The 258,304-nt window shown below is 38.0% G+C and overlaps 2 protein-coding genes and 2 pseudogenes across 4 annotated transcripts; 3 read left to right on the top strand and 1 right to left on the bottom strand.

The window, feature by feature from the left end:
* The first annotated feature begins 15,985 nt into the window (after positions 1-15,985).
* Positions 15,986-42,944, top strand: FAM221A (family with sequence similarity 221 member A). Of its 3 annotated transcripts, none has more exons than XM_032643239.1 (7): positions 15,986-16,058; positions 18,901-19,074; positions 22,129-22,319; positions 24,365-24,571; positions 29,017-29,124; positions 32,238-32,320; positions 42,619-42,944. In XM_032643239.1, exons 1-7 carry the CDS (start codon positions 15,994-15,996, stop codon positions 42,685-42,687), a joined length of 897 nt encoding a protein of 298 aa, XP_032499130.1. In that variant the 5' UTR covers positions 15,986-15,993; the 3' UTR covers positions 42,688-42,944. The 3 variants fall into 3 exon arrangements, with proteins under 3 accessions (XP_032499130.1, XP_032499131.1, XP_032499132.1); XM_032643240.1 differs by lacking the exon at positions 42,619-42,944 and adding an exon at positions 42,336-42,610; XM_032643241.1 differs by lacking the exon at positions 29,017-29,124.
* A 448-nt stretch (positions 42,945-43,392) lies between these two features.
* On the top strand, positions 43,393-134,170 carry STK31 (serine/threonine kinase 31). The gene is made up of 24 exons (XM_032643175.1): positions 43,393-43,414; positions 49,848-49,886; positions 49,975-50,027; positions 55,818-55,916; positions 59,356-59,430; positions 60,898-61,056; positions 65,605-65,963; positions 66,939-67,113; positions 72,949-73,064; positions 74,431-74,590; positions 77,482-77,604; positions 84,222-84,401; positions 86,034-86,150; positions 87,142-87,261; positions 88,794-88,925; positions 90,148-90,249; positions 91,595-91,675; positions 93,817-93,942; positions 94,564-94,689; positions 96,213-96,299; positions 97,029-97,178; positions 100,299-100,421; positions 116,588-116,656; positions 133,839-134,170. Exons 1-24 carry the CDS (start codon positions 43,402-43,404, stop codon positions 133,998-134,000), a joined length of 2,946 nt encoding a protein of 981 aa, XP_032499066.1. The 5' UTR covers positions 43,393-43,401; the 3' UTR covers positions 134,001-134,170.
* A 3,628-nt stretch (positions 134,171-137,798) lies between these two features.
* Positions 137,799-140,144, top strand: LOC116759149 (annotated as a pseudogene).
* Positions 140,145-224,129: 83,985 nt separating this feature from the next.
* On the bottom strand, positions 224,130-224,512 carry LOC116759148 (annotated as a pseudogene).
* Positions 224,513-258,304: the final 33,792 nt, after the last annotated feature.

Raw genomic sequence — 258,304 nt, 5'->3', positions numbered from 1 at the left:
AGTTGGCATGTTTTACCAACCTCTGTTTCCCCCATTCCCAGCCTCTGGTACCCATGTTTCTACTCTCTATTTCTATAAGTTTTACATTTTTTTTATTCTACATATAAGTGATATGCAGTATGTCTTTCTCTGACTTATTTTACTTATAATGTCTTCAGGTCCATCCATGTTGCCACAAGTAGCAGGATTTCCTTCTTTCTTATGGCTGAATAATATTCCAGTGTGTGTGTGTGTGTGTGTAGATACACACACACACACACACATACATATATATATATATATATATATATATATATATATATATATATATATGGGCTTGGCCAAAAAGTTCGTTCAGTTTTAAGTAAAAATAAGACACATTTTTCATTTTCATGAAGAACTTTATTGAACAACGTATTCCCTAACTGAACGAACTTTTTGGCCAACCCAATATATATACACACACCACTATTCCTTTATCCATTCATTTGTTGATGGACATTTCAGTTGTTTCCACATCTTGGATAGTGTGAATATGCTGCAATGAACATGGGGCTGCAGCAGTTTGGGGGGAAGCTTCCACTCCAGCCCCGCCACACCAAGAGTTAGGAGTTACAGGTTTGGAGAGAAACTAAAGCCATAGTTTTTGACCCCCTGAGGCTAACCCTGATTCATAAGGCTACCTGCACCTCTGGATTTTGGATTCACAAATCAAGTCCAAGCCCATTCTTATGTCACCATCAAGGCCCCCAAAAGACATTCTCACTACTTCTGTTTGTTTTTGTACATTTTATTAGAAAGAACTATAAAATAGCCATTTAGACATTTTACCTCTTCAGTATGCAAATATAAATAAGATGTAATATAGGAAACCTTTGTTTTCATATAAGAATACGTTTGTCCAGTTTCTGCTATACATTATTAAGGTTTCATTCACAGAGCCAAAAAAAGTATGTCTTCTTTGCAAAAATGTCTGTTTAGTTCCTCTGCCCATTTTTAATTGGATTATTTGTGGAGTTTTATTTTTGTTTGTTTTGTGGAGTTTTTTGTTATTTTTTGTGTTTTGTTTTATTTTGGTTTTTTGCTATTGCATTGTATGAGTTCTTTATATATTTTGGATATTAATCCCTTATCAGATACATGATTTGCAAATATTTTCTCCCATTCAGAAGGCTGACTTTTCGTTTTGTTGATGGGTTCCTTTTCTGTACAGAAGCTTTTTAGTTTAATGTGTCCCACTTATTTATTTTTGCTTTTGTTGCCTATGCTTTTGGTGTCAATTCCAAAAAGTCATTACCAAGACCAATATTAAGGAGCTTATCCCATATGTTTCCTAGTTTCAGGTCTTAGGCTTAAGTGTTATGAGTTTCCAGTCTTACATTTAAGTCTTTAAGCCATTTTAAATTGATTTTTGTGTATGGTATAGAATAGGGGTCTAGTATCATTCTTTTGCATGTGGCTGTCCAGTTTTCCCAACACCATTTACTGAAGAGACTGTCCTTTCTCTATTGTATATTTTTGGCTCCTTTGTTATAAATTAATTGACCATATATGCATGGGTTTATTTCTGGGCTCTCTATTCTGTTCCTTTGATAGATGTGTCTGTTTTTATGCCAATACTCTACTGTTTTGATTACTATTGCTTTGTAATATTGTTTAAAATCAGGAAGTATGATGCCTCCAGCCTTGTTTTTCTTTCTCCATGTTGCTTTGGCTATTTGGGCTTTTTGTGGTCCAATACAAGTTTTAGGATTTTTTTGTTTATTTCTGTGAAAAATGTCTTTGGAATTTTGATACAGATTGCATTGAATCTGTAGTATGGACATTTTAACAATATTAATTCTTCCAATCCATGAACAAAGGATACCTTTCCATTTACTCGTGTCTTCTTTGATTTCTTCCATCAATGTTTTATAGTTTTCAGTGTACCCATTTTTTACCTCCTTGGTTAAACTTATTCCTAGTTATTTTATTCTTTTTAATGCAATAGTAAGTGGGATTGTTTTCTCCATTTCTCTTTCTGAGAGTTAATTATTAATGTAAAGAAATGAAATTGATTTTTGTATTTGATTTTGTATCAGGTTTGGCTTGCAGGTGATGCTGCCATAAGCCATCAGAAACCCATAAGATGTCAGATTGAAAAGAGTGCAGTGTTAGGAACCCAACAATCTTGTCAGTATGAAGTCCTCCAAGATGCAGGCCATAAAACACTTAAAGAAGTAAAGGTATTTTACAACCCAAACAACATTGCAATATGTTGATACTGATTGAGACTTGTCTGGAAGGCTGCTTTCCACTTGCCTCCTTGTTATAAGAGGTTATAAGCACCCTGCTCCAGGGAGCTGGTTCAGAAGATCAGAGGTCAGTGGGATCCAATAACTCATGGGTAGACCAGTCTGTGACTCTACTGTGGCCACAGATACAAATCAAAGAGGAAATCTAAAAATACCTAAAGACAATGAAAATGAAAACACAATGATCCAAAATCTGTGGGTGCACCAAAAGCAGTTCTAAGAGGGAAGATTATAGCAATACAAGACTATCTCAGGAAACAAGAAAAATCTCAGGTAAATAACCTAAGCTTATGCCTAAGGCAACTAGAGAAAAAGGACAAACAAAACCCAAAGTTACTAAAAAGAAAGAAATCATAAAGATCAGAGCAGAATTAAATGAAATAGAGACTAAAAAAAAAAGAAAGTAAAGAAAAGATCAATGAAACTAAAAGCTGGTTCTTTGAAAAGGTAAACAAAATTGATAAACCCTTAGCCAGACTTATCAAGAAAAAGAGGGAGAGGGCCCAAATCAATAAAATCTGAAATGAAAAAGGAGAAGTTACAACCGACACCACAGAAATACAAATGATCATAAGAGACTACTGCCAGCAACTATATGCCAATAAAATGGGCGACCTAGAAGAAATGGACAAATTCTTAGAAAGGTACCAATCTCCCAACACTGAACCAGGAAGAAATAGAAAATATGAATAAACCAATTACCAGTACTGAAATTGAATCAGTAATTTAAAAACTCCCAATAAACAAAAGTCCAGGACCAAATGGCTTCTCAGGTGAATTCTACCAAACACTTAGAAAAGAGTTAACACCTATTCTTCTAAAACTGTTCCCAAAAAAATTGCAGAGGAAGGAACACTTCCAAACTCACTCTGTGTGACCACCATCATGCTGATACCAAAACCAGACAAAGATACCACAAAAAAATGAAAGTTACAGGCCAATATCACTGATGAACATAGATGCAAAACTCCTGAACAAAATACTAGCAAACAGAATCCAACAACACATTAAAAGGGTCATACATCATCATCAAGTGGGATTTAACCCAAGGATGCAAGGATTTTTCAATATCTGCAAATCAGTCAATGTGATACACCACATTAACAAATTGAAGAATAAAAACCATATGATCATCTCAATAGATTCAGAAAAAGCTTTTGACAAAATTCAACACCCATTTATGATAAAAACTCTTCAGAAAGTAGGCATAGAAGGAATCTACCTCAACATAATAAAGGCCATATATGACAAACCCACAGCTAACACCATACTCAAAGGTGAAAAGCTGAAAACATTTCCTCTAAGATCAGGAATAGGACAAGTATACTGACTCTCACCACTTTTATTCAACATAGTTTTAGAAGTCCTAGCCACAGCAATCAGAGAAGAAAAAGAAATAAAAGGAATCCAAATTGTAAAAGAAGTAAAACTGTCACTGTTTGCAGATGACATGATGCTACATAGAAAATCCTAAAGATGCTATCAGAAAACTGCCAGAGCACATAGGTAAAGTTGCTGATTACAAAATTAATATACCAAAATCTGTTGCATTTCTATATGCCAACAATGAAATATCAGAAAGAGAAGTTAAGGAAACAATCCCATTTACCATCGCATCACAAAGAATAAAATACCTAGGAATAAACCTACCTAAGGTGACAAAAGACCTGTACTCCAAAAACTATAAGACTCTGATGAAAGAAATTGAAGATGACACTAACAAGTGTAAAGACATACCTTGTTCTTGGATTGGAAGAATCAATATCATTAAAATGACTATACTACCCAAGGCAATCTACAGATTCAATGCAACCCCTATCAAATTGCCAATGGCATTTTCCACATAACTAGAATGAGTAACTTAAAATTTTTTATGGAAACACAAAAAGCCCCAAATAGCCAAAACCATCTGGAGAAAGAAGAATGAAGCTAGAGGAATCATGCTTTCTGACTTCAGACTATACTACAAATTACAGTAATCAAAATGGTATGGGGCTTCCCTGGTGGCGCAGTGGTTGACAGTCTGCCTGCCGATGCAGGGGACGTGGGTTTGTGCCCTGGTCTGGGAAGGTCCCATGTGCCACGGAGCGGCTGGGCCCATGAGCCATGGCCACTGAGCCTGCGCGTCCAGAGCCTGTGCTCTGCAACGGGAGAAGCCACAACAGTGAGAGGCCTGCGTACCGCAAAAAACAAACAAACAAACAAAAAACAACAAAATGGTATGGTACTGGCACAGAAACAGACATATAGATCAATTGAACAGGATACAAAGCCCAGAAATAAACCCACGTACCTATGATCAATAACTCTATGAGAAAGGAAGTAAGAATATACAATGGAGAAAAGACAGTCTCTTTAATAAGTGGTTCTGGGAAAACTGTACAGCTACATGTAAAAGAATAAAATTAGAATATTCTCTAACACCGTATACAAAAATGAACTCAAAATGGATTAAAGACCTAAATGTAATACTCAATACTCTAAAACTCCTAAGGAAAACATAGGGAGAACAACACTCTTTGACATAAATCGCAGCAATATCTTTTTGGATCCACCTCCTAGAGTAATGAAAATAAAAACAAACAAACGAAAAATAAATGGGACCTAATTAAACTCAAAAGCTTTTGCACAGCAAAGGAAACCATAAACAAAATAAAAAGACAACCTACAGAATGGGAGAAAATATTTGCACATGATGCAACCAACAAGGGATTAATGTCCAAAATATACAAACAGCTCATACGACTCAAAGCAAAAAAACAAATAATGCAATCAAAAAATGGGCAGAAGATCTAAGTAGACACTTCTCCAAAGAAGACATACAGATGGCCAATAGGCACATGAAGAAATGCTCACCATCACTAATTATTAGAGAAATGCAAATCAAAACTACAATAAGGTATCACCTCACTCCGGTGAGAATGGCCATCATCAAGAAGTCTACAAAGAATAACGCTGGAGAGGGTGTGAAGAAAAGGGAACTCTCCTACACTGTCAGTGGGAATGTAAATTGGTATAGCCACTATGAAAAACAGTACGGAGATTCCATAGAAAACTGAAAATAGAACTACCATACGATCCAGCAATCCCATTCCTGTGTGTATGTCGGAAGAAAACTCTAATCTGAAAAGATACATGCACCCCAACGTTCATAGCAGCACTATTTACAATAGCCAAGACATGGAAGCAACCTAAATGTCCATCAACAGATGAACGGATAAAGAAGATGTGGTACATATATACAATGGAATATTACTCAGCCATAAAAATAGAATGAAATAATGCCATTTGCAGCAACATGGATGTACCTAGAGACTATTATAATAAGTGAAGTCAGACAAAGACAAGTATTATATGGTATCGCTTGTATGTTGAAAAATTATACAAATGAACTTATTTACAAAACAGAAACAGAGTCACAGATGTAGGAAACAAACTTATGGTTACCATGGGGGAAGGGGAGGAGGGATAAATGGGGAGACTGAGATTGACATATACACACTACTATATATAAAATAGGTAACTAATACGGACCTACTGTATGGCACAGGGAACTCTACTCAATACTCTGTAATGACCTATATGGGAAAAGAATCTAAGGAGTGTATATGTATATGTATAACTGATGCACTGTGCTGTACAGCAGCAACTAACACAACATTTTAAGTCAACTATACTCCAATAAAAATTTTAAAAAAAGAAAAGAAGATATGGTGTATGTATATACACACACACACACACGCACACACACACACACTGGAATATTACTGAGATGTAAAAACGAATGAAATAATGCCATTTGCAGCGACATGGATGGATCTAGAGATTATCATACTAAGTGAAGTAAGCCAGGCAGAGAAAGAGAAATATCATATGATATCACTTTTATGTGGAAGCTAAAGAAAAATGATATAAATGAACTTATTTACAAAACAGAAATAGACTCACAGGCATAGGAAACAAACTTATGGTTACCAAAGGGGATGGAGGGTTGGGAGGGAATAAATTAGGAGTTTGGGATTAACATATACACACTACTTGGTATAAAATAGTTAAACAACATGAACCTACTCTATAACACAGGGAACTGTATTTAATATCTTGCAATAACCTACAATGGAAAAGTTATATATATATAACCATCACTTTGCTATACACCTGAAACTAATAAAAAATTGTAAATAATACTTCAATTTTGAAATGGTTTTTAAAAATCATGGAAGACATCATAGAAGACTGAATGTTCATCCTGAATTTTAGAGGTGAGGAGGAGTTTGTATGATGGACAAGGGAAGTAAAAGGTGGGTGTTCCAGAAATATTGCCAGCACAAGCAGTAGGACCTAGAAATTTGAAAATTCTAAACATTAGTGAAAACTTTTCATATGCTTAGCTATCTCTATGTTTTTAAAGGTCCTAATACTGCAGGGTGGGGAAATAGAGTTACCTCCTTTCCAGAGGAGGGGAAATTTGAGCTGAGTCCTGAGGATGGGAGTTGGATAAGTAGAGATGTCAGGAAGGAGGGCTGATGCTGCATTAGCCATCGTGTGATGGTGAAGGAAAGGCCAGACACTGCACAGATGTCAGCAATGACATCATTTAGCTGCTGAACCAGCTGAATTTGTTTCAGCTACTTCAGTTGAGTTTTCTATTATTTTTAATAAAATGCATTCCTAACTCTAGAGAATCCAATACCACAACGGAGTACTAAAAGCAAGAGGCTTTAAAATACGGAACTGGTTGGGTAGAGGGGTTAGGATAGTGGGCAGTGAGGACCTACAACTTTCCTAGGCTGCTGATAACAGTGGAAAAATTGGTCAAATTATCATCTGCTGTGTTTGGGGACTAAGAAAATGTAACAGGAACAAGGCTATAGTTTTAGGAGAAATGTTTGGAAAATCTCAGGTTTTTCATGTGTGTTGAGTACTTCTTGTTGTTGAAAATAAAAGGATGGAAAAAAATATACAATCAAAATAAAGTTGGTGTAGCTTTATTAATGTCAAGTAAAATAGACTTTGAACCCAAAAAAAAAAAACTCACTAGAAATGGATTTACTTCATATGGATATATAGCTTAATGCACCAATTGTAACAATTCTAAACTCGTATTGCCTAATACTTGCCTAAAACAAGTTTAGTATCCAAAATGTATAAAGCAGAAAGTGAAGGAAATGATTAGGTGAAAAGTGGAAGGGGAATATTATGGGTCAGGCTGGCAAGAACTGAACTCAGTGATCAATGTTAACATTACAGAGACAACCAAACCGCATCTGTACATTGCACATGGAAGTGTACACCACCACTTATGAGGTATTCTTGCTAAAAATTTGAACCTCAATCTGATCAAGGCTCTAGATCATGGGAAATACAGAGTACAGAGGAACAGATAAAGCCTAACCACAGGAAGGTAATCAGTGAAATGTGGAAATGTGGAAAAACACAGGACAAATGGGCCCAGTGTCTTCAATAAATACATTTAAAGGGGAGAAAAGGATAAATGTATACATTAAAATAGATTTAGGACACTGTCTTAGCCTGGGTCCTCCTGAAAGTGAATATTTTACGTGGGAGTGTGAACCCAGAGATTAAGGAAGTAAAACAGAGAAAGAAAAAGAGTAAAGACAGGTTACTGATCAGGAAATCTTTCAATCCCATGGGATCTTCTGAGGCCCCATATGAAACACATTTCTGAAACATCGTAGGGGAGAAAGAGGGAAAATTTTATCGGCTCACATTCCCCACTGGTCAAAGTTTGCTCCCAGGGCATTAACTTGCCCTTCTGGGTTTTGCCCGTACATGAAGAACAAGCAGTTTCCTACGCTAGTAAAAGAGTCCTGAGAACATTAGCCGTTCCAGGCAAACTTGCACTTTGTTTTTTGGTTTTTTTAAAGATTTTTTTAAATAGTTAATTTATTTTCCCTACAGTTCAATTCTTTTATTATTATTTTATTTATTTTTGGCTGCATTGGGTCTTCGTTGCTGTGCACAGGCTTTCTCTAGTTGTGGCGAGCAGGGGCTACTCTTTGTTGTGGTGCACAGCTTCTCATTGCGGTGGCTTCTCTTGTTGCAGAGCATGTGCTCTAGGCGTGCAGGCTTCATTAGTTGTGGCACGCATGCTCAGTAGTTGTGGCTCACGGGCTCTAGCGCATAGGCTCGCTCAGTAGTTGTGGCACACGGGCTTAGTTGCTCTGCGGCATGTGGGATCTTCCCGGACCAGGGCTCGAACCCGTGTCCCCTGCATTGGCAGGCGGATTCTTAACCACTGCACCACCAGAGAAGTCACTTTCTTTCTTTTTTTTTTTTTTTTTTTTTTTTTTTTTTTTGCGGTACGCGGGTCTCTCACTGTTGTGGCCTCTCCCGTTGCGGAGCACAGGCTCCGGACGCGCAGGCTCAGCGGCCATGGCTCACGGGCCCAGCCGCTCCGCGGCATGTGGGATCCTCCCGGACCGGGGCACGAACCCGTGTCCCCTGCATCGGCAGGCGGACTCTCAACCACTGCGCCACCAGGGAAGCCCTTTCTTTCTTTCTTTCTTTTTTTTTTTTTGATGCCGACCATCTCTAAAGTCTTTATTGAATTTGCCACAATACTGCCTCTGCTTCATGCCTTGGCTTTTTGGCTGCAAGGCATGTGGGATCCCAGCTCCCCAACCAGGGCTCGAACCCTCACCCCCACATTGGAAGGCGAAGTCCCAAACATTGGACCACCAGAGAAGTCCCGGAACTTTGGATTTGATGGCTTAGCTCAGTGAGGGGGACTGAGGTCAAAGCCCAAGAGGAGAAGTCTAATAGGAGACCCTCTCCACATTAACCTGGGACACCAAAGGGCCCAGAGTAAGGGTGAATGACGTATATCCAAAATCTCCCCCTCATCCACAGAGGACTACAGAGAAAATGGCCTTGGCACTGAGCTGGGTTGAGGGATGGGGAAAGGAGGGAAACTGGTTCCTAAGTATACAGCACCATCTTATGTGGGCCTTATGGGAATTTGCAGGCAAGCCTGTCCCCAAAAGTCATGAATTCAGGACACAGCATCATCACTGAAGTACTCCTTTGAAAAGAACTTCTGAATTTAATACCCAGTGAAGTCTTCAGATTTACGTATGAATTTATAGGAGATAAGGGCTAGAAGAATATATTAAATGACACTTTTTGGTAAACAATCCAATCCAGAAAGATATTCTACAAGAAAAATGACCCAGTTTTTTTCAACAAATAGATGGTACAAAAAGTCAGAGTGGGAAACAGGGAACTGTTTAAGATAACAAAAGACTTGTTATATATTAAGCACATATAAACCAAATGCAAAGTGTAGACCTTACTTGGATTCTAATAAGAAAAAAATCAGGGAAATTTGAATAAGGACTGGCTGTTAGGTGATATCAAGGAATTATTGCTTAATTTATTAGGTATCATAATTGTAAGGAACTGCACCAAGAAACGGAGGAGAGCTTAAACAAGCTTTATTTGGGAACGCCCCTGGGCGAGGTTCACGGGTCCGAGAGAAAGGGGCCAGAGAAGTCGCGCCCGGGCGAGGGTTTGGGCAGAATTTATAGGGGAAGAAGGGAAAGGGGTGTGGTGAATCCAGGCGGGCGCAGGGTATTCCTTATTTGGTGGTCTTTTCGGGTATCGTGGCAATATCTGGTGCCGGTCGCATCAGTCTTGGGACCGTTAGTCCCGCCCCTTGAAAGGCGGGAAGGCTGGGCCAGGTGGAAAGTCCCCAGGTCAGTTCCTGGAACTGGGTGGTCCGGAAAGTCTCCAGGTCTGTTTCAACCTGTGAGTCTGATTGCGTTCTCCTGCCTCGGGCCAGTTGGCCTTACAATAATGATATTGTGGATTTTTTAAAAAGTCATTTGTTAAAGATACATGCCGACGTATAATATTTATGAGTAAAAATGTATGACATCTGGCATTTTGCTCTAAAACACTTAAAAATATATTAGGAGGAGCATAGGTAAATTGTTTACTCACAAACTGGCCCCCATACACAGAGGGCAAGGAGAGACTAAAGAAAGAGGCAGACCACTCCAGATTGCAGGTGGCAGGTTTAATAAGCAAGGGAACTTCCTTACAAGGCTTGTCTTGAGTGGCCACAAGACAGGTAGATCTCCGCACCAGCCTTATAGAATCTTAACGTTTACATAGAGGCCTTAAGTAGGTTCAGTCACATATACTATCCAGAAGGTCTCAACAACTCTCTCAAGGCTGCAGCCCTGAAACAGCTCCCACTGCAGGAACGGAGGGTAGAACTGTACATTCCAAGAACAGGGTGTAACTGAGCAGGAACCTACGGGGCTTCCCAGGATGGGCCCTTCCCTCATATCCTCCGCTTTATCTCCTCTCTGAAGTACCTAGATAACAGTATCTAATGCACATTCCTGAGTTGTTTTTACAAATGTGGAAACCCCCCACCAGGTGGAAGATGTTAACTACTTGATGATCATATGAGCATGTAGCCCCCAGACCTACTGACACCTAAAGATTGATAATGTTAACCCCTGTGACACTGCCCTGTTACCTCACCATCAGCCAATCAGAGAATTGTGCACAAGCTGATCACATACTCTGCAGACTGTCCTCCACCACCACCTGGCCTTTTTAAATGCTTTGCTGAAACCCTTCAGGGAGTTCAGGTTTTGGAGGGGCATGAGCCACCTGTCTCCTTGCATGGCCCTGCAGCAAACCTTTCTCTGCTCCAAACTCTGACATTTCCGTTTGTTTGGCCTCACTGTGTGTCAGGTGCACAAACTTGTACTAACAAGGGGAGGGGGCAAGGGGCCCCCAATTGCCTGCATCCAGCTCCAGGGTCAACTGGTGGTTATCTCTTTTCAATTACCTCTCTGACAATAAGAATGGCAAAATGTTGATAATTTTTGGAGCTCGGTGACAAGTCCACTTTACTATTTTCTCTACTTTTGCAGGTTTTAAAATTTCTATTATAATTTTTTTCTTTTTTTTTTTTTTTTTTCGGTACGCGGGCCTCTCACTGCTGTGGCCTCTCCCGTTGTGGAGCACAGGCTCTGGACGCACAGGCTCAGCGGCCATGGCTCACGGGCCCAGCCGCTCCGCGGCATGTGGGATCCTCCCAGACTAGGGCACAAACTCGTGTCCCCTGCATCGGCAGGCGGACTCTCAACCACTGCGCCACTAGGGAAGCTCTCTATTATAAAATTTTGTAAGAAACAAAATGGTTCCAGACTAGTAGTTCCTTTGAGCACCTGGCAGAAGCAAATGCAAAACATCTCTGGAAGAAAGCAACTTCAAACTAGGCCTTTAAGAATCCTCAAAAATTGTTTTTAAGGAGCAATGGTACATGAATGAGAATCAGCAGAAATTATTTAGCAGAAACATACCTGCTAGGTCCTTAACTTTACACCATACACGAAAGTCAATTCTAGGTGGATTAACACTCTAAATGTCAACCTTTTAGAAAACAGTGTAGAAGGCTATATTTAAGACCTTTGGTTAGAGAATGATTTTTGAAAGAGGACACAAACCATAAACAAAAAGGTGGATAAATTTGACAACATTAAATAATTTTTGTTCATTTATGCTAGAACCTGGAGAAGATATTTATAGCATGTACAACCAACAAAAGATTATTATACAGAATGTGTAAAGAACTCCTATAAATCAATGGAAGAAACAATCAAAATGGGAGAAATTGGTGAATAGGCATTTCACAGAAGAGAAAATAGAAATACTTAATAAAGATGAAGAAGTGCTAAATGTCATTAATTATTGGGGAGATACAAATTAATACAATGATGTTGGTATGCATGAATAAAAGGTCTGACAATTTCAAATGCTGGAGAGGATACAGAGCAATCTGAATGTTTTTATACTGCTGCTTGGAGCACAATCACTTTGGAAAACAATTTGACATTATCTAGAAAGGAGTGCACTCACATACCATATGACTAAGCAATTCCACACCTCTATAGATACCGTAGAGGAGTCTCCAGACCAGCAGAACAAGCATTAGAAATAAAAATTCTCAGTCCTACCCCAGACTTTCTAAATCAGAAGCTCTGAGGATGGGGCCAATAATCTAGTTTAACAAGTCCTCCAGGTGATTTTAATGTACACTAAAATTCAAAAACGATTGTCCTAGAGATACTTTTTAAGACAATATATATGTATATATATACATATATATCTATATTTATATTTGCAAATTTATTGAGGTATAATTTACATATCATAAAATTGTTTTAAGCGCCCCCTAGAGAAACACTTGCACCAGGAGAGGTGTACTTTGGACATTCATAATAGCAATGTTTATAAAAAGTGGAAAGGGCCCAAATGTACATTACAGTAGAATGGATGAGTAAATTTTATATAATTGCTTAATTACTATTCATAAATGAAGGACAATCTAATACAGACATCAATGTTTATGAATCTCAAAAACATAAAGATGATTTCAACAACGATTTTCAGAAGAACAAATCCTATGAAATTCAAAAACGTGCAAAATTAAACATATACTTAGTGATAAATTTTCTGTAAAAAAGAAAGGAAACATTAGTAAAAAAAAAGACTGGTATTGGTCTATTTCTTAAGCTTGTTGATGACTACTTGGGTGTTATTATTGAAAAACTAAACTGTGCATATATGTTTATATGTGCTTTTGTATGAATAATATAGTTAAATAAAAAGAAGAAACATTGATTTTGTCTAAACAGGTGTTTGGTTGTGGACACTCATACAAAAAAGTTGATCAAAAGAAAGAAAAACACTTGAAAGCTACTAAATTTTGGGGGAAAATTGTCTCAAAAATCTTAAGCTTGCCTGGAAAACTTGAGATTCTTCAACACTTACTGTCCCCTGGATTCTGTATTTGCACCAACCGGGAGTGGCTTGTGAAAGTTGTGCCTATCCCCCAAAAAAGACATTTTCCCCAAAGCCCACAAGAGATGCTGCCATACGTGGCTTTGGAATAAGAACTTCTTCAAAAGAGGTACACCAAGAGCTGGGAGGGGATAGGTAAGGGAGATCCTTCCAGATAACAGAATCAGAGGCTGCCTAATCTCGCTGGCCCTGCAAGGAACTTTCTCCACTGTTGGAAGTGGGAGTCATTACCACCTGCCCAGCAGTATTTGGTATGTGCCATGGACTCTTGTCTTCTATGTATTTCCCATTCTTTCCTTTTCGGAGACCTTTGTATTGTAATTATCCTATTCTACCCTCGTTACTATAATATTAGGTATTTTGTGATGGGGAGAAGCGACTTTCTTGTCCTTTAGCTCTCAACTGCCAAACCGTTAAGAGTGAATGATAGTGGGACTTCCCTGGTGGTCCAGTGGTTAGGACTCCGCACTTCCACTGCAGGGGGCACTGGTTCAATCCCTGGTCGGGGAACTAAATTCCCACATGCTGTGTGGAGTGGCCAAAAAGAAAAAAAAAAAAATTGAATGACAGAGAAGACTTCAAACCAGTTTCAGTAGCTGGCTGAGACTTTGGGGTTGCCTTCCTTAGGGGTCTGACGACTACATTTAATGTAAAATGCCTACATTGGGGAGAAGGGTGTGCATGGGTATTAACAGTTCAAGGGGTGAGCTGGGCAGACTAACGAAACACACATTTCTAACTCTCTTCTTGACCACCTCCATCATAGAACCTGGGAAACGTTAGTCCTGTATTTGCTTTCCCAGTCTCCTTTGTACAACCAGGGATGGCCATGTGACATAGTTCTGGTCAATGATACATAAGTGAAAAATTTTTAGAGGGGCTTCTAGGAAAACTCTTTCGTACTTGATAAAAGGAATAGCTGATATTGGTTGCCCCATTTCTTTCTTCTTTGAATTTGGATATAATTTCAGGGGTTCTTGAAACTATGGGGAAAATGCCATGAACCAACTCCAGCAACCACCTACCCCAACACTTCTTTAGAGTAACAACAACAAAAACCCAGTGTTTAATTAAGCCACTGTTAGATTATTCTGTCATTTGCAGAAGAAAGCATTCCTAACCTATACATCACTGCAAAATGCTGATATTTCCAATCTCATTTTATGAGGACTTACTATGTAAAATGTCTAATACTTGCCAAGGCAAGTGTCCCTCTTTCATGTCCCTCTGTCCGTCATATATCCTAGAGCAATTTAGATACCTCTGGGAATAAATTACAGTTCAATTATACTTAAAAATAATTAAAGCAGAGGTCAAAAACATATACAATATTCTAATTAGCAAAGTTGTCAGTTTTCTCCAAGGTTAGGATAACATTTTCTATTTTGTTCTGAACTCTTATTTGTCATTCCTAATATTTTTCTTGACTCTTTTGGTCAGAAGAGTTTTCTACTCTAGAATCTTCGTGGAAGAGTCCACAACTGCACTAAGCCTATTTTAATTATTTCTCTCTAGATTCATTAACTTGTACTTACCTGCATAGCCATTCCCCTGCCACCTTTCTATAAGCTCACATAGCCTGGCACTTTATGCTATTTAATCTTTGTTAGTTTAGCTGCTGCCTAAAAGCAGGGCTAGGTGTTCATAAAGAGATAAAAGCTGGCGGCAGCAGCCCATAGGTGTGATTGGAGAGAGTACTGAGCAGGGCTCCTTCCCCTAAAATAACCTTAATTTCAGGATCACTCCTTGACCCAACTGTTGAAAGCCTTTTAACCTTAAAATGTCTCTATAAAAATGCGAATGTGGCTGGGAGGCTTCAAAGTTTATTGGCTAAGGTTGAGTTAGGAGGTAACACTTTGGGTAGAGAGTAATTAACAAAAAGTAGTAAGGGTGTCAAAGGTGGGAACGAGACCTGCCTGGCTGCCTATGGAGGAGGACCGACTCTAGAACGGAAGAAAGGGCAGTGAAAAGGAAGGGGGGCACTTAAGCAATCTGTCTATATCATATTTTGCCTTTGGGACCTGAACTATCCAGGGAAGTATTTTTGAAATAAAGTATTGGAGCTCAACGAATTATTTGTCTTATTGTTTGTGGATTCTCCCTCCCAGATAATTTATAGAGGGCGCTTAAGCGGACCCCTAGGGAGCCTCAGAGTTTGACTCAATAATGATGGATTCCCTACCTCTTTTCCTGGTTACTAAACCAGATTCTGTGCAAATTACCAATCGCATTGTAATTCAACCTTGAAAAGAATTTTGTGGAGAATATTTCCAAAGGTTTAAAAAAATCTTAACTGAATTGTTTCTCTTTGTTTCCGCTTAAACCGCTACTCAATTTCTTTGAAGAACATGTTGCTTTAGCGACAACCAAACTGGACGCAGACACTCAGGACTACTGATTTTACATCACAGTTTTTTAAACGCCAAATTTGAAAACACGGCTGGACATTATGGAGAGGTGGGCCTCACACGTTCCAGAACCTTCTCACAACCAGAGAAAAACGCTGCACAAAGAAATAACCCATGTTCTGTGCATCCATTACATGCAAGGCATTGCACTCCCTCGTCACTCGTTATTTTACAAGGACACCTGCCAGACCAGGGAAAACGAGAGGGACAAGGTTTGCGGAGGCCGGTAAACAGCATCCCCAGCGCGGCGGGGTTGAGCGTGGAGGCCAAGTTTCTCGTGGGCAGCCAGGTGGAAGCGCGCGCCCTGCGTGGTCACCGCGATCTTCCTGCGGGCCAATCGGGAGGCGGGTGGGAGGGGGCGCGGCCGGCCGGGGCAGGAGCGGTTTTGGCTCCTCAGGGTTCTGCTCACGTGCGCAGGGCGGGCTGGGGCCCCAGAGCCGGCGCCTCCCGGTTCCCCGACCGCCATGGAGCGGCTGACGTTGCCCGCCGGCAGCGCGGCGGCCGTGGACGAGTACATGGAGTACCGGAGGTGAGGCGGTGGCTCCGCGGGGCCAGGAGGCCCCGGTCAGGCCCGGTCCCTCTCGCTGGAGGAGCTCTGGAGGCGCGGGCGGGCCCGGCCCCCGTCGCGGGAGGAGCGCTGGAGGCGCAGGCAGGGGCCCAGCGCTGGCTCGCGGGGGCTCCCGGAATCCCTTACCGGGCTGGTGGGGGAAGCTTACATTGACTGCAGGTTTTCTCTTTCTGTAATTAAATATTGTACTGACACGCAGTTCTATTCTAATAAGTTTCTTCCGAGGCAATTTAAAAGGCCTCCCGCTCTGACCTATTTGAGGAAGGATTATTAACTAGATTTATGCAAAGATTCTTTTTTTTGTGTGTTCTTCTAAACTGCCAGTGTAGATTACACGTTGAGTACTCGGGGCCTGTAAAAGCAGACATCAAGTTTGCATGTTAACTTAGTAATAGGGTAAGTTGTGAACTTCTAACCGTGCTCCCAACCCCGAGGGGCAGGTTTTAAGAGAAAGACACTGGTGTAGTGTTGGTGGTTCTGGAGAAACTCTTCTCTGGAAACTGGAAGTGCAGCCGCTCCTAGGGCTTTAGGGAGTGATTCACTGTCTGGGGCCCTGACAAAGACCGATGCACCTGTAGCGATGTGTTTTTCCGGTCTACCAAGAAAGGTTTTTTTTGTTTTTTTTTTATGTCTTTATTGGAGTATAATTGCTTTACAGTGGTGTGTTAGTTTCTGCTTTATGACAAAGTGAATCAGTTATACATATATATATGTTCCCATATCTCTTCCATCTTGCATCTCCCTCCCTCCCACCCTTCTAGGTGGTCACAAACCACCTAGCTGATCTCCCTGTGCTATGCCACTGCTTCCCACTAGCTATCTATTTTACGTTTGGTAGTGTATATATGTCCATGCCACTCTCTCACTTTGTCCTAGCTTACCCTTCCCCCTCCCCATATTCTCAAGTCCGTGCTCTAGTAGGTCTGCATCTTTATTCCTGTCTTATCCCTAGGTTCTTCATGACCTTTTTTTTTTTCTTCTTAGATTCCATATATATGTGTTAGCATACGGTATTTGTTTTTGACAGTTGGGAAACTGGGTGAGTGGGAATTACTGGAGAGGGACAGGCAGGAGGAAGGGGAGTTGAGGCGTGTGTGTGTGTGTGTGTGTGTGTGTGTGTGTGTGTGTGTGTATAAGGGGGAAGTGAGACGATCATATCCTCACCTGGGAAGCTTGAGTGGCCTGAAACCCAAGCCAGAGGAGTTGCTCTGCTTAAAGGTGGTCGCCCCACATTACTTGGGCAAATGAGTTCCTATCTGACTGCACTTCCCTCTGGCTGTCTAGGTGACATACTTTTGGGTAATGCCTAGAAATGCCTTGGTAATTCTGAGCCAGAAAAAGTGAGGGTGAGAAGCTTGATGGGTCAGGCCTCATTCCTGGTTCGGGTAATGCAAGGAGACTTGTGCCCAGAACAGCTTCCACCCAGCCCTCATGTAGGGCAGAGCGGGCTCTTTGAGGCTCCAAGTCTTACATTTCCTTGGGAGCAAGTTGCTGGGTCCTGATGTTGACTGATAACTTAGATATTTAGATATTCAGGTATGTGGAATGTGGGCCTTCAGTTGTAGTCTCTTGCCTGGCCCAGAAAATGTTAGGGCCTGGGAGGAAATTATTTTTCAAACATAAACTGCCTGGAATAATTCTCTAAAAGTTAGGGGCTTGCTGCTCAAAGTGTAGCAGTCATGGCATCACCAGGGAGCATCACCAGGCCCTCTTCAGGCATTTTAATCGTAATCTGCATTTGAACTAGATTTCTTCGGGATTCTGTAAATAAAGTTTGAGCTACACTGGTTTAGAACTTAAAATCAAATGATCTCTTTCTTTAAAGATCTGCATTGATCTTAAGGTCTTTTTAGTACCTGTTGGTATACTTCTTGGTAGCTATAATAAAGTGGCCCAAAACTTATCTCAGAATAAAATGCCCTTTGTTTTTATTTTTTTTACTATTGTGTATCTAAATTATTTAAGTAAGGAAGAAGCTTGTAATGGTTTCATAGCCTCTGAGTTGGTTTTATTTATCTACCTCAGGTAAAGGCTTAAAAGTATGGAAAAGAGTATGGATTGCACCAAAAATTATGTAGCATTCTGCAAACAACATTTTTCATGACTTTTAAAGGAGGTATTTTCAAGGAGATATTTCTTCAATTTTAATTGTGCTTCCTTTTCCTCCAGGGAGTCCAATTCTTAATTTCCTAAGAAATTAAGAAATAGTGTTGGCTTAATTTTTCCCATAAAATTTTGAGGTCGGTCTTCTGGAATTAAACAATGTTGCACCTGATTACTCAATGCATATGTTGGGTTTGAGCTGGTGCAGATCCAAGGGTGTTTGTGGGTCCCATCTTAGTTTAAATTCCTGGCCAGGGTTTGGAGTCAGGTGTGGGCACTAGTTATGTTGTCTTCAGCGTCGATGTTTTTTGTACCATTTGTTTTTTTGGGGGGGCTATTGTTTAAGGGGGAAAATATTAGAATTTTTTAGCAGTTTGGGCTCTGGCTTTTAATGGGAAAAATGAGCATGTTTGCTTCAGAATCAAAGGAGAAACAGATGAATATGTGGTAATTCTCTAGTGGTAAACCTGGATCATTGAAGTCAGATGTTATGAATTCATTGACTTCCTTATTCATAATTCTCTTTTATATGGGAAGCAAAAGCTTTATTACTATTGTGTGTAATTTTGCTATTAACATGAGCCTAAGTAAAAAAGCCGAAGCAGCGTTTCCTTTTACTATACAAGTATAGCTTAATTTTAGTATTTTTAACCTGGAAAATAAATCCACAAGGCTTAAGAGAAGTATTTTTTTGTTGTAGAATTGTTGGTGAGGATGATGGAGGGAAACTTTTTACTCCTGAAGAATATGAAGAATACAAAAGAAAAGTCTTACCTATGCGTTTACAGAACAGATTATTCGTGAGCTGGCGATCACCAACTGGAATGGATTGTAAACTTGTGGGTCCAGAGACACTGTGTTTTTGTACCCATAGGTAAGATATTTTATTGCTAAGGTTTCTGGTGATTAGGAAGTATAAAACTGTAGCAGAGCATATCTTCCTTCTATAAATACCATTATTGGTGATCATTGGAAAACATTTGAAAACAGGCTTTTATATACCAATAATATGCCAGAAATTATTTAAGGTTTTGGGGGGCTATATTTTAAAAATTTCTGTTGTATCAGATTAGAACTCATTATGGAGTTTATCACCTTAAGCATCTTTTGTCTTACCATTGGTTAGAAAGATATTGGTGCCCCTGTGGCTTTGCCAGGGATCTTTCAGTTAGGCTGGGGAACAGAGTCTGCCTCTCCCACCACTGGACAAGGTAGTAGAGGATGGGTCATCAGACTGCAGAGCTGATTTTATTTTTTTCTCTGCAGAAAGAGTTTATTTTATTTATTCATTTTCACCTTTCATTATGAACATTTTCAGACACACTCAATATTGGAGAGTATGGTGTAATCGACCCCCACATAGCCATTCTTCAGCTTACATAAGTTATGCAGAACTGATTTTAGAGTTGCTTGAGTTGAGCTACACTGAACAGGTTACCAATCTACAAATAGAAGCATTTCTCCTCACATTTACTAATCTCCCTTTACACTTTAAGAAGTGTGTTGTATGACTACCTTTCTCTTATTTACACACACACACACACACACACACTCACGCCTGTGAAGGATTGGTTCCAGAACCCACTGCGGACACCAAAATCTGGGGATGCTCGAGTCCCATAGCTGGGCCCTCCTGTCTGCAGATGTGGATTCAGCCACCCTCAGATCATAAACATAGTAGGAACACAATACGTGGCTGGTTTAATGCCCAGATGAGGAAGCCATGGATACTGAGGGCCTACTGCATATTTACTGAAAAAAAAAATCCGCAGTTTAAACCTGTATTGTTCAGGGGTCAACTGTGTGTGTGTGTGTGTGTGTGTGTGTGTATATCTTTCTTTAAACAAAAATACAAGCACACAGCTTTTTATTATAAGTGGTCCTCTTCTGAGAAAAGCGCATGGAGGAAAGGAAATACATGAGGCTCCAACCATTGATGTATGTTACCTATACCTGAGGTTTGCATTTTGCTGTGTTTATCCTGTTCTACTTTAAATTTTGTGACTGTCACAGGTCTTAGTTGTAAAGCTCAAAAGGACAAAGCTGCTTCAAGGAAAAATCACAGAAACTATTACGTGGTTTTAGGTAACGACTTCAACTTTCTGTTCCAAAGGAACCATGGGAGAGCCACCCTGTTCTGATAGTTTCTGGGGCTCTTTCCTGAGGTACTCTGTATAGTTGCTGTTTACAGACTTGCAGTTTGCTGGAGGTTGTTAGGCAGTTGCTAGGATAAGTAATGTTGTGTATAGATTGACTTGAAATTTATTTAGCAACCCCAAATAAAAACACTGTGGAGGAATGGAGGATGAGGGTTATGTTGATATCTTTCAGAAATGAAGAGGACTTTGGTAAATTTATGTTAGTTTTATCATTTATCCTTGTAAAAATTTAGTGCCAGTCTCATATCTATGTATAATTGTACAGCATGGAATTAACCTTCAAAAGTGACCCAACCCCACTTGGATGGAAAAGTTCTTTAGTACCAGTCACTCAGTGAGATCTCTGTCTGAATTAATATTTCCCTATTATGGATGTGAAACATTGGTTATTTAAGGAAAATGAGGGATATATAGAAACATAGGAAGAAGACTCACCACCTAAAGCCAGCTGCTGTTAATATGTTTTACTATGTTCATGTACTTTTTTCTTTACATAGTTCATTTAGTTGTTAATTATATGTATGTATAAATGTTGAACCAGTTTTTCATTACAGAATCATGGAAATGTTTCCACATGGTTCGTAGTAATTGCAAACAAGATTTTTAATACCTGCTTATATTCCAGCTAGTCCAGTGGTGTTCACTGTGTTTTCCCCAGAGCTATGACGGAGTCTCAGGGGCGTACCAGGTGGAAGGGCAAGTTAGGGGGAGGACAGACTCCAATTATGGCTCTTCGCCTTGCTTTAACCAATTCTGCTTCAATCTATTTTGTATAGTATTATGGTTCTGTAAAAGATTTTATTTAAAGAAAAGTTTTCACTGGTAAAAGAGTTTGAAAACTGTCTTCTAGTAATATACTTATCCATTCCCTTATTATGAGTATGCTTTATATATATTGCTATTGTAAGTACTGTTGCTAATGCTATCCTTATGCACAAAGCTCTTTATATACATGGAATAATTTTCTTAGGGTATATTCTTCAAAAATGAACCATCTAGGTTAAAGGATGCATCTTGTTATGTTTCTTGAAACCCTATTAAATGGGATTGGTTCTTTTGTAACACTCTTGACAGCACTGTGAAATATGTACAGTTAAGAAAACTTTGGCTCTCTTTGCTAAGTGAAAAATGGTATCTCGTTATTTTAACTTCTGTTACCTAGGATAATATTGAGAATAATAAATTTAATATTATTTTACTGAGTATCACTTAATGAGAAGGAAGCCAGTGGCCTGAGAAAATTAGGTACAGCATTTTAACAAAGAGCTTTGGCTTTGAAAGGTGTTGATAATTTATTTTGAAGTTTAAAGTTAAAAATTAAATTATATTAAAATAAATAGCATTATTATACGTTTATTGAACTTATTTCAATTTTAAGTAGCAAACCTGTGAAAATAAATGTAAATAATGCACTTTGATAAAAAGAATTTTCATGAAGAAGTTTTTTCATGCTCTTGGGTTGTGCTTCTTTATTAAAGAATCTGTAGTGGTATTTTAAGATAATTATTTGCTATTTCTTTGTATATTGTTGTGAAAATTCTTCTTAAATAATTAAAAATAAAAATCTAGATGGGTGAAGATTTTTCTGACCAAAGCAACATAGCTGACAAATACTGCATGCAGGGGAGTGTATTTTCAACCTTACTGATAAGAACAATGAAAGAAAAATAAAAATGAAAAAGAATCATTTTGCATTTAACAGAACAGCAGTTGTCATTTCTGGCAGTACCTGCATTGTGCTTTTATTTCTTCTCTTTTATTTTTTTTAGGTATAAGCAACATAAAACTGACTTTGAAACGATTCCTCAGCAGCGCCCCATCAGTCTGCCTTGTCAAGTGACGGGCTGCCCATGCAGGGCTTACCTCTACGTGCCTCTGAATGGCATGCAGCCCATTCGCTGCAGGTGCAAGCACTTTGCTGATCAGCATAGTGCTGGGCCTGGCTTTATGTGCAATGCCTGTGAGTTACATTATGATAAACACACAAACAGAATGCTTTTATCTCCTTATTGAATGTTTAATGTGTCTCTGTGCCAGTTTCATTCAGCTACAGCGACATTAAACAACTAGGATGATGGATATCTACTCTAAAATTTTATTTTTGTGGAAAATCTCAGTTATTTATATGCTTTGCAGTCATCAACCTTAATCTCTAATCTCAACCTTAATCTCATGTAATTCAAATAAGTAATAATAATAGATTTTAAAGAATCACTAGATGTGATCTGATTCAAATTTTTGAATTGTGGACGTTTTACCAACTGAATTCTATTTACAGAATAATAATCCTTAAAAAGGATTTTATAAGTCTAAAAAATTTGTATAATTTGCTGGCAGATTATTATGTTATTGCCTAAGACATAGATTGATGGGAAAAGCAAAATGTAACATGATGCTTTTAACACTTTGTAGGCAATAGCACCCTTATCTCGATACCTATACCCAAATCCCAGCCACCATCCCATATACCCTTCCTCTTCATCATCCTTTTAAAAACCCTTTGAAATAAATAGGATATATTTTTTTAATTCTTTTAAAATTTTTATTTTATTTTTACTTATTTATTTTTGGCTGCATTGGGTCTTCATTGCTGCGCACTGGCTTTCTCTAGTTTTGGCTAGCCGGGGCTATTCTTTGTTGCGGTGTGCTGGCTTCTCATTGTGGTGGCTTCTCTTGTTTCAGAGTATGGGCTCTAGGCACGCGGGCTTCAGTAGTTGTGGCACACGGGCTCAGTAGTTGTGGTTCACGGGCTCTAGAGTGCAGGCTCAGTAGTTGTGGCGCATGGGCTTAGTTGCTCTGCGGCATGTGGGATCTTCCCAGACCAAGTCTCAAACCCGTGTCCCCTGCATTGGCAGGCGGATTCTTAACCACTGTGCAACCAAGGAAGCCCTAGATAGGATTTTTTAAAAAATGGGTAAAATATTTTTCTTCAGGAGATAGTTTTTCCAGTTCTTTTTGTAGTATCTTGAATTGAAATCTTATGATGAAATATGTTATAAAACATTTTTAATGACAGTGGCAGAAATAAACATGTTTCACTGATGAAGTATGGAAGTATTTGAATAAAACTTATTTATTATGTGCCTTGGTTCCCGTACACATTTGTCAGAAGTGTGAGTGTGTAAAGATTTTGTTAATGGTGTATTCTGGACTTTTCATTTCAATGTGGCTTGTTATTTTTTTTTTTTACAAACAGTAATTTTATTGATATGATTCACATACTATATAATTCATCCATTTTGAGGGTACAACCTAATGGGTTTTAATATATTCACAGAGTTGTGCAGTCATTACCACAATAAGTTTTAGAATATTTTCATCACTCCAAAAAGAAATTCCATATCAATTAGCAGTCATTCCTATTTCTTCCTCCCCTCAGCTCTAGATGACCAATAATCTACTTTCTGTCTCTGTGGATTTGCCTGTTCTAGACATTTCATATAAGTGGAATCATGGAGTATGTGGTCTTTTCTGATTAGCATCTTTCACTTAGTGTAATGTTTTTATGATTCGTCCATGCTGTAACATGCGTCAGTACTTCTTTCCTTTTTGTTGTTAAACAGTATTCTGTTGCATCTTTCTATGTCTTTGGGTTGGCCTTCCAATATGGCTTTTATGGGGAATTGACCCACAGAGACGTTTCCACATTATTTCTTCACCACTGGGTTGTCCCCCCCCATACCTGCTTTTAACTCAGTATTTGAGGAGAGGGCCTGTATTTCCTGGCTCTCCAATGTTTAGCTCAGTTTCCTTTAGTCCTGATTGGTTTTTCCAATTTTTTCTTTTTTGCTATGGACTCTCTTACCATTTTAGCATCTTTTAAAAGTAAGAGCAGTGGCTGGGAGGGAGTGAGTTCAGGGGCTAGGGGTAAGAGGTACAGGGGCCAGAGCACAGTGTATGAGGGATCCAGATTCAGGTGATTTTGGCCAAGCTAAGTGGTTTACAGGGCATACAGCTCATTACCTATATTTTAAAATGTTTAACTTGGTTTACATCTTGATTCAGGTTCTCAGTGTTCAGGATTCCATAGCTGCTTCACTTGTGCTTGTGGTCAGCCTGCATATGCCCATTACACAGTAGTGGAAACTAAGGAAGAAAGACTGGCTCAGAGAAAACTGGTGGGACGGGACGTTCCTTATGCAGCAATGGGAGGATTAACTGGCTTTAGCTCGCTGGCAGAAGACTACATGCGATTAGATGACAGTGGAATTGGTAAGTGACGATATATGAACTGTGAGCTTGTCATATTGTGCTAACACAATATGTGTTATGTGTGCTAACAATAATGAAGCCTTGTATTTGTTTTGCACTTTAAGTTCTTCATGTTATTTTCAAAAAATATTCTCTCATTTGATTTTTATTTTTTTAAAAAGATTTTATTGTCACTATCCGATGTATGATTATTACAGAAAAATTAGAAAACATAAAAGATCACTCCTACCCCAATACTCATACCGAAATCCCAACTCACAACCCCATTGTTTGTAATAGCGGAATAATAATTTGTTTTATTTGATATGATACAGTTTACCTGTTATCCTATTGTATGTAATTTTTGCCATTATAACCATCTCATTTTGGAAACATAGGCTTTTGTCCATGTGTGTATGTACATACATGTGTGTACATGTTATCACATCTGTAGTAATATATGATCATATGCATGTATGTCTACATGTATGCACACAAATATATCCACTTGCATATATAAAAACTTAAAGTAATATACAGAGAAGTTTAATTGGATATATCTCAAACTATTGAAGGTAGTTGGATCCTTCTGGGAAAAAGAACTATGGTTCCTATCTACTTTAAATACTTCTATGTGTGTGGATTTTTTTTTTTCATAAAAAGCATGTATTACTTTTATTTTTTTCATTACAAAGATTACAAAAACATAAATCAATATTTTCTTGTTAAAACAGATTCCAACAAGTCCCCCTTGAACACTTTTCTTAACCCCAGATGCTTTCCTAGAGGGTAATTTGCTGTCATCAATTGATTTGTATTTCTCTTTTTAACATACATTTTTATAATGTAAACGTACATTTACTTTTTTTAAACTTAGAATAATTTTTGAAGGCCTATTATATCAGGATATACAAATCTACTTATATTTTAACTGCTTCGTAGTATTCCACACTATAGATATATATCAGTTTTCTGAACCATTTCCTTGTTCATGGCATTTAGATTGTTTCCATTTTATTTTTTTGCCTTTACAAACATCGTGCCCGCCAAATCCTTGAACTCGCTTCCTTGTGTACTATGTGAATTTGACTCTAAGGCAGATGGAGAGAAGTAGAATTGTTGGGTTGAAGAGTATGCATGTGTGAAATTGTAATACGTTCTGTCGAATTGCCCTCCAAAAATGCTGTACTTGTTTATACTTCCTTTAGTGATGTTTTAGCTTACCTATTTCCAAACATTTATGCTGATCATTGATGTCATTAAACTTAGATTTTTTGCCAGTCTAATGTGTGAAAATGTTATCATTGTTTCAGTTCAGTTGATTTCCCTCATTATTAGTGAGATGAGAGTATTCTTATATTTAGTGTCCATTTTACTTTCTGTGAATTGTCTGTCCATATACTTTGCTTATTTTTATGTTTTTCTATTTTCTCATTGGTTTATAAGAAGTCTTCTTATATATTCTGTATACTAACCCTTTGTATTTATTTTGCAGATATTTTCTTCCAATATGTCATTTGTCTTTTGGGTTTTTTACTTCTTATTGTTGTTGTTTTACAGTTTTTAAATGTAGGAAACAGGCCTTCCCTACTCTAATTTTATAAATATGTTCTCCTTCATTTTACTTTAATGCTTAATTTTTTTGCTTTTATGTTTAGCTTTCTTATGTATCTGGAATTTACTTTTTGTGAAAGTATGAGGTGTATATAACTTTGGTTTTTGTCCAAATCAATGGCAAGTTATACAAACACCATTTTTCCCAAATAATTTGAAACTTTACCTTTACCATATTCTATTGTACTTTCTATTTTTTGCCATTGGCCTTAATTGCATATTTTGTGCCAATATTTCGTATTTTTAATTATTGTTCTTCATAGTGTGCTTTGATAATTGATATGGTAAATTCTTCCTGTTTGTGTTCATTTTTCAGGATTGCCTTGATATATTTGTGCATTTTCTCTTCTAGGTTATTTTATAACTAGCTTGTTAAATTCCATAAATAAATCCTTTTTCAATTTTTATGGATACATGATTGTATTAGGCTCATGCAACAGTTACAGAAAACCCAGTTATCAGTGGCAAACAAAAAATGATGGTAATGATGTTGTTGATGATAATTACGACTTTGTACTGCGAGGCTTGTTCCAGCATCTTTGTATCTATTACCTCATTTAATCCTCACAACAGCTCTGAGTTAGGTGCTATTATTAATCCTTTTTGCAGATGAGGAAACTCAGCACAGAGTAGTAAAACATCTTGTTCTGTGTTATTCAGCTAGTAAGTGGTAGGACTGGGTTCAACCCCAAAATTGTTCTGGGCTCATTAGTCAGACTCATTATTGTCTATTTCTGTGCGACTACCTTATTGTTTTCATTACTACAGCTTTATAATAAATTAATATGTATGACTTCATTTTTTTACTTTAGAATTTTCCTGACCTATTCTTCCCTTTTAATTCTTTCAGACCTTTGGCATTGTTTTTTAAAAACATTCTATTATTACAAAACTTTCTATTATTTTAGTTGAATATGTAGATTAATATAGGAAGATTTGCTGTTTTAAAATATTGAGTCTCTTCATTTCTTTGTCTTCCTCTGTGTAGCTTAGTGGAATTCTGAAGTTACCTTCATGGAAGTCCTGCACAATTCTTAATTTTATTTCTAGATATTTCATCGTTTTTATAGCTATCATATATGGATTTTTCCCTTCCTTTATATTTTCTAGCTGATTATTGTTTGCTTATGGAAAAGGAAATGTTGTATGCTGCTTTTGTTACCAGTCATTATTACTTAATCTTAAGATTTTAAATGTATATCTTTAGTTGATTTTGCATATACAGTTGACCCTTGAGCAACAGGGCTTTGAACTGCAAGGGTCCATTTATACATGGATTTTTTTTCAGTAGCAAACACTATGATACTATACAATCTGTAGTTGGTTGAATCTGCAGATATGGAACCGTGGATAACGGAAGGCTGACGGTAAAGTTATATGTGGATTTTGACTGCGTGAAGGGTCGGCACCCTTAACCCCTGCACAGTTCAAAGGTCAACTGTAATGATAGTTTTGCTTCTTCCTTTCCAATGTTTATGACTCTTCTTACTCTTTGACCAATCAGAATGACTGGTACTTTCAGAACAATGCTAAGTAATAGTGTTAGTAGCCGGCATCTTTGCCTTTTTGTGACTTCTGGTATTTTATCACTTAAGTATCTTTATCATAGAAAGAAAAAAAAACTTTTCCTTCTGGCCTCTGCTGGAAGGTGGGGTGAGGAAAGATGAGAACGAGGAGAGGAAACGTAAGATGTTTTTGTCTTGATTTTAGATGTAGGGGAGCCCGGAGCAGAGGGACGTCTGCTCCATTAGCCATGTAGAGTCCTGGACAGAGATGATCTTTTGCTGGAATTTGTTCCTTTGTGATACTGAAGGAGCCTGTAGTAATTCCCAGCTCCTGTGGGGTGCTTGGAAGGCAGGTGAGCTGTGAGGCAGTGGGCCTGCCATAGCATCTGTCATAGCAAGGGGCCAAAGGTGACTGCAGAGCAGAGCTAGATGTGGTTCCCCTGAGCTCTGGGGGATTCGGTAGAAAAAGTGGCAGGCAGCTGAGAGGTCTGTACTTCTAGTGAGAGCGTGTGAGGCTACCAGGCCCTACCAAGCTGAGAGACTAAATTGCAACTTTTCCCAGCCTTTAGCGTTTGAGATCAGTAGCACACACGGCCACCAGAGAACACACAAGGACCTGGCTGGACCTGAGCCCCTTTCTCTGATCTTCCCACAGGTCACAAGAGGGAGGAGCTGGGGAAGGAGGGGTGCAGGAATCTGAAAGGCTGAGCAATTGTCCCACACTATTCACTTTATAGGAAAGGACTAAGAGTTTATTTCCTTCTCTCTACCCGTGGATGGGGATAGGCATGTGGGGGAGGGGTGGTTTGTGAAGAAGTAGAGGACTTATTAATTTTTTCTGCAGCTTCCTTCCTTTCGGTCCAAAAGTGAATGTAGCAGTTGGTCTTTGTAGTTTGTGGTTTAGGATTATGATTGTTTCCCCATTTCATTGAAGGAGTTTTCTTTATTTTTTCATATTTTGTTTTTAGATGGTTTCCCAGTAAGGAATAGAGGAAAAATACACTTATTCTATCCTCTTTAACTAGAGGTTTTTAAATTCTGAATGTCTTGCTTTTGATAATGTTTTGTGATTGTGTTAAGGTCTTATACTTCTTTGCTGACATACAATTACATTCATGCATTTTTTTTTTTCTGTGAGAAAGTTCTCTGAGAAATGCAGAAGTACTTTTATCCATTTGCCTTTACCTTATATGGCAAAAATTTATATAAACAAAAATTTTCATTGTACAGAAAGGATTTTTATAATGATTCTGCTTGGGGCTCTAATTTATTTCACATTTGAAATAACTTCTTTGTATCCTAACAAATAAAGGTTTAATTTTCATTCTTCACATATTTTATTCTCAGGTGCACCTTCAGGTGAATTTTTAGACTCTCCAGTTACAGCCATGGACCACCCATTTCTAAAAGCATTTCAAGCATCATCTAGCTCTTCTCCAGAAACACTAACAGATGGTAATGAAATTAAATCGAGAAATATTTTTGGATGTAGTAAAGAATATAGATTGATACATTTTCCAGATTACTCTTTTTTTCCAGTATTACCACAATTTGATTACCGTTTCACTTTTATATTGTCCAGACACTGAGAAAAAGCAATAATCTTCATTTTAATTGGGAAAAAATTGTTAAATCTTGGAATTATGAGGATTCTGATAATACAAAAATTTGGAGTTTTAAAACCTTATTCTGGGACATGTTATTGCTTTGATCTGAATAAGAGAGCCCTCTAGTGGACTAATTGCCTTGATCCTTTAGGCTCTCCCAAACAAGGTGTAATCCCTTGATAATTATAGATTAGCAAGGTTTTACCATTTATAAATTGCACATAAAAATGAATAAAGTTCATTTTTATACATTTTTAAGTATTCTATTTCCTTTATTGAAAACAAGAATAAAAACGAAGAAGGAATTTGTATGATTTATGAGGTATTTAATATTTTAAAATATTCTGAAATGAGAATTTTCTTTGATTTATTTGTGTTTTCATACAACCTTTTCATGTACACTGACTTTTTGCGCAAGGGATTTGCACAATGAAGTAATTATAAGATGTAGATAGAAGTAAGAAATCAAAATAAAAGAAAAGGACACAATTGTGTCACTTTTTTTTAGTGAGGTATAGTCGATTTACAGTATTATATTCCTTTCAGGTATACAACATAGTGATTCAGAATTTGTATAGATTATACTCTATTTAAAGTTGTTATAAAATATTGGCTATATTTCCTATGCTGTACGATATATCCTTGTAGCTTATTTATATGTAGTAGTTTCTGTCTCTTAATCCCCTTCCCCTATCTTGCCCCTCCCCAATTTCCCTCTTCCCACTGCTGACCACTAGTTCATTCTTGATATCTGTGAGTTGTGTCAACTTTCAAAGTTGATGTAACTATTACATTAAGCTGCAGTTTTGACTGAGTTGTAGTGGTAGCCAAGGTACAAAAAGGAAGGTGAGATCAGTTAAATACTTTTCCTTATTAGAAAGGAGGAGCCATGAATTCCTCGGTGCACAAGAAAGTTGTACCAGTGCTGGATTTTTTTTTAAATAAATTTATTTATTTGTTTTTATTTTTGGCTGCGTTGGGTCTTCGTTGCTGCGCGCGGGCTTTCTCTAGTTGTGGAGAGTGGGGGCTACTCTTCGTTGTGGTGTGAGGGCTTCTCATTGCAGTGGCTTCTCTTGTTAGGAGCACGAGCTCTAGGCACATGGGCTTCAGTAGCTGTGGTACGCGGGCTCAGTAGTTGTGGCTCATTGGCTCTAGAGCGCAGGCTCAGTAGTTGTGGCACATGGGGTTTCTTGCTCCACGGCATGTGGAATTTTCTGGGGCCAGGGATCGAACCCGTGTCCCCTACGTTGGCAGGTGGATTCTTAACCACTGCGCTACCAGGGAAGCCCCCCAATGCTGGATTTTAAAGAAATTTATGTAGTGACCCTCAATGATGCAGTAGCCCAAGGTTTTCAAAAACTTTTTTTCAGCAAATGCAGCCTCTGGTTGGTTAATTCTGATACTTACCTTTGATAAAGTGGTAATATCCCATTTTACCAGATAAATGGTAACATACCATTTATTAAAATGTAACTCAGTGAAGGTAATTCTGCAAGAAGCTTAGGTCAGATGGTCCAGTGTGATCCAGGGAAATACCCAGGGTTTACAGACAAATGGATAGAGAGCATATATTCTAAGCAATTTTTCTTGTTTTTCTCAACAAGGTTTGTATTAGGTAGTTGTTGGCAGTGTGGTTATACTCTGTGGTGATCATCTGGAGTCATATGATTTTTGTGTTGCTGGTTGAGGGTGAATTCATATGCTTTAAAAAGAAGAACAGGTGTTCAGGTTAATATTCTATTTTGGATGTGAAGGGACCCAACCAAGACATTCACCTGAAATGAAGGTGAACTTTTCCATGGAATTAGGTGCTTGGCTTACCTACAAGGAAAACCAGATTTTCCTTCCTGAAGCGATTTTAAGTTCCTTTCAGCACATAAACTAGTTCTTGACAATGTATAAAAAAAGTAAATACCATGGAAATGGTTAAAATTATTTTAGTTTTGAAAAATTTCAAAGCAGGAAGTAGCATCACTTTCGGTTGCCTACACAAACTCTCTTAGTCTGTTCAGGTGGCTGTAACAAAATACCATAGACTGGGTTGCTTATAAACAGCACAAACTTATTTCTCACAGTTCTGGAGGTGGGGAAGTCCCAGATAAAGTTGCCAGCATGGTTGTTTTCTGGTGACAGTGCTCTTCCTGATTCATAGCCAGTGCCTTCTCCTTGTGTCCTCACATGGTAGAAGGGTCTCTTTTATAAGAACACTAATCCCATTCATGAGCGCTCCACCCTCATGATCTAAGTACCTCCCAAAGGCCCCACCTCCTAGGACCATCACATTGAGCATTAGGATTTCAACATATGAATTTTGGGTGGTGGGGGGAGGGGGCAGGGACACAAACATTCAGACCTTAGTGCAAACCTTCAATAGTTACTTCTGCGCATTATCTGTTACAGTGTTACATGAATTTCTAGCTATAAAATTTAAAAAGTAGTTGAACAAAGCTAAATGAGCTCTGATGTGAAATAGCTATATGGTGTAATTTAATATGAACCACTGGAATATTTGGAGAATGTTTACCAATGAACATTACTTTTGTCTTATGATGCCCTGCTTTCTGAAAAAGAGGGAGTAGGATCAATGATTCATTTAGATCATTTCTGGTTTGAAAAACACAAAATAATCACTCAGAAGGAGGAAAGTTTTTTTTCTGTTTTTTATTTCAGAAGAATTTATAATTATATGAGTACAGTTGACTCTTGAACAACACAGCTGGGTTAGGGACCCCCCACCCCTGTGCAGTTGAAAAATCCTTGTATAAGTTTACAGCTGGGCCTCTGTATCCACAGTTCCTCTGTATCCTCGGTTCCTCCACATCTGCAGATTCAACCAACCCAGGAGCATGCAGTAGTGTAGTAGGTATTTTTTGAAAAAAATCTGAGTATAAATGGATACACAGTGCAAACCCATGTTGTTCAAGGGTCAACTGTACTTAGATTTTTCTCTTTCCTTACTAGTAGGTACAAGCAGTCAAGTTTCTTCCTTAAGGAAACCTGAAGAGGATGATATGGCTTTCTTTGAAAGACGATACCAGGAAAGGGTAAGTCTGTAGGAAAACCTGCTTACATTAAGCATTTACTTATAACAGAGGTACTGTAGAACAACTATATATTGATTGTGGATCATCATTAAAAATAATTTATAACGTCTGCTTATAGCTAGTGTTAGGCCTTGAGGCTTATTTAGAACAATTCAGAGAGAAACAGGACTAATGAATATGATAATTTATGGAGGTCATAAAGATTGACTAAATATACACATAAAACTGTCAATAATAAAGATCAACCTGAGCAGATTTGTAAATTATATATATGTTGAATTCTTTTTTTAAAATTAAGTAATTTATTTATCTTTGGCTACGTTGGGTCTTCATTGCTGTGCGCAGGCTTTCCGTGGTTGTAGTGAGTGGGGCCTACTCTGTTGTGGTGTGCGAGCTTCTCATTGCAGTGGCTTCTCTTGTTGCAGAGCACAGGCTCTAGGCACGCGGGCTTCAGTATTTATGGCACGTGGGCTTACTAGTTGTGGCTTGTGGGCTCTAGAGCGCAGGCTCAGTAGTTGTGGTGCATGGGCTTAGTTGTTCCATGACATGTGGGATCTTCCTGGACCAGGGATCGAACCCATGTCCCCTGCATTGGCAGGCGGATTCCTAACCACTGGGCCACCAGGGAAGTCCTTGTATATTGAATTCTTAATGTATAGTATTTCTTCTCCTTAGTGGCTTCTAGGTATAGGCAGACTCAAGTTAGAATTACCCAATAGCCTTTAAGAAGCAGAACACTAAACATAAACATATTTTAACAATTTTCAGGGCCCAGCAACTAGTGTTGATGTGTTCCCTGCTTTCAGTAATGATAATTTTCATCAGTTCACCACCACACCATAAACTCCTTGGGGATAAGTATAGTATTTTTTATTATTTGTATTTTCCCCAGAACTAAGTACAGTGCCTTGTACATAACATGTTTTCGATAAATATTTATGGAAAATTGAAAAGATAAATACAGGTGTAATTGATATTTGCTTTCACACGTCATTTACTTACACATGTGATGTGTTTCATGTCAGTGTTCATATTTGAAAGTTTTGTTTTGTTCTTGTTTATTGCCAGGTGAGGGGATGCTGGCTTGATGAGGCATGGGGGATTGTATCTAGCCATATGGTACATTCCCCAAAGTGCTTTCCTTAGGATTATTTCATAGTTGCTTTGTGGGCATTCATTGTCTCTCTGACTAGGTAGTAAGTGCCATGAAAGTAAAGACACTCATCACTTTTTGTTGTATTCTCTACAACTCTTAAACAAGAGCTTGTTGAGTAACTAAAGGTGTGGAAAAAGGAGACCATTAAATAAATACACCATCCAAGGGCAGAGGAAGTGAGTAGGGGACAGAGAGATTAGCATATCTTTCCTAATGAAGAACTTTAAAGTAAAGGGGGACAGTCCTTGGTATGACTTAAGGCAGTGATAAATATTGTCTGTACTATAGCCATTCATCGTATGTGGCTATATATGTCTAAATTTAAATAAATTAAAAATTATTTCCTCAGTCACACTAGCCACGTTTCAGGGGCTCAGTAGCCGCATGTAGCTAGTGGCTACCTTGTTGGGCAGTACAGAAAGTTCTTATGGAAAGCTCTGATCTAAGAGAAAGAGGTGGTGGTAGAATTTCAGGGGGGAGGATGAAATAGAGTGAGGAAAGAAGAGGCTATGTTTGCAGCATCATCAAGGATAGACTTTTTTTGTGTGTGTGTGTGGTACGCGGGCCTCTCACTGTTGTGGCCTCTCCCGTTGCGGAGCACAGGCTCCGGACATGCAGGCTCAGCGGCCATGGCTCACGGACCCAACTGCTCCGCAGCATATGGGATCATCCCAGACCAGGGCATGAACCCGTGTCCGCTGCATCGGCAGGTGGACTCTCAACCACTGCACCACCAGGGAAGCCCAAGGATAGACGTTTAATCAGATCAATCTGTGTTCTTAGAACACACACATTAACAGCTGAACTTTAGTTTTTCCTCATAGGCTTATGAGGGACAGGGTTCTAGAACTCCTTCCTTCCCTCCTCCAGGAGCTTGGGTAGTGTTGACTGCCTTGAAAAACATGCTGATGGTATTTGCTTGTGGCAAAGTAAAGGGGGTAGTTCTTATCTGTGAATGTTTTAGGGGATATACCTGGTCCATCCAGACTGCTTATTATAAATAGATCTACAATTTATGGATTTATGGGATGTGGTTTATAACTCTTCAGCCTGTGTGATTTATGGATTTATGAGATACAGCTTATAACCTCTCCAGCCTTTGTTATGGAGTATAAAAACTAAGAAACTCAAACCTAAACAACTTCCTCTGAGCTGACACGTATCATACACATTGTTAGTACTCATCTTTTACTCCAAAAAACTATGACAAGCACCACTGAGGGAAAAAGGATGATTAGGAAACTAAATCTGATGGGTTCAGGGCCCCATTAGAAAGCAGTGCTACATCTGAATCTGGTTTTGCTTGTATCCTTTGCTACTCATTGGTATCATTGGGTGTGGGGAAGAATCTATGATTAGTGTGAATTGGTTTTGATAATTGAAGCCTTTGTGGTAACATAGTTTACTTTTACATATTATTAAAGAGTTGCTTCTTAGCTTCTGTAATATATCGGGTCAAATTATTTTCTTCCATTGTGGATGGCCTTTGGTCTCTTTTCCTCAATAAAGGAGAATTTTATTAAGGAAACAATTATTAAAGGTCAGCTAGGTGCAAGACGCTATGTTAATGCCAGGAAATTTAAAACAATATTTAAGGAGAGGGCAGACAGCAGAAGCAAGAAGAACTACAGTCCTGCAGCCTGTGGAACAAAAACCACATTCACGGAAAGACAGACAAGATGAAAAGGCAGAGGGCTATGTACCAGATGAAGGAACAAAATAAAACTCCAGAAAATCAGCTAAATGAAGCAGACACAGGCAAACTTCCAGAAAAAGAATTCAGAATAATGATAGTGAAGATGATCCAGGACCTCGGAAAAAGAATGGAGGCAAAGATCGAGAAGATGCAAGAGATGTTTAACAAAGACCTAGAAGAATTAAAGAACAAACAAACAGAAATGAACAATACAATAACTGAAATGAAAACTACACTAGAAGGAATCAATAGCAGAATAATGGAGGCAGAAGAACAGATAAGTGACCTGGAAGACAGAATGGTGGAACTCGCTGCTGCGGAACAGAATAAAGAAAAAAGAATGAAAAGGAATGAAGACAGCCTAAGAGACCTCTGAGACAACATTAAATGCAACAACATTTGCATTATAGGGGTCCCAGAAGGAGAAGAGAGAGAGAAAGGACCAGAGAAAATATTTGAAGAGATTATAGTCAAAAACTTCCCTAACATGGGAAAGGAAATAGCCACCCAAGTCCAGGAAGCACAGAGAGTCCCATACAGGATAAACCCAAGGAGAAACACGCCGAGACACATAGTAATCAAATTGGCAAAAATTAAAGACGCAGAAAAATTATTGAAAGCAACAAGGGAAAAACAACAAATAACATACAAGGGAACTCCCATAAGGTTAACAGCTGATTTCTCAGCAGAAATTCTACAAGCCAGAAGGGAGTGGCATGATATACTGAAAGTGATGAAAGGGAAGAACCTACAACCAAGATTACTCTACCCCACAAGGATATCATTCAGATTTGATGGAGAAAACAAAAGCTTTACAGACAAGCAAAAGCTAAGAGAATTCAGCACCACCAAACCAGCTCTACAACAAACGCTAAAGGAACTTCTCTAAGTGGGAAACACAAGAGAAGAAAAGGACCTACAAAAACAAACACAAAACAATTAAGAAAATGGTCATAGGAACATACATATCGATAATTACCTTAAACATGAATGGATTAAGTGCTCCAACCAAAAGACACAGGCTTGCTGAATGGATACAAAAACAAGACCCATATATATGCTGTCTACAAGAGACCCACTTCAGACCTAGGGACACATTCAGACTGAAAGTGAGGGGATGGAAAAAGATATTCCATGCAAATGGAAATCAAAGAAAGCTGGAATAGCAATACTCATATCAGACAAAATAGACTTTAAAATAAAGAATGTTACAAGAGACAAGGAAGGACACTACATAATGATCTAGGGGTCAATCCAAGAAGAAGATATAACAATTATAAATATATATGCACCCAACATAGGAGCACCTCAATACATAGGCAACTGCTAACAGCTATAAAAAAGGAAATTGGGGCTTCCCTGGTGGCGCAGTGGTTGAGAGTCCGCCTGCCGATGCAGGGGACATGGGTTCGTGCCCCGGTCGGGGAAGATCCCACATGCTGTAGAACGGCTGCGCCCGTGAACCATGGCCGCTGAGCCTGCCCGTCCGGAGCCTGTGCTCCGCAACTGGAGAGGCCACAACAATGAGAGGCCCATGTACTGCAAAAACAAAAACAAAAACAACAAAAAAGAGGAAATCGACAGTAACACGATAATAGTGGGGGACTTTTAACACCTCACTTACACCAATGGATAGATCATCCAAAATGAAAATAAATAAGGAAACAGAAGCTTTAAATGACACAACAGACCAGATAGATTTAATTGATATTTATAGGACATTCCATCCAAAACAGTAGATTACACTTTCTTCTCAAGTGTGCCTGGTACAGTCTCCAGGATAGATCACATCTTGGGTCACAAATCAAGCCTCAGTAAATTTAAGAAAATTGAAATCATATCAAGCATCTTTTCTGACCACAACGCTATGAGATTAGAAATGAATTAAGGGAAAAAAAACGTAAAAAACAAAAACACATGGAGGCTAAACAATACACTACTAAATAACCAAGAGATCACTGAAGAAACCAAAGAGGAAATCAAAAAATACCTAGAGACAAATGACAATGAAAACATGATGATCCAAAACCTATGGGATGCAGCAAAAGCAGTTCTAAGAGGGAAGTTTGTAGCTATACAAGCCTACCTCAAGAAACAAGAAAAATCTCAAATAAACAATCTAACTTTACACCTAAAGGAACTAGAGAAAGAAGAACAAACAAAACCCAAAGTTAGCAGAAGGAAACAAATCATAAACATCAGAGCATAAATAAATTAAATAGAAACAAAGAAAACAATAGCAAAAAAAAAAAAAAAACAAACAATAGCAAAGATCAACAAAACTAAAAGCTGGTTCTTTGAGAAGATAAACAAAATTGATGAACCATTACCCAGATTCATCAAGAAAAAGAGGGAGAGGACTCAAATCAATAAAATTAGAAATGAAAAAGGAGACGTTACAACAGACACTGCAGAAATACAAAGCATCCTAAGGGACTACCACAAGCAGCTCTATGCCAATAAAATGGACAACCTGGAAGAATTGGACAAATTCTTATAAAGGTTTAACCTTCCAAGACTGAGCCAGGAAGAAATAGAAAATATGAACAGACCAATCACAAGTAATGAAATTGAAACTATGATTAAAAATCTTCCAAGAAACAAAAGTCCGGGACTAGATGGCTTCACAGGTGAATTCTATCAAACATTTAGAGAAGAGCTAACACCCATCCTTCTCAAACTCTTCCAAAAAATTGCAGAGGAAGGAACACTCCCAAACTCGTTCTATGAGGCCACCATCACCCTGATACCAAAACCAGGCAAAGATACTACAAAAAAAGAAAATTATAGACCAATCTCACTGATGAATATAGATGCAAAAATCCTCAACAAAGTAGTAGCAAACAGAGTCCAACAACACATTAAAAGGATCATACACCATAATTAAGTGGGATTTATCCCAGGGATGCAAGGATTCTTCAATATACGCAAATCAATCAATGTGATACACCATACTAACAAAGAATAAAAACCATATGATCATCTCAATAGATGCAGAAAAAGCTTTTGACAAAATTCAACACCCATTGATGATAAAAACTCTCCAGAAAGTGGGCATAGGGGGAACCTGCCTCAACATAATAAAGGCCATATATGACAAACCCACAGCAAACATCATTCTCAATGGTGAAAAACTGAAAGCATTTCCTCTAAGATCTGGAACAAGACAAGGATGTCCACTCTTGCCACTATTATTCAACATAGTTTTGGAAGTCCTAGCCACAGCAATCAGAGAAGAAAAAGAAATAAAAGAAATATAAATTGGAAAAGAAGAAGTAAAACTGTCACTGTTTGCAGACGACGTGATACTATACATAGAGAATCCTAAAGATGCCACCAGAAAACTTCTAGAGCTAATCAATGAATTTGGTAAAGTTGCAGGATACAAAATTAATGCACAGAAATCTCTTGCATTCCAATACACTAATGATGAAAAATCTGAAAGAGAAATTAAGGAAACATTCCCACTTACCATTGCAACAAAAGGAATAAAATACCTAGGAATAAACCTACCTAAGGAGACAAAAGACCTGTATGCAGAAAGCTATAAGACACTGATGAAAGAAATTAAAGATGATACCAACAGATGGAGAGCTATACCATGTTCTTGGATTGGAAGAATCAATATTGTGAAAATTACTATACTACCCAAAGCAATCTACAGATTCAATGCAATCCCTATCAAATTACCCATGGCATTTTTTATGGAACTAGAACAAGAAATCTTAAAATTTGTATGGAGACACAGCCAAAGCAGTCTTGAGGGAAAAAAATGGAGCTGGAGGAATCAGACTCCCTGACTTCAAACTATACTATACAGCTACAGTAATCAAAACAATATGGTACTGGCACAAAAACAGAAACATAGATCAATGGAACATGATTGAAAGCCCAGAGGTATACCCACACACCTATGGTCAACTAATCTATGACAAAGGAGGCAAGGATATACAATGGACAAAAGACAGTCTCTTCAATAAGTGGTGCTGGGAAAACGGGACAGCTACATGTAAAAGAATGAAATTAGAACACTCCCTAATACCATATACAAAAATAAACTCAAAATGGATTACAGACACGATAAAACTCTTAGAGGAAAACATAGGAAGAACACTTTTTGACATAAATCACAGCAAGATCTTTTTTGATCCACCTCCTAGAGTAATGGAAATAAAAACAAAAACAAATGGGACCTAATGAAACTTCAAAGTTTTTGCACAGCAAAGGAAACCATAAAAAAGACGAAAAGACAACCCTCAGAGTGGGAGAAAATATTTGCAAATGAATCAACGGACAAAGGATTAATCTCCAAAATATATAAACAGCTCATGCAGCTCAATATTAAAAAAAGAAACAACCCAATCCAAAAATGGTCAAAAGACCTAAATAGACATTTCTCCAGAGAAGACATACAGATGGCCCAGAAGCACATAAAAAGCTGCTCAGCATCGCTGATTATTAGAGAAATGCAAATCAAAAGTACAATGAGGTATCACCTCACACCACTTAGAATGAGCATCATCAGAAAATCTACAAATAAATGGTGGAGAGGGTGTGGAGAAAAGGGAACCGTCTTGCACTGTTGGTGGGAATGTAAATTGATACAGCCACTATGGAGAACAGTATGGAGGTTCCTTAAAAAACTAAAAATAGAATTACCATATGATCCAGCAATCCCACTACTGGTCATATACCCAGAGAAAACCATAATTCAAAAAGACACATGCACCCCAGTGTTCATTGCAGCACTATTTACAGTAGCCAGGTCCTGGAAGCAACCTAAATGCCCATGGACAGATGAATGGATACAGAAGATGTGGTACATATATACAATGGAATATTACTCAGCCATAAAAAGGCACGAAATTGGGTCATTTGTTGAGAGGTGGATGGGTCTAGAGACTGTCATACACAGTGAAGTAAGTCAGAAAGAGAAAAACACACAAAAAAAAAAAAACACAAAAAAAAAAAAAAAGAAAGAGAAAAACAAATATCGTATATTAACGCGTATATGTGGAACCTAGAAAAATGGTACAGATGAAGCAGTTTGCAGGGCAGAAATTGAGACACGGATGTAGAGAACAAATGTATGGCCACCAAGCGGGGAAAGCTGCAGGGGTGTGGGGGTGGTGGTGTGATGAATTGGGCAATTGGAATTGATATGTATACACTGATGTATATAAAATTGATGACTAATAAGGACCTGCTGTATAAAAGAATTAAAGAAAATTAGGGAGGAGAAAGAGGAGGTGTTTTTGCTCTTTGGATAATGTATTAGGTGGATGTATTTGCTAAGTACTATTTAAAATGAGTAAATGCTGCTTTGGCTTTTGTTGTTTGTTTAGCACATTTGATCTTTTTTGATGTTATTGCAAATGTAACACTTGGCCCTAAATGAGAGGGGTAAGGGAATTAGCATTTGAGTGCTTATTAGGTACCTAGATTTATATATATATATATATAAAATCTTATTTAAACCTTTAGAACAACCCTATTACATAGTGCCTATTACTATGACCTTTTTTACAAAGAACAAAACTGTTGGTTAGTAGTTTGCCTCAGATGGTTAATCAATAGTAGAGGTAGGATTCAGGTATTCTTCTGACTCCGAGGCCCATAATCTTTGCCTCAGAACAGAGCGTTCTTTGGGGGTCCTTCAGATGGCCTGTTGACCTTTACAGTGTACAAGAGTGATATGAGTGAACGATTTTTATTTATTTAATTTTTTGGCTGTGCTGCGCAGCATGGAGTATCTTAGTTCCCTGACCAGGGATCGAACTCGTGCACCCTGCAGGTAAGTGTGGAATCTTAACCACTGGACCGCAAGGGAAATCCCGAGTGTATGATTTTTGAATGAGGTTCCCAGCCAACTCAAAGAGGAGAGAGAGAGGGAGAAAATGGGGAAGAGACAGAGGTGAGATTCATTCACTTTTATTTTTAGGAGGTTACTTGCAGTTTGGTGAGATTGGGTAGACTGGTTTTGCCAGGCCTCTTCTGGTTTCCTTGTATTATTCCCATCATATTAGGAAGTAAGAGGCCTTGCCTCCACCCACCATGCCCCATATTTTCTCTCTCCTTCTTTTGCAGGGGTAAGGCAGTGGTGCTGCCTTGGAATTGGTGTGTGTGAGTGTGAGTGGCAGTAAAAGGAACGTGGGTTTTTTGTTCTATGGAGTCTTTTTTTTTTTTCCCAAGGAAAGGATTTATATGTTTCTAAAAGATCAGAAGGCTGCTGCTTAGGGTATGCAAGCTTCTTCTTTGTTTCAGTTACAGTGGAGAAGGACAACCTTCAGGAAGGTAACTGTTGAAATGTAGAAATCAGAATTAAAGGTAACTGTCCTTTAAGCAGTATGTGTTCCAGAGATAATCCAACTGGATTAGGTGTATCCTGTAACGCTGTAGGGAATGTGCATAGGCTGGATGTAAGGTTAGGCATTTAAGCTTTTCTTTTTTTTAACTTTAGTGGCAATTAAAATTAATTTAATCATTTCTCCAAAGCAATATTCATTATATGTTATTTTTGTTAAAATGCTTTTGTAAAGTTGAAATCAAACAGTACTAGATGACTTTTTAAAAAAAATTTATTATTTTTGGCTGCGTTGGGTCTTCGTTGCTGTGTGCAGGCTTTCTCTAGTTGTGGCGGCTCTTCTTGTTGCGGAGCACGGGCTCTAGGCACGTGGGCTTCAGTAATTGCAGTACTTGGGCTCAGTAGTTGTGGCTCGTGGGCTCTAGAGCGCAGACTCAGTAGTTGTGGCACACAGGCTTAGTTGTTTCACAGCATGTGGGATCTTCCTGGAGCAGGGCTCGAACCCGTGTCCCTGCATTGGCAGGTGGATTCTTAACCACTGCGCCACCAGGGAAGTCCCTGATTACGTTTTTAATTAAAAAATTTTGTCATTCTTTGACTGTGTTTGAGATACACACACACATACACACACATATACACACACACATACTCACACACTGAGATAGAGACAGAGCCTTTGACAAGACCCCTCTCTGCAGGGTTCTCGCTTTTGTGCTCATTCTCTGAGTCCTCTGCTCAGTCAGCACTCCTCAAATCTCTCCCGTGTGCTGGGCTGTGTGTGTGAAGGGGTGTGTGTGTGTGTAAGTGAGACTCTCTATCTCTTCCCCCTCCTTCTGACCCATTCTCTCTCTGTCTCTAGGGTGTTAATGAAGTCTGCCCTGTCTCTGAGAGAGAAGAAGAGAGGAAACACACGAGGGAGAGGAGTTGAGAGCTTGCATACCCCAACAAACCATATTTTAAAAATGCAGTTAGGTCCCTTCAACAATCAGATTGTGGCTTTAGTATTTAGCAGCTTAATAACCGCTAGGTGTGTAAAATGGCTGTGATAAATAAGACATGAACCCAAATGAGGTATGTGCAACTTTTTTTTTCTTTAGGATGTTTTACAAATTATTATATCAACAAATATTTTAAATTTTCAGATAAAAATGGAAAAGGCTGCTAAGCAGAAAGGAAAAGCACCATTGCCATCAACTACAAAATCTTCATGAAGACTACTGGGGAAATTAAAACCAGCATCCAAATATGTCTTTTGTGTGTTAATTATTTAAGTATAATAATACAATTTATTTTTCCTCAAATAATTTACTTCTTTTTCTGTGTAAAAATATCTTTTTGAATGTTTCCTTAATTTATTTAAGTGAAAATACCTTATACTACTTTTGTCAAAATTCATGATTTATTACTTTATATAAACTTTTTATCTCTCCTAACAAATGAGGTTATTTTTATATTAGCCAAAAGCTTAAAGTACGGTAAATATTTTTAGTTTATAATAGTTTAACTTTTTCAGGCTATTTTAAAAATTAAAGATATTATTGAGCGTTTTGAACAAATATATTTCATTCAAAATAGTTACATGAATATCCTTAATTTTTATTTTTCAAACTTCGTAACGTTGATTTGTTTTAAAATAAAAAAGTGTATTTTAAAATTATATAATCATTTTCTAGTGGTATCTAATGATTTTTAAGTTGTTTTGTTAACTATGCATTGTTTATAACTGTATTGATGCCTCCCGTGTGCCACTTCAAATTCTCTTGGTGCACCTCTAACTCCAGTACTGCTGTGAGACACTTCCAAGCAGGCTTCTGACAGCTTCACGTGGAAGCCATTTGATGGCACTTTGTCTTGCTGTCTTCTCTAAAGATCCTCTGACACTGTGGCTTGGGATGCCCACTGGAACCCTTCTGCATCATACATGTATGAAATACACGGGTGGGTTAATGACCTTGGGACCAAACTTGACTAATGGGAGGTGGAAGCCAATAGATAGATAAATAGTTCCCCTTCCTTCTGCTGGGAAGACAGTTCTGAGATGCCTTTCATAATCTTTCTCAGAAAATAGGATTGAGCACTAGTCACCCATAGCAATGGTCAACCCCACATCCTTATGTTAGCTTTCTCTTTTCCCCTTTTCCACTCCCTGACTCCTTCCTCTGGTTCCCTCAGATAACTTCCCAAATATACTTACCTGTATTTGAACATTTGTCTTAGGCTTTGCTTTTTTGTGAGGGGTAAACCCAGCCTATGACAGGTATCAGGAATGGCCTTAAAAAGCAAACCCTCAGGATGGGATTCTGTGACTGCAATATTCATTGAATAGATGACAATAAAGACCCATAGCTGGTGATAAGTGGGGTAGTGATAACTCCTGGCATGTAGATGCATCACAGTTACTGTAGTGGATTTGCGTGAATAGCAGGTGGAAGGTGAAGTGTTAGGTTATACCGTAGCAGTGACATTACTGTGGAATGGGACTAACGGAAATTATAAAGATGGAGCTGTACTTTAGCCATTGTTAACTGCTTTGGAAACCTTGAAAAAAGAAAATGGCATCGGTTCATGTTAGCTACTTAAGGCATGCTGTGGAAACCAGAGTGCCTCAATAGCACCTTTCAAGAAAAATCTCATCTCATGCGGATGTAGGCCATCTGTGCTGACATTCCAGCCCAAATTTAATAGTAGAGGTGGCAAGGCTGCAAAGGAAACTGAATGCACAGGCTTGATCATTTCCTCCACCAAAGTTAGCATGCCTACAGGAAAAGGAACCCTGAAACATGCAATGGGGACATGTGTGTTGGTGAGCCTGAGAAATATTGAACCCTCAGGTTTTCCTGAACCTTTGAGCTGGCCGAAGCAGTCTCCTCCACGTTGCTAGAGAGCAGTCTGCCCTTGCCTGGAGATCCTGCAAAGACTATTTGAGGCACTTGCATTGCAAGATAATACTTGTTCTCCTTAAGACCCATCCCTGCTATGCCTCATTGACTCTGAACTGGTAACTAGGATCAGATCTCAGCATACCCTTAGAGCAGATATACAGTCCTTCCTATAGGAGGATAGGTTACAATTTGCATGAACTGCAGGTTCTGGTCTAGATGTACTGGAAGAAACCTAGGAAACATGTTTGGGAATAGATCTTGAGGGTGTTGGATCAGGGAGTGGAATATAAGGCTTGACAGGAAAGAGTGACATAGTAGCACTTACTCATGACTCAGGCTTTAACGTCCTGGCAAGGGTATCTGGAGTTGGTCCTAACACATTGCTAGGATAGCATATGGAAGATATGGTAGAAATGCCAGAAGTTATTTGGCATAGTATTGAGGAGGGGGTCAGAAAGTTCAAGAAAACAGCAATGTTAGAATGGATTTGTTGTTTAAAACTGGAGAAGCTACCACTTGACTGTTTTCTTTGGGAAGGCTCAGATGATGCTTGTAACTAAGGCAATAAGAAATGTAATGGTGAAGAATATACTGGCAACACAGAAGTTCGGCAGTGGCTAACCTCTGCAGGGTAGAGTTGATGGTAGAAGATGCTGCCATGATACTGGGCTCCTTTATATAAGTGTAGATGATGGGATGCAGAAATGTCAAAGGCCAGGTTGTGGAACTTAACTGTCAGAGGCCCAATGGACATAATAGGTACAAAGGCATGGATTGGTGAAGAAGGTTAAGATCATGATGTTCCAAGGGGAAAGATAGAAGCACTGCTGATTAGGATGTTATTTGACTTGTATAACCATGGTTCCTCACTCAATTTCTGAATCTAAGGCAGTTCAGATCTAGAGCCCATTGATGGAAGGGAAAGCCCAGATCCCTTTGAGGAAGGATTCTCAAGTATATATGATTAACATCGCCTTGATGCTTGCCCAAAGGGTCAGTCATTTAACACCATTTACCAGGGTAACTATGCAGTAGAGAAAGAGGAATATTAAGATTTTAAACCAAGGACTATTGGACAGGATCTGAGCTGATATGGATCCCAAAGGACCCAAAACACCATTATGGTCCTCTGGTTTTATGGAAGCCCAATGATAAATGAAGTCCTGGCCAAAGTCCATCTCAGTGGGTACAGTGGGTCTGGCCACACTCTTTGTTTATTTCTACAGTCCTTAAATATATATAATTGGGATAGAAGCTGATAATTCTTGCTTTTTGCCCTAGATGCTTCTCAGGTGCTGCAGGCTTGAGTCAGAGTTAATGACCTAAGGGCCTCCCTGACCAATGGGTTATGTATATATAAAGTCAGTAGGGATATAGAAGACCTGAACAACTATTAACCAACTTGATTTAAGTGACATTTATAGAACACTCAGCCTAATGACAGCAGAATACAGTAGTCCCCCCTTACCCCCGGTCAATATGTTCCAAGACTCCTAGTGGATTCTTGAAACCGTAGATGGTACCAAACCCTATAAATATTACATTTTTTCTATACATACATACTTATGATGAAGTTTAATGTATAAATTCGGCACAGTAAGAGATTAACAATAACTAACAAAATAGAACAATTATAACAATATACTGTAAAAAATTATGTGATAAAAATTTTCTCTCACAATCTGTTGTACTGTAGCCACATTTCTTCTTGTGATGATGTGAGATGATACAGTGGCTACATGATTAGATGAAGTGAAGTGAATGGCATAGGCATTGTGATGTAGCATTGGGCTATTACTGACTTCCTGAAGATATGTCAGAAGGAAGGTCATCTACTTTGCTGTGTATCAGAACCAAAGACATTACAAGAAAAGAAAATTTCGGACCAATATCCCTCTTGAACATAGATACAAAAATTCTTAACATTTTAGCAAATCTAATACAAGAATATATAAAAAGGATAATACATCATGACCAAGTGGGTTTTATCCAAGGGATGCAAGGTTGGTTTAACATTTGAAAATTAGCCAGTGTAATTCATCATATTAACTAATTAATTAATTAACTAATTAAAAAAGAACCACATGATCATCACAATAGATGGAGTATTCGACAAAATTGAACATACATTCATGATAAAAGCTCTCAGCAAACTAAGAATAGAAGGTAATTTCTTCAATCTGATAAAGGGTATCTACTAAAACCCCACAGCTGGTATCAGTGGAATAGTACTTAGCAATAAGGAGCAACGAACTATTGATACATGTGAAAAAATGGATGAATCTCAAAATAATTATGCTGAATGAAAGAGAACAGAGAAAATGGACATACTATATGATTTCATTAACATCCAATTCTAGAAAATGCAAACTTACATATGGTGACAGAAAGCAGAATCTGTTCTTTGGGGTAGACATGGGGAGCCAAGTACTATAAAGAGGCATGAGGAAACTTTTGGGAGGGGGTAAAGGAAATGACTGTTATCTTTGTTAACAGTGAGGATGACTGCAACAGTATATAATATGTTCAGCCATCTAAATATGTACTTTTAATACCTGCAGGTTATTGTATATTAATTATACTTCAATCAAGCAGTTAAAAATTAATGGAGGGGGGCTTCCCTGGTGGTGCAGTGGTTGAGAGTCCGCCTGCCGATGCAGGGGACGCCGGTTCGTGCCCCGGTCCAGGAGGATCCCACATGCAGCAGAGAGGCTGGGCCCGTGAGCCGTGGCCGCTGGGCCTGCGCGTCCGGAGCCTGTGCTTCGCAACGGGAGAGGCCGCGGCAGTGAGAGGCCCGCGTACTGCCAAAAAAAAAAAAAAATGGAGATCTTCCCTGGTGGCTAAGAGTCCGCCTGCCGATGCAGGGGACATGTGTTCGTGCCCCGGTACGGGAAGATCTCACATGCCACGGAGCGGCTGGGCCCGTTGAGCCACGGCCGCTGAGCCTGCGCGTCCGGAGCCTGTGCTCCGCAACGGGAGGGGCCACAACAGTGAGAGGCCCGCGTACTAGAAAAAAAAAAAAAAAAAGAATGCAGATAATTTTCTACTGTTATGAAAGGTTTGCCACAAAAGGTAATATCTGCTTATAACCGGATAGATAAGCTATATTAGTTTTCCCCCCTTAATGTGAAAAACGCTGCAATACAAGAGAGGGATCTGACGCTAGGCTGGACCGAGTAATGCTTGCAAAGCTACCAATCTGAAAACCACATTTTCATTAACTAAAGTCATTTTCTCCTTTTCACCTGTAAAAAAGAATGCCGGGATTCTTCTAACTTGGCTGCTTTAAAATTTTAATCACCGCGTACAAATTAGGAAAGGCCACAAAATCCAAACCACCACCTTATATCATTATTTGAAGGCTTGTTAAAGAAGCAGCCATTAGCCCGCAGGTGCTGGGAATACCCGCCCATAAATCTTGCAGGCGCAGTCTCCGCGCACTGCCCGCCGGGTGCCTGGCCTCAGCCAGCACGCCCCGCCCTAGGCCCCCAGGCCTTGGTGGTCACGTGAGCGAGGCACGGGCTCGCGCTGAGCCAGTATGAAGGCGCAGCAAAGATCGCGCAAGCGCAGTGTGGGGCCAGAGGGGCAGGGGCAAGCGAGGTAAGCCTCTGCACTTGCGTCACGTCCGGCTGACGGCGAGCTGACGGCGAGCTGACTGCGAGCCACGGCCTAGGGACGGGAGGCTGAGGGCCCAGCGTGTGGGGCCGGGGCACTTTTCTAGAACTTCTCTGGCGAAAAGTGCGAGGTCAGTAGGAGTCTTTTTGGTAGGTTCGATGGTGGCTGCTTCAGGGACCGTATTTTCACCTCTGGTGGTCTTTAGGGCTGAGCAGTATGGGCACGGCCCGTTTCCTGGCCTTCTTGGTCTCCGAGCCGCCGGCGCACTTCTGAGCGTGACAGGCACTCCAATTGCTGAGTGTGGTGCCGGGAGGCGAAGCCGGCCTGCAAATAACAGGCCTGCGTATTCTGGGACCTGCAGGCCTGTTGTCGGGTGGAATTTTCTCTTCCCGAAAACTACGTGCCGTTTAAGCTTCGAAATCCCTCCTGAAATAGGTGTTAAGGAGCGACCTGGACTGGACTTATTCGAAACTCTCGATGTGAATTGGAAGTGCCGTTTGGTAATCCAGGTTTGCAGAAAGTGGGTGCAGCATCACTTCCTTCATAACCATGTGGAAAAGTCTTTTTTTTTTTTTTTATGCGTTACACGGGCCTCTCACTGTTGTGGCCTCTCCCGTTGCGGAGGACAGGCTCCGGACGCGCAGGCTCAGCGGCCATGGCTCACGGGCCCAGCCGCTCCGCGGCATGTGGGATCTTCCCAGACCGGGGCACGAACCCGTGTCCCCTGCATCGGCAGGCAGACTCTCAACCACTGCGCCACCAGGGAAGCCCGAAAAGTCTTTTTTGACCCCTTTAAAAGTAACATTTAAACATTATTCTAGCAGTGGCTTTTTAGATCGTGTGGTGCGATTCCCAAAGTAAACATTTCATTTTTACTAAGTTTAAGCCAGTGTCTTCCAGTGAAATATAGTTTCCCTGAACAGATTCCAACTTGGTTTTACAAGTTTTTGCTCAATTTAAAAATTACTTTTGGCCAGTATTTGAGGAAGAATCCTTCTTTTAAAGATGTGTTAGTGTATGCGAAAATTTTTTTTTAAAGTTGTAACGAAAATAAGTTTAAAAAACTTTTACGACCTTCCCCCCTGCCCCCCCCATTAGGGTTAACTTTTACCCCATAGTTGGGAGAGTATTTGGAGCTTTGGTGTAGTGATGTTTAGTTAACTCTTCAATTTCTTTAAAAAAATTTATTGTTTTCCATTTCCTTCAAAAAACCAACATTTATGCATGTAAAGTGCAATCTTCTGGTGTTTTAAGGATAAAATTATAAACTAGTAGACATTTATCTTGAAATATTTTGCAGTTGGGAAAGCAAATTATTTAATGAAAATTATTTTTGAAGGTATGTGTAAAGTTTGATTCATTTTGCAGTTTTTAAATGCAGGGTATCTTCAAAAGCAGAAACAACTATGCCTTTTAAATAAAATGGATATGTTTATTTAAAAATTAAATACCAGTCGGAAGCATTTGTTTTACATATGTTTGTAGTGTTTCTTTTTGTTTAAATTATGGAAGTCCTACTCATGTTTGAGGAGGGCATCAATTATTTTAGAAGAGTATGCACATTGTTCTGAAGTATTTATTTAACTGATCAAAGTGTGCATGAATTATACACTTCAAGGTAAATTTGTAAAGGTTTGGCTAAAGAGATAATTTCAAAGATAGAAATTGCGTATGATGAAATTGCAAAATACAATATACTGAAAACAATTATTGAATAAACTATCTTTGGGGTTGTTTTTAATATAGAGTTTAAATTTTGATAACTTAGGACAAAACGTATTTGGAGGAATTCGGACATTATATGGTTTAGTCTTTATTCAGTGTTAATGGACAGATTAATGGAACCTAATTCAAAGTATTGAATTGTTTTTCAGGAATTGTCCAAATGGATGAAGAAGTACATTACAGTAAAGGTACTGACACTAAAAATTATTTTTGGTTGTAAGAGCTAGATGATCTTGATTAATTTCTAATTTTCTTTGCATTGTGATTTGGTTTTAGTTGAAGATGTGATTGGAAGTCATGTAGAAGATGCAGTAACGTTTTGGGCCCAGGTAAATAGTAGCCTGGTTGATTTCCTCTCCCACCCTTTCCTCCACTAATCCAGGTCCTCCCCAACAAAAACAAAAATAAAAACCCTGTAATGTATATATATCATTGTTATTCTCAATGCTTAATTTTTATTGAACGTTATTTAACACAGGGCATTATTGAAGACAAATGGTTACAGCTGGAACTTAATACCAGAATTATGAGTAGTATGCTCATAATACACTGAGTTAAAAAAGAAAACAGCAAAATTGTGGTTTTAGAATTACATTCAATTTAACACATCTAGGCTGCATAAATTACTGAAGATGCTGAAAAACTGTTTTATTTCTGAAGTTACAGCCCCATCTAGAGGTCTCTGATAAGATTGTTTCTTAAGTGATACTAAGTTTTAAAATTTCAGTCATTTTTTTCTATTGGCTTAATTTTGAATTTGAGGTACAATGTTTTTCTCATCATATAACTGGAAGTACTAATGGAACATTTATAATTTTACATTGGCATGCTTCAGGACAGATAAGTTTACTCAGTTTTAAATACAAAACAAGGCACCAAAGTGCTTATGTTCCAGAATTTAAAAGGTGAATCCCTCAGAGGTACACAATTACTCACTAATTTTTAATTTTGTGAACTACATGATATAGGAGGGAAGGGAATAACATTTCTCTGTACTTCTACAGCCTGAGAACTCCTTTTTGTACAGGTAGAGTGAATTGGCAATGTGGGAAATAGGATTTATGAGAAGAAAGGTTATAGAAGACATATGATTAACTCAGTGTTCCTAAATCTATATAGAAAACATTATAGAAGGGTGATAGTCATAGAAAAATTTTGGCAAATTTGTATCTCTGCTTATGAACATATTTTCTAAAGGTTCCCCACAATGTTCTGGTTCAATGCCCATTGTCTCTGCATTAATAGCACCTGTGACCCTCTCAACAGTGTTCCAGGTTGGATGATAAATGATATTTTTAAGCTCATTATATAGGAAAAACATTTATTATCTTAAATAAGATTTTCAGACCAGCACTGTCTGGTAGAAATACAATGTCAGCCATATAAGTAATTTAAAATTTAGTAGACACATAAAAAAGTAAAAAGAAATGGGCAAAATTGATTTTAATAAATATATTTTATGTAACTCAGCATATCCAAAATATCATTTCAAAATATAATAAATACAAATGTTACCAAGATAGTTTATTTTCCTTTTTTTCCTATCCAGTGTATATTTTAGATTTCCAGCACAACTTAAATCAGACTAGCCATATTTCAAGTAAGAATTGGCTATTGTATTGGTCATTGCACCTCTAGACTTTGATTTTTATTAACTTTTATGTGAAGCTGTTGCTTGAATTTGGAACTATCATTTAAACCAGGAGTCAGCAAACTTTTTCTGTGAAATATTAGATAGTAAATATTTTAAGGTTTGTGGGTCTCTTTTGCAACTGTTCAGCAATACAAAAGCTGCCATTGTAGTGCAAAGGCAGCCATAGACAATACATAAATATGTATAGCTGTGATCTATTAAAGTTTTATTTACCAAAAGAGGTAGGAGAGCCCGTAATTTGCCAACCTTGATTTCAACCATGAAGTTGAGGCCCCTGTAGAAATTTAAACATATTTCAAAAAGTGAGGAAAAATATCTTAATTGGATGAAAAGATTAAGTGAAAACTGATAAGGCGTCCATATGAATCGAATGATTTTTTTCGAGAAGCAAATTGTTTGTGCACACATGTGCGAATCCATACCGGAGACACGCCCTGTATGTGCCCCTTCGACGGTTGTAATAAGAAGTTTGCTCAGTCGACTAACCTGAAATCTCACATCTTAACACATGCTAAGGCCAAAAACAACCAGTGAGAAAAAGAGAGAAGACCCTTCTCAACCTTGAGAAGCATCTTTCAGGAGTGTGATTGGGAGTAAATATGCTTCTCCTTTGTATATTGTTTCTAAGCAAGAATTTAAAAAATGAATCCTATATATCTAAGGAACATTTTTTGATGTTTGATAAAGGTTTGATATATTTTGATAAAGTAGTAAAAATCAAAGAAAAAAACTTTAGTAAGGTGACATTGCTAAGATGCTCTATCTTGCTCTGTAATCTCATTTCAAAAACATGGTATTTTTGTAAAGTGTGGTCCCAACAGGAGGACAATTCATGAATTTCACATCAAAAGACAGTTCTTTATACAACAGCGCTAAAAATGGGAGGACTTCTTTTCACATTCTTATAAATATGCAGCTCACCTGTTGCTTACAGTTGTTTTAATTTTGTATTTTTTAAGTGTGCATTTTGTACACTTTGTGGGGATAGGCTTACTGTGTGTGATTTTTCTGGAGGTTGATAATTTTGCTTTAAGTAGGTTTTCTTTAAAAGGATGGGCAGTTACATGCAGGTTTCAAGAGTATTTTCTGTTAAAAAAAGTTATATAGGCTTTGTTTGCTATCTTAATTTTGGTTGTGTTCTTTGATGTTAACACATTTTATGTAATTGTATGGCTGTATTGAATCATATAATATGAAATATTAGAAGTGATTTAATAGTGTTAATCAATTTAAACCCACTTTAGACACTTTTTTTTTCTGAAAAATACTGCCAGATGCTGATGTTCAGTATAATTTCTTTGCCTGTTCAGTTACAGAAAGTGGTGCTCAGCTGTAGAATGTATTGTACTTTTTCACACCAGTTGTGTACATCCTGTGTAACAGGAAGGGCGAGAATAAAATAGTAATCCTACAGAAAGAATATGGCAGGAGAAAAAAGGTGCAAATTTTAACATTTAATTAGGTTGGGATAGGGTGTGGATGAAGAGTAAATAGAGATTTAGAAACATGTGGAGGCAGGTCAAGTTGAAGGTTTGCTCACACATAGTCTCTTTTTCTATCACTATGGATTTCTGCCATTTAAGCCATTTACATGAAAACACTTCAGAAATGTTGGTAGGCCTAGTTTGATGAGTGGCAGTTGAAGGAATCTTAAGTGTTTGACCTTTGAAAAAAAAGGGCTTCCATTTATGCTAGTCCATATACCTACAAAATCTAATTATGTAAAATACTTTGGTGTATTTTGAACTTTGAGAGCTCATTCCAGGAGTTTATTTACAAAGGCTGCTTCAAGTGTGTCTTGGGGTCAGTTTAAATTCACTTCCCATTTTTACTGTTTATCAGTACTTATATTCATCATGATGTCATTTGAACTGCTCTTTCAGAGTTTATTTTGTTACAGAGATAATCATGTTCTTTCTAGCCTTATTGAATATGTTATTGATATATATATTTTTTATTTTGTTTTTTTGAATTTTATTTAATTTACTTTTTTTTTGTACAGTAGGTTCTTATTGTCTATTTTACATATTAGTGTATACATGTCAATCCCAATCTACCAGTTCATTCCACCACCCCCCGCCCCCCCTGCCCCCGCTTTCCCCCCTTGGTGTCCATACGTTCTCTACATCTGTGTCTCTATTTCTTGCCTTGCAAACTGGTTCATCTGTACCATTTTTCTAGATTCCACATATATGCGTTAATATACAATATTTTTCTCTTTCTGACTTCACGCTATTGATATATTTTTAAAGAACATATATATATATTTAACAGTTTACTTTGAAATAACTTTAGACTTACAGGAAAGTTGTAAAATTAATTTCTTTATACCCTTCACCTAGCTTTCCTTGTTGCTAACATTTTACATAATCGAAGTACAAGGGTCAAAGTCAGGAAATTAACATTGGTACAATGCTGTTAAATCTTAACTACAGCCCTTATTCAAATTCCACCAGTTCCCCACTCCCGCCTCGCCTTTTTTTTTGTTTCTATTCCAGGATCTAATTCAGGATCCCACATTATATTTAGTTGTCATGTATCCTTAGTCTCGTCCAACCTTTGATAGTTCCTTTATTTATACTTATTTTTCATGATTTTGACATTCTTAATGAATTCTGGTCAGTTTTTATTTGTTTATGATTTCTCATAAATAGATTGGCAGTAATACTACAGAAGTGATGTGTGCTGAAAGTACGTCATATTGGGGATTTATGATGTTGTTATATTTCACTATTGATGATGTTAACCTTGATCCATTTGGTTAAGGTGGTAACTGCTGGGTTTCTTAATTGTAAAGTTACTGTGTTTCCTTTTGTAAGTAATAAGTGTTTTAGAGGGAGATGCATTGAGACTATCTAATCTTGTTTCTCTTAAATTTTTTTTTTTTTTTTTTTTTTGCGGTACGCGGGCCTCTCACTGTTGTGGCCTCTCCCGTTGCGGAGCACGGGCTCCAGACGCGCAGGCTCAGCGGCCATAGCTCACGGGCCCAGCCGCTCCGCGGCATGTGGGATCTTCCCGGACTGGGGCACAAACCCGCGTCCCCTGCATCGGCAGGCGGACTCTTAACCACTGTACCACCAGGGAAGCCCTCTCTTAAACTTTTTAAGTTTAAGAGAATTTTTTATTTATTGCTATGGCCTTTGCCTAATGATGGTTTTCTATTTTCCTCATTCCTTCTACATTTATTAATTGGAATTCCTCTTTAAGGAAGAGGTATTTCCTCTCCAGCATTTAATGTATTTATTTATTCAATTACTTACATTAATATAAATCCATGGATTTAATATATTTCTATTTAATATATTTCTATTTAATATAATCCATGGATTATAATCCCATACTATCATCATTTATTTTGTTGTTTAAATTGTTCCAGCTTTGGCCAATAGGAGATTGTTTACATTAGCTACTGTATCCTTTAAAATGCACCCATTCTTTTTTTGAATATTACTTTACTTTCTGGCATCACCAGATGTTCCAGGATCATCTTTTATTTCCCTGTCCTAGCCCTGGATTCAACCACTCTCCAAAGAACTCTTGTTCCTTTTATTGGAGAATGGTGTTTAAAAATCAAGATCTGGGCACTAGGTGTGCTTATTGCTACTTGAGTGTCATTGCTTCTAGGCTCTCTCAGTGGACAGAGATAGGAACTATATATATATTTATAAATATACTATATAAATACAAATATATATATAACTAATATACACATCTGTATCTCTGTGTGTCTCTTTCATATATGCATATATTCACAAACATGTATACACATGCACACATATATGTGTGTTTGTGTATATGTGTGTGTGTGTATACACACACACACACACACACACACACACGAGTTCATACTGATACTTTCCAATTGTAATCTAACACAGCAGGTTCATTCTAGCCTTCTTATTTGTAATTTCTCTCTCCCTGCTTTCATTATCTAGAACATATTTACTTACTTGTTCAGTCCTAGTATACACCTAAAGTAGTTTCAAAATTGTTAACCCATGCCCCTGTGAGAAATAAATTTACTAACTAGATTACAGTATTTATATAGAGAACCTGTACATTTTGAAATTGTTTTTACATCTGTTTCCTTTACACAACAACAAATATGTGAGAAGATCCATGTCATTTGACCAAAATATGGTATCTATTTTGAGCAATTAGAGCTAAAGTAAAACCCAGAGACAATTGTTTAAAGTTACCTCTTAATATGATATTAATAATATTTGGTATCTTAGTTTGAATTCCAAGTAATTTGAACTCATTGAGAAGTAAAAATTTTCTATAGCCTAGTTCCATTTCTTACAAAGAACTTTTCTGAATTATGAAAAAATAATGACATGAGAATTGATTTAATTTCTAATGCTCCAAAACCTTTTAAGTATTATGCATAGTAGAACCCTCATTTGCATAACACTGTCAAATAATATTTTACTGAATCTTATACTATATCTGTTCTTCCTTCTAGAGTATTAGTAGAAATAAGGATATTATGAAGATTGGTTGTTCACTGTCTGAAGTCTGTCCCCATGCCAGTTCAGTTTTTGGGAAACTTGATCCAAAGAAGGTGAGCCATATTCTTGGGTATAATTATTCTATCTTTCTTATTAGCTTTCCTGTGTCTCAGATTTTATAGTTTTTGGAATTTTTAATATATTTGAAAGGAAGAGGCAAGTTTTCAGAATTTGTATAAACTACAGTCATAATAAGTTTACTTTTTCAAAAATACTTATGAACTATCTGCTAGGTACTGGGCACTGTGTTAGGCATTAAGTATACAGTGGTGAACAAAATAGAATCCTTGCCCTTGACACTGATTCATAAAAATTTGTAAGAGACATACTTATGGAGAATAGTTGGACAATATATATATGTACATATATTTTTTAATTGACATATAACTTACGGTGAAGAGTGTATCTCTTAATCTCTTGATGAATTTTTCATATCTATGCATCTGTGTGATCACCACCCAGATCAAGATACAATTTTATCACCCTAGAAAATTCCCTTAGGCCCCTTCTCAGTCAATTCTTGGTCAGTAGTCCCCTAACAAAGGTAATCATTATTCTGACTTCTATCACCATAGGTTCATTTGCCTGTTCTTGAGTTATACAATATGTACTCTTTTGTATATGTCTGCCTTGTTCAAAATAATTTCTGAGATTTATCCATATTATTGTGTGCATCTATGTTATTGTGTGTTTATTCTTTTTCAAGCTATGCAGTATTTCACTGTATAAATATACCAAAATTTATCTGTTCTCCTTTGATGGGCGTTTGGAGTGTTTGTAGTTTTTGGCTACTGTGAATGAAACTGCTGTGAAATCCTTATACAAACCTTCTAATGGATATTTTAACATTTCTTTTTTGTATATACCTAGGAGTAAAATTGCCAAGTCATAGGGTAGGCATGTTTCACTATAGTAGGTACTGGCCAATCAGTTTGGAAACGTATTGAACCAGTTTGCATCCTTACCAGCAAAGTACGAGAGTTCAGTTCCTCAGTGTCCTCACCAACCCTTCTCATTGTCAGTGTTTCTAATTTTAGCCATTTTGGTGGGTGTGTATTGTTATTTTGTGATTTTAATTTCATTTTCCTGATGAGTACTAAGCTTAAGCATGCTTTTCAGGTTTTATTACCCATTTGGATATCCTGTTTTGTGAAGTACCTATTTAGATCTTTTCCCAGTTTTCAAGGTTGTTTGTCTAGATTGATTTGTAGGAAGTTCTGTACAGTTGGCCCTCCATATCCATGGGTTCCACATCCATGGATTCATCCAATTGTGGATCAAAAACATTCCAAAAAATTTTTAGGAAGTGGAAGAGTATTGGGAAGGAAGTCTTACTCTTTACCTCTTTGGGTATACTTTGATTTTCTTTTAATAATGTGCCTTTATTTAGTTTTATTTAAAAATAATTTAAAACCCCAATGACATATATAAAAAGGTATAAAAAGAAATTTAGAAGGAAGAAATGATTGTAGCTTGGAGCTGAGCATCAGAATGGATAAGATAATGCAATTTGTAAAGATTTTATGGTTTTTTTTAAACATCCTTGTAGTCTGTGACTGTGTTTAATAGTATTATGAGTAAAAACATATCCGTTTTTCCTCTGTTGAATGCAAAATAAATTACTTACTTTACAAAAAATTCAACCTATTGTCAGTAATAGACTTCTCATTATAAATGATTACTTAGCCACCTCTGATTATCTGTGAATGGATTATACTGTGTAAATTTTCTTTAGTGATTGAGTAGTTCTCTTCCTCTTACCATGTAGTCAGGACATGGGGTGTGAATTGTGGAGTCATGAGAGAAGATTGGGACTAGGCACAGTGGGAATGACTATATAGTTCTGACTGTGCTCTCAAGACAAACCTGTTTGGGATAGATTTGTATTTATGATGGTGATTGTGATTATTCACACTAACAGAGACAAGGACCTTAGATTGCTCAGTTTGGTTGGGTTCGAGCTCTATTTCTAGAGGTATCCCCACCCCTACCTAGACTGGGTTACAATGCTACACCATTTCTGTCACTTGCCTTGTATTGAATTGTTAATTTTATTGGTATATATTACAAAATCGTAACTAACGGTAATGTGATCTTTTGCAAGGTTTGAAATTGGATAGGACGGTTGATGATCAGGTATTTCTGCTACTAAACCTGTTTGCTTGCTGAAAAATGAAGTAAGATGGCTAGGAGAGGGTACCATGCCACTTGTGCTCTCTCTTGCCCTTCAGTTGTTGAGTGTTAGCTGAGTTGATTTGTACTTTGTTGCTTTGAGGAGTTGAGGATTTTTACATTTCACCCTCTGTATTCCTTTTGCTTTAAAATCTGTGAATTTGTCCTAGTTCAGAGTGATAAATTAATTTTATACTCCATTACTTAAAGCCATGCTCCTCAACCTTTTTTTCATTATGCCCTTCTAAGGCATTTTTTTCCCTAATGGGTCTCCTCTCTGCAAGACATTTTAACACCACAGATACACTGGATATCTGTTTATGTTGTCAGATAGGGTTGAACTTTGGAGGACTACAAACCACTGTAATATCTAAGATTCTCCTCCATGCTCCAAGAACCAGTTTTTACTCCCATGGGGATATTTCTCCCATTGAGAATGTATGATTTAAAGTGGTTATCAACCTGGGGTTACTTTGTATCTTCCACTCCCACCCCCGGGAGACATTTGGCAGTGCGTGGAGACATTTTTGGTTGTCGCAACTGGAGGGAGTGTTATTGGCATCTTGTACCTAGAGGCCAGGGGGTGAAGCTGCTAAACATCCTACAACGCATATGACAGAAGACAGCCTCCGTCCCCCCACCAAGGAATTATCCTGTCTCTAATGTCAGTAGTGCTGAGGTTGAGACACTGACTTAAAGTATGTAAATTTTTCTCTTTGTTCTCTATTAAACTTAATTAAATTAAAATATAAATTTAAAATATATGAAGGTTCAGTATTAAGGATATTATCTAATGTAATTTATTTACTTATATTTACAATAACACTGAAGTCTTTATGTATAAAGTAAAAAGTGTAAGAATCTTTCTTGTCTGGTTGGACATAGGGATCCTACCATGGTTGAGAATTAGACTTAAGTGGCATGTACTTGGCATGTTTGTGTTTTAAGAACAATTAATTGTACCAATTATGTCTTCAGACATCAAAACAGCATGACTTTAAGTCTTTGATGCTTGGGCCTTTTTTTGAGTTTTCTCTTTTTATGTCTTTCGTCTTCTCTCTCCTGTTTTTTGGAGAGGCAGAAAAACATAATGAACTCTGAAGTCAGTTGCCTGAATTTGAATCCTGGTTCTGCTGCTTACTAGTTTATGACTTTGGGCATATAATGGTGAAAACAAAGTACCTGCCTCATAGGGTTGTTATCTATACATGCTTACTTATGTATAGTAAGTCCTTAATAAATGCTAATTATTATTCTGATCTAGTTAGCATTAAATTCATTAAAATGCCAAATAATTTTACTTTCTTTTTCTCTTTGTAGATTTATGGAGGATTATTTTCTGAAGATAAATGTTGGTACAGATGCAAAGTACTGAAAATAATCAGTGATGAAAAGGCAGGAACAAGTGTTCAATTTTTTTGCTCTGAGGAATATTTATTTTGGTTCCAAAATTTGATGCTTATTTAGTCCTTCATTGCTTATTCACAGTAGTAATAAAATATGGTTGAATGAACTTATAAACTGATTAAAACATAAATTTTTCCCCGTAGAGAACACAAAAGAAACGAATTGCTTAAAAAAATACAAGTCAGATTCAGGAATATTCTTCTGATTTTAAGTTGTTGTATAGCCACCCCAGATAATCCAAGTATAGATTACATAATTTGTGATTATTTTTGGTGACCAATTGGTTCTTTGTACCTCAGTTCTTAATAATTATGTTTGATTCTTGCTGAGTAACTTAAAAGTTCATTCTATTAAGATTGAGTAGGAAGAGAATATTTGATCCTGAAGTTATGGTTATCTTTTACTTAGTTGATGTGCATATTGTTAATAATGAAGATTGGCTTGCCACTTTCTCACACCTTGGTTAAATGTGATGAATTTTCTTTGCATTTAGCTATTTTGTTTTTTACGTTGTGAAATTGTGGGAGATTTTTAAGGGAATTTGTGGAGATAGGATTCTGAATAGCTGTTTGGTGGCAATTGCACATTGCAGGCTATGTAAAAGCATCTCTGTAGGGTTTCTTTTACTGTTTTTTTCTGTGTCTACTTTCCTGGACTTAAAATATTTTATAATATATATGTTTTGTAAATATTGTTCTTGGTGTAATAAGAAGGTAAGGTGAAACACCTTGAGTAATGTTCCAAATATCTTTAAAAAATCTCGTGATTTTTTACTGTCATGGGTAGTGGTTTATCTTAGTGAAATAGACCTTTTCTCCACAGTTTGACAGCTGGAGATGATATTTTGTGTTTGCTTTTGGTTTGGCTTTAACTTTTTTAAATTAAAGGATGAGATGGCTTTTGACCTTGTAATAAACTATTTTTCTTTTTTACCTTTTATACAGATATAGAACTGGAGGTAAGGGTGAATTTGATTCATTTCCAAGATCTAACAGTTGGAGTAGGCTTAAGTTTATCAAAGAAAGTTTCATAACTTTGCCTTTATTTTCAGATTTTATTGTTTCCAACTTGAATTTAAGAAGGTTGATTGATTTTGAAGGTTGATTGATTTTAACATTTGAGATAGGAGAGAGTCATAAGTTTCATAGATTTATGTTTTATTTAAATACTATTGTTTAAAAAAAATCAAAATGAGAAATGGTACTGTTGGAAATAGTAGTTTGGTACTGGTTGAACTAGTAGTACCAAATATAGAAATCCTCGTGATCTCATGGACTATGGATTTTCTATATTTTGAGGATATTGCTGGAACTTTCATTTCTGAATGCATTTTGTCAGTTTCAGGTAAAATGCTATCATGATTTACAGGTAGTTAACAGAAAGCAGCAAATGGGTAGTTTCTTTGGAGATATTTAATCTAAGTTCTGTATTAGCATTTCTCTCATTTTTTTCCAGTGTCTGGTGAGATATATTGACTATGGAAATAGTGAAATTCTAAGTCGATCTGATATAGCTGAGATTCCTTTGGATCTGCAGTTTTCTAGTGTTGCCAAAAAGTATAGACTTTGGGGACTACAGATTCCTTCTGGCCAAGAAGTTACCCAGTTTGATCAGGCAAGTCAAAGATTGTAAATATTTTTGCTAATGGAAGTAAAACTATGTGCTGGAAACGCAGTATAAGCGTGCTAAAAATCCATTAATTTTCTTTGATGTAAAAGCTTGTATAAATTAATGAAAAATATCAAATTATAGAATAATTCACAGACATTTATTTGTGCTCATCTTTGCTAGGTAAACATTCTTGATCAGATAAGACTGATATGTGTGTGTGTGTGTGTGTGTGTGTGTGTGTATGTAGGTATATGTGCACACATATAATAAATGTAAGTAGTTTCTTCTGATGTGAAAGCTTCAAAGGATAGTCTCTTTTATGATGGAGAGAATGATGAATCTAATTATTTTGTTTTTTGCTTTTGCGAAAGTATTTATTAAAAGTGCTCTTTAATCTAGCTCTGGCGTTAAATATCATAAATTTGAAATTAGTGGAGTTGTAAATTAATTAGATTGTATCTTTTTGGCAGAGGCTCATACTGTTCGATATAGTAATTGGCAGTGATGTTCTGCTAATCTAGACTACTGTTTGTATTCGTTTCCATTACATTTTGGGTTAGCGACCTAATTCTGGAAGACCTCTAATAATTTCAGTGGTAGTCTTAACAAGAATCCTACCTCCTTTTAAATCTGTACAACAGTGATGTTCTTTTGGTAGCTGATACTGCCATTGAGGGAATATCACTTTGCAAAGTAATCAGATTTGTATTGTATATTTAGCAGCTCAAATGACTTATTTGGAAATAATTTAATCAGTACTAGAAGGAACAGTAAAATTTTTTTTTTTTTTTTTTGTGGTACGCGGGCCTATCACTGTTGTGGCCTCTCCCGTTGCGGAGCACAGGCTCCGGACGCGCAGGCTCAGCGGCCATGGCTCACGGGCCCAGCCGCTCCGTGGCATGTGGGATCCTCCTGGACTGGGGCACAAACCCGTGTTCCCTGCATCGGCAGGTGGACTCTCAACCACTGCACCACCAGGGAAGCCCAGGAACAGTAAAATTTGAAAACCTTCTCTTTTTGTTGTTTTTAGAATCTTTTAGGCCGTTGGGTGTAGTTTTGTCTGCACTATAGTTACTTATAAGAAATGTTTCTGTACTTTAGACTCTCATAAATAGAGTAAAGCATAGATATTATTGTAAAATTACACCCTAAATTTTTGGTTTAAAATCTAAAATTTATTACTTTTTTTAAAATATAAATGTTTGACCAAGGTAGAGGCTTGTTTTGAATTTCTTGCATGCCTAGAACCTTGGAATCTTAAATTTACAGACCTTAGAATTCATCTGCTCTCATCTTATTGTTTTGCAAATAAAGAAATTGGGTCTACAACAATTAAATAAGTTATTTAAAGTCATAAAGCTAATTAGGGCTGAGCTAGGGCTAGAACTCAAGTCCATTGCTCTTCTCGTAGTAAGATGATATAAAATTTATGTAGATTGAAACAAACATGAATCAAAGAAAATGTCATTTTCAAAATTTATTTTTGGAACTGAAGAAATAAACTTCAGTATTGAGAATGTTTTATATGCTTCATAGATTCTTAATAGATGGTATTATTTGTATTTGCATGCTTACATTCAATAAAAAGACTGTTCATTGGAGTTGAACTAATTAGTAAACTGAATGTTTTCTGGAAAGAAATGGTTATTCTTGAGTGCCTCTGCTTAGAAAGTCCATGTTTAGCCATTAATTCTCAGCTGAAGGTTCAAGTGTAATTTCTTATAAGAAGTCTTTGCTGATACCCACCATTCATTCTCCTGCAGCTGTTTTAGTTCAATGTATGGGCATGTAGAGGTGTAATTTTTTTCCTCCCCCCACAAGATGGTGAGCTTGGTAGAGACAAGACTGTCTTGGTAGAGACAAGTATTTTATTCATTTTTTATGCCTAATCTCCCTGCTTCTGCCTGTTAGGTGTTAGATGAGCATCCAGTTTATCTAGCATTTGAATGGATGAATGGATAAGTAGGGATTCAGTTAAAATAAAAAAAATTTTTTTAAAAGATACTTCCAGAGGGTGTCCTGGGCACTGAAATACTTTCAACACATTTTAAACCAACACTTTGACACCTATGCTGAAGCACAGTTGAAACTGTAACTCAAAATGGTGCTAAAAATTGCTGAAGATCAAAGAAGATTAAATTATGTCCTAAATGCCTTTCTTACTTTGAAAATTTTTATGTAGAATCATGCAATGAGAGGTAGAGATTGGAATATGGGTTTAACAGTTTAAAGGTCTTTTAACCTGTTTTCTAATATATCCAGACAAGGTTGGGTAGACTAAGAAAGCAAGTGATGCTTTCCTATTTCTGAATAAAGCTTTTTGTTAGAATTTAGGAGAACTCAGATTTTATTCCAAATTCAGGGTTCTACCTGTAATTATATATGATTCAGGGAGAATCTGGTTGAACAGTTTTGTACTAATTGTGATTAATGACCATAACTAAAAAGAATTTGACTTCAGAGAAAAGTCTGAAAATCAGGTTTATGTGTAAAAATTTCTAAATAAACAGTATACCTTTAGAACATTCAGCTTTAGGTAATTGGAACTTTTGTAAAAAGTAGATTTATTTCCACTTAAATTCATATGTTGCCCGAGGACAGAGTTTCTTGAAGTGTTAAGTATTAAGAATTTCACATATTGCAGAAATAATTTTCAGACACTGTCACTTCCATTAAGATTGGTTAGGGGTGGAAGTTATACTTGAATTTTAGATAGACTTTCAACATTGAGGGTTGAAATTAAGGTTTTTTTATGAAAGAGGTTAACTAAAAACTATATTCTGATTGATCAAAATCTTAGATATATTTCAGTGAATTATATTTTGAGTTTGTTAGCTTTGCCTGCTTGATCTCATTTTTTGGTGATACATTCTGGACCGTCTTTGCTTTCTGTATTGGTGTTCTTGGTGAATTCAAGTATCTCAATATGTGTGTATTTAAAATTTTTATGATTTGAAAAATTTATTAAACCTGTGTTTTTGGTAACTTAGAATACTTTGTCATTTTGGTTTGCGGATTAAAAAAATTCTTTTTTCTTTTTGGTAGTGATGGTTGGTGATCCTTGAGCCTATGTAGTTTGAATCTCCTGTACCCTTTCAGATGCATCCTTTTAGGCTCAGGAGTTCTTAACCTGCGCTTAAAATATATCATGGTAAAATAATTTTCTTTGTAGTTCTCCTTATGTTTATGTTATACATTTAAAAACATTTTTCCAAGAAGGATTCCAAAGGGTTCACCAGATCAATAAAGGAGCCCATGGCATGGAAAAAGTTAAGAACTCCTACATAGATCTCCCTTCTACCTGCTATACCACCATATAGTTAAAAAGGAAATAGTTACTCCCTATCAATATTATTTAGTTTCTTGTACCTTGAAAATTTTTTTCTTTTTTTTTTTTTTAAATGTGACTAGCTTATATTTTCTGGTTTTTAATTTGTTCTTATGCTCGTGTTGCCTGGATTATTATTGGTATGATTACCTATTCGGTTTTATTTGCATAAGCTTTATTGTTTGTCATATTTACCTAGTGAGAATATAGCTAAAAATAAAGCTTCTCCCTAAGAGAGTTATGGCCCATAAGATTAATTACATCAGGGATTCCAAGGAAGATATGAAACAAGATATTTTTGTCTCAAATTTATACTTTATATATTCTGAGAAATGATTCATCTCCTCTATAGGATGAAAGTTAGGTAAGGAATTTAGAGAAATTTGGGAAGAGAGGAATAATTATCAAATTGGATCATATCAAAGTAATTTTAGGAGTTCAGATTTCTGGAGATGTAAGCAAGTTCTTATTAAAATTAAATCTCAATATATCTTCAATTCTAAATATGTTTTAGGTATGTCTTGGCTCAGTGCTGTGGATCAATAATCTATAACTAAATGTTATCAAGTACCTAATTACTCACATGTCTTCTCATATGCCAGTTATACAGGTATTGCTCCCTCAGACAAAATTCTATTTAAGAGAGTTTTAATTTAGGAATTTCTAACATCTCATATTCCATAATTGCAGTTTGTTGATTTTTTAAAAAAATTGTTGATGTTTTATGCCTTGAGTTTCTGTTTTCTGCTTCTGCTCTTGTCTTACTTTGAAATGAGAGTACCTGATTAGGCCTTTAAAATGATTTTTAAAGTTTTGTTGAATTTGAGCATTTTTTCTAGATACCAAAATTCATTTTTATGTGGTGTAGCTCCTCAGGGCACCATTATATGTAGTTAGGGCCAAAATGTCAACAGAATCTGCTTGGTTTAAAAAAATTATTCTGGGGTATTTAATTGGTACACATTTAACAATGTATAAATATGGCTGCCTATACTGGTCTCAGCTCTACTTCTGGAAAGGATTTTAGCAAGTGTGTAATTGGAATATAGTCATACACATGCAGAAGTATATTTGCATTTAGCCAACAACAAGGTAAGACCACTTTTACAGAGATTTCAGAATGAGGAAATACGATCTTTGGAAAAACTAGGTAGAAACAAAATAAGTGGAGAAAAACATGTTGGTGTAGCTGGTTTATGTCTTCTTTTTTTTATCTTTCTTAGGGCAGAATCTTTTTGGGGAGCTTGATTTTTGAAAAGCAAATAAAAATGAGAATTAAAGCAACCTATCAAGATGGAACAGTTATTGCTCAGGCTGAGTATGGCAGTGTGGATATAGGGGAAGAGGTGGCTAAGAAAGGATTTGCAGAAAAATGCAAACTTACTTCCAGCACTAACATCTGTGAGGAAAAAAAATCGGATCCTGGTCATCTTGTCCTCAGGAACCTCAAAAGCCCCATTCCTTTCTGGGGGCATAGCTCAAACCAGTCACTTTTCATCAGGCCAAAGGACCACTTAAGTGGGAGGCTGTCTCTTGACTTGAAGAGTGAAAATGATGCAGGAAATCATGTGACATATCCAGAGTAAGACTACGTTGGGATTTTTAGTCTTAACTAATTTCTGATGTATGGTGTAAGCCCTTGTCGTAGTAGAAGTCAAGGCTTACGTTTTTGGAGTCCTCAACTATGTCAGTGATTCTGAGGGATGATACTGATTATTTCTGTTTTTCTCAAGCAGGTATTCCTCTCCTCTTTAGCAGGAATATTTTAATTAAAAGCCATTTTGAAAGAAAAATCATTCCTGAATTGTTTGAAGTTCACATACCAACTCTTCATTCCAACTCTTTCGAATACATTTATTAAAAATAAAAATCTACCCCTAAATCTAAACGATTCAGCCAAGAGCCAGAATTTCAGATAAACTTGAAGTTTTTCCTTTGGCTTTAAGAATATTTTAATGAGTTTTAGGGAATTGCCTTTCCTTTTTAACAAAAGAGAGGCTCTTTGTTCTTCCTGTGAAAATGTACTGTGATAGAATTTGATTATTACCAAAGGTGTTCACTTTTTAGATAATTTTGAAATATAAACTTGAAGCAAAAAGCCAGGTTTGATGTTTACCAAACCATTCTTATACTTCTGTATCATGATCTAGGCCATGATGCCATGTCTTGGGTAATATAGCTGTTTTTTGGGACCTTATCAGTGCTCTAGGGACTAAAGTGTCAGATGGAGTGGAGGTGTTGGGGAGGAGGGATTGGAAGAAACTGATACAGAAATGCTTTTTACTGTATTTCCTGGAGTTGATATTGCTATGAAGAAGTTGGAATATGTATTCTTTGAGATTTGGAGGCATTGTTTTTGAAGTGTTTCTTCAGTTATAAAATCTAGTTTGCATTAAAAATATTTTTTAATGTTGAATTAGGTAAAGGTTTTAGATTAGTTTCCAAAATTAACTTTAAGGTATATCATGCTAAAAAAAACGCAAGAGAATTTTAGGGTTTGATCCTTGTAACACTTACACAGTTTGTTTTTTACAATGAGTGAATTTGTTTTTAATAGGGAAAATTTGGCTGTTGGTGGCTTTAATTTTGGGTTGAATGTCAGCCTGGCAAAAATTAAGCAGGACCAGAAACTGATTGAAGAAAATGAAAGGCTTAAAACAGAGAAGGAGGTTCTTCTTGAAAGGTATAAGGCATTAGAATTGAAAGTAGAACAGACTGTCCAGGAGCTGCAGGTATGGTATGTTCAATGGCGTAAGGTAAAGAATGATGAACTGGGAAATCCTTATATTCATTTGCTCTTATTTTTTGTTTAATTTTCTGTCTCCTTTCCTTTCCTTCCCTTCATCTCCCCACTCTATTCTCTCCTTTTTTTTATATTTGTTTATAGATATTTTTCTTATGCTACAAGCTAATCATCTTTGGATTTCATTGGATGTTTGAGAGATTAATAATTTCTCAGTTACATTTCCTCTTATGTTCTTTAAAATTTTTAACTATGGAAATTTTCAAACATTTTATTTATTTAATCTATTATTTATTTTTGGCTGCGTTGGGTCTTTGTTGCTGTGTGCGGGCTTTCCCTAGTTGCGACGAGTGGGGGCTACTCTTCGTTGTGGTGCGCAGGCTTCTCATTGCGGTGGCTTCTTTTGTTGAGGAGCATGGGCTCTAGGCACGTGGGCTTCAGTAGTTGTGGCTCGCGGGCTCTAGAGCGCAGGCTCAGTAGTTGTGGTGCACCGGCATAGTTGCTCTGTGGCATGTGGGATCTTCCTGGACCAGGGATTGAACCTGTGTCCCCTGCATTGGCAGGCAGATTCTTAACCACTGAGCCACCAGGGAAGTCCCTCAAACATTTTAAAAAGAGAGAATTGAATAATTAATTCTTATGTATCCATCACCCAGTTTTTACAATTATTAAATACACAGCAGTTTTTTTTTAAATCTACTAATTTTAAAACAAATCCCGTTCATAATATTTTAATGTATGTGCTTTTGTATGTATCTCTAATAGAAAAGAACTTCAAAAAAGACATAACCAGGGCTTCCCTGGTGGCGCAGTGGTTGAGAGTCTGCCTGCCGATGCAGGGGACACGGGTTTGTGCCCCGGTCCGGGAAGATCCCACATGCTGTGGAGCGGCTGGGCCCGTGAGCCATGGCCACTGAGCCTGCACGTCCGGAGCCTGTGCTCCGCAACGGGAGAGGCCACAACAGTGAGAGGCCTGCATACCGCAAAAAAAAAAAAAAAAAAAAAGAAATAACCATAATACTATTAGACTTAAAAATTAACAATAATTCCTTAATATCATTTAATATCCAGTCAGTGTTCAGGTTTCCCATATTTGCTCCATGAATGTCCTTTTACGGTTGGTTTCTTCTAATCAGAATTCCTATTAGGCCCATACATTCAATTTTGGTTGATAGATCTCTTAAATTGCTTAATCTGCATCCTTGTGTTGTTTAACAGGCTCCTGTATCTCCATGTGTTTCCTTTTATGGTAGTTAGGTCTCGAGGTTTGCTCAGATTCGGGGCAGTTCCCCCCCCCCCCACCAAGAATACTGTGGTTTTCAAATGTGTAGCTTTTTCTGATTCTAAATATGTTATCCCAACACTATTTTCCAATTCTCTTAACACCAACTGGATGTCCATCAATTCATTTTTGACACTAAATACCAGGAGTTATCTCAGACTCCACAAGGTAAGGACTCAGTCCCTCAAGATTTAGCCCAGTTCAGGTACCAGCCACAAATCACGTCCCAGGCTACCCACACTTCTGTCTGGCTGAGTATAAATTTGAGGGTTCCTATGACCCCACCCCCACCCCCTGCCCTCAATTCAGTAATTCTCTAAAACAACTCATAGGACTCAGGGAAGTGCTATGCTTATGCTTACAGTTTTATTATAAAGGATAAAAGTCAGGAACAGCCAAGTAGAAGGAAGAGATGCATAGGGGAAGTTATGAAGGGGGTTGGGGGGGTCTCTGGGCCTGCCACTCTCCCAGCACATGGATTTGTTCACCAGTCTGGAAGCTCCCCCAAAGCTCATCATTCTGAACTTTTAAATTTTTTTCTGAGTTTTTTTTTAAATCAAGGTTTTATTACATAGGCCTGGTTAAGTCATTGACCATTGGTGATTGAACTCAATCTCCAGCCCCTAGATTCATATGTGGCATTCTTCAGGGAACTCTGACTCATAAATCCATAAATTGTGGGTTTTATCCTTTATAACTAATCCTATAGCCAGGAACATCTTGCTAAGTGCATTTCAGAGATAAGTTCTCTTCCTCTTAGAAAACAGTCTGTTTTCTTTTTAAAGGTTTAGTTGACAAGGAGATTAGACTAGTCACCTGCCTTTTATTTTCTCTATGGGTGTCCTGGTCCCCTTCCATGAAGAGAGTAAATGGATTATAAGCCAATGGCGTTGCCTGTTGGAGATATAAAGCCTTTCTTTCAACCCTGGAAAGTTCCTTGGTATCTCTTTCTGGCCTATCCTCTCTTCCTCCCACTCAGGGCAACCATTCTTCTGATTTATATATAACCACAGTTTCGTTTTCCTGGTCCTATACTTCATACAAATGGAATAATCCTCTGATACGTGTTCTATTATGTTTGGCTTCATTCGCTTAAAGAATAATGTCTGTGAGATTTATTGAGGTTGTGTTTATCAGTTTGTTCATTTTTATTGCAAAGTAGTGTTCCATTCTATGAATATACCGCAGTTTATTTACTCATTTTCTTTTTCATGGGCATTTAGGTTGTTTTCAGTTTTGGGCCATTATAAATAAAGCCACTGTGAATATTCTTCTACAGGTCTTTTTGTGGATATATGGATTTACGTATTTTGGATTATATTCTTTCCTCAGCCATATCTACTCTACTGATAAGGCCATCAAAAGCATTTTTCATTTCTGTCTACAGTGTTTTTGATTTCTGGCATATTCTGTTTGTTTCTTAGAATTTCCATCTCTCTGCTTACATTGCCTGTATGTCCTTGCATGCTGTCTACTTTATCTGTTAGAGCCCTTAGCATATTTATCCTACCATGTTTGAAGTTCCTGTCTGATAACCCCAATATTCCTGCCGGATCTGAATTTGATGCTGATGTTTGCTTTGTCTCTTCCAACTGTGTTTTTGTCTTTTAACATGTCTTACAAGCTTTTTTTTTTGATAGCCAGGCATGATGTATTTGATGAAAGGAACTTCTATAAATAGGAATTTAGTAAATGTGATGATTAGGTGTGGGGGAAGGAGAAGCATTTTATAGTCTGAAAAGACTAAGAAGGTCTTTTAGTGAGCCTGTGCCTCTGGACTGTGAATTTCGCACTTGCAACTAGTTTTCTCCCCCACTCCCTTTAGAAAGGAGGATGGCTAGAGTGGGCTGGATTTGGGTATTTCCCTTCCCCCAGGTTAATTAGGCTTGGATAAAATCCTAGCAGGTAGGCTCTGTTTAAATGATTTCCACTGAGGGCAGATCTTGTTAAGTACAGAATATTCTAACATATTTCAAAATGGTTCCTTTTCCCCTCCTCCTGCTGGAAGCTTGAGGGGATTTACTGTGAGAACCTGCTGGAGATCGAGGAGGTAAAACTCAAAAAAATGTGGGGGCATCCTGATGATGGGGTCCCCCTGATGTTTTTAACTTTCAGTTGTTCATACTGAGCCTTTAGCAATATGTCAGTTACAGTTGCAGCTTCCCTACTCCAGACTTCTTCCCTGGGCGGTGGGGATTGCTGCTCCAGAAAGTTTTGAGTTTCCTTTATTAGCCTGTCTTGTCTTTCCAGTTGTGCCTTGTGACCTTACCTCTGTGACAAATCTAAGAAAAATTGTTGATTTTTCAGTTGCTCAACTTTTTACTTGTTAGGATGGACTGGTGACTTTTCTTCTTACATGCTGGACTGGAAACTGGAAGTCCTTAACATTTTTCAAGAACTAATTTTTGCTTCTGTTGATTTTTTTTTCTTTATTGTTTGTCTCTATTCTACTTTATTGATTTCTTTACTTATTGTTATTATTTCCTTCCTTCAGTTTGTTCTTCTAGCTTCTTTAGATGGAAATTTGTATCATTGTTTTATTTTTTATTCATATAATTGTTTTTAATCTTTTGTTCTTTTATAATGTTTAAAGATTTCCCTTTAAGCATCACTTTACTTGTAGTCCACAAATTTTGATATGTTTTTTTATTATTTAATCAAACATTTTAAAACTTCCCATTATTTATTTATTTTTTAATCATGAGCTATTTAGAAGTGTGTTGCCTAATTTCCACAGATTTGGAGATTTCCCTCCAGTATATTTTTGTTACTGATATTTTATTTTCTTAGCATCAGAGAGCATACTCAGTATGGTTTCAGTCCTTTCACATTTATTGATATTTGTTTTATTATCCAGCATATTGTTTGTCCTTGGAAATGTTCCATATGCTTTTAAAAATTATGTGTATTCTACAGTTGTGTGGTGGAGTGTTTTATAAATGTTAGTTAGGTCGAATTGGTCGATAGTATTGTTTAGGATTTTTGTATCATGACTGATTTTCTGTTTACTTGTTCCTTCAGTTACAGAGAGAGGAGTGTTAAAATATCCAGATATTATTGTGGTTTTGTGTATTTCTTCCTTTTGTTCCGTCAGGTTTTACTTTGTGGTTTTGAAGCTTTGTTATTAGGTGCATTCACAGTTAGAATTGTTGTGTCTTCTTGATGAATTAATTCATTTGTCTTTATGAAATATCCCAGTTTATTGCTGGGAGTGCTCCCGGTACTGAAGTCCACATTGCCTGATATTAATATAGCAATGTTTGCCTTGTATATAGTTTCCATCCTTTAATTTTTATCTGTCTCTTTATATCTAATAAGTGTTCTAATAAGCAGCTTATATGGTTGAGTCTGAGCTGTTTTTGTCCAGATTGATAATCTCACATCTTTTAATTGGAGTGTTTAGCTAATTTTCATTTAATGTAATTATTAATGTGGTTGGGTTTAAGTTTGGCATCTTTTCTATTTGTTTTATTTGTTGTTTGTCTTAAAAACCATACTAATTATTTGTCATCTGAGCTCTGGTTCTTTTTTTTTTTACAGGTGGATTAACAGTAAGTTTAAGACAGTTGAGAAGTAAACTGAGTTGACATTTCTTTTAGATTTAAATGATTCTTCAGAATTTTATAGTTCTCATCCACATGTATTTCATTAGCAATTTGTACTAAAAATTTGCTTTTATCGAGTCTTTGTAAAGCATTAAACACATTTTCAAAGATTCAACAACTTTTTATTTTCCCACTTCTGTTTCTTAGATTTATGTGATTTTTGGAGTAATTATCATAGCAATTACAGTGGATATAAACAGATTTAAGAACAAACATAACTGCTTCTTCATGGTCATCCTCCTCAGCAAATGGGAGCAGATGGGCATGAGCATTCCCAAATGTTAACTTACTATTAATCAGCATTCAGTATTGGCTCTCTTTTTATTTAACTGAAGCATTGGAGAGAATGTGAACACCAGAGAGCATGGTGTTTAAAGATTGAGTAAAAGTTCTGTGTTTAACTGTGTAATACCTGGTTTGTAGTATAATTGGAATAAAATTGCAGGTCTTTATCCATATTACTGCTCTACACATTATTTTGAATAATTATATTAAACATATTGTTAAGGTACCACTCAGAATCAAGGAGTTTAATGTAGCTTGGGTCAAGGAAATGATGTTTTTGATTCTTTTAAAATGCAGAATGATATCAGACTTCATCAGAAAACAAATTGTCATTGATTATCATTTGGTTTTTAAGGGTATCTTTTATTTTTTTTTTAAAATCTAAGTATTAAGACATATAATATGTGAAATTTTGTTTTTATTTGGTTTCTTATTAGGATGCAATATAAGAGTGTCTCTGTGTGAAGGCAGAAGACTGGAATAGTTTATCTTTTTCAGATCCTAGCTAGTAGGGAAATCAGTGTTTGTTATCTTGTCGCCTAGTATTTTTTAGCCTTTAAAATTTTAATTACGCCTAAAAATCATTTAAATAACAGTAGAAATACAGTTTCCTATTTGGGTCTAACTAAGATGTATTTGTTCTTTGCTTCAGCAAGAGAAAGCAACTACCATGGATTTGACTAAACATTTAGAAAGTACTCTTAAGACTTGTGTAGGTACCAGAATGAAAAATCTAGCAGCTAAGGTTGGAATATTGAAAGAAATTAGGTAGGTAAAAGCATATTTTTAAGAAGGATAGTTTAAAACAAATGCTAATTAATTGGTGCTTTGTTTTGTATGCCTGCCATTTTTGCTTTGTAACTTAATCTTTGTATTTTTATTACTTGAAAGAAGGAAACTAAAAATAGTTACTCCTGAGACAAATTTTATATTGTTTTTGTTAGTGTTCTGTTGACACCGTGTGGCATGATAGTGTCCTAAAAGTCATCTATGAGAATGAAATTAAAAAGTCAACACAACTTCTAAGTGGTAGTTTGATGAGAAACCACTATGTCCTCTTGTTTTGCTTGGGGTTATTTTCAGTCCTATACTGAAACTAGATTTCAGTAATCTAACTTAATAATACTCTGTCTAAAGAAAGAAGAAAGTAGTGTTCATGGAGTTAGAAGAAATTGGTTAGCAAGTTTTGTGCAGAGTTTATTCAGCATATCTCAGACTCTATATATGAATTGCATAGGTATTTTACTTTATAGAGGATTGCTTTATTATTGGTTAGGGATAATTTTTTACCCTTTTCTGCACTGTGGAAAAAATAGTTCTCAAAACAACCTAGTTCTCTTTTTGTGCTATACATACAACTTAAATCAGTAATTCATTTTCTCATGTACTTTGAAACACTAAGAAGATGTTGCCCTGAATTAATCCTGCACGTTCGTCTTTTGTCCAGTGGGAATTTATATTCTCCAGTATAAATCCATCAATCGGTATCTGGTTTATAAGTTTCTAAATAGTTTGAGTAAGTCTCTCTAGAGCTTAATCAACTTTTAATGCACAACCAAAAATTCAGGTGACTACACTTGCAAAGCTGTGAGATAGACTTTGGACCAAAACAGTTTAAAATATTTTAACCCATATTTGAGGAAATAATGTGCTGTTAGAATGGTGGCAGTCTAACTGGAAGCTAGAAAAAAGAAAATGATGGGCCTTGTTGGTTTTGCTATTTGGTCTTTCTCATTGCTTTTTCTTTTTGGATATTTTAAAAAACTCTGCAAATGCTAGTCTGCTTATTAAGGTCAAAGGACTATGTGCCTGTCATCTTGGTAAGCAAGATTGGCTTAAGTATAAAATTTTACAGAATTATTTATAAATCTAATTTAATATCATTTAAAATCTGCAGACTTTTGAAGTTGTCTTTTTATATAAAGCTTTTTGAAAAAGATATTTAAATTTTTTCTCAATCAATTATGTTTTTAATTGTATCAAAGTTATTTATGATTTTATATGATTTTAAAAAGTACCTCTTCATAGCCAGTGTTGTAAATGGTAACTTTAGACCATTAGTATTTAAGTGTAATTTTTTTTCTCACAGCACCTTAAAAATTTCTTGATCTTTTCCTTTTTGCTGTTTTAATAGATGTGTCAATATCAATGCTCATTTTGGAAATGACCTGTCAGATGCTATACAAGTGTTGGATGAAGGCTGCTTTACTCTCCCAGCTTCTCTGAATGAATTAGAGATAATTTGGGCAGAATACTGTCTGGCTCAGGAGAAGATTCAAACTTGTCAGAATATGGTGGGTTAAGAATTTTTCTCTATGATGATTTTTATCTGTTGAACATAAGATAATGTCTTTCAAGAAAGCAGAAGGACTGCAGATATTGGAATGATACTTTATGTGAAATCTTTAACTTTTACATATCTTCATATTAATAATTTGATTTCTTTTCTTTTAGGATAGATAAGTAGTGATTGTGGAAAAAGGGTTAGTTAACCCTTTTGCAGTCCCTTTTGCATGAGAATTTACCTCTCTGTTCCCTTGGTAATTTGATGAAATGGTATTTCAGTCATGTTACTGGCAACATTGTTTAGGTAAAAATAAAACCCCTGATTGGTAAATTGTATCTGGACTGGGAGGAACTGTAAACTACAAATACTTGCAACTGGGCATACCCCTTGAGGGACCCTGGCAGCTATACCTATAAGAGATGGTGGCTTTTGAGGGGCATGAGGCTTGTAAGCCAGAGTGGCTCCCACAACTGCTAATGTAGATCTTGTCTTCTGGTCTGAGTGGCGTGTTTTATGCTGCATTATAGGACTCTGCTTTACTGTTAAATGCTATCTAAGCCATCCATGTGTGGGTAGGGGAGGGATATGAAGAATGGAATATTTCATGTGACTCCTTCATTAGTGTAGGTAAAAATATATTTATTTCCTCTTGGAATTTTCTTTAGTTTATTATATTGAGCTGAATGGAACTCCTTCTTTTTCATATAAAGATATTTGGTACAACAAGCATAGTTTTCCATAGTACCTACGAGCCCTAAACTTGTGTTTGGAGTTGTCCTATCTTAAGTATCGGTGGTTTCTGCCTCTGGGGATTGTACCCTGAAAGTCTTATTTCCTATTCATTCTATGTTGGCCAGTTGGCAGCGTAACTGGCTCTGAATGAGAAAAGTAAACAGAATAACTAGGCCTTTGAAAATGCCAGGAATGTTTAATTTGGATAAAGGATTCGATTTGGGTTATTTTACATATTAGACCTGGTTACTGGTTACTTCTGATTATGGAAGAAAAAAAGTGACAGAAGTAATAATTTTTGAATCTCTATGAAACACAGGCAGTGTTATAGATACTTTATAAACTTTTCGTACACTAACTTTTAAAAATGGGCACTTTTTGGGCTTCCCTGGTGGCGCAGTGGTTCGCCTGTCAATGCAGGGGATGCTGGTTCGTGCCCCGGTCCGGGAAGATCCCACATGCCATGGAGCACGTCTGGAGCCTGTGCTCCGCAATGGGAGAGGCCACAACAGTGAGAGGCCCGCGTACTGAGGAAAAAAAAAAAAAAAAGGGCACTTGGCACTTTTGCTCCTCAGGAAACTGAGGCCCACAGGGTTTAACGAAATTGCTCAAGATTACGTAGTTCTAAATGTTAATATGGAATTTGAACCCAGGTATGTCTGATTACAAAGTGTATTCTAGTTCCATTTAAACCATATTGCCAGTATTAAAATACTTCATCATGTATTTTCATGTAGTAAGATGAAAAGATGAAAAAGGACTGCTTTTTAATTTTTGTTTTGTTTTGTTTTTGTCATTTGAGCATAGGAAAGTGATTTATCACAGGGAGGGAGAGGGCTTAGTATATACCTAGGACTTGGTATTCTAGTAGAACAAATGTGATTTTTTTTTTTGAAGCAATTTATTTCCACTACTGCTGATGCTTCAGGACTTACTTTTAGGCTTTATTACCCTAAAGTTCATTTGACTGACTGAAGAGTAGATTATTGGATAAATAGAGAGTCATAATTGTCCCTCAGATAAAGTTGTCATTTTATTTCCCTACTTGTACTTAATTTGGGTCAGTATTGTTATTTTCATTTATATATTTCGCACAGTTCCTTAACTTGATTGCCATGTGTACTTTTTTTTAAAAAATAAATTTACTTATTTATTTATTTTTGGCTGTGTTGGGTCTTCATTGCTGCTAGTGGGCTTTCTCTAATTGTGGTGAGCAGGGGCTACTCTTCGTTGCTGTGTGCGGGCTTCTCATTATGGTGGTTTCTCTTGTTGCGGAGCACGGGCTCTAGGCACGCAGGCTTCAGTAGTTGTGGCTCGTGGGCTCGGTAGTTGTGGCGCACGGGCTTAGTTGCTCCGTGGCATGTGGGACCTTCCTAGACCAGGGATGGAACCTGTGTCCCCTGCATTGGCAGGCGGATTCTTAACCACTGTGCCACCAGGGAAGCCCACCAGGTGTATTTTTGATGAAAGAGATTCTTTTCTTTTGTCTTTATAATTAGTTATATAATGGTCTGGTTGAGCTTACACAAAAAAGAGTATTCTAACATTCAGGCTTTTAAGTGTATGTGCCAGACACTGTTACAGGTAGTAGACACATGCATTTGTTTAAGACATGGTCCTATCCCTCTATCTACCTTGGGTATTGGCCGGATATATAAATAGATAGTTTTAATATAGTTTGGTAAGTACTATAACAGAGGTAATTCACAGCATTCTTGGATATCTCTCATATCTATTTGCAAACATAGCCTTTTGGGTGAATTGGAGGTTTTATCATGGTGGAGATTAACTGAATCTTGAAAGATAAGTAGATGAAGGAATTGAGGGTGGGCTGAGAGTAGGAAGGAGACAGTGTGTAATTAGCCATAGATACTTGTATAATTTTCTTAAGAAAAGCAAAAATTTTATTGTTGCAGAAATGATAGGAAAAGATGAAGATGAACAGAGCAGAATTGTTGAACGTAAATCTTATTTCTAATTAAGGGAGAGAAAACTGTCATTTTGGTTATCTAAGGAGACAGGTGTTTGTCTGAAGTGTTACTATGTTTGGAGAATGTAATGTTAAATTTTACTAACTTTAAGAGATCAGTTTTTTTCATAGAGGTCAGTGTGTAAAAAAAACACCTGATATATTAATGATGGTTATTCTTTTTTTCCTTCCTCCAGAATGAAGGGAATATTTTGATAGCCGAAAGAAATGAAGTACAACAGAAGCTGCATATGGCAGTAGAAGTTTTTATTCTGGAAGTTGATGAGTTACCTCTTAATAAACGCTTGAAAACATTACAGGTTGGAATTTTAAAAGATACTACAAATACATTAAATATACATTAAAATATGTTTATCGTTTGAGAGGTGAAATTAGCATTTACCTTTAGACTTAAGATACTACTGATGGCTGCAAAAGTTTTTCTTTGATAAATCCTAGTTTCTTTTTAATGGTGTTAAAATTTTATATTGATATATTTAACGTGTTTATGTATGTATATGTATTTATCCTGCAAATAAGGTAAAATGATCAGGCATGTCAGGCTTGCTAGAGCAGCATTCTTTGGGAAAACTCACAGAGACAGGAGCAGTAGCAGGCAGGTGAGTTCCTGTTACCCACTGAATTCTAGCAGAAAATCTAGTAAAGCCATATGTTAGAGTTAGGGAGAGGGATCCTGATCCTTGAGTTATAGGGCTTTTAAGATCTGTGATAGGGGATGGAGTACAGTAGCTGTATGATGTTGTGGAACCTTGTCTTTAGTCCTATCCTTTCAGCTCAGAAATGACTAATTTGGAGTGAAGGAGTGTGACAGTGTTGTCATTCCGCCTGTTAACATAGTCTTTCTACTTATTCACATCTTTTATTATGTTTTTTAATGATGTTTAAAAGTTTTCTCCATAGCGCCTCATGCATTTTCTTCATTTAACTCCAAGACATTTATACTTTTGATTGCTTTTGTGAATGTTATCTTATTTTCCATTTCCTAGTTATTTTTGATGGTGTAGAGGGATACTATTGATTTTTATATATTGTCTCTCTGGCAACTCTGCTGAACTCTCCTTTAGTTTTTGTCAGTTGATGCTCTGAGCTTTCTGTGTGGTCGTATCATTTGAACACAATAACCCTCTTCTACTCCTTCTACCTTTTATGTATCTTAGAATTTTTACTGTATGTCAGTATCTTTAATACCAAGTTGAATAATAGCTGTCTTGTTTTATACTGTAGGGAATAAGCTTGCTGGAGAATTGGAGAAAAGGATATTCAGGGACATCTGGGCACTGTCTCTTTTTTTTTTAAACATCTTTATTGGAGTATAATTGCTTTACAATGGTGTGTTAGTTTCTGCTTTATAACAAAGTGAATCAGTTATACATATACATATGTTCCCATATCTCTTCCCTCTTGCATCTCCTTCCCTCCCACCCTCCCTATCCCACCGCTGTAGGTGGTCACAAACGACTGAGCTGATCTCCCTGTGCTATGCGGCTGCTTCCCACTAGCTATTTTACGTTTGGTAGTGTATATATGTCCATGCAACTCTCTCACTTTGTCACAGCTTACCCTTCCCCCTCCTTGTATCCTCAAGTCCATTCTCTAGTAGGTCTGTGTCTTTTTTTCCGTCTTACCCCTAGGTTCTTCATGACCTTTTTTTTTTTTTCCCTTAGATTCCATATATATGTGTTAGCATACGGTATTTGTTTTTCTCTTTCTGACTTACTTCACTCTGTATGACAGACTGGAATAACCTATACTATTTATGCAATTCCATTTAAGAAAACGGAATTTTCTTAGGTCCATCCACATCACTACAAATATCTCAATTTCGTTTCTTTTTATGGCTGAGTAATATTCCATTGTATATATGTGCCACATCTTCTTTATCCATTCATCCGATGATGGACACATAGTCATTTCTCCAAAGAAGATATACAGATTGCCAACAAACACATGAAAGAAAGCTCAACATCATATTAGAGAAATGCAAATCAAAACTACAATGAGATATCATCTCATACTGGTCAGAATGGCCATCATCAAAAAATCTAGAAACAATAAATGCTGGAGAGGATGTGGAGAAAAGGGAACCCTCTTGCACTGTTGGTGGGAATGTAAATTGATACAGCCACTATGGAGAACAGTATGGAGGTTCCTTAAAAAACTAAAAATAGAACTACCATATGACCCAGCAATCCCACTATTGGGCATATACCCTGAGAAAACCATAATTCAAAAAGAGTCATGTACCAAAGTGTTCACTGCAGCTCTTTTTACAATAGCCAGGACAAGGGCATGGTCTCTTTTTGTCCACGTAGATGAAGGTGTAGTTTTCGTATTACTGTGTATGGTTCAGGAGCCATTGGAGCCCTGGTTTGAAACATTTTCTTAAATGGAATTGCATAAATAGTACAGGTTATTCCAGAATGGTGAAGTGAGCTTTTCATATAAAAGGATAGTGTTGAAAGAATTCACCTCTCTGCATTGCAGCTTCTACTTTACCCTGTAAAGGTTTATTTCTTCTCAGAGGTGAAGGATCGGCAAACAAGGTCATTTTTAAAGCTCTTTTCTTTTTAAAGTTTAATCTTAAAAGAAGTTTTGCCAAATCTGGTTTGTCTCTCTTTCTACTATTCCCCTCGGTGACCAGTTTATTCTTTTTTTAAAATTTTTACTGGAGTATAGTTGATTTACAATGTTGTGTTAGTTTAAGGTGTACAGCAAAGTGAATAAGTTACATATATACACTCTCTTTTAGATTCTTTTCCTATGTAGGCCATTGCAGAGTATTGAGTAGAGTTACCTGTGCTATACAGTAGGTTCTTATGAGTTATCTATCTTATATATAGTAGTGTGTATATTTCCCCCCACCCGGAATCATATTTTTCTACATCTGTAACTCTGTTTCTGTTTTGTAGATAAGTTCATTTGTACCCTTTTTTTAGATTCCACATATAAGCAATATCATATGATATTTGTCTTTCTCTGACTTCACTCAGTATGACAATCTCTGGGTCCATCCATGTTGCTGCAGATGGCATTATTTCATTCTTTTTTTACGGCTGAGTAATATTCCACTGTATATATGTACCACATCTTCTTTATCCATTCCTCTGTTGATGGACGTTTAGGTTGCTTCCATGTCCTGGCTATTGTAAACAGTGCTACAGTGAACATTAGGGTGTGTGTATCTTTTTGAATTATGGTTTTCTCCAGAGCTACATGTAAATGAATGAAATTAGAACACTCCCTAACACCATACACAAAAATAAACTCAAAATGGATTGAAGACCTAAATGTAAGGCTGGATACTATAAACCTCTTAGAGGAAAACATAGGCAGAACACTTCTTGACATAAATCACAGCAAGATCTTTTTCAATCCACCTCCTAGAGTAATGAAAATAAAAGCAAAAATAAACAAATGGGACCTGATTAAATTTAAAAGCTTTTGCACAGCAAAGGAAACCATAAACAAAATGAAAAGACAACTTACAGAATGGTAGAAAATATTTGCAAATAAAGCAACTGACAAGGGATTAATCTCCAAAATATACAAATGGCTCATGCCGCTCAATATCAATAAAACAAACAACTCAGTCAGAAAACGGGTGGAAGATCTAAATAGACATTTCTCCAGAGAAGACATACAGATGGCTAAAAAGCACATGAAAAGATGCTCAACATCACTAATTATTAGAGAAATGCAAATCAAAACTACAATGAGATATCACCTCACACTGGTCAGAATGGCCGTCATCAAAAAGTCTACAAATAATACATGCTGGAGAGGGTGTGGAGAAAAGGGAACCCGCTTGCTCTGTTGGTGGGAATGTAAATTGGTATAGCCACTATGGAGAACAGTATGGAGGTTCCTTATAAAACTAAAAATAGATTTACCATGTGATCCAGGAATCCCACTCCTGGGCACCAGATTATTCTTTAAGCTTCTGTTTAGTTTGCTGAAAAATAGTTAGATTTTTATTTATATTCTTCAAGTAAATACTTAAGAAATATAACTTATACTTTGATAATGAGGGTCAAAGAAGTGAAATGTCATGATTTTGATTTCTTCAGCATTTATTGAGATTTTTTTTGTGGCCTACAATACACGGTTAATTTTTCATGACCGTTCCTTTTAAGTTCAAAAAGAAAGTATATTCTAGGTTTTCTTTGTGTGCAGTTTCTGACCTATAGCTATTAGTTTAAGCTTTAATCTTCTGTATCTTTGCTTAGTTTTTTATCTGATCAGTTTGGGGATATTTTTGTTATATATTCTAGTTAATATATTGTTATATATTCTGCTTCTTTAAATTGTTCAAAATATTTCATTGCTGTATTGTTGAGTGTTAATGAATTTGTGATTGTTATGTATTTTTAGCTGTTATGTAACATTATTTTTCCCTTATGATGTTTTGGGATAAAATTTTATTTTTGTTTTCTTTTAAAATTCTTATCCCACCTGTCTTTCTGGTTAATATTTGCTTTATATATATTTTCTTTTTTTCTCCCTTTATTTTAAATGTCTCTCTTAGACAACACACTAACAGATCATTTTTAAAAAGAATCCAACGTGTAAATCTGCCTTTTGATGAGTAGCAATTACTGTTTTATTAGAACTTATTTCTGTGATTATTTTTGTGTTTCTGTTTATCATGGTTTCTTTTTTTTCCTCCCTTTTTTTTCACCTTCTACCCCTGGTATCTTAGAACATTTTCACTTGCCTCTGGTGTGTCTTTTTGTCTGTCTGTATCTCCTTCCCATGAATCTAACAACCACAATTGTTGTCTAGGATTTTACTCAGAGATTGTTACAGATACTGTATATGATATCTCAAGTAACAGACTTTAGAGTTATTTTCTCACTCTTATTTATTTTGTAAATTATTGGATATCTTTTGGTTTACTCTGTATTGGAATACTTTCTTTGAGAGTACTTTCAAGGAGGGCTTTGAGTGGTTGATTTTGTGATGTATTGAATGTCTCAGGATATTGTATTTAAACAATTTAAATATTTAAACAATTGCTTACATTTAAGTTCTTTAAATAATTGTTTAGTGAGCTACAAAATATTAGGTCCATTTTCTCTTCAGACCTTTGACAATAATAATCCATTGTTTTCTTATTTCAGTAGTTGATATGAGTCTGATTTTTGTTCTTCTGTTACCTTTTTTCCTCCTGGAGCTTGATCATTTTCTCTTGACTTATTTCCTAAATTGCACTGAAACATATATAAGTTTAGATTTAACCTAGGGCAATTCAGTTTGAGGCTTTTCTTTAACTCTAGGAAATATTTGATAATTATTTCTTAAAATACTGTCCCCCCCCCGCTCCCTCCCACCTCATTTATATTTTCTTTCATTCTGAGACTTCTGTTAGATGGATGTTTAAACTTCTGTTCTTTACATATTTTAATTGTTCATTCATTTTTTTCTATCTTTTTATCCCTTTCTGTGTCTTTTTGGAAGGATCCTTGACTTAACAACCTAGTCACTAATTGGTTCTTTTGCTGCATTTCTTCTGCCACTTAACCAATCCCTTGTGTTCTTTATTTCAAAGATTATTTCTTTCATACTTAATAATTTCAGTTGTTATTCATAGCTACTTGGTTTTGCTTTATGTTTCCAATTTTCTTTCTTTGAGAATGTTTGTTATGTTTATTTTGAGTTCTTACTATTATCTGGGCTACTGATTTTGCTTCCTTTTTATAAGGTGGCTTAGTTTATTATATTTCTTTCAGAATGCTTGTATTATTCACACATTTCATCCTTCCCTGTACTTCCCCTCAGGACCTCATATTCTCTTGAAGAATTATTAACTGCCTTAGTGTGCTGTTGTATACATATGTGATAGTGTGGTAATGGGACCTAGGGAGGGGTGAAAGCTTGGACCGTAACTTCAGATGGGTTTAGGGAATAGGATGGGGTTGTTACACAGAACTTCTAGGGTTGCAGTCTGGGCTCAACTACTTCTTATTGGCTTTTCTTCTAGATGATCTTACTCTTCAGAGGACCTCCCAGTCCTGGGAGGAAAAGAGCCACTGCTCTTTTCCAGGGGCTGCTACCCATGGGTGTAAATGCTACCAGGTATTCAGGGCAAAAGGGAAGAAAAGAGAGTGCTTGGCCAATCCTTTTTTATTGGTTATCAGTTTCTGCCTCATCTAGGTTCCTATACTGTACTTGTATAAATCCTTGCCTCTTGCTTGTGCTGCTGGTTTCCTGCCCAGTGTGAGGGAGAAAGAAGGGCGTATGAAGACAGTTCTTGTCCCACAGGATATTCTCTGCTGTGGTACAGGCCTTCTCCCACTTGGTATGACCGTATTCATTCAATGCCAAGCACCAGCCATCCTCTCTCTTTCCAAGGGTTTCTCAGAGTTTTGTGATAAAAATTTCTGGGGTCTATTAAGTTTTCCTCTTGTCTCTGTGACATTTCTAGAGTCTGATTCCTAGAGAGAGCCATCAAGCTCTTTTGTCTCTTCTAAGCCTTTCTAAAAATGCTTTTAAGTGCATACACACACACACACACACACACACATGCTTAATGTCTTTCCTTAATTGGAATTATTTGAATATTTTGATGTGTTTATTTTTACTTAGCAGTAGCTCTTAGAAACTTCCATATCAGGACAAAATAGTAGTGATTCTTATGTAAAGTCAGAGAAAAAAGGATAATTTCTACTTGATTAAAAACCTAAGAATATGAAACTTTCTATTTATAACCTTAATTCACTTAACGTTTACTCTTACAGCCCAAATAAATCACCTTATAGGTAGTTTTATGCTTTTATGTCTAATTATTCTAAGTTTTATTTATAAAATGCTCAAAGATAGGGATTCAACATACTACTTTTCTCTCAGATTCTAATATGGTGCTTGAATCCTAATATAAAATTAATAAACTTTAAAAAACAGAAGTATCTCTCTGCAGGATTTGTCAGCCTCTTTAGAAGCAGTATATGGACAGGCCAAAGAAGGGACAAACTCTGAAGAAATACTGAAGAAATTTTATGACTGGAAGTGTAATAAAAGAGAGAAGTTCACCAGCGTTAGAAGTGAAACAGAGGTTTCTCTACAACATCTTGTAACATGGTTTCAGAGTACCTTAAAGGTAACAATAGCTGTTGCCGAGTGGTGTCATAGCATAAACCAGGGAATGTTTTATTTTTAAATTGTCCACATGTAATTTACTTCTTTCTGGGAGAGAGAGTGAGGGAGGGAGGGAGAGAGAGATAAAAAAGAGAAAAAATATTAATGAGAATATGAATGAGAATGCTGGGATAGAAGAGTGAGGGATTTACACATTTACATTCTCTGTTTAGGACATATATGAAAACATCTTCAGTCAAGTTACAGGTGTAAGATAATATCAGTGGAGTTTATTACAAGTGTAGTGTATATTTTACAGCTACGGTGTAGAGATAAGGGTGTCTGCTTTGAGGGTAGTAGAGCTTTCCTCTTTTTGGTTTCTTTTTTTAGCAGGACATATGTGTTTTAACATTAGTTGGCTAACTAGCCATGATTACAATGTTGTTTAGCAGTGTAAATCTTTTAAGTTTTAGTTATCTTAAATATCCTAAAGATATCTAAAATAAATGGGGAATATTAGTCTCTTTTGATATTAGATATTAGAAAAGGTATCTTGCATATCTTTTTGTTTTTTTAGTTCTTAATTATTATTGTGAAAACACCATGTAATTTTCTAAAAGGCTTGGAGGCATGTGGCTTTGTGTAGTGTACTCAGAATCCTAATTAAATTTTGGCCTAATTTTGTTATTGATTCTTTGTTCTTCTGTGTGCTTTACATCCTCCTGAGCAAAGGGAAAGACACCTATAGTGTCATTTATCTCTCTGTGTGAATGATTTCCAAATATGCAGTTCTAGCTTTGTCTGGGGAAAAAAAAATCTTTAATCTCCTGCTACTTCTAGAACTCTTCATTTTTGGTACTTTCTTATGGATACATTAATGTAACTAAGTTATTTCTTTGTCTTCTTTTGTTATTGATCATAATTGTCTTTCCATTTAGGTTAATTATCTGTTATCCTTTTCTTTCATTTCCATATCTGTTTCCCAAATCTAGACCTCCATAAACACAAATCTGAACCTCTGAAAGCCGAGTGACTGCTTATGACATTTATGTTCTATATTATAGTTTGGGCCCCTGATGTCTATTCTATTTAACACCTTATTATAAAGTCTGTTTCCTGATAGAAAGCACCTTAGTTTTCCTAATGAGATGGAAACTATCAGGGTTTAATTTTTAACTTTGAATCTTCATATTCCTTAATGCTAGTGGGTCCTCATTAAGTACCAGGTATAATCATACCCCTTCTTTGTATAAACGCTGATATTGTCTGCCCACTACCTGTCAGATTTAAACTTGCTACCTGAGCAGTCAAGGTTCTTTACCAGTATTTAGTCAGACTGCCTCTTTTACTGTTCCCCCAAAACATCTTGGTCTTGTCCCTGTTTTTTTTCATAATTTTCCTCTGTATTGTCCTCTCATCTCTCTTAATCACTAATTACCTAAACAAAAATCTGTGTTTTCTTTAGGCATGTGAGGTGTATATACCTTTTCTTTCTGGTGCATAAGTTTTGTGAGGGTAGTACTTTATGTTTCTTGTGTTTATTTCCCCCTCCTTGCCCAGTACATAGGTTAATGTTCTGCTCCAGGTATAGGGACACAATACTAATTGAAATAATTAAATGAGATACTTCATGTTTTTTATTTTTGCACACGAGGCCTTTGATCTATCTGTGGAAGAATCACTGACTTCTGAAGACACAATTGGTAATATTGATGAAATCCTAGAGAAGGCAGGGTCAAGTGTCTGCAAAGAGCTGGAGATATCTCTGATTGTGAGTATTGATAATCTTTATTACTGCTTCCTTTGAAGCAAAGTGGTTTCCTTACTAGGTAGAGTGTTAAGACTAGTCTTAGCTTTCCTCGTAAAGGCCTATTTGAGATAGTAACACCGTCAAGTTCTAATCCAAATACAGTGTGAAGTCTTATTCTTCCACAGGGTGGTTGGTATTTTGATTTTAGTAGGATATTTCACATGAAAAAAAATCTAATGTTTAATTCCAGGAAAACAACTCTTAATCTGAGTGTGTCAGCTTTCTTTAGCACTTGATTTTTGAGTCCGTCATACCCAGTGACTGTAAGTGTAAGATAAGACTCTTTAGAGTTTGTGAAAACTTGAAATAAAATCTGAAACAGCTCTTGGAAGTGGATACACAAGTTTGATTAATAGCTCCCTTTCCCTACTGTGTATACTCTCTTTTGCTGTGTAAAGTTAAAAATTAGTGTATTTTGTAATGTTAATATTGATCACTGGAACTCTTAACCAGTTTCTCAGGCTGCTTACCAAAGTCTCATTGGTTATGTTCTTTATTTTGCTTGTTTCTCTTTACCTTTTGTGATTTTATAAAGATTGGCATTAAAAAATACGCATTACTATATTTCCCTATTGTCAAATTGTCCTTATTTAGATGGTTTTGTCAGGCTTGATTTTAGAAGTGGTTGTTAACAGATAACTAAAAATAAAGTGTTGAAGTTCTATATATTGTTTAGTTCTTACATTTAGCATAACAGTATCCCTGATTTCCTTTAACACTCTACTTCAGACAGCTTTAAGTATAATAGCGTTATGGGAATAAAATTTCCTATATGAACATCTTTGATATCAATCTCTCTTCTCCCTAGAAAAATATCTATGTTTAAGAAATATTTTGAAATAGATATAGAAATTCGTTAAGGATATCATTTTAAAGTGTATCCATTGTTATTGAAGGTTTTAACTATTTTGTATTCCTTTGTATATAAATCTGTGTGTATGATTTCATTTAGGAGCAAGGTGATGCAGACAAGGAGATCACTTTAAATGCATATAGTCAAATAGTACAAAAGATCCGTTCAGAGGAAAGGCTTATTGCCACAGTACAATCCAAGTACAAGGACAGTGTTGAGGTTGGATTATGCTTTATATTATTGGTCTTATATACTGATGCTTTGAAATTTTTAATACTTAAACTTTTCTCAAGTAGTTTAATACCCAGTGTGTAGATAAATTATTTACTATTGCTAGAAAAACACTATAGCCATTGTTAGCTGGTATATAATTAAATTCATCCTGTAGTGGAAATGGCATTTCACTGATATAAATATATTGAGATTTTTTTATTGTCTTAAATCTTTGATTTTCTTATGTCCTTTAAAACATAACTTTTATCATTTTCTTTTTTTTTTTTTTTTTTTTTTTTTTGTACACGGGCCTCTCACTGCTGTGGCCTCTCCCGTTGTGGAGCATAGGCTCCGGACGCGCAGGCTCAGCGGCCATGGCTCACGGGCCCAGCCGCTCCGCGGCATGCGGGATCTTCCCAGACCAGGGCACAAACCCGTGTCCCCTGCATCGGCAGGCGGACTGTCAACCACTGCGCCACCAGGGAAGCCCTCATTTTCTTTTTGCCTATACAAGTTTACAGTAGAAAACTTGCTATATACAGAAAGATAAGAAATAAAAACATTGATTATAGTCCCCTTTGCTTAAGAGGTACTTATTGCTAGTTTCAGAGTATTTCCTTTGTGAATGGTGACATATATATGTATGAATATTATATACACTGCATCATTTTGTAAACTGTTTTGAAAATGTTTTCTTCATTTAATTGTGTATTATAAACTTTGCCCATATGATTAATAATTCTTGTATACTGTCATTTTGAGTGATTAAAACATCATCTCTTGCATAGATGTACAGTGTTATTTAACCTTTCATCTATCAGATGTTAAGGTTACTTCCTTTTTTTTTTTTACCATAAATAACACTGTACATAATCTTTTTATTTTTATTTTTCGGTACGCGGGCCTCTCACTGTTGTGGCCTCTCCCATTGCGGAGCACAGGCTCTGGACGCGCAGGCTCAGCGGCCATGGCTCACGGGCCCAGCCGCTCCACAGCATGTGGGATCTTCCTGGACCGGGGCACGAACCCATGTCCCCTGGATCAGCAGGCGGACTCTCAACCACTGCGCCACCAGGGAAGCCCTATACATAATCTCTGTACATAATTTTGTGTGTATTTCCTCAAATAGATTCCTAAAAATTGTTAATTACTAAGTCAAAAGGAATGAACATTCTTAAAACTTGATACATATTGTCAAGCTACTTTTGGGAGGGTAATTTCAGTTTACATCCTCACTAGAAATTCAATTTGCATTTTCTGTAGCAAAGTGTGTCTCACTGTATGTCTCAGCTTGAAATATTTTTTCCCTTTGTTTCTTTGATTGCTAGAATGATACTGTTCTAAATAGATATGTGGATAATTAAGAAATCAGTGGGTAGAATTGTCTTGTTGAAAATTGAAGAATTTCTTATTTCAATCTGAACTCAGTAAATACTAGTTGAATCTTAATAGAGAATTAATGAGTGGTCAGGAAGCGACTGTTCGATTAATATTGTTGTCTGTGTGTTGAAAATATAACAACTCTTTCTCTCACTTAGTTTAAGAAACAGATTATTGAATGTTTAAATAAGAGCCCCAATGTGGATCACTTGCTGTCCATTAAAAAGACACTGAAAAGCTTAAAGGCTCGACTGAGATGGAAATTGGTTGAAAAGAATAATTTGGAAGAAGTAAGGAAACAGTTGGTTCATACTGAACTCTGTGTGTACCTCATTTTATTTATGCTAAGAGTAATGCATAAATACACTCTTTAAAATTATTCACATTTTGTTTTATTTTTCCCTTCTGTGTTTGTGTTTAAATAAAATTACTACATTAATAGTGTAAACATTTTCCCATGTCATGAAGTGCTTTAAAAAAACATTTTACATGGTTGCCTTGGTTGTTAGTAAGATAAGCATTTTCGAATAATTTAAAAAACTGTTGATAATGGACTGTTATAATATCTATTAAAAACCAGCCTACTACATGCTGCAAGGCAATGGGGTACTCCCCCAAAGGCAGAATTTTGTCGTAAAGATCAGGATGTCTTTTGTTAGCTCTCTTTTTAATGGCTGGACATACTATTTCTTGCAAATAGTTTAAGTTGTTTTCATATTATAATAGAACTGGAAGAATTAGGACACTTTAAACTGGACTAAACCTCCTTCTTTAGGCTTGAAACTGTGAAAAAACTGGCATTCTTTGTTTCCTTGAACAAAGAATTTACTTGTCAAAGGGATTTACATTATATCTTAATCCAACTTGAGTTAGCTTTCTTCCTCATTGGAGCATTTAAGCATTGAGTAGAGCTAATTTAATAGTTGAAAAATTTTCTAGTTTTATCCTATTTTGGGCTGTGGGGAATGGGGTCTTTAGTTTAATTTTTTAACTTTTATAGAAACATCTAACTTTGGAAACATGTACCTTTTAAAGAGGCTTGTTAATTATCTTAGAGTTTTATGGAGTCTTTGTGAGTCCTACATTGTCTTTCCTGTAGTAGACATGCCACATGTTTACTAATTTTTTAAAAATCAAATCTTACATAGAAAAAGGTTCCAGGGAGTTTAATTGTATTCTGGTTCCTATTCTTGACATTTACTTATGGTGGCAGTTGGTCATCTTAGAGAAGATGTACAGCAAATTAAGAGATAAGAAAAATCTATGTAATTAATTTTATGACTTTATTTTTGTAATTCCTTTTTGTAGGTTTTGGAAAAGTCAGGATTAGAATAAACTAATAAATATTAATTCGACAAGTGTTATGAGAGATTGTTATGTGCTAGGTATAGAAGGATACATAGAAATCAGACAGTGATTTGCTGTAGAAGTTGCATTAATTCTTACTAGGAAGACTTGTTTTGAGTCTACTTTCATAAGTCTATAAGGTCACTTTTTTCTTTCTGATTAAAGTCCGATGACCATGATGGATCTGAGATTGAGGAAATAAAACAAGAAATAACTCAGTTGCAGAATAGTGTCTTTCAGGAAATTTATCATGAGCGGGAAGAATATGTAAGTATTTGATGCTTTGAAATTTTGAATTAGTTTTTACTGTAAAAATTGAATTCAAATATCCATTTTTATGAAGTGTACTATAATCAAAAGATCAGAGATTATATTGGCATAGTTAAGTTGGTATAGTAATGTTTGTGAATTTAGAAATTAATTTCTGATGACAAAATAATTCATAACCATTGTGCCAAATGTGAAAATTACAGAAAAGTATAAGGAAGAAGAAACATCATCTGTAATGTTCTCACTCAGTGGTAACAGTAGTATAATCACATTTAACTTTTGAGTTTACTTCCTTTTATTTGCTTTCTGCTTGTTTTTATAAGAATCGAGATCGTAACAGACACTTTTGCATATTGCTTGTTTTCTGTTGAAGATAAAGCCTAAAGACTTTTTCCTTTATTAAAATCTGTATGAACATCATTTTAGCTTAAAACTGCAATGAAAACACTAATAGGGCATCATAATTTAGTTGAAGAATATAGCAAAATAAAACTACTGGGTTGGGGGAAAGTTCTACCATGAATTTTTGTGACTTTGGAAGAGTTAGTCAGCATATTTTGTCTTTAAAATGGAGAGAATATTGTATTTTATGTTTCAGGGATGTTATGGGAAAGAAGATAGGAAACAGTGGCCTCTGAAAAATAAAAATACTATGAAAATAATAGGCATTTTAAGTGTTATGCATTATTTAGCAAACTTATCTGACAGTGTGTGCTTCATTGTTCACCTTATGAACCTTGGATAAAATAGCTATCTCCCAGGAACTTGATAAGTATCTAGAAGTTTTACTGAATAAACATGTGATGTGACTTTTCTAAGGATTCTCAATTTACACGTTTGCTTCAAAGTAGCTTTTGTAGAGCTACATGTTAATTTTTTCTTTCAAGGCTTTTATGATTTTTTTCTTCCTAACATGAAATAGCCATTATTTTAAAATGTTACTGTGTTGTTTTGTTCTGTGTTTGTACTGTGTTCTACTATTTTGAGAAATAGTGACAATTTTATGACTCAAATTGGTTTTTCATGACACTTTTTCATTTTAGCTTGTGAATGAGTATGGACTTTTGACCTTAAGCAAGGTTTTGTGCCTGTATATGTATATTAAGCTTAAAATTGGTAATTAAATTTTTCTTCTGTTAGTAAGATGGTAATTTAGAACCAAATGACTCTTGGTTTTCATTTAATATTTCTTGTAGTAGAAGACAAAATCAGTGATTATATATTTTATGAGGTTATATATATTATTAGATTATATATCTTGTTAGATATATAATAAGGGAGATACCAACATGTCACAATTAAATATATGTTGATCTATAATAAAAATATTTTTTAAATTTAGGAGAAGCTGAATAGCTTGGTACAGAAATGGTTCCCTGAGCTTCCTCTACTTTATCCTGAAATAGGATTACTTAAGTACATGGTAAGCTTTGTTTCTCCTGAGAATTACTATTCTGCAGAGAGTGTTGAAAAGTGATGACGTTAAAATTATGTGTTAGTGTTAAATTTATAATATCCTTACTTTATGAAAATGTTCCTGAGGAGTGGTTTTTAGGTATTATTAGATCTTTTCTCAAGACTGTCTTTAATACTTGCATACTATATTTATATCAATTTGCATGTTTTTTATGTCAATTTTTATATCAATTTGCATGTTTTTATTTGTTTTCTCTTTTACTCATGCCCACTCAATACATTGCATGGCACTTATTTGAATTACAGGTGTTTATTTTTTGAAATGATGAAGCAGTTTAGCTTCTGTTCCAGGTTAGAATAAAAGCAGGACACTGGGCTTCCCTGGTGGCGCAGTGGTTGAGAGTCCACCTGCCCATGCAGGGGACGCGGGTTCGTGCCCTGGTCCGGGAAGATCTCATGTGCCACGGAGCAGCTGGGCCTGTGAGCCATGGCCTCTGGGCCTGCGTGTCCGGAGCCTATGCTCCACGGCGGGAGAGGCCACAGCAGTGAGAGGCACGCGTACCACCAAAAAAAAAAAAAAAAAAAAAAAAGCAGGACACTGATAGTCATGGGGAATTTAAACAGAATTTATCTTTTAAGTTAAAGCAGGCAGGATTCAAAGTCTGGGAGATCAGTGTATTAGAAGGACTCTGTGGAGCAGGATTGGTAAACTTCGGCTCTCAGAGCAGAATCTGTTAGCTCTGTGTTTTATGTTGTCTGCTAGGGATGAGGGACTAGATGAGATGTTTATTCTTTTTTTTTTTTAATTTTATTTATTTATTTTTGGCTGCATTGGGTGTTCATTGCTACGCATGGGACTTTGTCTAGTTGCAGCGAGTGGGGGCTACTCTTTGTTGCGGTGTGCAGGCTTCTCATTGTGGTGGCTTCTCTTGTTGCGGAGCACAGGCTCTAGGCACACAGGCTTCAGTAGTTGTGGCTCGCAGGCTCTAGAGCACAGTCTCAGTAGTTGTGGCTCACGGGCTGAGTGCTCCGCGGCATGTGGGATCTTCCCGGACCAGGGCTCGAACCCGTGTCCCCTGCATTGGCAGGTGGATTCTTAACCACTGCGCCACCAGGGAAGCCCAAGATGTGTATTCTTTAAGATTGTCATTAAGTCCATGATAATAGCTTAAATACAGTACATGAAGGGATGTTCACATAGACTTATGAACTCATAAATATGTAAGATTAATAAGTCCCATAAATTGTTAAAGCAATTACTGTATAATCTTTTCAGACTAAACTTTAAAATAATGTAGTGTTTTCCTTGCAATTATTTAACTCTTGCTTAGAGACTCTCTCTTATAGGCTGGGTGAGTGAATATGTGGTGCTATATAGGACTTGAAAATTAATTTTAAAAATATGCTAATCTGTTTTATTGTGGAAGATTATAAAAGGTTCGAATTGTGGCTTATGGATGCCTTTAATTATTTTAAGATGTTTTCCTGTGATGTATCCTTAGGAAACCCCTGTAGATTATGTATTGTGACTTACTTAAATATGCTGACAACACTTAAAAAAAAACCAGAAAATAATTTCACAACCCCTCTTACTAAAACTCTACCATAGTAAAACTCAGCTTGATTTAAAATGTTGATAGTCATGTTTTAGTGCAAAAAAAGTATTCCTTTTAAAAAGTAGCAGAAATACCTAGTAGAGTTAAATTATTTAAAAGCCATTTTCACTTTTGAGGATTCCACTTCAGAGGCAGGGGTGTTAGAGTTCACAGTAGTCAAAATTTTTAAACATCTCATTCCCATTGTACAGTCTCCTTTTTATTTGTCATCATTTTAATATTTTTTAGGAAACACATGAAGTTTTCCAAGTAAACATCAGGGTCCCTTGGAAGCACGTCTGGTTCATCCCAGTCATCTTCAGAATCTGTTAGAGAGCTGTTGCAATGATTAAATGTATGGTCATTACATTTTGGGTGGGAGTTCAAGAGCCAGGAAATAGAAAAAATATGAAACTTTAAATATTTTTATTTATTGGTGTCTCCAGTAGGGTTCATGTCCAGTCCATCTAATAGTATGTAACTAATTTTGTTGATTATTTAAAAGTGCTGGGATTATTTGGATTCTTCAACTGTAACAAAAACTTGTGCCTAGAACTCTGGTGGTCTTCTTACAATGAGCTTGGAAAGGGACCTTCTTGATGCTGAGCCCATGAAGGAACTTAGCGGGAAGCGTCCTTTGGTATGTTCTGAGGTTAACGGGCAGATAATTCTTTTAAAGGTAAGTTCTTTGGACTTGTGGGAGATTCCGAAGTACAAAGGGGGAGTGGTGGTGGTACTTTTCAGGAAAGTAAAGACCCACTGTTTATTTTCTAAACTATGTGAATTGACTGGTATGATGATTATGCTTCCAGTGTGGTTGCCGGAACTAATTTTGAATTTAAAGTTTCTCTCATTTCCCTAAATAATGTACGTCTTTAATAAAATGTACTTACATTCCTTTTCTCGGGTGAACTTATTACATTCTAGCCAAGAGCCTTTTAAAATTCTTGTTTTTCTTACATTTCTCTTTGAAATCTCAACTATTTTGCCAACACAGTCTTCTGTTCTTTGATTTCTTCTCTTCATTGACCTGGAAAACTGTTAATCATGATAGTAGGATAATTACTTTGGCTTTAGTGAGTGCATATTGTAGAGTGTATATTAAGCTACTGGTAGAAATGTTCTTTTTTTTCTATATCATATCATTTAAAGCAGATAGAAAAAGTATTAAAAAAATAAATTTAGTTATATTTTAACTTATATAAAAATCTAATTTAAGCTGGAATGATATATAATTAGAGTGAGATTTTTAATCTTGGAATTGCCAATCCCTCTTTTTTTTTTTTTTTTTTGGTACAAGGGCTATTCTGTGGATGTCGACACAGAAGCCAGGGTAATTCAGAGAGCAGCCGCGTATCACAGAGCTTGGAGAGAAGCTAAAGAAGAGTCTGGGTTGCTACCATTGATATTCCTATTTTTGTGTAAGGTAAAGTTTTTATGCTAATCTCTTGCAGAAAACATTTTATTTAAAGTGCGTTTTAGCTCCAAGCTTTAGAGAAGTAATTAATTCCTTTTAACTTTTTAAAAATTGAAGTATATAGTTGATTTACAATATTGTGTTAGTTTCAAGTGTACAGCATAGTGATTCAGTATATTTGCAGATTATATTCCATTACATGATAATGGGTATAATTCCCTGTGCTAAACAGTAAATCCTTGTTGCTTATCTATTTTATATATAATAGTTTGTATTTGTTAATCCCATACCCCTAATTTGTCCCTCCCACTTTCCCTTTCCCCTTTGGTAACCACAAGTTTGTTTCCTATGTCTGTGAGTTTGTTTCTGTTTTGTATATACATTCATTTGTATTATTTTTTAGATTCTACATATGTGATATCATATAGTATTTGTCTTTCTCTGACTTATTTCACTAAGCATGATATTCTCTATCCACGTTATTGCAAATGGCAGTATTTCATTCTTTTAAATGGCTAATATCACATTGTATATCTATCACATCTTCTTAATCCAGTCATCTGTTGATGGGCATTTGGGTTGCTTCCATGTCGTGGCTATTGTAAATAGTGCTGTTATGAACATTGCAGTGCATGTATCTTTTAGAATAAGTTTGTTTTGATTTTTCCGGATATATACCCAGGAGTGGAACTGCTGGATCATATGGTAGTTCTATTTTTAGTTTTTTGAGGAACCTCCATACTGTTTTCCATAGTGGCAACACCAATTTACATTCCTACTGACAATGTATGAGGGCTCCCTTTTCTCCACATCTTCTCCAAAATTTGTTATTTGTAGATTTTTTGATGATAGCCATTATGACAGGTGTGAGGTGATACCTCATTGTGGTTTTGATTTGCATTTCTCTAATAACTAGTGATATTGAGCATCTTTTCATGTACCTGTTAGCCATCTGTATGCCTTCTTTGGAAAAATGTCTATTCAAGTCTTCTGCCCATCTTTTGATTGTTTGGTGTTTTTTGATATTGAGTTGTATGAGCTCTTTGTATATTCTGGATATTAACCCCTTGTTAGTCGCATCATTTGTGAATATTTTCTCTCATTTCGTAGGTTGTCTTCATTTTGTTGATAGTTTCCTTTGCTGTGCAAAAGCTTTTAAGTTTAATTAGACAGTCTTTTCAAAAGGTGTTGCTGGGCATGTAAAACAATGAAATTAGAGCATTCCCTTACATCATATATAAAAATAAACTCAAAATAGTTTGAAGACCTAAATGTAAGACACGAGACCATAGAACTCCTGGAAGAGAACGTAGAAGAAACAGTCTGACATAAATTGTAGCAATATTTTCTCCTATCAGTCTCCCAAGGCAAAAGAAATAAAAGCAAAACTAAACAAACGGGGCCTAATTAAAAGCTTTTGCACAGCACAGAAGTAATTCTTTCCAGAAAAGTTATTTTGTACAGTCATTGTATACTAAAAATATATTGAAGAATTTTTCACTTAGATTCTGATTCTCTGTTTTCCTTCTCAGTCTGATCCTATGGCTTATCTGATGGTCCCATACTATCCTAGGGCAAACCTGAGTGCTGTTCAATCCAGCATGCCTTTAACTTTAGAAGTAAGTAAAAAACCTTATTTCCATGGATGTATTAAGTGAGAAAAATAACATCTAAAGTTTATTGAGGATATACTACATGCTTTATACAGTGTACAGTTTTGACTCATTCTGTTTAATTGTCATATCAGCCCTGTGATATGAGTTATCCTATTATATACAGATTAGAAAAAAGAGGCTCACAGAGATTAATGTGACTTGCACAGGGTCCCTTATCCAGTGGCTGAGTTGGGACTTGGAATTGGGTCTTTTTGGCACCAAAGCCTATCCTTATAACTATTAAGTTGTACTGTATGTAAATTGTGTAGTATAGCACTTGGTATTTTAAGTTTTAAGCAATAGCTTTAATTTCTATCATAAATTTGAATTAGTAATAATAAAGGATGCCTAGATTCTTGCTACCCAGTAACACTTTTTCAGTCTCTTTTTCTTTTTTAGATGCCTTCTGCTCATTATTTGTAATCCAAGTCTTCTTAGAGACTGTAGTCTCTAAGTCACACACACACACACACACACACACACACACAGAGAGAGAGAGACACCACATGGTATTACCAGTTATGTAATCAGGACTTCTGTCCTTTAATTCTTTCTCTATTGCTGTATTCTTTATAAAGGTTCATTTGGAGGAAGCTTAGTCACTTCTGGAAAAGTCTTTTAATTAGAGAAAATGTTCAGCTATTAAAATGATTTGTCTACTTCCTGACTTCTTTTGTATGTACTTGTCTGTAGGAAGCTCTAAAGGTCATGAAAGGTGTTGCCCAGGGCCTGCATACATTGCACAAGGCTGACATAATTCATGGATCACTTCATCAGAACAATGTATTTGCTTTAAACCGTCAACAGGGAATTGTTGGAGATTTTGACTTCACCAAATCTGTGGTAAAATATAGTGGTTTTGTAAATAAGTTCTAGACTTCATTTAGTATTATTTAGTATTATTAGGCAGTAGTTCAGCACTTTATATCATATGGTAATTTATTATAAGACCTTTGCCTTCAGTTAAGGTGTGTCATATAATGCAAACAATTATGTGTTATCAGGTGGGTGCTGGAACAAGAGTTTCTAAAGTTGTGCATTATATTTTTTAGCCGTAAGTCTTAGGAGCAACCTGAAATTACAGTCAGTGGCATTGACAACATTAGCATTAATCAGTTAATTCATCAAGAAACATTTAGTTGCTGGAAGTACACAAGGAAAACTAGGTGGCCATCTCCTGTCTCCCAGTCTACTGGTGCCCTCCCCCTCGATAGATTAAATTTAGATATACATACTTTGCTATTTTTTGATTAATGGGCATTTTTAGAAACTTGGGAACCTTGGACTTTTCCACTTAATTCAAGTTCGAGTTTGATGACATTGCCTGTGAATTTTGGTGTCATGTTACCTCAGAAGAGGCAGTTTGTGGGATAACAAAATCAGACAATTAAAGAGCATATTGTGATCTTTTTTTTTTTTCTTTTTGGTAGAATGGGCAATTTCAAAATACAATCACGAGGGGCTTCCCTGGTGGCGCAGTGGTCGAGAGTCCGCCTGCCGATGCAGGGGACACGGGTTCGTGCCCCGGTCCGGGAAGATCCCACATGCCGCGGAGTGGCTAGGTCCATGAGCCTGCACATCTGGAGCCTGTGCTCCGCAACGGGAGAGGCCACAACAGTGAGAGGCCCATGTACCACACACACACACAAAAGAAATACAATCACGAGGGAGCAGTTCTCTTTGTTAAAATAACAGCTTTATTGAGATATAATTCACATACCATAATGTGTATAATTCACTACTAATCTTAATATGGTCAAAAAGTTCTGCATCAATCACCACTGTCTAATTCCAGAACATTTTTTATCACCCTCAAAAAGAAACCCCATACCGGTTTGCAGTTACTCCCTCTTTCTTTCTCTACTCAGCCTCTTGGAAACCGCTAATCCATTTTCTGTCCCTATGGATTTGCCTATTCTGGACATTTCCTATAAATGGAATCATGTGTGGCCTTTTGTGATTGACTTATTTCACTCTGCGTAATGTTTTAAAAGTTCATCCATGTTGTAGCATGTGTCTAAACTTCATTCCCTTTTAAAAATGCCCAAATAATATTTCGTTGTATGCATATGCCATATTTTGTTTTTACCTTCGTCAGTTTGTGGGCATTTGGGTTTCCACTTTTTGATTATTATGAATAATGCTGCTATGAAAATCAGTATACAAGTTTTTGTGTGGAGATATGTTTTCTTGGGAGTGGAATTGTTGGGTTATATGGTAACTCTTCTGTGTTTCACCGTTTAATGAACAAAACTGTTTTCCAAAGTGGCTGCACTGTTTTTCATTCTCATCAGCGATGTATGAGGATTCCAGTTTTTCAACATCCTTGCCAATATTTTATTGTCTGAGGAGTTCCCTTTTGACTAGTAAAAGTCATAATGCTTTTTAATTTTTTTTAAAGAGTTTTTTTGATGTGGACCATGTTTTTAAAGTCTTGATTGAATTTGTTACAGTTATTGCTTCTGTTTTATGTTTTGGTTTTTTTGGCCGCGAGGCCTGTGGGATCTTAGCTCCCTGACCAGGGATCGAACCTGCACCCCCTGCATTGGAAGGCAAAGTCTTAACCACTGGACTGCCAGGGAAGTCCCCATAATGCTTTATTTGTTGGTCGTCTGCAAGTTATAGGATAATGCCACCTGTCTGTATACAGTTTCAATGGTGTTCATGTGGTACCTCAAAAAGAAGAGAAAATAAAAATGTAAAACTATAATGAAATGCTGGATTATAGAGGATTTATACATAGTAGATTTGCTGAAATGTTTATTTTATGTTTATTTATATGAAAATTAGGATAACATCTTAAGAAAAATAACTGAACTTTGAGTTTTAAAAAGTTCTCAATTCATAGGGATCCTGTTTAGTTTACTTTTTGAACATGCCATTTGCACAACTATAGATATGACTCCAAAGAATTCTTCCTGTTTTATACTGATTTGTCAGCTGTTATTATCCAACAAAACATTGTTTTTAATCTGTATTTAAAATTATTTACTTTGAAATATTGATTAAACTCACCTTTTGCTGCATTTTTCACCCTACTCTCAGATTGAAGTACTAATCAGGAAGGGTAATTTGAAAAGCAGACTGTAGTAAAGAACATTGCTTTTCATACATCATACTGCATGTGAATCTCCTGGGGATCTTGTTAAAATGCAATTTTTAGAAATTGAGGTAAAACTAGTATATGATACTATATGTTTCAGGTGTACATAAAATGCAGATTTTTATTCAGCATTTCTGGGATGGAGATTTTGTATTTCTAACAAGCTCCCGGGTGATACTCTAGCTGCTGGTCTTTGGACCACACTCTGAGAAGCAAGGATAATGATGGTAGTGACATGTGCTAGGTAATTATTGTGCTGTTTACCTTTACCTTTACAATAACTCTGTAAAGTAGTTACAAATTAATTAATTTCCTTTTTACAAATTAATTAATTTAGGCTCAAAGTGGTTAAAGCCCAAGGTCACATAGCAAATAAATGGCAGAGTGGGAATTGGAGTCAAGGTTTGTCTGAATCCAGGGTTCATGTTCTTGTCATTCATCATCCTTTGACACATCGGAAATGGTGTACTTAGAAAATGGTCAGTAAGGAAGTACTTTGTAGACTTGTGGTTTTTAAAAGTTATTTAGAATTTTCAGAATTAGAAAATAGCACTGCCTCTAGCCCTTATGAAGTGTGTTTTTTTACAAAAGAGTACCAAATTCTTAAAGAATCACTAGTTCTTAGTTTTTAATCTGCTGGAGTCTACAATGTGAAATGTAACCATAGTCTCACTGTTAATTTCATGAGACTGATTTTAAGAGCAATTTATAATGGTGGAAATTAGGTAAAAATATTTGAAAGCAAGAGAGAATAAAATATTTCAAATGAATATTTTTTGTGTTGATTAAATGCAGATTACTTCACAGAACGCTGCCTCAACTGTGTTGCCTTTAAAATATTTAACCTACTGTTTTTGTAGAGTCAGCGAGCCTCAGTGAACATGATGATTGGTGACTTGAGTTTGCTATCACCTGAATTGAAAATGGGAAAACCTGCTTCTCCAAGTTCTGACTTATATGCTTATGGCTGCCTTTTATTGTGGGTATGTTATTTTTTTTATTGAAACAGATAAGTCATTTATTTATATATATATTTCAGTATAGAAAGTGATGGTTTGAAGTGGCTTTCCTCAGTATATTACTCTGAATAAAAAATAGTGGTAGATTTTTAGTAGAAAAAATTTCTTCCCACTTGTTTTTAAAAGGTTGTCATAAACTGTTGCTCTGCGGTTGATATTTGAACAACATGGGTTTGAACTCCCTGGGTCCACTTAAGCGCAGTTTCATTTTCAGTAGTATATACTATAGTACCACTCCATCCATGGTTGTGCGCATACAGAGGAACCAGGGATATGGAGGGCCAACCATAAATTCTATGCGGGTTTTCAACTGTGCCAAGCTTCGGCACCTCTAACCTCCATGTTGTTCAAGAGTCAGCTGTACTTCTTATCATCTGTTGTGTACTTTCTAAAAATTGGCTTGATAATATGTTTTACATAGCATGCTACTGTCTTAGTTTTATTGAAGTCAAGATTAACAGTGAGGATGGTTTTGTCCTATATTAATCTGGAAGTAATTTATGCATATATGGAAAATAAATATTAAATGATATTAAATGAGCCTTGAGTAAAAGTTCCTGCTTTGAGTGTAAACCAAATAGCTATTTCTAATCCATGGTTTAAACCCATTCTTCCTGTGAAATATGAGGGATTAAGTGTTAACAGGGAAGGATGTCTGTTCTCACTTCTGTTTAACATTGTACTGGAGGTTCTAGCCCAGGGGTCAGCAAAATTTTCCATAAGCGGCCAGATGGTAAATAGTTCAGGCTTTGTGGGACATATGGTTTCTGCTGCTTTAGCCTGAAAGCAGCTATAGACAGTACATAAATGAGTGAGGGCCTCTGTTCCAATAAAACTTTATTTATGGATATTGAAATTTGAATTTCATATAATTTTCATATGTCATGAAATAGTATTCTTTGATTTTCTTTTAAACATTTTAAAATGTGAAAACCATTCTTGGCTTGCACACTGCATGAAAACAAGCAGTGGGATGGATTTGGCATACAGGCTGTAGTTTGCTAATCCTGGTTCTAGTCAGTCAAATAAGGCAACAAAACAAAATAAAAAGCATACAGTTTGAAAATGAAGAAGTAAAGCCATCTTTATTTGCAGGTGACATGATTAATTATGTAGAAAATCTTTATGAATGTTACATACATTAATGCTACTAAAACCAACAAATTTAGCAAGTTTGCAGGATACAAAGTCAGTATAATAATTAATTGGGTTTCTTTATACTAGGAAATTGAAATTAAACAGTCATTTACAGAAGTATAAAAAATATGGAACTTTTAGAGCTAAATTGACAAAAGATTTGCAAGATCTATATACTGAAAACTACAAAAGTATTGTTGACAGGAACTAAAGAAGGTGTAAATAAATGGAGAGATGCGCCATGTTCATGGACTGGAAGAATCAGTGTTGTATGGATGTGAGTTCTTCTCAAATTGGTCATAGTTTTGATACAATTTCAACAAAACTCCTTCTAGGCTTACTTTTTTTTTTTTTGACAGTAATTGACAATCAGATTCTGTAGTTTATATGAAAATACATGGGATCTGGGATAGCTAAAACAATTTTGAAAAAGAATACAAGTGGAGGATTTTAACTGATTTTAAGACTTAATAAAATTACAGTAAATCAAGGCAGTGTGATATTGATGTAAAGTTAGACATAGATCAATGGAACAGAATAGAGACAGTAGAAATAACACCCACTAAAATATGGTCAGTTGATTTTTGACCAAGGTGCCAGGACAGTTCTATGAGGGAAGAGATAGTCTTCAACAAATGGTATTGTAACAATTGGATATCGGTACATAAAAAATAAACTTTGACTTATTCATTACACAATGTATAAAAATTAACTCTAAATGTATATTAGACCAAAATGTAAAACCTAAGTCTCTAAAACTCAAGAATAAAATACAGGAGAAAATCTTACTGAGTTTGGCAAAGATTTTTTTGTAATAGGACACAAAAAACATCAAGTATAAAAGAAAATAATTTGGATTTCATCAAAATTTAAAATTGTGCTCTTCACAAGACACTGTTACAAAAATGAAAGGCAAGTCATACACAAACTTGGAGGAAATATTTGCAAAACATATATCTGACAGAAGACTTCTATACAGCTTACAGTGAACTCTTACAACTGAATAATAAGAAGACAACTCAAAAATGGGCAAAATATTTAAATAGGCACTTACCAAATAAAATGTCCAGATGGTAAATAAGCATGTGAAAACACGCTCTCAATATCATTATTCATTGGGGATATACAAATTAAAACCAAAATGAAATACTACCACACGCCCACTATAATGTCTAAAATTAAAAATACTAACCACATCAAGTGTTGGCTAAGATGTATAGCAACTAGAACTCTGATATACTGCTGAGGGGAATGTAAATGTAACAACCACTTTGGAAAACAACTTGGCAGTTGTTAAAAGGTTAAACATATACCTATTATATGACCCAGCTGTTTTACTCCTAGGTATTTAGCCAAGAGAAATAAAAGCATATGTCCACACAAAGACTTGTACAAAAATATTCAAAGACATTTTATTTGTAAGAGCCAAAAAATGGGAACAACCCGAATGTCTATAAACAGATGAATGGAGAAACAGTCTGCTATATATTCATTGGAATACTACTCAGCAATAAAAAGGAATGAACTATTAATACAGGCATGCCTTGTTTTATTGTGCTTCACTTTATTGCACTTCGCATATATTGTGTTTTTTTATATATTGAAGATTTGTGGCAACCCTGCATGTCAGATGATGGTTAACATTTTTTAGCAATAAAATATATTCTTAAATTAAGGGATGTACATTGTTTTTTATTCTTTTATTTTTTAACAGCTTTATTGGAGTATTAATTGCTTTACAGTGTTGTAAAGTTTCTGCTGTATAACACAGTGAATCAGCTATATGTATACATATATCCCGATATACCCTGCCTGTTGCGTCTCCCTCCCCCCGCAATCCCACCCTTCTAGGTGGTCACAAAGCACCAAGCTGATCTCCCTGTGCTATGCAGCTGCTTCCCACTAGCTATCTGTTTTACATTTGGTAGTGTATATGTCAATGCTACTCTCTCACTTCGTCCCAGCTTACCCTTCCCCCTCCCTGTGTCCTCAAGGCCATTCTCTGTGTCTGTGTCTTTATTCCTGTCCTGCCCCTAGGTTTTTCAGAACCATTTTTTTTGATTCCATATATATATGTGTTAGCATATGGTATTTGTTTTTCTCTTTCTGACTTCACTCTGTATGACAGACTCTGGGTCCATCAACCTCACTACAAATAACTCAATTTCGTTTCTTTTTATGGCTGAGTAATATTCCATTGTATATATGTGTCCCATCTTCTTTATCTATTCATCTGTTGATGGACACTTAGGTTGCTTCCATGTCCTGGCTATTGTAAATAGTGCTGCAGTGAACATTGTGGGACATGACTCTTTGAATTACGGTTTTCTCAGGGTATGTGCCCAGTAGTGGGATTGCTGGGTCATATGGTAGTTCTATTTTTACTTTTTTAAGGAACCTCCATACTGTTCTCCATAGTGGCTGTACCAATTTACATTCCCACCAACAGTGCAAGACGGTTACCTTTTCTCCACACCTTCTCCAGCATTTATTGTTTATAGATTTTTAGATGATGGCCATTCTGACCGGTGTGAGATGATATCTCATTGTAGTTTTGATTTGCATTTCTCTAATGATTAGTGATGTTGAGCATCCATTCATGTGTTTATTGGCAGTCTGTATATCTTCTTAGGAGAAATGTCTGTTTAGGTCTTCTGCCCATTTTTGGATTGGGTTGTTTGTTTTTTTGATATTGAGCTGCATGAGCTACTTGTATATTTGTGGAGATTAATCCTTTGTCAGTTGCTTCATTTGCAAATATTTTCTCCCATTCTGAGGGTTGTCTTTTTGTCTTGTTTATGGTTTCCTTTGCTGTTCAAAAGCTTTTAAGTTTCATTAGGTCCCATTTGTTTATTTTTGTTTTTATTTCCATTTCTCTTGGTGGTGGGTCAAAAAGGATCTTGCTGTGATTTATGTCATAGAGTGTTCTGCCTATGTTTTCCTCTAAGAGTTTGATGGTGTCTGGCCTTACATTCAAGTCTTTAATCCATTTTGAGTTTATTTTTGTGTATGGTGTTAGGAAGTGTTGTAATTTCATTCTTTTACATGTAGCTGTCCAGTTTTCCCAGCACCACTTACTGAAGAGGCTGTCTTTCCTCCATTGTATATTCTTGCCTCTTTTATCAAAGATAAGGTGACCATGTGTGCATGGGTTTATCTCTGGGCTTTCTATCCTGTTCCGTTGATCTACATTTCTATTTTTGTGCCAGTACCATACTGTCTTGATTACTGTAGCTTTGTAGTATAGTGTGAGGTCAGGGAGCCTGATTCCTCCAGCTCCATTTTTCTTTCTCATGATTGCTTTGGCTATTTGGGGTCTTTTGTGTTTCCATACAAATTGTGAAATTTTTTGTTCTAATCTGTGAAAAATGCCATTGGTAGTTTGATAGGGATTGCATTGAATCTGTAGATTGCTTTGGGTAGTAGAGTCATTTTCACAATGTTGATTCTTCCAATCCAAGAACATGGCATATCTCTCCATCTGTTGGTATCATCTTTAATTTCTTTCATCACTGTCTTACAGTTTTCTGCATACAGGTCTTTGTCTCCTTACGTAGGTTTATTCCTAGATATTTTATTCTTTTGGTTGTGGTGGTAAATGGGAGTGTTTCCTTAATTTCTCTTTCAGATTTTTCATCGTTAGTGTATAGGAGTGCAAGAGATTTCTGTGCATTAATTTCGTATCCTGCTACTTTACCAAATTCATTGATTAGCTCTAGCTGTTTTCTGGTAGCATCTTTAGGGTTCTCTATGTATAGTATTGTGTCATCTGCAGACAGTGACAGTTTTACTTTTAGATTTGGATTCCTTTTATTTCTTTTTTGTCGCTGAGTGCTGTGGCTAAAGCTTCCAAAACTATGTTGAATAATAGTGGTGAGAGCGGGCAACCTTGTCTTTCTCCTGATCTTAGAGGAAATGGTTTCAGTTTTTCACCATTGAGAACGATGTTGGCTGTGAGTTTGTCTTATATGGTCTCTATTATATTGATGTAAGTTCCCTCTATGCCTACTTTCTGGAGAGTTTTGATCATAAATGGGTGTTGAATTTTGTCGAAAGTTTTTTCTGCATCTGTTAAGATTATCATATGGTTTTTATCCTTCAGTTTTTTAATACGGTGTATCACATTGATTGATTTCTGTATATTGAAGAATCCTTGCATTCCTGGCATAAAACTCACTTGATCATGGTGTATGATCCTTTTAATGTGCTGTTGGATTCTGTTTGCTCGTATTTTGTTGAGGATTTTTGCATCTGTGTTCATCAGTGATATTGGCCTGCGGTTTTCCTTTTTTGTGACATCTTTGTCTGGTTTTGGTATCAGGGTGTTGGTGACCTCGTAGAATGAGTTTGGGAGTGTTCCTCCCTCTGCTATATTTTGGAAGAGTTTGAGAAGGATAGGTGTTAGCTCTTCTCTAAATGTTTGATAGAATTCGCCTGTGAAGCTATCTGGTCCTGAGCTTTTGTTTTTTGGAAGGTTTTTAATCACAGTCTCAATTTCAGTGCTTGGGATTTGTCTGTTTATGTTTTCTATTTCTTCCTGGTTCAGTCTCAGAAGGTTGTGTTTTTCTAAGGATTTGTCCATTTCTTTCAGGTTGTCTGTTTTACTGGCATATATAGTTGCTTGTAGTAATCTCTCCTGATCCTTTGTATTTCTGCAGTGTCCCTTTGTATTTCTGCCTTTTTCATTTCTAATTCTGTCGATTTGAGTCTTCTCCCTTTTTGTCTTGATGAGTCTGCCTAATGGTTTATCAATTTTGTTTATCCTCTGAAAGAACCAGCTTTTAGTTGTATTGATCTTTGCTATTGTTTCCTTCATTTCTTTTTCATTTATTTCTTATCTGCACTTTATGATTTCTTTCCTTCTGCTAACTTTGTTTTTTTTTATTTTTTTCTCTAATTGCTTTAGGTGTGGTGAGGTTGTTTGAGATGTTTCTTGTTTCTTGAGGTAGGATTGTATTGCTATAAACTTCCCTCTTAGAACTGTTGCTGCATCTCATAGGTTTTGGGTTGTCGTGTTTTCATTGTCATTTGTTTCTAGGTATTTTTTTGATTTCCTCTGACTTCTTCGGTGGTCTCTTAGTTATTTAGTAGCATATTTAGCCTCTATGCGTTGGTATTTTTTACAGTTTTTTCCTGTAATTGATATCTGGTCTCATAGCGTTGTGGTCAGAAAAGATAGTTGATACGATTTCAGTTTTCTTAAATTTACCAAGGCTTGATTTGTGATCCAAGGTGTGATCTATCCTGGAGAATGTTCCATGAGCACTTGAGAAGAAAGTGTATTCTGTTGTTTTTGGATGGATTGTCCTATAAATATCAATTAAGTCCATCTTGTTTAATGTGTCATTTAAAGCTTGTGTTTTCTTATTTATTTTGTTTTTGGATGATCTGTCCATTGGTGAAAGTGTGGTGTTAAAGCCCCGTACTATGATTGTCTTGCTGTTGATTTCCCCTTTTATGACTGTTAGCATTTGCCTTATGTATTGAGGTGCTCCTATTTTGGGTGCATACATATTTACGATTGTTATATCTTCTTCTTGGATTGATTCCTCGATCATTGTGTAGTGTCCTTCTTTGTCTCTTGTAATAGTCTTTGTTTTAAAGTCTATTTTATCTGACATGAGAATTGCTACTCCAGCTTTCTTTTGATACCCATTTGCATGGAATAATCTTTTTCCATCCCCTCACTTTCAGTCTGTGGGTCCCTAGGTCTGAAGTGGGTCTCTTGTTGACAGTATATATACGGGTGCTGTTTCTGTGTCCATTCATCCAGTCTGTGTCTTTTGCTTGGAGCATTTAATCCATTTACATATAAGGTAATTATCGATATGTATGTTCCTATTACCATTTTCTTAATTATTCGGGGTTTGTTTTTGTAGGTCTTTTCCTCCTCTTGTGTTTCCTGCCTAGAGACGTTCCTTTAGCATTTGTTGTAAAGCTGGTTAGGTGGTGCTGAATTCTCTTAACTTTTGCTGCCTGTAAAGGTTTTAATTTCTCTGTCAAATGTGAATGAAATCCATGCTGGGTAGAGTAATCTTGGTTGTAGGTTTGTCCCTTCTATCACTTTAAATATGTCCTGCTACTCCCTTCTGGCTTGCAGAGTTTCTGCTGAAAGATCAGCTGTTAACCTTATGGGGCATTCTGTTGTATGTTATTTGTTTCTTTTCCCTCGCTGCTTTTAATATTTTCTCTTTGTCTGTAATTTTTGATAGTTTGATTACTATGTGTGTTGGCATGTTAGTCCTTGAATTTATCCTGTATGGGACTCTCTGCACTTCCTGGACTTGATTATTTCCTTTCCCATGTTAGGGAAGTTTTCAAGTATCATCTCTTCAAATATTTTCTCAGACCCTTTCTTTTTCTCCTCTTCTTTTGGGACCCCTATAATTCGAATGTTTGTGCATTTAATGTTGTCCCAGCGGTCTCTGAGACTGTCCTCAATTCTTTTCATTCTTTTTTCTTTATACTGCTGTGTGGTAGTTATTTCCACTATTTTATCTTCCAGGTCACTTATCTGTTCTTCTGCCTCAGTTATTCTGCTATTGATTCCTTCTAGAGAATTTTTAATTTCATTTCTTGTGTTGTTCATCATTGTTTTGTTGATCTTTTGTTCTTTTAGTTCTTTGTTAAATGTTTCTTGCATTTTCTCCATTCTGTTTCCAAGATTTTGGATCATCTTTACTATCATTACTCTGAATTCTTTTTCAGGTAGATTGCCTATTTCCTCTTCATTTGTTTGGTCTGCTAGGTTTTTACCTTGTTCCTTCCATCTGCTGCATATTTCTCTGTCTTCTCATTTTGTTGAACTTACTGTGTTTGGGGTCTCCTGCAGGCTGCAGGTTCATTGTTCCCGTTGTTTTTGGTGTCTGCCTCCAGTGGGTAAGGTTGGTTCAGTGGATTGTGTAGACTTCCTGGTGGAGGGGACTGGTGCCTGTGTTTTGGTGGGTGGGGATGGATCTTGTCTTTCTGGTGGGCAGAACCGCGTGCGGTGGTGTGCTTTGTAGTGTCTGTGAACTTAGTATGATTTTAGGTAGCCTGTCTGCTAATGGGTGCAGTTATGTTCCTGTCTTGATAGTTTTTTGGCATGGGGTGTCCAGCACTGGAGTTTGCTGGCTGTTGGGTGGAGCTGGGTCTTAGCGATGAGGCACAGATCTCTGGGAGAGCTCTAGCCAATTGATATTATGTGGGGCTGGGAGGTCTGTGGTGGTCCAGTGTCCTGAGCTCGGCTTTCCCACCTCAGAGGCTCAGGCCTGACACCAGGCCGGAGCACCAAGACCCTCTCATCCACACAGCTCAGAAGAAAAGGGAGAAAAAAAGAAAGAAAAAACCCCAGTAAATAATGAAAATTAAAAAAATTATGAAAATAAAAAAATTTAAAAACAACTATTAATAATAAAAAAAAGAAAGAGAGCAATCAAATCAATAAATCCACCAATGATAACAAGCACTAGAAACTATACTAAGATAAACATAAAAGTCAGAAAGAAGTCAGTTGCAGAGAGCAAACCCCAAGTCTACAGGTGATCCCAATGTCCACAACCTCTTTTTGGGATGAGTCGTTTTCTATTCAGGTATTCCACAGATTCAGGGTACTTCAAGTTGATTTTGGGGATTTAATCCGCTGCTCCTGAGGCTGCACGGAGAAATTTCCCTTTCTCTTCTTGTTTGCACAGCTCTTGGGATTCAGCTTTGGTTTTGACCCCGCCTCTGTATGTAGGTTGTCTTCAGGCCTCTGTTCCCATCCAGACAGGACAGGGTTAAAACAGCGGCTGATTAGGGCAGTCTGGCTCACTCAGGTCGGGAAGAGGGAGGGGTACAGTAGTTGTAATTGGAATGCAGGGCGAGCCCACAGTGGCAGAGGCTGGCGTGACGTTGCAACAGCCTGAGGCGTGCCGTATGTTCTCCCGGGGAAGTTGTCCCTGCATCGCGGGAGCCTGGTAGTGGCGGGCTGCACAGGCTCCTGGGATGGGGATGTGGTTAGTGACCTGTGCTTGCACACAGGCTTCTTGGTGGCTGCAGCAGCAGTTAGCGTTTCATGCCCGTCTCTGATGTCCGAGGTGATACCCGCGGCTCGCATCCATCTCTGGAGCTCGTTTAGGTTTTGCTCTGCTTTCTGTGGACAGACAGGGAAAGAATCCCCTCTCCTCACACACCCTGAAATAATAGTCTCTTGCCTCTTAGGAAGGTCCAGACTTTTTCCCGGACTCCCTCCCCACTAGCTGTGGTGCAGTTGTCCCCTTCAAGATGTCTTCACGCAGCGAACCCTAGTCCTCTCCTTGGGATCTGACCTCCAAAGCCTGAGCCTCAACTCCCAGCCCCCACTTGCCCCAGCGGGTGAGCAGACAAGCCTCTCAGGCTGGTGAGTGCAGGTCAGCACCGATCCTCTGTGTGGGAATCTCTCCAATTTGCCCTCTGCACCCCTGTTGCTGCGCTCTCCTCCGTGGCTCTGAAGCTTCCCCCTTGCCCACCTCCCGTCTCTGCCAGTAAAGGGGCTTCCTAGTATGTGGAAACTTTTCCTCTTTCACAGCTCCATCCCAGAAGTGCAGATCCCGTCCCTATTCTTTTGTCTCTGTTTTTTCTTCTGCCCTCTCCGGGTACATGAGGATTTTCTTGCCTATTGGGAAGACGGAGGTCTTCTGCCAGCATTCAGTAGTTTTTCTGTAGGAATTGTTCCACATGTAGATGTATTTTTGATGTATTTGTGGGGAGGAAGGTGATCTCCATGTCTTATTCCTCTGCCATCTTGAAGGTCCCACCCCTTACGTTGTTTTTTAGACATAATGCTATTGCATACTTAATAGGTTACAGTATAGTGTAAACATAACTGTTATGTTACGGGAAACCAAAAAAAATTGCATGACTCACTTTATTTCGGTATTCACTTTATTGCAGTGGTCTGGAACTGAATCCTCAGTATCTCTCAGGTTATGCCTCTACACCCAGTAATATGGAGGAATCTCAAAATAATTCTGCCAAGCTAAAAAAAGCCAAAGGAAAGAAAGTACATATTTTATGTTTCTATTTATATAGAATTCTAAAAAATGCAAACTTATCTATGGTGATAGGAGTGCTCTGGAGTTTGAGGGCAGAGAGGAAGGGAGCGATAGATTACAAAGGGGCATGAGGAAATTTTTTTGGCATGATCACCATGTTCACCAGATTGATTGTGGTGATGAATTTGTAGCAGGATACATATATCAAAATATTGATAATTATATACTTTAAATACATGTAGTTTATTGTACATCAACTATACCTCAATAAAACTGTTATAAAAAGAGTATTTATACCTACCCAAGTGGTAATCAGTGGGAATCCCATTCAACAATTAATTATTCACAAGTTTTAGCCTTATGCTGGCATATGTATTTAAATTTGTGTGGTTTCATAGAACCATCATAGCCATAGAAATGATTGTACTGGCATCATTTTTGTCATTGCTTTAGTAATCTCTTTATTCTTTACGTCAGGACGAAAGTGAATGTCTTAAATGTTCATATGTTCCTGAGAGCTATCATAAAATATCACTTAAGTATGGTAATAGCAGTCTTTATTCCACCAATTTCCTTTCTGCATTAACTCTTTATGAGTAAAGTCACTATTGTGCTGAATTCCTGCTCTTCTTTAATGTTGACTGAGTTCTTTTAAAAATTTTATTTTTAAATTACCATGTAGTACAGTTGATTGGTTTTTGGTGTTCAGTCCTATGAATTTTAACATATGTATAGATTAGTATACCCATCACCACAGCTGGGATACAGAGCAGTTCTCTAACTCTAAAAAAAAAAAAATCCTATGTGCTGTCCCTTTGTAGTCATACCCTCTCCCTAACCCTTAACCCTTGGCAACCGCTGATCTTTTCTATACCACTACAGTTTTGTCTTTTTAAGAATGTCATATAAATGTTATCTTACAGTATGTAACCTTTTGAGACTAGCTTCTTCACTCAGCGTAATGCCTTTGAAATTCATCCAAGTTGTTTAGTATATCAATAGTTCATTCCATTTTTGTGGCTGAGTAGTACTCTATTATATGGATGTACCAACTTTGTTTATCTGTTGAAGGACATTTGGGTTTCCAGTTTTTGGCTATTACAAATAAAGATGCTAGGAACATTTGTGTATACGTTTTTGTGTGAACATAGTTTTACTTCTCTAGAATAAATAGGACGATTATTGAGTAGACTGTAATTGTATATATAACTTTATAAGGGGGTGCCAAAGTTTTCCAGAGTGGCTGTACCATTTTGCATTCTCAGAACCAGCACTGTATGAGAGTTTCAGACTCTCACGATTGTTAATACCTCCTATTGCCATTGTTTTCTGTTTTAGCCATTCTCTCAGGTCTGCGTTTTTTGGACCTCCTTAACAATTTGAGACCCATACCTTCATGCAGTTTCAGTTACCTTCCGAAACCAGGATTTTGTGATTCCCTATAGTTTTTCTTTTACAAAAGTAAAGGATCCAATCCAGTATATTTTTATCTGGACAGGACTTCCTATCCTCTCATTTTACTGTAACTGCTCTTAAATTTCCAATATGTTTTGTCCACTGTCTTCCCTTTCTCCGTAGTCTATCAGCAACTCCTAGCTTCTCTCCCTTTCTTCTTCAGCGTTGGACCCCATCATATAACATCTAGGCTACCCTGTATCCCCTTTGACTCCTATTCATCTCTTTAGCCTGTTTAGACAAACCTCGTTTCTAGATATGTTTTGTGGTCTGCTATATATGATTTTAAAAATATTCTATTTTTTTAAGGTTTTATTTGTTTGTGAGACTAATTTTTATAAAAGAGACATATATTTGATTTTTCTCCAGAGTATGACCAAACATTATATTTATTAATTTAAGGACATTATTATGTGTATTTATAACATGGTGATAACATCCTCCCTTGCTGGGAACACATAGTGCATGTTTGGAACTTAGTTAATAAGTGCTTTATGAACTTCATCTCATTGCATCCTCCTAAACAACCATGTGAGGGAGCACATCATCATCCTAAGTGTAGACGTGAGGCATGTGAAAGTCAGAGAAGGACATCACTTCTTAAGTAACGTCCCATCTCAGAATTTCAGTGTCTTGAGGCTGTGTTCAAGACCACCTTCTGCATTCACATCACATATTAAGCCTTGAAGGTGCAGTCTTCACTGAAGCCAATGATGAACAATTGCTGTAGGGGCCCAGGCTTTGGAAATAGGTTACTAATGTGTCATTGCACTGATTACAATGAAGTCCCTTATATTTTACAATGCCCTATTAAGGCATCTCTAACCTTGTCTTCTGTGAGCTCTTTGGTGAGAAGTCCTCCTTTTAGAAAGCCTTGCATGGATGTGAGTAACACTTCTGTTTAGAGGTCAGGTGTACTTTTTATACATTATGCTTCGTTTTGATGTTTAATCCCCAACTAAGAGACAAGGGGAAAAGTAATATTCTATATCTGTCATTCCTTTAGATACAGCTAATGTGACCTATGATGAGTGCCTTTCACAAATATTCCAATTAAGAGAAATCTCAACAGAAGGAAAATGGGTGGCAGCCCCCTAAAATCTGGAAGTGATGCTAATATCATAATTAAGCAGACTGAGTGGAATGGATCTCATTATTATAGAATTGTATGTAGGAGGATTAAGGCTTCCAGGCTGGATGGAGCCACTAACATCTCTAATGCCTTCCTCCGTGCAGGAATTTCATGTGTTTCTGGACCTGCTTTGAGACCCAACCAAGAACCTCAGACTCATTATTGCTTTCTTATTGGATCCAAGTGCAGAGAGCTTGGAGTTCACTTCTCAAAGTGTGTTATTTATGAGGATCATCTATAACATCTACCCATATTTTTACTCTTTTCAGTTCTTTTTTCATTCCTGATGTTTCAGTATTTATTCTTTTATCATTTCCTTTCTATTTTAAGAACTTACTTTAGCCATTCGGTTAGTCTGCTGGTGACAAATTGTTAGTTTCCCTTCATCTGAGAGCATCTTAATTGCGCCTTCATTTCTGAAGGATGTTTTTTGCTGCGTACAGAATTCTGGGTTTATAGTTCTTTTCTTTCAGTGCTTCAGAAATGCTGTGCCACTTTCATTGGGCCTTCATGGTTTCTCATGAGAACTCCACTGTCATTTGAATCATTATTCCTCTTATAGGTAATGTGGTTTCTCTCCACCTGTTTTTAAGGCTTTGCTTTGTTTTTAGTTTTCTGAAGTTTGATTATGATGTGTCTTAGCAAGGATTTCTTTGGGTTACTCTCTTTGGGGTTTGCTCAGTTTCTTCAATTTGTGTTTTTTAGCAAATTTGTGAAATTTTGGTTCAGCTGTTATTCATATAACTATTTTGTTAGTCCTATACTCTTTCTCCGTTTTTTCTGAGACTGATGATACAAATTTTGGATCTTTTGTTATTGTCCCACAGGTTCCTGAGGCTGTGTTCATTTTCTTTCTGTTGCTCAATCCAGATATTTTCTGTTTTTCTATCTTCAGTTTCATCAGTGCTTTCCTCTGTCATATTCTATTGTTGAGCCAATCCAGTGAGTTATTTCTGTTCTGTTGTTTTTCATTTCTAAAATTTCTATTTGGTTTTCTCTATATCTTCTGTCTTCTTTGCTGAAGCTTTCTATTTTTTTTTCTTTCATGCATGTTTCTAATTGATCTCTAAGCATTGTTATGATGGCTCCTTTAAAATCCTTGTCAGATAATCCTTGCATCTGTGTCCTCTTGATGTCTTCTGTTGATTGTCTTTTTGTCATTTAAGATTTTGTTGGTTTTAAACTTGACATGTGATTTTTGATTGTAGCCTGAACATTTGGGGTATTATGTTCTGAGACTCTGCATCCTATTTAATCTTCCTTTTTTGCAGACAGTTACCTTGTTTAGGTGTAGTGTACAGTTTCAGATGACTTTAGATCTTCAGCTCCCCATTGAGCTCTGCTGACACCACCTCAGCAAAAGTGGAATGCTGATTTGTACTACTTTGCCTCTTCTTGTTCCTGATGGTTGGGAGTGGAAATTCATCTCTCTGTTAACAGAGTGCAGGGAACAGGAGGAGCAGAGTGTTAAACTGTTACTGCTTCACCACTGCCTTATTCCACCTCCGTGTACCTGTTGCTACCTGGTGAGGGTATAAGTTTCCTTTCCCACGGGGTCCTCCTGTCACTTGGGGAGTGGAGAGGGAAAAATAGAGTGCTGGCTAACACTGCCTCACACTGCTTTTTCCACTTTGTTGCTGTTGAGTGGTAGTAGAAGATAGCTCTCCACTGGGTCCCACTGACAGTACCCCTTGGAGTAGATTGCCAACTAGTGCCATCACATACAACCTTGTTCTGCCTTTTTGCTGATGAGTACAGGTGGGAGTTCAGCTCCCCACTCAGCCCCGCTGACAGTTTTTCCTTTGGTGTTTGGCTGGAGTAGAGGCTGTTACCAAAAAGGTTTTCTGTTCTGCTGGACTACCCTATTCACAGTCCTTTAGCTAGATGGAGCAGGCTTTTCTTGGGGCTCTTTTGGTCTGTGGCTCTTGCCATTTCTGGGTTGCAAGCTTCTCTAGCATCCATTGTGGGATATAGGAGAGTCAGAAATAAAACCCAGGGAATTCACCATTGTGTCATTTCTTAAAATCCCAAGGTTCCTAGCCACTTCACTTTCTTCTTTCCTTTTTAGCTTCTTATTTCCACTTTCCAGAGTCTTCTTAGGTTTGTTGGTTATGTTTCATTCAGATTTTATTTTAAGAGGGAAGACTAGTATGGAATGGGACCCCTTGAACACCTTGGGAACTGAATACTTTTGCAGAATGTCAGCACCATATCAGTCTTACTTCTGTTAGGTCCTCAGTGCTTTCTTTTAGTCCTTTCACCTGCCCACAGTCAGTTCATTCTCATATTTCCCTCAACGATTACTTTAAACCTTTTACTGCTTTCCTCAAGCCCCTACCTAAATCTTATACCCGTTCTTCTCAGTAGACCTTGCCTCTTAATTTTATTTTTTTAAACTGAGATCATGATATGTGCTTTCCATAAAATTTCAGTGCTTCTGTCTACAAACTGGTCACCTCTTTACCTGGTCTTCTGTCTTCTACTCCTATCTCAGAGAATTAAAGTGCTCCTTCTCCAGTGTAAGCCATCTGCATGTGACCTTGACCCCATTCTCTCTCCTGTTCTAATACCTCACTTTTACCATTCTTCTGTCTTCACTGTATCTTTAGTCTATTTCTTTTCTTTTTATTCTTCACCTTTCCTTTAGCCTAAAAATATAGTTAAGTCTGATCTATCAGGAAAAAAATATCCACAGTAATTACTTTACCCATTGTTTTCTGTGACACAGTACCTTCTAAGTTCTTCTTTTGCCTCTGTGACTGGGCATTTCTTTTACTCCTCTTTACTGCCTATCTGTTAAATGTTAGTGTTCCGAAGGATTTAGCCCACATCCTACTAAAGTTTTCACTGTACAGCCCTTCCTTGGGTGTTGTTGTTTACTCTCATAGCTTCTGGTACCACCTATTTGTTGCAGTTCTTACACTTATGAGAGTAATCTAGTCCTCTTGCTAGAGTTTCAGCCTTGTGTATATATGCCTTCCTTTTGGCTGACTTTACCTTAATTTTACCTTTACCTTATCTTGTTCCAGAAAGGATATAAGGCAGTTCGCAGGGGTACTTGAAAACAGAGCAAGATATTATAAATTGAAGATGAGAAGAAAGAAGAAAATGGTTGTGGACATAAAGTAGAACCATGAATGGGAGTGCTACAAAATTTTAATATATTTGTTTATAAAGTGAGGAAGTATTAAAAGTGCTTATAGTGTGTACATCAACTCTGCTTGATATGTTAGGAGCCCCAGGGACTGTTTAGTAGTTGTCATTACGAAAGTTTTTTTATCCTGCAAGAACTAATGTGCTTTCTTTGAGCTCTGCTCTTCTCTCTAGAACCTAAAAAGTTCCAGATTTGCCTCTGCTATAGGATCAGTATTTTGGTACATTGGGAACTTATTCATTCTCATTCTCTTTAACAGCTCTCTGTTCAAAATCAGAAATTTGAGACAAATGAGGATGGAATCCCAAAGGTGGATCAGTTTCATTTGGTATGTTACCTTTTTGTCATTTACTGGTTGGAAACCTGTGATATAGGTGTGGAACGGTAATATAAGCTTAAATATTTGACTGAAGATGTCCTCTTATTTTTGTAAGAATACAAAATAGCATTCACAGTAAAGAAGTATTGAAAAAATTTAAGTGCAGTACTTACACTATTGCCAGAAAACTACTGCTAGAGAGTACTACTGGATTGTATGTTTGTCACACAAATTGTATATGTAATCTGTGTAATAATTAAGGAAAAACAGTCTTTGCTATATCTTCAAAGATCACATTATATTAAAATTAGTGTTTTACTACTTTTTGTAAGTACCTGGTTGTGTCTTTTCTTGGTCGTACATCTGTGTCATTCATACTGCTTTGATATATATATAGATATAGATAGATAGATAGATATAGATATACAGACAACCTATTTTGAGTATCTTCTGTATCAGGAATTGAACTAGGTGCTGCTTTATAGGATTACAGCATTGAAGGAGTTAATAATTTAGAAATGTGAACAAGTAAACAACCAATATTTATATATAGAATATTAAGAAAGTACTCTGGAGGGAGCTGATCTTTAATTTGGCAGAAAAAAGGGGAGGGAAGAGGCTGTTCAAAAATGCCACCAAATAGTTATTTGAGGTGAATCTTCAACGTTGATCTTTTGAAATGGAATAGTCCCCAGTGTGACTAGATATTAAGGAGTTAAATATGGCAGCAACATGTCTATAAAAGTATAATGATACTGAGCTGCATGAGCTGCTTGTATATTTTGGAGATTAACCCTTAGTCAGTTGCTTCATTTGCAGATATTTTCTCCCATTCTGAGGATTATCTTTTCGTCTTGTTTATGGTTTCCTTTGCTGTGCAAAAGCTTTTAAGTTTCATTAGGTCCCATTTGTTTATTTTTGTTTTTATTTCCATTTCTCTAGGAGGTGGGTCAAAAAAGATCTTGCTATGATTTATGTCATAGAGTGTTCTTCCTGTGTTTTCCTCTAAGAGTTTTATAGTGTCCGGTCTTACATTTAGGTCTTTAATCCATTTTCAGTTTATTTTTTGTGTATGGTGTTAGGGAGTGTTCTAATTTCATCCTTTTACATGTAGCTATCCGGTTTTCCCAGCACCACTTACTGAAGAGTCTGTCTTTTCTCCATTGTATACCCTTGCCTCCTTTATCAAAGATAAGGTGACCATATGTGCACGGGTTTATCTCTGGGCTTTCTATCCTGTTCCATTGATCTATATTTTCTGTTTTTGTGCCATATTGTCTTGATTACTATAGCTTTGTAGTGTAGTCTGAAGTAAGGGAGCCTGATTCTTCCAGCTCCGTTTTTCTTTCTCAAGATTGCTTTGGCTATTCAGGGTCTTTTGTGTTTCCAAAGGATTAATCTTCAAAATATACATGCAGCTCAATATCAATAAAACAAACAACCCAATCCAAAAATGGGCAGAAGACTTAAATAGACGTTTCTCCAAAGAAGATATGCAGATTGCCAACAAACACATGAAAGGATGCTCAACTTTACTAATCATTAGAGAAATGCAAATCAAAACTACAGTGAGGTATCACCTCACACCGGTCAGAATGGCCATCATCAAAAAAATCTACAAACAATAAATGCTGGAGAGGGTGTGGAGAAAAGGGAACCCTCTTGCATTGTTGGTGGGAATATAAATTGATATAGCCACTTTGGAGAATAGTATGGAGGTTCCTTATAAAACTAAAAATAGAACTACCATATGACCCAGCAATCTCACTATTGGACATATACCCTGAGAAAACCATAATTCAAAAGGAGTCATGTCCCACAATGTTCATTGCAGCACTATTTACAATAGCCAGGACATGGAAACAACCTAAGTGTCCATCGACAGATGAATAGATAAAGAAGATGTGGCACATATATATACAATGGAATATTACTCAACCATAAAAAGAAATGAAATTGAGTTATTTGTACTGAGGTGGATGGACCTAGAGTCTGTTATACAGAGTGAAGTAAGTCAGAAAGAGAAAAACAAATACCATATGCTAACACATATATATGGAATCTAAAAAAATAAAATGGTTCTGATGAACCTAGGGGAAGGGCAGGAATAAACACAGACGTAGAGAATGGACTTGAGGACTGGGGGAGCGGGAAGGGCAAGCTGGGACAAAGTGAGAGAGTAGCATTGACATATATACACTACCAAATGTAAAATAGATAGCTAGTGGGAAGCACCTGCATAGCCCAGGGAGATCAGCTCCGTGCTTTGTGACCACCTAGAGGGGTGGGTTAGGGAGGTCGGGAGGGAGACGCAAGAGGAAAGGGATATGGGGACATATGTATATGTATAGCTGATTCACTTTGTTATACAGCAGAAACTAACACAATATTGTAAAGCAATTATACTCCAATAAAGATGTTAAAACATAATGATCAGGCTGTAAAAGTTCTCTTGCCATTTTTTTTTAAAAGAGCCTATTTTATGTTCTACAACTGCTTTTATGGCTTTATTTTCTTAAGAGCAGTTTTAGATTCACAGCAAAAAGGAGAAGGTAGAGATTTCCCATAGGTTTCCTTCCTCCACATATGCACTATATCCATTATCAACATCCCCTACCAGAGTTATACATTTGTTGCAACTGATACCTACATTGATACATCATTATTTCCTAAAGTCCATAGCTTAAATTAGGGTTCACTCTTGGTGTTGTACATTCTTACAGGTTTGAACACATGTATGATGCCATGTATCTACCATTATAATACCATGCAGAGTATTTTCATTGCCCTAAAAATCCTCTGTGCTCTATCTTTTCATCTCTACTTTCTCCAAATACCTGGAGACTGATCTTTTTCCTGGCTTCATAATTTTGCCTTTTCCAGAATGTCATATAGTTGGAATCGTACAGTATGTAGCCTCTTCATATTGGCTTTTTCCACTTAATCATATGCACGTAAGTTTCCTCTATGTCTTTTCGTGGCTTGATAGCTCATTTCTTTTTAGCCTTGATCCATTGTCTGAATGTTCCACTATTTATCTCTTCACCTACTGAAGGACAACTTGGTTGTTTCCAGGTTTTGACAATTATGAATAAAGCTTCAATAAACATCCATGTGCAGGTTTTTGTGTGGACATAAGTTTTTTATTTCCTTGGGTGAGTACCAAGGAGTGCAGTTGCTGGATTGTATGGTAATAATATATTTAAATAGTTTAGTTTTTAAAGAAATTGCCAAACTGTCTTCTAAGCTGTACTAGTTTTGATTGCCGCTAGCAATGAGTAAGTGCTCCTGTTGCTCCACAGCCTTACTAGCATTTGGTCAGTGTTTTGAATTGTGGCCATTCTTATAGATGTGTACTAGTATCTCATTGTTTGAATTTACTTTTCCCTGGTGCCATGTGATGTGGAGCATCTTTTCATATGCTTATTTGCCACCTGTATATCTTCTTTGGTGAAGTATTTGGCAAGGTCTTTGGCACATTTTTTAATCATGTTTTCTTGTTGAATTTTAAGAGTTCTCTGTATATTTTGAATAACAGTATTTTATCAGATACGTCTTTTGCAGATATTTTCTCACAATCTTTGGTTGTCTTCTAATTTTCTTGAATGTGTCTTTTGCAGAACAAATTTTTAATTTTAATGCAGTCCAGTTTATTCTTTCCTTTCATGGATTGTGCTTTTGGTGTTGTATTTTGAAAATCGTTGCCAAACCCAGCTTCATCTATATTTTCTCCTATGTTTTCTAGGAGTTTTATAGTTTTGCATTTGACATTTAGGTCTGTGATCCTTTTTGAGTTAATTATTGTGACAGGTATAAGATCTGTGTCGATTCATTTTTTTGCATGTGGATGTCCAGTTGTTCCAGTACCATTTGTTGAAAAGACTATCTTCTTCGTTGTATTGCCTTTTCTCCTTTGTCAAAGATCAAAGATCAGTCTATATTTATGTGGGTCTGTTTTGTTCCACTGATCTATTTGCTTATTCTTTTACTAATACCACATAGTCTTGACTGCTCTACCTTTACAGTGAGTTTTGAAGTTGGATAGTAACAGTCCTTTAACTTTATTCTTTTCCTTTAATTTTGTATTGGCTATTATGGGGCTTTTGCCTCTCAATGTAAACATTAGAATCATTTTGTTGATATCCACAAAATGACTTGCTGGGATTTTGATTGAGATTGCATTGAATCTATAGATGAAGTTGGGAAGAATTGATATCTTGACAACGTTGTGTTTTTTTCCATGAGCATGGAATATCCATTTATTTAGTTCTTTAATGTCTTTCATTGGAGTTTTATAATTTTTTTCTCAAATAGATCCTGTACATATTTTGTTAGATTTCTACTCAAGTATTTAATATTGGAGGGTATAAATATAAATGGTATTGTGTTTTTAAATTCAAATTCTCCTTGTTCATTGCTGGTATATAGGAAGATGATTGAATTTTGTATATTAACCTTATGCCTACAAATTTTCTATAGTCACTCAACTAGTTCTAGGAGATTTTTATTGGATGCTTTCATATTTTCTACATAGACAGTCATGTCATCTATGAACGAAGACAGTTTTATTTCTTCCTTCCAGCTGACATGACCTCATATTCTTTTGGTAGTTTGAACTGCAATGAAGGAACACACATAGTTTTGTTTAACTCTGTATGGTCCCTTATTTGACCAAAAAGTTTTTGTTTTGTAGTACCTACTATTATCCCATGAAATTAATTTTTTAAATAAATTTATCTATTTATTTTTTTTACTTTATTTTTGGCTGCATTGGGTCTTCATTGCTGCACGCGGGCTTTCTCTAGTTGCGGTGAGCAGGGGCTACTCTTCATTGTGGTGCACAGGCTCTAGGCGCGCCGACTTCAGTAATTGTGGCTCACAGACTCTAGAATGCAAGCTCAGTAGTTGTGGCACACGGGCTTAGTTGCTCTGTGGCATGGGGGATCTTTCCGGATCAGGGCTCAAATCCGTGACCCCTGCCCTGGCAGGAGGATTCTTAACCACTGCGCCACCAGGGAAGCCCATGAAATTAATTTTTAAGCACACATTAGGAATAATTATTAAGGAGTTTTGCCCCACTTCTTGGGCAGTAGTAAAAAACATTGGAGACAACTTTTGGGAGATTATGAAACTATTCATTACACCTACTGGCCATCTCTATAGAATGGGATAACGAAGAAGGTTGATAATGTTTTACATTTTTGAAAAGCGTATGATACAGAGTTTTTGCCATTAAAAAACTAGCAGTTACAGGTTACAGCTTCACCCAAAGCGAACACTTGAAACTTACGTTCTTTCAGGTTTGATAGAAAAATTACCGTGTAACAAATTATCCAGAAACGTAGTGATTTAACACACATTTATTGTCTTAAAAGTTTGTGAGCCAGGAGTGCAGCTTATTTGGATCCTCTACTTCATGTCCTTTCACAGGCTGCAGTCAAGTTGTTGGGTGGGCTATAGTCATCTTAAAGGTCGACTGAGGAAGGATCTGTTTCCAGGCTCACATAGTTGTTGGCAGAATTAGTTTCTCTCTAGTTGTTGACCAGAGCTTGCTGTATTTCCATCATGGCAACTTTTCTCATCAAAATGCATAAGCAGAGAAAGCAGTAGAAAAGAGTCTGTTAGTTAGACATAAGTGACAGTTTTTCATAACCAGCTCATGGATGTGATATCCATCACTTTTCCTCTTTGTTAGAGGCATTTCACTAGGTCAAGCCTATACTCAAAGGGATGGGATAATGTAACAAAATGAATACTGGGAAGTAGGGCTGACTGGAGGACATCTTAGAGGTCTGCCTACAACAGGTTGTAATCTGTCAGCCATGTGCTAGACACTCTGCTAGGTGTATGTGTAAGGAAGATGAATAAACACAAGAAGTCTCTCTTTAATGTGGGTAGCTATGTGTGGACATTAAATTAGAAGAATACTTGGCATGTGCAGTATTTGCTTCTATCTGAGGCAGCCGTTAGTGCTGGGAATGGTGTTGTCTTTACCCACATTTGTGATCCCGCATAGTTATCAAACAAATGAGGGAGCTCTTGTCTGGACATTGCAGGGCCCACGTCACAAATGGAGAGAAATCATGGAATTATGCAATGAAAGAGGTATGAGAGGATAATTAATTCACTTGTCCCCAGCCTCCTGGGAGAACTTCTTCAATAATATCCCTAACAGATGGCCTTCATTCTCTGCTTAAATACCTTTAAGTTTGGAGCAACCCATTTCACTATTGTACAACTCTTATATTTATTATAAGGTTAGTTCCTTCAAATAGTTTTTCCTTCACATAACGTGTATGATGCAAAATTCAAGAGTTACAAGAGGAAGCACATGCTGTTAGAAATCTCTCTGTTTGTATTCCGTCAACTATCCAAGTCCCTTCCCTAGAAACACTTGTTATTGCTAGTTTCTTGTGAATCTTTCTATAAAAGTCTGTGTATGTATCCTTTTAAAAATAGATAATTGTTTCATTAAGTTTTAAAAAAATTTATATTTGGTCTGTAAGCTCAATAAAGCAGGGACTTTGTGTTATGCATCATTGTATCCCCAGTGTCTGTAGCACTGCTTTACACATAGTAGGACCTTAATAAATATTTTTGAATGAATGAATCTTGCTTTATTATATTTTTTCTGGTTAAATGATCTTCATCTGTTATTTCTTGGACCTGCCTTTTCCCTCCATTTCCCGTTTATATTTTTAATCCTTCTCAAATCAATTTTTGTGTATGATATGAAGTTAAGGATCTAATTTTATCTTATTATATGTGGACAAATAGTTGACCCAGCACCATTTATTCAATAATCAGTCATTTCCCACTGATTAATAATGCCAGTCTATGCTGTATCAAATTTCCATGTATTCATGAATCTATTTTGGGCCTATTCTGTTCTTTGACTATTGATCCCTGTGCTGGCACTACACTATTTTAAATGTTGCATCTTTGTAGAGGGCTTTGGCTTTCCTTCCTCACATTTTTCTTTAACATTGCTTTGGCTATTCTTGTCACTTTATTTTTCCATATGAATTTTGGCACCAGCTTGTTAATAAGTCTTCTGAAAAACACTGTTGAGACTTTGAAAGTATATTGAATTTATAGGTTAATTTGAAGGAGAATTGCTATCTTAATGATACACTATTTTTGTGATTGGGAAAATAATAGCTCTCCATTTGTTTAGGACATTATTATTTTACTTTTATTGTATTGATTGTAAGATAGGTTTTATTATTACTAATATTTTTTCTAAATAATTTCATAAGTAGTTTTAATTATATTCAAAGGTACATATATCATGTAGCAAAAATTGATTCTTTTTTTCATTTTTTAAAATTGGGGTATAATTAACATATAACATTATATTAGCTTTAAGCATTCAACATAATGGTTCAATATTTATATACATTGTGAAAATGCTCACCACGGTAAGTCTAGTTAACATCTATGACCATAACAGTTACAAAATTTTTTGTGTGTGTGTGATGAGAACTTTTAAGATCTACTCTTCTAGGAACTTTCAAATATAAATACAATATTATTATTATTAAAGAAACGTTTATTTATTTATTTATTTTGGCTGCATTGGGTCTTTGTTGCTGTGCTTTGGCTTTCTTTAGTTGCAACGAGCAGGGGCTACTCTTCATTGTGGTGTGTGCGTTTCTCATTGCAGTGGCTTCTCCTGTTGCGGAGCATGGGCTCTAGGCTGTGGGCTTCAGTAGTTGTGGCTTGCGGGCTCTAGGAGCACAGGCTCAGTAGTTGTGGCACATGGGCTTAGTTGCTTCGCAGCATATGGGATCTTCCTGGACCAGGTCTCGAACCCGTGTCCCCTGCATTGGCAGATGGATTCTTAACCACAGCGCCACCAGGGAAGTCCCAGTATTACTATTTTTTAAAACAATTTATTATCTCTGAAGTTAGGCTATTTCTCATAATCGAAGTCTTTTTATCATGGTTCATAGTTTTATTGGGAATATTTTAATTCCTTAGTGTTTTAATGTCCCTTATGTTAAATGAAATATGGCATGTCTTTCAGTGAAGTTTTATAATCATTTTTAAATAGCTTTATTGAGAAATAACTTAAACACCTTACAGTTCACCCATTTAAAGTTTACAACTCAGTGATTTTTAGTATATTCAAAGATGCATGCAAACTATCACCACAGTCCGTTTTAGAACATTTCATTACCTCAAAAAGAAATTCCATATTCCTTAGTTATGGACACTCTGTGTCACTATCCAGCCACACAAGTCCTAAATGACCGCTAATGTACTATTTGTCTCTCTAGATTTTTTCTATTCTGGACATACATATGAATGGAATCATATGATATGTAAACTTTTATGATTGGCTTCGTTAATTTAGCATAATGTTTTCAAGGTTTATCCAAGTTTTAATGTGTATCGGTACTTACTCCTTTTAATAGCTGAATAATATTCCATTGTGTGGATTTACCACATTTTATTTATCCTTTTGTCTGTTAATAGACATTTGGGTTGTTTCTACCTTTTGGCTATTACGAATAATGCTGCTGTGAACATTGGTATACAGGTTTCTCTGCGGACATATGTTTTCATTTCTCTTGGGTATGTACCTCAGAGTGGAATTTCTGGGTCAAGCTGTAACTCTGTGTTTAGTTGTTTGAGGAACTGCCAGACTGTTTCCCAAAGTGGCTGCAACCATTTTAAATTTCCGTCAGCAATGTATCAGGCAAGGTTCCAAGTTTTCATCCTCCCCAACACTTGTTTCTTACCTGACTTTTTGCTTCTAGCCATCTTCGTAGGTGTGAAGTAGCATCTCGTTGTAGTTTCAATTTGCATTTCCCTGACGATTAACGATGTTGAGCATCTTTTCATTTCCTTATTGGCCGTTTGTATATATATATTTATTGGTGAAATGTCTATCAGAACCTTTGATCATTTTTAAATTGGGTTATCTTTATATTACTGAGTTGTAAGAGTTCCTTATATTGTAGATACAAGTCGTTTATTAGATATATGATTTGCAAATATTTTCTCCCATTCTGTGGGTTGCATTTTCACTTTATTTTTTTATTGAGGTATATTTGATGTACAGTATTATGAGTTTTCAGGTGTACAACATAGTGATTCACAATTTTAAAGGTTATGTTCCATGTATAGCTATTATAAAATATTGGCCATATTTCCTGTGTTGTACAATATACCTTGTAGTTTATGTATTTTATACATAGTAGTTTGTAACTCTGAGTTCCCTACCAATATCTTGCCTCTCCTCCCTCCCCTCTCCAATAAACTGGTAACTACTAGTTTATTCTCTATATGTGTGATGCTGTTTCTTTTTTCTTATATTCACTAATTTGTTTTATTTTTTTAGATTCCACAAATAAGTGATATCATACAGTATTTGTCTTTCTCTGTCTGACTTGTTACACTTAGCATAATACCCTCCAAATCCATCCATGTTATTGCAAATGGCAAAATTTCATTATTTTTTATGGCTGATTAATATTCCATTGAATATATATACCACATCTTCTTTATCCATTCATATGTTAGTGGGCACTTATGTTGCTTCCATATATTGGCAATTGTAAATAATGCTGCTACGAACATTGGGGTGCATGTATCTTTTTGAATTGTTTTCATTTTTTTTGTATATATACACAGGAATGGAATTACTAGATCATATGGTAGTTCTGTTTTTAGTTTTCCGAGGAACCTCCATACTGTTTTGCACAGTGGCTGTGCCAATTTACACTCCCACCAACAGTGTAGGAGGGTTCCCTTTTCTCTACACCCTCTCCAGCATTTGTTATTTGTGCTCTTTTTGATGATGGCCATTCTGATGGGTGTGAGGTGATGTCTCATTTTCATTTGCATTACTCTGATGATTAGTGATGTTGAGCAGCTTTTCATGGGCCTCTTGGCCATCTGTATGTCTTCTCTGGAAAAATGTCCTTTCAGGTCTTCTGCCCATTTTTAAAATGGGTTTGTTTTTTTTTTTTTTTTGCGGTACGCGGGCCTCTCACCGCTGCGGCCTCTCCCGTTGCGGAGCACAGGCCCCGGACGCGCAGGCTCAGCGGCCACGGCCCACGGGCCCAGCCGCTCCACGGCATGTGGGATCCTCCCGGACCGGGGCACGAACCCGTGTCCCCTGCATCGGCAGGCGGACTCCCAACCACTGCGCCACCAGGGAAGCCCGGGTTTGTTTTTCTGATGTTGAGATGTATGAGCTGTTTATTTATTTTGGATGTTAACTCCTTATCTGTCATATCATTTGTAAATATTTTCTCTCATTAAGTAGGTTGTCTTTTTATTTTGTCAATGATTTCCTCTGCTGTGCAAAAGCTTTTAAGTTTAATTAGGTCCTGTTTGCTTATTTTTGCTTTTATCTCCTTTGCTTTAGGAGATAGACCCAAAAAATATATTGCTGGGGTTTATGTCACAGAATGTTCTGCCTATGTTTTCCCCTAGGAGTTTAATAATTTCAGGTCTTACATTTAGGTCTTTAATCTATTTTGAATTTATTTTTGTATATGGTGTTAGAGAATGTTCTAATTTCATTCTTTTACATGTAACTGACCAGTTTTCCAGCACCACTTATTGAAGAGACTGTCTTTTCTCCATTGTATTTTTTTTTTTTTTGCCTCCTTTGTAGATTAATTGATCATAGGTGCATAGGTTTATTTCTGGGCTCTCTATTCTGTTCCATTGACCTATGTCTTTGTTTTATGTGCCATTACCATGCTGTTTTGATTACTGTGGCTTTGTAGTATAGTCTGAAGTCAGGGAGTGTGATACCTCCAGCTTTGTTCTTTTTTCACAAGATTGCTTTGGCAATTTGGGTTATTCTCTGGTTCCACATAAATTTTAGGATTATTTGTTATATTTCTGTGAAATACATCATAGGTGTTTTGATAGGGATTACATTTAATCTCTAGATTGCTTTAGGTAGTATGGTCATTTTAACAATATTAATTCTTACAGTCCAAAAACATAGTATATCTTTCCACTTCTTTGTATTATTTTCAGATTCCTTTATCAGAGTTTTATAGTTTTCAGAGTATAGGTCTTTCACCTCCTTGGTTAAGGTTATTTCAAGGTATTTCATTCTTTTTGATGTAGTTTTATTTATTTATTTTTAAAAGATTTATTATTTTATTATTTTTGGCTGCATCAGGTCTTAGTTGCAGCACGTGGGATCTTTGTTGAGGCATGCGAGATCTTTTGTTGTGACGTGCTGCCTTCTCTCTTGTTGTGGTGTGCGGGTTCCAGAGTGCATGGGCTCTGTAGTTTGCGTCATGCAGGCTCTCTAGTTGAGGTGCACAAGCTCAGTAGTTGTGGCTCGTGGGCTTAGTTGCCCCGTGGCATGTGGGATCCTAGTTCCCTGACCCTCATCCCCTGCTTTGTAAGGCGATTCTTTACTACTGGACCACCAGGGAAGTCCCTGATGTGATTTTAAATGGGATTGTTCTCTTGCTTTATCTTTCTGATACTTCGTTAGTAGTGTGTAGAAAATAAACAGATTTCTATATATTAATCCTGCATTTTTCAACTTTAATGAATTCCTTTATTAGTTCTAATAGTTTCTTGGTGGAGACTTTAGGGTTTTGTATATATAGTATTATGTCATTTGCAAATAGTGACAGTTTTATTTCTTCCCTTCCAATTTATGTTTTTTATTTCTTTTTCTTGTCTGATTACTATGGATAGGATTCCCAATACTATTGTAAATAGAAGTGGTGAGAGTGGTCATCCTTGTCTTGTTCCTGATTTTAGAAGAAAGGCTTTCAGCTTTTCACTATTGAGTATGATGTTAGCTGTGGATTTGTCATAAATGGCATTTATTACATTGAGATATGCTCCCTCTGTACAAACTCTGATGAGAGTTTATATCCTGAATGGATGTTGAATTTTTGTCAGATGCTTTATCTGTGTCTGAGACGATCATGTGATTTTTATCCTTCCTTTTGTTAATCTGGTGTATCATAATGATTGATTTGTAAATATTGAACCACCCTTCCATACCTGGAATAAATCCATCTTGATTACAGTATATGATCCTTTTTATATATTGTTGGATTTGGTTTGCTAGTATTTTATTGAGGATATTTGCATCTCTATTCATCAGAAATATTGGCCTGTAATTTTCTTTTTTCATAGAGTGTTTGTCTGGTTTTGGTATCAAGGCAGTGGTGGCCTTGTAGAATGAATTTGGAAGTGTTCCATCCTCTTCAAGTTTTTGGAATAGTTTGAGAAGGACAGGTATTACCTCTTCTTTGTATGTTTGGTGGAATTCACCTGTGAAGCTGTCTGCTCCTGGATTTTTGTATATGGGGAGTTTTTAAAATTACAGTTTCACTCCTGGTGATTAGTCTGTTTGGATTATCTATTTCTTCCCAACTCAGTCTTCCTAGGTTTTATGTTTCTAGATATTTGTCCATTCTTCTAGTTGTCCAATTTACTGGCATAAAACTGTTTGTAGTATTCTGTTGTTTTTGTGTCTCTATGGTATTGGTTGTTATTTCTCCTCTTTCACTTCTCATTTTGTTTATTTGGGGCCTCTCTCTTTTCTTCTTCATGTACCTGGCTTAAGGTTTGTCAGTTTTGTTTATCTTTTCAAAAAACCATCTCTTGGTTTCATTAATTATTTTTAAATTTTATTTATTTCCTCTCCGATATTTATTATTTCCTTCCTCTACTGACTTTGAGCTTCATTTGTTCTTTTTCTAATTCCTTTAGATTGTAGGTTAGGTTGTTTGAGATTTTTCTTGTTACTTGAGATAGGTCTTCATTGCCATAAGTGTCACTCTTAGAACTGCTTTTGTTACATCCCATAGATTTTGGAAAGTTTTGTTTCCATTTTCATTTCTCGAGTTATTCTTTGATTTCCTCTTTTATTCCTTGGTTTTTTAGTAGCATGTTGTTTAGTCTGCATATATTTGTACTTTTCCCATTTTTTTTTTCTGTAATTTTTTTCTAGTTTCTTTTGTGATTGGAAGAAATGCTAGATATAATTTCTGTCCTCTTAAATTTGTTGAGACTTGTTTTGTGGCCTAGCATGTGATCTGTCCTGGAGAATGTTCCATGTGCATTTGAAAAGCATGTATTTTGGTGATTTTGGATGGAATGTTCTGGAGATATTTTGTAAGTCTAGCTGATATATTGTATCATGTAAGACCACTGTGGCCTTCTTGGTTTTCTGTTTGGATGATCTGTCTGTCCATTGATGTAAGTGGGGTGTTAAAGTACCCTACTGTATTGTTGTCAGTTTCTCCCGCCTTATATATTTAGGTGCTCCTGTGTGAAGTGCAAATATGTTAATGAGTGTAATATCCTCTTTTTGTATTTATCCCTTTATCATTATATAATGCCTTTGTCTTTTGTTACAGAGTTTGTTTTAAAGTCTATTTTGTCTGATATGAGAGTTACTACCACCAGTTTTTTGTTGTTTCCATTTGCACGAAATACCATTTTTCCATCCACTTACTTTCAGTCTGTGTGCTTCTTTAGCTCTGAAGTGAGTTCTGTGTAAGCAGTATACAGATGGGCCTTAATTTTTATCCAATCAGCTACTCTGTGTCTTTTGATTGGAGCATTTAGTCCATTGACACTTCAAGTAATTATTGATAGGTATGTACTTATTGCCATTTTGTTACTTTTTTTTCTGGTTACTTTTGAAGTTCTTTTCTGTTTATTTCTTCTCTTTTTGTTTCTTCCCTTATGGTTTGATGATTTTCTTTAGTAGTTTGCTTGTGTTTCTTTCTTTCTAGTTTTTGTGTATCTGTTGAAGGTTTCTGATTTGTGGTTACCATGGCGTACATATATGCTGACCTGTAACTATATCTACTTGTTTTAAACTGGTGGTTATTTAAGTTCAAACAGGTTCTAAATGATCTATATTTTTACTTCCCTCCCCCACATTTTGTATGTTTTACGTCATATTTTACATCTTTGTGTTTATCCCTTAACTCTTTGTAGTCACAGTTGCTTTTATAATTTTTTGTCTTTTAATCTTTTTACTAGCTTAAGTGGTTTATCCCCAGCCTTTACTATATATTTGCCTTTACTAATGGGATTTTTCCTTTCCTGTAGATTCTTTCTTCTTGTTACAGCCTTTTCTTTTCCATTTAGAGAAAACTCTTTAAGCTATGAGCTGTTAGCTTTTCTTATCTGAGAAGTTCCTTATCTCTCCCTCAATTCTAAATGATAATCTTGCTGGGTAGAGTATCCTAGGTTCAAGGTTTTCCCCTTTCATTACTCTGAATATGCTATTGCACTCCCTCCTGGCCTGAAAAATTTCTGCAGAAAAATAAGCTGATAGTCTTATGTGGGTTCCCTCATATGTGATGCTTTGTTTTTCTCTTGTTGCCTTTATAATTCTTTCTGTTTCTCTTTTGACATTTTAATTATGATACCTCTTGGTATGAGTCTGTTTGGGTACATTTTGTTTAGGACCCTCTGTGTTTCCTGTACCTGTATATCTGTTTCCTTCTTTAGGTTTGAGAAGTGTTCAGCGATAATTTCATCAAATACATTTTCAACTCAACTCATTTCACTTTCTCTTTTTTTTCTGAGACTCCTATAATGCAAATGTTGGTATGCTTCATAGTATCTCAAAGATCTCTTAAACTGTTCCATTCATTATCTCTTAAACTGTTCCATTCATTATTTAATTTTTCCATTCACTGCCTAGTGATTTTAGCATCATTTAGTGATGGTCCTCTAGATACTTCGTTTTGTTGAATACTGGTGATTTTCCAGTTCTGTTATTGCATCTGTGTTTATTAATTGAAATGTTTGGATAAACTTTGTCTCAACAGTTATTGGGTTACCCTACATTTTAGTTCGTTCGGGGAAAGAAATTTTAAGAAAAATTAGTTGGTGTCTTGGCAACCTCTAAAAGGTATCAATCAAATTTTAAAATTTTGTTTTAATGGTATGATTATAGTCTTGTGGATTTAAACATATTTTAATGTGTCTCAATTTGTTGAAGTCATTTAAAAAAGTATTTTGCTCAAATTCTAATTTGTTGAGAACCCTATTCAAGATGGATCCTGTGACCTTTGTCACAAATTGAATTGTCTTTTATAACTTGCTTTTTGCATAAGATGTCCCTTATTATCTTGTACATTCTTTGCCCAATGACTGGAATTAGCCATTTTCCCAAGGAAGCTGGTATCCTTTTAGCAGGAAATTTAGAGACAAAAATATGGGTTGCAAAGGTTGTTCATTGTTATTGGAAGTTCATTTTTGTTTTAGAACATATTTTGTATAGGTATTTCCAAATAAAATTCAAGATTATAGGCTTTTTACTTAATTTTAATTACAAATTCCCTCTTTCCTTTTATACTAATATTCATTTTTATGATATTAACAATTACATAATTGCTTCATCTTGAAATAAATTTGATAGTTTGAAAATAGCAGTGATATTATTAGAAACGGTAAGGTTATTGAGTACACTTTAATATTTCTTTGAAGGTCTTTCTTTAGGATGTATCTCACTAGATCCTTATCCCACTACGATTGTATAGCCAAAATACTTGTTTTAAAGTCAGTTAAAATAATTTTCTGTGTGATTATGTTACCTGATACATAGTTCATTTGTTTAATTTTGGTTTTGACATTTAGAGATTGCTTTTGTTTTTGTTCTTTAGCTGTGTTTTATAATTTTACAATATTTTATAACTTGCGAGAGGGATAACCTTAAGGTAGAAATTTTTTGTCTATAGTTACTTTTGGGAATTCAGAAAACTTTTTTCCTAGTAATCAGATAATTTTATTTTATACATTTAGATTTTTGATACATTTGTAATTGTCCTGGTGTTTGGTGTGAGGAATAGATCTGATTTTATTTTTTTCCATTGGGTCCATTTGTCCCAGTACCTTTTATTAAAAAGTTAACCCCTTCTTCCATTAGAAATGTCATATTTCTTATAATAAAATTTTATTTGTACAAGAGTGTATTTTTAGTTTTTCTGTTTTGTTCCATTGGTGTGTTTATTCGTATTCTTTTGCCATATTCCTTTAATTTACAGACTGTATGATATCTTTTAATACTTGGAAAGGCTAGTTTCTTCCTTATTGATACTTTTTATCAGAACTTTCATGTCTCTTCTCACTTACCATTCTTACAAAAGATCTATACAGTTAACTAATCTAGTTCTAAGGGGGAGAAACTGATTGTATGTTATTGGAATCAGGTAAAGCTTATAAATTAACTTAAAAATTGGCTCATTACTGATGAGATCCTTTTTGTCCAAGAACATGATATGATTTTCTACTTGTTCTAAATCTATTTTTGTGGCTTTCAAGAGTGTGTGCTAATTTTTTTCATTTAGATTTTGTAATTTTTAGTCAAGTTTATACTTACTAAAGGTATTATCTTTAAATATGTTTAAAAACATATTCTGTAGAATTCAGTATGGGCATTGGCATTCATTCAGTTAGCAAATGTATACTGAATACCTGCTATATCCCTGACACTGTGCTTGTTGTTGGGGATGAGGTGAGAAACTAAGGTTTCTGGTCTTATGCATCTTAGAGTCTAATGAGGACACTACCAATAAATAGGTGACTTTTATTCAGTGTGAAATGTGCTCTGATTGGATTCATCATAGGGAGCAAGAAAAAAAGCATACCTTGGGAGGTGAAACTAGTGGGAGAGGAACATTATAATGTTATTTACAAGTGATAACACGAATAACATTCTTCGAAGTTGTGGTACCTAATAAAATCTGGCCTCTGTAATAATGATGATAATGTGTTAGGGGTGGTAGAAATGTTTCAAGAGGAGATCATTTCACAAATGAAACCAGAAGCAGTTGACAAAGTAGAGAGGAGCTTCAGTGTAAAATTTTCATAGTGTCAAATTCTGAATAGTGCCCTAAAAAAGAAGGGAAATATACAGTTTTTAAAAAAAAATTTCACTTGTTTTTGATCAATTTCAGTTGTGATTCTTTTCTTTTTCCTTTTATATTATTTCCCTGTAATTTGATTCCATTGTTTTAATACTGGATTAATCCCTTTCCAATAAAAGCTAGTTGAGTTTGGTAAAAATTTTTTAAAAACCTAAACAGGAAAAATTGATTTTAGCTCTGTATCATTGATTAAAAGTATTTTTGAATTGGATAATCCTTACTTATTACAAGTTTGTCCTTTCATTCATTTGGTTTGATTTTATTTTTGTTTTGTAACATCTTTTTTCTTACAGGATGATAATGTCAAATCCCTCCTCTGTAGCTTGATCTATTGTAGAAGTTCAGTGACTGCTGAGCAAGTTTTCAATGCTGAATGTTTCTTGCTACCAAAGGGGAAATCAACTCCAAACTCAGAAAAAGATACTGAATACACCCCCAAAAAAGAGGAAGAATAATTAAAGATGGAGAACTTGGATAAAGATAAGGAAAAGACAAGATATGGTGAAGCCAGCTTTGATTGATTAATATTCTTTTGTTGTTGCAGATGTTCCTTTTTAAAAGTTTGTTTAGTTTGGTTAAATAAACAGAAAAAAATCTGGGAGTGTTCTGGGGCTAGTTGGGTGTGTCTTTGGTATTCCAGTTGTGAAAATAAAAGATGTTTGGTTATGCAAAAAAATTGTATACTTTGAAATTTCATTTAACTAGAGTTGTTAAGGAAGGATTTTCTGTCTGTAGTTACTTTTTGAAATTGTATAGTACAACTATGTTACTTGTAATAGAAAAGGTTATTAGATTGTTGGACAGCTCCTACACAGATTTTCAGTATGTAGGCCAGCTCATTATGAAGGGTAATACTTTTGTTTAACAGATGATAGTTGGCATATGCTTTGTACCCAGTTTTGGGAATATAAAGATAAGTTAAATGTGGTCCTTACACTTAAAAAGCACATAAATCTATTGAGAAAGTTAGAGATCTAAACAGATCTTCATAATACAGTATAGAATATCTAATGATAGTTCTGGACAGAGCTTTTATGTGATTACACAGGAGGGATACTCATTTTATGGAAGAGGGGTGTCATGGAAAGCTTTCTGGAGGAGATACTACCTTAGTTAAACCATAAAGGATGAGTAGTGAAGGTGAAGGACGATCAAGAGTATCTTACTAGCAGAGAAAGCATGATGAAAGCACTGAAGGGAGAAACAGTTTGTGTGTTTAATAGGGAATAGTCATATAGGTAGATGAGGGCGTTATATGAAGTAATAAAATGCTCATACCTTATAATTTTATAGGAAATGTGGAGCCATTGAAGAATTTTAAACAGCTTTAGCTCCCTCAAAATCTGTCTTATACCTACTACCAGGTTAAAAGGTAAATAGACTGATCAGAAGGATATTATGATAAAGTAGGTGAGCAGCGATGAAAATAAGATCTACAGAGGAGAAAGAAACAGTGATGAAACATACAGATCCAATTTATGAAATAGTTAGGCAGTTCTGTCAGACTTGGTGATTGAAGCGTATGTAGACTAAAGTAATATGTTAGAGTCTCTAGATGCCTATTCAAAATCTAGTCTTTCTTTCTTCCTTAGTAGTAGATAGCAGTTTTATTCGGGGTGGCAGTGTACTTGGTTAAAAGACTACATTTAGCATCTTCTCTATTAGTTGAAGCTTTTTGACTAAATTTTTGCAAATAAGACTCCTTAAAAGGAGCTGACTTAGCTTGGAGATGTGCCCTTTCACCCTTACCCCTTTCCTATTGCCTAGAAGTTAACGTGGTGGTTAGAATTTGAGCAGTCTTCTTGGATCATGAGGTGACTTTGAGGAAACTCATGAAACTAGGATGATGGAGCAGCAAGTTAGAAGGAGCTGATGTTCCTAATAATTCTGGAGCCTTTGTACTAGTTTCAAGATTTCATGTTATTTGAGAGAATAAACCCTTACATTAGAGTGTGGTCCCTATATCAGCAGCCTCAGTATCACCTGGAGGCTTATTTGAAATGCAGATTCTCAGCTCCACTCCAGATTTTTTAAATGAGAATCTCTGGGGTTGGGTGGAGCCTGGCAATCTGTGTTTTAACAAGCACTGTTAAGTCATTGTAATACATACTAAAGTAACTGTTGCCACACATTCAAGCTATTGTTCCATTTTGGGTTTCTTGTTTTATAGCAGAACTCAATTCTACCTGATTAAGTAATAAAGACACAGCAGTTAGGTTTAAAACAAACTTGGATAATTTAAAAGGGCAAAGAATAGATCACTTTACTTATACTCACTATTTTAAATAAAGAATTAGATTATCATTTTCCAAATGTGTTCTGCTGAATGAACACTAGTCCCTTGGGATGTTCATTACAAAAAGAATTCTGTGATTAGTTGTTTGGAAAATAATGAATGCTAAATTGGAGATTGATCATGCATATTAGAGGGTAAAGGTTCTAAAATGTTTTCCAGAAAGGAAACCTGTTTAGTTTTATTTAGCCAGCATATACCAAAATTGATAATGAGACCTCCGTTTTTTCACATAATACCTAGCAACTTCTCTCTTGTGAAACTAGAGTTTCAGATTTTGTGGCATACCAAGTTAGATAGTACTTATTTTTATTTCTTGTTTTAAAATGGCAAGTATTAATGTGTGGCGGAAAGACAAATTCATGTGTCTCTTCAATGCCACAGATGTTTCTTGAGATATGTGTATATATGTGTAAGGGCAATACAGAGGCAAAAAAATGTGTTCACGGCTCTGTGCGCAGTCTGAGAATAATGCAGTATGTAATAAGCTACAAGAATGAAATGTATGTCTTCACAAAGAAGAGGAAGGGAAGAGTGGAATATGAGGTTGGGGGATAGCTGTTTGACTCATTTTAGAGGTGCAGTAGTATTCTGCTTACTTAGAACTGGAAAAAGGTATTCCATACAAAGGAAATTAAGAAAGCTCAAAGGGTAGATTTGGGAAAGGGCAAGAATTTGGCTGGAGTATAGGATATTCATGGGGTAGCTGAGAAAAAAAGCTTAAGAAGGTATTTTGGGGGCAGATCATAGAGGGTCATGAGTTGCTTATAAGAGATGGGACTCTATTATAAATTTATGAGCAGCTGAATCACACAGTCATGTTTATTTTAGAATAAAATAGCTAACTAGAGAGAATGATTTGGGAAATAATGGAAATAAAGAAAAGTCAAGGATGGCATATTTCATTAAAGTAATTGAGGCAAAGAAAACATCTTGTTTTAGATCAAAGTATTGAAAAGGAGAGAATTAAGAGTATAAACTGTTCCTCAAAAGAAATTTACGGGGAACCTCTGGTCCATTTCATAGATTTCATAGTATCAGTGCTAAGTCATTTCAGTGTATATTTAAATGTCAGTATTTGTTAAGTTTCCTTTTAGCATCTCTCTTTTAACTCAACAAATGACTTGCTTTATCATTTCTTAGTTGTTAGTATAACCATATCTTCTGCCATCAAAACTACATGTGGAAGCAGTTCTGGAATGTAAGGACCTCTGAAGATCTACTCCTCCATAAAAGCAACAAGAACACTGGCAAAAATTGTCAAATGAAGCTAAGTTGCACATGAAAAGAATACAGACTTCACAGAATTAGTCCAGGAAAGTCACTAAGCAAACATCGTCATCGTCATCAATAACAACTAGCAATAACAATCTCTGTGTTGGTGTGGGGGGGGAATATGATTTTCAAAGTTGGAGATTGCTATGTTTAAAATGTCCAGTTTTGTGCAAAAAAAAAAGGTGAGGCATGAAACAGGAAAGTATGGTCTGTATGCAAGGAAAAAAAGCAACCAATAAAAACTGTCCTAGAGGAAGTTAGATGTCAGACTTTACGTTCATAAAGACTTTATATCAACTATTAAAATATGTTCAAAGAACTAAAGGAAATCATTTCTAAGAATTAAAGGAAAGTGTGAGAATAATGTTTAACCAAATAGAGAATGCCAATAGAGAGAAATTATAAGAAAGAACCAAATATAAATTAGGGAGCTGAAAAGTACAACAACCAGAATAAAAAAATCATGAAAGGGGCTCAACAGAAGATTTGAGTTAACAAAAGAAAAGATCTGTGAACTTAAAGGTAGGTCAATTTAAGTCATCTGGACTGAGGAACAGAAAGAAAAAAGAATGAAGAAAAATGAAGAGACTAAGAGGCCTAGGAGACACCATCAAACATACCAACAGCATAATGTGAGTCTTAGAAGGAGAGAAGAAAAAGGGACAGAAAGAATATTGAAGAAATAATGGCTGAAAAATTTCCAAATTTGACAAAAAACATAAATCTACATAATCAAGAAGCTCATCAAATTCCAAGTAGGATAAACTCAAAGAGACTCACAACTAGACACATCATAATCAAACTACTGAAAGCTAAAACCAAGGACAGAATCTTGGAAGTAGCAAGAGAGAAATGATTTACTGACTACAAGGCATCCTCAATAAGAGCAACATCTGATTTTTCATCAGAAATAAATGGAGGCTAAAATTCAGTTGGATGATGTATTCAAAGCATTAAAAGAAAGAAAGCCTTGTCAAACAAGAATTGTATATCCAGCAAAAATGAAGGAGTTATTAAGATTTAGATTTATGATGTTAAGCCATTCCTAGATAAACAGAATTTGTGACTAGAATATCTGCCCTACAAAAACAAAAAAGGGGTCTTTCAGGCTGAAATGAAAGCACACTAGATGGTAACTTCAGTTCACACACAAAAACAGAGCACTGGTTAAGGAAAATGCATGGGTAAATATAAAACACAGTATTAATGTATTTTTGTTTGTAACTCTTTTCTTCTATCTGATTTAAAAGAAAACTGCATAAAGCATTAATTATAAGACTGTGTTAATGACCTTATAATGTGGAAAGATGTAATTTTTCTGACAAAGGAGAGGGGAGAAAATGGAGGATATTGGAGCAAAGTTTTTGTTTGCTATTGAAATTAAGTTGGTATTAATCCAAACTAGATTGATTTAAGTTAAGATCTTAATTGTAATAACGTGCAACCATTAAGAAAATCAGAAGTATGGTTCATTAAGAAAATCAGAAGTATGGTAGAGGAAACAACAAAGGAATGGTACACTAGAAATACCTAACAATAAAGAAGACAGTGGTGGAGATACAGAGAAAGAAGATACAAGACATACAGAAAACAAACAGCAAAATGAAAGCTGTAAATCTGCTATAGTAATTACATTAAGTACAAGTGTATAAAATTTTCCAGTCAAAAGATAGAAACTGGAAAAATATATTTTAAAATATCAAATTATGTGTTGTCTATAAGAGATGCAGTTTTAATGTCATAACCACAGAGTGGTGTTGACACCTTCAGATCAGCATGAGGGAGTGAGTGCCTTTGCATTCATATTGGCCAAGCTGACATCTAGACTGAGGGCACGTGCTGGAAACTGTTGCCTAGAGTATGGAATTCAGCCAGATGGCGTCATTCTTGGCAGTAAAAAGGATCAGTAGGAAAATGCTAAAATAGAGCATATGAATGCATCTTTTGTGAGACAAAAGCTGGGAATCATGTGCCCAGAGCACTCTTCCCAACCTAGAACTAACTGTTAGAGATGGGATTCATACAGGGAAGTACCAGTCACTCTTTTACCCAGAGCAGCATGTTAGCAGAAAGGAGGGTAGTGGGAACAACTATGTCTGAGGTCACTATGGGGTCAGAGATTGTCTGCCTTCGACTAGAGAGCGTCAGAAAGCTGGCAGAACAGTTTCTGACTTTCTGAAGCTTTGGAGGAAGCATTGAATCAGGATTTACATCTCTCTTAATAGAGTGGCTCATGATAGAATGTAGCAGGAAGACTAAATTGAGTTATCTGTATATTCAGCCTTCAGTATCTTCACTGCTGTAGAGTCTTACAGCTCTAAGAGCACACAGACTGTAGCTGCATGGTGGACAATGAAGCCATCTGTGACATATGCCATCATATGCTTGGTGTATAATGCTACCTCTTCTGTTAGCGTTAATAAGCTGACGGGTCTTCTGTTACTGCTTGCTTCTGGTTTGAAGGGCCTTTGAATGGGTACCTAATTGAATTCCAGAACAAATTAGTGCCTTATCTGAGAATATATTTCCCCATGACAACCCTTTCCCCCATCATGTCTGCTGACAGAACCTACCAGGAGCAGCTCTTCATTTCAGACGTCACTACTGCTTGCTTTGAGTTCTCCAACCAGCTGGTTAAGTGTGATCCTCAACTTGGGAAGTACATGGCCTGCTACCTGCTATACAAAGGGGATGTTGTTCCCAAGGGTGTGAATGCAACAGCTGCAGCCATAAAGTCAAGGAGCTCTGTTCAGTTTATAGATTGGCTTCCAAATGGTTTCAGGGTGGCCATCAACAATCAGCCATCCGTGGTGATGCCAGGAGTTAACCTGGCTGAAGTCCAGAAGGCTATCTGCATGCTGAGCAACAGCACAGCAGTTGTGAAGGCCTTAACCCTACTAGACCACAGGTTTGACTGCATGTATGCCAAGAGGGCGTTTCTACATCGGTATATCAGAAGAGGTGTGGGAGTTCTCAGACACCAGGGGAAGATTTGGCAGCCTTAGAGAAGGATTGTAAGCAAGTGGGGTAAAGTTTCTGATGCAAATATGATTGGTTAAAAAAATGAATAAGCTGAAGTGTTATGCTTTCTTTTTAAGACATCATACAGTTAGTAGGTAGAGCTTCCTTGATTAGAAGAAAAAATAAATTAGGCAAGACTCTAAATTTCACACTATATCAGATGGCTCAATATTAACAATGAGCACATATTTCCTTGTCTATCAGTGATATTCAGCACTACTACCTGTGACCCTTCTAAGGTTTGGAGTCCTTTGAACTACTGGATCACTTTGTGTGTGTGTGAGAAGGAGAGAGAGAGAATGGAAACCTGGCATTATCCTTTGCTTTTTAAACAGACTATGAAATCCTGTGCAACGTTTATATGTTTCCTTTCCTGTACATGAGGTAGAAAACTGCACATATAGTTTATTAATGTCATTTCCATATATATATAAAATATATACAGTATATATTACATTGATTAAAGAATTAGAATTTTTTAAAAAGACCCAATTTAGTTTCAAAGATACAAATAGATTAAGAGTAGAGTGATGGAAAAGATATACCATGCAAACAGTACCCAAAAGAACTGTAGTGCCTACACTAATACCAGACTAAATAATCTTTGGCAAAAATTATTACTAAAGATAAAAAATATTTTGTAATGGAAAAAAGTCAATACATCACAAAGATGTGTGCATATATACATCTAACAACAGAGTCCTAAATATATAAAGCAAAACTTGACAGAATTGAAGAGAGAAATAGACAATTCAACAATAACAATTGGAGATTTTGTTACCTCAGGTTTAATAGTGGATTGAATAACTAGGCAGAAGATAAACAAATGGAAGAAATGAACAGCACTGTAAATTAAAGGCCAACTTTAAAACACTGTACCCCAAAAGAGCAGAATGCATGTTCTTCTCAGGTCTACATGGAACATTCTACAGGATGGACTATATATGAAATCATAAAACAAGTCTCAAAACAGTTTAAAAGGATTTAAATCATAAGTTTGTTTTCTAATCACAGTGGAAATCAGAAATCAATAACAAGGAAATTTAGAAAATTCACAACTATATGGAAATTAAAAAGAAAAACCACTTCTAAATAACCAATAGATCAAAGAAAGAAATAGCATAAATTAGAAAATACTTTGAGGTGAAGGAAAATGAAAATACAACATACCAAATCTTACAGGATGTAGCTAAAGCAGAGCTTAGAAATGTATAGCTGTAAATGCTTATATTAATAAAGGAATAAGATGTCAATCACTAACCTAACAGCCTTAGTTTCTCTCTAGTTAAGAAATGATAAAATGGTGAGCAAACTAAACCAAAAGCAAGCAGAAGAAAGGAAATAATGAAGATTAAAACAAATAAATGAAATAAAGAACAGAAAAACAATAGAGAAAATTGAGACCAAAAGTCAGTTCTCTGAAAACATCAACAAAATTGAGAAAAACTTCAGCTAGATGGACCAAGAAAAAAAAAAAGACTCCAGTTATGAAAATCAGTAATTAAAGAAGGGACTTCACTATAGACCTTAGAGAAGTAAAAGAGATTGTAAGGAAGCACTTATACCAACAAATAGATAACCCTGAAAAACTGGCACAAGAAGAAGAAAATCTGAATAGACCTATAAGGAGAAAGAATTAGTAAATCAGAAAGTTCTTACCAAGGAAAGCCCAAGCTAAGTGACTGAATGGTGAATTCTACCAGACAAAGATCTCACACACACACAAAAACTATAGATCAATATCTCTTATGAATATCGATGCAAAATTTCTCAATAAAATACTAGCAAACTAAATCTAGCAACATACACACAATGAACAACAGGGATTTATCTCAAGAATGCAAGGCCAGTTTAATATTTGAAAATCAATATATATTAATAGAATAAAAACAAAAAGCTTATCTTAATAGATGCAGAAAAAGCATTTGACAATATCCAATACCCCTTTTATGATAAAAACAAACTAATAATGAACAGTTTACTCAACCTGATAAATAGTATCATTAATAACTCATAGCTAGGGCTTCCCTGGTGGTGCAGTGGTTAAGAATCCACCTGCCAATGCAGAGGACATAGGTTGGAGCCTTGGGTTGGGAAGATCATACGTGCTGTGGAACAACTAAGCCCCTACGCCACAACTACTGAGCCTGTCCTCTAGAGCCCGTGAGCCACGACTACTGAAGCTGGCGTGCTTAGAGCCTGTGCGCCGCAACAAGAGAAGCCACCGCAATGAAAAGCCTGCACACTGCAACAAAGAGTAGTCCCCACTCACCACAACTAGAGAAAGCCTGCCTGCAGCGACAAAGATGCAGTGCAGCCAAAACAAAAAACAAAAAACCGCTCATAGCTAACATCATACTTAATGGTAAAAGACTGGATGATTTCTCCTAAGATAAGGAACAAGTCAAGGCCTCCACTCCTGCCACTTCTCTTCGACATTGTACTATTGGTTTTAGCTAGGACAATTAGACAAGAAAAAGAAATAAAAGGCATCCAGATGGAAAGAAAGGTGTAATACTATTTCTGTTCTCAGATGACTTGATCTTGTCCACAGAGAATCTTAAGAAATCTATTTTAAAACTTTTAGAAGTAATCAGTTCATCATGGTTGCAGATACAAGGTCATTACATAAAAATAAGTTACATTTCTATAGCCTATAAACTTTTATAACAATTTCGTATACAATATCATAAAAAATAATTAGGAGTAAATTTAACAAAAGAAGTGTAAAACTTGTATACTAAAACTACAAAACATTGGTGAAAGAAAGTAAAGAAAACCTAAATAAACTCCAAGATATATGAATGCATCAGAAGACAATATTGTTAAGTTGGTAATACTTAATTATCTAGAGATTCAACATAGTCTCTATCAAAATCTTTACTTCTGTTTTTACAGAAATTAACAAGCTGATCCTAAAATTCATGTGGAAATGGAATGGACCCAGAATAGCCAAAACAATACTGAAAGAGGAGAACAAATAGGAGGAATCACACTCCTAATTTCCAACTTACTATAAAGCAGTGATAAGACAGTGGGTGCTGGCGTAAGGGTAGATATGTAGATCCATGGAATAGGATTGAGAGTTTCTATTTATTATTTTATTTATTTATTTATTTATTTGTGGCTGCATTGGGTCTTCATTGCTGCACAAGGCCTTTCCCTAGTTGCAGTGAGTGGGGGCCACTCCTCGTTGCGGTACGTGGGCTTCTCACTGCGTTGGCCTCCCCCGCTGTGGAGCACAGGCTCTAGGCACGCGGGCTTCCTCAGTTGTGGCATGTGGGCTCAGCAGTTGTAGCCTGCGGGCTCTAGAGTGCAAGCTCAGCAACTGTGGCACATGGGCTTAGCTGCTCTGCAGCATGTGGGATCCTCTCGGACCAGGGGTTGAACCCACGTCCCCTGCACTGGCAGACGTATTCTCAACCACTGTGCCACCAGGGAAGCCCAGGAGAGTTTCCATTAAATTACAATATTTTGTGCTTCAAAAGACACTATCAAGAAAGTGAAACGACAACCCACAAAATGGGGGAAATATTTTCAAATCATGTATCTGCTAGAGCACTTGTAGTTAGTGTGAGAACTCCTACAACTGAATAATAAGACAAACCAATTAAAAATGGGCAAAGGCTCTGAACGGATATTTCTCCTAAGAAGATATACAAATGGCCAATAAGCACATGAGAAAATGTTCAACATCATTAGTCATTAAGGAAATGCAAATCAAACTATGAGATACAACTTCATACCCACTAGGATGGCTACGATTAAAAAGTCAGATAATGACAAATGTTGGGGAGGATGAGGAGAAAGTGGAACTGCTGGTAGAAGTGTATAGAGGTACAACTGCTTTGGAAAACAGTTTGGCAGTTCCTCAAAATGTTAAACATGGAATTGCCATACAACCTGGGAATTTAACGCCTAGCTAATTACTCATTAGTCATGAAAACCTGTGTTTACACAGAAACCTTGTTCTTGAGCAATTATTGCAGCATATTCATGGTAGCCAAAAAGTGGAAATAATCCAAATATCCATCTGTTGATGAATGGATAAACATAATGTGGTATATTCATACAATGGAATGATATTCAACAATAAAAAGGAATAAAGTATTAATACATGCTACAACATGGACAAACCTTGAAAACATAAGTGAAAAACAGTCATAGAAGACTGCATACATTCATCTGAACATTTCATATCTGGGCATTATGGAATGTTCCAAATAGGTAAATCTATAAAGACAGAAATTAGATTAGTAATTGCCTGGGAATGGAGGTAGAGGGTAGAGGGTATGACTGCTAATGGGTGTATGACCTTTTTTGGTGTGATAGAAATAATCTCTAATTAGATAGTGACGATGGTTTCACAACTCTGAATATACTAAAACCACCGAATTGTTTACTTTTTTTTTTTTTTTTTTTTTTTTTTTTTTTTTTTTATGCGTTACGCGGGCCTCTCACTGTTGTGGCCTCTCCCGTTGCGGAGGACAGGCTCCGGACGCGCAGGCCCAGCGGCCATGGCTCACGGGCCCAGCCGCTCCGCGGCATGTGGGATCCTCCCAGACCGGGGCACGAACCCGCGTCCCCTGCATCGGCAGGCGGACTCTCAACCACTGCGCCACCAGGGAAGCCCCTGTTTACTTTTTTTAAAGGGTAAATTTTATGGTACACGAATTATACCTCAAAAAGCTATTATATAAGAAAAAATACACATATATGTTCATTCAATAAATATTTGGGGGATTCCTGAATGTCAGTCATCTTATGTTGCTTTGTTATCTTCTACTAATCCAACTGTGTGTGAGTCACCTACTTTTTCTCCTGGTTTGTGACTTTCAAGCCTAAATCTGCATAAGAATCATCTGATAATCTTTTTTAAAAATTCAAGTTTCCCAATGTCCGTACCCAGAGATTCTGCCTCAGTATGTCAGAGATGGGACTTCGGAATCTATATTTATAACAAGTACCCATAATTATGTCTGATGTAGCTACTCTGGGAGGACCACATTTAGAAAAAGTGCTCTAGGAGAATTTTACCAGCCACATTTTATTCATTTATTTTCCTAGTCCCTTCTTAAAGGGACCTTTACTCTCTGCATTGAATGTGTATAGATTAAAACAAAAAAAATTAGAATATTTGTGGAGAAATAATGTATCTCCTAGTTCTAAATTGATTGAAGAAATCATGAAGGTTGAGACTGACGGATGAGAATATATAAAAATCAACATAGTAAAAATACAGGATGAGAGCTGTCCAGAAAAATCTGTATGAGTTTAGAAGACAGTGGGTTAATAGTTACAACGCATAAAGTGATTATTCAAATTTATAAGAAAATTAAGATTCCAGTAGATAAATGCAGAAATAAATATGTAAATTTTTTTTCAAAAATCAAAGAAGTGTACATTGACCTCCGAATAAAAGCAAATTTCATGCTTAGTAAAGCAGCAAAATATTAAAATGGCAAGGTCCTATGATATTAGCTAAATTGGTGCTGGTTTTCATTTACGAAAGCAGTGTGAAGTTGGTAGATGGTAGTTTGATCCTATGTCTCATGAGCCATGAAAATGATTCTCTCCTTTGATCCTAATGATACTAGTCTTAAAATTTTGTCTTAGGAACATGATTTAACAGAAAGTTGCACATAAATAAATGGTCAATTGGAAATTGAATAAATATTCAACAAGTGAATTGTTTCATAATTCATTGTACATCAGTATAATAGACTGCTACACAAGCATAAATTATGAAGGCACACACATAATGCTCATACATATGGGAAACAATACCTAAAAATGTGCTTGTGAGAAATATAAGGGTAATGAAACATTTTTTAAAATTCTTCATTTTTTCAACATTTTATTATGAACATTTCCCAACATACTGCAAAGTTAAAAGAATTTTACAGTGACTATTCATATATTATCATTTAAGGTATATCATTAACATGTAGTTATACTTTACCGTATAATTTTTCTTTACCTACCTTAATATTTTTATATTTGTTTCTTATTGAGTTTAAAATTTCCCCCAGTATATTGAGTTCCCTGTGCTATACAGTAGGTCCTTATTCGTTATCTATCTCAATATTCTATAACAACCTAAACCGGAAAAGAATTTGAAAAAGAACAGAAAAGAGTAAATAAATAAAAATTTTAAAATTCCCCTCAATTTTCAAGTAATAATATGACATTTCCTGAGAAACGCTTATTTTTGATTAACAGAGGAGTAACTTAAATTTCACTGAAAGGCTTAGAACTCTTGTAAGTATGTATATGGCCACAAGGTGTAGCTCTGGACCTATCACATCCTGGGATACGCATCTGTAAGGAAGGTTGTAGTAAAGGTAACTTCTGAATGCAATCAGACTTGTTTTGTTTTTTTGAGTGAGGGTACAGTAAATTTCTTCTCCATTAAGATGTAAAGTAATTTAGGTTATATATTTATTTCATTGTTCAAAATGTCTTTGCCACAATTTCTCTTACCTGGAACTTGACTTTCTTACTCCACAGCCTCTGAGTCAGAAGTTTTGGGTTATGCAGCAAATATGTTTGTTACTAGCTGTTTGAAATGATAATTTTAAGAAGATTTAAATTAGTCATGGAAATAGAAATTCTCAGACTTTTTTGTACAGTGAAAACTCATCAAAGCTATAATTTTTCTTTAGTGTGATTATTTGATTAATGTATGTATTTCTTTAAACTCTATAAGGTTTGGGACTGTACCTAGCACAATGACAGACATTCAAAAAATATCAGTTGAATGATAAATTTAAAGAGTGATTTGAAACTTTTACTGAAGGTTATTTTGTAGGACTTGGTAAATCTACTCTTTAAGAAGTATGCTTATTCATTTTAATTTTAACGATAAAATGATTACCTTTAGATATACTTCATAGTTTAAAAATAGCTCCCAGATGAAAATATTTTTGTTTTTAGTTGCAAAACAGAATATAGTCATTTTTAAAAGAAAGTAGAGCCTAATTTGTTGAAGTCCATTTTAACCAAAATTGCTTTCTCTTCTTCCCCTTCAAGGAATCCTCAGTTTCTCTCTACATTAGATGTCATCAAATGTCAATTTGTTTCTTCATACCAGAGAATAAAATCATGGAGGCAAGAATCCAATTGTATGATCAAGTAAATCAAACTGTCTACTGGAATAACCAGGGGAAGGGTTTTCCAATTTAAAGTCTTTTTTTTTTTTAAAGGAGAGAATATTTGACAAGGAGTCTATGAGACATAGTAGTCTTTTCCATAAAATAAAGCTATTCAGAGTTAAAGGTCTTGGGGAAATTTTAGTTTGAGTAGAGATGTTCTCAAAGAATTTAATGTCATTCTTTTGAATTTCAGCTAAGATGGTAAAAAAAATTCATCAAGGGAGAAGATAAGAACAAACATTTAGAAGGACTCTTATTTTACAGAAAGAAGAGAAATACCAGAGAAACAAGACCACAAAATTACTTAGCTCAAGAATTGAACTATTGACAAACTTTTTGTATTATCCTTGTATACTGCTTTTACATGTGTTCTTTCAACTGTACTTGACAAGGGAGAAGAGTCATTATATACATATAGCCTGAGGGGCTTGGACTTTGAAGGTCTTTACTATTCTTCATTTCCTTAAAAGGTAAGTAATGTTTATATTGCATACCTGTCTTGTATACCCTCTCCCTCCTCCTTTCTCTCCTATTTCCTCTTTCCCCTTTTTTCTTCTCCCTGCACCTTTTTTTTTTTTTAACATTACTGGTTCATTTAGAGGAAGATTAATAGCTGCTGAAAGAATTAAATTGGAAACATAAAATATTTCTTGAACAGCTGCTACTAAGGTACAGACTTGTTATTACCATCGTGTTTCTGTAACTGCCCCCAAATATTATACATATCAATATTTTAACACTTACTTGCTTTTCCTTGAATATCATGATTTATTTTTATCTGATATCAGCTCCATTTATGGCAACTAACTGGTAACTGCAAATTACAGTTGCTGTGACAAACTGTATATGAATAATGCAAGCATAATTTTGGTCATGATTATTGTACTTGCCTGAGTCATGGCTTGCATCATCTCCTGCAATTCTATTTATGATTCACAAAATTTTATTTCCATATATCCTTTTCAAGTTCGCATAAGCCATAGCATATAAATTTGTGATAACAATTTGCTTTAGTAGGAAAGCCCAGATAATTTCTTTTGGCTTCTGTAAGAATTTTCAGCCTTTTCTTTAAAGCAAATAATAAACTTTATGCCCCATTAAATGACCTTTGTTCCTGTATGGTAGTGTTTAAAGTCATGCTTAGAGGTTATTTTAAATTTGATTCTTTACTAGTTAATGTGCTTGACAAAATTATGTCATCGTATTTTTGCAGGTTGAGAAGGGATGTGGTTTGTTCTAACACGATGATAGCATATTCAGAGTAAAAATCTGAGGCAGGGTAGTCATAGATGACTTTAATGAAATTAACTACATTAGACCCTGATATAACAGTTGATTTTAAAACATACTTTGGTTGTTAGTTTAATCTACTGCTTTGTATTCTCCCCTCCTTTTGTGTTAAAAATTTCTGAAGTCTGGAAATGTTTCATTTGTTTCCTATTTTGTTTCATAATTAAAAGCTATGGAGCTCCCCTATGTTCATAGCAACACTATTCACAATAGCCAAGACATGGAAACAACCTAAATGTCCATCGACAGATGAATGGGTAAAGAAGATGTGGTACGTACATGCAATGGAATACTACTCAGCCATTAAGAAGAATGAAACAATACCATTTGCAGTGACGTGGATGGAATTAGAGATTATCATACTAAGTGAAGTAAGTCAGAAAGAGAAATACCATATGATATCACTTATATGTGGAATTTAAAATATGACACAAATGAACCTATCTATGAAACAGAAACAGACTCACACATAGAGAACAGACTTGTGGTTGTCAAGGAAAAGGAAAAGGAGTGGGGGAGGGATGGACTGGGAGTTTCTTCTTACATTAAGAAATGTAAGGTATTAAGTTATACTTTATGTTATTTTATTGCTTCTTAAAAGTTATATTTTTTCAGATGCAAACTATTACACATAGAACAGATAAACAGCAAGGTCCTACTATATAGTATGGGGAACTATACTCAATATCCTGAGATAAACCATAATGGAAAAGAATATAAAAAAGAATGTATGTGTATGTATATATATATATATATATATATATATATATATGCTGCATCACTTTGCTATACAGCAGAAATTGACATTATAAATCAACTATACTTCTTAAAAAAACAAAAAAACCCATCTTTATAAAAAGAGATATTATGCTTATAGTCAATTAGAATCTGTGTACATTCATATTTTTATGGAAAAAGATGTATAGATGCATAAAAGCAGGTTTGGAACACTACACACTGAAATGCAAACAGTGAAAAAGAATAATTCCAAAGAAAATATGACAGTTATATAGAATATACATACATAAAAGTAAAAGTAACAGAAAAAATAAAATGCTATGTAGCATCAATTACCTCAGTGCAGAAGTTAGGGTGGATGGATGCTAGGTATTTTGTCTACATTGTCTCATTTAATCTTCACAACAACCCCAGAAAGTGCAAATATTATTCCTCTTTTACAGAAAAAGAAGGAAAATGAGGCATGAGTGACTAGGTTTTGGCAAGGATCACATTTATCATCACTGAAATTATATGTGGGACACCAGGATTGATGCTGAAAACACTAAGAGGTATGAGTCTGTTTTAGAAAGCCTTCAGTATGCTTGAGACAAGGCATATCTGTGAAGAAAATGAGAGGAGAATCTCTTGCTAAATGCTGTTAATCCTAAAGTGGTGTCTCCCACAAAAGTGAATCAATCTTGGGGTCAGCGAATCTACCTAAACTCTGTCTTAGCAGAGGAGTCCAAAATGAAGTGGAACTCTACAATTTTTGCATATCTGTTTATTGCCATTACATTTATTAATTTATTTAATTTTTGGCTGTGTTGGGTCTTTGTTGCTGTGCGCAGGCTTTCTCTAGTTGTGGTGAGCGGGGTCTACTCTTCATTGCGGTGCGCGGGCTTCTCATTGCGGTGGCTTCTCTTGTTGCGGAGCACGGGCTCTAGGCACACGGGCTTCAGTAGTTGTGGTGTGCGGCCTCAGTAGTTGTGGCTCATTGGCTATAGAGTGCAGGCTGAGTAGTTGTGGTGCACGGGCTTAGGTGCTCCACGGCATGTGGGATCTTTCCGGACCAGGGATTGAACCCATGTCCCCTGCACTAGCAGGTGGATTCTTAACCACTGTGCCACCAAGGAAGTCTGCCATTACATTCTTGAGAGAGTTAAAATGTTTTTCTCCTGATTGTTTTCTTGAAGTGACACTTGGAAGGATAGCTTCTGTACAGGAAATTAAATGCTCTTACTTTAGGTATCAAGTCGTCCATTATTTGACCACTTTGGTAAATCAGAAGTTTGTTATTTTCAAGTGTAAAGATAATTTTCTTGAATGGCTGGCAGAAAGATTCACTATACATGTAAAGAAATAAATATTAATTTCTGTGTATGTTTAATTTTTTATCAAAATGTACTATTGTAGGAGATATCCCTTTAACAGAAAGAGTTTGTAATTGGAGCTCATTTTCCATGCGAAAGTCATTGCCAGGGACCATTTATGTAGAACAAATAATTAACTGTAATATGGAATTCGAAATTACCAGTTCTGGTTTGAGTAAGAGATTAAAGTGAGTTTGTTAACTCTCACACCCATTTGAGGGAAATATCTCTCAATTTGAGGGCAAACAAAACACAGTAGGTATGCTGTATAGTCTTTGCTTTCCTTCATTATTATCAGAGTTTGAGAGAAAGGGAAAAGAGGCATTACATGCAGAGAGATTAGAAGGAAGTGTTACCCACCTCAGTGTTCCAAAACATTTTGTTTGTTATGAACTTTTGAAGAGTAGAAATTTTGGCATTTTATTTAAGGAATTTAGGAGATGGATTTTTTTTTTCTTAAAAAAGTTTTGGGAAATAGAAAATGCATTTCACGGTTATTGTATTCTTTGCTGTTACTGTTTGACAGTATTGATTTTTTGTCTACATTCTCCTTCATACTCAGAGGCTTTCAGTTCTTACATGTTCTAGCAAATCATGAATTTTATTTTTGGAACTGACCAGATGCTCCATCACATCTCTTATTACTAATTTACAGCAAGTTGTATCTTCTCTGTGCTAATCTCTCACATAAAGTGTAAGTCTAATACAAATTATTGTAACAGTATGTATCCTTATATTTTTACTTGTAGCAAAAGTAAATTTTATATGTATAGTAGTTTACCTGTGAAGGGTTTGTGGTACACGAATGAGCTGTGGCCTATATTACCATAAGCCTACACAGCAAAGGGTGAAGAGACCAACCAGTGCTGAGACAGAAAGCAACTGACCTTTAGGAATTAAGAAACTTGAGACCGTTGAAGACCATGGCAGCCTGGAAGTTGAAAATCAAATTCTGGGTAGAACTTTTGACAATGTTAGGATTCTGACTGAATTGACAAAGGAAATTTTGATTATTTATATATTGCTTTTTAAAAATTAAGAAATGTAAGGTATTAAGTTATACTTTATGTTATTGCTTCTTAAAAGTTATGTTTTTTCATATTGTTTACTTTTTACTACCACATGTGTACACACATTGGAGAACCTAGAAAAGTTGAAATAAAATAACAAATTTCAACCACTTAAAAAGTAATTATTCACATTTTAGTGTTTTCCGTGCAGTTTTTCTCCATGCAGAGCCTTTTAAAATAATCTGTTATAATATATATATCTTAGCTCTGCTGGCTGCCTTGCTTTCTGCTGACAAGTTGATACCTTGTTACTGCTCTCATCAGTGGCATTTCTGATGCTATTTTTCTTAAGTGGTATGTTGAAACAGAAACATGGTGTCAACGTTCCCTGGTGTAATGCCTTTGGGCAAAGATTTGGTCAGATTTTTGTTCTGGGCTCTCTACTCGGGAATGTAGGCAAGATCCCTTACAGCAACAAATCAGCAATTCCATTATCTGAGTTGGTTAAATAATGTTTTTGGAAATATTCTGAACCCATCAGATTCCTGGAAGAAATAAAATACTATATTTGAAAAAAATCTGTTATTATAATACTGTATATATAATTATCTTTTTCTGGTTAAAATTATACCATAACTACTTTTTCAGTATTATAAAGTCTTCACAAACTAATTTTTAAAAATGGTTTTAAAGTATTCTTTTAAGTGAGTGTGTCTTAGGTCATGAAAATATTGTTTGTTTAGTTCACTCTGGAAGGGAGGAGGAGATAACAGGGTTAAGTTAGGTGGACCGGACTTAGAAGCTGGAACAGAAGTCTGGATTCTGAACTGTTAAGTTAATGATTAGACTTACCCAAATTAGAAGCAACTTAAAGATCAAGGTCCAGGACAATTTCAACCATTTGAAATTAAGTTGTATGTATTTTAGTCCTTTTATCCCTGAAAGCTTTGTTGTGTGTTTCTCTTACAGTACAAAATTTGTCCTCTCTCACAAAGCAGTCTGAACAATAGTTTGGAGCTGGCATGGCAGTTCAGTGGTGTCTCAAACTCCTCTCTTGCTGCTCAGCCATTTCTAGATTAAGCATGTTCTTATACACATTCAAAGATGGCTCACTACCCCTATGTCCACATCTGAGCAAGAAGGAAAAAAGAAAAGGGAAGCATGTATCCTTTCCTTTTTAGAGGATGTTTTAGAAGCTGTACACATAACCTCTAGATACATGGCCATACCAGCTGCAAAGGAGACTGAAATTGTGTTCTTTACCTGGTAGTGATGATGTGTCCAGTTGAAACAGAGTATTATGTTAATGAGAAAAGTAGGAAGGAATGAGTATAGGAGGAAAACAGTATTTCCCACATGGTGGTAAACAGTAGCAGCAGTGATTTTTTTTTTTTAAACATCTTTATTGGGGTATAATTGCTTTACAATGGTGTGTTAGTTTCTGCTTTATAACAAAGTGAATCAGCTATACATATACATATGTTCCCATATGTCTTCCCTCTTGCGTCTCCCTCCCTCCCACTCTCCCCATCCCACCCCTCCAGGCTGTCACAAAGCACCGAGCTAATATCCCTGTGCCTTGTGGGTGCTTCCCCCTAGCTATCTACCTTACTACGTGCAGCAGTGATTTGATGAGGATGATATATAAGAATGACTTCTATGCAAAGAGATCAGATATATGTGATAATTACATGGTGCCAAAATGGTGTTAAGACTGAGCATGAGACCAACTCTCTTCTTCTCACCCTCTTACATTGTTAGATAACTTGGGGCCTTCATATATAATGGTAATGGAGAATGATAATATCTTTGTGGATAGCCAGGAAGGGAGTAAGAAGGCAGTATTCATGAGCAGTCATGAACGAGTACTATAGGACTTCCATTCCACTCTCCCCCCAAAAAAAACTTTCCAGAGGGGACTTAAAAATTATGATCATAATTAAACTAATGGCCAAAGAAAATGAAATTAGTTATACAAATTGTAAAATGTAAATCATGGCACACCTACCAGAATGGTTACAATAAAAAAGACAGATGATAACAAGTGTTGACAGAGATGTGAAGAAATGGGAACCCTCATACATTGCTGGGAGGAATGTAAAATGATGTGGCCACCTTGGAGAACAGTTTCTAAAAAGTTTCAGTATAGAGTTACCATATGACCCAGTCTGGGTCACTCAAGAGAAATAAAAATGCACATCTACACAAAAAGTTAATGTTCATATCAACATTTTTCATGCTAGCTTAAGAGTAGAACAACACAAATTTTCATCAACTAAATGAATAGATAAATAAAATGTAGTATTTCCATCATATAATGGAATATAATTTTTTAATCAAAATAAACAAAGTACTGATACATGCTACAATATGACTAACCTTGAAAACATCATGCTAAGTGAAAGAAGCCAGTTACAAAAGACCACATACTGTATGATTCCATTTACGTGAAATACCTGGAATAGACAAATTCCTGGAGACAGAAAGTATATTAGTGTTTGCCACAGACTTGGGGAGTTGCTGGTAAATGGCAAGTGATGGATAATCCATGTGGAGTTTCTTTTTGGAGTGATGAGAATGTTCCCAAGTTTGTTGTGGTGATGATTGCACAGCTCTGTGAATATGCTAAACACCATTGAATTATGGACTTTGTATGCGTGCAGCAACGAAGACCCAACACAGGCAAAAATTAATTAATTAATTAATTAATTAATTAAAAAAAAAAAAGTAAAGTCAAAGAAGACACCATGAGCACTAGCAGTAATTGGCAAAAGTTACCAGTGAGCCAAGGTACTCTGGCTCATAATGGCTATGCAAGACCATAGACAGCAGCACACAGGTTTTACCCTCTACTCCCATTTCTGTGATGACACTCTTAAAAAAATTGTGCAAATGCAAGTAAGCTAGAGGAAAACAGAATGTGTTAAAAGATAATTTTCAAAAAGAGGTAAAATCATGGTTCTCATACAGATACAAAAATGAACGTATGTTAAAGATATTATTTAATTCGTTCAATATGGGAACTAGGCAGATGTTATAACCGGTTCAAAAGGCAATTCAAAGAACAGATGTATTTATAGAATTGTAAAATAAAGACAATGAAATGGCTAAAATCAGATAACCTGTCAGAGTGTGCTGTATGTAGACAGTGCTCAACAATGAAAGCCAGAAGCACATCCTCTAGACAAAGCATAGTTTTCTACTGAAACACATTTTCTCCCCCTCGCCAAATGTGTGCCTCAAATAGACCACAATGTGGATGGAGGGTTAGGATAGAACTAGGATGAGGAGTGAGAGCAGAAAGGACAAAAACATTCAACAGTTTGTGCCCAGAGCTGTAGACCTGGCAGGAATGATGGAGGCATATACCAGACATAAGAGAAAGGGAAATTTATTGTGACAGAAGGCAGTAGCTTGAGGAGTAAAAGGACACAGAAAAAAGGAAGGGAAGGGTCACCTAGGTAAGGGAGAGGAGAACTTATATAGATGAACTTTGACATATAGTTGATCAGATGGACATAACCACAGAGACAGTCTAAGCAGGCTAGATCTTTGCTTTTAAAATGCAAGGCCCAGTTGTTGAGAGGTGCTTTAAAAATAATGACTGCTTTTTCAAGTGACCAATTTACCTATTAACTAGCTTGCCAGCATAAATTTGCCAAATGATTAATTCAGCAGATAATAAATTCACCAATTTGGTTCAGTTTTGCTGTAACATTGGCGAATTGCTCTGTCAATGAATTGATTTTCAATGAATCGGTTTTCTTCCAGATTCTGATTCCCCAGGCAAACCAGTTTCCCAAAGTTGAGTTGCCTTTTATAAGCCACACTCTTCATTCACTAATTTATGCATTCATTCACTGGCAATTTTTAAAACACCTACGTATGTCTGGTACTATTTTAGGAGAGAACTTCCTGCCAATAGATCTGAGGAAGTAAATGGTTTCAACCACTGTATAGGGTACATAATCGACACAGATGTCTTATTTCTATAAAAAAGTACATTTCCCCAAATATTAGTAAATTATAAAGATTTACCTAAAATAGGATTCTAAATAGACAATATTAAGACATGAGAAACTATCTAAAAATCCAACAAATATTTATGAAGTCATTTCTGTTTCCTGTGTTGTGCTAGGTAGTAAGTATTTTAAGGGGTAACAAGTATACTACAGAAAAAACACAAGGAATGAATAAGTTGAGTTTTAAAAATTCATGTGTAGGCTACTTGATATAGGTCATTCGTTCTTTCCACAGAAATGATGATATGAACGGGTATTAGCTTCCTGGGTTGGCTCACAGCACTTTATCCTCAATGTAGCAATGAGCACAGCAAGAGAGACAGTGTGCGATGTAGTGTAAAAACAAGGACTCTGGAATCAGACCTGAATTTGAGTAGTTGGGTAACCCTGGGCAAATTATTTATGCTCTCTGAATCTCATCTGTAATATGAGAATGATAATGGCTACCCCAAAGCAATTGGTGGGCAAATGAGATAATATGAAAATCCTTCTCAAGGTATTCCCTATCTTTTAATAGGTAGATAAACCACACATGTCCCCTCCCCTTTTTTCTGCTTTCTTAAAAAGAACAGATTAGCCATAATTTAGTATTTTGTGACTCTGGTTCATCAGCTAATTGTGTTGTAATATGAGTTGTGCCCTCAGGAGCAGTTTGCTTATATAGGGCTATTTCTTCTACATTAAATTATCTTTGAGTGTTATTTTATGTTTTTTATAGCTTTTGATGCCTCACCTTCACTGTAAAGCATCACTTCCAGCTGTTATTAGTGTCTAGTTCTAGCTTTATTATGTGCTACTCTTAATCTTCTGGGGAGAGAACCCAGAGGACTTTATTCATTAGAATTGCCTGTAAACCAAACAGAGGCACGCTCTGAGGATTTAGAGGCTCTATCATGAAGAAAACATGGTCTTTGTTATTTTTGTAGAAACTCCTTTACCCCCAGTTTTACCTGAAGTCACAGATCAGAAACAAAGCTATACTCCAGAGTCAAACATTACCAGAGAGCCCTCTTTCAACAGAAAGATGATGGAAGCAGTGGTTATGTGTACTCACTACATTGCTTATCAGCCTTCCACATGTTTGCCCTGTTTGCATCTAGCTTTGAGGTTATACATGAACATTATTAACCTCATCATGTTTCTTCAGTGTTAAACAGAAAGAATATTGACAGTAGTAGTTGAAAGAGGCATGTGATTAGGATGGAGATGAAAGCAAAGAAGAAAAATAATGGAATGGCAAGAAAATGGGCACGTCAGAGAATTGTTTAACAGTAGGCTAATTCTAAAGGCCTAAGAGCAAATTCTGGAACATTTGCCTGTGCAATAGGCAAAAATGGGTAAGTATTGCATGTATGAAATGATTCATGCACAAAGCTATCCACTGCAGCTTTGTTGTAATAGAAAAATCCTACAAACAACATAATTGTGCAACAGAAGGAGACTGGGTAAATAATTATGATATATTCATGCAATGGAAAACTATGAATATCTGAAAAAATGAGGATGCTGTTTATATATTGATATTGAATGGCCTTCAATTTTATTTGTTAGGTTAAACAAAATCAAGATACAGAAGAGCATTTATTGTATATTCTTATTTCAATAAGGAAAGAATGAAAAGTATATACATACATATACTCTTTTAGAAGTATAGAATATCTCTAAGACTATCTCTATGACATTACAGTTGATACCACAGAAATAAAAAGGATCATAAAAGGCTACTATGAACAACTATGTGCCAACAAAGTGAACAACCTAGAAGAAATGGAAAAATCCTTAGAAATATACAAGCTACCAAGACTAAATCAGGAAGTAATAGAAAATATGAACAGACCAGTTACTAGTAAGGAAATTGAATCAGTAACCAAAAATCCCCCAATAAAGAAAAGCCTAGGACCAGGTGACTTCACTGGTGAATTTTACTAATCATTTCAAGAAGAATCAATTCCAGTTCTTCCCAAACACTTTCAAAAAGTCAAAGAGGGAGGAACACTCCCAAACACTCATTTTATGAGGCCAGTATTACTCTGTTATCAAAGCCAGATAAGGACACTACAGAAAAGAAAACTACAGGCCAATATCCCTAATGAATATAGATGCAAAAATTCTTAAAAAAATAGCAAACTCAAATCACCAGCACATTAAAAGGGGATCATTTATCATGATCAAGTGTGATTTATCCCTGGGATGCAAGGATTGTTCAACATTCACAAATCAATAAATATGATACATCATATTAATAGAATGAAAGGAAAAATCTTATGATCATCTCAGTAGACACAGAAAAAGCATTTGACAAAATTCAACATTTGTTCATGATACAAACTCTTAACAACTTATGTTTAGAAGGAATGTATATCTCAACATAATAAACGCTGTATATGACAAACCCTCAGCTAACAACATACTCAATGGTAAAATGTTGAAAACTTTTCCTCTAAGATCAGAACAAAGACAAGGGTGCCCACTCTCACCACTCCAATTCAACATAATACTGGAACTCCTAGCCAGAGCAATCAGGCAAGAAAAAGAAATAAAAGACATCAGAATTGTAAAGGAAGAAGTACATTGTCTCTATTTGTAGAGGACATGATTTTGTATATAGAAAATCCTAAAGACTCCATCAAAATCTGTTAGATCTAATCAACAAATTCAGTATAGTTGCAGGACACAAAATTGACATACAGAAGTAAGTTGCATTTCTATACACTAACAATGAACTGTCTGAAAAAGAGGTAAATTATCCCATTAAAAATAGCATTAAAGACAATAAAATACTTAGGAATAAATTTATTCAGTGATGAAATATCTCTACAGTGAAAACTATAGAATATTGATGGAAGAAGTCAAAGAAGACACAAATAGATGGAAAGGTATCCTGTGTTCATGGATTGGAAGAATTAATATTGTTAAAATGTCCATGTTACCCAAAGCAATCTATGTATGAATGCAGTCCCTCTCAAAATTCCACTGGCATTTTCTACAGAAGAGGAAAAGCAATCCTAAAATTTATATGGAACCACAAAAGACCTCTAATAGCTAGAGCAATCCTGAGAAAGAAAAATGAAGTAGGAGGCATTATACTTCCTGATTTAAAACTATATTATAAAGCTATAGTAATCAAAACAGTATGGTGCTGGCATAAAACAGACACATAGACCAATGGAACAAAACTCAGAGCCCAGAAATAAACCCATGGTCAGTTAATATTTGACAAGGGAGCCAAGAATATTCAATGGAGAAAAGACAATCTCTTTAATAAATGGTGCTGAGAAAACTGGATATTCACATGTAAAAGAATGAAATTAGACCTCTTAAACCATTCACAAAAATTAACTTGAAATGGATTACAGGCTTAAATGCAAGACCTGAAACCATAAAACTTTTGGAAGAAAACATGGGAAAAAGCTCTTTGACATGGGTCTTGGCAGTAATTTTTTTGGATATGACAGCTAAAGCTCAAGCAACAAAAGCAAAAATAAATGAGTGGGACTACATCAAACTAAAAATTTTCTGCACAGCAAGAGAAACAGTCAATAACATGGCAGCCTGTGGAATGGGAGAAAATATTTGCAAATCAGATTATCTGATAGGCTGTTAATATACAAAATATATAAAGAACTCATACAACGCAATAGCAAAAAATCAAAAAACAACAACAAAAAAACCCCTACAAATAATCCAATTAAAAAGTGGGCAAAGGACTAGAATAGACATTGTTCCAAAGCAGATAATTGTGTGATTGTGATTTGTTGGGTTGGCCAAAAGCTTTGTTCGGTTTTTTTCCAGAAGATGGCTCTAGTAGCACTTAGTTGTCTTTAACTTAATTCAAAACAATTTTGTTAGATGGTATGTGACAGCTGTCATATCAGTGTGAATTTAAAAAGGACCTATCAAAATTGGTGATAGCCATTTTAATATTGAAGATGGAAGAAAAAGAGCAACATTTTTGGCATATTATGCTTTATTATTTCAAGAAAGGTAAAAACGCAACCAAAATGCAAAAAAAAAAAAAGATTTGTGCAGTGTATGGAGAAGGTGCTGTGACTGATCAAATGTGTCAAAAGTGGTTTGCAAAGTATCATGCTGGAGATTTCTCGCTGGACAGTGCTCCACAGTTGGGTAGACCAGTTGCAGTTGATAGCGATCAAATCGAGACATTAATTGAGAACAATCAATGTTATACCACGCAGGAGGTAGCTGACATACTCAAAATATCCAAATCAAGCACTGAAAATCATTTGTACCAGCCCGGTTTTGTGAATCGCTTTGATATTTGGGTTCCACATAAGATAAGCGTAAAAAAACCTTCTTGACTGTATTTCTGCATGCGATGCTCTACTTAAACATAACAAAAATGTTTTGTTTTTAAAACAAATTGTGATGGGTGATGAAAAGTGGGTACTGTACAATAATGTGGAATGGAAGAGAGAGTGGGGCAAATGAAATGAAGGCCAGTCTTCCTCCAAAGAAGGTGATGTTGTGTATATGGTGGGATTGGAAGGGAGTCCTCTATTATGAGCTCCTTCCAGAAAACCAAACAATTAATTCCAACAAGTACTGCTCCCAATTAGACCAACTGAAAGCATCACTCGACAAAAAGCATCCAGAATTAGTCATCAGAAAACACATAATCTTCCATCAGAATACCACAAGACTGCATGTTTCTTTGATGACCAGGCAAAAACTGTTACAACTTCAGATCGCCTGGGAAGTTCTGATTCATCTGCTGTATTCACTAGACATTGCACCTTAAGATTTCCATTTATTTCAGTCTTTATAAAATACTCTTAATGGAAAAAAATTCCATTTCCTGGAAGACTGTAAAAGGCACCTGGAACAGTTCTTTGCTCAAAAAGATAAGTTTGGGGAAGACGGAATTATGAAGTTGCCTGAAAAATGGCAGAAGGTAGTGGAACAAAAGGGTAAATACATTGTTCAATAAAGTTCTTGGTGAAAATGAAAAATGTGTCTTTTACTTAAAAATCAAAGGCACCTTTTGGCCATCCCAATATAATAAGAAACAAATATTTGGTCTTCATCCACTTCTGGCACAGAGCTCCTAAAACCTTTGGAATTTCCCAAAGATGAGAGTGACAAAGATATATTTTGATATGTTAATAAGGTGACTTCTGGACTACACCTAAGGATGAGAACTGGTTACCAGTGGACCCAACCATGTGATTAGAGAGTTGGTACTTTCAGTCCCATCTCTTGACCTCCGGAGAGGCGGGAGAGGGTGGAGATTGAATTTTATCATCAGTGGCCAATGATCTAACCAATAATGCCTATTTAATGAAGTCTCCATGAAAAGTCCAAAGGATGGGGGTTTGGAGAGCTTCTGGATTGGTGAACACATGCTTTTAGGGAGAGTTATGTGCTTCAAGAAGGTTTGGAAATCACTGCACTAATATGCAGCAATGTTTGGAAACCACTGATATAGTCCTTTTAATCCTCTTAGAAAACATATTTTCATTCATACCACAGACATCTATTAGGACTCTCTGTGTGTCAAGCACAGGGCTAAATGCCAGGGCCTACTAGGGAACCAGACATTATAATTACTTATCATCTGGCAAGTATCATACATTATGAAATCCCAGAAGGAAGGAAGGTTCTGCCAGAGAAGGTTTCCAGGAAGAAGTGGGTCTTGAGGAGAGCATAGGAATTGTCCAGATGGATGGGGAGAACATGAAGTGAGGAGAAATTACATTTCTTGGGGAAGAGAATATGGTATAAACACATATTCAGGATATATTTGGTTAGGGAATGTGTCGGAGTGTGGTAAGAATGATCAGAGATAAAAATAGAAAAACAGACTGGGGCTTTGTGAGGAGCCACATTAGCTCAGGAGTTTGGAGTTTATGCTCCAGTTTTATGTCTGTTTTGATTTCTCCCAATGACATTGAAAACTCTATATGAGAGTGGATTTCTTATTAACAGTTCAGAAGCCAACGGAAATGTTTCATGGAGAGTGAGGATCAGTTTTACATTTTGGAAAGATCACTTTGGTGGTAGGATAGAGGGTGGACCAAGGACAACACAACAGATGAGAGACGAAATGTTAGGAGGATTAGAGAAGGGGGAGTAGGTTCACAGGATATGTAGGTGTCTTAATCTGCTCAGAGTGCCATAACAAGATACCAGAGACTGGGTGGCTTAAATAGAAATTTATTTTCTCATAATTCTAGAGGCTAGCAGTCCATGATGAAGGTTCTGGCCAACAGAGTTTCTGGTTAAAGTCCACTTCCTGGTTTGTAGATGGCTGCCTTCTTGATGTGTGCTCACATGACTTCTTTTTTGTGTACCCTTGGAGAGGGCAGCGGGAACTCTTTGGTGTCTCTTCTTATAAGGACACTAATCCTATTGAATCAGGGCCCCACCCTTAAGACCTCATTTATCCGTAATTACCTCTGTAAAGACCCTATCTGCAAATACAGTTACACTGGGATTGGGAGGTCAACATATGAATTTTGGGGGGAAACATTTTAGTCCATAGCATAAGGTGTCTTTTTATCCCTCAATGACTATGATGGTACTTGTTCTCTGGTATTCTCTGTTCACAGTGTAGAGAAACAAACAGGAGTTTAGGAATCTACCAGAACTGGGTGTTTATCACCTACCAATTGAGTGACCTTGGAGAAGTCACTTAAAATCTCTTAGTTTTAAACGTAAAATAGATAGCTAGTGGGAAGCAGCCGCATAGCACAGGGAGATCGGCTCGGTGCTTTGTGACCACCTAGAGGGGTGGGATAGGGAGGGTGGGAGGGAGGGAGATGCAAGAGGGAAGAGATGTGGGGACATATGTATATGTATAACTGACGCACTTTTTTATAAAGCAGAAACTAACACACCATTGTAAAGCAATTATACTCCAATAAAGATGTTTAAAAAATCTTAGTTTTCTTACCTGTAAAATGGAGATAATATTATTTTGAGAATTGCATGAGACAGTGGAGGCTTCTGGCCTTGGGTCTGCCAGGTGATGGGTGATCAAAAGTGGGTAGTTTTGCATATTGTTATGTACTTTGCCTGCTGACTTCCTGGTTTCCAGTTACAACTTCAGAATCACCATCTACTAGCAAAAAGGGAGTAACTGTAGGATTCAGTGCAAAAGCAAATAAATCTGCTTCTTTCCCATGTGATTTCACACAGTGTACTGCATTGAAGGGGGGCCTGGATTGCCTTTATGCACCTGAGTATGGTTTGTATGAACTTTTTCTGTTCAAATGTCTAATGTTCAACTGTTCGTTATTTTGTGGTCACCATTCTTGCTAGCCTAGTTCTCTAATATTTATGAGATGTTTTAAGTAAATATTGGAAAATAATACCATGCAAAGCGCTGCTAATAGAAAACAGCAGGGGGGAGGAGAGAAGTCCTTTTGATTTTTATTACCAACCTAACTCTATTAGAATTCCCCATTGAGATTAAGGTTATCTGGGAAAAGCACAGAGAGGAAACCTGAACTAGCAACATGAACATTCTAAATAGTAGGTTTTCAACTGGTCTTTCTGTTCTTTGACGGTTCTGTGGGTACATCGTTTTTGACTGCAATTACACATTAGCAGAATTCAAAATAGAAAATACAGTGTATGTCAATAGTGGCACCATATCAGCTTCAGTCTTTTAAAAAATTTAGAAGTTATGTGATTTTGGTGTTGAGGTGTTTCTTTCTTTCTTTCTTTTTAAAAATATACTAGACTTCTTGAATATAAGCATTTACAAACTCCCAAGGAGCACCTCTGATGTAAGTGGAATTAGATATTTTTTTAAGTTCAAGGACCCTCTGAAAGAGTTTCAGTGTGGTTTCTGTTTCTGTCTTTTCACCAAAAAAGATGAGTACAGATTGCTTCCAGTAGGAATCTGAGTGCTTTAATTAGAGACCTGGCAACATATGTAGGGGAGGGTAAACAGAGGGCAATTGCTTCCCTGAAGTAATTTTTAAAAAATTATTTCATTGAAATATAGGTGATTTACAATGTTGTGTTAGTTTATGGTGTACAGCAAAGTGATTCAGTTATATATATATAAATTACATATATAAAAGAATATATATAATAAATATTCTTCTTCATATTTTTTTCCATTATGGTTTATCACAGGATATTGAGTATACTTCCCTGTGCTATACAGTAGGACCTTGCTGTTTATCCATTCTTTATATAGTACTTTGCATCTGCTAATCCCAAACTCCCAATCCATTCCTTTCCCACCCCCTTCCCCCTTGACAACCACAAGTCTATTTTCTGTGTCTGTGAGTCTGTTTCTGTTTTGTGGATAAGTTCATTTATGCCATACTTTAGATTCCACATGTAAGTGATATCATATATTTGTCATTCTCTTTCTGACTTAGTTAACTTAGTATGATAATCTCTAGGTCTATCCATGTTGCTGCAAATGGCATTAGTTTATTCTTTTGTATGGCTGAGTAGTATTCCATTGTATATATATGCCACATCTTCTTTATCAATTCATCTGTTGGTGGACTTTTTTCTTAATTTTAATTAATTAATTTTTTGGCTGCATTGGGTCTTCATTGCTGCACGTGGGCTTTCTCTAGTTGTGGCAAGCGGGGGCTACTCTTCGTAGCAGTGCGTGGGCTTCTCATTGTGGTGGCTTCTCTTGTGGGGTACGGGCTGTAGGCACACAGGCTTCAGTAGCTGTGGCATGTGGGCTCAGTAGTTGTGGCTCGCGGGCTTCAGAGTGCAGCCTCAGCAGTTGCGGCGCACGGGCCCAGTTGCCCCAAGGCATGTGGGATCCTCCCAGTCCAGTGCTCGAACCCATGTCCCCTGCACTGGCAGGTGGATTCTCAACCACTGCACCACCAGGGAAGTCCCAAATCTAGTTGTTTTTGACTTCCAAGTCCAGCAGCCTCCAAAGTTCATGCTTTTTCTACTATATCTCCTTACCAGCAGGGTTAGATGCAATACTTAAACATTCAGTAAATTCCTATAGTCTTACTATCTGCCGTGTCTCCAAATTGTTAAAATCTGGGCTTTAATCAGCTCAATGGAAACACAAATGTGAACTCCAAGTTTCATTTAACTCACTGGAAATCCATTTGGGATGAAGCTTCATGTGGTATGTTTGATAATGTAACCTCATCCCCCTTCTGTCAAATATAGGAGAGGAAGCTTGGGGGATGGGTGTAGAAGGAAGGAGGGGCACAGGGTGGGAGAAAAGAGGGGAAGAGAGAAAGAGAAAATATACTCATTAAGTAGCACAGGGTATTATACCCATTATCTTGTAATAACCTATAATGGAGTAAAATCTGCAAAAATACTAAATCACTTTGTTGTACACCTGAAACTAACACAATATTATAAATGAACTATATTTCAATTTAAAAAGATAAAGAAAAAAAAATTGTTAGGGAGTGGCTGGAAGGGGAATGGAGTTTTCCAGGAAGGTCACTGGTTGTTTTCTATAGGAAATGGCTTAGAGCTAAAGGCCAATAATGAACAAAAATGAGCGTGCAAAGCTGAAGAGAGTTTAGTATTGTATTTTTTTAAATTAATTAATTGATTTTTGGCTGTGTTGGGTCTTCGTTGCTGTGTGCTGTCTTTCTCCAGTTGCAGCGAGCGGGGGCTACTCTTCATTGCAGTGTGTGGGCTCCTCATTGCGGTGGCTTCTCTTGTTGCAGAGCATGGGCTCTAGGCGCTCAGTAGTTGTGGCACGTGGGCTCAGCAGTTGTGGCTTGCAGACTCTAGAGCGCAGGCTCAGTAGCTGCGGCACACGGGCTTAGTTGCTCTGCGGCATGTGGGATCTTCCTAGACCAGGGCTTGAACCCGTGTCCCCTGCATTGGCAGGTAGATTCTTAACCACTGTGGCACCAGCGAAGTCCTAGTATTGTATTTAAAGATAATTTTTTTAAAAGTTTGTTTTGCATATGGAGATACTTTCAGCTTTATCTCACAGACCTCTGAATACCAGGGCAGAGCAGTTGGTAGGGGCTGGGCTGGATCTGGTATTTACTGGGTTGCAGTAAAAGTTCTAAGAGTTTCCTTGTTCTTCTCTCTGCCAGATCCCCATGTAGTCATACAACATAGCTAAGTAAATCAATTGCTGCCCACTAATGATGCTTGAGGTATTCTCTGTTTGTTGAATTTTATAAGGGTACATTTGAGTATGTGGTATTCTAGAAATTAATCATTCAGAGCAGAATTTTAGACTTCATGGTAGGCCAGTTTGAATTAACACAGCTGTATACATTGGCAACACCCACTATGTTGTGAGCAAAGATGGCCCTACCTGTGTTCTAAGATAACTGCTTCTTAGGGGAAATGCTGGATTACAGAGAGGTTTTCTTATACTATCTCCTTCTTGCAGTGCATCCTCTATGAGAGGTGAGAAAGTGAGCTAGATAGAAGTGTATAGAAAGAGAGGAGAAAATACAACTGACTGTTTCCTGAGAAGCACTCATTAGTACAGGGAGAGTCACAGTAAGTGTCAGGAGAGAGATGTAGGCCATACGTGGGACCCTTGGGCAGAATGGCAGCACATGCTGGTCCCTATTAGCTCTAGTTCATGGGCGGTCTGATATCACAGGCTCATTTTCCCAGGGCCATGACTGTTGAGAAGAATGTAGTTCATCTTCTGTTACTAGAAACATGCAAACATTTCTCTGTAGCTGCCACCAGAGGGGAGATCAGAAGCTGCAACCCACAGAGGACCTCCTTTCCTCCTTTCAGTGTCAGAAGAACTCTGCCTCTGTGGCATGTCTGTCTTCTCCATCCACATCAGAACACCTGACCAGGAGGACTGGATCTTGTTTTTTTTTTTTTTTTTCCTGACTCATTTTGACAGGCTCTTCAGGGTTTGGATGGATAACAGTCTTGGTTTTGCTGAGGTTACAGGAGCAGGGATTAATTATACCTCAGAGCTTTGCATCTGTTTTTACCAGCAGGACTACCCCCTAATACTGTATATGTGTGTGTGTGTGTATATCTTTTTCTCTCAACTTGCTTCTGGAATGTTGCTGATACCACTCATCTGAGTTTTTCAGTCTGATTACTGACTCTTCCTTTTCACAAACACAAGGTTGAGGTTCTCTTTAATTGGCATTTCTTTCTCAGTAGATAGAATATGAGAAATGGACCGGGCGACAGGCTATCCCTGCTACACTCTTAGTTCAGATAATCTTATCTGCATCTAGTCCCTGGCATTTGCTGCTTCCAAGAAACAAATTGGTCAATTTTCTGGCTTTTATTTTTTTCACCTTAAATAAAATCCTTTCCCTTTGTGATAACTAGCTCCTGGCAAATGGCAACTATGACTGAATCCACCAGTCCTTTGATGTGGCAGCTACAAAACAAAGGAACGGGGTTACTGATTTTTCCTCTTCTAATAGGTCTAAGCAAGCCTTAATGAACCCACATGGATTTTGAAAAGGACCTCACGGAAGTAGAGGGGAAATCAAAGTGGAGTTGAAAATGTCAAATTTAGCTTTCTTGTTGATGAGTCTTTATCTTGAGCTGCCTTCTTGCAGCCACCTGGGTCAGGATGAGGCGGGCTCTGGCAGAAAGCGCTGCCTCAGCCTCTCAACAAGCCCACCCTTAGAAATGTTCCTTGACAAAGTGGCCGTGGACGTGCTGCCCCTCATGACTCTCAGGGCACCAGACAGAAGTCAGGAATTAGACAAGGGGGGGGCGTTTTTATGTTTCTCCCCCTCGCTCGTGGACTCCTGGCATCCCACATTAGCCTAGGCCCAGATACTAGCTCCACAGGCAGTTCTCTTTTCCCCCTGGGCCTAGCGTGGGGTGGGACGGGACATCACGTTGCCAGCTTCAGCTTTGCATCCAAGCTCAGAGGAGCTGACAGTGCTGACACGAGTGAAAGCTCTTTCTCCACATCTGATTATGGAGCAGCAAGCCCATGCTGGCCTCCCTCTTGAGCACCGCTGGGCATAGTGGACACCAGGGGTTCACCAGGGGTTGCTTGTTCGAGCCGTTGCACATCAGGTTCAAGAGCCTTGCTTCCCTGACATTTCTCAGGCTCACTTTGCAGTCTGAAGCCTCCTGGTTTTAGATCAGTGTTTTATGAACACTGTTTCTGGGCTTTTAAAATTTCAAAGGACATTGAGATTGGGCTCTGTGACCTTTTCCTCTAAAGCTGCCTCATGTCAGGTCTCTCTGGCTGCTTGTTTCTTTCTCTTTTTCTGTGTCCCCTCCCCCCACATCTTCTAATTTGGGTTTCTCTATTATCTTCCTAAGCATGACACTGCTTCTTCCAGTAGAAATAAATAAATAAATAATGCATAATCTCCATTTTATAAATAATATATACTCAGGCTAAGGCAAAATAAATTTGTTAAAATTTTTATTGAAATATAGTTATTTACAATGTTGTGTTAGTTACAGGTGTACACAAAGTGACATATATATATATATATATATATAGCTATATATATATAAAACTATATGTAGTTTTATCTATATAGATGAAACTATATATATAACTAAATATAGTTTTATGTATATAGATGAAACTATATATATAACTACATATATGTATAATTATATATATTCTTTTTTAGATTCTTTTCCATTATAGGTTATTACACCATGTTGAGTATTGTTTCCTGTGCTATAAAGTAGGCTCTTGTTGGTTATCTATTTTATATACAGTAGTGTGTATATTTTAAACCCAGACTCCTAATTTATCTCCCTCCTTTCCCCTTTGGTAACCATAAGTTTGTTTTCTATGTCTGTGAGTCTGTTTCTGTTTTGTAACTAAGTTCATTTTTATCATATTTTTAGGTTTCACGTATAAGCAATATCATATGATATTTGTCTTTGACTTACTTCACTTAGTGTGATAATCTCTAGATCCATATAAAAACAGAAAGAATTTTTTAAAAATCCATAATTTCATCATCAAAAATGACCCTCTCCTTTCTGAATCTTTTTTACTAAACAGGCTAGATATTGGTATTTCATTCATAAACATAGACTTGTCAAATACCTGCAGGCAAAGGCAGCTTTATAACCAAGAGGCATCGTGTGTACAGTGGAGAGTGTAGACTGATCTGGGTTTGAAACTCATTGAGGCTCAGTCTCCTCAGGAGTCAAGTAGGAATAATAAAATACGTTGTGGGGAATATTAAGTGTTGGAGTAAAAGCTGTGCAAGGGCAGCCTTTCATAGAACAGATGTTCAACAAATGGTGCAACGATAACATAATTTTAAAAGTAGTGTACTGTCCTTGGGCTGTTGAGTGAAGTGTAGGCAATGGAGGCACTTAGGCCTGGGGCAAGGGAGAAGCGTAAGGAAGAAGCCAGCTGGGCAGAGTTTTCAGAGCACGTCTGGATTCCACCCAGCTGGAGGCTCACTTTGCTGCTGCAGAGACACTAAGTGTGGAGCCCTGAATGCTGCTTTATTTGACAAGTCTTTCTTGACAATTCTTCCCATGAGGATCAGGGAATCCCTTCACCCTCTCTATTTCTGCATCACTTTGTAGCTTCGTTAATGGATCTATCACATTATAAAGTCATTTAAAAATTGATATCTGGATCCCTCACCTACCTGTGAATTTCTCCAGGGTAGGGATAACATCACACTCATTTTGGATCCTCAGAGGTGTCCAGCCCAGTGATTGTTAGATGTGGGGATAGATGGATATGTCCATGTGTAATGCACATTATCATCAGTGCATCAAAGCTTTGCTGACTGAGAATGCTTGGGGGCAACAGAAATATGTATGTGGGTTTCTTTTTTGCAGGGGTTGGGGCAGGTACAATGATACAACAGAAAAAAAGGAGAACAGACTCTAGAATGAGAGATCTATATCCCATTTAGATGAATTTTCCACATGTACACACAAACATTCCTTTTGGTTGAGGCCCTCATTCAATATTTCTGAAAATCTATAGGGATTCAGTGGTTCTTAAACTTTTCCAAGGTAAAATACCCCAAGGCAAAAGGGAGTGCTTACTGGCCTGGATGGGGTTGGGGAAAATGGGGGCTGGAGTCAGAACTAAACTTGCCTGCAGCAAGCTGACACTTTTTTTTTTCATTTAATCTTTATAATTCATGGACACTCTGCATTAGACATTATAATATATATAAATTGTTTTTATACCAAATTATGTTTTAAGTTACTTTCCATTTTTTTCACATCATTTCCCCCATTCAAATCTCTCAGTAAAATTGACCTTTAGGAAGATGTGCTCTATTTATGCCTTGACTTGGTGCTCCCCATGGCCTCTCCATGTCCCATGACCACATAGCTTTGGGGGAGAGGGATGCCCAGTACATGGTGTACTTTCCTGCCATAGTAAATGCAAATATTTGATTATTTGAGAAGTGAGGATATTATGCCCCCAGGTGACCAGTTCTCCCTCCTGAAGACTTTTGACATATGAGGCACAACTACAGAAATGAAACTAATAGGCTTGTATGAATCTTGGGAAATCTGTCTCCTTGCTTTTTATTCTACTGTATGGCTATGTGTTGCATCAGTACTGATTCCATCTTTGAACTATGTTGTTTGTTATGGGACCATCAACCTGTTGACCTGTAATTTTTTATAATTTTCTTTTTTCTCTTAGGACATCAAGAAAAAAACGTGCTAACTGTAAGTTTTAAGGGTTCAAGTACAGGGAACTTGTGTCATAGAAGCAGAGCTTGACATTGACATACACTTAAGTATGATGTTAGCTATAGATACCGTTTATCAGGTTAAGTTCCTTACTATTAGTTTGTTAAGTGTTTTTATCATAAAAGCGATATTGGATATTGTCAAGTGCTTTTTCTGCATCTATTAAGAAGATATAAGAGTTTGGTTTTATTCTATTAATATGGTATATTACATTGACTCTCAAGCTTTCATAGCCATATGATACTTGCCCCCATTGCAGGGTGCATGCTCTCCTTCTCCTTGCCTGAGCCTAGAGATTGAGCCTCTGAGAAAAGTTCTTGACATTGCTCCAAAGAGGCCCTCCTATTGGATCCAATCCCCAGTAGCAGGTGAGTGATGGAGCACATTCTTACCTACAGGGTGATAGTGCACTATCACAGATCCCACCTAAAGGTTGCTGCTGTGCCCTTTTATTCCTGTCCCAGAGAAGTGTGGTATGTGTATTAATAGGAAGGCTTAGTTTAGATAAGCTAGGTAATTGCATATTGGATTATCTTTTGTTGTGTTCAATAATTCTATAATATGCATAATATGAAAAGGCTACAATTGGTAGGTAGGTTTCTACATCATTGTGTCAAAACCAGAGGAGTGGATGAGGGAGGGTCACCACAGGTCTTACCCCTTGGTGTTGGTATAATGTTTCTCAGGTCTGATTCAGAATTTTCTTCTGAATCTTAAAGATTTAAATGCAGTCTATCCTTTTGCATTTAAATGAATTCCCTCTTTCTTTCTTTATTCCTATTGTTCTTCTTTCCTTCCTTTCAGAATCTTCATTTATTCAGCAGTCATTTATTGAGTACCCACCTGTGAGTGGGCTACAGATGTATAGAAACTACCATGACCTCAGTTCACTACCTCAGCATCCAAGGGAGTAAATGGAGGTAAAAAGACACATAACCAGAACAGCAAGATAAATATTTTGACAGTTTCAAGCACAGAATTCCCAGCACAGAGGAGGAACTTGTGGCCTGGCTGAGGGTGGGAGGACGTAGGTGAGGATTCTTTGTGAAGGAGGTGATGCTTGACCCAACAGTTGAAGGTCAGGGAGGATTCATCTATGTGAAGAAGGGAGGACTTGGGCAAGGACTGCAGGGGAGGGAACATTATGTGGAAAGGAGTGGGAGTTGAAACAGCATGCGTGACTGAAATGGAGTAGATGAATCTGAGGAAGGAGGAGAGGGTGATGAGACTAATATGCATGCAATGAGGAGAGAACCAAGAGATCTAAGTGAGGAGACTGGCAGGCAGCAGGCTGCTGTGGTCAGTGGGGAAGGAGAGATGTGCTGGCCAAGGACACCAAGCTGGGCCAGAGGAGACGGGGTACCTGACAAAGCCACCAGCTGCTGTTTTCAGTTGTGGCTCAGTACTTTACATTTTGAGAACTTGAGTATTTATTCAGAATTCTGTCACGTATGGAATGGTTTAGAATTTTGGTGAATTTGAGAAAGAATAAATATGCTGCTGAACTTTAAGGAGAACTAAATAAAGAACAAAGCAGCAGGAAGTGCTGTGTGCAGAATAAGGATGGGTTTTTTTTTTTTTTTTTCTCAAGGGTGCTGGGCATGAAAGTTCCAAATGGCAATTTATTTTCTTTATATACAATTTCCTCCGAAATATTTGTCTATCAGGTTGTCAGAAGTGAACACAGTTGCAAAATGAGAGACTAACTTAATTTGAAGTCTTAAAGAGTTTTTCTTATCTTCCTGCCTCTGACTCAACATAGCTGTTTTCTCTGGGAGTGAGTGAATTTTAGGGCAGAGCCTTTTGGCACCTGAGATACCTAACTGCTAACTCACCTATTCAGACACTTTGAAGCATTTATTATGAAAACTGACATTTCAGCTCAGTCTTTTCTGATGTGATGTGAAAACCTGAGGTTTTCTTGCAGCAAGTACCCAAAATAGCAGCTAGCAATGATATGTTTGTGCAGTTATTCATATTCTGTATCTTTGGGGATATACATAACTATAGTGAATAAACATAAAGCATGTACGGAGATGAGTTGGTGAATTTTTGAGGAAGAACTTTTTTTATGAGTGTAGGTATACCTAACTTTACATTATAAGGTTATTCCCCCCATGTGTGAGTAAATCAAAATTTCAAATAAATTGAGTCATTTTCAAACTTGCTAGTAAAGAAACTTTATGGGTAAATGACTTTACAAAGTGAATATGCATTTATTTTTCTTTTATGTCATATAATTTCCATATATTGGTCTTGCTTAAAGAAGGAATAGTCCTGAAACAACTGAAAACCAAGGGTGAAAAACCACAGAAAGGCTTTAAGCTTATAGGGCAGCACTCTTCTAGACTCTTAACAAATGCACACTATTTTTTAGGACACCCATAAGGCTAAAGAGAATTTGGAAGGAATCAGGTCATTGTGTTTTGAGGCAGTGTTTCTCCTCTTTACAGATGTAAACTTTGATTCTAATGAGGTGAGCTTTAGGCTTCTCTATAGGGCTCCTGCTGAACCTTGAGATATTAACAGCAGAGAATAAGGAAAAATGAAAGCAGTCATTAATGTGACCCAAGGACTAGGGCTTTTGAGGGAGTGGTGAGGTTTGTAATAAGCACATCCAACTGAATTATATAATAGCTGTGGTGAAAGAAAGTAGGCAAGTTAGAGCCTCCAAAGAATTTATTCTTGTTTTCAGGGAATATGGGGATTGAGAGTGGAGAGGTATTATAATCACCTTCCAAACTGCAAAATTTCTTCTCCTCAAATATTCTGCTATGTCTCTGTAAGGTCTGTGTACTCCACACCCCAAAAAAGAATCCTTGCTGGAGTCTGTGCAGTGCTGTTACCGACAGAGTTTATTATCTCCCTTGGGTGTATTGGGGCAGAAAAAGATGTTGAAAGACAGAGCTCTGAAAATATGAAGATTCTATTAAGGTCAGAAGGACAATGTTTATCTCAGTCTGTATTCTACTTTGAGACAGGACTAGAACTTTTGTAATAGGACTAGATGGAATCCCCAATATTTTTGAAATCTTGAGGGCTAGAAGCAGTGTCTGGGATGAAGTAATAGCTACTTAAAAATTGTCAGCATTTTCTCTGTTTTCCTAGAGATGCAAGTCTGACGACGTTTTTTAAAAAATAAATTTATTTATTTTATTTATTTATTTCTGGCTGTGTTGGGTCTTTGTTGCTGCACGTGGGCTTTCTCTGGTTGTGGTGAGTGCAGGCTCCTCTTCGTTGCAGTGCACGGGCTTCTCATTGCGGTGGCTCCTCTGGTTGCAGAGCATGGGCTCTAGGCATGTGGGCTTCAGTAGTTGTGGCTCGCGGGCTCTAGATCACAGGCTCAGTAGCTGTGGTGCACGGGCTTAGTTGCTTCGCTGCATGTGGAGCATCTTCCTGGACCAGGGCTCGGACTGTGTTCGCTGCATTGGCAGGCAGACTCTTAACCATTGCACCACCAGGTAAGTCCCTGACTTGACTTTTGAAGGTAGATTTCTCCTTTAGTGACAAAAGCAACACTTGAATAGGCCTTCTGGTTATGTAAAGATAAAGGCAAGAGCCTATTCTGGAGTGGAAAGGTTTAATGCAGCCAGAAGCTAAACTGCTTCTGTTTGAAGTAAATGTCTAAAGTAAACTGTGAAAATGAATGTCATCTTCAGTTGGGTGGAATAGCAGAATATTTTGATTGGGAGCATAACATGGTTTTTCCTTTGAAAGGACCCTGAAGAAGGAGATTTGGAATGTGAGTTATTGGTAGAAGACTTGGCAACAGGCTGCAGATTAGAGACTAAGGAAAGAGGGTGATGCCCAGAGCTAGTGAGGCTTGGCCTGTGGACCTGGGGCATCCGAATGTGACGTTCAGGCTGATGGAATCCGCTCAGTGCTGTAACGGCCTTTAGTGCTGCCCAGCCCTCAGTGAGATTTTTGTTTACTCTTCCTGCCTGGGTGCTGAGGTGGGCCTATGCCTGTGTGGGGTCAGGCAGCATCGACAAAGAGTGGCCTGGAAACAAGTCCGAGGAGTGAGCCAAGGTGGCAGCATGGACACTTTCTTTTGTGTCTTCCCTGGAGACAGGACCTTTTGCTCCAATACCACGTCCAGCCCTGGAAAGAAGGGATTTTTGTCCTCATCTCAACGTAGGGCTTGTCTCTGTGAATCCTAATTTCCTGTCCTAATCAACCTCTTCCCAGGATGATTAATAACAATAACATCTATTTCGTTAAAGGGAAGCCTCTCTCCCACTTAGAACAATATGGTTGGACCTGAAGACCCAGACGACAAAAATCAGAGGGGAGACTGACTCCCCAGGTGGATGAAGTGAGTTACCTGGTGGGCTGTTCGGTCCCTGTTTTTTTTTTTTTGGTTTTTTTTTTTTTTTTGCAGTACGCAGGCCCCTCACTGTTGTGGCCTCTCCCGTTGCAGAGCACAGGCTCCGGACGCACAGACTCAGCGGCCATGGCTCACAGGCCCAGTTGCTCTGCAGCACGTGGGATCCTCGCGGACCGGGGCACGAACCCACGTCCCCTGCATCGGCAGGCAGACTCCCAACCGCTGCGCCACCAGGGAAGCCTGGTCCCAGTTTTTAATCTATCTTACCAAGGTCTTGAGAGCAGGGGATTTCTCCTTCCTCCTCTGTCCAAGCCAGTTAGTGGGGGACAGTGACTTGACCAGCTTTACCTTCACCTCAGGTTGTCTATACTTGAGTTGATTGTGAGGAAGTTAGCCATTTGTCTTCCAACCTAGCTTTATTTGTAATAAAGGTAGTATCTTGTGCTCCATCTCTGCCTCTGCCATTTTATTTGTTTTATTTCTTAATTGGTTCAAGATCCAGACAGGAAAAGGGAATCTATTAGGCTCTCTCAAAGCCCCAAAAGTTCTGCCAGTGACTTGCTCTGTAAATTGGGGCAAACTACTTGTACCTCCATTTCTCCATCTGCAAACTGGAGGCATAACAATGACAGCTGGATAAGGGTAAAAGAAAGTGCCATAAATTACTCGCCGAAAGATGTAACTGCTGGCCTCACCCCAGTGGTAGTATCATAATCATTGTTTGGCAATGTTTCTAACTCTTATTCAGAAATTTTGCTGCTATGACACATTGATTCATTTTGGCTGGCACCATAGGCTCCCATCTGCTCTGAGTGGTATAATTGTTCTCAGTCATCAACATTAAGCACCCAAAGCTAATTCATGGGGAAAGGTTCCAGCACCATGGACCCAAATTCAACTTGTCTGTCAATTTGCTCCTGTGGAAAGGGGTCCAGGTGCTCAGCATGTCTCTCCCTCTCATCTTGGGAATTGATCACAGTCTGATCAGGTATTCAACTGTAGCTTTTCATGGCTACCAGGAGGGACAACCCTTCTACTTCTGCAAAGAGAACTTTGCCTTGAGTCTCAGAATGAAGTCACTTGTTGGATCTCTGTTGCATACACATTGGATGTGCTGTTTTTGTTACTGGTTGGTCTGGGTTCAAATCCTACTTCTACTCCTCATTAGCTACGTGACCTTGGGCCAATGACTTAACCTCTCTGAGATGACATTTTTTCATCTGTAATATGGGACTAATACCTACCTTGCAGGGTATTGTGAAGATTTAACTTAATTAGCTACGTGAAGCACTTAGCACAGTTATATGACTGATCATAAATGCTCAGTAAATGGTAGTGATTATTTTCCCTGGAATGCCTGTTCTTTGTTAACAGGGCAATTATGAAGACTAATGATTTCTTCTAACTTCCTTCATATGCATTTCTAGTTCTTTGGAAGCTTGCTCCTCAAATTATGGTCCTTGGAACAACCAGTTTTTATGAACTGCAGAGAAAATACATGTTGCTAATAAAGCATCCTGAATGCTAAAGCATTCTGGTGTGTGATATTCAGGTTAATTTTTGCCAGTGCCAGGTTAGGTGTTGATGCAGCCAATGCAAACAGTACCCTTGCTGAAGGAATTTCATGAAAGCCAGGCTTGATGGAAATTGCATGTTAAAAGTGAATTCCCAAGAGCAAACACTTTTTTTTTTTTAAACATCTTTATTAGAGTATGATTGCTTTACAATGGTGTGTTAGTTTCTGCTTTATAACAAAGTGAATCAGTTATACATATACATATATCCCCATATCTCCTCCATCTTGCATCTCCCTCCCACCATCCCTATCCTACCCCTCTAGGTGGTCAAAAAGCACCGAGCTGATCTCCCTGTGTTATGCGGCTGCTTCCCACTAGCTATCGGTTTTACATTTGGTAGTGTATATATGTTCATGCCACTCTCTCACTTTGTCCCAGTTTACCCTTCCCCCTCCCCATGTCCTCAAGTCCATTCTCTAGTAGGTCTGCGTCTTTATTCCCATCCTGCCCCTAGATTCTACATGACCTTTTTAAAAAAAAAACTTTTTTAGATTCCAAATATATGTATTAGCATACTGTATTTGTTTTTCTCTTTCTGACTTACTTCACTCTGTATGACAGTCTCTAGGTCCATCCACCTCACTACAAACAACTCAGTTTAGTTTCTTTTTATGGCTGAGTAATATTCCATTGTATATATGTGCCACATCTTCTTTATCCATTCATCTGTCGATGGACACTTAGGTTGCTTCCATGTCCTGGCTATTGTAAATAGAGCTGCAGTGAACACTGTGGTACATGACTCTTTTTGAATTATGGTTTTCTCAGGGTATATGTCCAGTAGTGGGATTGCTGGGTCATATGGTAGTTCTATTTTTAGTTTTTTAAGGAACCTCCATACTGTTCTCCATAGTGGCTGTATCAATTTACATTCCCACCAACAGTGCAAGAGGGTCCCCATTTCTCCACACACTCTCCAACATTTGTTGTTTGTAGATTTTTAGATGATGGCCATCCTGACTGGTGTGATATGATATCTAATTGTAGTTTTGATTTGAATTTCTCTAATGATTAGTGATGTTGAGCATTCTTTCATGTGTTTGTTGGCAATCTGTATAGCTTTTTTGGAGAAATGTCTATTTAGGTCTTCTGCCTATTTTTGGATTGGGTTGTTTGTTGTTTTGATATTGAGCTGCATGAGGTGCTTGTAAATTTTGGAGATTAATCCTTTGTCAGTTGCTTCATTTGCAAATACTTTCTCCCATTCTGAGGGTTGTTTTTTCGTCTTGTTTATGGTTTCCTTTCCTGTGCAAAAGCTTTTAAGTTTCATTAGGTCCCATTTGTTCATTTTTGGTTTTATCTCCATTTCTCTAGGAGGTGGATCAAAAAGGATCTTGCTGTGATTTATGTCATAGAGTATTCTGCCTATGTTTTCCTCTAAGAGTTTTATAGTGTATGGCCTTACATTTAGTTCTTTAATCCATTTTGAGTTTATTTTTGTGTATGGTGTTAGGGAATGTTCTAATTTCTTTCTTTTTTTAAAAAATTATTTTATTTATATTTTACACAGCAGGTTCTTATTAGTCATCAATTCTAAACACATCAGTGTATACATGTCAATCCCAATCACCCAATTCATCACACCACCACCCCCAACCCCCATGGCTTTCCCCCCTTGGTGTCCATATGTTTGTTCTCTACATCTGTGTCTCAACTTCTGCCCTGCAAACTGGTTCATCTGTACCATTTTTCTAGGTTCCACATCCATGCATTAATATATGATATTTATTTTTCTCTTTCTGACTTATTTCACTGTGTATAACAGTCTCTAGATCCATCCAAGTCTCAACAAATGACCCAATTTCGTTCCTTTTTATGGCTGAGTAATATTCCATTGTATATATGTACCACATCTTCTTTATCCATTCGTCTGTCGATGGGCATTTAGGTTGCTTCCATGACCTGGCTATTGTAAATAGTGCTGCAATGAACATTGGGGTGCATGTGTCTTTTTGAATTATGGTTTTCTCTGGGTATATGCCCAGAAGTGGGATTCCTGGATCGTATGGTAATTCTATTTTTGTTTTTTTAAAGAACCTCCATACTGTTCTCCATAGTGGCTGTATGAATTTACATTCCCATCAACAGTGCAAGAGGGTTCCCTTTTCTCCACACCCACTCAAGCATTTGTTGTTTGTAGATTTTCTGATGATGCCCATTCTAACTGGTGTGAGGTGATACCTCATTGTAGTTTTGATTTCATTTCTCTAATAATTAGTGATGTTGAGCAGCTTTTCATGGGCTTATTGGCCATCTGTATGTCTTCTTGGAGAAATGTCTATTTAGGTCTTCTGCCCATTTTTGGATTGGGTTGTTTGTTTTTTTTTAATATTGAGCTGCATGAGCTGTTTATATATTTTGGAGATTAATCCTTTGTCTGTTGATTCATTTGCAAATATTTCCTTCCCTTCGAAGGGTTGTCTTTTTGTCTTGTTTATGGTTTCCTTTGCTGTGCAAAAGCTTTGAAGTTTCATTAGGTCCCATTTGTTTATTTTTGTTTTTATTTCCATTACTCTAGGAGGTGGATCAAAAAAGATCTTGCTGTGATTTATGTCAAAGAGTGTTCTTCCTATGTTTTCTTCTAAGAGTTTTATAGTGTCCGCTCTTACATTTACGTCTGTAATACATTTTGAGTTTATTCTTGTGTATGCTGTGAGAGAGTGTTCTAATTTCATTCTTGTAGCTGTCCAATTTTTCCAGCACCACTTATTGAAGAGACTGTCTTTTCTCCAATATATATCCTTTCCTCCTTTGTCATAGAATAGTTGACCATAGGTGCATGGGTTTATCTCTGGGCTTTCTATCTTGTTCCAGTGATCTATGTTTCTGTTTTTGTGCCAGTACTATATTGTCTTGATTACTGTAGCTTTGAAGTATAGTCTGAAGTCAGGGAGTCTGATTCCTCCAGCTCCATTTTTTTTCCCTCAAGACTGCTTTGGCTGTGTCTCCATACAAATTTTAAGATTTCTTGTTCTAGTTCCATAAAAAATGCCATGGGTAATTTGATAGGGATTGCATTGAATCTGTAGATTGCTTTGGGTAGTATAGTAATTTTCACAATATTGATTCTTCCAATCCAAGAACATGGTATAGCTCTCCATCTGTTGGTATCATCTTTAATTTCTTTCATCAGTGTCTTATAGCTTTCTGCATACAGGTCTTTTGTCTCCTTAGGTAGGTTTATTCCTAGTTATTTTATTCCTTTTGTTGCAATGGTAAATGGGAATGTTTCCTTAATTTCTCTTTCAGATTTTTCATCATTAGTGTATTGGAATGCAAGAGATTTCTGTGCATTAATTTTGTATCCTGCAACTTTACCAAATTCATTGATTAGCTCTAGAAGTTTTCTGGTGGCATCTTTAGGATTCTCTATGTATAGTGTCATGTCATCAGCAAACAGTGACAGTTTTACTTCTTCTTTTCCAATTTGTATTCCTTTTATTTCTTTTCCTTCTCTGATTGCCGTGGCTAGGACTTCCAAAACTATGTTGAATAATAGTGGTGAGAGTGGACATCCTTGTCTTGTTCCTGATCTTAGAGGAAATGCTTTCAGTTTTTCACCATTGAGAATGATGTTTGCTGTGGGTTTGTCATATATGGCGTTTATTATGTTGAGGAAATTTCCCTCTGTGCCCACTTTCTGGAGAGTTTTTATCATAAATGGGTGTTGAATTTTGTCAAAAGCTTTTTCTGCATCTATTGAGATGATCATATGGTTTTAATTCTTCAATTTGTTAATATGGTGCATCACATTGATTGATTTGCATATATTGAAGAATCCTTGCATTCCTGGAATAAACCCCACTTGATCATAGTGTATGATCCTTCTAATGTGCTGTTGGATTCTCTTTGCTAATATTTTGTTGAGGATTTTTGCATCTGTGTTCATCAGTGATACTGGCCTGTAGTTTTCTTTCTTTGTGACCTCTTTGTCTGGTTTTGGTATCAGGGTGATGGTGGCCTCATAAAATGAGTTTGGGAGTGTTCCTCCCTCTGCTATATTTTGGAAGAGTTTGAGAAGGATAGGTGCTAGCTCTTCTAAATGTTTGATAGAATTCACCTGTGAAGCCATCTGGTCCTGGACTTTTGTATGTTGGAAGAGTTTTAATCACAGTTTCAATTTCAGTGCTTGTGATTGGTCTATTCATATTTACTATTTCTTCCTGGTTCAGTCTCAGAAGGTTGTGCTTTTCTAAGAATTTGTCCATTTCTTCCAGGTTGTCCATTTTATTGGCATATAATTGCTTATAGTAATCTCTCCTGATCGTTTGTATTTCTGCAGTGTCAGTTGTTACTTTTCATTTCTAATTCTATTGATTTGAGTCTTCTCCCTTTTTTTCTTGATGAGACTGGTTAATGGCTTATCATTTTGTTTATCTTCTCAAAGAACCAGCTTTTAGTATTTTTGATGTTTGCTATTGTTTCCTTCATTTCTTATTCATTTATTTCTGATCTGATCTTTATGATTTCTTTCCTTCTGCTAACTTTGGGGTTCTTTTGTTCTTCTTTCTCTAATTGCTTTAGGTGTAAGGTTAGGTTGTTTATTTGAGATGTTTCTTGTTTCTTAAGGTAGGATTGTAGTGCTTTAAACTTCCCTCTTAGAAGTGCTTTTGCTGCATCCCATAGGTTTTAGGTCATTGTGTTTTCGTTGTTATTTGTTGCTAGGTATTTTTTGGTTTCCTCTTTGATTTCTTCAGTGATCTCTTGGTTATTTAGTAGTGTATTGTTTAGCCTCCATGTGTTTGTATTTTTTACAGATTTTTTCCTGTAGTTGATATCTAGTCTCGTAGCGTTGTGTTCGGAAAAGATACTCAATACGATTTCAATTTTCATAAATTTACCAAGGCTTGATTTGTGACTCAAGATATGATCTATCCTGGAGAATGTTCCATGAGCACTTTAGAATAAAGTGTATTCTGTTGTTTTTGGATGGAATGTCCTATAAATATCAGTTAAGTCCATCTTGTTTAATGTATCATTTAAAGCTTGTGTTTCCTTATTTATTTTGATTTTGGATGATCTGTCCATTGGTGAAAGTGAGGTGTTAAAGTCCCCTACTATGATTGTGTTACTGTCGATTTCCCCTTTTATGGCTGTTAGTATTTGCCTTATGTATTGAGGTGGTCCTATTTTGGGTGCATAGATATTTATAATTGTTCTATCTTCTTCCTGGTTTGATACCTTGATCATTATGTAATGTCCTTCTTTGTCTCTTGTAATAGTCTTTATTTTAATGTCTATTTTGTCTGATATGATAATTGCTACTCCAGCTTTCTTTTGATTTCCATTTGCATGGAATATCTTTTTCCATCTCCTCACTTTCAGTCTGTATGTGTCCCTATGTCTGAAGTTGGTCTCTTGTAGACAGCCTATATACGGGTCTTGTTTTTGGATCCATTCAGCCAGTCTGTGTCTTTTGTTTGGAGCATTTAATCCATGTACATTTAAGGTAGTTATCGATATGTATGTTCTTATTACTATTTTCTTAATTGTTTTGGGTTTGTTTTGTAAGTCTTTTCCTTCTCTTGTGTTTCCTGCCTAGAGAAGTTCCTTTAGCATTTTTTGTTAAACTAGTTTAGTGCTTCTGAATTCTCTTAACTTTTGCTTATCTGTAAAGGTTTTAACTTCTCTGTTGAGTCTGTTTGATATCATCACTGGGTAGAGTAATCTTGGTTGTAGGCTTTTCTTCTTCATCACTTTAAATATGTCCTCCTCCCCCTCCCTTCTGGTTTGCAGACTTAATGCTGAGAGATCAGCTCTTCACCTTATGGGGATTCCCTTGTATGTTATTTGTTGTTTTTCCCTTGTTGCTTTTAATATTTTTTCTTTGTATTTAATTTTTGATAGTTTGATATGTGTCTTTACATGTTTCTCCTTGGATTTATCCTGTATAGGACTCTCTGTGCTTCCTGGACTTGATTGACTATTTCCTTTCCCATATTAGGGAAGTTTTCAACTGTAATCTCTTCAAGTATTTTCTCAGTCCCTTTCTTTTTCTCTTCTTCTGAGACCCCTATAATTCGAATGTTGGTGCATTTAATGTTGTCCCAGAGGTCTCTGAGACTGTCCTCAATTCTTTTCATTCTGTTTTCTTTATTCTGCTCTGCAGTAGTTATTTCCACTATTTTATCTTCCAGGTCACTTATCCATTCTTCTGCCTCAGTTATTCTGCTATTGATTCTTTCTAGAGAATTTTTAATTTCATTTATTGTGTTGTTCATCATTGTTTGTTTGCTCTTTAGTTCTTCTACATCCTTGTTAAACGTTCCTTGTATTTTCTCCATTCTATTTCCAGGATTTTGGATCATCATTACTATCATTCTGAATTCTTTTTCAGGTAGACTGCCTATTTCCTGTTCATTTGTTTAGTCTGGTTGGTTTTTACCTTGCTCCTTCATCTGCTGTGTGTTTCTGTGTCTTCTCATTTTGCTTAGCTTATTCTGTTTGTGGTCTCCTTTTCGCAGGCTGCAGGTTTGTAGTTTCTGTTGTTTTTGGTGTCTGTCCCCAGTTGCTAAGTTTGGTTCAGTGGGTTGTGTAGACTTCCTGGTGGAGGGGACTAGTGCCCGTGTTCTGGTGGATGAGGCTGGATCTTGTCTTTCTGGTGGGGAGGTCTGCGTCTCGTAGTGTGTTTTGGGGTGTCTGTGACCATATGATTTTAGGCAGCCTCTCTGCTAATGGGTTGTGCTGTGTTCCTGTCTTACTAGTTGTTTGGCATAGGGTGTGCAGCACTGTAGCTTATTGGTTGTTGAGTGGAGCTGGGTCTTGGTGTTGAGATGGAGATCTCTGGGAGAGCTTTCGCCGTTTGATATTATGTTGAGCTGTGAGGTCTCTGGTGGACCAATATCCTGAACTCGGCTCTCCCACCACAGAGGCACAGGCGTGACTCCTGGCCGGAGCACCAAGACCCTGTCATCCACATGGCTCAGAATAAAAGGGAGAAAGAAAGAAGGAAGGATGGAAGGAAAGAAAGAAAGAAAGAAAGAAAGAAAGGAAGGAAGAAGGGAGGGAGGGAGGGAGGAAGGAAGGAAGGAAGAAAGGAAGAAAAAAGAAAGAGAGAGAGAGAGAGGGACGGAGGGAGGAAGGGAGGGAGAGAGGGAGGAAGGAAGAAAAAGGAAATACAATAAAATAAAATAGTTATTAAAATAAAAGATAGTAAATAATTATTAAAAACAAAAAAATAATTTTAAGTAATAAAAAAATAAAGAAGAGAGCAATCCAATCAAAAAACAAATCCACCAATGATAAGTGCTAAAAACTATACTGAAAAAAAAACAAAAAACGGAGAGACAGAACCATAGGACAAATGGTAAAAGCAAAGCTATACAGAGAAAATCACACACAGAATACACATACACACTCACAAAAAAGAGAAAAAGAAAAAAAAAAAATATCGTTGCTCCCAAAGTACAGTGCCTCAATTTGGGATGATTCGTTGTCTATTCAGGTATTCCAGAGATGCAGGGTACATCAAGTTGATTGTGGCGCTTTAATCCGCTACTCCTGAGGCTGCTGGAAGAGATTTCCCTTTCTCTTCTTTGTTCGCACAGCTCCCGGGGTTCATCTTTGGATTTGGCCCCGCCTCTCCGTGTAGGTCGCCTGAGGGCGTCTGTTCTTTGCCCAGACAGGACGGGGTTAAAGGAGCAGCTGCTTCGGGGATTCTGGCTCACTCAGACCGGGGGGAGGGAGTAGCACGGATGCAAGGCGAGCCTGCGGCGGCAGAGGCCGGCATGACATTGCACCAGCCTGAGGCGCGCCGTGCGTTCTCCGGGGGAAGTTGTCCCTGGGTCACGGGACCCTGACTGTGGCACGCTGCACAGGCTTCTGGGAGGGGAGGTGTGGAGAGTGACCTGTGGTCGCACACAGGCTTCTTGGTGGCGGCAGCGGCAGCCTTAGCGTTTCATGCCCGTCTCTGGTGTCCATGCTGATAGCCGCGGCTCGCGCCCGTCTCTGGAGCTCCTTTAAGCGGAGCTCTTAAATCCCCTCTCCTCGCGCACCAGGAAACAAAGAGGCAAGAAAAAGTCTCTTGCCTCTTCGGCAGCTCCAGACTTTTCCCCGGACTCCCTCCCGGCCAGCCGTGGCGCACTAGCCCCTTCAGGCTGTGTTCACGCCGCCAACCCCAGTCCTCTGCCGGCGCTCCGACCGAAGCCCGAGCCTCAACTCCCAGCCCCGCCCTTCCCGGCGGGTGAGCAGACAAGCTTCTCGGGCTGGTGAGTGCTGGTCGGCCCTGACCCTCTGTGCGGGAATCTCTCTGCTTTGCCCTCTGCACCCCTGTTGCTGTGCTCTCCTCTGTGGCTCCGAAGCTTTCCCCCTCCGCCACCCGCCGTCTCCGCCCGCGAAGGGGCTTCTAGTGTGTGGACACCTTTCCTCTTTCACAGCTCCCTCCCACAGGTGCAGGTCCCGTCCCTATTCTTTTGTCTCTGTGTTTTCTTTTTTCTTTTGCCCTACCCAGGTACGTGGGGAGTTTCTTGCCTTTTGAGAGGTCTGAGGTCTTCTGCCAGCGTTCAGTAGGTGTTCTGTAGGAGTTGTTCCACATGTAGTTGTATTTCTGATGTATTTGTGGGGAGGAAGGTGATCTCCGCGTCTAACTCTTCCGCCATCTTGAAGCTCCTCCCGCAAACACTTCTTAATACAAATAATTTTAAAATAATTTAGTCATATTGTGGAAATAAGGAATCTTGGGCAAAGAGACTAAAATTTCAGGAAGTAGAATGAGTTGGCAATTTGTGCGTGTGTGTGTGTGTGTGTGTGTATGTGTGTTTGGTCAGTTGATCTTTCCTGTCTGAGGTATTTGGTTAGGATAGGAATAGCAGTACGAATGTATTCTGGGCTCTGCTCTCAATGAGTTAATCAGCAGATAAATAATTAGAGTGCGGTTGGAGAGTGAAAACAATATATATCTGGAAAGTTGTAGCTTAAGATGCAGGCCAAATGGGCCATCCTGATGATGAACATTGTTGGAATTCTGCGCAGGGGTTATCACTTCTCAGTGGGTCACCTCTGATTACACCAGCCTCCTTGCTGGGCTTGGCACACGTGCCAGGCAAGCTTCCACCTCAGGGCTCTTCGCACTTGCTTTTCTCAATGCCTGTAATACTTCTCCCCAGATGTCTGCCTGACTTTCTCCCTCACCTCTGCAGGTCTCTGCTTATAGCACCGTTCTCAATGAGGCCTTTTCTGACTCTTCTATTTAAGATGACACCATTGCCCACCCTCCACTCCCTATTCTTCTTTCCTACTGACTTTTTTTTCTGTAGTACTTATTACCATCAAGTGCATGGTATGTGTTCTCTCATTCATTTGTTTATTTTCTGTCTTTCCCATTGGAATGTAGATTCCTGAGGGCTGGATTTTTGTTTGTTTTGTCCCATGTTCTACCTCTAGCCCTTAGGATAATTCCTGGCACACAGTAGAGGCTCAATACATATATGTTGAATGAATGGTTACTTTACATGCTCTCTCTCTCTCTTATTTTAATAGAACCCAGCTGGAGATGGAGAAGCTAAGGCATGGAGAGGCCAAGTACCTGTCCACAGTCACAGAAGCTAATAAATGGTAGAGAGAGGATTTGAATCTGGCCTCTGATTTCTCCCTGAGCCCCAGGTTTGTATATGACTGCCTGCCTGGTGAAATGGTAGTGATACCATATGAAACTTACGTGCTTGTGGTATCAGAAAGATCTTTGCTCCTGAAACCTTTGAAATTTCCCGATAATAGGGGTAATAGGAGGGTCTTTTGTTGTAATGAGGCAACTCTACCCCAATCTCCAGTGAGGGAAGAGGGGCTAGAGATTGAGTTGATGATCATCAATGGTCAGTGATTTAATCAGTCGTGCCTACATAATCAAACCTGCACAAAAACTCCTCAGTGGAGTTCACAGAGCTGCTGAGTTGGTAAACACATGCATGTGCTGGGAGAGTGGTGCATCCCAACTCCATGAGGACATAAGCTCCTGGGACCCTTCTGAGCCTCGCCCTGGGTGCCTCCTCGTCTGGCTGCTTATTTGTACCCTTTGTAGTAAGTTGTAAATGTAAGTAAAGTGGCTTCCTGAGTTCTGTGAGCTGTTCTAGCAAATTATGGAACCTGAGGAGGGGGTTGTGGGAACCCTGATTTATAGCTGGTTGGTCAGAAGTATAGGTGACTTGATACTTGTAATTGGCCTCTGAAGTGAAGGCAGTCTGGTAAGACTGAGTCCTTAAACCCGTGGAGTCTGATGCTAACTCCAGGTAATTTGTGTCAGAATTAAATTGAATTGTGGGACATCTAGTTGGTATGGGGCAATTGAGAGTAGTGTTGTAAAAGAAACCACATAGTTGGTGTCAGAAATAAAAAAAAACACTCAGTACCCAAGACAGAACTGTGGATTCTCAGTCATACCCCCTCGATTCTTCCCTGTTTCAGAAAATGCCACTTCCACCCACCCAGTTGCTCAAGCCAAAAACATTGGAGCCATTCACAAGTTCTTCCTTTCATGCATTCCCTCCATTTGATCCACCAACACGTTTGGCCAATTATACTTCCAAAATAATCCCCAATCCAGACACCTCTTCCCAGCACTACCCCTGGTACAAACTGCCATCATCTGGCATCTGGATTATTCCAGTAGTCTCCTAAATTGGTCTCTCTGCCTCCTCAATTGCCCTTGTAATTCATTCTCTACATCACAGAATGAAAATGGCAAGACGCTGTGCATTACGCATGCTGGCAAGATGAACAGGACTCCTACTTTCATGGTGCAGTTCCTTGGATGCTCTTAACACATCCTTCATGGTGTTGCTTTCTCTGCAAGGACATCATTATTCCAAATTCTAACTTTTGATGGTATCTAACTCTAGGCTGCTTAGTAAATTTTCAGGACTTCTAGCCAAATTGTCCTTTTTAGATGAGCCCTGTGCCTTGTTAACTTTGGAGGGTCTTATCGCATTTCTGTTACAAACCCCTAAGGGCTGACTGGCTAACCCTTGTGTGGGCAGGGCCAGTGCCTTTAGTGGAGTAGGGAATATTTTGATTAGTAATTAAACATTTCAGGTTTTTTCTTTAACTTTATTACTTCTGTATTATGGGGCTAGAAGTAAGTGTGTGTGGCATGATAGAGATTGGGGAAGGATGTGGAGAAGAGAAGAAAATAAATTTTTCTCCATGAAGAAGGATGGGATTTGGGGTAAGAGGCTGGCTTGGGCATGGCTTTATTCTTTGATGCAGAGCGCTCATGAGTGGCTGGTGAATGTCATTTGTGCATGGGCTCTCACGGCTGGGGTGGGAACTCCTGTGGGGCAGATCTTCCAAAGCACTTTCATAATTGCCTAGTTCTTCACAGGCCTGACCCATCATGTGAAGAGGGACTCTTTAGTACATCTCCTGAAAAGGGCAGCAGCCCAGATAGGCTTTCGTTTATTGGGTGGCTTAGCTGGGTCTTGTAAATCACCTCTAACTCACTTAGCCTGGAGAGGTAAAATCAGTGGTTCTCAAGCCTGGATGCACATTAGAATCATTTAGGGAGCTTTGGAAAATATCCATCTCAAGAGAATCAGATTGAATTGGTCTGGGTAGACCTGGGACTCAGTACTTTTAAAAATTTCCCCAGATGATTGTGATATGCAGTGAGGGGTGAGGACTGCTGGTCTAAGCAGTGTTTCTCAAATGTGTCTGATGGTTAGAATTACCAGTAGAATTACCAGAGAATGCCTGTTAAAAATCCAAATTCCCAGACCCTTCTTTGGTGACTCAGATCCTGCATGTGGAGCATAGGAATCCGAATGTTTGATAGGAGCCCCAGGTGGGTAAGTGCTACATTTGTGAGTTCCTAATAGGAGGAAGCTTCAGAGTCCTTGGGCTTGGCTCACAGAGCAGTTTTGAAATTTCAGTGCTTCTTTGCTGAAAATAGGTTTTGAAGGATGACCCTTTCTTAAATTTATTAAATTTATGTTTGGAGATGGTATATGTACAGATCACTTATGTGGTCTAGTTGTATCCTTGTTAGCATGTGGAAGTAAATACTTCTAGATGCAGGGCTGTGATAGGTGTGAAAATGGCTCCCTAAAAGCTATCCACATCCTAATCCCTGGAACCTGAAGTGTTTACTTTATTGGGAAAAAGGGTCTTTGCAGATGTGATTTAAATTAAGGGTCTTGAGACAAAGAGATTATTTTGAATTATGCCATCACAGATGTCCTTACAAGAGACAGAGCAGAGTGAGATCTGACATACACATTGAAGGGAAAGCAATGTGAAGACGGAGGAAGAGATTGGACACAGCCAAGGAAGCCAGCAGCCACCAGAAGATAGAAGAAGCAAGGAACAGATTCTTCCAACAAGTATCTGGAGGGAGTGTGGTCCTGCCAACACCTTGATTTCAGCCCGGTGATACAGGGACATCTGGCCTCCAGAACTGTGAGAAATTAAATTTCTGTTGTTTCCAGCAACCAAATTTGTGATAATCTGTTATAACAGCCAAAGGAAACTAACAGAGTAGGGCTCCTTAAAATTTATGGTGCATGTGAAAACCCTAGGAAATGGAGTGTAACTGGAAATCTTATTCAGTGGGTCTAGGGTGCTGCCCTAGACGTGCCTGCATTTCTAAGAAGGCTCCCAGCTGATGCTGATGTTGCAGGTCTTTGGGTCACACTTTGAGGAGCAGGTTTAAGAGGGTAAATGTAGAAGAGAGATGGGCATGAACGTGTTTACTGAAGAGAGAAATCAGGCAGTTTTATGAAGGTTTTCTAAGCCCATTCTTGTCATGTCTTACTTCTCCAATCTGTCATATTTTCACTGACAAAGGGAGGATCAGAATCAAGCACCTGCCTAGATAATTGAGATAAAAATTAATTAGACCATTGCCTTGTTTCCCACTCAGGCATAGAAGACCTGGCTAAAAATGGTGTGTGACCATTTTTTTTAAAAAAGATCTTTATTGGAGTATAATTGCTTTACAATGGTGTGTTAGTTTCTGCTTTATAACACAGTGAATCAGCCATACGTATATATATATCCCCCTACCTCCTCCATCTTCCATCTCCCTCCCGCCCTCCCTATCCCACTCCTCTAGGTGGTCACAAAGCACCGAGCTGATCTCCCTGTGCTATGTGGCTGCTTCCCATTAGCTATCTATTTTACATTTGGTAGTGTACATATGTCCATGACACTCTTTTACTTTATCCCAGCTTACCCTTCCCCCTGCCCATGTCCTCAAGTCCATTCTCTTCTTCTGCGTCTTTATTCCTGTCCTGCCTCTAGGTTCTTCAGAACTACTTTGTTTCTTTTTTTTTTTTAGATTCCATATATATGTGTTAGCATATGGTATTTGTTTTTCTCTTTCTGACTTACCTCACTCTGTATGACAAACTCTAGGTCCATCCACCTCGCTACAAAAGACTCAATTTCATTTCTTTTTATGTCTGAGTAATATTCCATTGTATATATGTGTACCATCTTCTTTATCCGTTCATCTGTCGATGGTCACTTAGGTTGCTTTCATGTCCTGGCTATTGTAAATAGAGCTGCAATGAACATTGGGGCGCATGTGTCTTTTTGAATTATGGTTTTCTCAGGGTATATGCCCAGTAGTGGGATTGCTGGGTCGTATGGTAGTTCCATTTTGAGTTTTTTGAAGAACCTTCATACTGTTCTCCATAGTGGCTGTATCAATTTACATTCCCACCAACAGTGCAAGAGGGTTCCCTTTTCTCCACACCCTCTCCAGCATTTATTGTTTGTAGATTTTTAGATGATGGCCATTCTGACCGGTGTGAGGTGATACCTCATTGTAGTTTTGATTTGCATTTCTCTAATGATTAGTGATGTTGAGCATCTTTCATGTGTTTATTGGCAATCTGTATAGCTTCTTTGGAGAAATGTCTATTTAGGTCTTCTGCCTACTTTTGGATTGGGTTGTTTGTTGTTTTGATATTGAGCTTCATGAGGTGCTTGTATATTTTGGAGATTAATCCTTTGTCAGTTGCTTCATTTGCAAATATTTTCTCCCATTCTGAGTGTTGTCCTTTCATCTTGTTTATGGTTTCCTTTCCTGTGCAAAAGCTTTTAAATTTCATTACGTCCCATTTGTTCATTTTTGCTTTTATTTCCATTTCTCTAGGAGGTGGGTCAAAAAGGATCTTGCTGTGATTTATGTCATAGAGTGTTTGCCTATGTTTCATCTAAGAGTTTTATAGTGCCTGGCCTCACATTTAGGTCTTTAATCAATTTTGAGTTTATTTTTGTGTATGGTGTTAGGAAGTGTTCTAATTTAATTCTTTTACATGTAGCTGTCCAGTTTTACCAACACAACTTATTGAAGAGGCTGTCTTTTCTCCATTTTATATTCTTGACTGCTTTATCAAAAATAAGGTGACCACGGGTGCGTGGGTTTAACTCTGAGCTCTCTATCCTGTTCCATTGATCTATATTTCTGTTTTTATGCCAGTACCATACTGTCTTGATTACTGTAGCTTTGTAGTATAGTCAGAGGTACAGGAGCCTGATTCCTCCAGCTCTGTTTTTCTTTCTCAAGATTTCTTTGGCTATTCGGGGTCTTTTTGTTTCCATACAAATTGTGAAATTTTTTGTTCTAGTTCTCTGAAAAATGCCAGTGGTAATTTGATAGGGATTGCATTGAATCTGTAGATTGCTTTGGGTAGTATAGTCATTTTCACAATGTTGATTCTTCCCATCCAAGAACATGGTATATCGCTCCATTGTTTGTATCATCTTTAATGTTTTTCTTCAGTGTCTTATAGCTTTTTGCATACAGGTTTTTTGTCTCCTTAGGCAGATTTATTCCTAGGTATTTTATTCTTTTTGTTACAATGGTAAATGAGAGCATTTCCTTAATTTCTCTTTCAGATTTTTCATCATTAGTGTATAGGAATGCAAGAGATTTCTGTGCATTAATTTTGTATCCTGCTACTTTACCAAATGCATTGATTAGCTCTAGCAGTTTTCTGGTAGCATCTTTAGGATTCTCTATGTATAGTATCATGTCGTCTGCAAACAGTGACAGCTTTACTTCTTCTTTTCCGATTTGGATTCCTTTTATTTCTTTATCTTCTCTGATTGCTGTGGCTAAACCTTCCAAAGCTATGTTGAATAAGAGTGGTGAGAGTGGGCAACCTTGTCTTGTTCCTGATCCTAGTGGAAATGATTTCAGTTTTTGACCATTGAGAATGATGTTGGCAGTGGGTTTGTCATATGTGGCCTTTATTATGTTGAGGATAGTTCCCTCTATGCCTACTTCTAGGAGGGTTTTTATCATAAATGGGTGTTGAATTTTGTGAAAACCTTTTTCTACATCTATTAAGATGATCATATGGTTTTTCTCCTTTGATTTTTTAACACGATTTATCACATTAATAGTTTTGCATATATTGAATAATCCTTGCATTCCTGGGTTAAACCCCACTTGATCATGGCGTATGATCCTTTTAATGTGCTCTTGGATTCTGTTTGCTAGTATTTTGTTGAGGATTTTTGCATCTATGTTCATCAGTGATATTGGCCTGTAGTTTTCTTTCTTTGTGACATCCTTTTCTGGTTTTGGTATCAAGGTGATGGTGGCCTCGTAGAATGAGTTTGGGAGTGTTCCTCCCTCTGCTATATTTTGGAAGAGTTTGAGAAGGATATGTGTTAGCTCTTCTCTAAATGTTTGATAGAATTCTGCTGTGAAGCCATCTGGTCCTGGGCTTTTGTTTGTTGGAAGATTTTTAATCACAGTTTCCACTTCAGTGCTTGTGATTGGTCTGTTTATATTTCCTATTTCTTCCTGGTTCAGTCTCAGAAGGTTGTGCTTTTCTAAGAATTTGTCCATTTCTTCCAGGTTGTCCATTTTATTGGCATATAGTTGCTTGTAGTAATCTCTCCTGATCGTTTGTATTTCTGCGGTGTCAGTTGTTACTTCTTTTTCATTTCTAATTCTATTGATTTGAGTCTTCTCCCTTATTTTCCTGATGAGTCTTGCTAATGGTTTATCAATTTTGTTTCTCTTGTCAAAGAACCAGCTTTTAGTTTTATTGATCTTTGCTATTATTTTCTTCTTCATTTATTTCTGATCTGATTTTTTTTCTTTTTTTTTTTTTGTGGTTCGCGGGCCTCTCGCTGTTGTGGCCTCACCCGTTGCGGAGCACAGGCTCCGGATGCGCAGGCTCAGTGGCCTTGGCTCACGGGCCCAGCCGCACCATGGCATGTAGGATCCTCCCGGACCGGGTCACGAACCCACGTCCCCTGCATCGGCAGGCAGACTCTCAACCACTGCGCCACCAGGGAAGCCCTTCTGATCTGATCTTTATGATTTCTTTCCTTCTACTAACCTTGGGGGATTTTTGTTTTTCTTTCTCTAATTGTTTTTGGTGTAAGGTTAGGTTGTTTACTTGAAGTGTTTCTTGAGGTAGGATTGTATTGCTATAAAGTTCCCTCTTAGAACTGCTTTTGCTGCATCCCATAGGTTTTGGGTCATCGTGTTTTCATTGTCATTTGTGTCTAGGTATTTGTTGATTTCCTCAGTGATCTCTTGGTTATTTAGTATTGTAATGTTTAGCCTCCATGTGTTTGTTTTTTTTACATAGTTTTTCCTGTAGTTGATATCTAGTCTCATAGCGTTGTGTTCGGAAAAGATACTTGATACGATTTCAGTTTTCTTAAATTAACCAAGGCTTGATTAGTGACCCAAGATATCATCTATCCTGGAGAATGTTCCATGAGCACTTGAGAAGAAAGTGTATTCTGTTGTTTTTGGATGGAATATCCAATAAATATCCATTAAGTCCATCTTGTTTAATGTATCATTGAAAGCTTGTGTTTCCGTATTTATTTTCATTTTGGATGATCTGTCCATTGATGAAAGTGGGGTGTTAAAGTCCCCTACTATGATTGTGTTACTGTCAATTTCCCCTTTTATGGCTGTTAGTATTTGCCTTATGTATTGAGGTGGTCCTATTTTGGGTGCATAGATATTTACAATTGTTATATCTTCTGCTTGGATTGATCCCTTGATCATTATGTAATGTGCTTTTTGTCTCTTGTAATAGTCTTTATTTTAAAGTCCATTTTATCTGTTAGGAGACTTGCTGCTCCAGTTTTCTTTTGATTTCCATTTTCATGGAATATCTTTTTCCATCCCCTCACTTTCAGTCTGTATGTGTCCCTAGGTCTGAAGTGGCTCTCTTGTAGACAGCATATGTACGGGTCTTGTTTTTGGATCCATTCAGCCAGTCTGTGTCTTTTGGTTGGAGCATTTAATCCATTAACATTTAAGGTAGTTATCGATATGTATGTTCCTATTACCATTTTCTTAATTGTTTTGGGTTTGTTATTATAGGTCTTTTCCTTCTCTTGTGTTTCTTGCCTAGAAAAGCTCCTTTAGCGTGTGTTTTAAATAAAGATGGTTTGGTGATGCTGAATTCTCTTAGCTCTTGCTTGTCTGTAAAGGTTTTAATTTCTCTGTCAAATCTGAATGAGATCCTTGCTGGGTAGAGTAATGTTGATTGTAAATTTTTGCCTTTCATCACTTTAAATATGTCCTGCCAGTCCCTTCTGGCTTACAGACTTTCTGCTGAAAGATCAGCTGTTAACCTTATGGGGATTCCCTTGTACATTATTTGTTGTTTTTCCCTTGCTGCTTTTAATATTTTTTCTTTGTATTTAATTTTTGATAGCTTGATTAATATGTGTCTTTACGTGTTTCTCCTTGGATTTATCCTGTATAGGACTCTCTGTGCTTCCTGGACTTGATTGACTATTTCCTTTCCCATATTAGGGAAGTTTTCAACTGTAATCTCTTCAAGTATTTTCTCAGTCCCTTTCTTTTTCTCTTCTTCTGAGACCCCTATAATTCGAATGTTGGTGCATTTAATGTTGTCCCAGAGGTCTGAGACTGTCCTAAATTCTTTTCATTCTTTTTTCTTTATTCTGCTCTGTGGTTGTTATTTCCACTATTTTGTCTTCCAGGTCACTTATCTGTTCTTCTGCCTCAGTTATTCTGCTATTGATTCCTTCTAGAGAATTTTTAATTTCATTTATTGTGTTGTTCATCATTGTTTGTTTGCTCTTTAGTTTTTCTAGGTCCTTGTTAAACATTTCTTGTATTTTCTCCATTCTATTTCCAAGATTGTGGATCATCTTTACTATCATACTCTGAATTCTTTTTCTGGTAGACTGCCCATTTCCTGTTCATTTATTTGGTCTGGTGGGTTTTTACCTTGCTCCCTCATTTGCTATGTGTTTCTGTGTCTTCTCATTTTGCTTAACTTACTGTGTTTGGGGTCTCCTTTCTGCTGGCTGCAGGTTTGTAGTTCCCATCATTTTTGGTGTCTGCCCCCAGTGGCTTAGCTTGGTTTTGTGGGTTGTGCAGGCTTCTTGGTGGAAGGGACTGGTACCTGTGTTCTGGTAGATGGGGCTGGATGTTGTCTTTCTGGTGTGCAGTACCGCATCCGGTGGTGTGTTTTGGGGTGTCTGTGACCTTATTATGATTTTAGGCAGCCTCTCTACTAATGGGTGGGGTTGTGTTCCTGTCTTGCTAGTTGTTTGGCATCATAGGGTGTTCAGCACTGTAGCTTGCTGGTCATTGAGTGGAGCTGGGTCTTAGCATTGAGATGGAGATCTGGGAGAGCTTTCGCCATTTGATATTACGTGGAGCTGTGAGATCTCTGGTGGACCAATGTCCTGAACTTGGCTCTCCCACCTCAGAGGCACAGACCTGACACCTGGCCAGGGCATGAAGACCCTGTCAGTCATACGGCTCAGAAGAAAAGTGAGGAAAAAAGAAAGACAGAAAGAAAGAATAAAATAAAATAATTAAAATAAAAAAAAAATACTATTAAAAATAAAAACATTGAAAAGTACTAAAGAAAAAAAGACAGAAAGAAAGAAGAGAGCAACCAAAGCAAAAAACAAATCCACCAATGGGTACCAGCACTAAAAACTATACTAAAAACAAATAAAAACAAACCAGACAGACAGAACCCTAGGACAAATGGTAAAAGCAAAGGTATACAGACACAATCACACAAAGAAGCATACATATACACACTCACAACAAGAGAAAAAGGAAAAAAATATATATATCTATATATATATATAAAAAGGAAGAGAGCAACCAAATTAGTAAACAAATCAATAAACAAGTTGTTCCACATGATAAGAAACTCTAAATACTAAACTAAGATAAACATAAAACCAAAACCAAATTAGATGCAGAAAACAAACCACAAATCTACAGTTGCTCCCAAAGTCCACCGCCTCATTTTGGGATGATTCGTTGTCTATTCAGGTATTCCAGAGATGCAGGGTACATCAAGTTGATTGTGGAGATTTAAACCGCTACTCCTGAGGCTGCTGGGAGAGATTTCCCTTTCTCTTCTTTGTTCTCACAGCTCCTCCGGTTCATCTTTGGATTTGGCCCTGCCTCTGCATGTAGGTCGCCTGAGGGCATCTGTTCCTGCCCAGACAGGTGGGGGTTAAAGGCACAGCTGATTAGGGGGCTCTGGCTCACTCAGGCCAGAGGGAGGGAGGGGTATGGAATGCGGGACAAGCCTTCGGTGGCAGAGGCTGGCGTGATGTTGCAACAGCCTGAAGTGCGCCATGTGTTCTCCTGGGGAAGTTGTCCCTGGATCACGGGACCCTGGCAGTGGCGGGCTGCACAGGCTCCCAGGAGAGGAGGTGTGGATAGTGACCTGTGCTTGCACAGAGGCTTCTTGGTGGCTGCAGCAGCAGCCTTAGCGTTTCATGCCCGTCTCTGGTGTCTCTGCTGGTAGCTGTGGTTCACGCCTATCTCTGGAGCTTGTTTAAGTGGTGCTCTGAATCCCGTCTCCTCGCGCACCCTGAAACAATGGTCTCTTGCCTCTTATGCTGTTCCATACTTTTTCCTGGACTTCCTCCTGGCTAGCTGTGGCACTAGCGCCCTTCAGGCTGTGTTCACGCAGCCAACCCCAGTCCTCTCCCTGGAATCTGACCTCAGAAGCCCATGCCTCAGCTCCCAGCTCCCGCCCCCGCCCCCACCCCTCACAGGTGAGCAGACAAGCCTTTCGGGCTGGTGAGTGCTGGTCTGCCGCGATCCTCTGTGTGGGAATTTCTCCGTTTTGCTGTATGCACTCCTGTTGCTGCACTCTCTTCTGTGGCTCCGAAGCTCCCCACCTGCCCACCCGCCATCTCCACCAGTGAAGGGGCTTCCTCATGTGTAGAAACTTTTCCTCCTTCACAGCTCCCTCCCAGAGGTGCAGGTCCCATCCCTATTCTTTTGTGTTTGTTTTTTCTTTTCTCTTTTGCTCTACCCGGATACATGGGGAGTTTCTTTCCTTTTGGGAAATCTGAGGTCTTCTGCCAGCGTTCAGTAGTGTTCTGTAGGAGTTGTTCCACATGTAGATGTATTTCTGATGTATTTGTGGGGAGGAAGGTGATCTCCGCGTCTTATTCTCTGCCATCTTGAAGGTCTCTGTCCCTAGTGTTTTTGGCGGTGACACTGTTTTTGGAAGTCTGATTTTGTGCTCTCTCTTCTCTCTTCTCTCTTCTTTATCACCCCCTCCAGAAAACCTTGAGAGTGCACAGTGGCATTTTATGTTTTAAAAAAATTGTGGCAAAATATACATAACATAATATTTATTTATTTGAAAACTTTTTAAAGTGCACAATTCATTAGCATTAAGCACATTCTCACTGTTAGGCAACCATCATCGTTATCCATTTCTAGAACTTTTTCATAATTCCGAGCAGAAACTTTCTGCCCATTGAACAATAACTTTCCATTCCCTCTCCTCCTAACCACTGGTAACCACTATTCTACTTCCACCTCTATGAATTTGCTTATTGTAGGTACCTAATATAAGTGGAATCATACAATATATGTCCTTTTGTGTCTGACTTTCTTCACTTAGCATAATGTCCTCAAGATTCATCCATGTTGTAGCAAGTATCAGAATTTCATTCTTTTTATAGTTAAATAATATTCCACTGTATTCATAAACCACATTTTATTTATCCATTCATGTGTTGGGAGCCATTTGGGTCATTTCCATCTTTTGGTGACTGTGAATAAGCATTTTATCTTTTAAGTTAAGATTAATTTTAATTGTGGTAAAATGATTTTTGAGAATTCCTGCCTTTTCTTTCAAGATAATGAAAGAATTCTCATGAAAACAGGGCTGGGAATCATTAAAATAGGACATGTGCCTTCTTTATCTTTATCTGTATTAGGGTGAGGAAGTCTTGATGAGTAGGCTTTGCCAGCAAGGAACTGGGAGCAGATACTTGGAGGTGGAGAAGGACAAATAACCATGGGCAAAACTGCCCTTAGACCTGAGCTATTGGGCTGCTGCCCTGGGCCTATGCTTTAGAGGCCCCACTCTGGCTTTCTTGCAGCTTTTCTCCCTGAACGTATAAATGGATGTGCCCACCTAGAGCATGCCCCTTTTATAGACCTTGTTGTAGTATCTGAGACCCCAAATTCCCTGCCTGCCTCTAGAGGTCCTGAGCTCACTTCCAGGGTTTCTTCTCTGTGTTTGACCCATGCTGCTGGTACCTGCAGTACTGGTCCTAGGGCTGAAGGTAGCCAAGGGGCACTTTGCCCTTTAGAGATGGCGGTGGGTGGTGGCTGCAAGACAGAGCCCTGAATGGGGCTCACAAGGAAGATGGGCCTCACTGTGGGTTTGCGGCAGTGCTGCCTATTTGTGTGTGTGTGTGTGTGTGTGTGTGTGTGTGTGTGTGTGTGTGTGTGTGGTTTTTTTTTTTTTTGTACGCGGGCCTCTCACTGTTGTGGCCTCTCCCGTTGCGGAGCACAGGCTCCAGATGCGCAGGCTCAGCGGCCATGGCTCACGGGCCCAGCCGCTCCGCGGCATGTGGTATCTTCCCGGACCGGGGCATGAACCCGTGTACCCTGCATCGGCAGGCGGACTCTCAACCACTGCGCCACCAGGGAGGCCCAGTGCTGCCTATGTTTAAGGTCATTTTAGGTCTTGCAGAGTCTCAGAACATTTGATAGGGTATTGAATATGATTGGCGAAGGAGATTGTGCAGGGGCACAATTGTGAAATAGATAAAAGTATTTAGCCTACGTATACTTTAGGGTCAGAAGATTGTCCACACCCACTTCATTTGACAGATGAGAAAATCAAGGACCACATAGGTGAAGGTCTTAAAATTCTTATGAATGGTCACTGACAGAGGCAGGGTTTGAAACTTGCGGCTTTTCCATCCTGTCTAGTCTCACACGGTGGAGACTTACCCCTCCGGTTGCTGTGATAGTGATTTAAAGGCCTAGTGTAAAATTTGAGTCCTGACTCATTATCTTGGAATGTAGAGTCAAGAGATTTTGGTCTTAAAGTGGCCTGTTTCCTAACAAGAAGCTGGAATTTGAGAAAGGGCCAACAATTTTAGACCATGGTCTCCTCATTATTTTAAATGGGGATAGTCCTACCTGCTCTGCTTACAATCTGTTCACACATCTGTTATGAAAATCAAATGGTTTGAAAACATATGAAATGGCATATACATCCAAGATGTTAAGGAGAACGTGAGCAATGGTGGGGGATAAATTCTTGCAGTCCTTTGGTTTGGAAGTATTGTACGATGCAGGTCATCTTTCTCCATCCTTTCCCTCATTTCGCTTTCTATCCTTTCTTTGTCATCTCAGTAGGGAAGGGTTTTTTGTGGGAGCTACCTGTGCTGGACTGGAACGGACAGAGCCTCTACTAAGAAGTCTGGCTGAACTGGGGCAAGCTGACAAGGCAGCCTGACAAATGCATCTTGATGTCTCAATCCACTGACAGTATGCCAAAGGCAGCAGGCCGGGTGATTGTCACTGACATTCCAGCTGCCACCAGAGCCAAAGGCACAATGACAAAGTGGGACAAGTGTGTATGTAATGGCCTTCTGCTTGCCTTTCAGGATCCTTGTCCTACTCTCTTTTATGCTTCTGTTTTCCTTTCCACTATCCCAACCCTGACCTTCAGCCACCCAGTTGCTGTGTTCTGAATGTCCAAAGTTTTTTGCCATCTGCTTCCTTCCTAAAAAGGTTTTTTTTTTTTTTTTTTTTTTGGTACGCGGGCCTCTCACTGTTGTGGCCTCTCCCGTTGCGGAGCGCAGGCTCCGGACGCGCAGGCTCAGCGGCCATGGCTCACGGGCCCAGCCGCTCCGCGGCATGTGGGATCCTCCCAGACCAGGGCACGAACCGGTGTCCCCTGCATCAGCAGGTGGACTCTCAACCACTGCGCCACCAGGGAAGCCCCTAAAAAGGTTTTTGAAATAACATTGCTCCTCCACATCGAAATCACAATACTGAAACCTCAAACTCTGGAAGGTAGTGGTCTGATTTAAATACTTTATATGAAGGTGAGAACTGATAAGCTTAATGCACACAGAGGTGACTTGCATTTATAATAATATTGTTGATACAACAGAATCTCTTATTGGTATATTAATATGGGAGAAAAAAGTTTTTTAACAGGGAGCTTCCTTCTTCCTCCCTTGTTTCTACCCACATCTAACCTAGTGGGGGAGAGATGGGCATCTAGTGGGAATTTTTTGTCATTCACACACCAGGCACTTGCCATGTGTCATCTCATTTAATCTTCGTATGATCCTATGAAAAAGGTATTATCATCTACATTTTACAAATAAGGAAACTGAGGTCCAGAGAAGTTAAGAAATTTGCCTAAGTCATATAGTTAAATGGTAGTGCTGGATTCAAATTCATCTTTGTCCCACATTTTCAGATGTATCACAGCTCCATGTAAAGCACCAGGACCTGGCGTTAGTTCTGGGTTCTCGGCTGCATTGTGGTAGCAAAAGGGGTGAAAGATGGGGCTGGAAGTGAGGGTTGGGGGTGGAATTGTGAGGGCCTTGTGTTCTGTTAAGCAAGGACTTTGACTTAGTTGTGTAGAATAAGTAGATTGCAAGTGTCTGGTAGGCCATCAGTGTCTTTTTCCCCAGCATCTAGGATGATGCCCTGCACATGGTAAGAGCGGATGTCACTTCTCTATCTTCCTTTTTTTGTGTCTGTGAGTCCTAGGCCTAACTCCTTTTCACAGAATCCTGTTAGGTGACATAGCTGTCTTGGGAGGAGAGTAGGTAGTATGAGTGGGAGGAGGGAGAAGATGCAAAAAAAGAAGAAAGAAGAAATATTACTCATTGAGAACAGAGCTTCCTGGGACTCTGGTTGGAGTATGAAAGCAAAATCAAGCCTCTTCTTTACCATTCGTCTCTGGCCTTCCTGTTTATATCTCCCAGGGAAAAGAGAACTTGGAAATGGAGTTAAATATTGAACAATTAATGAATTTCATGTATGCTCAGTGCTTTAGACTGTCACTGCTTACAAGGATTCCAAAGTCAGGGAAGGGAAATTGGAAAGCTAAAAATAACCTGGTCACCAAAGAAATAGTGACAATCCAGTCACTTTTTTCTGCTATTTTAATTGTTGTCATCACTTTGTGAAACGGAGGGACTTACCCTTCCAAGCCTCTTGGTGAGCAAGGATGTGCACAGGGAGGGCTGGGACTGGCCCGTTGTGAGATGTGACTTGTGGCAATAGACCTGTTAAGACACTGGGAATGAGATCTGTAATTGACCTCCTGTGCATGTCACTTCTCCTCTCTTGCTCTGTGCTATGCTCATGAATAAGTCATTTTTGTAGTACATAAAATTACCTTCTAATCATCCCTACATTATCATTTATTTCACAGCTACACTGAAAAAGCTGAAATTCCTTCAGCAATCAGGTCTCTCATTTTGATTTCCTGCTTCCCTTTCTTGTACCTTGATTTCCCTCACCTTCTCTATTTTTAGACACTGTACTCTTCTTTTCAACTCTTGTGGTTCATACTATATACTAATATTTGCTGTTTACCAAGTACCTACTGTATGCCAAGTGCTTTATCCACAGAATCTCTAGTCCCTGTAGTATCTCCACAACTGCAGTATTTTCTCTGTTTTATGGTTAAGGAAAATTGAGGCTTAGAAAAAAATTACTTTGTTGAAGTCTATCCAGGTGGTGAGTGACTGAGCTGGGACATAAATCCAGGCCTATCTGACTCCAAGCCCACCCTTGTCTGGAGAATACATTGTTTCTCCCAACACTTTGGGGTTAGGGGGAGGTGGGGAGGCAGTGGTTATAGTTGGGGAATGCTTACAGTACTGAGATTGGCCTCTGAAAACCAGCCTCTATTTATACTCTCCCATCTTCTACATGGACATCATTAAAAAAATCCCTGGGTTACAGGACAGCTCGGAGTGGGTCACATTCCTCGTGGGAGGCTCCTGGTCACACTTTAGCGCAATCTGAGCTCCCTCTTTCTCCCCTAAAGCAAAGTCACTGTTCCACTTGCCAGCTGCACAACCTGGCCCTCATGATGGGGGTCAATTATGATAGCTGGGGTAGGGATAGAGGGCTTCTTATTTTCTTGTTGGGGAATGTTATTTTTTCTAATGTAGGTGTTTAGCTGGATGCTTGTGGCTGGGAAACCTTAAAGTCCCGAAAAAAAAAAATAGAGTTGATGAACATGAAATGAACTTTTTGTGGCAAAGCCTATTTTCTCATTCTACTTCCGTTTTTCAACAACTTTTGCTCTATCTGAATGCCCCTCATTGAATTAATTTCCCTTGAAAAACTGTCCAAGAAAAGGCAACTAACATTTATTAAATGAAACTGTGTGTTTACTTAACCCTCATTATGGCTCTGTGAGGGGCATCTATTACCTACCATGTTAATGTGAGGCCTTGAAGGATAACGTAACTTGACCAACATCACCTATCTATAGACCTCGAGGATGCCAGTTCAGACCTGGATAATTCCAATCCCTTTCCATCAGAGCACACAGCCTGACAGGAGCTAATGAAGGAGCCTGACCTGAGTGCAGAGCAAAGATGGCCAGTGGTGCCAATTAGATAACTTCAGGAAACTGAGGGTGGAGGGCCTGCTGGGCACTGGAGGTCTTATTAGAGAAAGGGGGTAAGACAGACATGGGCCAATAGAAATAGCAACAACACTGCAGGAAATATTCACTGAGTGCACATGCGGTGCTTGGCTTTTAGTAAGTAAGTTCATTATCGTATTTCATCTTGCTGCCTACCCTGTGAGTAGAAAATCTTACCTCCTCTTACAGGTGAAGCCCTGAGGTTCAAAGAGCCTGATATTTGCCTTTGGTCACAAAGCTAGGCAGTGACAGAGCCAGGCTAGTGTGAGTCTAATGTTCATGCTTCTGACTAGTGTGTATGATGCTTGGACAGAATTTCTGTATCTATATATACATATAGATAGATACTTTTTAGCCGTACCACATGACATGCGGTAATTTTAGTTCCCCCACCAGGGATCGAACATGCACCCCCTGCAGTGGAAGTGCAGAGTCTTAACCGCTGGACTGCCAGGGAAGTCTCTTTTTTTTTTTTTTTCTCCAGAATATCTATATTTTAATGCATCAACCCCCGCCCCGCCCCTCATTCTCCACCCCTCTACCCCCAGACTGCAGTGGAAAAGGAGCACTGAAGCATTTTGTAATTATCTTCTCAAATCCTTCACTCTAATGAAAAGAAGGACAAAGCTGAGGAGATGAATTCTCACACTAAAACAGAGGCTCTTGGGGTTCATAGATGCCAAGAAGTGAATAGAATTCAGGGTCTGTGAACTTGGATGGGAAGGAAAATTCATCTTTATTTCCCCCAACTTCTAATTGAAATGTAGCATTTCCTTCAATTAGGAGTAGAGTAATATTAGACATTGTTACCCTTAAGAATTATAAATATTTTCACATCACATTATAGTTTGACAGATCTCTCAATAGCATGTACGCTTAGGACTACTTCAAAATCAGGGAAATTATTAGACTTGCTGTTACATCTTGTTATTTAGTGCGTTATTAAAAAGTGCTATATTACCATATACTATTTTCAGAAAAATTTGCCAACTGTAATTACATATAATTAGTTTTCTTTGTAATTCTGTGAATTTTACTTTATGCACTTGAAAACATTATTTTGAGAAAGTATCCAGGGGTGTCACAAAACACTTTGGGCCTACCAAAGGGTTCATGGCCCCCAAAATAATTAAGACCCTGCACAAAAGCGTGACTCACACTATGGGAGTGCTAGAGTAGGGTGGGTCTGTGTCCTCTAGCATAGCTTGGTGCAAAGGGGGGAAGGGATGGGATCTAATGGATTCATTGTTCATTCATTCATTCCTGCTTTCATTCATTCACAAATACTCATTGCAGGACTAAGATATGCAAGGCATTGTGCTAGGCTCTGGGGATATAATAAGATCCTTGCCTCACAGGGATCATGTTCTAATGGAGAGTGACAGCTATTAAACAACAGGTAAAAAATGATGCAGGTTGGTGATGTGAGCACTGAGAAAGTACCTATTGGGGAAGGAATGAAAGTTCCAGGAGGAGGGAACAGCAAATGCAGAGAGGGAGAGAGCTTTCCTGAGACAGTAGAGAGAGAGGGTCTCTTGAGGGTTTTAAGGTACTAGAGTTGCACTGTCCAATATGGTGGCCACTGGTCACATGTCAGCACTTGAAATGTGGCTAGCCCAAGCTGAGATGTGCCATGAAGATAGCATATACATTGGATTTTGAAGACTTAGTAACAACAACAACAAAACACTGTAGAAGATCTCATTAATAACTTATAAATATTTGTTATATGTTGGTAATATTTGGGGTATATTAGGTTGGTTAAATAAAATACATTATTAAACTTATTTTTGCTTGATTCCTTTTACTTTTTAACGTGTGGCTGCTAGAAAATTTTAAATTACATAGGTGGCTAGCAGTATATTTCTATTAGCACTGCTAGACTGTAGGAGAGGAAAGGGAATTTTTGTAGTGATTGCTGTTAATCATACATTTAGACACCCTTAAATGTTTTTCGGAGATGAGATGTGAATACAGAGTGGAATTTCTATCTCTTTTGTCCAACAAATATTTATTGAACATCTAATAGGTGCTGAGAATATGTGTTTTTCTACAGAGATGTGTGTGATAAGAAACAAACAAGCTACATGAGATAATTAGGGATTGCTTTGAAAGATGGAGAAAAATAGGGTGAGTGGGGACACCTGCTTTAAATGGGATTGTTGACAGGGCTCCTGTGACATGGTGTCATTAGGTTTTGAGGAGGACCCACTGTGGGAAGAGCATCAGAGCCTCCACGCACAGCCTCACAGTCCTTCTTACTGCTTCTGATTGAGTTTAGCACTAAAAGCAGGCTTTTCATCACAATGTTAGGCTTTTCTAATTAGTTTTATTTTCTTCTTCTTCTTTCTAAAAAGGATGTGGCAATTTCTCAAGTTTGCCAGGTAGGGAGGCAGAGCTGGCAAGGATGAGTGCACTGACGACCCCCTGCTGACTATGTTCCAAATGGCTTTGGGAGCTTTTATGGGGGAATTCCCTCAGTGGTTGGTCTGCAGTGCTATTCAGCTCCCTTGGCATTTATCGAACTGCTTGTGTAAATGGGATGCTTAAAAAAGTGCCATCCCTCTCAGATGGGTTTTAAGATCCTGGCTTGCAAATAGTGTTTCTTTTTTATGAGACAATTCTAAAAAGGTTGGATGTCTGCTCTTTGGAGTTGTGCTGCTATGCCTGAGTTTTAAATGCTATCTTATGCTTTAGTTTTTAAATGATGATGATGGCGATTATTACAATGAAAATAATGGCATAGAATTAACTAAGCACACCAGGTACTGTGCCAAAAATGCTGTTGTACGGTTTGGTAGTGAGACATTCTCCGATTGCTTGGGTTCAAGTCTTAGTTCTGTTGTTACTAGTTATGTGAACTTGGGCAAGTTACTCAACTCTCTGAGCCTCATTTACTCTTCCATAATATGGGGAGAATAACAGATCCTCCTCAGCCTCTCCCATGGGACTGTGGAAAGGATTAAATGAGTTAATACATGTAAGATGCTTAGAGCAGTGCCTGGTCTGTGTTAAGCCTTATGTAATAGTTAGCCATTATTGATATGAAGTAATACCACTATTAGCCCCATTGAGCACATGAGAAAAGTAGTTTAAATTAAGTCACTTGCCCAAGGTTACCTATCAAGGAAGTGACACTCTTTCCCACTGCTGCATCTGTCAGTTTACAGTGCCTCTAGGTGTGGGAGAGTCTGAAAAACAAGCGATAAAGACTGGTGTTGGGCCTTGGGCTCCATAGGACCATATGCTGTAGTGGGCTGGGGAACTGTGATTTTTGGCAATTCTGTCCTGTAACTGCAAAGTAGACCTTTTTCTGCTAATGGCATCTTTCCAGGCCCCATTTCTCAGTATGAAATGACAGTGTGGACAGGATAATCAGAGGCTTAACAAAGAGATTAGTTCTTTGGCCTTAGAAATTGTTTCCTAAGCCTCAGAGAAGGAAAAAGACCATCTGTTAAGTTTATCTTCAGGAAACTAGTTGCCTGAATTAGGATAAGGGCTTTGGGATCAGACAAGTCTGATTTTTCATCTTGGCATTTGCATTCCCTTGTTGAATGATCTTGGGTGAGTCCTTCACTCTTCTGAAACTTAGTTTCTTTGTGTGTAAAATAGGCACAACCATCATGACTATCTCATAGAGTAGCCTTGAGGATTGACTGAAGACATGTATAAGAACAAGATAGGTAACACCAAGTGAGGGCTGTATCAAATCTATTAACAATGATTATCTCCAGACTGCAAATGTGTAGGGCTTGTCACATAGTATTGGTTCAATAAACAGAAGCTGCTGTAATTCAATTCCACAATGACCTGTGGATCTTTGGTTTGATAATGCATTATCTCTACTGTTAGAGAGCCCACGATAGATCATTGCCTGGCTGTCATTAGGCACATGGGAAGGCCTGTTAAGGACCTTAAGCCTCTCTGCTTTTAGGATATCTTACGGCACTTCTTATCATGAGCTAGGTCATATTGCTGATTGTTGGATTAATACTGGCCCTTAGAATCTTCTAGAATCTATTAATCTTAGTATTGCCATTTAGGAGACAACAGAGCCCAGACTTTTATCTGAGCTCCAGCCCTGTTTATCCAACTACTTATTTGGCTTCTCTACTTGGATGCCTTACAAAGTTGGCCCAAATTGAGTTTACATATGTTTCCTCAAATATGATTTTTCTCCCATTATCTTGATCTTAGTAAATTACAACATCCACCATATTGACAAGGAAGAAATGTCAAGTCTTCTTTTCCCCTTTGTTCTATTTACCTTTTATCATCTGTCAGTCACCAAGTTCTGTTCACTCTTCTTCTGAAATATCTCTTGAATCTCTCCATTTCTCTCCATCCTACTGCTACGACCTTAGTCCAGGGTTGTCCTGTTCCTAGATCATTGCCTCAGCCTCCCAACTGGTCTGCTAACCTCAGTGTCACCCTCTTCCCATCCATTCTCAGTCTCTCTTACAGGTATATGATCTTTTAATGACATTCACCTATTTAAATACTTCCAGAGGTTTCCCATTGCACACAGGGAAACATCCCAAATCCTTGTCATAACTGACAAGGCCCTGCATGACCTGACTCTGTCTACATCTCCTGATGTACCTGCTGCCTTCTGAATCCAACATGGATGACTCTGTCCCATCAAAGGGCTGTGCATGCTGTCCCCCTGTGCTGGCAATGGTCTTTCCCCAATGTTCTTCCACGATCCCCCTCTACCAGACACTTAAAGTCTCAGCACAAATATTTAAAATATCTCTTTCAAAGGGATGTCTTCCACAACCATACCTGCCTCCCAACCCAGTTGAACTCTATATGTTTATAAGCCCCATGCAAATATTGACCACACATGTGATTATTTACTGTCCATCTTCTTTGCTAGGATATTAGATCTATGAGGGTTTTTAAAGTTTTGTTTAGGGCTTCCCTGGTGGTGCAGTGGTTGGGGGTCTGCCTGCCGATGCAGGGAACACGGGTTCGTGCGCCGGTGCGGGAAGATACCACATGCCGCGGAGTGGCTGGACCCGTGAGCCATGGCCGCTGAGCCTGTGCGTCCGGAGCCTGTGCTCCGCAACGGGAGAGGCCACAGCAGTGAGAGGCCCGCGTACCGCAAAAAAAAAAAAAAGTTTTGTTTTTGTTTAGGCAGAAGGGCCTGTCATTCCATATCTAGTCCAATTGCTGAAATTTACTTTTTCACAGAATGCAGCCCGTGGAGGGGGAAGCTTCAGTTTCCTAATATGTAAATTCGCTATGAATATAACTGAAGTGTGACTGGGCAGTTTAGTTCCCCTAAAAATGTACTAGTTTATATCCCACAACTTCATTCAGAAGGTCAGTCTGTTCTGCCACTCAGGTCTTTTCCCTGTGGCCATTCATTCATTCATCTTTTTTTTATTGAACATTCTAACATGCCCAGAATTATTCTGGGTGCCAAGGATATAGTTGTAAACAAGATAGGCAGGAACTCTATCCTCAGGAAGCTTCCATTCTAGGGTGGGATGCAGACGATAAATCTATAAGCAAACAAGATAATCCAGGTATTAAGTGCTAAAAATAATATAAAATTGTGTATTTGGGTATGTTGGGTATGGTTGGCAAGACCTCTTAGAGGAAGTGACATTTGAATTAAGACCTGAATGATGAGGAGGCAGTCACATGAAATCATTCATTCATTCAATAAATATTCATTAAGCACCTACCGTATGCTAGGTACTGAGGATACAATAGTAAACAAAATAGACAATAAAAAATATTAATAAGTAAAATATATAGTGTGTCAGTCAGTGATGAATACCTTGCAGAAAAACAAAGGGTGGAAGGGGGTTAGGAAGTACATGGTGTGTGTGTGTGTGTGTGTTGGTTTGTTGATATTTTAAAAAGTGTGGTGAGGAAAGTCTTCACTGAGAAGGTGACATTTGATTGAAGACCTAATTGAAGTAACGTAGAAACCACACAGATAGCTGGGGGAAGAACATTCTAAGCAAAGGGAACAGCAAGTCCAAAGGCCCTAAGGCAGCATATGCCTGGGTATTGTAGGAATAGCAAGGAGACTGGAGTGTCTGAACAAAGTGAATGGGGTTGGGGGAAAGAGAACAAAAGGAGATAAACTCAGCAAGTTAACAGAGACCCCCTCATGGAAAGGATTTTGGGTTTTATTTTAACCATTTGGAAGGCCATCGGCAGGTTTTAAGTAGGAGAATAACACAGTCTGATCTGTAGTAGCTTGGGGAAGATGTCTGGTGGGAAAGCAAGTCACGGAAACAGGAAGCCAGAACATAACTTAAATCCCTATTTTGGAACAACTTAATTATACTCTCTTGAACCTGGAGAAACATTATGAAGTTTACTGTCAGGAACTGGCCATTAGAGGATTTTTATTTGCCAAACTCCCTGAATAGACAAAATGTTATGTTACATTAACTGATAGAGATAATGTTAGCCTCAATAAAATGGTGGATCCCAAACATCTTACTGGACAAATACTGTGTGCTCTTTCAAATGCATGCTATTACCTCTGACAACTAGCCCTCTTGTAGGTTGCTGAGGTATGACCAGAAGGCACCTCCTTCCCTCCTTTGGCTATCATGTCACCTTCATCTCACCTGAGCAGCCCAGCCCCTTCTCTCCCCACCACAAGGCAGTTCTTCAGCAGATATTACGTTGGTACCAGGATGGAAGAGAAAGTCTATAATTTTGCTCTGTTAAGGAGCTGGGTGTGGTGGTTGCCCAGCCTCTATTGTGTTGGCTTGTGATCTTCTTGCACAGCCACTTTTAGAAAAAGATAAAGTTTGTTTACAATACTGAGCCTGTGGTCTTATGTTCCAAAAAACCCAGGTCAAGAGCCTCCCTGAGTCTACAGAGAAAATCCAGCACAGAGCTGCAGGGTTAGGGCTTGACTGCAGCTTCAGGGAGCAGAAGCTGCGTTGGACTGAGGCTACAACCTTTGCTTTGGGTGCCATGCTAGCCAGAGTATCTTGTACACTCCCAGAGAGTGGAGTAAGGCATGGCTGTTAGAACCAAGACTGAATTCCTGCCAGCACCCAGGGGTGAGTGTTCAGAGCAGTTTATAGTTGATTTAGAGAGCTGTAGAAATGTGACATTTAGAAAATCTCAAGTGTTGCATGGAGTTACGTCCATGCCTACGACGGCAGCATGGCTCCTCTGGCAAAACTGTGTGAGTTTTTATTTACAATCCACAAAGTTGAGCAGTCACCTCGGGGGTGTGACTGGACGGCTGTGCCTTGCCAGGTTCCTGGGGCTCAACACACATCATGGGGTTGAAATGCTGCCAAAGTCACTCCTTTGTTTTGACAGTGATGAGGGGAATTGAAGGCTCTGGGCCTCTTTGCTTTCCTAAAAGTGCAAACAGCGCAGTCCTGTTCTTGGCTCCCATACAGTCATGGGGGGGTGAATGGAACAGATGTAACAGAATGAAATTAAAACTTTTGAAAAAATAATAAATTACATTTGCACAGTCCTTTAGAGTTATACACTGTTTCAGTTGGTGCTCACACTGAGGTGAGAAGGGCAGGTTTGTTATTATCATCCCACTTTGACTGATGAGGAATGCAAAGCTCAGAGAGGCTGAGGTGTGTTCCAGGTCACACAGTTCTCAAGCGGAAGAATAGGGCTGAAACTCACTAAACTCAATGAAAATTATCTCTGTCCCCTGGGATAGCTTTTCTTCTCAACCCCACTTTATACTTTAGGAAAGTGAGGCAAAGAGATATAAATTTGCCCACAGCGCTTGGATTCCAACAAGACTCCTGACTCCAGAATCCATATGCTTAGTGAATGTTTGGGCTTCATAATGAAGCAATCCTACTGAAAAAGACATTTCAAATGTGCTTTTTAAAAGTTGTTTTTAATGTATATCTGTAGGCAGAGAAATAGAGAATCCTGTGCACCCATATCTGTTTGTTTGAGACAATCCTGAAGTATTTGAGAAACAGATCCCAGGGCTCTGTGCTCAATTCTACAGAGATCCATTTGCAGTTATGTCTGGTGGCATATGTCGTATGACCCCAAAGAAACAAAACTGGAGTTCTGGGGAAGAAGTGGTGGGAAATACCTGAGTATAAAAGTCATATCAAAGATGCACAACTTAATAAAACATTATTTTTACCTTTCATATTTCTCCCCCAAATCTCATTATGCTCATTATGTAAAAGACAGAAAACATGTGAAAATGGAAGGAAATGTAATTCACCTGAAATCCTAAAACCCAGAGAAAACCACTGCTAATTTGGTGCATGTCCTTCCATACCTCTCTTTTATGCATGTATAAAGGCTACAGGCATTGTTAAAGCTCTTGACACATATTGGCAAGTCTCCTTCCGTAAAGGCTGTAGAGTTTGACTTCAACCTGAAATAAATGAGAGGGCCCTCACCGCTGTTTCCTCACCAGTGCCAATGGGTAGTATCATACAACATTGTCAGCTTGATAGTCAAACAATATCTCTGCTTAATCAACATTTCTTGCCACACTTGTTAAGATTTTTGGAAGGAAGGAAAATAAGAGCTCTGGGCTATGAACCTTTTATTCTTGACCATATTGGCTCCCTGCCCCATCCCATTCTCTCCCCTTTCAGCTGCTGGAGTCCTATGACTGAGACATTCCCTCTCAGCTTCTGGAGGCCAGTCTTGTCCTTGACGAAGGAATCTGAAAGGCTCCTTGTGTTTCTCACCCACGGCTGCACGTTAGAACCACTGGGGAGCTTTAAAACATCCCCCCTGCTCTGGCCATACCCTGGACCAATTAAATTAGAATCTCAGGGGGTGCTGGGAAGACCTCAGCCTTTTTAAAACTTCCCAAGTCATCTAAAGAAGGCTCTCGATCAGCTCAAGGGCTATGCCAGTAAGTTGGCCTTTCTGTTAAGTATCTTGTTTGTGGAACGTGAACTTCTCTGGCTTCTTCTGGAGATTAAGTCTCATGTTGATTCCCTGTGGAAGTGAGCCTAGAGTCCTGGGCTGTGTTTCTTGAATACTGCAGAATTCTCTCAAACAAACAGATATGGGCACACAGAATTCCCTATTTCTTTGCCTGTATACACACACACACACACACACACACACACACACACACACACCACACAAAGCCAACCCAAAAAAGTCAGTACACTTACTTCAAGTTCAGTTAAAGCCATTTCCTTTCTATGTGAGCTTAGGTAAGTACACCCCAATTTGGGGATAACAATAGTTCGTAGGGTTGTTGAAATGATTAAATGAGAAAATACATGCCAAATGCTTTCCCCAGCACCTGGGTTACTCACCCAACTCCTGGCCGTGGTTTCCTGAGGAGGATTTCACTCCTCCAGGAGCAGCCCTCCCTGTCTCTGGGGTGTTGCTGGGGTGATCGGGTCTGGTGTGAAGAGTGCCCAGGCCAGTCTGGAGGCATCCGCCTGCACCCACTTCCACTATGACATCTGCATTGCCTTACTGGTGTTCATAAACCTTCATGGATCTAGGCCTGGGCAGTCTCTCCTCTGGATATCACTGGCTACATACTGATGATGTTTTATATTAGAATTCTTTCTACAGATAACAAGCAGATGTAACACCCCTCTTTTTGTTAGCATATTCTTTCTTCACAAAGCACAATGCAATTACTGAGTTTCAGTTTCTTTGTCCAGTTACCACCCTGTCACGTTTCCCTTGGGTCACCTTGATGGATGTTGTGTTGGGTGTTTGGACAGTCCCTAAGCTTATATCAATAGTTGGTTGATGTGATCACTTAAACATCCCGCCCTCCCCAGTCATAGTATTCAAACCAGAAGTAAAGAATGCTGGCAGGTACCACTGCCTGGGTTAGGATTATGGCTTCACTACCCTGGGAAAGTGAATTCCCTTTTCTGAGTCCTCAGTTACTTAATACAGAATGATCATAATAGTATTTCTCCTATTGGCTTTTTTGTAATGCTCAAGTGAGATAAATCTTACCATTTACCTCAGTTATCGTAATGAGGAAATGCTTAGGAAAAGCAGAGCAAAGATTTTGCATATTTCAGATAGATAGGATAGTTGCTCCTACTAACATGATAAAGTCCAGGAAAAAAATTATAAATACATGTCTAGTTGCGCTGACAAGGTACGTATTGGATGATGCACCTTTGTCTGAGAAGAAAGATGGCGTACTGGGGAGAACAAGGGACAGAGATTCTTAGAAGCCAAGTGTCGACATATCTGCTAGGAAAAGCCATTCAACTTAGAGAAGGATTTGTCAGGATGCTTGGGAAATGAGATAAGAGTAAATCGAATCAAGCAGGTAATGAGATACATTAGTGTGATAGTTGGCAGAGGTATTTCTTTCTTTGCTGCTGCCATACTCTATGACAGTAGTGATGGAACTGTAAAGCAGTGGAGAATCAGCAGGCAAAGGGAACTTGAATCAAAAAGAAATTATGAACCAGTAGAAAAGTGTTTCAAAGAATTTAGGTCTACCCAAGTTAAGTGTTTTGAGAATGGGCTTCCCTGGTGGCACAGTGGTTGAGAGTCCGCCTGCCGATGCAGGGGACACGGGTTCGTGCCCCGGTCCGGGAAGATCCCACGTGCCGCGGAGTGGCTGGGCCTGTGAGCCATGGCCGCTGAGCCTGCGCGTCTGGAGCCTGTGCTCTGCAACGGGAGAGGCCACAGCAGTGAGAGGCCTGCATACCGCCAATAAATAAATAAATAAATAAATAAAAATAGAAGTGTAAAAAAAAAAAAAGTGTTCTGAGAAGAACTGATTTCCAAGAAGGCTAAAGAAGAAAGCACTTTTCCACATGGAAAAATACTGTAAGGGGGTTCCTTGTAGAACTCTAAGGAAACCTTGTATATGGAGAAGCCGCTTTCAAAGTTGGCAAATGGAGCACATATACGTGTATGTGTGTGTGTGTGAATATGCATAGCACAAAATGACCTTTAAGATAATCTTCAAGGATCCTTCAAATAGGGCCTCCTCAGTATATTCAAAGGTTCATCTTCCTCTTGTCTAAGGAGGAAAATTTACTCTTATCTCATTTTGCCAATAATGTGGAATCCAGAAGCTGAAAAATAAAGTTTAGAAATGATGACAAATTGAAGATTTTATTAATTAAAAAAATTTTTTTTAATTAAAAAAATTAATTTTATCGAAGTATAGTTGTAGAAAATTGAAGATTGATCAAACCTAAGAATAATACTATTTAATGCTGTAGTGGAAATCCAGGGAAAGTGAGGAGAGAAATTATAGAACAAAATGAGGCCAGCTTATGTTTTAATATAATTTAATGTAGAAAACTCTAAGCAGTGGAAATTCTTTAAAGAAGTCACTTGACAAGTGGACTAGGTGGCTCACATAAGAGATCCTGCAGGACTGTCAGGGGCAGGAAGTTGGCCCAGCTGTGAACCTGGTGAATTCTTGTGACTTGTAGCACCAAAGAAATTCGTTCTGGGAAGTCAGGGAGCTTTTGTGCAAATTTGATGAAGCAATACTTTGGGATATTAAATATGATAATGACTCTGGTGAGCTGTGTGTGCCTCATTCAGGCTGGTATAGGACAAGCCCCCATCCCCACCCACCACTCACCCCCATCCCCACTCCAGCACTGGAGCAGAGGCCATGAGAACTTACATCTGCCTGGTGGATATTTTCTGGTTGATAAATAGAGACAAGTTTGAGTCACATGGCACCTCATCACTTGTGGCTTTGTCCTACAAGATAATAAAGTTTTGTAAGAAATGTGTAGTGTTTCAGAAGTGACTTTAGGGTCTGAAGTGAGGGACCCCTTCTGGAGGCAGGGTCTGGATGGACTTGTGTGCAACAGGTCTCCAAGAGATTCCTTCTTCAGGACCCCTGGTCATGTGTGTGCTGAGGGCCAGTCCTCACAGCACTGGGCTGCAGCCATCCACTCCCCCAGATGTTCTTGACTTCCAGGAATGTCAACAGACTCTTCCGAGGGCATTTCACCTTCAAGTTCTCAGAAACAATTAGCTATACATCACTTTTAACCGTTGATGAGAAGAGGGTTATGGGATACTTCCCCAGCCCTCCAGTAGCCCAAAAGAAGCATTTCCCTGGTCTGTGAAATAGCTGTCACTTTCATAATTGAATTTGAATCCTTCAAGGTCTAGCAGACACCCAGGAACACTTTCCAAGGCTGGTTGGGATTCCTTACTATATTTATGAGCAGGTGTGGCTCTAGAGGTCACTGTGGGAATATCAGCTCTCCTCACAGCTGATATTCAATACTCTTGAAGTTCCTCCTTGGTTTAGGTGCCAGAGCTCAATGCTGTCTGCATAGTACAGAGTGGCCAGATAGAGAGGACTCACTCACTCAGTCTTCCTTGACAACGAAAAAGACTATTCTCTTATTTGCATGTCAATACAAGGTTCCATTGCGTCAATTGAGGGCTACTGTATTAGTTTTCTAGGGCTGCCATAATAAAACACCACAAACTGGATGGATTAAACAGCAGAAATTAATTTTCTCACAGTTGTGGAGGCTGGAAGTCCAAGTTCAAGGTATTGACAAATGACAAGGTTTGGTTTCTCCTGATGCCTCTCTCCTTGGCTTCAGGTGGTGGTCTTCTCGTTGTGTCCTCAAATGGCTTTTCCTCTGTGTTCATGGATCCCTGGTGTCTTTTATGTGTCCAAATCTCCTTTTCTTATAAGAACACCAGTCATATAGGATTCGGGCCCACCCTAATGGCCTCACTTTATTGTAATCACTTCTTTAAAGGCCCTGCCTCTAAATACAGTCACATTATGACATACTGGGGTTAGGGCTTCAACATATAAATTTGGGGGCAGCATAATTCAGCTCATCACAGCCACCTTGTCTTCTTTTACTCACAACGTGAGGAGTTAGGCTCATGCTTTGGAGCATAAACAGAACCAGGCCCATCCAAAGTCAGTCTGAGGAGGAAAGAGTTCCCAGATGAGGTTTGGGAGTTTGTTAGGACTGGAGGGGCAAGTGGCAAGAACCAGTTGAAATTGCTCAGTCTTGGGAATACCCTTTCATCTCCATCTTTTAGAGGAAAGACAGCAGTCTAAAGTCAAATGCCAGTTTTTGTGTGTCTTACAACGGTTTAATACCTTGCTTTATAGTCTGCCTAGGTCCCAGGTATAGCTGCACTGCCTGGCATTGCCTGGGGCACCTTCTAACATTGAGCATCTGCCTTTGGCGATTTACACTTTGTTCGCAGCTGAGCTGTCTGTCAGCAACTCCCAAAGCCCAGAAAAGCACATATATCTTAATTACAGTGGAGAACACGTGGAGGGGCACATAGGCTGGGGCAGCAGATCCCAAAAGACACATCTTTGGGGAAAATATCTGTGTAATCTATTTTGCTGACCTTGAATGCTTCGTCTTTGAAAAAGAAAACAGAATAATGGTACATTATTCACACCCACTGCCTCTCATAGTATTTTGTTTGACAACTAAAAGCCAGAGGGTTGCATTAAAGTTATTGCACTTTTTGTTTAATTGCTGGCTGGGGTGTGATTTCAATAAAAGGGGCATGGTGATTGTCCTGGATGCTCATGTGGTGGTGTTCACATTACTCCCAGGGTCTAAGTCTATCTAACAGCAGGGGAAAGTGATGCTTAATTGGATTTTTTGCATTCTTAGAGGCAACAACTGCTCCTTTCTTGAGAAGCTATATATTGAGTTCAGAGTTGAACCAGCTCAACTCCAGCATTGCATTTGCCTATTAACTTCACAGGCAGTTAAATAGAGGAATATAAAACCCTGTGACTAACTGTGCTCCTAGCAGCCGAAAAACAGATAAGGCAATCTCAGAATCCTTTATTTCAGCACATTGTGGATGCCAAATATGTTTTCAATAATAAATAATAATGCAGTATTTCCCTTTGTCCATAGCCTCTCACTGTGCCCTACTCCCTGTGTAAAAGCTTATATTTTTTAATGGGAAAGAATATTGAGAAGGCAATTTTGGGAGGCCTTTGTAGAAGGAATTGTCAGAGGGTACTTGAGAGGATAGGCCCCAGAAGAGGCAAAGAAGAGAGAGTAGGAGCATTCCTGACCTCAGTAATGGCAGCCGTGGGCCAAGAATGTCTGTAGGCTGGTGGTTCTCAGCCCTGACTGACCATGAGAATTACCTGAGGGGCTTTTAAATAACACTGATGTCAGGGCCCTACTCCAGACTGACGAAATCAGAATCTCTTGGGAACTGAACATTTGTATTTGTTTAAAGCTCCCCAGCTGGTCTTCATGTGCAGCCCAAGTTTGTGAGCTTTTGCTGTAGAGAGATAACAATGGCTAGTCAAGGGTTTGGGCATCTGCTAGGAATCTAGGTCTTTGAAACCATGAATGTTGGGGTACTTGCCAAAGTGAGCACCTGGGAACCTTTGGAACCCAATTGTGTGGGTTCCCAGAGCATTATCGTCAGTTTGGAACTTCATGCACTGAAGTGCAGCTCATGCCTTACCTCCTAAATTCCTCAAGCTGCACATGTCTTATTTTTTTTTAAACTGAATCAGTACTGACAAAAAAAGAATTATAAATTTGATGTTCTGTGAGCATTTGTGTCATTTACAGAGTTGCATGAAGGTGGATACTTACCCCTGAACCCCAATTTTCTCATCTATAAAATGTAAATAATAATACATCTAAGTAAACTTCTTGAAGCAGGTTGTGACTGATGCCCCCTTCCCCACCCCCACCCCGCTGACATTTTCCTCACTGGGTTACTGTAGGTATCAACTGATACATGAACTACTGGTCATTTGGAGGCTTTTGTTTGGAGGTCATTTTTCTAGGCGGTTCTAGCTATAATCTTTACATTGAAGAGCCCATCTACCACTCTTGGAGATCCTGAGATCATGCTGGAATTGTCCAGGATGTGTAAACTAAAAATCTATTCCAGCCATCATAGGCCTGAGAAAGTCAGAGTTGAGAGGTGAATTGAATGATGATTTTGGAAATAGAATAATATGGTAATAGTAGAGGATTTATTAGGGTACTCTGTTAAGGACACCAATATATACTCCTTTGGAATAATACAGCTTGGAACTGGTGAATATAATTCACCCACTGGAGGTATGAGCAGCACAGTTATCTAAACATGGATTCAATTGTCTAGCAAGACTGAAAGAATGGGGCACAGAGGACTTGTTGGTTTTGGTAGAGAAACAGGGGTGAACAAAAGGATAATGAGGGAGTGCCTGGCATCTAGCCTTGCTTAAAAAATGATGTTGGATGATGAAGAACTATGTGTAGGTTCCCAAGTTATTCAGTTACTCTTTTTCATGAATTTGAGGTCAAATAAGAGCACTTAAAAGTACACAATAGGATGTCCACAGATAACCTGGAAACAAAATGTTTGCAGCGTATGTTACCTCATAGTTGTTGCTCATTAAATCACATTGATTGGGTGTGATCCAAGATAGGTATCTTCATACTATGTGGAGAGGTGGAGCCACTTAAAATGTTTTTATGGGTCTTCTTTTCTGCCTTTTGTGACCTCCCTACTCCCTCCCTTCTTCCTCTCCTGCCTCCTTTAGGTATTGTAGCTGCTAAATAAACCAAGAAACCAAAGCATCCCCCCCGCACCAAATTGGTATCTACAACTGTGTATTAAGGATCTTATTGCTGAGAGCTGAGCGAAGTCCCTCTCTCAGACAGTCTTCTGAGATGAACGGGACATGCAGGAAAGGTGCGGCCTCCAAGGGTCTTCCATTGACAACCAACTTCTTGTTTGTCATCCAGATTTCTTATTTTAAATGAATTAGGTGCTTGGAAATAGAGTCACAAGACTGGCCAATTTTCTCCTAGAAGAGTGGCAGCAAAGGAAAGCTGGAATGCATTAATCATAAATGAGTCAATTAATTACAGTTCTCTTTCCCCCATGGGGTCAGTGCTGGCAACAGTAGGCCCCGAGTTATTGAGGGAATTAGACACCGAAGATGCCCTTTATAGAGCCAATTATGTGGAAATAAATTACTCTTTCAGATGACAATATGCTGTTCTCTCAGAACATGTAGGGAGGGGTGTCTTTTTGTCTCTGAACAGTCTGCATGTAGTTTTCATGATAATTAACGCCCTTAAACTATTTGTGGAAAAGCAAAGGTTTCTTCTGGCTCCAGTTCTTTGGCTATAAGGATACTTCAGGCTGAGAAAACGTAGGGGTGGTTTTGCTGCGTGATGTGTTGACATTTGAGAGGTTTCAAGGAGGTGTGACAGAAACTCCCAGCAGCTCTTGGAGAGGCCTGAAAGGCAGGCAAGTGGTATAAATCACTCCCTGAGCTTTTACTCACCCCATGAGAATAGCAGGATAGAAAATCTAACAGACAGATTTCAGCATTCACACTGCTCTGCCATAAATGCTCCTGGCATGAAATGGCCACTGCTATGCAGGGAAATAAGCAGTTATGTGAGCTGGTGGCAACTAGTCCTTGAGGAGGGCCAAGGGAGGAAGCAGGGTTGGAGAGAGCATGACTCTCTGCCCTCCCTCGCAGCCCAACCCCTTCCTCTCCGGTCCTCAGTGTCCCCCATCCTCAGCCCCACCTGCGATCTAATTAATGTGGGGAGAAGGGGCTGGGTCAGGATGCTCATTGCAGCATGGTTATAATAGTGAAGAACTGGAAATCTCCAACATCCCTCCGAAAGGTTTGGTTAAAGGACCACAAGGAGCCTCTCAGCAATGAATATCTACAGCAGCTAGAAAGGAATCGGATGCAGCTCTGGTTGCTGACTTGGAGAATCTTCTAGGCATGTTAAAGGAAAAAAGAAACTTGTAGAATGAGGTATATGGGCTAATGCATTTCTGTAAAATAGAACTATGTATTTCCATGTGTGTGTATAATATATGTCTATCTATCTATATATTATATATAGATATGGTTGTACCACACTAAATTGCCTTTTTGAAGGTCAAAATTGGTTGGACATTGGCAGTTTCACATAGTTTAACTTCAGGTTTCTCAATCATGACACTATTTGGGCCAGATAATTCTTTGTTATGGGGGCTGTCCTGAATATTGCTAGATGTTTATCAGCATCTACTCACCTTTACTCACTGGATGCTAGTATCAGTTCCCAATTATGACAGTCAAAAATGTCTCCAGATATTGTCAAATGTCCCCTGGGGGAAAAATCCTTTCCTTGCCTTGAGAACCACTTATTTAACTTAGTATATGTAAATGGAACAATATACACCAAACTGATTTGTTATCAGTTACTTCTGGGGAGGGGACTGAAAATGGGCTGTTGCAGTTTTAGCTTATTAGTGTTGTTTTAAATTATTTTACAACAAGATTACATTCATGTATTACTTGTGTAATGAAAAAAAAATCAAACTGAGCTATGTTTCAATTACTAAAGAGTGGTATGAGGGACCCCCTCATAGGAAGAGGCAGGAGGGAGCAGGATATAGTTTTCTGTGCCCTGCTTGCTTCAGGCTAGCTTATAGTCCTGTGCTTTGCACTGGAGTGTTTTTTTTTTTTTTTTTTTTTTTTTTTTGCGGTACGCAGGCCTCTCACAGTTGTGGCCTCTTCCGTTGTGGAGCACAGGCTCCGGACGTGCAGGCTCAGCGGCCATGGCTTACGGACCTAGCCGCTCCGTGGCATGTGGTATCTTCCTGGACCGGGGCACGAACCCGTGTCCCCTGCATCGGCAGGTGGACTCTCAACCACTGCGCCACCAGGGAAGCCCTCAACTCTGTTTTGTTTCAATTTAGAATGTAGGTGGCCAGAACATTCAGACAAAAACTGGGCTCCTTCTAAGTATTTTTTCAACTTTTATTATGAAGAATTTCAAACATAGAGAAATTTAAAGAATGGTATAGTGAACACCCAGAGACCTTGCATGCAGACTCTACAACTGCTAAGTAACATTTTGCCATATTTGTTTTATATATTTTTTGAGTGTACAATTTGAATGTAATTTTTAAACATTGTAATACTTCATCCCTAAATATTTTTGCATACTTCTCCTAAGAATAACGACTCTTTACAATGATCTTACCTTAGGAAGTTAACAATAATTTTATAATATCATTTAATCTATAGTTCATATTCAAATTTCTGCTGTTGTTCCAAATTTGCGACTATAAAAGAACCTATAGCTTTTTTTGGGAACCAGGTTCTGTGGCTAAATTCAAACATTGTGTTTGGTTGTTATGTCTTATTAATTTTTCTTTGAAGAGTTCAGCCTGATTGCCTTATAGATTCTTAATTTAACTGACTGTTTCCTCATGGAACATTTAACTTGTTATCTAGTCCTGGTTGTTTCCTGCAAGCTGGCAGTTAAGTTTAGAGGTTTAACTAATAGATTCAGATTAAAAACATTTGATTAGAATATTTAATACAGAGATGATGTATATATTTTTATTGTATAACATCAGTTCTTTTAAGTTTTTTTTTTTAAGTTTTGAGGAAAAATAGGAATATATATTCAGGGCCTGAAACTAAAGAGATATCTTGTGGTATTGGACTCATTTTAGTAGAGAAAATTACCAAATGGGAAGCCAGTGTCTATTGTTATACTCTCTCAAGTTTAGAAAGCAAGATGGTGGCTGATGGAATAACACTAGATGGATATTTCATTGTTTTGGTGTCTGTTTATCCTCAGACTAACTGCAGAAAATGTAGCTGGATTTGAACTGGGCCACAGAGGGATGGACAGATTTCAAAGTGGGATGGAAACCAACAAAAAATTAGTGTGGACAGGGAGGCCTCTCTTGAGCCCTCCAGTCAGAAAATAGGAAGGAAGGGCCAGAAAAAATTAGAAAAAATAAGTACCAAGAGCTATCATATAAGACTGATTCTGGGGATTCGATAATTTAAAAAAAAAATTCTTATTGGAATATAGTTGATTTACAATGTTGTGTTACTTTTTGCTGTACAGCAAAGTGAATCAGTTATACATATACATATATCTACTCTTTTTTAGATTCTTTTCCCATATAGGTCATTACAGAGTATTGAGTAGAGTTCCCTGTGCTATACAGAGGTCCTTACTAGTTATCTATTTTAAATATAGTAGTGTGTATATGTCAGTCCCAATCTCCCAATTTATTCCTCCCTTCCTTTTCCCCCGGTAACCATAAGATTGTTTTCTACATCTGTAACTCTATTTCCGTTTTTTGTAAATAAGTTCATTTGTACCATTTTTTTAGATTCCACATACAAGGGATATTGTATGATATTTGTCCTTCCCTGTCTGACTTACTTCACTCAGTATGACAATCTCTAGGTCCATGCGTGTTGCTGCAAATGGCATTATTTCGTTCTTTTTTATGGCTGAATAGTATTCCATAATATATATGTGCCACATCTTCTTTATCCATTCCTTTGTCCGTGGGCATTTAGGTTGCTTCCATGTCCTGGCTATTGTAAGCAGTCCTGCAATGAACACTGGGGTACATGTATCTTTTTGAATTATGGTTTTCTCTGGGTATATGCCCAGGAGTGGGATTGCTGTATCATATGGTAGTTCTATTTTTAGTTTTTTTTTGCGGTACACGGGCCTCTCACTGCTACGGCCTCTCCCGTTGGGGAGCACAGGCTCCGGACGCACAGGCTCAGCGGCCACGGCCCACGAGCCCAGCCGCTCCGCGGCATGTGGGATCCTCCTGGACCGGGGCACGAACCCGTGTCCCCTGCGTCAGCAGGCGGACTCTCAACCACTGCGCCACCAGGGAAGCCCTATTTTTAGTTTTTTAAGGAACCTCCAGACTGTTCTCCATAGTGGCTGTGCCAATTTGCATTCCCACCAACAGTGTAGAAGATTTGATAATTAAGGAAACTTTCCTCTACTATGGTTTTTTTTTTAATAAAAAAGACAATCAACAGTATTTTATTTGGGGCCCTTACTCAGTATTTACAGATCCTCAACTTTGAGGTAGGTAAATATTAGCATTGTGTTTTATAAACTAAAACTCAGGCAGAGATTACATCACTTGTTGCAAACCACAGCAGGAGTCCTACTATGGTCAAGAATAGCATGGTCTCTTTCAGATTAATCATCTCTGATGTGTGAATTTAATGGTGATAGCTTGCAAATATTCATAAAAAAGACTAGATACCACAGAAATTCTACTCTGGAATATTTGAAAATTCTTAAATTGATCCTATAATTATTATACATACCGTGGAATAACCTACCTGCTCCCATTATAAATCTATTTGTATATAACTGATCCTTATAATAACAAATTAGCACGTTACTGATTTTGTTGTTTTCTGCCTTTTGGGGTGGTTTAAGCAGGAAGACAACCAGCACGTTTTCCTCAGGGTGCTAGACAGCTTTAGGTGCAGATGCTATGCTCAAGGCACCATCTATGATGATTTGGCGTCATAGGAAAGCACATATACAAGTGAAGCCAAGATCCAGAAAAGATGCCTGGATCCAAAAGAGGGGAGGCCCTTTGCAAGTCAAAGATGAAGAAAAAAAATAAATACTGTCTTCTTAGGCTCTGCCGATCCTCATTGTCATGCTACAGCATCACAACAACATATGGGAAGAGCTCCTAAAAAAGAGCAGTAAGTTTGTCCCAGTGGTCTGTTAATTAAAGTTCTTGTTAACCAGATAAGCCACAAGAAAAATTAAATTTGTATTTTATTAAAGTGACATCGATAGAAGCAAAATATCTAAATATTTAATATGAATATGTTCCACCTATCATGTATATTACTCTAATTGTCAAAAGCCTAATTCACTTAGCTTAATATAATCACTTGAAATTCAGCACATCTTGATACAGGTTCCTGGGCCAGCCTTCTCAAGTATTTGTTTAATTATAAAGTTCCTTTTACTTAAAATTTGTCAAATATTAATAGTATAAGATTGAGTGGTTAATTAACAACTGAGAAATTATAAGGAAAATATCATTAGTGTGTTATAAAATGCAGCATTCAGCAGCACAAATTTCAAGAGTAAGGATATAGACTCCTGTGCTTCTGAATAGACTGAACAACTTAGCCCAACATGGTTTGGGTCAAAGAATCAGGAAAAAAAGGAGGGAGAGGCCACAGGAGGCAAAGTAGTTTATTCTAGCATCCCTCAAGTTGACTGTGGAAGTAAAAAGTTTCTACATTTAAAAAGTTTATGTAAGTTACATGAATTGTAATTTTCATAAAAATCAAAATGAAATGTTCTGTGTAGGACAAAAGATATGCCTAAACAACATATCATATTTGTACAAGGTGACATGAATGTCATGGATATTAGTAATGAATGAAAAAGCTTAAGTCTATGGCAGACGGAGCAAAGATTTCAGTTTGGTATTCTATAACCACAAGACTGTAAACTATTCTTACTATACAAAAGCTCCAATGACACATAGAATTTTGTGTAGGAACTCTTGTGCTTCTTCTGCTTGGCACATCATCTACTCTTTAATATGTGAAATTAATACAGACATTTGTGAGAAGTTGTACAAAACTATCGTGTTTACAAAAATGGCACAAAAGTGAATTCAGCAGTTGATGCACACGCACACTTCAGTCACATCTTCAACGACAAAAGGTACTGAAACGCTGTAGAACTGAGTAAGAATGCTAGCTTCTAGGGCAGCTGTTAAGCACTAGAGTCACCGAAGTTACACCAGAATGGGCAAATATTGCCCAAGTAAAATTCTATTGTTAAAGCTGAAACAGATTTAAGGCCATTCAAGTTCAAGCACAGAGATACAAATCTTTTGGAGCCCCATCTATCTGTGTTTGAAATTTGTGACCTTTCTACTGACTTGTGGTCTTAAAATTCTGTTTTACAAAATCTGAAAATACAGAAGAAATCAGTACTACAGAGGTTATATTAAATAAGAGTAAAATACAAAGCTATGATTAAGATGAATTAAAGAAAGCCAAAAAGTTAAAATTGTAAAACTTACTTGTTGGAACTTTCCTACACTAGAAGTTAGGTATTATATACAGTTATTTTCAAGTAGATTACTTTATGTTTCTCTATCATGTTCTTTTCATCAGTACACTGTTAAACTAATCCAAAACCGTACACATGTATACTACTTTACAATAGCAGCACACACTATTGCTACCTGCAAAGCTGTCACTCTCAAATGACTTAGTGAATGAAGGGAAATAAAAAGTGGAGAAGGAACGTATTAAGGAGAAATAATGGGAATTAGAAGATTCATGCAGTTCAGCTCTTTCAACCAGCCAGCCAGCTTGCTAGCAGCAAGAGATAGTTTCCGTTGAGGATGGACCTGTGGAGTGGGAATGTGGTCACAGTGACCTTTGTCTTATCTGGGGCTGCAGTAGGAAGTTGCTTGTTCTTCATCTTTGCTTTAGCCATGTTGTAATCCCCAGAATCAAAATACCTTTGCGCTTTCTGCAATCATTTCCTTAAGAAATCTGAACCTCCAGGCTTTTGTCCTAGAAGAAGATACCTTGCTTTTAATTTTGCTTCTTCAGCTTTCTCTGGACTAGTCACTTTATCTTCCATTTCCTTCTGTTCCTTTGTGGAGGCTGCCTCAGGGACTTCTGTGGATATACTGCTCTCTCTTACCCCACTTCTCCACTATGGGGTTTGATTAACTTTAGAGATAGAGTTCTCGCATGAAGATAAAAGTGGAGGATCAGCCATATTATTCTAGTTTAGGGTCGCAAGGAAAACTGGATTAGAGAAGGTGGTTTGTACTGGAGATGGAAATAAGACTCTCTACACAACACTCCCCCGGAACTGAACTGACTTAACCTCTGGGATGGTTAATTTCATGTGTCAACTTGACTGGACTATGGGGTGCCCAGATATGTGGTCAAACATTATTCTGGGTGTGTCTATGAGGGTATTTTTAAGAGATTAATATTTGAATCAGTAGACTGAGTAAAGCAGTCTCCCTCCCTAATGTTCTTGGCCCTCATCTAATCCACTGAAGGCCTAAGTAGAATAAAAGTCTGAGTAAGAAAGATTTCTTTCTTTTGGCTTTACTGTCTTTGAGCTAGGATATAGGTCTTTTCCTGCCTTTGAACTCAGACTCAGGCTGGAACTTACATCGTTGACTCTCCTGAGTCTCTGCTTGCTGACTACAGATCTTGGGACTTATCAGCCTCCATAACTGTGTAAGCCAATTCCTTATAATGAACCCCTCTCTATTATACATTATTATATGATACATGCTTTATATATCATGTAATAATATATATTATTATATATTTTATCAATCAATCTGTCTATTGGTTCTTTTTCTCTGGAGACCATGACTAATACAACCTCCCAACTGCAGGTGGGGCAGCTGAAGAGTTTTGCCTGGTCTGCTTCTGCATGGTAGGAAGGAAGTAGAACAAGAGCAGTGATAAGTCGTCCTCAGACTGTGGGGATCAGAGAGGGAGAAGCACTCCAGGAAAATGGTAAAAGTTCCCTCACGAACATCCTTCAAGAGGGTGGGAAAATTGGACATAGGAACCAACATGAGGGCTCAGAGGGAACCTGAGGAGAGGAATTCCATATACCAATTGGTGGTACTGAGGATTAGAAACCGCAAGTTGTGAGACCTTAAATATTGTCTCAAAACAGTAGCTGGCCTGAGCTAACTCTAATAAGAAAAGCTTCTTGGGGCTGGATTCAGCCAGTAAACCAAGAAAGATACCATTTTAAGATACATTAATAAACCCCAAAAGTATCCTCAGTTGTTTGCCCTGCACGGACAAATGAAGAGTATGTAAATATATCTTAAAAGCATAAATTCATAAGCTCTCAAAAGTTACAAAGAACATTAGGGACATACAAAATGGCTTTTGATTCAGATAAATTTGATTCCATTACACATAGTAAAAGCCCTGCCTCATTGTGGTAGATTGAGTCTGTATCAGGAAAGTTCAGATTATTGGTGATTTTGTGTAAGGGCAGCCTTGAATATGTCTGGCCTTTTCTCTGTTGGAAATAATTAGATAGCCAAGAATTACTGCCAAGGACATTTGGTTTATGGATGGGATATTTCTTAATGAAGGTGATAATGACAATAACAAGAGCATCCATATTTTTACTATCTTTTTTTTAAAATTAATTAATTTTTGGCTGCTCTGGGTCTTTGTTGCTGCATGCGGGCTTTCTTTTTTTTTTTTTTTTTTTGTGGTACGCGGGCCTCTCACTGTTGTGGCCTCTCCCGTTGCGGAGCACAGGCTCCGGACGCGCAGGCTCAGCGGCCATGGCTCACGGGCCTAGCCGCTCCGCGGCATGTGGGATCTTCCCCGACCGGGGCACGAACCCGCGTCCCCTGCATCGGCAGGCGGACTCTCAACCACTGCGCCACCAGGGAGAGGGCTTTCTTTTTTAGTTGCGGTGAGTGGGGCCTACTTTTTATTGTGGTGTGCAGGCTTCTCATTGCGGTGGCTTCTCTTGTTTCGGAGCCCAGGCTCGAAGCACACAGGCTTCAGTAGTTGTGGCACGCACGCTCAGTACTTGTGGCTCGTGGGCTCTAAAATGCAGGCTCAGTAGTTGTGGCGCACGGTCTTAGTTGCTCCACGGCATGTGGGATCTTCCCGGACCAGGGCTCGAACCTGTGTCCCTTGCATTGGCAGGCGGATTCTTAACCACTGTGCCACCAGGGAAGCCCAAAGCATCCATATTTTTGTTTCTAGTTCTGAGAATTTCATTAAGTAGTGCTAAAGATTTCAAATGGTCTTGTATTTCAAAGCACTCTCTCTGTGCCTCTTTGCCTTACCTTACACTAGCCCTTCTACCTGAATGTGGTTTTTTTTTTTTTAATTTTTGCAGTTTTACTTATCATGACCTGACTTTCCCCAAATATCCATTAAACACCTATGAAAATATAATTAATGTAATTATTTAATTCAGGGAAATCTGTGCTCCTATCAAGTGCAAAGCCCTATGCCAGTTTTTAGAGATGCAGATGTTCTACATAGTCGAGCAATTCCTCAAATTGCTCCTAATCTAATCTGTAATTGCTCTTAAAATTAAGGATGAGCACTGGCCATATTCCATTATCCAGGAGGAATTTCTACTGCTTCTTTTGGTGATGGGACTGGATTAAGAAACTCAAGCCGTACTGTTTCTGGCATGGCTACTCCTATATTAAAGCAACATTGCCACATCCTTAAGATGTAAAACTCCAGAGATACATGTTGAGAACTCTCAGGCAGTGTAATAAGGTATAACTGTTCATTTCATTACTTTTTCTCATTAATGAGAACTGGTCCACAGATGGCCTCAGTTTTCCTGGGAAGTGCATTTTCCCCCTCATGACTAGGGAAATGATGGGGACAGTCCCTATTCAGTTTGGTAAAGGATCCTGGTTGACTCATCTACCAGGAACTGGGCTCAGAGCTGTGCTCATCAGTTTGCTCTTGGCTTTATATTTGATGAATGATTCTTCTAGGTCCAGAGGAGATAGTAAGTACACTATGGAGAGAACAGTCTGTATAGTACCAAGGAAGAGATGCTTCCTGTGTTTTTAAAAACACAGAAGAAAAACATGAAAAATAAATTAGATTTACTATAAAAATCAGAAGAAAATTTTAGAAGGTAAAATTTGATGGGTTTTATTAATTTGCAAGAGGAAATCACCTCTATGAACAAGAAGAGTCTTTAGGAAGGGATTTATTGAAACAAAAGAATAGTCAAATTAAAATCCATATTGAAGGCAGAAAAGACCAAATTCACCAGTAGAGAAAATTGAATAAGTAATGAATATGGTGGTTTTAAATGCTTTAAAAAAGTTGTCGATCTCTTTGTTTAATGAAAGCATATAAAGGTTCTCGCCATGTAAAGGTTATGACTGAGTTTCTGGTTGAAGTGCAGATAGGGTCCCAGAGCTCCATCTACTACACTTTCATCCTTGACCCGAATAGTGGATCCTATAGGCGTTCTCTAGAACTTCCACTGAAGTTTTCTAGAGCGCTGAAAACTGCTGAGGTAGAGCATAAAATTGAGAAGGCACTCTCAGAATACATGATAAAAAGTTGAAAATGATGAGAGAAGATAAAAGATATGGGAGAGTGACCACAAAATTCTAGCCCATGACTAATAGATACTGTTAGAGGAGAATGAATGATTAATTAAGATAGAATTAATTTGTAATGTAGTAGAAGAAAACTCCTTATTTAAACAAACAAAAAACCAGATCTGAATCTAAAGGTTGAGAAATTTCTTCCATTTCAGGTGGGATTAAGAGATTAAGAGATCCATGATTGGATATGAATTGAGAGATCCATTAATGAATATCCTGGTGAAACTTATGAATTTCACGGGTAAGCAAAAAAATTATGCATCATTTACTATGTGCAAACTAAACCTTATCATTCTCTACAAGAGTGGTATAAGACATAAATATACCTTTATTCAGCAACGAGATGATGAGGTTGGGTCTCTGAGAATTTACATAACCTCATCCACATCATACAGCTGCAATACAGTAGAGTTTAGATTTAAACCTAGGCATGCAAGACAAGTTAAAACAAGTTACCTAAGAAGGAAACAATTTCAGGTTGTTCTCAGACTTTTTGGCTGTCCAGAACACAATAAAAATGCCTATGACAGTGCTTCTGAACACCATCTTCTCATTAACATCCCTTTGGAGCTTTATAAAAATCACAGATGAGTAATACTCATCCTAGACTGATCAAATCTGAAGCAGGATTACATAGCCAGTGTTGAGATCAGCTCTTCTACAGAATTTGTTAGGAAAAAGAAGATTGTGACACAAAAATTCTAAGCCCATCGAAATTTGTGTGTGAAAGCAATGCAATGACATTTACGTATCTTTAAGATTTTTAGAAAATTTACTATGTAGGTTTTCTTCCCGAAAATACATATTTGTATGCGTCTGTTAATTCAATGAGAGATGAATCCGTATTAAATTGTGAGGAGTGCTAACAGAAAAAAAGATGTATAGAGAGCACTGAAACATAAAATATGCAGAAATAGGTGTTATAACTGGTATAAATATGGTTGCAAGGTTGAATGTAATGATTTAAAAGATTCATAAAAGATTATGTTAAAAAGAACGATGATGGGGTCTAAAACCCCAGATTAATTAATGAAGACCTGGAAGTTGCAAAGGACACAGAGAAAGCAAAAGGACTCAATTTTTTGCCTTCTATAGTAGAAAACAAAAAGTTGTTTGATTCTTTATCTTTGATATCTAGATAAATACAGATTTAGGAATGTTTTTGAAAAATGTAAAAGAAATCACTAATTATGTATTATGTTAGTGCAGAAAACCAACATCAAAGTGGGTTGAGGAAAGAATGGGATGAGAAGAAATGAAGACAACAAGTGCAGACAGCTTTTTCAAGGATTTTTACAATGAAAATTAGCAGAAAATCAGGGCAATAGCTGGAGGAGGATGTAGAGTCAAGGGAGGATTTTTCTTTTGTTGTTAAAATTGGGCACCAGGAGGCATGTTTGTACGTCAACAGGAAAGATGCAGTAGAGAAGAAGAAACAGATGATGTGAAAGGGAAAGAAGACAGTGGCTGGAGTGAAGTCCCTGGGGAGATGAGAAGTGATGGGATCCAGGATAGAGGTAGAGTGATTAACTTAGATGAGAGCGTAGGCAGTTTATCCATTGTTACAGGAGGAAAGTTAGAATATGTGACTGTAACAAGTATTTGCTTTATGTGCTTGGGCTATTACTCAACTTTTCTGTGCCTTAATTCTAGCTCTAAAATGGAGAAGGTGATACTTACCTCATGGGGTAGGGGTTGTGAGGATTAAGTGAGTTCATGTATATAAACTGTTAGGAGCAGTGCTTGGCAATAACAAGTAATCAATAAAAGTTAGCTATTATTATTTCCTTTTAAAAAATATATGCAGATGAAAAAGGTTCTGCAGATGGACAGTGGTGATGGTTGCACAACAATGTGAATGTACTTAATGCCACTGAACTTTACACTTAAAAATGGTAAAATTTGTGTTATGCACGTTTTATATAAAATGTGTATAATTTACAATAAAAATAAATGTAGGTGAGTTGATGAAATTTGGGGTGGCAAGATGAGGTAGATTTGGTCTAATCTGCTTTTCTATGAAATGATATCATAGATGAGATGGGGATGGGGTTTGATGATCTGAGGAAGCAGAACAGATGTGAAATAATCCTGTCAGTGACTGAGAACATGAATTTACTAGGAAAGTATAGTGGGCTATCTGGGAGTATAGGGTGCCCATTTGAAATCGGTGGTTATTCCAAGTTCAGTCACCAGGTGCAACTTTGGCGCAGGGGTGAAGTAAGTGGGTTGTTGGGTTAACCCACCTAGAATCTACCCCAGGTGAGTTTAGTAAATGGAAGAAGGAGCTAAGATGTTAGCAAGGGAGTTGTTAGAGTGCTGAACCATGGAATTCAGCACTATATAATAAAATAAAAAGGTCTCAGGCAAATATGATCAGAAAGAAACACAAATTAAGAAATGAAAAATAGTACAAAACAATACACACTGAGGACAATGTTACCATTGATCAAGATGAAATGGCTGTGGGACATTTAGATAATTGCTTAATTTCAGACTCTAATGTACTTTAGTGTTTAACTGGTTCAGAACCCTTGACTTATGGAAGAATTCTAAAAAGGGTTTTCTTTTGTATGTGACAAGAATTTATTGAACTATTTTCGCTTCCCCTTTGCTATCATTTCAAACTTTGAGACCAACTTAACACAAGGGCCTCATTAATCGTCATTCTTTCCTACAGAGGTGGGTGGCTTGTAATACAACCTCTAATTTGCAGAAAGGTAGATTCAGGGGTGACACCTTCTACTCATACTTTATCTCAAATGTCATTAGGACATCTATAATGAGGCGCTAGAATATGGTTGGAACAATCACTCTGGGAATGGGTCTTCTAGGTGCCTGCCAATCAGATGTTGGATGATTTGTTCTTGTTTCTTCCCAGAAATTGAAGTTAAGCTGAGTTTGCTAGCAATTTTCAGGGACATTACAACTCAACTGCCCTGACTTGGATGTACTTATAAGCAACTGAGTCCTTAAGTGTTCTGAAGGGAGGCAGCTGCTTGCAAAATGTACTGAAGAAATTTTACATCAGTAAGGACCTCACAGAGGACTGAAGAAGTAACTAGCATCAAGAAATCATCCAGTTAGCAGAAGTCATGCAGCTCGTTATCAGCAAATCTACCATGTATCATAGGAAGTAAGAAGGGCTACAAAAAGTTATACAGCCTATGGAATCTGACTCATAGATTATTGTTTTCCAGCTTTATTGAGATATTATTAGCCTATAACATTGTGTAAGTTTAAGGCGTTCAACATAATGATTTGATATAGGTACATACTATGAAATGATTATCATAACAGGGTTACTTAACACATCTGTCACCTCATAATTTTTTTTTTTTTTTTCTGTGGTACACGGGCCTCTCACTGTTGTGGCCTCTCCCGTTGCGGAGCACAGGCTCCGGACGCTTAGGCCCAGTGGCCATGGCTCATGGGCCTAGCCACTCCGCGGCATGTGGGATCCTCCTGGACTGGGGCACGAACCCATGTCCCCTGCATCGGCAGGTGGACTCGCAACCACTGCGCCACCAGGGAAGCCCCTCATAATTTTTTTATGTGAGAACTTTTAAGACCTACTCTCTTAGAAACTTTCAAATACATAAAACAGTATTGTTAACTATAGCCCCAAATGCTGTATATTACAGCCCCAAAACTTATTTATTTTATAACTGGAAGTTTGTACCCTTTGACCACTTTCACCCATTTCCCCTAATCACACCCCTCAAACTGCCCCCTGCCATTGACAACTACCAACCTGCTCTCTGTTTCAATGAGTTTGATATTTTTTAAGATTCTACATATAAGTGAAATCATACAGTACTTATCTTTCTCTGACTTATTTCACTTAGCATAATGCCTTCAAGTTTCATCTGTATTGTTGCAAATGGCAGGATTTTCTTCTTTTTTATGGCTGAGCAATATTCCATTGAGTATGTGTTTGTGTGTGTGTGCATGCCACATTTTCTTTATCCATTCATCAAGACACCTAGGTTTTTTTCCATGTCTTGGCTATTGTAAAAAATGAACATGGGTATGCAGATATCCTCTCAAGATGGGGACTTCATATTCTCTGACTATATACCCAGATGTGGACCTGCTGGATTATATAGTAATTCCATTAAAAAATTTTTATGGTGGGGCTTCCCTGGTGGTGCAGTGGTTAAGAATCCGCCTGCCAATGCAGGGGACATGGGTTCGATCCCTGGTCCAGGAAGATCCCACATGTCACGGAACAGCTAAGCCCATGCACGACAACTACTGAGCCTGCACTGTAGAGCTCATGAACCACAACTACTGAAGCCCATGTTCCACAACTACTGAAGCCTGCATGCCTGTGCTCTGCAACAAGAGAAGCCACCATAATGAGAAGCCTGCACACCACAACGAAGAGTAGCCTCCGCTAGCCGCAACTAGAGAAAGCCCGCGTGCAGCAACAAAGACCCAAAGCAGGGCTTCCCTGGTGGCGCAGTGGTTGAGAGTCCGCCTGCCGATGCAGGGGACATGGGTTCATGCCCCGGTACAGGAAGATCTCATATGCCACAGAGCAGCTAGGCCTGTGAGCCATGGCCGCTGAGCCTGTGCATCCGGAGCCTGTGCTCCGCAACGGGAGAGGCCACACCAGTGAGAGGCCCGCGTACCACACACACACACACAAAGACCCAAAGCAGCCAATAAATAAACAAAATCTATAAAAAAAATTTTTTTTATGGAACATCCATACTGTTTATCATAGTGGCCATACCAGTTTACATTCCCACCAACAGTGTACAAAGGTTCCCTTTTCTTCACAACCTTACCAGCTCTTGTTATCTTTTTTTTTTTTTTTGATGATAGTCATTCTAATGAGTGTGAAGTGATATCTCATTGTGGTTTTGGTTTACATTTCCTTGATGATTAGTGATGTAGTGATGTTGACAACCTTCTCGTGTACCTGTTGGCCATTTGAGTATCTTCTTTGGAAACATGTCTATTCAGATCTTTTGTCAATTTTTAAATAAGATTATTTTTTTATTTGATATTGATTTATATGAGTTCTTTATATATTTTGGGTGTTAAACCCTTATCAGATATGTGGTTTGCAAATATTTTCTCCCATTCTGTAGGTTGCCTTTTCGTTATGTTGATCATTACTTTTGCTGTGCAGAAGGTTTTTAGTTTGATGTAATTCCACTTGTTTATTTTTGCTTTTATTGCTTGTGCTTTTGGTGTCATGTCCAAAAATTCACTGCCAAAGGGCTTTTTTTCCTATGTTTTCTTCTGTAAGTTTTATGGTTTCAGGTCGTACATTTAAGTCTTTAATCTATTTCAAGTTAATTTTTTTGAGTGGTGTGATATAGGTGTCCAGTTTCATTATTTTGCATGTGAATAAATGCAAAATGTTTTCCCAGCAGCATTTATTAATGAGACTGTCTTTTCCCAGTTGTGTATTCTTGGCTCCCTTTTTTAGTATTAGTTGACTATATAAGCATAGGTTTATTTCTGGGCTCTTGATTTAGTTCCATTAGTCTATGTGTTTTTTTTGTTTTATTTTTTTTTGCGGTACATGGACCTCTCGCTGTTGTGGCCTCTCCCATTGTGGAGCACAGGCTCCAGATGCGCAGGCTCAGTGGCCATGGCTCACGGGCCTAGCCACTCCGCGGCATGTGGGATCTTCCCGGACCGTGGCACGAACCCGTGTCCCCTGCATCAGCAGGCGGAGTTTCAACCACTGCGCTGTTTTTTTATGCCAGTACCATACTGTTTTGCTTACTATAGCTTTGTAATATAGTTTAAAACCAGGACACATCATGTCTCCAGCTTTTTTCTTCTTTCTCAGGATTGCTTTTGTTATTCAGGGTCTTCAGGTGGTTCCAAATAATTTTAAGATTGTTTTTTCTGCCTTTGTGAAAAATGCCATTTGAATCTTGATAGGGATTGCACTGAACTATAGATTGCTTTGGGTAGTATAGACATTTTAACAGAATTAATATTGTTAAATTTAATTGTCCAATGCATGAACACGGATATCTTCCCATTTATTTGTGTCTTCTTCAATTCTTTAGTCAATGTCTTATAGTTTTCAGTGTACAGATCTTTCACCACCTTGGTTAAATTTATTGCTAAGTATATTATTGTTTCTCATACTATTATAAATGGAATCATTTCTTTCTTTTCTTAGATGTTTTGTTGTATAGAAATGCAAATGGTTTCTGTATGTTGATTTTTTACCCTGAAATTTTAATGAATTCATTGATTAGTTCTCATAGTTTTTCAGTGGAGTCTTTAGGATTTTCTATCTATAAGATCATGTCATCTGGAAACAGAGAAAGTTTACTTCTTCCTTTTCAATTTGGATACCTTTCATTTATTTAATTTTTCTTGCTTGATTTCTCTGGATAGTATTTATAGTACCATGTTGAATAGGAGTGGTGAGGTGGGCACACTTGTCTTGTTCCTGATCTTAGAGGAAAAGTTTTATACATCTACTGAGATGATCATATCCTTTATATTTTTCATTCTTTTAATGTGGTGTTTTATATATTGATTTGCCTATGTTGAACTACCCTTGCATCCCAGGGGTAAATTGATTATGGTTATGATCCTGTTAATGTTCTATTGAATTTGGTTTGCTAATATTTTGTTGAGAATTTTTACATCTATTCATCAGGGATATTGGCCTGCAGTTTTCTTTTCTTGTATTGTCCTTATCTGGCTTTGATAGCAAGGTAATGCTGGTCTTGTAAAATGAGTTTGGTAGTATTCCCTCCTCTTCTGTTTTTTGGGAGAGTTTGAGAAGGATTAGCGTTAATTCTTTAAATGTTTGGTAGTGTTCACTAGTGGAACCGTCTGGTGCGGGCTTTTCTGTGTTGAGACATTTTTGATTACTGATTCAATTTCATTACTCATTATTTGTCTGTTTGGATTTTTTATTTCTTCATGAAACTCATCTTGGTAGGTTGTTGGTTTCTAGGAATTTATCCATTTCTTCTGGTTTGTCTGATTTGTTGGCATATAATTTTTCTCAGTAATCTTTTATGATTCTTTGTATTTCTGCAGTATTAGTTGTAATGTTTCCTCTTTCAATTACAATTTTATTTATTTGGGTCCTTTCTCTTTTTTTCTTGATTTTCTTGCTACTGGTTTGTCAATTTTATTTACCGTTTCAAAGAACCAGCTCTTAGTTTGTGCATCTTTTCTGTTTTTTTTTCCGATTCTCTATTTCATTTACTTCTGTTCTAATCTTTATTATTTCTTCCCTCCTGCTAACATTGGGCTTAGTTTGTTCTTCTTTTTCTAGTTTCCTGAAGTGTAAGGTTAGGTTTTTTATTTGAGGCCTTTCTTTTTTCTTGATCTATGCATTTATAGCCATAACCTTGGCTGCATCCCACAAGTTTTAGTATATTGTGTTCCCATTTTCATTTGCCATAGATAGTTAAATTTTTCCTTTTGATTTCTTCTTTGCTCCATTGGTTGTTCAGAAATGTGTTGTTTAACTTCCATGTATTTGTGATTTTTACAGCTTTGTTCCTTATTGATTTCTAGTTTCATACCATTGTGGTCAGAAATGGTACTTTGATATAATTTCTGTCCTCTTAAATTTGTTGAGACTTTTTTTGTGGCCTAACCTATGACTTATCCTAGAAAATGTTCCATGGGCACTTAAGAATGTGTATTCTACTGCTGTTGGACGGAATATTCTGTATGTGTCTGTTAGGTCCATTTCATCTATAGTGTTGTTCACATCTACTGTTTCCTTGATGATTCTCTGTCTGAATGAGTTTTCCATTGTTTAGAATGGGGTATTACACTCCCCAACTATTACTCTGTTGCTGTTTATTTCTCCTTTTAGTTCTGTTAGTATTTGCTTTATATATTTATGTACTCTGATCTTGGGAGCATAAATATTTACAATTGTTATATGTTCTTGCTGGATTGACCCCTTTATCATTATATAATGACCTTCTTCATTTCCTTTGACCATTTTTAGCTTAAAGTCTGCTTTGTATGATATAAGTATTGCTACCACTGCTTTCTTTTCATTACCGTTTGCTTGACTATCTTTCTCCATCCCTTCACTCTTAGTCCATGTGTGTTCTTAAAGCTAACATGAGTCTCTTGTAGGAAGCATATTACTGGACTTTCTTTTTTTTTTATGCATTTAGCCGTTCTCTGTGTTTGGAATGGAGAATTTGATCCATTTACATAAAACATAATTATCTATAGATAAGGAATTACTATTGCCATTTTTTTGTTTTCTGTTTTGTAGATCCCTTTTTCCTTGCTTCCTCTCTTGCTGTCTTCCTTTTTGAGTTGATGACTTTTTGTGATGGTATTCTTTGACTCCTTTATCATAATCTTTTATGTATCTACTACAGGTTTTTCCTTTTTGATTACCATAAAAGTCTTATATTTATAACATCCTATTTTATGCTGAGAACAGCTTAACTTCAATAGCATGCAGAAGTTATCATTTTTTGTTATTGATGTTACAGTTTTCATATTTTTTATATTGTGTATCCAATAACAAATTATTGTAGCTATGGTAATTTTTTTAAATTTTATTTTTTTGTGGTACGCGGGCCTCTCACTGTTGTGGTCTCTCCCATTGCGGAGCACAGGCTCCAGATGCGCAGGCTCAGTGGCCGTGGCTCACGGGCCCAGCTGCTCCACAGCATGTGGGATCTTCCCGGACTGGGCACGAACCCATGTCCCCTGCATCGGCAGGTGGACTCTCAACCACTGCGTCACCAGGGAAGCCCACTATGGTTATTTTTAATACATTTGTTTTAACTTTTAAATAAGAGTTGTAAGTGAATTATGCACCAACATTACAATATTAGGGAGTCTGACTTTGACTATATATTTACCATTACCAGTGAGTTTTACACATTCGTATGTTTTTACAATGTTAATTAGCATCTTTTATTTCTGTTTGAAAAACATCTTTTAGCATTTCTTTTAAGACAAGTCTGGTGGTGATGAACTCCTTTGGCTTTTGTTTGTTTGGGACAATCTTTTTCTCTCCTTCATTTCTGAAAACTACTTGGCCAGATATAATGTTCTTGGTTGACCATTTTTTTCTATCAATATTTTGAATATATCATTCCACTTTCTTCTGGCCTGCAACGTTTCTGTTGAGAAATCTGTCCATAGTCTTATAGGGGTGGGGCATCCTGTCGAATGTGATGACTTGCCTTTTTCTTGTTGCTTTCAAAATTCTCTCTTTGTCTTTGACTTTTGATAATTTAATTATAATGTGTCTTGGTGTAGCCCTTTTCAGGTTCAACCTATGGGCCTATGAATCTGGATGTCTCTTTCTCTTCCTATATTTGGCAAGTTATTGCCTTAAATACTTTCGGTCCCTTTCTCTTTCTCTTCTCCTGCTGGGATTCCTTTAAAGTATGTATTTTTTCTTTTGGTAGTGTCCCATAAGTCCCATAGGCTTTTTTTCACTCTTTTTTGTCCTTTTTTCTTTTTGATCCTCTGACTGGATAATTTCAAATGACCTATCTTCTAGCTCATTGATTCTTTCTTCCACTTGGTCAAGTCTGCTATTGAAACTCTCTGTTGAATGCTTCAGCTTAGTCACTGTATTCTTCAGCTCTAGGATTTCTGTTGTTGTTGTTGTTGTTTTTAATGGTTTCTATTTCTTTGTTGAACTCATTTTGTTCATTCCTTATTCTCCTAATTCCAGTTGTCTGTGTGTTCTTGTAGTTTCTTGAACTTCTTTAAGAGGATTATTTTGAATTCATTGTCAGATAGCTCATAGATCTCCATTTCTTTAGGGTCAATTATTAGAAATTTATTAGTTTCCTTTGGTGGTATAATGTTTAGCTCATTATTTATGATGGTTTATTCCTTGCACTGGTATCTTTGCACTTGAGTTAGCAGTCTCCTCTTCCAGACTTTGCAGGTTTGCTTCAGCAGAGAAAGACTTTCATCAGTCGGCTCAGCTTGGGTTATTGGATGGGTCAGCTACTATCAGGTTCTCCGGGCAAGACTACTGCCCAGACTCTGATGACAGGGGTGGTGCTGCTTACTGAACTCTGTGGTTGGGTGGGCTTGCTCTCTGGGCTCCATGTGCAAGTGGGGCTGCTGGGTGGGCTCCCTGACTGGATGGGGCTGCTGGGTGTGCTCTGCAGTTAAGTGGGACCAATAGCCAGCCTTTGCAATCACCTCTGGTTGGGTGAGGTCATAGGCTGTGTTACCTGGTAGGATGGTGCCCCTGGTTGGAGCCTGTAATTGGACAGGGCTATGGGCTGCGCTCTGTAATCTCTCCTGGTAAGGTGGAGTTTCAGGCTGTGCTCCCTGACCAGATGGTGCCATTGGCTTGACCCATGTTCAGGTGAGGCTGAAAGCATGGCTTCCCAGTTGGAGAGACCCTCAGGCTATGATATGTGATCAGGCAGACCAAGCAGGGCTGCAGATTGTGCCCTGAAGTTGGTAGGGCTGCGGGCTGAGCTTTGCAATCAGTTAGGCTGCTCTCTGTTCCACTGTTGGGTAAGGTCACTGTCTGGGCTCTCTTGTTGGAAGGGCCTGCAGCTAGGAGGGCTGGAGACTATGTTCCATTGTTGTCTGGCATCACTATCTGGGTTCCTTGTTAGGTAAAGCTGCAGATTATGCTGTTATTGGGCAGATTGGACTCCCTGCCTGGTTGTGGTCACAGGCTATGCAGCAGTCAGGCAGGGCTATATGCTGGGTTCTGTGACTGGTTGGTACAATTGGTGGACTCCAAGTCTGCCGAAGATCACTGTGAAGGTTCCCTGATTTTGTGGTGCTAGAGGCTATACTTAAAAGTTAGGCAGGGCTTCTGGCTTAGCTCCCTGCCCAAGCAGGGCTGTAGTTCTCTGGAAAGGGTTCATAGCAGGACTGGAGGCTATACTCACAGTTGGGTGGGGCTGTAAGTTTGCTTCCCTGCCCAGGTGGGGCCAAAAAATGAGCTCTGTGGTTGGTACAACTTGTTGGCTGGGGGCCAAAATCAGGCAGAACTGCCAACTGAGTTCTCTCTTACCAGATGAGGTCACCAGCTCAGCTCTGTGGATGAGCAGAACTGTTGGCTGGGATCCCTGCTTGGGCACTGCTACAGGCAGGAATGTGGTCTGCCAAGATCTGAGTGTTGGTTGCTATAAGTCCCACTCATCTTCTCCATTTTTATCTGATCCCCAGTGGTCAAGCTCACAGATTTCTCTAGATTTCTCTTTTCCCATGAGGCAAGACCCCAGTGGGTCTCCTGGGAAGCATCCCGCAGTACTGGGGGAGCTGGATGGTTTACCTTGGGATCTCTTTTCCCCACTGGAGAAACTGTAGGCCCCCTGGGATGGGACTCAGAGGAAAAGGGGAGATTACATGGGAGGAAATCCTTCCTGAGAAGTGAGTGGTTCTAGCCACATATTGGATGCCCTAGGCCTGGGATCTGACACAGGGAAGACGAGCCCTCTTGGCTGGTTGGAGAGTCTGTGGGAAGCCTGGACTCTGTTTGTAAGGGGCGCACAAGCTCCCTTGACTTGTTCCTGAGGCAGGGCAGAGAGGGCGGATTGAGGACTGCTCCATTCCCCAGTGCATGCCCCAGCCTGAGCCAAGCAAACACACCTGCCCTGCTTCCTTCACCTTGCAGCTCTTCACTGGAACAGGGCTGCCACGACTGGGGAGGTAGCTTGGCCATGGGACACAGAGGTGACTTGGACATGGGGTGGCATCTGAGCATGGCGGGGACAGCCATTTCTGACGCCTGTGTGGGCGGTGCTTCAGAGGCAGTCCTGATCTCTAATGGCAGCTGAACTGCCACAGCCTGTACCTCATATACATTGAGAGCCCATGTGAGCCCTCTTGCCCTGCAGAGTAGCTCCACAACAGGGCAGGGGCAGTGGAGGCTGGAGGGAGTGATCAGCTGTGAAGGACAAAGGAGACTCAGACACAGTGGGGCTGCCATTGCTGGCACTTGTATAGGTAGTGCACTGGAGGCAATCCCCCTGTCTATGGTCAGCACTCCCCCTGCCAGCCCTCACCCTATCATGGGCAAGAGCCCACATGGACCCCTCTTGCTCCAGCGCTGTTCCCCTCTGGGGCAAGTGTACCAGCACTGGGGAGGGGATAGCACACACTTAAAGATAGCTTCCCCTCTGCTCAGTGGTCTGTTGGGGGTGAGACTGGATCCCAGGTTGATGGGGCTGAAGCCCTGAGCATCTGGGGGACAGAGGAAGTTAAGTAAAATGAAAAGACAGAGGAACTGGCCTCAATTGAAAGAGCAAGAGAAAATCCTTGAAAAAATAATAAAACAGGAATAAATAGTTTACCAGATAAAGATTTCAAAGCATTAGTAGTAAGAAGGCTAATTGAATTAGGGAAAAGAATAGATGAACACAGCGAGAATTTTAACAAGGAGCTAGAAAATATAAAAAAGAGCCAGTCAGAACTGAAGAATACAATAAATGAAATGAAAAGCACACTACAAGGAATGAATAGCAGACTAAGTGATACAGAGGAATACTTAATATGATCTGGAAGATAGAATAATGGAAATCACCCAATCATAACAGCAAAAAGAAAAACAGATTAAAAATGAGAGCAATTTAAGAGATCTTTGGGATAACATGAAGTGTAACAACGCTTGCACTAGGTATCCCAGAAGGAGAGGAGAGAGAGAAGGTCAAGTATGTTTCTGATAAAAATATGGCTGAAGACTTCCCAACCCTGAAGAAGGGAACATACAACCAGGTACAGGAAGCATAGAGGGTCCCAAACAAGATGAATCCAAACAGGCCCACACTAAGACATATCACAATTAAAATGGCAAAAATTAAAGAGAAAGAGAGAATTCTAAAGGCACCAGGAGAAAAACAAAGTCACATACAGGGGAACTACAAGCCTATCATCTGATTTTTCTGCAGAAACTTTGCAGGCCAGAAGGGAGTGCCATGATATATTTAAAGTGCTGAATGGGAAAAACCTACAGCCTAAGAGACTCTACCCAGGAAGAATATCATTCAGAACTGAAGGAGAGAGAAAAAACTCAGACAAGCACAGACTAAAAGGGTTCATCAATACTAAACCAATTCCATCAGCTTTGCAGATGTAATTAAGGATTTCAAGGTAAAATCATCCTAGATTTAAGGTGGGCCCTAAATCCAATGACAGAGTATCTGTATAAGAGACAGAAAAGGAGAAGACACAGGGAACCAGAGGGGGGAAGGCCATGTGAAGACAGAGGCAGAGATTAAGAGGAATCAAAGAACATGAAAGATGGATTAATAGAAAAACTCTTTATGTTTCTCTTTGAAACATTTGTTTTTTAAAGGAACTCTTGTATTAGTTAACTAGAAAATAAAAACAGAAAGTAGAGATTTATTCCTTTTCAGTGTTTTCCCCACCACCATTCTCTAACTGATTACTCCTCCTTAGTGAGTCACAGCATCCACAAGCCGCCATCCACAATTTACAATACTTTTTGTGCAGAGTGATTTCTGTCACATCAGTACAAATTCTTATACTCTTTAAGAGTTGCTTAGCCACAACAGCGATTGTGTCTTTGTTATTGTTATTGTTGTTTGTTTTTGGTGAGGCATTAAAAACTCAAGGAAAATCACCAAAAAAAAAAAAAAATGCTATGGGAAAAAAGATGACAGTATGTGTAGTTTCCCTAAATGGGGGAGATTTCTAAAATAAACTACATTTTACCAATTATAACTCAATTAAACTACCAATATGCCCCTGAACGTAAAGAAACATGGAGGAAACATGTTTGCTACAAATCAGTTTCAAGGTAATATCGTTTTTAGATTTTCCCCCTTGAGAGAAGTTGGCAGCTGTTGGAGAGGGTGTGTCTGTGTGGGTTAGTGCCCTAATGAGCCTGTCAACCTACTAAGCAGACACAGATGATCCAGGAATTCTCTTGTTTGATTGACCCAAGAGATCATACAGATGGTGAGTGAAAATTAGGTAGGAAGGAGAAAGAAAAGTCCATAATCTGAGACGCGCTTTCCGCTCAAAATAATGGGTTTGGTGAGGATGTGATAGCTCTGCAGTTGACATAAAATGCTGCTTTTCTGTGGGGTCACGATGCTCGTGTGTCTCTGAGGCCCCAACACTCCTCCGCCGTGCTCCATCTGTTCAGCCTGTGTGTCTGCAAACCCTCCAGCAGTCGCTGCGTTCTGGGCATCTATCTCTTTGCTGACGTGTCATCAGATTTAGGAGTCTTAACAACTAGTTGTGGCTCCTCCAGCTGAGCCAATTGCATTAGGGACTTGAGCCCCAGGCATGATCTGTCTGTCTCTGTAGTGCCCCCAATTATGGATGTTGTGTTCCTCTAGAACAAGTTTCAACAAAGATGCATATGTTTCTTTTTGCTTTTTTCATGCACAGCTGGCTGCTCTCAAGGGCATCCTTCAGGAATCTGTATCTTCACGCCATGCCTGGACTCTACAGCTGGGTGCCTGAGCTTAACTTTGAAAACTGGGGAGCAGCCGCTGTGGGTCCTGACCTTTGAGAATTACTGGTGGTAGCATAAAGGCCTCGACACCCCATGAAGCAACCGAACTTTCCTTTGTATTTTCAAGGTGATTCACCCGATGGAGCTGTTGGATTAAGTTTCGGGATGACACGTGATGCTTAAAGTGCCCTCCCCTGTGGGGTGAGCAGAATGGTCCCTGAATAGTTGTGCTGAAGGAAATTGTTTCTCTTCTGAGCCTAGGCTTGGGTCTCTTCAATCAGTCTCTGCATCTGGGGCGATCAAAGAAACCCACACGAATGGAATGTTTTAGAAATCACTAGTGAAATGTTTTGGAGATGCAAAATAGGGTCATATGAAGAAATTTGAAAGGAAGCAACAAATACCAAAATGTAAGCATTAAGTGTTGAAGAATCAGTTTTCAAGCATGGATGGTGGTAGCAGGGAAAAGTATAGAGGAAATGGGGCTCGAAAAGTAAAAGAAGATGTGGGATGGTATTTATGGAGTGGTGAATAGCATGAGCAGAGTTTAGAGACAAGGGTAAGCAGCGTGCCGTGTCGTAACCTGGATTGTCAGCATCAGGCAGCATTGCCAGGGGTTGTGGTGGGAGATAACACAGGGATATTCCATAACGGGGAAGGGAGGTCAGATGCCTTTGGGAAGAGAGCACTTTTCTAGGTAGCAAAGGAAATGTTATAAGCAAGAGGAGAGAGCAAGAGAACACAATGAAGGAGAAAAGAAAGATGGTTATTGCAGTGAACAGAAATAATTCCTTTCATTCCCACAAGGTATTCAGGCCTTGTGATCTGAGGGTTTCATAGTAAAGAGGCAGGGGACACTAAGTTGACTAAAGGGGGTAGCATTCTAAGAAAGGCATGAAGCGGGGCACCCAATGGCAGTCCTGCACATCAGAGCTCAGGAGGTGCTTTATGGCCCTGAGGAGGCCTCACTGGAGACACTCCTTCTCCCACCTCCCTCACAGACACACCTTAGGCATCATAATAAGTGAAATCATACAAGTGGCCAGCTCCATAAGCCAGCTACTGAATTAATGTTGCATTAGGTTAATTCAACTTATCACTATAAATATGTGTAAGAGTTCCCAACTAATGTTTCATATATTCTCAGGAATCTAGCTAAGGAGAACTATTAAAAAATTAAATATGAGGAAATTAAATGACTGGTTATTCAACTAATAAATGATAGGTTAAGGCTGGAGCCCCATTTTTATGACTCTAAATCCAACGATCCAGGTGGCCAGGTAAACAGGATAGTTTTGAGGCAAGAGAGTCAGTCTGGAGGCTTTTTCAACAAGTGTGGTAGATATTAGTTCTGTTTGCCAAATATTTCCAGTTCTCTCCCCTCTAGGCACGTGGCAGGGTTCCACTTTCTGGCGTCCTGGTAGTTGGGGAGGACATGTGAATAATTCTGGCCAACTTGTTGTGAGCAGATGTGTGTCACCTCCAGGTGAGAGTTGTTGCCTGCCAGCTCGAGAGCCTCCTGAGCTCTCTTTCCCTCTGCTCCCATGACTAGTGTTCCAGATACTGTCTGCTCCAACAACTTTGGGTCCTGGAGTAGGTGACATGGAGCAGAATTCTCAATCAACCTGTAATGGACATGTAACATGAGAGAGAAACAAACCTTTGCTTTTATATGCCACTAGGATTGTGTATTGTTTATGTCCCAGCAGAACATAGCCTAACCTGGCAGTGAGGCCAGGTGTGAGGTGTTGGCAGTCCAGAAAAAAATGGGGGCAGATCAAATGGGAAGCAAGAGAGTAAGTGTGAGGGAAATTGTGAAGGAGGAACCTACTGGACTTTGTAACTGATAGAATGTGGTTGTGTAGGAGAAGTAGGCTTTGAAGATAATGCCAAGGTTTAAACCCCAGGTAAGGCAGAGTGGAGGTAACGTTGGTTTGAAGATAATAAATTTAGTATTTCTTCTCTTAAAAAAATGAAAATAGCTCCTGACTAGATTCTAAAAGCAATATATACTGATTATAAAGATTCAAGTACTGCAGAAAATCAAAAATTGAGAAATTAATATGATTCTAACACATAATGGTTATTGATATTTTGGTTTGCACACACACACATGAACATACTTATGTGTATCTACAAATATATTTTAAAAATCATTAACTGTTGCAGGGAACTCTGCTCAATATTCTATAGTAATATCAATGGGAAAAGAATTTGAAAAAGAACTAAAAAAATAAATTTAAAAAATCATTAACTGTTGGACATATTGAATATAAAATGGAGGTACATTTGAGGCATTCATTTATTAAAACAATATTTATTAAGTCCCTACCATCTAGCAAGCAATAGATTAGGTGCTGGAGTATGATATTAATGAATAAGTTACTGTTCCTTTCCTCAGGAGGCTTATGGACAGGTAGAAAAATTTCCCATCTAGAAGGGGGCAATTAGAAATATAGAATTTGAGTTCAGTATGGTACAGTGTCGGGAGTTATAGGCAAGAAGCAACAGTTATGACCTGAGAACAACTGATTTTCCAAGAGAAAAAGAAAGAGATGAAGACTATAATTAGAGAAGGTCCATGTGGTGAGAGAAGAGAGAAGGGCCTGTGGGGCGGGAGAGAAGAAATGGCCCAAAGAGATGCATGTGATTACTTTAAGTTAGATTAATACATCATATAAAAAGTGATTTTTGGAATAGAGAGAATGATGTATATTTGGAAAATGGAAGGAAGAAGCTCTTGGAGGGAAATTAAAGATGTTACTGAGGGAAGTTGTAACATGGGAGATGGCTCCCTCAGGAATTAGTACATCAGGCGGTTCAGTCTCCCATCACCTGCCTGGACTTGGTGCCAGGGTACATTTGGAACTTAAGGTGCTAAATCTCCCTATCCCTCTCATCTTTGTCATGCTTAGGTGCCACCTAAAATGAAAGGCCCTGATGACCTTCCCACTCCCGTGCTCTTGTCCTTGACTTTCTGTCTCTTTAGCCTCTGTCTTGAAAGTTTCCTCCTCTTTTGTGACCTTAACTGAAACCACCTCCCACCTACAAAGACACTCTTTTGTCTCCTGTACCCCATAGGTCATGGGGCAGGAAGGATTGAATGACATTCTTCTTCCAATCCATCATTTTTCACCTTCCTATAAAGCAGGGAGTTCAGACTGATGGCCACTGGATCAAAGTTGGTTTCCTGATATTTTGGACCATACGATATTTTATCAATTTTAGCCAACTCTTCATAACTGGGAGGATTGACATAAAAATGGGAATTTCTAGCTTTCCTTTGAAAAACCAAGAGTTTTTATGACACAGGACTTATATTCCTGCAGGGCAACAGCTGGTTCAAGGTGAGCTGAGGGAACCACTTTTAGCTCACCACAGTCCCCACTGCTCACCCAACACATTCATATGCACTCCCCCTGGCCTGTCCAGCTGTTTATATTACCTACCCGTTCTTGGTGGCACTGCTTGCCTGTTCCTTTGAAGACCCTGCCCTCTCATGAAATCACTGTCATGTCTGGAGCTGCCTGACTGGCTCATACTCTTGAATTCATGGAATCCTTTGGAATCCTGTGCCTTATTAGTATTAAAACTTATTATGTCCTGGGCAGTTTCTAATGGCTTTACAAATATTACCTAATTTAAGCTTCAAAATAACTCTCCGGGTGGGTATTAATATTTCCCTTACTTTCTAGACAGGCAAACAGGCATAGATGTTAATAGCCAAGTCATATAGCTAGCATGATAACTTTTGACTTTACTCCGACTTCTTCCAGGAACCTGTATAAGTCCCTCCCTCCACTCCTCCTCCCCCCACCCCAGCCTCATTTACTCGTCTCTAGTGAACTTTTCTGTTCCATCTCAGTCACTCACATATGGGCACATTGGACCTTGTCAAAATCAATAATATTTGAACTCTGAATCCCTCTCTGTGACCACAGCCACCTATCTTTCTAAGTCCTTAATCTAATACTCAACCTCACAGAGCTCTCTGATACTCTAAAATACTCCATCTTTACTCAGTCCATCTGCTCCTTTTGGAGTTTCATTTTTTCCTCTTACCAAGACTGGTTTCCATGGTAATCCCGTGAACCATTTTATCCCTAATAACCACAATTTTCATATACTCCTCTTTCCAACATGCTTGTTCAGCAAAACGTCCATCAATTCTACAATCCCCTGCCTCTATAAACCAATGAAAAACATGAGCTGTAAATTTAAGGTTTTCAGTTTCAGCTGGGCTCCGAGTACCTTGTTCATTTGCTCATTCAAGTGCCTACTATGTGTCAGGCACTGAGCTAGGCACTAGGATACATTAGTGGCTAAACCAGACAAAAACTCCTGCCTGTGTGGAGCTAATATTCTAGAGGGGACAGATATACAATAGACAAATACAGAAAATATACACTATATAAGATGGTAAATGTGGAATGGAGAAAAATAGGGTGGGAAGGGGTAAAGGGAGGGCTGGGGAATAGACAGGAATTGTAAAGAATATTAACTGAGAATGAGTTGTTCGAGTGAAGAATTGAAAAGGTGACCATGTAGGTAATCTGCGGGGGGGAAGAGAAATCCAGGCAAAGGAAACATCAAGTGCCAAAGGTCTTTAGGCAGAGGCATGCCTGAAATAGTCAAAGAATAACCACTTGGGCTGGAATGGAGTGAGGGAAGTGGTTTAATAGTAGTAGACGAGGTCAGAGAGGTAGTGAGTGTCATTTTGTGTAGGACCCTGTCAGCCACAGTAAGGAAGTTTGATTAAATTCTGAGAGGCAACGTCATTTGAGCAGAGGTATGATATGGTCTGACTTACATTTTAAAAGGATTGTTTGGGCTGCTGTGTTGAAACTAGGCTTGGGAAGTAGGGGCAAGGGTTTCAAACAGAGAGACCAGTTAGAGGGTCATTGCAATAATCTAAGATAATAGTGTGATCTAGGTTGAGTGGGGTGATGGTAGTGAGAAATTTCTAGTTGTGGGTGTGTTTCAGAGATAGAGTCAAGAGAATTTTCTCATGTGGATATATGAAAGAAAAAGGAATCTAGGATGAAGCCGAGGATTTGGGCCTGAGCACTAGGAAGGGTAGAGTTACATTAGCTGAGATGGGAAAGGCTGAGGAAGAGCAGGGTTTGGTGGAGACTTCAGGAGTTGGGTTTTAGATCTGTAGAGTCTGATGATTTTAGACATCCCAGTGTATGTCTTGAGAAGGTTCCAAGTCTGAAGTTGGAGGAGAGGTTCTCATGAGAAGTATAAGCTCGGGGATTTTCAACATGTAAGATGTAATTTAAAACTATAAGACTGGATGTGATTCCTAAGGGAACAAAGGTAGATAGAGGAGAAGAGAGAAGAGATCCAAGGATTAAGTTTACGGGCACTTGAACATTTAGAAATCAGGAAGTTAAGTGGGAACCTGCAAAGGACACTCAGAAGGAGTGACCAGTGAAGTAGAAGGAAAACCAGGGGAATGTGGGGTCCTGAAAACCAAGCAAAAAATGTACTTCAAGGAGGAGGATAACCTGTGTCAAATACTGCTGACAAATTTAGTGAGGTGACGACTGAGACGTAGTCACTAGATTTTGCAACTAGGACTGATCGTAGCAGTTTCAGTACAGGCAAAAACCTGAGTGTAGTAGTCTCAAAAGAGAACCTGGGAAGTGAAGTACTGATACATGCTACAACATAGATAAACCTCCAAAACCTTATGCTAAGTGAAAGAAGCCAGACATAAAAGGCCACATGTTGTATGATTCCATTTATATGAAATGTCCAGAATATACAAATCTATAGAGACAGAAAGATTAGTGCTTGCCAAAGTCTGGGAGGAGAAAGAAATGAGGAGTGACTGCTAATGGGTATGTTTTTTTTTTTTAATTCTGAAATGTTTTGGAGTTAGATAATGTGATGGTTGTACAACCTTGTCAATATACTAAAACCACTGAGCCGTACACTGTAAAATGGTGAATTATGTGGTATGTGGTTATAACTCAATTAAAAAAGATAGTGAAAGAAGAGGAATTGGAGATAATGTGTATAGACAACTCCTTCTAGGAGTTGGACTGAAAAGGGGAGCAGAGAAGCAGAATGGTGGATTGAAGAAGATATGGAGTCAAGAGTGAGAGAAGTTACAGTAAAGTGTCTTTTTGGAATGATTCAGCAGAACAGGAAGCTCAGCTCGGTGCTCTGTGATGACCTAGATGGATGGGATGGGGGAGTGGGAGGGAGGTCCAAGATGGAGGGGATATATGTATACATATAGCTGATTCACTTCATTGTACAGCAGAAACTAACACAACATTGTAAAGCAGTTATACTCCAATTTAAAAAAAAGGTGGGGGGGAATCGTTGCTTTGATAATGCCCTTGAGTAGTCAAGAGTGGGTAGGATCCGGAGAATAAGTGGAGGAATTTACCTTAGGTAAGAGCAGGAGCAGTTCATCTGGGAACAGAAGGGAAGCTGCAATATGTGATGCAGATATTGATAGCTGGGTAGATACGAGGGTGAGAAGGCATGGAAGTTCTCTTTAACTGGCTCTAGTTAGTGACAGAGGAACAAAGTTATCAGCTGAGAGTAAGGATAATAAGAAATACTGAAGACTTGAGAAGAGAGGGGAAGGTACTAAGTATTCATCTAGGACATTGGGTAATTGAATGGACCCAGTAAGTGACATCGTATTATTGGGCAATACTGAAAATCTACTTAAGGTTTGTAATCCTAAATTTATAGACTGCTCAGCAGGATCATGTAGGTTTCTCCATCAAGGCTTAGTTTGCTTGGATGCAGGCATAAAGTGGGTGGAAATTTGGATTTAACCAGGGTAAGAGTTTTTCCAAGTGCATTCCAGAAAGCTGAAGGTATATGCGAGGAGGTGATGGTGATGGTGGACTAAGAAAGTTAAGCTGGTGTCTTAGTCCATTCAGGTTACTATCACAAAATACCAGAGACGGAGTGACTTGCAAACAGACTTATAAATAGCAGAAATTTACTTCTTATATTTCCAAAGTTTGAAAGTCCACACTCAGAGTGCCAGCATGGTTGGGTGAGGACCCTCTACTGGATTGCAGACTTCTGGTTGTGTCCTCACATGTAAGAAGCAGGAGGGAGCTCTGTGGGGTCTCTCTCTTTTTTTTTTTTTGCAGTACACAGGCCACTGTTGTGGCCTCTCCCGTTGCGGAGCACAGGCTCTGGACTCCGGACTCACAGGCTCAGCGGCCATGGCTCACGGGCCCAGCCGCTCCGTGGCATGTGGGATCTTCCCGGACCAGGGCACGAACCCGTGTCTCCTGCATCAGCAGGCGGACTGTCAACTACTGCGCCACCAGGGAAGTCCAGGGGTCTCGTTTATAAGAACATTAATCCCATTCATGGGTCAAGCACCTCCCAAAGGCTCACCTCCTAATACCATTACATTGGGCATTAAGATTTCAACATATGAAGTTTTGGGGGACATAAATATATTCAGACTATAGTACTGGGAATGGAGGGAGTAGAGGATGTGAGGATATAGAGAACAAGATCAATGCACGGTCCAGGGGGACTGAAATATTGTGGGAGTTGGATCACCTAGTGAGCAGGAAAGGTAGGGGGTGATGGTCAGGGAGGGGGATTGTTGAGACTGAGATAATGGAGAGGTTTCTGTTATTGGTATTGCCAAGGCCCAGGCAATGACCTTGGCAGTGGATGACTCAAGTCGGGGAGAACAAGGAAGGTCATTGAGGTGATGAGGTAGCAAAGCACCAGGTGTTAGAACATCAATGTGGAAAATGAAAAGAAAATGAATTGCAGTAAGACCGTGTCAGAGGAAGTGACAGTGAGCTAGGAACTAGAATCTTAAAATGCTGAGAAAGAATGACCTAGAAGTTGTAGCTGATTGTATTAAGGAGGGGATGGAAGGTGATAGTCTGTTGACAAGAGATCAACAGATCAAAAGATGTTTTGTTTTTGTTTTCATTTTAGGGAAGAGGGAGGAGACTTGCTGTCTTGAGGCAGCAATAGGAGAAAAGAGAACTCTACCCTATGTCCATGCCCAGCGTGGAGGGCACGGGAGTTAGAAAACAGTTAGAAAGCCCTTGTGAGCACCACTCGCGAGGGCTGCAGAGGAAGCAGATCTTCAGGGGAGAGCCAGTTTCAGAAGAGCCAGGGGTGAAGGCAATGTTGGGATTTTGATGATTACTGAACATGGGTGAAAGGTCAGTGAAGGTGATAAATTTCAGGAATTGAAGAGGGCTTGGAGATAGGGTCAGAACAGGGATGTTGAGACCTATATGGGCCATGAGAGTTCAGAGCCTGAGGGATGACTTGGGTGTCCTGGCTGGACTTTTGTAGCACCTGATGCAATAAGGCAAAGAGGCCATAAATGCCTGTCAGGGTTGTGTATTTATAAGCATGGTCTTACCTGGAGCTTTGTGATTTTTAACAAGTTGGTGTTTTTGCTCATGCTCTTTCCTCTTTCTAATCTACCTGTCGTAGCCGTCTTCACTCGGCCAGTTCCTGTTCATTCTTCAGCTGCAGGAAGTCTGTACTGACCTCTTCAGTGCTTGTAATAACTATTAAAACTCTTACCACTTTAATTCCTATTATTTATTTATATGTCTCCATAAACAGACTGCATGCTTCTTGGGGGTCAGGGCTGGTCGCATTTGTCTTTGTATCCTCTGTACTCAGCACGGTGCATAGAACATGGTACGTGAAATGTACCTGTTTATTGAACTGCGCTCTGCATCCTAGGGAAGAGGTACGGTTTAGAGAGGAAAAGGGAAGAGTGGAGGGAGAATGAGGTGCACATGTGATGAGGAAAAGATGAAAATAAATGAGGGACTGTGGGTCAGATGATGAATCACTTTAATATTCTCACTAAAGCAGGAGACAAGGCCATCTGTTTGGAATCTAATAGGGGACATTGGGAGAAGGGAAAGTCTAAAGTAGCTACTGTGGAGAGTTGGCCTGGGGGGTTAGAGAAAAATAAATAACAGGTTGACGAGATCTGCGTTAACTGGCATTTTATGGCCTGAGAGAGAAGCAGAGAGATCTTTGCCTACAGATGGGGGTAGGAGTTATAGACATATTAAGACTCAAGAGACAGGATGATCAGGGAATCGTGGAATCAAATTAAAGACTGTTAGAGCTGTTAAAAAATAGAGGTCCTTCTAATTCAATTGCATAGTTCAGGCAATTAAGGCCCTGAAGGGGGTGGCCCAGGGTCACACAGCTAGTTGGTAGCAGAACAGGGACTGATGATGGTAGTATGTCAGAGTTTGGTTGCTAGCAACAGAAATAAACTCTAGCTTGCTTAAGCAAAAAGGAACATACTGGATGTGGGGAACTCTTAGAGTCAAAGGGAAAGCTGAAGAACAAGGCTCAGAAATTTGGGGACCAGGTTTCTCTGAAGATTCAGGTTAGAGGAATGAATACAGTCCTTTCAGGGTCCTGTGGGACAAATGATCCAACTATTTTCCCATCTTTGTTTACCTCCACTCAGGATTCAAATTCTTGGGAGATAAGAGCAGATTAAGCAAGCTTTAAAGGAAAATTTGATTGGTGGTCTTACCTAGACTACATAAAGTGTGGGAGAGGCAATTTATTTTTTCCCAGAACGGTGCTATTACCAGAAGGTGAATGGATGTAGAGATGTGAAAATGACAGATATGCTATCCATTACAGTAATGACGCTAATATACCGTAGCAACTAAGATGAAGGACTCTGGAGCCAGACTTCTTATTCTTCCTTAAGGATTTGGGCAAAGTACCTAAAAAACCTCCACGCCTCAGTTTTTCCACCTGTAAAATGGGTATCATAGAATCTTACCCAACAGGGTTGCTAAGATGATTAAATGAGTTAATATATGTGAACTGTAGACAACCTACCAATTGAATGCTATCTAAGGGTCAGCTATTATAGTAATTTTATAGTCATTTTTAACTGAATGCATGCTCTTTCCACCTTACCATGCAGTTGCCATAGTGTGCAGATTGTGGAGGTGGCCTCTGCCCTTCCCAGCTGCCTGTGCTCATGTAGCTTTTTATCAATCATCTACCTCCTTTCTCTACTCTCCCACCCCACTGTGAGCAAGCTGGTTGGTGCAGGCTAAAGCTCAACCTTTGGCTAATGATAGTATCCCCTTCCTTCCTTTCTCCCTCCCTCCTTCCCTTTTTCTTTCTCCTTTCTTTCTTCCTTTCTTTCTTTCTTTCTTTCTTTCTTTCTTTCTTTCTTTCTTTCTTTCTTTCTTTCTTTCTTTCTTTCTTCTTTCTTCCTTCCTTCCTTCCTTCCTTCCTTCCCTCCATCCTTTCTTAATCTCTCTCTCTCTCTTTCTTTCTTTTTCTTTCTTCCTTCCTTCCTTCCTTCCTTCCTTTCCCCCCTTCCTTCCTTTTCTTTCTTTCCCTTCCTTTCTTCAATCTTGTAGCAGAGGACATCCCTTAGGCAACAGTAGTTTGGAGGTGACATGGAAAAATATGTAGATCTTAGAGTTTGAAGTTGCAGGTTCTAGTCCTGGCTCTGGCACTTGTTTATGCATTAACTTGGGCAGATTAGTTAGCATTTCTGAGATTCAGTTTCTTCATCTGTGAAATGGGGATAGTAATGTCCTCCTCACGAGGTTGTTATGGTGTTTAAATGGGGTAATGCACAACAGAGGCATGTAAACTGTAAATCAATTTACAAATAATAGGTTTCCTGATCCCAGGTGTGACAGACACTCTGGGCTGTAAGCTGTCCTTCCACTGTGAGTTTATTCCCACAGGAGAAGCCAGTTCTAATCAGGCAGAGTAGAGTGCAGATGGTTGGTGCATACCAGCTGCATACGTCCCAGGAGGCTGGTATTTTTGATGGTCTCTCTAGAAGGGAAAAGAAGAAAGGTCTTGGTGGTCGGAATGTGCTCACCACTACGGTCATTAAGCCCAATTAATAAACAGCAGTCTGGAATTGCCCATTGGCTAGATAAATGAAAACAACTGATGGTAACAGTGCTCAGGTAATTTCCCAGTACATGACTTCTTTCCATGTACTGGGATATTACAAAAGAATTATGTTAGAATATCATTGTGACATTTCACAAGAATATCTCTATAATGTGTTTGAATCAAGACTATGAGTAATTTGGTTTATGATAAAATTACTGTCTCAGGATGTAATGTAGGTTCTTTAAAAACTGAAGTATAGTTGATTTACAATATTATATTAGTTTCAGGTGTACCACATAGTGACTCAGTATTTTTACAGATTATACTCCATTAGAAGTTATTACAAGATAATGGCCAGAATTCCCTGTGCTATACAATATATCCTAGTTGCTTATCTGTTTTATACATAGCAGTTTGTATCACTTAATCTTACACCCCTGATTTGCTCATTCCCCCCTTCCCTTTGGTAATCACTAGCTTTCTATATCTGTGATTCTTTGTTTTGCATATACGTTTGTTTGTAATACTTTTTAGATTCCGCATGTGATATAATACAGTATTTGTTTTTCTCTGTCCGACTTGTTTCACTAAGCATAATATTCTCTAGGTCCATCCACATTGCAGCAAATGGTGAAATTTCATTCTTTCTTATGGCTGAGTAATATTTAATTGTATGTATATACCACATCTTATTAACGCAATCATCTGTTGACGGGCACTTGGGTTGCTTCCATGTCTTGGCTGTTGTAAATAGTGCTGCTATGAACATTGAGGTGCGTGTATCTTTTCTGATTAGTGTTTTTGTTTATGTTCCTGATATATACCCAGGAGTGGGATTGCTGGATCATATGGTAGTTCTGTTTTTAGTTTTTTGAGGAACCGCACCTGAAGGGCTTGTTAAACCACAGATTGCTGGCCTATCCCCAGAGTTTCTGTTTCAGTAGGTGTGGGTTAGGGCTGAAAATTTGTATTTCTCACAAGTTCTCAGGTGTTACGGCTGCTGCTGGCCTGGTGATCACACTTTGTCTAGTGCAGTCGCTGGCAAACAATAAGTGCACAATAAATGCTTTGGATGCATGAATTCATGAGTGAAGGTGAGGAAGATTATCTTTTATATGACACTAGGAGATTGTGGAGAGAAAAAGGGAGGTTGCTTATCTGCCCCTTCTGCTTTCCTAGAGTGATGAGGATAAAATGAGATCACTTACTGAAAGCACTTTGAAAGCAGCTACACCTTTGGCTAGTCCTGTCAATGCCTGTGCCTCAGTCCTGAGGCTTGTCAGGGAGTGGGTTCAGGGCTTCCTTAATGTGGGAACAGAGGAGATAAACCTTGAGTTTCTCTACTTGCTATTTTGGGGGCAAAAATAGCCAAAGCTCTGTACTTCCTATTTCAAAGAGAGTTGCAAAAGCTGGTTTTCTGTTATCTTTCATTGGCACAGGTCTTTAAGTTCAGTCTAACCCTTTTAAGAGGAGAACTGACTTCTCATATATTTTTCTAGTCTAACAAAATCAATCATAAATTAATAAAACCATAAGCCAAGGAAAATTAATTAGTAGTTGGTTGGAAAAAATTTAACCTATTTGCTTAAAGGCAAATTGAATTAAAAAATTACATTCACACAATCATGTGTTTCGTAAAGGTTTCCATGAAAGCTTCTAATTAATTTCATGGAAAAATAGAAATATGGCCTGTTTCAAACAAGTTATTAGATATATATCGATTGCTGTAACTGTAACATTGCTGTGTTACAAATTCATTGGCAACACATGCTCTTTTAAAACCGAAATGTTTCCTGTGTCTCTGTTGAGTTATCAGATCTCTCATACCTGTTTTCCACATCACTTGCAAATTGGGGTGATTTACAATGGATTATCTGCAAAGGAAGGAGCGTGGAATCAGCAGGAAATCTACTAATTGAATTGTGGAGAAAGAAATCATAGAAGTCATAGGTTAGCTCTTGACAGTGAATTGGTGATTGGGCTTTTGGTAGAAAAAGGGAAAAAATTAATGAAAAAAAAAAAGGATAAAAGATTCAAGAGAAAGAACAGCATTTTGATTTTTTTTTTTTTTTTTTTTTTGCGGTATGTGGGCCTCTCACTGCTGTGGCCTCTCCCGTTGTGGAGCACAGGCTCTGGACGCACAGGCTCAGCGGCCATGGCTCACGGGCCCAGCCGCTCCGCGGCATGTGGGATCTTCCCAGACCGGGGCGCGAACCCGTGTTCCCTGCATTGGCAGGCGGACTCTCAACCACTGCACCACCAGGGAAGCCCTAGTGTGTTTTTTATTTCAGCTATTGAATTATTCATTTCTGATTGGGCCTTTAAAAAAATTGTTTTCTAGTTCCTTGTTAAAATTGTTCAGTGTTTAGATCAGTTGTTTTCCCTAATTCAGTTAACATTTTTATGACCAATGTTTTGAATTCCTTATTCGTTAATTGTTTATTTCTGTTTTGGTATTTATTTTCTTGGGGGTTTTCTCTTGCTTTTTCAGTTGAGAGTAGTTCCTCTGCCTTTTCATTTGGCTTAACTTTCTCTGCCTCTATGAAATTAGGTGAAATGGTTACCTACTGTGAAGGGGTGTCCTTATGTGGGAGTGTCCATATACAGTCTGCATGTACCCAGTGGTTTTGGTGGAAGAGCTGGATATGATGTGGTTACAAGTTATGTCTTTCCTCAGGTGTGTTTTCTGGAGGTTGGTTGATTTACGACCCTTATTTTTTATATATGGTACTGATATTTTCTGGTAAACATGGCACTGCTTAGCAGTGATATTAACTTGATATTTTCAAAAAATCCCCAACCCTGAGTCCATGAAGATACACCATGATTCAGTGGTACATTTGTAGAAGGTTCATATTAAAAATAAGAAAACTGAAATATACGTGTCTTGGCCTGAGTGCACTTCACTGAGTACATGTGTGTCAGAGCACTTGGCTTCTGCACCTGCCCTTAACCACTAATACTCAAGAATGTTACATTCTGCTTTTATATCTGCATTTGATATATGTGTGAGCACTTGAGCTTGTGCCATTGTGTGGTCTGTAAAAGGGAAAATAAAATATAAATACATTGACTTTGACCTTGAGATCATCAATTAAGCCCAAACAGGTTTACAAAAGAAGCTTTTAGTTTCTTCAAGATATTAAGATTGCTTAAAGCACTAAAACAGCAGAGGCTCAGACCAATTATACTTCATTTTATGAGCCCTGGCAAGGATATATATTTGATTCTTGTTGTTTGTCCTCACAGATTCCTTCTTTTCTCATAAATTAAGACCAATCAGTCATAGGAACATGAAATTCTATTTATATTCTCAAATGACTAATGGCTTGGCTTTTGGTCTTTTAGTTCAAGTTCTGATGAAATAGAATAGTAGCTATGTATAATTAGCAAATGGACCCTGTCAGGTCTGGTCACATGCACATCCACAGAGCCTGAACCTGAGCCCCAGCCACCACTTTATTTATTTATTTTAAAAATTTATTTATTTACTTATTTATTTTTGGCTGCATTGGGTCTTCGTTGCTGTGCGTGGGCTTTCTCTAGTTGCGGCGAGCAGGGACTACTCTTCGGTGTGGTGCACGGGCTTCTTATTGCAGTGGCTTCTCTCGTTGCAGAGCATGGGCTCTAGGTGCACGGGCTTCAGTAGTTGTGGCTCGCGGGCTCTAGAGCACAGGCCCAGTAGGTGTGGCACTTGGGCTTAGTTGCTCTGCAGCATGTGGGATCTTCCCGGCCCAGGGCTCGAACCCATGTACACTGCATTGGCAGGTGTATTCTTTTTTTTTTTTTTTTTTTTTTTTAACATCTTTATTGGGGTATAATTGCTTTACAATGGTGTGTTAGTTTCTGATTTATAACAAAGTGAATCAGCTATACATATACATGTGCTCCCATGTGTCTTCCCTCTTGCGTCTCCCTCCCTCCCACTCTCCCCCTCCCACCCCTCCAGGCTGTCCCAAAGCCCCGAGCTTATATCCCTGTGCCTTGGCAGGTGTATTCTTAACCACTGTGCCACCAGGGAAGCCTACCACTTTACGTTTTAAAGGAGCTAATAATAAGCATGGCCATGACTGGGGAGAGTCTGGAAGGCTGTCCCTGACTTCCTAAGATCCACTCCCAAACCAGCAGCATAAGAGTGCCTGATTCAGAGTGACTGCTGTGGGACTTTGCTAGCCTATACTTTGTAGGATATACTTTTTCCAAAGGAGGAAAAATGTCTGTTGATGCTCTTGTCTGATGTCTTCAAATGTATATTCTTCTTTTCAATACCCCTTATTCCAATGTCAGCGTTTGTGTAATGGGTTTCTTAATATAATTGTGTAGGTTGATTCCAAACCTGGAATATTCCAGATATACTTTTTGAGCACAGGGTGGAAAAACAGGAAATCCGTAGTAAGATAAAAAGACAAGTGGGGTACAGGGCCATTTTAGATTAGCATTAGAAAATAATCACCTAGAAGTAAACCCATACTTCTTTGTTGTTGAGTATTCAAGGCAATAGAATTACATTTTTTTTGTTAAACACACTCAGTAATAACAGCTTTCTAAATTGTCACAGTCTAGGAACTTCCAATCCCAGCTCTATTTCTTCTGCTCTCTCTCAGCAGGAAGCTTTCTTTAGAATGGGAACAGAAAGCCCCTGGCTCACCGGGCTGCAGATTGACTAACAGAGCTGGCCAGTGACAGGTGGTAGGAGAAGAGATTTAAAACATTCCTTCCAGTACTTTATAACCCAGTGCCTACACCTACGACTTCTTAGATTCTAAACATTCTCTTTCCACTTGTTTGTGAGGGATAGGTCAAGATAATTCATCATATTTATTGAACACCTTCTAGGCATAAAACAATTTGTGGGAGAGGGAGATGACACAGGAAACACTCTAAGAATGATCAATATTGTTGAGCAAAACCAATGTCTAAGCCTGTCATCAACGGACAGCCAGTGAGGGTTTTCTAACAGCAGAGCACATGATTAGATCTCCATTTCAGAAAGGTCATCCTGGAATAGAGCTGAGCTCAA

The sequence above is a fragment of the Phocoena sinus genome, chromosome 9 (assembly GCF_008692025.1).
Source record: "Phocoena sinus isolate mPhoSin1 chromosome 9, mPhoSin1.pri, whole genome shotgun sequence".
Taxonomy (NCBI): domain Eukaryota; kingdom Metazoa; phylum Chordata; class Mammalia; order Artiodactyla; family Phocoenidae; genus Phocoena; species Phocoena sinus.
This window is presented reverse-complemented; position numbering and strand designations above follow the sequence as displayed.

What these genes read in the sequence shown, in the direction of transcription:
- FAM221A (XM_032643239.1), top strand. Translation starts at nt 15,994, where the DNA reads ATGGAGCGGCTGACGTTGCCCGCCGGCAGCGCGGCGGCCGTGGACGAG. An exon ending in TGGCTTTATGTGCAATGCCT is followed by an intron (nt 22,320 to 24,364) that starts GTGAGTTACATT and finishes ATCTTGATTCAG; the next exon opens with GTTCTCAGTGTTCAGGATTC. An exon ending in TCCAGAAACACTAACAGATG is followed by an intron (nt 29,125 to 32,237) that starts GTAATGAAATTA and finishes TTTCCTTACTAG; the next exon opens with TAGGTACAAGCAGTCAAGTT.
- STK31 (XM_032643175.1), top strand. An exon ending in GGCAGATAATTCTTTTAAAG is followed by an intron (nt 93,943 to 94,563) that starts GTAAGTTCTTTG and finishes TTTTGGTACAAG; the next exon opens with GGCTATTCTGTGGATGTCGA. An exon ending in AGGTGGATCAGTTTCATTTG is followed by an intron (nt 116,657 to 133,838) that starts GTATGTTACCTT and finishes TTTTTCTTACAG; the next exon opens with GATGATAATGTCAAATCCCT.